Genomic DNA, 218,046 nt, shown 5'->3' with positions numbered 1-218,046 from the left:
GAAATTAGCGTTGGGGAACTCAGTTGTTGCAACTGGAGAGGGAGAAGAGAGGAGCCGAGTTGCCTCAGTGCTCTCGTGCCGAATGGATGAGGGGAATGGCACTTCTTATATAGTGACTCAGGTGCTCAGGATCGTTGAACCTGGACACCATCAGAGTCATTTAGGTAATGCGGTTATGGCCATTAATTACAGATTTAATTGCACGTTTAATCGCACGATTAATTGCTGTCAACGGCAAAATAGCCATCGCATCGCACCGCACCGCACCGCACCGCACCGCACCGGCACCTGCACGTCACGTCCGGCCGTGCATGCGCACGCGCACGCGCACGCGCACGCGCACCGCACCGCCCGTCCGGCCGGCCGCGCCGCGCCTCGTCTCGGCCTCGGCCACGGCCACGGCCCGGCCCGGCCCGGCCCGGCCCGGCTCGGCGAGGCGAGCGAGCGCGCGCGCGCGTGTGGTTCACCATCCTCTTACCGGCTTCACAAGTGGTGTACACGAAGTCCACCTTTTAAGTCGGTTGAGATCCTCCTCAATTCCCGGTACGGAATTAAGCATTGATTCTCTAGCATTAATAGTGGGCTTTAAATTCTTTTAATGCTTTAGAAGTAATGGGCCAAGCCCATTACTCCAACAATCCCCACCAAGAAATTCAAGCCACACTAGAAATACCCTCATTCCCTCATTAATATACCAGTATTCGACAGAGACTGTTAAGTTGAACTTCCATCTAAGACAAAGGCTACACTTATTCACAACTGTGCAATGGACTATGCCTTGAATTGCCAGTTTTGTGCAAACAAGTTTGACCAGAGCCCTACACTGGTACTAGGCTGTAAAAGCATCCCCGCGGTTTGGAGCTTATAAGTCATACTCCAGGCCCTTCATGAGTTTCTAGAGAATACCCAATTCTCATAGACCATGACCAGTGGTCAAACTCATATAGGTGTGTTCCTTTCAGATGTTCTGTAGGACAACATCTTTGTTTCAAGAAAACAACTCATTTGTTTAAAAGAAACCACCTGGCACACATTAAGGTATAGACCAACCTGCCATACAGATTAGAAGAGAAATGCACCTTATACACGGAATGAGCTCTTTTCACAAAGGTTCTCTTCTCACAGTCAGACTTTAGTTTGTTTCACCATCCCAATTCACGGGATCTCCGATCACATAGGACAGGTTTCCACTATAGAATGACTCACGTGGGTCTCAAGCCCAATTCCATAGATGCATTGTCTATCACATTTCGTGAAAGACCCTTTGTAAACTGATCTGCCAGATTTTTAGCCGTCTGACCATAGTCCAGGGCTATAACTCCGGAGTTTCTCAATTTTCTGACAGATTTCAACCGCCTTTTCACATGTCTAGATGACTTCATGTTATCCTTTGAACTATTCACCTTGACAATTACCGTTTGATTGTCACAGTTCATTAGGATTGCCGGTAACGGTTTTTCAACTACCGGCAAGTCCATAAGGAGCTCACGAAGCCACTCAGCCTCAACAGTGGCGGTATCTAATGTTGTGAGTTCTGCTTCCATAGTTGACCTCGTTAAGATGGTCTGCTTGCAAGACTTCCAGGAAACAGCTCCACCACCAAGTGTAAACACATATTCACTTGTGGCCTTTATCTCATCAGCATCAGAAATCCAATTTGAATCACTATACCCTTCTAGTACCCTTGGGTACCCGGTGTAGTGAATTCCATAGTTCATTGTCCCCTTCAGATAGCGCATTACTCTTTCAAGAGCCTTCCAATGATCATCTCCCGAGTTTGAAACAAACCGGCTCAGTTTGCTTACAGCAAACGAGATGTCAGGTCTTGTAGCGCTCGCTAAATACATTAATGAACCAATGATCTGAGAATATCTCAGCTGATCTCGCATTATCCTTTTGTTCTTTCTAAGAATTAAACTGGCATCATATGGTGTTGAGACAGGTTTATAGTCGCTATAACCAAAGCGACTTAACACCTTCTCCACATAGTGAGACTGTGTAAGAATCACCCCACCATTGATCTCTTTTACCAGTTTTATATTAAGGATAACATCAGCTTCTCCCAGATCCTTCATCTCAAAATTTTGAGATAAAAACTCTTTGACTTCCTTAATCACATTAAGGCTAGTGCCAAAGATCAGTATGTCATCCACATACAAGCACAAAATCACTCCTTCAGCCCCACCATAGCGATAGTACACACATCTGTCAGCTTCGTTCACAACAAAACCGGCAGAGGTCAAAGTTCTATCAAACTTTTCATGCCACTGCTTAGGCGCTTACTTGAGACCATATAAAGATTTTAACAACTTACAAACCATTCCTTCTTGACCCTTTGATACAAACCCATCCGGCTGATCCATATAGATCTCCTCTTCTAACTCTCCATTGAGGAAAGCCGTCTTAACGTCCATCTGATGAACGAGAAGACCATAAGAGGCTGCCAGGGAAAGTAACACTCGAATTGTGGTCAATCGGACAACTGGTGAATAAGTGTCAAAGAAATCTTCTCCTTCTTTTTGGTATAACCCTTGGCCACAAGCCTAGCCTTGTACTTTTCAATAGTACCATCTGGCCTAAGCTTTTTCTTGAACACCCACTTGCATCCAACCGGTTTACATCCATAAGGACGTTCAACGACCTCCCAGGTTCCATTAGACATAATAGAATCCATCTCACTCCTTACTGCTTCCTTCCAATAGTCAGCATCAGGAGATGAATATGCCTCTTCAATGGTTCTGGGTGTATCATCTATGAGGTATACAATGAAATCATCACCAAAAGACTTTATAGTCCTTTGTCTCTTGCTCTTTCTCGGAGCATCATTGTTATCCTCCTCAGGATTTTCTACAAGTGTATGTTCATTGTGTTCTATCGGCTCAGCAGAGCCATCATCCTCGATGAACTCTTGCCTAGATGAACTTGTTTCATCTCTCATGGGAAAAATGTTTTCAAAAAATGTAGCACCTCTGGACTCCATTATAGTACCAACATGCATGTCAGGTATTCCAGATTTCACTATTAAAAATCTATATCCAACGCTGTGAATAGCATAACCTAGAAAGATACAATCCACAGTTTTAGGTCCAAGCTTACGTTTCTTGGTTATTGGCACACTCACTTTTGCCAAACAACCCCATGTACGTAAGTATGACAGTGTTGGCCTTTTCTTCTCCCATTCCTCGAATGGAGTTATCTCTTTATGCTTTGTAGGAACACAGTTTAGGACATGACATGCAGTCAATATAGCCTCACCCCACCATTCCTTGGAAAGTCCCGCTGTATCTAACATGGCGTTAACCAAATCCGTTAGAGTGCGGTTCTTTCTTTCGGCAACCCCATTTGACTGAGGTGAATAGGGAGGCGTCCTTTCATGAATAATACCATGTTCCTCGCAGAATAAAGTAAATAAATTTGAGAAATACTCGCCACCACGATCTGACCTAACTCTTTTGATCTTTCTCTCAAGTTGGTTTTCTACTTCAGCTTTATAGATTTTAAAGTAGTGTAAAGCTTCATCTTTTGACTTCAACAAATAGATGTAACAAAATCTAGTACTATCATCAATCAAAGTCATGAAATATTTTTTACCACCTTTTGTCAACACTCCATTTATTTCGCACAAATCGGAATGAATTAATTCTAAGGGTGCCAACATGAATATTAGCACCAGTGTCAACCCACCACTCGGGTGAACCAAAGACTGAAAGAACAGTAGGTAATAAATTACCGTACCCCGAAGTTCCTCCAGGCTCGCTAATAACCATGTTGGCGGAGTCGTTGCCTTTGCGGTTCGGACACTTTGCAGCAAAGTGATCCGTACTAGCGCACACATAGCAAGCTCCCGTCTTCTTCTTCTTAAAAGTGGTTGTCTTCTTAGTCTTTGGTTGGTTCTGCGGTGGCTTTTTCTTATTCTTGTGGGAGTTGTTCTTCTGAACAAGATTGGCACTTGAAGCACCAACAACTCCTTTCCCACGTATGTCCTTTGCTCTCGCCTTCTCCTCAACATCAAGAGTCCCTATGAGTCCATCTATTGTGAACTCCTGTCTCTTGTGTTTTAGAGAAGTAGCAAAGTCCCTCCAAGAAGGTGGCAGCTTAGAGATTATACCTCCGGCCACAAACTTATTGGGTAACACACATGGGGACTCTTTGCTGCAATTTTTGAGATCTTTTGCCAGAGTATGTATTTCATGAGCCTGTTCCACTACAGAATGGTCTTCGACCATCCTGTACTCAAGGAACTGCTCCATGATATACAACTCACTCCCGGCGTCAGATACTCCATATTGAGCCTCAAGAGCATCCCACAATGCTTTGCCAGTTGGCAGCCGGATATAAGAATCCACCAGGTTATCACCGAGAACACTAATGATCAAGCCTCGAAAGAGGATATCAGCCTCATCGAACGCACTCCCTTCCTCTGGAGAGAATTGTTCAGGCTTACCCTCTTTCACATGGATCACTCTCGATAGTGTTAACCACAGTATAAGCCGCTCTTGCCAACGTTTGTAATTTGAACCATCAAAAGGTGGTGGTTTGATTGATGCAGCAAAGCTACATACCGAAAGCCTATTAACACAATCAGGTTTTTGGATTGTTAGAAATTTAGGCAATTTCGGGCACAATTTAATTCCAAAATTAAATGTATAAACTAGCAATATTTCTATGACTTTAAGGAGTAAAATAAAACATGTGAATATGTTTATACTTATCACACAGATAAGCATAAACAATATAAATAACCAAAGTTTCAGGGAGTACCCTGAAGCGGGGCCGTTGCCGGAGGCATTGGCTGCGCTGTTACCAACTGGAGTAGACATCTACTCGGTTGGCCTCAGTCGAAGTAGTCGAACTAAATCGGTGCAGGAAGAAGTTCGCAGTGCAGTCCCGCGAACGGTCACCAAGATGTAGTCGACGTAGTCGTTCGGCCACCAGAATGTAGTCGACGTAGTCATTCGGCTCGTCCACCAGGAAGTAGTCGTTCAATCGGGCAAAGCCTTTGTATTTTTGAGCAGTCACGCTAAAGCGTTACCCAAAAACCTGATTGCCCGCCTATCCCGTGCAGGATCTCAAGGCGAGCAAGGTTTCGGAGGCCTGCTCACGCTAATTCTGTGCGCGCAGAAATTAGCGTTGGGGAACTCAGTTGTTGCAACTGGAGAGGGAGAAGAGAGGAGCCGAGTTGCCTCAGTGCTCTCGTGCCGAATGGATGAGGGGAATGGCACTTCTTATATAGTGACTCAGGTGCTCAGGATCGTTGAACCTGGACACCATCAGAGTCATTTAGGTAATGCGGTTATGGCCATTAATTACAGATTTAATTGCACGTTTAATCGCACGATTAATTGCTGTCAACGGCAAAATAGTCATCGCATCGCACCGGCACCTGCACGTCACGTCCGGCCGTGCACGCGCACCGCCCGTCCGGCCGGCCGCGCCTCGCCTCGCCTCGCCTCGGCCACGGCCCGGCGAGGCGAGCGAGCGCGCGCGCGCGTGTGGTTCACCATCCTCCTCTTACCGGCTTCACAAGTGGTGTACACGAAGTCCACCTTTTAAGTCGGTTGAGATCCTCCTCAATTTCCGGTACGGAATTAAGCATTGATTCCCTAGCATTAATAGTGGGCTTTAAATTCTTTTAATGCTTTAGAAGTAATGGGCCAAGCCCATTACTCCAACAACAACAACAACAATTATTGCTATACATATTTGACCATGCAGATTAATTAAAGCATATATGGGTCGGCAGCTAGGGTTCAAATCAACACTAGCTTGGTCATTTCTGTGTACGTGTATATATATTACATGCATGGGCATTTAATTATCTTTGTACGTGCAACAAGCTAATGCTAGTATATTTGAAGTTCTTTTGTGCATTGGTCACTACTAAAGAGAAGCAGAGCAAGTAGTAGTCAGCACGTGTGTATTCAAATCAACACTAGAGACTAGAAAATTAAAAAAGGAAGGCCAATAACTAGAATCAGTTCGAATAACTAGCGGTTCAAACATGATCAGTTGTGATCGCAGAGTTGTCTTAAGATTGGCCCAAGCTCCTTTCAATCCCTGCGGCGTGCTGCTGCACCTGCACGTACGATTGGATTTGGCAGCGCGTACGTATACAGTGCAAATTAAATTAGAATTACAAGTGTTGTGCGATCTATCGTCCTGCACGTACGGGGCGGCCCTGCTAATGCCAGATTCATGGCCCGGACCGTAAGGAATCCAAAGTACACACCGTGTCAGTAGTAATACTACTCCATGCGGCATGTCGTACAGTAAGTACTCAGACTGTAAATTGTGCTGCCGTACAGTAAGTACGTGCGGCATGTCGATCGTCCATGAACCCACTCAACTCAACTGCAAACCATGACAAGGCTGTATATATGTTGTAACCTAGCTGTACTATATATTTATTGAAATTATTATATATGAGACTGCTGCGGCATGAACCAACTCAGCTCTCGTGCCAGTTATCCAACCCGGCATAAATGAGTGATTTTATGTTGCTGTTGTTTGAAGGCTTATTTCATTTTGTTAGGATCATTAAACTTTGACAAAATAATGAACCTATCAATACATACTCCCTCCGTCCCAAAATATAACAAATGTTAAACATTCAAAATTTATCCTAAACATAGATACGTTTAGACTTTTGTTGACGTCAGGGCCAAATGGGACTTTTTTACCCAAGAAACTCCACGTGCTCCCGGGTGTTGCCGGTGTTTCCTTCAACTGCTGTACTTGTAGCTACATACTCCGACTACGTACGTGCGCCGTCACAGATGACAGATAATGCTAAATCTGTACGCTGTCGCGTTTAAGGCTGCCTTTCATGGCCCTCCTGGGCTGTTGCTAATTAATATGTGAGATGAATGGGCCCATTGGGCTTGTCAACTTTGAGTTGGGTCATCAAGTTCAGCATCATGGACTCTTTCCATTTTATCGCAGATATTTGATCGATGCCACGAGCAGACACCGTCCGTACTGTACTGGACCACAAGCTACTATATATGTAGGTTGTCGTATTTACAGCCAAAATTTACTACTCGATTGCACGTCAACTTTTAACGGAGGTCGGCTGCTATAGCCAGCTAGCTGGTATATTAATTTATTTCCTTGCAAGGATACATATATGTGTACGTATATATATATATATATATATATATATATATATATATATATATATATATATATTAATCGATCCAATTATATTGCTGCGATATCTCCAAAAACTCCCTAAGATTATTCAAAACAAGAGCTAGATAATTGTTAACTCCTGCAAATGTATAGATGATTGACGGCCAACTCGCGTTATGTACGGTGTGTGTGTGTATATATATATGTGTGTGTGTGTGTGTGTTAATTCTTTTTTCTTTCTGAAATTAATTAATGTGATCAGCAGTTTGTGGGTTAGGAATTACAGGGCACAAATACTGCACGTACGGTCATAAGCAATGCCACCACATTGCAATCTAAGAGCCTGTTTAGATCCAAGTGTCAATGGGTGAAAGTGGTAAACTTTAGCACTAGTGTATCTAAACCATGAGTGCTAATAGGATGGGCTAAAATTTATACTAAAATTTTTTAGCAAATGTATAAGTACTCATGGGTGCTAAAATTTAACACTTAACTTTAGTTTCTCCAAACATACCCTGCACGCATGAATTTTCAATGTTGATGGATCGATGGGCACGCATGAATTTTCAATGTTGCCTGGATGTACTATTTACTACTTACTCCCTCCATTCTCTATTGATAGTCCTATTTCATCTTGACACAATGATAAAGGAAAAGCAACCTTGCTTATCATCTAATTAATGTAACACAAGGCTTTTTGCTAGTCCTCCAATGTCTTTGCTGGAAACTCCTCGTTACAGGTGCTATTTATCGTCATGGTCCTTATCAATAGCAAATAGGACTATCATTTATGAATATTTGAGTTTTAGAAATAGGACTATCAAAAGAGAATGAAGAGAATAATTTTGCTTAGAATTTTTATTGTACTTTTCCGGTTAGCCGGACCTGCAACTCTTCTTCTATATCAATGAAATAAGCACAATCTCGTGCTTGTTCGTTCAAAAAAAAAGGGTCTGGGGTGGTCTAGGATTTTGAGTTTGGATATTCAAGATTGTGAAAGGATGCAAACAAAAAATTTGACAAGCTAAAGTACACACATATTTAACAATTTTGAGAAATTTGGAAAATTGAGAAATTTACCTTAGCAATTGTCCAATTTTTAGTTGTTGACTCTAGATTGAAATAGAGGCTATGAGCAATTGAACATTGAGCACTTGTATGCACTGTGGCTTGCGGGCTGCCGGTTCCGATCGTGTGCGCGAGGTGCTTGCCGCGGTGCCGCCGTTCGTCGATGTCAGGATCCAGTTCACTGTTGCGGGGTCGGATTCCTATTCGTCGATGATCAAGATAAGGATGCCATTATTTGATTTAATTACTGCATCAACGCAAACTTTATTTTGCCAAAACAAACAAACAAACACATTGCTCGTTCTATCTTGTACGTGGTGCACGTACTGAGTGAATTTTATTTTTGAAAAAGAATAGTGCAAGATGGATCCGGCCTGTGCCTGACGATGAGTGGGCCTGTTGGGTTTTTGAGATTGGTGCGTGGGCTGGATCAACAAATTACGCATCCATTCCATTCAGTGGTAAAAGTGGTTACCAAATTATTAAACATTGCAGTATCTCAAAAAAAATTATTAAACATTGCATTCTTAGGCATGAGAAATGTACAAATCATGCGAAGCACAATCCAAATGACCAAATGGTGAAACCCAAAGAAAGGGACATCCGATCCTAAAAAAATGCATGCAGTTTTGTTTCACCACCACATGCGCTGTGTTCGTTTGGCTGTTGATGATGGCTGGTGCTGATTTGTTATGAGAGAACAGTACTGCTGATTGGCTGGTAGCTGGTGACTGGTGCTGGTTTAGTACGAGAAAACAGTACTACTGGCTGGTTGGCTGACAAGCCAAGCGAACACGACGATGGTCCTGAGTTGTGCGGTTGTGGGGTCCCAACCTATGGTGAAATTGTGAAAAGTTTCAGGTTCAGAAAGAGGTGCCAATGTAATTGTTCATACTACTCATCTAAGTTTGATATCAGAGATTGAATTGGAAACATAAATTGACATACATGATAAATATGTACGAAAATATTCCTACGATGATGAAGCTTCTAGATGCATGCCCCACAAAAAATCCTAACATGTAACAAGTTCTATATCTGAATCCAAATAATGATTGATTGTCTCTCTTTTTTGCGAGGAATGATTGATTGTTTCTTTTTTTCGCGATCGTGTTTGAGCACGTTTTTCATTAAGAGGAAAGCAGTTACAGACACAATCTTGATGCGGCCAAACAAAACTTGAACGACACAAAAGCACAAAGGACTAAAAAAAGAAAAACACTGGAAAAACGCACACACAAACGAGTAAACACAACGACAACACGAATAGCAGCAAGCACAGAGATGACAAAGGGCACGACACACACCACAGCCCAGAACCCTATGATTGAACCTGCAAGCAGAATAAACAACACCCCCGGGTGCAAAGGTCTACGACTTAACAAAGATGGCAAAGCATCCACCCGAAATCAACCACAGCGGCAAAGCATCCGCCTGAAATAAACTTCAACCAACGCAACGACGGCGGCAAAGCTTTCGTCAGACCGGAAACGATGGCAAAGCATCCGCCAGCGAAGAGAATCCAACGACCAAGCGCGACCCGGACGATGCAGATGAACTGAAGTGAAGGCAGGCGCAGAAGCAGAGAATCTCCGAGGAGAGCAGGCCGCCGCCAGCAAAGCTTCCAAGACGCCTCCAAGAAGGAAACGACACCACAGGCGCCATCGTCGTCCGACCAAAATGGTCTAGGTTTTCACCCGGAAGGCAAGCTGGAGAGGGAGGAAAAAAGGTGTAAGGATGACGCCTTCAACAAGGTAAACGGCGCTCGAGGGCGTCGTCGTCATCGGTCCGCAGGCGGATTCAAGGCTTTCGCCACCACCCCTTTTCAACCCAAAGCCGACGGCCACCACAACGCAGACGGGGACCCGTTGCCGGGAGTAGCAACACCCACACGGCGCCCCACAAGGGAGCATCGGAGGAGGGCTCACCACCAACGTCCGACCACAGCCGGCGAAGCAGAGCTGGCCACCAGCGTGCGGCCACGCCCGGCGAGGGAGCGGCGAGAGAGCTCCTCCTGGGAGGGAGCACCGGCAGCCAGCACCACGCCTGAGATGGAGAACCGGCCGCTTGCAGCGAGGGCCAGCCGCTGGCGGCTGCGAACCCCAAAAAAGCGAGGGCGGGCCGGCCACCAGCCATAGAGGAGCTTAGCGAGCGGAGGGCCGGCCCACGGCCAACCCGTCGAAGAAGCTCAGATCCGACGAAGGGGATGCCGGATCGGGCCCAAGGCGGCTGGCAGCCGGCGACCAGTGGCGGCGCATGAAGGGTAGAGGCGAGGCCTGGAGGAAAAGAGAGGGAAGAAAAAAAGAGGGACACAGGGAGAAAAAAAGACAAACCGAGTCGGCTTCGGCTCGGTCGCCGGCCGGACGTCGGTGATGGCGGCGGGCACCGGCGGTGGCTTGGGGGCAGGAGGGGGCGCTATGTCGCCCCCCCCCCCCCCGGATGACGCGGAGTTCGGGGTCGCTTTTATGTTCTGGAAGTAGAATGTGCTGATTGATTGTCTATTCTCTACCACTTTTAGATACATGATTGATGAGGATCAAATTAGCGAGCAACTGTGGCTGAATTGTCGAGAAAAGGACATTTTTATCGCTTTCCTTCACCAAACTTTTACTCTTGCTTAAGGCTTTGTTTTTTGTTTTTTATTTGAAGAAAAGCCTCTTGAAAACATAGTTGGGGATATGACTTGCACTGATTTGCTTCCCATTTTTCCAAACTCAGTGGATTTTTTAAGGTGCAGAAATTGAATTAGTAAACATGGAAACCTCCGAGGAAGCAAATTCCTCGTAAGTGTCAAAAGGGCACCACGAATATTCCGTTTGACCTACACTAGCACTCCATTCAGTATCCGCTAAACTGGCATGTGGATCCCACAACGTCAGCGAGCCTGGGCCTCATCTAAATCCTCAGGACACGTCACGAGCCACTTCTCTACGGCGTCCCCAGCAAAATGCACCCCGAAACCCCCCACCTCCCCTTCCTCCTCTTCCTCGCCGTCGCGGCCCTCGCCGCCGGCGAGGCCGTGGCGGGCACCACCCTCACCGCGTCCCCCGCGAAGCTTTCCCCGTCGTACCACCAGATCAAGATCCGCTGGTCGGGCCTCCCGGCCCCGGACGGCCTCGACTACGTCGCCATCTACTCGCCGCCGTCCTCCCGCGACCGCGACTTCCTCGGCTACCTCTTCCTCAACGGCTCCGCCTCCTGGCGCGACGGCCACGGGGAGCTCTCCCTCCCGCGCCTCCCCAACCTCCGCGCGCCCTACCAGTTCCGCCTCTTCCGCTGGCCCGCCAGTGAGTACTCCTACCACCACATCGACCACGACCGGAACCCGCTCCCCCACGGCAAGCACCGCGTCGCCGTCTCCGGCGAGGTCTCCGTCGGCGACCCCGCCCGCCCCGAGCAGGTGCACCTCGCCTTCGCGGACGCGGTCGACGAGATGCGGGTCATGTTCCTGTGCGGCGACGGCGGGAAGAGGGTCGTCAGGTACGGCCTGCAGAAAGATGACGAGAAAGGGTGGAAGGAGGTGGGCACGGAGGTGAGGACGTATGAGCAGAAGCACATGTGCGATTGGCCGGCGAACAGCAGCCTCGCCTGGAGGGATCCGGGATTCGTCTTCGACGGCCTCATGAAGGGATTGGAGCCCGGAAGGAAGTACTTTTACAAGGTATACTATAAATCGTGCACTGATGTAACTTGGGATACTGCAATCTTCTGATTTTGGGTCGAAATTTAGGTCTGTACCATTTTAATTGAAAAACAAATATTTACTTCTACCAATTTATCTCAGAACAGAACACATAGCTTATTTCAAGTCATATACAAATATGCTGGGTTACTTCATGTCCAATAGGTTTGGAATTGTGCTTTAGAGTACACTGGATTGATATTTGATAATTCTGTTTCAAAGATTAAGTTTTAGTATTGGTGGCATAGGAAGATTTCTATTCATAATTTAAAGTTTCTTGTGGATATATCTGAACTAGTAAAGCTATTCATTGGCAGGGTTCAGAGAAATGATTGAATTTTGTATTCAGCATGTACGCCATAGTATGGTTATGATGCACAAGCTACAATTTGTAAACAATCTATCTGAAATCTTGAAATTATGCATTATTTATTAGTATCTTCAGGAACTGAAGTTGCTGCAGTAATATAGTGTAGATCTGTTGAATTTAGGATTTGAGCTTTGGAGTGAACCACATGGATTATTGTGTTGCCAAGATGGGATTTGTAGATTCCTCATGTGACTTAGTAAGCATGTGGTGAGGTCATGAAAAGGTAGAGCAATGTTACTTTACTGACAGTTTTTCTCTGATCCATAAGACGATGCTGTTCAACTGACATTTTAGCATGCTGTTCTGCATGAGGGGTGTCTATCATCTGGAAGTTGATCATGTGCTTATAATTGGACTGATTATTTAGTGTTCAGCATTGACTTGCACTACAAAATCACAATTAGGATTCAATTCAACAACTATATTGGTGTTGCAAGCACCACCAGTTGAAGCATTATATGTGAGCATTCCATTGAAGAACTGAAGTTGAAAGTTTTCTGAGAATTTCATAGGTTGCTAGAAGGCTCAGTAGGCACTAAGCAACTTCTGTTCAGAATTTGAGCATCAGATCCTCTATTTGGAATCATAACATAATATTTAAAATTAAACTCTTGTTCTGAATACTAGAACTAGAATGTGGGGAGTTAAACACCACTAGCCTTTTCCCCTTATGAGCATGCTCTTCTTTTATTTCTTAAATTTAATCAACTAAACATTTTGGCAGGTCGGTAGTGACACAGGAGGATGGAGTGAAACCTACAGTTTTATTTCACGTGACAGTGAAGCCAATGAGACTAACGCGTTTCTTTTTGGTGACATGGGAACATATGTGCCTTATAACACCTACATTCGCACACAATTTGAGAGCTTATCCACAGTAAAGTGGATCCTCCGTGATATTGAAGCCCTTGGAGATAAACCTGCCTTTATTTCACACATTGGGGACATCAGCTATGCTAGAGGTTATTCTTGGGTATGGGATCATTTCTTCAGCCAGATTGAGCCTATTGCTGCCAATACCCCCTACCATGTCTGTATTGGAAATCATGAGTATGATTGGCCATCACAACCTTGGAAACCATGGTGGGCTACATATGGAAAGGACGGTGGGGGTGAATGTGGAATACCATACAGTGTCAAGTTCAGAATGCCTGGCAATTCAGTTCTACCTACTGGTAATGGTGGTCCAGACACCAGGAATCTTTATTACTCCTTTGATTCAGGTGTGGTGCATTTCGTGTACATGTCAACTGAAACTAATTTTCTTCAGGGCAGTGACCAGTACAACTTCTTAAAAGCGGACCTTGAGAAGGTGAACCGAACTAGAACACCATTCGTTGTTTTTCAGGGCCACCGTCCCATGTACACCTCAAGTGATGAAACCAGGGATGCTGCTTTGAAACAGCAGATGCTCCAGAATTTGGAACCACTGCTGGTGACATACAATGTGACCCTTGCACTCTGGGGACATGTCCACAGGTATGAGAGGTTCTGCCCCATGAAGAACTTCCAATGTGTTAACACTTCGTCAAGCTTCCAATACCCTGGCGCCCCTGTGCATCTTGTGATCGGGATGGGTGGTCAAGACTGGCAACCTATATGGCAACCAAGGCCTGATCACCCTGATGTTCCCATCTTTCCGCAGCCTGAGAGGTCTATGTACCGTGGTGGTGTGTTTGGATACACAAGACTTGTAGCTACAAGGGAGAAGCTAACACTAACGTATGTGGGGAACCATGATGGGCAAGTCCATGATATGGTGGAGATATTTTCTGGCCAAGTATCCAGCAACAGCAGTGTTGCTGAGGCTGTTGATGGTGCAAAACTCAGCACAGGAGTCAGCACTGTGCGAAAAATGCCTCCTTTGTACTTGGAAATCGGAGGCAGTGTGATGTTTGCACTACTGCTGGGGTTTGGTTTTGGATTTCTTGTCAGGAGAAAGAAAGAAGCTGCACAATGGACTCCGGTAAAGAACGAGGAATCTTAAGTGGTGTTGAATCAAAACTTGGACCTATTTACTGGAATAGACCCCAACACGGTGAAGTCATTTTTGTCATTTTGGGGGCTTTGTATCCTTGTCACACGAGTGTATAGTTTTGTAAGATGGAGCCTTTGTATGTGATAGTCCTGGGCAATGGAGTTGAGATCGTGATTGTCCAATGTATATGCATTTAATAAGTGACATGATGTTCACGGTGTATTGGTTCACTCGAGTGCTTAACCTGTACAACCACAATGTGACTAGATTTGTTGAATCATAGTTTCTATCGTGTCTCCGGTCCCTCTGGAGAGTTGTAGCAAGCATTAAACTGAGGTGCAATGATCCCGTTATTTGTGGTTTGGCCTGTCATCAACAATGAAATGATCCAGTGATTTTGCAAGGCGAACACACACGAGCATTCTTTCTGTATCATTTGCCTGCTTTTTTGTCTGCACATGCCAAGCATCTTCGTGAAGGTTCAGACTCACATAGCGGCACCGGCCACGGGAAAATCTGTCATTTTCCACGGAATACACGCATGGCAATCTTTCAGGTTGCTGTGGATTTGGTCAGCTGGCTGCTTCTTCAACGCCGGTGAGCGGGCGCTGCCATTTACTCATGTGCATCATTTTTAATCCTCGACAGCCAAGTGCTGTTTGGTGTAATTGTGTATGTAATGATCAACTGAACAACTCGATCGATCCGGATTCGCATGCCCAACAAACATCTCTGTCCGTCTTGTCCTTGTTATGTTTCTTATGATATATATACAATACAAACCAAGATGACTCCTCCTCCACTAAATTGGTAATAATGCAAAAGCATCTCCATCATCATCATACATATTTATAGATATGTAAAACCAAAGGGATATTTAACATCATCTTGCCTTGCAACAGCATTAGGTATTGACGAGGACCTGTATATTAAATCGATGACAAGGACTACTCATTCCCGTTCCTGGACACGGCCGGAGTTGTCACCGTCGACGACAACCGCGTCGGCCCGCTGTTCGAGCACACCTTCCCGCCGGCGCTGGCGCCGTCGCTCTCGTTCGTGAGCGTGCCCAAGAGGGTGGTCCTGCCGCGTTTCTTCGAGATGCAGGCGAGGTGGGTGGCGCAGGTGCTGTCCGGCCGGAGGGCGCTGCCCCCAGAGGAGGAGATGCTGCGCTCCGTCGAGGAGTACATCCGCGGCAGGGAGGTGGCCGGCGTGCCCAAGCGCCTCACGCACCTGGTCGACTTCGACTTGGAGCTGTGCGACGAGCCGACGAGTTCGGGCAGAAGCGCTGCGGGTTCCCGCGGCTGGAGGACTGGAAGAAGGAGCTCTTCTGGTCCGCCTTCACATCATCGCGCGACGATGCGGAGAGCTTCCGTGACCACTACCTCGACAGCGACCTCGTCCTGGAGGGCTTGCGCTCGCAGGGATGGCTCACCGGCCGGTCGCGCGCCGCATGACAAGGACGACGGCGGGGACCACCTGCAAGTTAGTACGACGAATCTCGTAAGAGTCGGATTAAGCACGGAGTCAGATCGATACGGACTCGATCGGCAGATACTCTGGGCAACTACCAATAAATAAATAATCTGCGATCGGCTCCATCATGTGTTGAGTTGAAACATGGCTCGCCAAGATGTCGCCCTCGTTAGGGCTCTCGTATGGTGGCTCGTGGCACTTGCAGCGCTCGGCAAGGCAGGCGCGCTGTTCGACCAGGAGTGGCCTCCCGATCCGGCCATGTACCCGCCGGGGAGAGTCATCGCCGTCGACCTCGGCAACACCAACTCCTGCGTCGCGCGGCCAAACCCAGACCATGTTCCAGCTCTGCATCCCATCCTGGGTCGCCTTCGCCGACGACGGCGCCGTCCTCGTCGGCGAGGACGCCAGGAACCACGCCGCCGTCAATCCCCAAGCCGCTGTCTCCGGCTTCAAGCGCCTCCTCGGCAAAAGATTGACACGCGTCCTTGAGCGGGAGTTCGGTCAGAGAGTCAAGGAGAATCTGTCGTACAAGATTGATGTGGACAAGGACGTGTGGCCTCACATCCAGGTGACGACCTCGGACGGCGAGGTCAGGCTCTTGGGCGTCGAGAAGCTCACGGCCATGGTGGTCGCCAAGCTCAAGGAGACGGCGGAGGCCTACCTCGGCCACCGGGTCGAGGCCGCCATCTTCACTCTCCCGCTGGAGTTCAGCGACGAAGCGTCAAGGGGCGCGGCGTTCTTCACCGGGAGGCTCGCCGGCTTCGAGGCCATGAGAGTGCTCAGCGAGCCCACCGCGGCCGCCAACGCCCACGGCGTCGACGAGCGGCTGCGCGATGAGGGCAGCGTCGTCGTCCTGCACGTCGGCGGCGGCACGGCCGAGGCGAGCGTCCTGACGCTCGTGGACGGCGCGTACGAGGCCCTAGGACTGGAGCACGATCCCTTCTTCGGAGGGCAGGACTTCGACCGGAGGATCACGGACCACTTCGTCGGGCTGGTCAGGAGCAAGCACGGAAAGGACATCGGCGGCGACGGCGCCGCCCTCGACAAGCTGAGGACGGCGTGCGAGCGTGCCAAGAAGACACTGAGCCACCAGGACCATGCCCGGGTCACCGTCGAATCGCTCGTCGACGGCGTGGACCTGGCGGAGCCGCTGACCCGGGCCGAGTTTGAGGAGCTGAACCATGATCTGTTCCTCAAGGTTGTGGAGCTGGTGGACAAGGTGGTGTCGCAAGCTCGAGATTATTACATGGACAGCAAGCTGGTGATCGATGAGGTTGTTCTTATTGGTGGAAGCACCATGATCCCAAAGCTTAGGGAACTCGTCAGAGACTACTTTGGCGGGACCAAGGAGCTCAGTACAAGGATCAAACCTGATGAAGTGGTCACCATTGGAGCCGTGGAATACAGCAAGTGGATTTACAGCAAACGGCGATCAGCCTTGCTTGCACGACGGGAGCTGAGTTGACTACTGACGGTACTTCAACAAACTATGTACAGGCCCGGTTTTTTTGGCCCAGCGCAAGTGGCCCGACCGCACCGGGCCCCCTAAATTTTGGGGGGCCATCTGTAGTTCCCCTTAGGGGGTTTAGGCCCAACAACTGAAGCCCATCGGCCATCGCTGCACTCCAGCCTGCTTGGCTGCCTTCGATCCCGTCCGTGATTCTGTCTGTGAACGTGAGTTCGAGACTCCGCTTCCGCGGAAGCGCGACGCCCAGGCCTGGCGACACCGTCACCGCATCTCCCGTGTCCCGTCTCCCGTCTCCGCGATGGCCTGTCGTCCTCGCCCCTAAGTCCCAAGACCGCGAGTCCGCGACCGCGAGAAGCCGAGAAGCCATCCAGCCAAAATAACGAGGCTGTCGAGACGCTTGGTTTCCTGTCGCGAATCGCGATCTCACCATCTCGTATCTCCGATTCTCTTCTCTTTCTTGACAATGTTCACCCTTTTCTTTAGAGTTAATAATTATATTACGTGCTAATATGCAAAACAAATATCATTATACTATGGAATCCAAATGCATTTTGGTTTTAGCTTTTGTTAAACCTAGGCATGGGGCCCAATTTTTTTGTTTTGCACCAGGGCCCCCAAAAACATTGGAACGGCCCTGATGTTGTACAGTGTTGAATTCACCAAATGTATATGTGTTGTAGGATTCATAGATCATTTAATTTCCTAGGAGTAACGGAAGAGGTTTTGTTCAAAACGTAACGAAATTCCATCAACTTATATATAGTAGGGTGTACCCGGTCGCAAACAAAGGCATTTCAAAACGAGGTACCTTCCATATCGATCTGTTCGTTTTTTTAGAAAAAAAAAGATTTCGGAACTAAAAACTGCAGATTGTGAAGTTCAGTTGTTCAGACTAATGCAAATACATCCATGGTGCTAATTTTACTCTCCACATCACAAGCTAGCACCACAGCCCAGGTACAAATTCATAATGTTAGCCAGCATTTTTCTCTGAAATGCGGGAAATTTCTGAACGAGATCAAACTAATATAATAATAATAATAATGTCACAATGATATACAGATCAAATAATCGGGGATAACATTCAGATCGAGATCGTGATCAGAACAAACAAAATGATGAGGAGAATTTCTCTCCAGTTTTACCCTCCCCTGAACGCTACATATTTGATATGATTGGGTCAGGTCACACCTGCTAATGGGGTTGAAGCCGCCCCAAATCCGCCCCTACCCATATTTCAAGAGCTCTGACTACCACCCGCCCCGACCCACCCCGTCGGCCCAATGCCCCAACCCGCCCCAACCTAAAGTCACGACGGAAGATGATATGCAACTTACGCGTGGATCTACTACCATAGCGTCTCAACCCGTCTGTGTCGTCAACCCAACCCGCCCCAACCCGTTTTATAGTATCACCCGTTTCCACCCATCCAATAGTACCCGTATTAAAACTCACCCAAAAAACCCGTCAAACTCCGCCCCATTAGCATGAGTAGGTCAGGTCCAAGAGGCCAATGGACAATGGACACCACTGTGGCTGCTTCCATGATCCATGGACGGCCGAGGAGTTGCCCTGGCAAAAAGAAAAGGGGGAAAAAAAGGAGTTCTGACACCATGACATGGAGACTGTTGTTGTTTTTTTTTTGAATTAGTAAAAGCATCTTATGATCCATTATTATTGTGGCTGACTGCCTGCTTCCACGATCCATATGGAAGCCAGAGTGGCTTGATGGTATCTATGGTATTATCGAAGCTACCTACAACACGAGTTGATCTGTTGATGAGCCAATCCTCATCTCCTCACGGAAAAAGGCAAAATAGACATTTTGATCCTTCAACATTGACATGAGGATGAAGTTCATCTCTCAACTTTTAGATACCCTCAACTTTTATTTTTGAGTCAAACTCATCCTTGTGCAAAAAACTTCTCAACTTTTATTTTTGGGTTAAACTTATACTCTATAATAACATAAGATTCGTACAAAAAGTTATTCTACCCTTGTCTCCTTCCCAGGGTTAAAAAAACGGGTGGGAACTGGTCCGGTTTGACCGGTTACCGGTCAAACTGGTCCGGGCCAGTTCCGGTTTCGGCCGGTACCCAACCGGCCCAAATTCAAAATTCAAATTTGAATTCAAAAAATAAAAATTTCTCAAAAAACTCCTAAAAATACTTCAAGGTGCGACAAATATAATGGTGTCAAATTTTCTCAAAAATTCATTCATTTAGTATAGTTTGCGGGTATTTGAAGTTAAATAAAAAAAGAAAAAAAATGGCCGGCCCATTAAGGCCCACCCCATAGGCGACCGGTAGACCGGTCAAACCGGTTGGTATACCGGTCGGAACCGGTTACACATGCGATTTTGAATTTGGATTTGAATTGAACCGGTTTCCACCGGTTTTCGGTCAAACCGGTCCGGTAAACCGCTACCGGAGGGCGGCAGTTTGACCGGACCGGTCGGGAAAAAAAAACCCTGCTCCTTCCTCTTCTAAATTTCTCAACAGTTTATTATTATTACTAAAAAATTTAACCAATGCAAGAAAATCATTGTGGCATGAGCATCAATACATTTAGGAGTTAAACATCATAAGTGTTAATGTATTGCGGCCCATGAAGAGTGGAAATTAAGAAAGAGAAGAAGCTAAGAGTAAAAATGACTTTTACATTTATTTTATGTTATTTATGGAGCATATTATCAGTTTAAGGATGAGTATGACCCTAAAATATAAATTGAAGGATTATATTGGCCAATTTAAAAAGGAAAAAGTGTATTTTTCATCCCTCAAGTATTGAAGAAGTGTGAAATTCATCCCTTATATTTTAATTGGTGCAAATCGGCCCCTTAACTAATTGAACCGGTGCACCAATCATCTCCACCTCGGTTTAACATCGGTTTTGGCCACGTCATTCGCTGACTAATCATCTATCAGCCATGTCACGTGGTGACTAATCCTGACGCCATTTGGTGGTTTCCTCATAACGAACCCTAGCGCTCACGCCACCAAAGTCGGCGGCAACGGTAGAGGCGGCCGATTCTTGACAGTCGTAGGAGTCTGATCCCTGAGGTGAGTCCTTTCTTTATCCAACATGCCTGATGAGATGAGCGTTGTAAGCCTGCAACCATCCGGAAATGTATTATTAAATTGGTAGCATACGGAAGACCTAGATGCTCCTGCACTCAAAATAAGATAGAAGTTGAAGTGCCTTACTTTGTACGCAACATCTGGAAGTCTCAGATGCAAGATGTGCATCACGATTTATTAATGCATAATTTAGTATATATGATTACTTATTTGCTTTTGTGACCATCTGGAATATCTACATCTAGGGTGGAAATGGATCAAGTGGAATACCTAGCGGTTCATTTTCATTGGGGTGGAGATCTTGCGAGCAGTGGTGGCAATGTTAACTACATCGGCGGGTCTGACGACTTGGCATACATTGAGCGCAACAAGATGTCACTACCAGAGCTTAAAGGGCATTTCAAGGATGTGTCTGGGCTGGACGTAGATGATAAGAGATTTCATTGGTTACTACCTGGCAAGGATATGAGGGATGGATTCATGTTGTTGTACGATGACACAAATTTTGAACTCATGAAGAATACCATTCTGGATTGGAGTTACGCAGAGGTATTTGTTGAAAAAATTGGAATAGTTGAAGCCCCAGCTGCTGAATCCAGCGGAGTTGCTATGGCCATAAGCAACCAGGTTGCACCGGGTATGCCTACTCCACCGACAGAAATCAGAAGCAGTGAGATAGGAAATGATAATGACTTTTATGAGAGTTCAAAGTCAACTTCAAATAAGAATAGAAGGATTGTGACAAGGAAAACGAAACAGATTGTACAAGAGGTTGAAGAAGAGCAGGAAGAAAGCAGTGACAATGAGTATGTGCCTAGTGATTCATCATGTTCTGAAGAAGATGATGAGGTAATTGTTATCACTGAAAAATTCAGGGAGTACAAGAAGATGCTCCAAGCGGGTAAGTATGATCACCTAGATGAGATTTATTTTGAGGGGTTATCAGTTGGATGGAAAAACATGGTAGGGGGCGAGAATGAAGATGGAAGTTCATATGAGGACTCAACTGACTTTAATGATTCATTTGATGAAACTGATGGTGAAGGGCATTTAGTTAAAAGGGAATCAAGGTATCCTAGATTCAGTGAAAATCATGATGTGCCACAGTTCTCTTTGGGTATGAAATTCACTGATAAGCAACAATTCAAGGAGGCAATCATAAAGTACGGACTTCATGAGAAGAAACTAATCAGATTTAAGAAGGATGACCTACAGAGGGTTAGAGCTGTGTGTGATTGGGTTACATGCTCATGGACATGCCTTCTTTCGAACACAACCAAATCTGAAAGTTGGCAAATCACTACCTTCAATGATTTACACACATGCCCGCAAAGGAAAGATAACAAGTTAGTGACTGCAAAAAGAATAGCTATGAAATATGAAAAGCTAATTAGAGCCAACCCAAGCTGGAGGATAGAGAGTCTAAAGTCTCATATTTCAGAGGAAATGTTTGCTGATGTTAGCATTCACAAAGTGAAGAGAGCCAAGAAGCTTGTGATGCTCAAGTGGCTTGATGCAACAAAGGGGCAATATGGCAAAATATATGAGTATCAAGCTGAATTGCTAAGAAGTAACCCTGGATCAACTGTTGTTGTTAAGCTTGAACCAAACATCAAAGTGCCTACTTTTCAGAGAATTTATGTGTGCCTAGATGCCATAAAGAAGGGATTTATGGCTGGCTGTAGGAGAGTGATAGGTCTTGATGGTTGCTTCTTTAAAGGCGCAACAAATGGAGAGCTATTATGTGCCTTAGGGAGGGATGCAAACAATCAGATGTACCCAATAGCATGGGCAGTGGTAGAAAAAGAGAATAATGAATCATGGGACTGGTTCTGTTATCTGTTATTCATGGATGTGCAATTGGGTGATGGTACTGGTTGGGTGATAATTTCTGACCAGCAAAAGGGCATTATCAATGCTGTAAGCTTTTGGGCACCGCAGGCTGAACATAGAAATTGTGCAAGGCATATTTATGCCAACTGGAGGAAAACCTACAAGACAAAGGAGTGGCAGAAACTCTTTTGGAGATGTGCAAAGGCACCAAATGTTCAGTTGTTCAATTTGGCTAGGGCTAAGCTTGCACAAAAAACAAGAGAAGGAGCCAATGCTATTCTTAAAACAACTCCTGAACACTGGTCCAGAGCTTACTTCAGATTAGGATCCAACTGTGATAGTGTAGACAATAACATATGTGAGAGCTTCAACAAGTGGATTGTTGAAGCAAGATTTTTTCCAATCATTTCTATGCTGGAAACCATTAGGAGAAAGGTAATGGTTAGGATTCAGGAACAGAGGACAAAGTGTGATAGATGGTCAGGCCTAATCTGTCCCAATATCAACAAGAAAATGAATTCTTACATCAAGTTGACTGCTAATTGTGAAGCAATTTCAAATGGTGCAAACAAGTTTGAGGTGAAGTATTTTAGTACTCACAAATACACCGTGAATTTGAATGAGAGGAAGTGCAGTTGTAGGTACTGGGAACTGTCAGGACTCCCTTGCCATCATGCTATATCATGCATACACTTGCTTACTAACAATCTAGATGCTTATGTAGCTGAATGTTACACGATACAACATTTTAAGAGGACATATGCACATTGCCTAGAACCTGTTGAGGGCATGCAACACTGGCCAACATCAGATAATCCAAGACCTGTAGCACCAGGTTATGTGAAACTCCCTAGAAGGCCTAAAAAAGAGCGTACAAGAGAAGGACATGAGAAACCAAAAGCAACTAAGTTATCGAAGGTAGGAACAGTAAGTAAATGTGGTTGGTGCAAAAGTACTGGTCACAACAAAAGAACGTGCGAAGCATATAAAGCCCACCAGGCTGCACAAGGTGGAGTACAGGTTAAATCCTCACCGCAAGCACATGATAATATTCCACCGGGAGCACCCTCAAGGAACAATAGCATGGTTAGTTAAATGTCTTATGTTTCCTGTGATTTATTTACCTTACTTAAATATACCTAACCAAGCATGTAATATGTAGGGAATTAGGCAAAGATCTCATGAAAATTCAGATGGTACAAGGAAGAGGAAGAAAAGCAATTGTACCAAGCTCCCTAAGGGACACCGCTCATCTTCCAACCTGCTGACTGCTGCTCCGATTCAGTGAAGGAGCATGCTTCTGCAACGATGAAGACAGGGCCAATAATTTAAGTGCTTCATTCATGTTTGCCTAAAATAGTACGATTGTACGAACAGGCTTCACAGATCAATAATTAAGGAGAGGTTTTGTCACTCAATTAGTAAACTTTCAGTCAGTGACAATGTTGTTTTGATAAAACAGAAATAAAATTGAAGCTAGCCTCGTTTATATTTCAGTCATTCAATTTTGGTAAAACAGATGAATAATCTAAGAGAGGTTGTCATACAATTTTTCCTGCAGCACGCACGGAGCCATCTTGTACTAATTAAAGCTCTATTGCTCTCCTTCCTCATGTGAGACCAGTGACGAACTCCAAATAAACAAAGGAAGAAGCCAAATCGAATGCCAAGGAAGGAAAATCAAGAGAGGGAATACGCATATGGCTTAACAGCACCCTCCTTCCGTACCTCTCTCCATGAATCTGTGTACACCTATGCCATGGATGAGTTGGGGAAGAATGAGCTTGTGGCTTCTGTTCTCTTGTTCGATGAGAACCAGGAGATATAGAACGACAGCAAGTGTAAAGATATGGATGAGAGCATGCCACGTGCTATATGGTTAGGTCAGTCCACAGAAACAGGCTACTGTCGGTGGAGCCTCGTTCGTCCTTCCTAACAAATACCCTAACGCATACAGCCTGCGCGAGCTAAAGAATTAGTCAGCGAATGACGTGGCCAAAACCGGTGTTAAACCGAGGTGGAGATGATTGGTGCACCGGTTCAATTAGTTAAGGGGCCGATTTGCACCAATTAAAATATAAGGGATGAATTTCACACTTCTTCAATACTTGAGGGATGAAAAATACACTTTTTCCATTTAAAAATTGAGGCATGATTTGATCCAAAAATAACTGTTTTGCCAAAAAAAATAGGTTAATACATGACTATAGGGAGGTCCTACTGTTGATGTTGACTGCTCCCTAGCTAGCGAGCTAGCTTCCCGATGCAAGCTATTTCTTGGCCCAAAGAGAGAGGTTGATAGGGATGCCAATTCCACCCGCGGATGCGGGTATTCGCAGATTTTAGATCTGACGGGTGCGGGTGTGGGTTTGAGATTCCACCCACGGGTGGACCCGAACCCATCCGGTAATAAAAAAAATCTAGCCTAACCTGTTTAGATAAGGTCCATCCGAACTATCTTATCTATAAAATGAGCACATAAACTTATGAGTTTGTTGTTAGTTTGTCCTTATTACTTTGAAATTATGGATTTGTTGTTTGTTTGCCGTTATTACTTATAAAAATATATTATTTGACTGCTTAAATTGATGAATTTGTGTATTTTTATTATATATGTTGCCAGACCCGCGGGCACCCGAAACCCGCGGATGCGGATGCAGAAATGCACCCATGGATTTGCTCGCGGGCGGGTTTTTTCTAACCCTACGGTTTGCCTGCGGGCGAGTTTTCGTCCAACCAGCAGCCGCGGGTGCCATCCCTAGAGGTTGGGATGATAGGTCAACATGAACATTGCATCCAATCCAATCCAATCCATCACTTCCAGTACACACAGAGTTCCATCTATCATTCACTAGTTATAGCCAGTCTCCTGCTCTCGAGTGGCACATGTACACACAGAAATGTAGTAGGAGTACTAGCAGAAGAAGGAGCACACAAACATTTTTGTTCGATACGCATAATAATATTTCTTCATTGCAATGACGAACAACCAGCTAGCGATTACAAAATCGATCCAACGTGCAGCGACTCCGATCCGCGCGCCATGGACAAGAACAAGATGTACCAAAACTAAAACTAGGCCGGAGCAAACAAAAGTTGAACCGCCGTCGTCTTCCATTCCATCATCAGTAGACCTAATTAGATTAGTAAGCAGAGCACACACTATCATACAGATGATCGTCGACTGCTGCATCCCCATGCCGATCGTCATCGCTCGCTCTCTCCAGGAACCCAACGAACCGTCCCCAGTCGCCGTGCTTGTACTCTGCCTCCGCCTCCGGCGACACCTCGTCGTCGGAACACTCGGCCTCCAATTCTTGATCGTCACACGCCATGGCGGCGGCGCGGCGGCGGAAATACACCCCGAGGCGGCAAGCGACGTACGCGTCGGCGGCCGCGTACCGCTCCTGCTTCCGGGACAGCCTCGGCGCGTCCCACCTGCTGGTGCCGACCTTCCCGGGCTTCTCCAGCCCCCGGATCCCCAGCAGCCTCTCGGCCATGGTCGCCGTGGACGCGTTGCCCATGCCGGAGGCGGCGCGGAGCTCGAGCGCCGAGCGCACCTCCAGCCCGTGGTGCGCGCGGAGCTTCCGGAGGTCCGCCTCGACGTTGCGCGCCGCGAACGTGGCGCGGGCGTCGGCGAGGAACCGGCGCAGGATCTGCGGCACGGCGGCCCGCGCGAGCTGGAAGATGAGGCAGCGGTTGCCGACGCACAGCTGCAGCGTGCCCGGGCGCGGCTCGGCGCCGGCGGGCAGCCTGCGGAAGGGCGGCGCCCACTGCACGCCCAGGCCGACGGTGAGGCCGGAGAAGGAGAGGAGGCGCCGGCGGTTGAGCCACAGGGTGACGTACACCCATCGCCGCACGATGGCCGGCCGCGCGGTCACCGTGGTCTGGACAGGGCAGCCGGCCACGCGCACCGTGCGCCTGGGCACGGCGGGGTTGCGGCGGCGGACGACCATGGCGGCTGGCTGGTAGGGCTTGCGAGGTAATGCGGCGAGTTGGTCCGCGGCACACCTTGTGTAGAGTAGACGAAAACGAGGACGATTGGAGAAGAGGAGATTGAAGAAGAAGAAGAAGAAAACGAGAGTCGAGAGGGCTTTGGAACGCCTTGTATTTATAGGCAAGCAAAGACGAGTCCTGTAGTGTATCCATATCTATTGGTTTAAGCAATCCTCTTCCTTATCGTTTCACCCAAAAATAAATTCCTTCCTATCAGTTTCCCTTATCTGCTCCCGATTTTTCCCAAGTGCATTTACTGATTAATAGCAAAGTTGTACTAGTAGTAAAAAAATATTTTGGTGCTACTTCTAAACATAAATACCGGCATATACAGTAGTAGTATTTGGGAATGTATTGAGTAGTACTTAAATACCGGCATATATCTGTGACCGGCCGGACTGATTAATAATATTTACCTGCTGCACTAATCCCGAATTACTAGCCCACTACATCCACTAAACCTGAATCATGGTGGGGCCCACGTTCCATGCATGCTTTGCAAATCGTGCTCATCGCAAAGCATCCTGGTTATTTGGTAGTTGGCTTCCCACCATCAAGAATACTAATGAACAGTTATTAGCAGGAGCAGTACTGATGAACTGAGGCTGAGGTGATGACAGAGGCCCAACTTCTCTCTGTCTGATCCAACAAGAAAGTCAAGCATGCAAACCAAACCAAACCGCCCCCATCATTAGTTACCATACGCCAAGGCGTCAAGATCACTGGAGACCCCAAATTTGATCACTAAACAAGTTGGTCGTCAGCTTGAGGTCCAGTGTCTGTTACAGTAGCTGGTAACCCGCTGTCCTGCATTGTTCATCTCTTCATCCAAATCTGCCACCCAACAACAGAGTGATGTTACACACATCAAGCATCCCGGCCGCCCCAAAAATCGGCATGAATGAACAGCACCTAGTCTACTCACCAGTGCCGAATGCAAAGCAAGTGACAGATACACACACAGACAAATTTACATTTACACAGAAGAAAAGATGCGAAATTGCAGAAACGTCGCTGTACAGTACAATGATGAATCAAATGGAACTTGGCCAACAGCATTACTCCTGAATCCTGATCATGCATCAATAATGATTCAATGCATAGATGAAAACAGACATGTCCCACTTGATCACATAAGGCCCATGCACTGACGCATATATATCATTAAAGAACAGGACATATCTTGACCAAACTTCCAATCCCAGATATGGGAGTAGCAGGACCCCAACTAAACTTTGATCATACATGAACCGAGGCACGCACGCAGCCAAGCAAATTTCATCGTCACAATTTCACCAATAATTCATCACATAGCTAGGCTGATAGTAGTGATATGCATATCAAGCGTTCAAAAACAGCACGAATGAAGAGCACCTAGCTAATAAATAGTCTTGAGCACGAATTCAAAGCTAGTTCCATAAAAAGGACGTAGATAAAATTAAAGGTATATTTGCAACCACCGATTGGGCTAGGCCAACACCATTACTCCTTGATCATCAGCATCGGAGATCACAGCAAGTAGAACTCTCCGTACTCATCTTCGTCGTCTTGATCACACCCATAGTCGACCTCCTGATCATACCAATCGTCATCCTGTGCAAGTGCATCCTCCCCATTGTCGAGCACCACCTCGCTGTGGCCCAGGTACTCGTATGCTTGATGCCCACCACCATCTTCGACGTTGGCAGGTGCCACCCAGTTGCTGACAAACTCTCCATAACAATCAATTATTTTGTTATCATCAGTCGAAATTCCGGTTCCAGTGTACTCCTCGTAGCCTTCCTCATCCTCCTGATCACCCCCATTGCAGCCTTCCTCATCCTCCTGATCATCCACATTGCAGCCTTCCTCATCCTCCTGATCATCCCCATTGCAGCCTTCCTCATCCTCCTGATCATCCCCATTGCTGTCGATGTCTGCAGCAGCACCAAGAGATCCCATATATCCATCACCCTCGTCTTCCTCGTCGTCCGTGTGAACGCTCCAAACCTGGACATGGGCGGGAGCACGCTGCTGGTGCCTGGCCGGAGGTGGCGCGCCGCGGGGGGGAAGAGCGGGGTGGCGAGGCGGTTCGGCGGGGGGGCAGAGGACGAGGCCGAGGCGGAAGGCGAGGTAGGCATCGACGCAGGAGTACTGGACCTGGTCCGGCGAGAGGCGCGGCGCGTGCCAGGCGCTCATGGCGACTTCCCTGGGCTTGCGGATCCCGGTGTAGCCGAGGAAGCGGTCGGCCATGTCCTCGAGGGAGGCGTTCCCCATGGCCGCGACGGCGCGCAGCTCGAGCCCCCGCTCCACGTGGAGGCCGTAGTGCTCCCAGAGCATGCGGCGATCGTTGGCGGAGCCGGAGCCGACGAAGGTGACCCTGGGGTCGGCGAGGAACCGGCGCAGCGCCTCCGGGACGGCGTCGGCGTGGGCGAGGTGGAAGAGGAGGCAGCGGTGGCCGACGCAGAGCTGGAGCGTGGTGGGTTCCGGGGGCGCGCCGTGGAGCGGGAGGCGGGTCGGGGTCCACTGGACCCCGAGGCCGACGACGAGGCGGCCCTGGTGGTGGAGGCCCCCGTGGAGCCAGCGCGTGGTGGCGACAAAGCGGCGCGCGTCGGCGGGGCGCGCGGTGGCGAGGGCGGTGAAGCGGCGGTCGTAGACGCGGACGGTGTAGGCGTCGTGGGAGGGCGTGGAGCGGCGGAGGCGGATGGAGACGGGGATGGCGCAGCCCATGGCGGCGGCGGGGTTTTCCTGTTTGTTGGGGTTGGGTTGGGGGTTTAGAATTTTAGAGATGGATGGGGAAAGAAAAAAACGAGCCTTGCTTGTTGGGCCTCCGTTCCCGAAAAAGACAATCCAAAGGCGGTTACTGGTATGGTATTGTACTAATCCGTATCTTCCATTATCCATCCCATGATCCCATCCAGTTGCTTGACATTTTTTAGAGTTTGATGACACGCTATATTACATCTTTATTATGGCAGTGTAGACAAGCTTTCATAAAATATGTAAAATATTTTTCATAAACCCCACTGTATTATTGGATATTCGGAAGAAGTAATTTAATCGTTTGAATTTTTTTCTTATTTTATTAGAGCCACGGGCTTATCTCTCCAGCGAATTAAATTAGCCAAAGGTGTGCGTCACCCCAACATTACCCACTTGTCCGACTGTTGCTAAACAGTTTTGGGATACCAAATGGCTCCTACTGACTTCGGCTTTAGTGATGAATAAACTCGCTTTGTTCAATTGCTTTGTGGATTGTCTCTTGATTAGTTGGTGTTTATCCTTTGTTAATTGGTTTAGGCGAATCCTTTGTGGTTGAGTCCAAAAAGAGCGAATACGGATTTTCACAGAATTCTATAGGGATCTATGAGATCGCGACTGCAGGTACATGCGAAGAAATGATTAAGAGAGTTGTATTTGCAAGATAATTCCTTTTTTGCACCTTTTGTTCCTTGATTCATTCTTGACTCGATTCTTTATTCTATAATTCACTTGTTTTGCGCAGGCCATTAAGGGACCGGAGGCTGGCAATGGCCAACTTCCCTACTACCCACAACTATGAGTTGCGGGCGATGGATCTTTACGAAAATGACGAGGAAGATCTAGATGCGGATGCCGAGGAGTTGTTTGGGCAGCCATCGACCTCGATCCAAAAGTACAGGGTCTAAGAGCTTATTGATGTATTTGAATAATTTAGAGCTGGTTGTACCTTTTTTCTTAGTAATTTTTTCTCCTTACGAGATGTGAGGTTTTACCTTCAAAGATTTTTAATGAGACAACAAATAAAACAGCTCAAGTTAATATATGTTGTCCTTTTCAAAATTGTGAATTTGTATGTGTGAATGTTTTATCTTCGGATATATATGTTTCTGTCTATGTGTATGTGTATATTTTAATGTGTATGTGTGAACGACAGTGTTTGAATATGAAAATGTGTTAAGATTCCAGTACACTTCTTATCAAATTTGAAATTTTAAGCCAATTCTGGATTGAAAAGAAGTGATTCATAGCTATACAGGCCGGGCTGCATGGAATGCAGAGCCCGAATATGATATCAGGTCAGGCAGCACGGACAATAAGCTTTCGTGCTGTGCTTGGTTTGAAACCTTAACCCGGGGTACAGCCCGGCCCGGCCCGGCATGAAATCGTAGTCGGGTTGAGTTGTGCCGGGCCAAGTCAGGCCCGTACCGTGCTAGATGGTACAAATGGCCAACTATATATATACATGGCCATGTTTGCGGCCGGGTGCCTTTGATACACACGAGATTTCTATTTTTTTTAGATTCACCTAAGATTTATTCAAGCGTAGGTGGTTATTTGCAGATTTGGTTAGTAGCTAATTCTTACTACTTTAATCAACTTTATTTAGAAATCAGTTTGGGTCGTGATCTCAAGGCCCAAAAGGGAATAAAAAAGAGCACCAACAGTATAATGTCAAGGCATTGAAAAATAAACAGACCTACTCCGATCCTGGTAAAATCATTCATTCACCGCTTAAAAAAGAACAGCGGCAACGACTTTTTTTAAAAAAAAACAGCAACACCGGTGTATTATATTGTAGATAACCGGCCGGGATCGGAGAAAGGCCGACGCTGGTAGATACGCCGCCGTAACGGCCTGCAAGCTGAATGCAATCTTCTCCGTACGTAAACCCTAGCCTCCTTCCTTGCTGCGGCGTTGGTTATAAATAAGAACAAACACCATCTCCTTTCCTTTGTGTTTCGATCTCTTTGTCATCAGATATCGATCTCTAGCTAGCTAGCTTCATCGATCATTCCTCCGATTCGCTAGCTTGCTCGACCAACAATATGAATCTCTTGGCCGCCTGCTTCGTCGTCCTCCTCCTCGCCGGTAAACTAGCTAGCCACCAGATGATTAGCATGTTGCATATCGATCGTTCCATATATCGATCCATCGGTTGTACATATACATATATGTGTGCAGGTGCACCCGGTGTGGCGGAGTCCCGGCGGCACCGTCACCACCATCATGACGACGACGACGGCAGCCGCCGCAGCCCCCCGGCGGGCAACAAGCAGCAGCGCACGCAGAAGCTGTTCGTGTTCGGCGACGACTTCGCCGACACCGGCAACGGCGCCTCGGACCCCGACCTCGGCTACAACTCCCGCGAGTGGCGCTACCCCTTCGGCATGTCGGACACGGCCCACGCCAGGCGCCCCAGCGGCCGCTTCTCCGACGGCCTCGTCCAGTCCGACTTCATGGCCAAGATCATGGGCCGCCGCGAGGCCCCGCCGCCCTACGCCTACGACGACTGGGCCGACGGCATCGACGCCGCCGGCCTCAACTTCGCCGTCGGCGACTCCGGCGCGCTGGACACGCCCGCGGGGGTCACCAGGCTCGGCAAGCAGGTCCAGCAGCTCAGGCGCCTCGTCAAGGACGGCCGGGTCGAGCGCCGGGACCTCAGGGACTCGGTGGCGCTCGTCGCCTACTCCGGCAATGACTACGCCTACGCCGACGACGACGATCTGGTGGAGACGGTGGTGGAGGAGCTGGCGAGCGTGGTGTCGGATCTGCAGGACCTGGGCGTCGGCAAGGTGCTGGTGAACACGGTGCCGCCGTTCGGGTGCTCGCCGTGGCTGACGAGGCAGTTCAACTACACGGCCTGCGACGACAGCGGCAACGCCGGCTCCGACAGGCACAACGCGGCGCTCCGGGACCGGCTGGGCGCCGGCGGCGGGGACGACGGCGTGATGCTCCTGGACGTGAACAGCATCATCACGGACCTGGTGGCGCCCAGGGAGGAAGGGTCGCCGGCGCTGGCGGCGCGGTTCACGGAGCTCCTCCGCCCCTGCTGTGAGGCCACTGACGACGGCGCCACCGACGGCGACAGGGGCTACTGCGGCCTCGACGGCGGCTACTCGCTCTGCGACCGCCCCGGGGAGTACTTCTTCTGGGACACCGACCACCCGACGCAAGCCGGCTGGAGGGCCGTCATGCAGCTCCTCCAGGGGCCCATCATGGCCTTCCTCGGAATCTCCAACCTCGAGCACTTCTGATTCTGATCAGCTTCGCTTCGCTTGTTAGTCTGTTTGGAACAGATAATAATGGACGAATGAATGAAGAGTAGCTAGCTAGTTAGTTTGGATTTGGTGCGTGCTATAGGTTATTTATTAGTTAGTTTGGAATAAATCATTCTTAGTCCATGATTAATGAATTAGCTTTGTTGCATTGTGATCTTATATGCTACGACGATATGCTGCTGCTAGATTATTGGCATTCATTCATTCGCCTGTGAAGATGATATATACCTTCTGTCAGATAACATCACATCTTGATATCACATTGAGTTTTTAGAAGAGTTCTTTCCTTGATCATCAGTGAGAAAGAATAATGCCAGACTCATGCTTCAGTCATCTCAACTTGTGCTGATTTAATGTATGCGATCAGGACCAGGCCCTGGACCATTGTGAATGTGAACTCGTTCGAGTTTCAGTCACGAGCTCACAGCTCACAGCAGCAGGGAGTCGCGCCTTGGCGTGGCACGCGGGCGGGAACAGCCCCGACGCGTGGCGGCTGTGCTCTGCCGCCCGGAGTAGAGCAGGCACAATTATTCCATTCTGGCGATCGCGCGCTACTTCGCTTCCTAGCAATCGACCTAACACGCGGGGAGCGCCTCCTTCCCTTTCCATATTTTTCTAGCGCTAAGCGCTCCTCTGTTTTTTGTTTCCTGACTAAGTTTGCCGCTCACTGAGCCTTTTTATTTAATCGTAAACTCAAAGAATTTTTTATTTTTGTCTATTTCTTTTAACACGACATAACTTTTTATGCATAAGTTGTGTCACATACGAGTTTTTCAATACATTTTATCATACATAACTTTTTAACAAATCATAATTTTTTATCATGTCTTTGAGTTTCCTTTTTTTCATATCTACAATGAAATGATGCAATCATTTTGGCGTTCAAAAAACAACAAACGATTTACAATAATGAGATGAACTATGTGTACAAACTTATCAACATTTTTTTTTTGTGTGTGTACTTATACACGATATTTTATTAGCCGCCACTTTTTGTTTGTTCTCATTACTATCCTCATTTTTATACACAAAACTTATGCAAAAAGGTAGTAAGAACTTATCGAATAAGAAAAATTATATATACAACTATTCCTATAAAAATATCAGATATTTTTATTCATGATCAGCTTAGCTTCGCTCGCTAGTTACTATACTAGGTGGTTATTCATTTAGTTTGGAATTAATAATCAATTCTTCGTCCATGCTTAATTATTACTAGCTTGTTGCATTGTGATCTAGCTTATATACTCGTCAATGTTTTGGTGTCAAGTGTTACGTGCAGTCTGCAACTGTTTGCTCCCCTCCTGTCACTGCATTAATCCTAAATTCCTGATAAATAAACGGTGCTATTCAGAGCTAGCGCGGGTAAAAGTAAAACATACACAATGTTTCCCTTAGGTTTAGTATCATGCAGGACAGGATGGTCTCTGGATCTGCGATAGCCCTGAAAATGAAGCTGCTCTGCCCATGGCTTACAGAGCACCCTGAAAATTGATCTGGTCTATGTAGCAAAGCAGTGAAAGGGAGTTAACTAGTGTGCTAGGCTTAGGCTCCTCCAAATTTTCCAAGATTAGGTAGTTTATAAGATGACCTGGATATCACCAATTTGTTATAGTGATTTCTAGTTTCTGTCCAGTAGCTCGTATCTGACAGACAGAACTGGTATCAGCAAATCATGTTAGGTTGTGTGCTTCTCCTGTCATGGGTTAAGTGACCTGAACTGTCGTGCAAACTCATTTGTCCAATTGCAGTTCATTCCATCATTTGTTACCTAACAGTTGAAGGTTACTACCCACCAACTTTTTTTTTTGAGGGGGTACTACCCACCAACTGTGTTTGATCTTCCAGAGAGTTGCAACTTTGCTGCTTCATTCAAAGGCTACCCTTTCTCTCTCTTTTTTTTTTTGAGAAAAAGCTACCCTTTCTCTCTTTTTTTTTTGAGAAACTCCCTTTCTCTGAGCACCAGACAATTGTGAGATTTGTAACTAGCCCAGCCCACCAAAAAGATTATCCATCCAGATGGGCTCGGCCTACAATACCTTTCTCTGGGCTGTGCGTACACTAGGCCTCTTCTTGCGCTGCAAAATCGAAAGGCCCAATCTTTTGTTGGGCTGGTTCAGCTGTGTCGGTAGGCAGGCAGGCACGGTGGAAGGAACCGACAAACAGAAATGTCACTGTTCTAATGGACTAGTACAAATTCTTTTTTCAACTGTCCATTAATCTCAAACCTTTTGATGGTTTCCACTATAGGCCAAGATTACTCCGCGTGTTTTGTGTAAAAGAACTTTGCGGTCTTGATGAAAAATACACACCGAAGATTCACATAGTTCATTGTTTTTTTAACAAACTCACATACTAGTTCTTTTAAATTGGTCCAATGTCAATGCAAATGCAAGATATCAAAATGTGTGGAAAACAGCGATGCTGTTAGAACTTAAATTGTAGTGGGGAGCTATAGAGACAAATTTCCATTGGGAACAAAACTCCTTTTGATAGACAAAGTAGTAAATGAGTCAAAAAAATAAAAAAAATAAATGTTTTAATTATTCGATAGGTGTCGGTGCACGTCAGCGCGTGCAGTTAGGAGGCATAGAGTCAGTGGAGTATTGCCCTCTGCAGTTGAGTCCCTGACGTGTGGGCTCAACCCCACGTGTCAGTGAGGGGCCAGTACCGCAGAGGAGAAAAGCGTAGTACAGCAGGCACTGTTGGTGCTCAGCTGTAAAAAAACAAACAAAGCAGAAAGCATAGAGTAATACTATATGATATGAAAGAAAAAAAAATCCGGAAAAACAGGAGGCACATGGCTGCCCACATGGTCCTGCATCTGCTGCTGCCGGATGCATCTCATCTCATCGATCTGCTTATCATCCGGCCATTCGGATGGGGCTAGATGAACAAAAACCAGAGTAATTATATTTGTACACGGGAAGAAATAAAGATTGATAATTCAGTCTAAATATATGAATGTATGAAGCTCTTCACACTTGACATTATGCTAACCTTGTTTGAAAATCGCATCTTAACAACTCGATTACCACTACAGTAGCAGCATTACCAAACTCCACTTGAAAAGAAAACTATAAGAAGTTGAGGGAGAGAGAGAAAGAGGAAAATGGAAGCAAGAACCAACCAATAATCACGCAATCAAGGAGCAGCACCAGCTAGAGATCTGAAGGGGGAGAAGAGTGAAAACAAAACGAAGAATAATGATACTATAGCATAACTGAACACCACTGAAGATCTGACTGAATGAATACTCGACCTCTGCCTGATCTCTGAATGGATATCAGAGTCAGAGTCAGAGTCACAGCACAATCCTGTGGAGATGGAGCAGGGCGGCGCCTGTGGCAGCAATGGCGGCGTAGGGGGTGGCGGCGAGGATGGACGGCGGCGCGGCGCTGGACGACGACTTGGCTTTGGCCTTGTCCTTCTTGGAGGACGGCGAGGGCGTGTCGGAGGAGTCGTCGGAAGAGGAGGAATCATCAGCAGATGAGGAGGAGCCGCCGGAGGAGGAGGAGGAGGAGGACTTGGCGGTGAGGTGTAGCTTCATGCCAGTGTAGCAGTAGCCGTAGCTGCAGATGAAGTAGTAGTCCTTGGCCTCCTTGAGCTGGAAGGCGTAGGAGGTGCCCTTGCTGTAGCTGGTGAGGGCGCCGGCCTTGTCGCACTTGTCGTAGCCCACCTCGCCCACCTGCACCACGTCCGCCCGCCCCGTCTGGTACTCGAAGACTGCATGCCAAGCAGGTTTAATTTGGTGCCATGGTCACTCTTCTTGCATTGTTCGTTCTTGGTCACTCCACCATTGTTGAATTGAATTGAATTGAACAGAGGAGGAAGAAGAAGAAGTCACTCTTACTGAGCCAGTCTCCCTTGTAGAAGGGCTTGTGCTTCTTGACCCAGGCCGTGTAGTCCACGTCGGGGTTCCAGCCCTTGTCGTCGCCCACCGTGTAGTTGGCCGCCTCCGCCGCCGATGGCAGCTGCGACGCCGCCACGGCGACCACAAGCAGGGCCAGCGCCAGCCGCATCGGCTCCATGGTGTAGGTGCGTTGGTTGGGTGGATGGGAGATGGACTGCGTGTGTGAGCTGGAGGACGGAAGAGACGAGCTGAGCTGAGCTATCTATCAGCCGTGGTGGTGGGTGGGTGGGGGCAGTGAGGAGTGAGGAGGAGAGTGACGACGAGCTGAGTTGGTGCCGCCTGCTCTGGCTGCTAGGAGACCTGGAGGCCTGCACGACGGGATGGGATGGACCGACCCTCCCTCTGCCTCGATCTGTGGTGCATGGGAAAGAACCCTCAAGAGGAAGATCTGTCAGTCAGTAACACGCACGGCAGATCCTATGCTGCAGACTGTGAAATCACGTCTCTGCACTCTGCTACTCAGCTGCTGCTTGCTGACGGTGAAATCTCGCCGATCTCAGTCCAGATGCAGCACCTGAAACACTTGGTGGTTTGCAATAATTGTAAGTGATCTCTGACTGATTGAATAGTAGTCTATAAAAAAATAAAAGACAAGTCGAATTGATTGAATACGAGTACTAATCAGTTGCTCGATCGATCTATACCCGGCAGGTGGGTGTCAATGCTGCTGCTTGGCCTTGGAGTACTCTGCTCCTCTGCTGCTGCCGCCTGCCGACATTCACCGTGTTCGGCTGGTAGCCTCCAGGCGTACAGTATTTCTCTCACATCGCTCCAGCACTGGTCTCCAGCTAGATAACAGTGTTTTTCTCTTACACCACTCCATATCCAGCCTCCAGCTCCAGCCTGCCGAACGCAGTAATTAATATCAAACCTGTCGCTATCGGGCGTTAGTTCGTCTATCTCAGTTAAGATGCAGGCCCTGTTTCTATCAAAAAAAAATTACGACACTTTTTTTATTTTAAATTGCATAGTACAAATAAGAAACAATAATAAATATTTGCTCGATTGGCGGCCAAGACCGTATAGCTACTTTCCTAATTCCTAGGTGCGGCGTACCAACAAGTTAAGTACTCACAGCTCGATGGTTTGTTGCACATTCAATTTAACTTTGTGATCGATGAAGTGTTTCGTAAGCAACGGCTTACGTGTGCCCATGCATTTTTTATTTCATTTTGGAAATTCACAACCTATATATGTACGTTTCCTCTATATATTCACGCACACACGGTGTGTACAAGCATATGCACGTTTCCTCTAACGACCAAAAGTCTAGCAGGAAATAAATCCTGGTAGTTGTCAAGTCATCCAACTATCCATGAGAGAGAGAGAGAGACTTTTGTTCCTTCATTTCCGACAATGCCACTGAAGTCAGCTAGCTAGCAGGTACTAATCAGCAGGTATATAAACTTCAATATGTTTGGTTGGTACTCATCACTTGATGATCAGTGTGCCTTTAGAGTATACATGCTTAGTTCCAACTTCCTTTGTTGGCTAGCTGGTTGGCATGTGACGGAGCGAGAGCTACTTTGCTTTGCTTTGCCTTTTCCTGTTCATCATCAGCAACTTGTCTGCAGGCCATCTCTCTTTAATTTGTCGCATGCATCTGTTTTTTCACTTAGGCCGTGTTTGATGACTCCGTGAAAATTTTTCCACAAAAAGACGAATGCATGCATGGCGTACTAAACAAAATTTATTTGCGAAACCTTTTCACGGATAAGTGTAACTTTTTGAGACGAATCTAATGAGCTAAATTCCACCATAGTTAGCTACAGTGGTGCTACAGTAACCGCACCTAATAAACATCCACTAAACATACGATCAAAGAACTCATTAGTTACAGTAAACTGCTACAATACTATAGTGGTTTTATTTAATACATCTAATTAGTGATCAAAGATTAAAAAAATTTCATGAAATTTTTTTCGGGACCAACCAAACACGGCCTTACCTTCCCCAAGCTAGTCTGTTTAACTAGTTGGTCATCCTTTACAGCGAGGAAATTAAAGGAAGGTCCTTTACACACACACGCACGCATCGTTCCTTGTCTCTCTGAGCACGCAAATGCAGCTGCGGGGCTCACGTGCCATGGAACCCTCCAATCAGTCAACATCCTCATCGAAATTTTACCGCAAAAAATGGAATCCATCGCTGCATTTGTGAGCTCAACGGGCCGGCCCGTGAACCCGTCCAGTAACGATCGGTATATCTCTAGGCCCATTTAAGACTCCTCCATTGACTGACGTGGGCTCTAAAACAACGGGCCTTGTCATGGCCCATGACAAGATACGGCCTAGTACGAGTCCCAATCCATCCCCGTCAGATAAAAATCTGTTTTTCTCAAAAAACAAAAAAAAAAGATAAAAATCTGTCTGGCAGGGGCGACCAAGAAAGAAGGAAAGAACCCTACCTAGTCTCTCGCGGATCCACTCCATCCCACATTTGACGTTCCCGTCCGTCTCTGCTGCTGCATCTGCTCTCCCACTTCTTCGCCGGTGAGCTTCAGCCTTTTCCTTGATGCGGATCTCTTCATGTTTCTCAATTTTTTGCTTTTTCGCGATCGTGCTTGGGCACGTTTTTCATTAAGAAGAAAGAAGAAGAGTTAGTTACAAAAGACTGGGTCCGGAGAGTTGGAACCAGGCCTTAACACAATACCCGATTACTCAGTAACAATAGCGCGATCTGAAAACACACTCGAGGCTGCAAAAAGCCGACTCTAGCTGTCTATAGCCTGCATGGGACCAAGCTACGACCTCATCACATACACGCATCACAAGGTCACCTACCGTTCTAACCCGACGGTCAAAAGTTCTATCATTTCTTTCCTTCTAAAGTGACCAAGATACCAAGATAACCAAGGAGTCGAAGCCGCGTCTGTCAACCTTGGGAAGCTGATTTCGTTCCTCAGTCCACCAGAAGGCAAGGCTTTACGAATATGTGTTGGGCATGACTCTCTCCCATCCAGTCTTGCGTAGCACCTTGAACCAAACCTCTCGGGAGAAAGAGCAGATAGTTAGAAGATGGTCAATTGTTTCTGGCATCTGGCCACACAACACACATGTCGGTACCCTGCAGCAGGGATATCCACTTCTACTGCACCAAGGCAGGACCCGCGTAGTCATTCGTAACTACGCGGGAAAGGGCGGAGCAGCCGGGCCCCACGGGTCAGGCCCTTACCTCACCGGGCCAACGGCCCCGGACCCGCTCCCCGCTTGGGGACGGGTCCGGAGACGCCACGTGTCCCTGAGGAAGGGAAGCTCCGAGCTGACAGCCGAGGCCGCGGACCCCCCATAGGGGTCCGGGACCTCCCGCGTCCATCCGGACCTCCCACGCGGTAGAGCCAACATACCGCCGGGGGGTCCGGAGCCGCCATGTGTCTCGCAGGCACGGGCGCGGGCTCGAGTGCGAGTCTTCCAGGAAGACTCGTCCACCCACCGCGTTCAATGCGGGAGGTTGAGGCGTGCTCTGCCGCCGCGGCACGCGAGGCAGCCTTTGTCAGGCCTCACTATGCACCGCGTATTACCAAGGTACACAGTGCAGCCGCCTGCGCCGCACTCACGCAGAGCCCTTCTGCTGCATTAATTGGATACGACGGCACGTCACTTTTCCATCATGCCGCCTACGCCGCAAGCTACACGGCCCGTTCAGCTACGTGGCAGGCGACGCCGCTAGCTACGCCTGGCGCCGTTCCGACAAGATAGCGCCTGGACATGCTGAACGGGGGATTCAAGGAGCAGGCAAGGAAATCCAGGAGAGAAATCCCCTTCGCCTACATCGCCATAATGTATGAAAAGTACATTATTTTATACTACACCGGTTGGACCCACCTGTCGGGGACCCAACTGCCATGTACGCGTCCCCTTGAGATATAAAAGGGAGGCGCTCGCTGTACACCACAGGCTCTCTAGAGCTCTCACAAGCACACACAGACGCACGCTGGACTCAGCACCAAGCTCTCGCAGACTCTCTCGAGGCAAGGCAATACAACACACAGTGGACGTATGGTATTACGCTCCGGCGGCCCGAACCACTCTAAACCTGCTGTATTCATCGTGTTCTTGAGCGAGATCGAACTAATCCTAGCTAACCCCCGAGTACTCACCCTCTGGGCTGAAGCGGGTGCATTCCGCCACCCGGCTGTGGTTTGCCACACCACGACATTTGGCGCGCCAGGTAGGCGGAGTTTAGCTGGTTTCTGTTCATCTCTTGCTCGTCTCTATGGTTCGGGTGGACGACGTGGAGATGACGGAGGGTGTGGCGTCCTCCACGCCACACGCCTCTCGCGTTCCTGCTCCAGGGGCAACCGTGCCTGTGGAGCAGCCACCGTCGGCGGCGGCGCGTGCTGCTCGTCGGCAAGAGTCAGGGCGCCCGTCGAGGGCCCCCTCACAAGCTGCGAGCGGTGGAGCGCTGGCGGCGGCTAGGGTGTTGCTTTGCAACCCCCCTGCTGCTGCAGCCTTGCCAGACGCCCTGAGGCAGTGGCGGGACGACGTCGACCGTCTCCTCCATCTGGCTCAGGCCTCCCCCAGTTCTGCAAAGACTGGGCAACAACCTCTGCCTGGCAATGCGGTGGTACCCTACCACCGGCGTCAGGGCGGTGCGTCGGCATCCGTTCGCTCCCCTACAGTAAGGGGTGCACAAACAGAAGACCTGCGGGCGGAGCTCAACCGCAGGCGCGCAGGTGAGGACGCCTGCATCTCCGTGGAGAGGGCGCGAGAGCGCCGTCTCAACATTGAGGGCCGCAACCTCAACGCCGACTTGGACGTGGTGGCACCCAAGCCCCCGGTGAACGCCCGGATACAGTCGGGTGCCCCGGTGGCTGGGGTGGGCTGCGCTGCACTGCGCTGGCAGATCACCTCCACGCAGTGGCATGTCCGTCCAAGTTCCGCCCGCACCTGCCGGAGAAGTACGACGGTACCACTAACTCGTCGGAATTCCTGCAGGTGTACGTTACCGCCATCACAGCAGCTGGTGGTAACGACGTTGTTATGGCGAGCTACTTTCATGTAGCCTTGACCGGGCCAGCCCGGACTTGGCTCATGAACCTTACTCCTGGGACGATCCAGTCCTGGGAGGAGCTCTGTGTGAGGTTCACTGCGAACTTTGCCAGTGCATACCTGCAGCATGGTGTGGAGGCCCACCTCCACGCTGTGAGGCAGAAACCCGGGGAGACGCTCCGGGCATTCACCTCGCGCTTCACCAAGGTACGGGGTACCATTCCTCGTATCTCCGATGCATCTATTATCACTGCTTTCCGACAGGGGGTACGTGACGAGAAGATGCTCGAGAAGCTGGCGACGCACGAGGTGGAAAGCGTTCCCACGCTTTTCTCCCTGGCAGACAAGTGTGCCAGGGCCGCTGAGGGCCGCGCATGGCACTCAGCCCCCCAAGACGGAGACGCCAAAGCTGGTGGCTCCGGTGCTACCGCTCATGGCTGTGGCAAGAAGAAGAAGAACAAGAACCGGAGTCGCGGGGAGCCACATCCTGGCGGACCAGTCGTTGCAGCAGCGGCGCCAGCTACTTCGCCAGCAGCTGCGGTAGCAGTTGGGCGCCTGTATGTGCTTGGCAAACGCCCACGCCCACAAGGTGGCAGCGGAGGTTCATGCCCGGTGCATCCCACCGCTCGCCACAGCGCCACTGACTGCCGCGAGATTCAAAAGCTCGCAAAGCGGGTCAGTGGGCGACGTGAGCAGTCATCCAAGGACGGCTCACCCCCCCTCCTCACAAGCGGCCTGGTAAGGAGAAGGCCTCCGACAGCGGGGCCGCAGCCGGGGAGAAGGAGCTGGGGTACCAATCCCCCGCTCGGGAGCTGAAGGGCGTGTACCACGACGACAACTCCGACTTCGACAACGACGACCGCCGCAAGAAGCTGTACATAATGTATGGCGGGAGCTGGGAGCTTGTCTCCCGGCGGGACGTGAAGACCCTTCGCCGAGAAGTCCTTTCGGCGAAGCCGGGGGTTCCGAAGGCGGCGCCGCACCAGAGGTGGATGAACACCACCATCTCTTTCGGGCCATCCGACTGCCCGGAGAATATGGCTGGGGCCGGTGTACTACCTCTAGTCACTGCCCCTGTCATATCCAACGTCAGGCTCTATCACGTGCTGATCGACGGTGGGGCTGGCCTCAATGTCATCAGCTATGCTGCGTTCAAACAACTGTAGATCCCGGAGTCCAAGCTGACTCCCTCTCGCCCATTCTCCGGAGTGGGCCCACATCCGGTGTTCCCTCTAGGGAGCATGACACTGCCGGTCACGTTCGGACCGAGGAGAACTTCCACACAGAGAGCGTTCAGTTCGATGTTGCGGAGGTGAACCTCCCGTTCAATGCCATCATTGGCCGACCAGCACTCTATCGCTTCATGGCCATTGCCCATTACGGGTATTTGGTCTTGAAGATGCCTTCCCCTGCCGGTGTCCTCACCGTGCGGGGTGACCGCATCGCTGCCGTCGCTGCTGTTGAGAGACTGCATGCTCTAGCGGCAGAAGCTGCATGTACCGAGGAGGACCCATCCACCTCGCAACCCAGGGCGCCTGCAAAGGCACCTAAGGTTCAGCCGTCTGATCCGGACGATGTTCCTGTGAAATCGGTGCAGATCGGAGCGGACTCCACCAGGACCACCCGCATCGCGGGAAACCTGGAGGAGAAATAGGAAGACGCGCTCATCACTTTCCTCCGGGCAAACGTGGACGTGTTCGCCTAGGAACCGTCACAGATGCCCGGGATCCTCAGGGAAGTGATCGAGCACAATCTGAGGATCTACCCCGACGCCACGCCGGTGCGCCAGAAGCCTCGGAAGCAGTCCGTGGAGCGGCAGAACTTCATCCGTGAAGAAGTCCGCAAGCTCCTTCACGCTAGCTTCATCGAGGAGGTCCACCACCCCGAGTGGTTGGTCAACCCGGTCGTCGTCCCAAAGGCCAACGGGAAGCTTCGGATGTGCATCGACTACACCAGCCTCAACAAGGCATGTCCTAGAGACCCCTATCCTCTTCCACGTATCGATCAGATCGTGGACTCCACCTCCGGGTGCGACCTTTTGTCTTTCCTAGATGCATACTCTGGTTTCCACCAGATTCAGATGTCTAGAGAGGATAGGAAGCATACTGCTTTTGTAACAGTAGATGGGCTTTATTGCTATATTGTCATGCCTTATGGTCAATGCCTTACCCACGTTTGTACGAGCTATGAGCAAAACCTTCTGTAATCTAATTAGAGATATTGTTGAGGTGTATGTCGATGACATTGTGGTCAAGACTAAGGTAGGGTCAACACTAGTTGAGGACCTGTCCCTCGTCTTCGACTGGCTATGCGCCACGCGCACGAAGCTGAATCCCGAGAAGTGCATCTTCGGCGTCTCGGCAGGGAAGCTGCTGGGTTTCCTGGTCTCACATCGAGGCATTGAGGCAAACCCAGCCAAGATCAAGGCGATTGAGGCGATGAGGCCTCCTAGCCGTATCAAGGATGTCCAGAAGCTTACTGGATCTCTCGCCGCTCTTAGCCGCTTCATATCGAGGCTGGCTGAGAGGGCCCTCCCCTTCTTCAAGCTATTGAGGAGGTCCGGTCCATTCTCTTGGACCAAAGAGGCTGAGCAAGCCTTCCAGGAGCTGAAGCAGCATCTCACCTCACTGCCAGTATTGGTGGCTCCAGAGGCTGGTGAGACGTTGTTTCTATATCTTGCAGCGTCCGTAGAGGCGGTCAGCATAGTGCTGGTCGCCGAGAGGACGGAGCAAGCTCGCTAGGGGGACACCAGGATCTCCTCGGCCAAGGATGGTGAGCCGGACCCCGGACATGGGGGCCGTCAGTCTCACCTCTGTCTGAAGGTTCGGACCCCGGACAAGGGGGTCCGGAGGAGCCTCGTTCCAGTGGGAACCCAGAACCGCTGGGGGCCCGAGGACCTGACGTGGTGGATAAGGGTGAGCCGGACCCGGTTACCAGGGTCCGGACCATCCAAAAGCCAGTCTACTACATCAGCGAAGTCCTCCACGAGGCAAAGGCCAGGTATCTTGAGACGCATAAGCTTATCTATGCCATACTTATTGCGTCTAGGAAACTGCGCCATTACTTTCAGGCACACCGAGTTGTCGTGGTGACCTCTTACCCGCTAAGAGCGATCCTGCACAACTCCAACGCCACGGGCAACATCGCCAAGTGGGCAGCAGAGCTGGCTGAGTTCCAGCTGGACTTCCAGCCTCGCCATGCAGTCAAGAGCCAAATCCTGGCTGATTTCATAGCGGAATGGACTCCTTCCCCAAGCAATTCTGGGGGCCGAGACTTCAACGCCGGACCCCCGGAGCCGGAAGTCAGGACACCAGTCTTCACCGAGCCCCACTGGACACTCTTCTTCGACGGGTCCATCCGCAAGAAGTGGGCCGGAGCCGGTGTGGTCCTCATCGACCCAAACAGAGATCAGCTAAAGTACATGGTGCACCTTGAGTTCAAGGCCACCAACAACATGGCGGAGTACGAAGCTCTGATCTTTGGCCTGACACAAGCCCTAACTCTGGGGGTCCGGCAGCTTCTGGTGAAGGGGGATTCTCAGCTGATCATCAAGCAGGTCCGAGGGGATTGCAGCTGCAACAATCCCCAGCTCGCGGCGTACCTCATCCACGTGAGGAAGCTCGAGAAGGACTTCGATGCCTTGGAACTGCAACATGTTCTCCGTGAACTCAACTCAGTAGCAGATGATCTCTCCGCGAGAGCATCTACCTGGGCATCCGTGCCCGAGGGCGTCTTCGAAAGACGGTTGCTGAGACCTACCGCCTAGCCTGCCGAACTGGGTGAAGGGGATCAAGCTAGCACCTCGAAGCTAGCGGTCCCGTTGGCATTCCACCTGTGGTTCCCGCTCTGGGTTGTGAGCTCTGTCGAGGACCCTGGAGACCTCGTGGAGTCACTCCCACCTGCTCAGGGAGGTCCCGATGCATGGATCTCCGAGATCCGGGACTACCCGAAAGACAATATCCTTCTTGATGACGATGTGTCTGCTGAGCGCATAGTATGATTGGCTAAACGCTACGCGGTGGTAGAAGGGGATTTCTACCGCCGTGGCGCCAATGGTATCCTCATGCGGTGCATTTCCCAGGAAGAGGGCCGCGAGTTGCTAGCGGAGATCCATGGAGGCGAGTGTGGAAGTCATTCCTCATCTCGCACGCTTGTTAGCAAGGCCTTTCGGCATGGCTTCTACTGGCCGACAGCACTCCAGGATGCGGCTGAGCTGGTAAAGTCCTGCAAAGCATGCCAGTTCCATGCAAAGCCAATACACACACCGTCTCAAGCTCTGCAAATGATTTCGCCCTCATGGCCATTCGCCGTGTGGGGCGTGGATATCCTGGGGCCATTCCCCCGGGTCGTCGGTGGGTACCGGTTCCTCTACGTCGCCATCGACAAGTTCACAAAGTGGCCGGAAGTTACCCCTGTGGTGAACATCACTAAAAAGTCAGCAGTCGCATTCCTCAAGTCCATTGTGTGCAGATTTGGCGTCCCAAACCGCATCATTGCGGACAACGGGACCCAATTCAAAAGCAGACTCTTCCAAGAGTACTGCGAGGACATTGGCATCCAGCTATGCTTTGCATTCGTAGCACACCCCCGCAGCAATGGACAGGTTAAGAGAGCGAATGCAGAGATCCTCAGGGGACTCAAGACCCGCACCTACAACTGCTTGAAGAAGCATGGTGCCAAATGGGTTGACGAGCTTCCGTGCGTACTATGGGGCAACCGGACCACACCCAGCCGAGCCACCGGGGAGACTCCATTCTTCCTGGTCTAGTGGGCTGAAGCATGCCTTCCCCCAGAAATTCACCTGGGCTCACCACGGGTCCAGGCTTTTGACGAATCCATGCAGGAACAACTGCGGTGCGACGATGTGGACTTCGTTGATGAACGAAGGTGGCGAGCAGCAATCCGAAATGCACGCTACAACCAGGCGCTCAGGCGCTATCATCAACGGTTCGTGCAGAGTAGGGAGCTCCGGGCTGGCGACCTCGTCCTGAGGCGGATCCTGAACCGAGCAGGGCTCCACAAACTCTCCCCCAGCTGGGAGGGGCCCTTCAAGGTCACAGAAGTGTGCCGGCCCGGATGCGTCCGCCTTGCCACAGAAGATGGAGTACCGCTGCCCAACCCATGGAACATAGAGCATCTGCGTAAGTTTTATACTTAGGCAGAGCAGGGAAATGAATCTTTCCTTTGTAATAAGATAGAATCAGCGTGCGGCCCGAGCGGTTGGGGTCCGCCCCCTTAAACCCGACCTCTGGCATCCATCGCACCGTCGGCTAGCATTAACGTGCGGCCCAGAGCGGTAGAGGTCCGCCCTCGTAAACCCGGCCTCTGGCATCCATCGCGCAAGCCATGTATATCAAGTTGTAAAGGAAAGATTTTCTCCCAGTTCTGTCTTTATGTCAAAATTTAATTTCGCATTCCGATTCTTGAGATTTTACTTTTCTAACCCCCGCGCGGACTTCCACTCTTGTCGCTACAACTAAGATCTGTATTGAGTTGCTGGACTGCCGTACAGATCCGGACCCTCTTACTGCTGGGAGAGGGGTCCGGACCCCTAGGGACCTGCTCTGGGGAAGGGGTGCTTGTTTCCTGGGGTGGTCCGGAGTCCTGTGTAGCCGCTTAGCCGGTTCCGTACCCAAAGCCTACACACTCCACCGCCCTGTAACAAGTGCTCTAGTACCTGGAGCCGGGTAATTAGGGGCTCGGACCTTGTTCTAGCTCAAGAGCTGGCTTCCTAAGTCCTACACGGCAGGTCCAGCTCCATATCTCAAAGGATTGAGTGTGACAGAATGACCTCACCCACTGCTAGGAAGGGTCTGGAGCGTTGGAGCCAGGTCCGGAAAAGTCGTGTTGTTTCCTGGAGTGGTCCGGAGCCCTGTGTAGCGCCTTAGCCTGGTTCCGCACCCTAAGCCTACACACTCCACCACTCTGTAACAAGCACTGAATTGCCTGGACCTGTGCATCTAGAGGTCCGGATCTCGTACTAGCCTGGGGGCCGGTCCAGATTAGATCCCGCGGGCCTGCTACTAAGCTGCAACTTTGAAGTGGTACACAGGTTAAGCCTTAACTGGTGGTACCTAGCCTCAAACCATTGAGCCTACTTACCAGGGGGTCCCGGTATCCGCTTTAAAGGTTTCATGCAGATCGAGGTCCAGTCTCGGTGGTAGACAGACTCAAAACAACTGAGTCTATCTCCAAGGGGGCCCGGAGCATTCGCTTTGACCTAGACTTCACGGATCGATTCTGCATGCGTCAAACAGCTAAGTTACAGTATCATTACTTTCATATAAGCGAGTTTGCTTCTCCTCTCTGTAGTTCCTCTTCCTACACAGGGAATAAGACGCTCGCTCGGCTGGCAAGCTATGCTACACCTTTGCCCAAGGACGCTTGCCCAACCTCATACGGGGGTCCGGAGTGTCTTCTACGGCTCGGGTGGCAGATAGGTCCAAACAACTGAACCTATCCGCCAGGGGGCCAGGGCGTTGGAGTACTGCATACCGCAAACCAAGAACTGGCAAACAGCTAAGTTGAAATTTCCTTCTATTTAAAATTTCAACTAATACAATGTTTGTTACATAACACAAAAGAAAAACAAAGGTGCAATGTCTAGCTCAAGGATCTGCAGGCTCCCGCTTGAAGTAGGCGGCGACAAAGTCGACGACGTCCCGCACGCTTTCCCGGGTGGCGGCCTCCGTCTCCACCACAGGGCCATCGACCACGGGCGTCAGCGAGATGGCCGGGCCGTGGCTCCGGAGGCAGGTCAGGATGTGCTCTGCAACCATCCGGATCAGCTCGCGGCCCTCGGCTTCAAGCTGGCCAGCAAGGACCGGCTCCAGACGCCGGAGCCTATCCGAAGCGGAGTTTAGCACTGGGAGGGCGTCAGCAATCGATGCTGGCGGCTCCGCCACTTGGATTGGGCTCATTCCATGTGGCACCAGCGCTAAGCTCGCTTCGCTCGCCCAGTTAGCAATTCGTTGGGCCCCCACGCGCTGGTCCTCCTGTAGCTTACGGACCGCCTCCTGGACCGTTTCCTGCACCCGGATGTCCAGAGCCGCCTTGGCCGCCTCCATCTCACGGGACCTCTCCTCGAGCTCGGCCTACCTCTTCTCCGCCCACTCCTTCTGCTTCTTGAGGGAGTCGCGCTGGCACCCGAGCAGCTTCTCCATGTTGGCGGTGTGGGATTCCCGCTTATCGAGGGACTTCCTATCCTCCTCCAGCTCCGACTCGGCGACGGCCAGCTTGCTGGCCCTCTCCTGTAGCTGCTCGCGCCATCCTTGTAGAGTGGCAGAGAGATTGTCGAGCTCCTGCTTCCGGACCTCGAGGCCCTGGCTGCGAGTCTCAAGCTCGGACCGCTGGGCCGCGAGGTGAGTCTCAAGTTCGGACCGCTGAGCCGCGAAGCTGACAACCTCCAGGGCAAAAGCCTCCTCCCGCTGCGCCAGGGTTTTTTCCGACTCGATACTGCGAACTCCCGGTCAAACACCTTCAGAAGGTTGGCTCGGTAGCCCTCTTGGTCGGCCTTGAGCTTGGACCGAGCTTCCACAGCATGGGAGGCTTCAGCCTTCGTGTGCGCCTCCAGGCGGGTGTGCTAGTCGGACAGGCGCTGGCGTTCGCTCTCCAGGGCAGCCCACTCCCGCCAGAAGGCTGCCTCGGCGGAAGAGGTCGCCTCCATTATCGACTCCCGGACCTGGACCCTGCAGGAGCTGCCTGCCAAAGACCACCTCCAACTCCTCCTCTACAACAGGATCGGAGCTGGAGGTAGGAGCTTCCGGCGCAGGCATCGGGGCCTTGGTAGCCGTTGTGCTCGCCGATGCAGCATTGGTCGCCGTCGCGCTCGCCGCCGCCAAATCCGGTGCCGGCGCAACTGTCGCCGTAGCCGGGGTCTCGAGGGCCTCTGCGTCGGGTGCAGCTGCGCCCAGCACTGGCACATCTGCCACCGCTGCGTCGGGTGCGGCCGCGCCCAGCACTGGCGCATCCGCCGCCGCTGCGTCGGGTGCGGCTGCGCCAAGCACTGGCGCATCTGCCGTCGCTGCGTCAGGTACGGCTGCGCCCGACACTAACGCATCCGCTGCCACCGCTTCGGGTGCGGCTGTGCCTGTCACTGGCACACCCGCCGCCGCCGTGGCGGACGCCACCGGGCTCGCGGAAGCCATCGCACCCGGACTCCCCGCACCCGCCGTCGTCGCCGAGGCCACTGATGCCTGGACCCCCGCTGACAGACCAGCGGCAGTGGAAGAACTGCTTGGGCATGGAGCCCTGGCAACAAAGAGAAGTAGCCTTCAGCAAAAAACAGAGCACCTAGAATAAGGGGAGTGAGCAGAATAACACTAACCCAGAAGCGCCGGGTATCCAACGACCATGGAGGCTCGACGACTGTTTCTGTAGCTGCCGCTGTTCTCGTGGCGGCGACGGAGGCGCAACCCGGGACTGTTCCTGTTGTTGTTGCTGCTGCTGCTCCTGCTGCTGTTCCTGTTGTTGTTGTTGCTGCTGCTCCCGTGGCCGCTGCTGCTGCTGCTGCCGGAGGGAGCTATCTCTCGGCGGTGATGGTGGCGGCGCGGTCGCCCCGGAGGACCCGCGAGGGCCGGTGGGCCAGGAGCTACCATGGCCCGCGCCCCAGCGGTCCTCTGACGCTTCGCGGCAGGCTCCATGACTGGGGTCCCATCGCCCCTAAGTAACCTGCGCCGGCCTGCATCTCCCGACGACGCGCCGGAACTGCTCCGGACCTGGCCGGGACTGCTTGTGGCGGCGCCGCCAGCCACGGCCTGCTTGCCCTTCGTAGTGGGGCCGGACCCCACGGAGCTCGGCATAGCTTGATCCCCGAACGCACTAGGGATCCAGAGCCCACGGTTCGGGTCGCCTCCGGTCTGGCGTGCGGCCAGCCCACCGTCGTCGAGGGTCGGCAGGGTGGCCAGCACCGCCGTCCTCAGGCGCGAGTCCTCGCAGAGGGGGACGATGCCCTGGGGAAGGATCAGGTGCTCCGGGACAAAGACTTCCCCCGTCACCGCCCGCACCAGGACCTCCAAGGCCTCCTGGGTCAGGTCGCTCCCCTCTCCGTGGTGGGTCCTGCTGCAGTCGTTGAGGCCGGTGAAGCTCCAAGCACGGCGCGGCCGCTGCTTCAGGTGGGCGATCCGGCGCTTCAGGAAATCTTCGAGCACATGCAGCGAGGTGAGGCCACTCTCCGCCAGTGACCTGATCTTGCCCATCACGGAGTCGAAATCCGGCGGCAGGGACGGCTTGGCCCTCCAGGATACACGGTCGGAGGCGGGTCCCTCGGTCGGCATGACCAGGCGCTCATTGGTTTCGGTGGTGGCGATGACCCACTCCCTGCGCCACTCCTCCCACTTCCCGCCAGGGAGCCCGGGAATGTACGGCGATCGCAAGTCGCTCCGCGTTTGGAAATAGTACGCCCCCACTTCGTCTTTGCTCTTCCCGGACTTCACCAACTGGAAGAAGTGGCGAAAGAGGAGGACACAGGGCCGCACCCCCACGAACATCTCGCACAGGTGCACGAAGATGGCCGTCAAGAGGATGGAGTGCGGCGTGAGGTGTTGAAGCTGGAGGCCGAAATCTTCCAGCAGCAGCAGGAAGAATGTGGAGATCGGCAGCCCCAAGCCGGTTGAAATGTGCGAGATGAACAGCACAAACTCCCCGGCGTGCAGGTTGTCGAGGGGAACCGAGCCTGCTCGAATCCCCCCAAGCAGTCTCCTGTGCACTCCACCCAAGCAGGCGGCACACCGTGCTCAGCTCCTCCTCGGTCTGGAAACGGCGGGGATGAGCAAGAGTTGCCATCTCACTATGGAGGTGAGAAGCAATCTACGCGGGGGAGCAGGGGGCGAGAAAGCTCGAAGGCAAAGGGGCGCAAAAGTTGGAAGGAAGAAGGCGAATGCGGGAAAGTAACTGCGGTATGCGGTTCACCCCTTTAAGAAGCCTGACCCAACCGGCGCGCCCCGGAACCGTCGCTGGAACTCAAGCGACGCCCGCACCTGGTGTTAACCGCACAGTCCATGACAAGGGGGCCCAGGCCCACATGTCAGGGAGAGCGGGTAACAAACAAAAGTGTGAAAAGGCGGGATCTGAACCGTCACCCTCGCGCGAAGCGAGGGGGAAGCTGAGCTGACGTGCGCGTATTAAGCGCTGGCGTGACCAAGCTTTTCGGGAACTGCGCCGGTAGTAAATATTCCATTTACTCCGGCTGCAACAATGCCGAGCGTCGCGCATATGACTAAGTGAACCACTGAGTGTGGGGGCCATAAGTCAGTAAGCCGTTGCGATGTGATGAAGCAGCAAATAACCCGATGGATGGTCAAAGCCGATCAAGACCCCTGCAGTAAGAGGCTTCAAGTTACGCAGAGCCAAATCGCAGTAGTGGCCCCACCTGCGGGTTCGTATCTCCCCCGAGGTGGGCCCAGGGGCCACTGTCGGTACCCTGCAGCAGGGATACCCATTTCTACTGCACCAAGGCAGGACCCGCGTAGTCATTCGTAACTACGCGGGAAAGGGCGGAGCAGCTGGGCCCCACGGGTCAGACCCTTACCTCACCGGGCCAACGGCCCCGGACTCGCTCCCCGCTTGGGGACGGGTCCGGAGACGCCACGTGTCCCTGAGGAAGGGAAGCTCCGAGCTGACAGCCGAGGCCGCGGACCCCCCATAGGGGTCCGGGACCTCCCGCGTCCATCCGGACCTCCCACGCGGTAGAACCAACATACTGCCAGGGGGTCCGGAGCCGCCACGTGTCTCGCAGGCGCGGGCGCGGGCTCGAGCGCGAGTCTTCTGCTGGAAGACTCACCCACCCACCGCATTCAATGCGGGAGGTTGAGGTGTGCTCTGCCGCCGTGGCACGCGGGGCAGCCTTTGTCAGGCCTCACTATGCACCGCGTATTACCAAGGTACACAGTGCAGCCGCCTGCGCCGCACTCGCGCAGAGCCCTTTTGCCGCATTAATTGGATACGATGGCACGACACTTTTCCATCATGCCGCCTACACCGCAAGCTACACGGCCTGTTTAGCTACGTGGCAGGCGACGCCGCTAGCTCCGCCTGGCGCTGTTCCGACAAGACAGCGCCTGGACATGCTGAACGGGGGATTCAAGGAGCAGGCAAGGAAATCCAGGAGAGATATCCCCTTCGCCTGCATCGCCATAATGTATGAACAGTATGTTATTTTATACTACACCGGTTGGACCCACCTGTCGGGGACCCAACGGCCATGTACGCGTCCCCTTGAGATATAAAAGGGAGGCGCTCGCTGTACACCACAGGCTCTCCAGAGCTCTCACAAGCACACACAGACGCACGTTGGACTCAGCACCAAGCTCTCGCAGACTCTCTCGAGGTAATGCAATACAACACACAATGGACATAGGGTATTACTCTCCGGCGGCCCGAACCACTCTAAACCTGCTGTGTTCATCGTGTTCTTGAGCGAGATCGAACTAATCCTAGCTAACCCCCGAGTACTCACCCTCTGGGCTGAGGCGGGTGCATTCCGCCACCCGGCTGTGGTTTGCCACACCACGACAACACAAGTGTCATCGTCCTGCAAGCCATGCCTTTTCCGTCGCGCGGCCGTCCAGCACCAGTCATGGAGCACAAGCCAGATGAAGAACTTGCACTTGGCTGGAGCACGCGCTTTACGGAGCAATTTTGCACCTTCGATCGGGTGCTGCCCAACGAAGAAAGCCATGTATGCAGAAGAGGTGGAGAAGATTCTATCCGATGTCCATCTCTAGCATATCCTGTCCGGTTGGTTCTCTGACAATTGGATCTGACATGTCCGATCCCAAATTTGCAGGTAGTCCAGGAGTACCTGCACCGTGAGCACCCCGGAGATGTCCTTGATTCATTGGTCCCTTTGCAGCGCTTGAGCCACCGTCCTTTGTCCCTTGATTCGGGCGCGGACTGCATTGCAGAGGGATGGTGCGATATCAAGCAAGGATTGGCCCTGCAACCAGCGATCAGTCCAGAATAAAGCCTTTCGCCCATTGCCCAGCTCGACATAGATGGAGGACTGGAACATAGCCTCGACCACATGCTCCTTCTCCATGGGAAGGTGATGCCACGACCTTGATTCATCGGTTCGTTTCATCCAGAGCCATCTCATGCGTAGAGCATAGCCGAACTGCTGTAAATCAATAATTCCCAACCCACCAAGGTCAGGTGGTCTGCACACACGCGGCTAGGCCAACAAGCAGTGACCACCTTTTGCGGATTGAGCCCCTTTCCAGAGGAAACTTCTCCGGCAACTGTCGATGTGCTTGGTCACCCGAGGAGAGAGATTGACCGCAAGGGCTGTGTGGGTAGGGATGGCTAATAGTGTACTCTTGATTAATGTTGCACGACCAGCCTTGTTTAGAAGTCCGGCCTTCCAGGTCGGCAACCTGTTCGCGACCTTATCAATCAAAGGCTGAAGATCATTCTTAGACAGCTGCCTGATCCCAAGTGGTATGCACAAATAGCGAATGGGAAATGGGTCAATTTTGCCTGAGAAGTGACTGATGAGTGTTACCGTTGCCTCCAGATCACATTGTATTGGTGATATCATGCAGTTGGCCATGTTTGTCTTTAGTCCCGATGCTCCAGCAAAGATCTCCAAAATTGTTGTAGTGATCAACAAATCCTGCTGCACCGGTGATAGGAAGACAACGACATCATCGGCGTACATGAAAGCTCTATCCATGATTTTGGGATGCAGAGGCCGTAGGAGTCCCTTATTATCGGCCAACTTGAGTATAGCGTTCAGTCCTTCCATGACAATCATAAATAATAGCGGCGATAATGGATCTCCCTGACGTAAGCCTCTAGCGTGATAGATCCTTCTGCCTGGCGACCCATTCAGAATTACTTTGGTGCTTGCCGATGACAGCATAAGGGAGATCCAATCAATCCATCATCTAGAGAAACCAAGGTGTTGCAGCAGGCAGAGGAGAAAACGCCAGTTCACTGTGTCAAAAAGCTTAGAAATGTCCACCTTGATGAGAACGCTCAGGATCTTGGCACGATGCAGTAATTTAGCAATCAAGTGAACGGCCTTGTAATTGTCATGAATGAGCCTTGACTGAATAAAAGCACTTTGGTTATGCTTGACAAGACCATGCATGTGTGGGGCGAGGCGACGTGCCAGCACCTTGGTAAATAATTTGGCAAAGCTGTGTATCAAGCTAATTGGTCTGTAGTCACCAACAGCACACGCGTCCTGCTTCTTGCGAAGTAAAACCATGAAGGCCTGATTCACCAAGTAGAAACTGCGACCATCAAGAGACCAGATGGCCTGAAAGGCCCTAAGAATGTCTCCCTTGATAATCAGCCAAGCCGTTCTGTAAAAAAAGGCCCGTGAACCCATCCGGACCCGGTGCCTTGTTCGTGGGCATCTCAGCAATAGCTTGCCAGATCTCATCTTCACTGAAGCAATAGTCAAGGTGCACATCCTGTAACGGTTGTAGGTCTAGCTCCTCCAGTTTGATGTGGTTTAGGCGATCCCCTGTAGAACCAAAGATGGAGTCGAAATGGTTGAAGACCGCATTTGCCATCTCCTCATCTCTAAACAAAACTGCCTCATCAGACTGCAGTTTGGAAATATGTTTTTTGCAGCTCCTGTGACAAGCCTGCAGATGGAAGAACCGCGTGTTGGCATCCCCCTCAGCCAGGTAAGTGATGCAGGCACGCTGCCGCACTAGCGTTTGTTGTAAAGAGGCCAACCCCAGGGAGCATAGTTTGGCCTTGCGACGGAGGGCCAGTTCGTGTAATGCAAGCACCCTAGTATCCTGAGCCAAGTCAAGGCGATAAACAATTTCTTTGGCAATTGCCAACTGCAGGCGAATGGATCCGATATGCTTGGCACTCCAACTCTTTAAAGCCTTGGCAGTGTTTTGCAACTTGAAATCCAAGCACCTGAAAGCATCCACATCCGTGGTCGACCAAGGTAATGGGACATTCCATGCCTCCTCCACGACCTGCAGGTAGCCATCACATTTTGTCCAATAGTTCTCAAAACGAAAGCGCTTGAAATGTGGCAAGGAGCAGTCGGTTTTTAGCAGCAGCGGTGCATGGTCCGAACATTCCAATGCCAAAGCAGATAAGTCATGGTCGGGGAAATCTGTGATCCAATCTTCCGTCACGAACACGTGGTCAAGGCGCACGAGCGTCGGTCTGTCGCGTTCATTCGACCAGGTGTAAAGCCGACCTCTGAGGTGCAGCTCCTGAAGCTCTAACTCATCAATGAGCTGGCGGAAACAGTTCATCAGCCGTCGATTGATTCTGTGGTTATTCTTGTCCACGGCTTGGTAAATAAGATTGAAATCGCCTCGTACAAGCCACCTGCCTGGACAAGCAACACGTATCTCCCTAAGCTCATCCAGGAAAAGCATTTTTTCATGGTCCAATTGTGGACCATATACGCATGTAAGCCACCAGGTTTCGTTGCTCTGTAGCAACGTGACTCTTGCAGACAAGCTAAACGACCGGATTATAGGGGATGTTATCGACCAGGCATCCCTCCTCCAAGCTAGAAGAATACCACCACAGGAGTTTGTCGCCGCTTGGAAGAAATAATCAAAATCAACGCCACACGTCTCCAGGACCAAATTAGCAGGACAGTCATCAAGTTTAGTTTCTTGCAAGGAGAGTAAAGAAATGTTCTCTTGACTGACAAGCTTGCGCATGACATTTCTCCTAGCTCTAGTGTTTAGGCCACGCACATTCCATACCATACAATTTTCGTTTAACATAGTTAACCATTCACTACCGGAAAATGTGTGTTTGCCGTGTGCCTTCTTGTTTGCCGTGTGCAGCATTTCGAGCACACGGCAAACACATTGTTTACCGTGTGCCTACCAAAAAACACACGGCAAAAACTTTGCCGTGTGTTATAGATCAGGGCACACAGCAAACAATGTGTTTGCCGTGTGTCCTTCTATACAACACACGGCAAACAAAAATCCCCCCTCCCCCGAACACCCCATCCGGCCCGGCCCAACACACCCTCTCCCTAACTCTACCCCCTCACACGCCCTCCACTCCTCTCTCTCTCTCCCTCCTCTCTGCCCACGCCGCCACCAATCCCTCCTCTCCGACGCCACCGCCGGCCCGACCGCTGCCTAGATCCGGTGCGGGGACGGCGGCTCGGAGTGCCTCCGGCGCGCGGACGGACCCCTCCCGGTGTGCCCCTCTCACGTGGTCGCCGCCACACCTCGCCACCACTCTTGTGCGCCCCGACCGCTATTCAGATCCGGTGCGGGGACGGCAGCTCGGAGTGCCTTCGCCGACCTCCGGTGCGCTGCCGGCCCCCTCCCGGCGTGGCCCTCTCCCGACCGGCCCTCTCCCGGCGTGGCCTCGGAGTGGCTTCGCCAACCTCTGGCGTGCGGCCGGCCCTCTCCTGGCGCCCGCCCGGCCCCCTGCTTTTCCTCCTCCGGCGCGCAGCCCCCTCCCTCTCCTCTCCCGCTACCGGATCTGGGTAGCGGTCCGGGCATGCGAGGGTGGCGGCGAGGCGGGGCGGCGAAGGACTTCCGGCGATGAAGAAGCTGGTGGAGGTGAAAGGGCACCTGACCTTCCCCGGCGGCGGCACACAATTCATCCACAGCGCCTTGCACTACATCGACTTCCTCTAGCAGTCGGCCCGCGGCGGCATCGCCTGGGGCAAGCGCACGCGGGTGGCGCTCGACGTCGGCTGCGGCGTGGCCAGCTTCGGCGGCTACCTCTTCGACCGCGGCATGGCGGCCGTGTCCTTCACACCCAAGGACGAGCACGAGGCGCAGGTGCAGATGGCGCTCGAGCGAGGGATCCTGGCCATCTCCGCCGTCATGGGCTCCAAGCGCCTGCCCTTCCCCAGCAAGGCCTTCGACCACGTCCACTGCGCGCGCTGCCGCGTGCCCTGGCACGCCGACGGTGGCGCCCTCCCCTCCTTCCCCGCTGGGAAGCCGCACCGGGGGACGGCGATGGCGACGACGACTACTTCTTCCTCCGGTGCTCGACGTCGACGGTGGAGGCGCAGATGGCTCCAACGGCGGGGGAGCGAACGGCGGCGGCGGCCGGCAGGGCAACAACGGTGGGGGTGGGAGCGACGGCGGGGTGCGGCCGGCAGTGTAGCAGCGGTGGGGTGCGGGCGGCGTCGGGGGTGCCGCCGGGCCCACATGAATTTCTTTTTTTTTATTTTCTATTCATTTTTTGCCGGGTGTCGGAAAATGCACACGACGACCTCTTTGCCGTGCGCCCGACAGAAGGCACACGGCAAAGGATCTCTTTACCGGCACTTGTATGCCGTGTGGCCTTTGCCGTGTGTAACACACGACAAAGGCTTTGCCGTGCGTTTTTTGACTTTTGCCGTGTGCTTTTGGCACACGGCAAACTAGACGGCTCCCGTAGTGATTTTTGCGACCAAATAGCAACCTAACATGGGGCTCAAGACACCATCATTGGTGTGGCCACCTCCGTTGCCAGGGAGCCCAGACCGGCGGGCGGCAACGCGTCAAGCGCCTCGCATTGTGAGGTTGTTAGGGTGGACGAGAACGTAGCCGTATACTGCTAGAACGACGAGGCATCCGGCGGCTGGCTGTCGGAGGTGATGCCCAGTTTCTTCATCATCACGTTCTGTGCTTGGACAACAGGCTTTGTTGCGCGGTGCCGCAATTTTCTTGCCAGTCGCTCGCTGCGCCTGATGGCGAACTCTTGCTGCTGCTGGCGAGATCTCCGATGCGGCGGAGAAGCAACCAGGGGCGGTGGAGACGCGTCCCTACACACAGCATGTGCAAAATTAACAACTGCATCATTCGTTGGGATCTCAGCGCCAACAAAAAGATGTAGTGGAAGCGTTTCACGCGTCCCACGAGCGACCGTCACATTGCGCATGTCATCAGGAATGTGAGCCAGCGGCTGAGTGTCTTGAACATCAAAACGTACCGCTTCAAGATCCGCTGTAGCCGAGGTGCCACCATCAGCAGCATGCGGTGCGACCAATTCGGATGTGTTGTAGTCAGGAAGGGGCGGCGAGGCAACCTCAGCCATGCACGATAGCGGAGGCTGAACAGCGACCTCAAGGAGCATGGGGTCATGGAGCGCGGTTGACTCCCAGAGCAAAGGTTTAGCGTGCCCAGGTGCTGCGGCCTCATCACTAACCTGGAAGTGCACCCGACCTACACCCTCCGCCTCAACAAGCATAGGATCAAAAGAACGTACAGGGACGCTCTCAGCACAACACAAATCACGGCCCAAAACAAGTTGATTAGCAGCCTCATCAGACCCTGGATGTAATATCCGGCTAGTCCCCGCACACACATTAGGACAGGGGGAGTCGACAGGGAACTGGAAGGAACCAAAACGAATAGTGCAGCCAAACGTAGCCTGGCTTATTGGGGCAGAGCCACCACCACCAGCACCCATACTTGTGCAACCACCAGCAGCGCCATCGCCAAAGCCGGGAGTCCGAAAGACAGTTCGTCGTGGGTACGGCCGAGACCGCGTATGTTGAGTGAAACCTGGATAATCCTCATCAGAATCGGAGTCAGTAAGAACACGATCCGACAACATGCCGGAGTCATCCGACGACCCAGGGTCGTTCCAATCCTGGAACTCCAAGATTTCAATTTCGACTTTGTAGCGAAGCAGCCGCAGTTCATGATGAATGATCTCTTCTGGACGGAGGAACAATTTTCTGCTTGTTTGCGTGATTCTAATATTCCTGTGCTCTTCTTCTTGCTGCTGCTGCTGCTGCTCTTCTTTTGTTACTAGGATCGCTGCAAGATTCTCGGACATGTCGGACTCTGAGGAGCACCACTTCGAGTCCAAGGCCGACGCCGGCGCCTCCAAGACCTACCCGCAGCAGGCCGGCACCATCCGCAAGAACGGATACATCGTCATCAAGAATCGCCCCTGCAAGGTACAGTGCCAATGCGTCCTCCCCCCATCGCTTGCAGGGACCTAGAATCCGGAAACTGCTATTGTCTGTCGATTTGGAGCCGTTGCGGACAAACTGCTATCTTGTTGCCATCTGTTTTTATTTTGCAGTGCTGATTTATGAGCTCTGAAACTTGAGGTTAATTGCGGACTTTGCACTGTAGTAGTCTAGTACAAAGCTTTGATCTTTTCAAGCGCTTTGTAAAGTTTTGGCCTTGTCATGATTTCTATCTGAATTGCGTCATCTTTGGGGGCTGTTAGGCATCCTGATGGCCTCCCAGTGTTGGTTCTGCATATCCTCCTTTCAATCTATCTAGACAGTTTTTCTAGTTTAGACGAATGGTTGAAAGACAAATAAACCCTGGCGATCAACAAGATGCCCGTCTTAAAATATCATGTATTTACCTCAAGTTTATGTTTCAGTTACATATCCATGATTCAAAATCCCGCAAGGTTCTTTGGAGATAGCAAGAGAGTTGTTTCTAAGAATTTAATATTCCTTCACTCTTTGGTTCTGAATAATATGTTTACTTCTGCAATTCTGGTTAAACTAGGCACTATTTCCAAGGAGTTCTTTTTTGCTCCCAGCACCTTTCCATCCATATAGGTACTAGTTGCTATTTGCTCCAGTTTCCATCATGGATGAATTAATGTTTGAATTTATTATCTGTTCGTGATGGTATAGGCCGATAGTCCATTATACTTTGTGTCATTAGTATCTTGATGATCGCTTATACATGTTTTCATACTGGACATCAGTATTTCTTACTACCATAAGATTGCTTACCAGGAGTTGTGGACTTGTGGGTGATAACTAGAGTGCCATTTTAATGAATTCCTTTGTAGTTTGTACATCTGATAGCCATCCATATCCTCTCTTTAGATTTAACAATTGTTAGCATGATGCTCATGTTTGCACCAACAAGTATTTGATCTAATGATAATTTTGGTGTACCTTTTTTTAAAGGTTGTTGAGGTCTCCACTTCCAAGACTGGGAAGCATGGTCATGCCAAGTGCCACTTTGTCGGCATTGACATTTTCAATGGAAAGAAGCATGAGGATATTGTTCCTTCATCTCACAACTGCGACGTAAGCTATCACATCTCGCATTCTGATTCGGTTACAATTGTGCAGAATTTGTTTTAACCATTTGTTTCCTGCTTGCATCTTACAGGTTCCACATGTTGACCGCACTGAGTATCAGCTGATTGACATTTCTGAAGACGGATACGTATGTTTGCTTCCAGCACCTAGCCTTTCTTTCATTCAACTGTCCTTTTGGCAATGTCTTCCTGTTTATAACAAGTGGGGAGGTCACTTAACAGGTTAGCCTTTTGACGGAGAGTGGCAACACTAAGGATGACCTGAAACTTCCCACTGATGAAAATCTGCAAGCCCAGGTCAGTGCACTAGCTCAAACTTGGTCAATGGTGCAACAGCTTTCATCTCTATTGCTTGTATGGCAACTCTCTTAGTCGCTTTACATGCTACCCTGCAGATCAAGAGTGGATATGATGATGGAAAGGACATTATCCTGACTGTGATGTCCGCCATGGGTGAGGAACAGATCTGTGCTCTGAAGGAGATTGGGGGAAAGAACTACCCGTTTGGGAGGGCTTCACCGGCGGCTTCACGAGCGGCTTCAGGTGAAGCCCTCTCAAACGTTTGTTTCAGGACCGGCTTCACGTGTGAAGCCGGTTCTGAAGCCGTCGGCGGCTTACACAGGCAAGGTGAAGCCATGAAATCGTGGCTTCACGCGGTTTACACATCAATCTAACAAGTGAAGCTGTTTTGCCAAATATTTTCTAAAACGGCTCCAACTCCACCAGAAAAGCCGCTCCATCTGAGGAGCCAGAGCCGGAGCTGTTTTTGTTTTTGGAAGAGCCGAAGCCCTACCAAATGGGGCCTAAGCTTCTGCGTTGCTCCTGTTGTTCGCCTGCGATACCTGCGGTCTGTTGCTGAGTGTTGAGAAGCTTAGGGCCTGTTTGGCAGGGCTCCGGCTCTTCCAAAAACAGCTCCGGCTCTGGCTCCTCAGATGGAGCGGCTTCTCTGGTGGAGCTGAAGCCGTTTTAGAAAATGTTTGGCAAAATAGCTTCACTTGTTAGATTGATGTGTAAGCCGCGTGAAGTCACGATTTCATGGCTTCACCTTGCCTGTGTAAGCCGCCGATGGCTTCAGGACCGGCTTCATACGTGAAGCCGGTCCCAAACCTACCGTTTGGGAGGGCTTCGCCTGGAGCCGCTCGTGAAGCCGCTCCAGAAGCCCTCCCAAACGGGGCCTAGTTGAGTTACATACATAGACATAGGCATTTGAGTTGATCTGTGGTTTTATTTCACCCCTGAATTCTTTTGAACTGAGTGGATGGTTTAACTCTGGTTTACTTATTAATGGGAATTGCGATATATATATATATATACACACACAAAATAGCCCGCTAATAGTCCGCTATTAGCTTTTTAAGAGATATACTGCTACGCTATACAATATTTGTCCGCTAAAGAGGTTTTTACAGGATTAAGTGATAATAAGTGTCCGCTACTTCTGCTAAATATGTAGCCAAAAGAAATAAAGAATCAATATAATTAGGGTGGACTATAGACAAAGCAGCACGGGCACAGTTAGGCAGTCAAAAGACGTGTTGAGTCTATTTTAGAATGTTAGATCAATTATGCTTCTAATTTTGTATGTATTATGAACGTATGGCTATAAAAAATTTACTGAAATTGGTTGCATTACTAATGTTATTGGCCACATTATGCATATTTTTTTTTGCAAACCGCTAAATGAATAACTCTGCTATAGCTTTCGCTATAACTCTCTTAGCTTTTTGAAAGAACTTCCGCTAAACATCTTAGCCCGCAATTTTAAACACACACATATATATAGATATATATATATATATATGTATATATATATGTGTATATATATGTGTGTGTATATGTGTATGTGTATATGTGTATGTGTATATGTGTATATATGTGTATATATATGTATATGTATATATATATAGTATGTTTATTGGGTACCCTGGATATGGAATAAGATACTGCATACTCGAGCCCCCGTCCGACCCGGCCGGACTTGACACTGAGTCTGTTTTTTTTCATTCGGTTTTTTACTCCCCGCCGGTTTTTCCCCACCTCCCCATCCCCAGCTCGCAATAGATCGTGCCCCACCCACGATCCTCCGTTCCGTTCCTCCCGCCGGCGAAACAGATCCTCGCTCCATCCGTCCTCCTGCCGGCGTTCCTCCGGTGATGCGCCGGGCGCCGCCCTCCCCCGTGTCTTCCTGCCTCGCCGGCTCTTGTCCCGCCCCTGCAACACCCTGCTCTGCCGGACCCTGCGACACCCCGCGCCGCCGGCCGCCATCGGTGGGCTTTCCGTCGGTGACCTTCGGGCTATCCCCGTGAAGGGCTGCGCGGCCGGCCCCCCTCCCGACCCGGCGAGGCACCCTCTCCTGGTCCCCAATCTCGCGATTCGGGCCCTCCCCGGCGACCCTCTGGTGAGACGCGGTCCTGTGCCCCCCCTCTCGCCCTCCGGCGAGGTCCTACGCCGCCGGCTACCTGCAGCCTCTGGACGTCAGCGCGTCGTCCGCTCTCCTGAGGTACCCCCACCCGCTACCTGCAGTCTCCAAGAACCAGTGAGAAGTTGTGAAGGTCCAGCCGTGCGCTTGTGGCACACGATTGGTGCTCCTCTCCTGCGCTGCTTGTTTTCAATTGGTTCTTTTCTTTTTGTTGCCCGATTGGAATCCAACTCCTTCACCCCTATTTCTTTTTAGTTTGTTTTGTTCTTGCAGGCAGCGGCTATTCTGGATTCATGCCGAGACGGAGTTGTTGTTCTTAACCATCCCCGCGCCCCCGTCGTGGCTCGCCAACGTTCCGCCGGCGCCGGACACGACGTGAGTTCTCTCCCCTTCGACTGCCTCAATCTTCCCCAGCCTGATTCACGCATGCCTTCGCTGTTCTGATCTATGAGTTTTGTTTGATAGATTGGGTCTCGAGTTCGTGATTCACGCCTTCCCTTTTACTCTTTGCACTTCAACAGTTTGCGTTTTTGTCCCCACAAGTTGTTAATATAGGCAATCCCCACAAGAATTTGGCCTGCATTATTTCTGTGGAGTGTATCAAATCCTTCTGATGTGGCCTCTTGTTTGATCTTTGAAAGATAAGGTGGATTAGACTCTGACAGTAACAATGCTGTTAGCTGGAAGTAATTTAAGGTGAATGACCTTATACTATTTAACAATTTTTTTATTGAATATGTGTCATGATAACCGCTTCATTATATTAGGCATATCCACATGTCTTTCAGATTTGAGTGCATTAATAACTATACTATTTGAACAGATCATTTGCTATGTGAGCCATATCCAGGTTTCATATATTTTTCACAATCTAGAGTTTGATTGTTGTTTGGTTCAATACTTTGATCGTCTGTTCTCAGTAATTACCCTTACTTGTTGTGTAGTGTGAGGACACAAGGAGCTGTTGCGCCAAGTTCATGTCAGCTTCCAGCAGCCGGCGTGAGCTCTCATGATGTCAGTGTGACGCTTATGTCAGCTTCCATTCATGTGTTGATTTATTTTGATTGAGATTACAGCAGCAAGGTGGAAGTTCTTCGCCTTCGCTGATGCTGGAGCTATATTACTAAAGAAATTCTTCTACTTTTCAAAAAAAAAATTCTTCTAATGCTATTGACCTTGTCGGTAGTTTTGGTGCAATATAATAATCCTTTTTTCCAATTGTAACTTTTGCTCCTTCATTAGATCTAACATCCTTAGTTTGCAGAAGCATTGAAGCAAGAGTTATGGGAATTGGGGTGCCAGAACTGCCTAGCAAATTCTGTGTAACCTGCTATGCTGCAAGACTCCATCAGTGGTACATGAGCCTTCTTTGTGCTCCCTAGTTCCAATAGTCTGCAGTCTAGCTCTGCCATTCTGCAACTTAAGAAGGTACTAATTTCTGATCCAATCAGTTAAGAAGCCTGATAAACTGATGAAGGCTTATTAGATTTTGCATCCACAGGATTGAGCCTCCTGTAGTATGCAGTGCGTGACCATTCTGGTGAATCATTAGCTATAAAATAAATATGGACTGTTCTGAACTATTTCCATCTTCCTGCAGCTCCATGATCACACTAGAGCAGACTGGTCAGAACAAACTAGCTTCAGTTTTGTTTGCCTTGTGGTAGACATCCCAACAGATGTCAGATGATGGTGATTGATAGGCATGAAATGTGTACCTTTCTGCATGAGTATAATTTTTTACCATGTACTGTGTTGATTAAATGTTTTTACATTTTTGGGTAAACCTTTGACAGTTTCTGAATTTGCTTTATTTGGCAGAATAGCTCATTGTCAGAAATTTTTGCTACACCATTTTTTAAACCAATATAATGGAAGTTGTTATCTGGAATTTATAACAAAAGAGATATGTTCTTGGTAGTTTGTGATTAAATTTACTCCAAATAGAAGCATTTCACTGTTCTCATTATATGATATCACCATGTATAACTATTTGTTAGTGACTATAGTTGTTTTCATTAGATATGCATGCCTGAAGGTGGGAAGAATATTTGATTCATAATTCTTTTGTTGGCATGCCCCATTTTACTATGGTTGTTCTCAACTAATCAACTAGTACTAATAATAGCTATGTTGTTGCATAAAAATGTGGATGCTTGAACCTGTAATGTCTTCAGATTGTGAGATGTTGTCTCTGCAGGGATGATAGGATCGATCCTGCCTCTGATGCTTGATAACCTGGAGGCTACGCAGATGGCAAACAATGAGTTGTCTCTGCAGGCTCTGAGATGAATTGGTAGCTAGCAATTATGTGTTGTCATGAACTATTGACATCTGCCTGCAGCTCCAAGCCTCCAAGATCGCATTACAGCAGATTGGTCAGAACCAAAAAGCTTGACTTTTTTTTTTGCATTATGGATGACTTCCAAACAAGCTATCAGATGATGTTGAAGGCTGAAAGATCTCGACAGAAGTGTGGTAGACATCCATTTGCATGCCTGTGATGTAATCCTTTCTAAGCCTTCTAGCATCATATGCTTGTGCCTGATGCAGGTGAAGGCTGGTGAACACATGCTATTCCGTTCCTTCATTTGTATGGCAATCATTGGCTTGATTCTAGATTTAAGATATGTATCTACAATGAGATAACGACATTTGCAAATAAAAGTCTCTAATGCTGAGAATTTTACTCAAGTTGCAAAATCATTCCATGGATTTTGTGATTCAAGTGAATTGATTTTTTTCTGATTATAGTATGACTGTATGTAGTACAGTACTTCAGTGCTATAGTTAACAATTTAGTCTGTATTTTTTAACTTATTAAGAACACCATAGGAATTGATCACCTGAATTTTACATAAAATCCATGATGTTGAAGCATTAATGCTAGCTCCTTGGGTCGAGCAACCAGATGTGAACCAAAATTTCTATCTAGATAGGCAACGGTTAACATATTTAACCATAGCTTGTTGTCAGGGAGATTATGGAAAATAACATGGAGTAACACTAACATATTGATGGGGACACGTGTGAGAAAACGACCCACACCATTAGCTTTTTCATTTAGAAAAATAATGTAAAACTGGTATTGAGTTCCCCACTTAGAGACAACCTCTGTCACGTCTCCATAAAAACGCATCTTCCAGCATTTACGAACAAGAAGCAACGATGAGACGGACACGTGAAGGCGTGGAAAAAGAAAACCAGGCGCTAGCCGCTTCGTCCACCATCGTGGGCGTCCCACGCACAAAAAAATCGGACACAGGAGGGCGCTGGCGCGCTGCTGCGGGCGCCGACGGACGGAGCGCGGGTTGGGAACGGTGTGGCTAGATTGGCTCGGGTATGGAATAAATATTCTATACCCAGGGTAGAGATTAGCCCTGGCATATATATATATATATATATATATATATGTGGCCCATTCGTTGATGCAAGGCAGTTGCATTCTGTTCAGGCGTATGAGATTGAGAACTCGATGAAATATATGACTGCCTTTACATGATTATTTTATTTTTGCGTGATCCAACATGCTTACATAATACTAATACATGCTGAAAGTTCACCCGTAAACTTCGATTTTTTCAACTATAAATATCTATTAATTTATATTCTCAATAAGAAGAAAAATAATTTAGCTTCTAAACAACTGAAGAACTGAAGGATTTGGCGCCTTTCACAATTCACAAATATCGCTTGCTGTTGCTGCGCTCGGTGAATAACTGAAGATAAGATACATTCCAGCGAGTCGCCGCGTCAGCTTCCCATGTCCGCCGCCGCCGGTGCCGTGCTCCCCTCCCCCGCCCCGACCAAATACTCGTCCGCTGGTGGCCAGCATGCCACGCTCACGGCGGACCGCGCGGCGGCGCTCCTGGCGGGCTGCGCGTCCGCGCGCCGCGCCTCCGAGCTCCACGCCGCGGCGGTGCGTGCCGGCGTCGACCGCGACAAAGCCGTCGATTTCCGCCTCCAGCGCGCCTACGCCACGTCCGGCCGCCTCGACCTCGCCGTCGCGCTCCTCCGGCGTTCGCCGGACCCGACCGCCGTCTTCTATACCTCCACTATCCACGCGCACTCCTCCCGCGGCCTCCACCTCGCCGCGCTCGCGCTCCTCTCCGACATGCTGTCCCAGGGCCTCCTCCCCACTACGCACACCCTGTCCGCCTCCCTCCCCGCCTGCAACGGCCGCGGCGGCCTCGCGGTCGGCCGGGCGCTGCATGGCTACGCCGTCAAGCTGGCGCTCTCCGGCGACTCCTACGTGGCCACCGCGCTCCTCGGCATGTACGCGCGGTCGGGGGACGCCGCGGCGGCGCGCGCGCTGTTCGACGAGATGCAGCCGGACCCGCACGTCGTGTCCGTCACGGCCATGCTCACCTGCTACGCCAAGATGGGCGCGCTCGACGACGCGCGCAGCCTGTTCGACGGCTTGCCCAAGAAGGACTTCATCTGCTGGAACGCCATGATCGACGGGTACACGCAGCACGGGAGGCCCAACGAGGCGCTCCGGCTGTTCCGGCAGATGCTGAGGTCGGGCGTCGAGCCCGACGAGGTCTCGGTGGTGCTGGCGCTCTCCGCGGTGGCGCAGCTCGGCATGACAGAGTCTGGGAAGTGGCTTCATTCTTTCGTGAAGAATAGTCCTCGAGTTGGGCTCAATGCCAGAGTCGGCACGGCGCTCATCGACATGTACTACAAGTGCGGGAGCTTGGAGGATGCTGTTGCCGTGTTTGATGGCCTGAAAGACAAGGATATCGTCGTGTGGAACGCCATGATCAACGGCTACGCGATGCACGGGCAGAGCAGAAAGGCGATTGAGATGTTCAATCAGTTGCGGGCACAGGGCCTCTGGCCGACCGACATCACATTCATCGGCGTCCTCAATGCCTGCAGCCATTCCGGGCTGGTTGACGAAGGCCGCATGTTCTTCAAGTCAATGGAGCAGGAGTACAGCATTGAGCCCAAGATCGAGCACTACGGTTGCATGGTGGACCTCCTCGGCCGAGCAGGGCTCATAGAAGAGGCGTTCGATCTTGTCCAGAGCATGAGGATCAAGCCTGACGCCGTCATGTGGGTGTCGCTCCTCGCCGCCTGCCGGCTTCACAAGAACATGGCGCTGGGGCAGCGGATCGCCGACTATCTGGTGGCCAATGGCCTCGCCAACTCCGGGATGTACATCCTGCTGTCCAACATCTACGCGGCGGTGGGGAACTGGCAGGAGGTGGGGCGGGTGCGGTTGATGATGAAGGCGAGCGGCATCCAGAAGGAGCCCGGGTGCAGCGCCATCGAGATCGGGCGGCAGGTCACCGAGTTCGTGGCCGGCGACACGAGCCACCCGCGCACCGACGAGATCTACGCCAAGGTGGAGGAGGTGAAGGGCCTGGTGAAGGAGCACGGGCACGTCCCGCAGACGGAGCTGGTGCTGCACGACCTGGACGAGGCCACCAAGGAGAAGGCGCTGGCCGTCCACAGCGAGAAGCTCGCCGTCGCGTTCGGGCTCATCAGCACGCCGCCGGGGGCGGCGATCAAGATCGTGAAGAACCTCCGGGCCTGCGCCGACTGCCACGCCGTGCTGAAGCTGGTGTCCAAGATCGCCGGGAGGAAGATCGTGTTCCGGGACAGGAACAGGTTCCACCATTTCGTCGACGGGGCCTGCAGCTGCGGGGATTACTGGTGAGAGGAGGTTGGGGACTTGATCGTCCATCCCGTGCCATAGCATTGGGAGGCGTCCCGCCGGCGCTGGTCATGGTGGTGCTCAGCTACATGCACCTCTTCCTGCCGCGCGTGCCATGGGCGCTGCGCCAAGCGCTCGTCAACGTCGGCTTGTACTGCCTCGCGCCCTCGCCGGTCCCCTCTGGTGCGCAGGGTTTCTTGTGGCCTGCTTGGCCTGCCTGGTGGCCATCCTCCTAGTCGCCGGCGTCATTGCCTTCTGGGTTTATTTTTATATACATACATACATATATACATGTCGAAAATAAATGAACCAAGTACACGTACAAGAACACAAAGTCCTCATTCATAAGCCGTTACTTTCTTTGTGCAAATGTTTCAAGAATTATTATTGGCGTTTATTACACAAACATTGTTCCAACGAAAATGAATTTATCTCATTTCTTTAGAAGTTACAACGTACAACATTACAGCACCCTTGTATACAACTCTGAAGCATACAAACTGAAAGCAAATCGCACAAGAGTCCGACAATCTAGGCAAAGCTGAGGTATGGTCAAACAACAACTGAAGCAACCTATAACATTTGCTCAAATTTATTCTGTAACCTATGGGTCAACAGAAGTTAGTGCTGCCACAACGGATCCTGTTGTACTGAAAGTGCAACTGACATCCGTGTAATCTTTCAAGCACCTGCTTATTTTTATGGATGGGTACGACCAAGGCTTGACGGCGTCAACGAATGTTTCAGGATCCGGCGACAGAATTGCCTCCCAATCAACTTGGACATCGGGTGGAATGCTGGTAGTAACATCCATGTTTGCTGCCAGGAATAAACCTAGCAGCACTATGTAGCCAACAACAGCCGATCCTCTCGAAAGAGGCATAAAGTTGTACCTGCAAAGAGCCCCCACATGGATTGAAAATTTTTTGTAGTGAAGAGAGAGGGAGAATGGAGGGCCGGAAGAATGGAGGAGAAGTATATTAGTACCTATCTTCAAAAACAAGGGTGATGTTCAAAGTTGTACTAACTACCGTGGGATTAAGCTGATGAGCCATACGATGAAGCTTTAGGAGAGGGTTATCGAGCATCGCCTAAGAAGAGTGAAAGTGTGACCCAAAACCAATTTGGGTTCATGCCTGGAAGGTCAACCATGGAGGCGATTTTCTTAATACGACAATTGATGGAGAGATATAGAGAACAGAAGAAGGACTTGCACATGGTCTTCATTGACCTTGAAAAGGCATATGACAAAGTACCGAGAAATGTCATGTGGTGGGCCTTGGAGAAGCACAAAGTCCCAACTAAGTACATTACACTCATTAAGGATATGTACAAGGATGTGACGACGTTTGTCCGGACATGTGATGGCAACACCACTGACTTTCCTATTAACATAGGCCTACACCAGGGGTCAGCATTGAGCCCTTATTTATTTGCTTTAGTGATGGATGAGGTCACAAGGGATATACAAGGTGAGATCCCTTGGTGTATGCTCTTTGCTGATGATGTGGTGCTAGTTGACGAGAGTAGGGCAGGGGTTAATAGGAAGTTAGAGCTGTGGAGACGCACGTTAGAGTCGAAAGGGTTCAGACTTAGTAGGACCAAGACCGAGTACATGATGTGCGATTTCAGCGCGACTAGGCATGAGGGGGGAGACGTTAGTCTAGATGGACAAGTGGTGGTCCAGAAGAATACTTTTCGGTATTTAGGATCGGTGCTACAAAAGGATGGCGACATTGATGAAGATGTTAGGCATAGAATTTCAGCTGGCTGGTTGAAATGGCGGCAAGCTTCTGGCATCCTTTGTGACAAGAGGGTGCCACAAAAGCTAAAAGGCAAATTCTATAGGACAGCAATTCGTCCGGCGATGCTATACGGTGCTGAATGTTGGCCTACAAAAAGGCGACATGTCCAGCAACTGAGTGTAGCAGAGATGCGGATGTTGCGGTGGTTTTGCGGGCACACAAGGAGGGATAGAGTCCGGAACGAAGTTATTCGGGATAGGGTCGGAGTGGCACCAATTGAGGAGAAACTTACCCAGCATCGGCTGAGATGGTTTGGACATGTCCAACGAAGGCCTCCTGAAGCGCCGGTGCGTAATGAGTTTCTTGAGCGGGTCGACAATGTAAAGAGGGGTAGAGGTAGACCTAAACTGACGTGGGATGAGTCGGTTAAGAGAAACCTTAAGGATTGGAATATCTCTAAAGAGATAGCTTTGGATAGGAGCGCTTGGAGACTAGCTATCAATGTGCCCGAACCTTGAACTTATTTCTTTCGGGTTTCATCTCTAGACTACCCCAACTTGCTTGGGAAAAAAGACTATGTTGTTGTTGTTGAAGAGAGGGAGAGTACAAGTTGCAATCGTTACCAGTAATATGTCATTCGCAATATCGCGTCCTTCACAGCATCAAGCGTGCTGGGGTCACGTGTGGGGTGTGTGTCATTGCAATATGCTTCACATATGGCCTGCAGATCACAAGGTCACCACAAAAGTCTAAGGTTTTTCATAGACTGTAAGCATTAACCAAGTGTAAGCGTACGTGTGGTTTTTCATAGACTGCAAGTATTAACCAAGTGTAAGCATACGTGTGGTCTGATACAACTAAAACTCTTATCACTGCAACTATTTGAGGTACTAGAAATGTGATCGAAGGAGAGAATTCCACGTTTTGTGTTCCCCCATCAAGTCTTCTCCAATACTTAGCAAAAATTTATAAGCAACTTTCTAATAAATAAAACTGTACCTCCCAGGCTGCAGTCATTTCTTCATCATACTCCTCCCATCTCGAAGGTGTGCAAGGTGTTCGTATTGCAAAGTCAAATCCTGTCTTACCCCTGCAATACCACCACACAAGTAAGCTGGATAGCAGCAGAATATAGCGAAAAGCAACAAAAAGGTGTCTAGGCAACTTGCATGTTTTGAGTGGTAATTCTGGTCCCTTCAAGACGCCTCCTGAAAGAGCACATGTTGTGTTAGTATCCAAGCACAAGGATAGCACATACTGTTTTTTAAGTACTTTAGCTGGTCTTCTGTAGGTAAATTGAGTTATGTTACCCCTGAGACGCCATACTGTCACATCTTGTAGCAACCCAATAGGTCTCACCAACTATATGGTACAAATCTGAGCATGACGATGCAACCTCTATCTGCAGGAGTAATTCTCATGAGAACAAAAAGCTATGACAACAAATACTATGAGAATTAGCCAACTCCAAGCCATCTTACTCAACACAAATCAGACCCTGAGGTACAGCAAGATATAGATCTAATGGAGCAAATAAACAGATACTATGCGACCCTGATGTGGCAAATCTGTTTTGAATTATGCTAGAAAGAAGAAGACAGTTACTTTTTTTCCTAGTAATCACTAATCTGAAAATATTAGAATTACATGAACACCCTAAATGAAGGACTGCTATGATCATGATCCTCGACATACTGCTGCACAGCTTACCTTTTTCAATTTTTCAATATCTGTAAGAAAAATTGCACGGTCCTCTGCATTATTCACATACTTCAAGTCAAGCATTATGTTCTTTGCAGCTTCCAAAACTCTGTTTACGAGAGAAAATAAGATAAGGCCATTAGTGACTATACAATGACAACGACACAAATTAGCCTTTTAGTCTCAGCAAATTGCAGTAGATAGACCATTACTGCCTATAAATAACCAAATAGCAGAGTTTATGATGAAAATCATACAACCTTTGGTAATATGGATAGTACCGGACAACTTTTGCTTGACCAAGAAGCATTGGGGTATGAGAACCAAATCCAGAATTGAACTCTTCACTGGTAAAACAAAAAAGAAGTTTAGCAAGAAAATTGTTAAACAATTTATTCACTGTAAAAGCAATTAGCTCACCTTAGCTTATTGACCCAAACAACTGGATCACAAGGTTCAGAAACTTGTCTCCACTTAACAGCAATGTTATAGACTTCCTGCCAGGAGAGAGAGATCCCAGAGAAGACCCTGTCTTCATTTGGGCTAGACGTTGGCGATCCAGACAAAGTGCTGGTGCTACAATAACCTCCCCTGTTCTGGCTCATGTTAAGTTTATCCCTTTTCCTAACTAATTTTGCGATGTTCTTTGGATTCCTCAGAAAGCGCCAAGCCTTGGACACTTTCTGAGCAATCTCAATAGCAGCCAACCCGGCCATGCGGTACTACAGAAAGGAAAATAGAATGTTAGCAAAGCAGGGAACTTTCAACCACAATGTACCAATATAACAGAAGTATCAGTATACAAAATATTATAAATGCACAAAATGACAACTAGGAACTTTAAGAACTGAAACAACGAATGTACAGGAACCCAGACATTCCACAATTCCAAAGCTGTGGAGCCCTCTGGTATAAACGGTACTCCGTAATATGCATATCATGATGGGAAAGAAGCATTTAGCCATGTGCATCACTAGCCAGGACTGCATGTCTAGAGAGGCAGCTGATAGCAGATGTAAAAGGACATTCATCAAAATTTGCTCAGATTAGAAATGAGCACAAAAAAATGTACATTATCCCAGCAAGCTTTATTTATCCTTATGTAATATCCTCAATAAAATGTTCTACGCAATCACTCACATTAACGGAGCAGATCAACTCACAACGACTTCCTTAGATATATAAACCACAAAAAAGCAAGGCAAACTTCACAAGATACTTCTCTTTTGTATACATCAATGCTTTACCGTATCAGCTGTCATCAACCTCTCAAATAATGTCACATTGAATTCATAGAAAAATTTTAGGTGCACATCTATCCCATGAATTGTGGTTGTGGTGCAGCACTCTTCTAGTTAGAGCAGTTGAACAATTAAATACTGGATAATTTGGATGATGCAAAGCAATAAGAAAATGTAAAGTTTCAAGAGTGATACCTGGCGTTGATTTGGTAAGAAACCACGGCAATTGTATTGAATCTTCTTCCCAATTGAATCTGCAGCTAGAAGAAGGGTTGTTTGATGCTTTGTGAATTTGAAGTCTTGCTTATTAAGGCGCCCACTTCTTAATGAGATCCGCAATGGTGGCTGGCGATAAACCTTTTCAGCCACATTTTTGGGGTGTAGTCGTTTGCACCAATATTCCTGTAATCCATATAGAAGCTTTGTATAAGTTTCAAGCATAACAAAACAAATGCAACGGGCATACAAGATAGTTTGAACCTTAAATAGTGGGTCAATATCGTCATCAATGTTGAACTGAGAGAACTCTAAATTGGCCTTTGAAGCAATATACAGAGCCATTTCCTTCTGCAAGAAGAACCAGAGGTACAAGAACCATGATTAATAGCAAAGAAACGATAAGATGATTATAGATCAGGACAGTAAGTGAAGTCCGCGAAATAGCAAGCCACAGATAAAGAAGGGTCTGCCTTTAATACAAGATCCTGGAGCTGAGGCAAGAGCCAACAAATGTCAATAGTTGATCAAACTATGAAACTAGTCATTGTAATAAAACAGCAGGTAAGTCTACCCAAAAGATAATATAATCATCTACATAAATAAAAAGTTGGCTCCATACAAACGAAGCTCAACATGGCTACTGCAAGTGCAATATTATACGCATCTAATACTGCAATTCTACAGGATCACAATTCATGATAAGTTGTGAGTCAGTAGCATCTTGATTATATATAAAAAAAACAGAAACTAGGTTTTGTGCTTGGGGCATCTTTTTACCCAGTTTGTTAAGTAACATTGACAGAAAGCAATTATTTCTGCATATTCTTAAATGGCTTTGAAATTTATCACATAAATACATGGTTTTGACTTCTGAAACAAAGAACAAGCTCCACAGAAAAAGGATCGAAAGGGGGGAAATTGCATACCTGATAGAAGGCCAAACATTGCAACACAAATTTATCCATGGAATCAAGTTCCAAATCGAGTACATCATCATAATCTTTTATCTTCATAAAAAAGTAAATATATGAACATCATGACAAAACAAAGTCAACTGAAAAAGATTGGCTACATGCTGCTACTTAGAACAAGAGAAAAGTAGCATGATGATATAGATGTATGCAACCTATAATACAAGCAATCCTAGATAGATCCTTATTGTCTCTAGTGAAAGTAATAACATATGCTAGTTCACCAACTCAGATGGTGACATACCGCAGCTTTATATTCTCCAATTGCATGATGGCATGAGGCACGCAAGTATAGGCACTCTATACTTGAACCCTCATATGTCAAAGCAATTGATAGCTCTTTAATAGCACTCCTGCAAAAGAAGAAGGTGAAGGATCATCTTAGGAAGGTACCAGTTCAGCATTTGAGATGAGCACTTGGATACTAGTACAAGCAAAACTGTAGATATTAACACTAAGCAAGGAAGAATCAATAGCTTGGGCATGTATTGTAAGACAATTTAGAGCCTCCAAGTCGGAAAGAAAAAAATTCAAGATGCCAATCATGAAGAGTAAATAATATAGAAGTATCAAGTATAGAACCCAATATGGTGGTGTCCGTGTTACAAGATCCCACTTGGGCTCCAACTAGTGTTGTGCCCTGTAACTAATACCTAAAAACCAAATGTTTCAGCACGAAAAAGAAAGTAAAGCATTGCAGTTGCATTGAGAACAGGACTCCTATAGGAAATCATGTACCACCCAGCAACCATAAGTACGCAAAAAAATGGCATCTGGTTCCATTTTGAACATTAGGATGTGATGACTAAAAAAATGTCGATACAATTATACCCAACTAAGCAAAGGCCTAACAGTAAACAGGCAGCAGAGAAGAAAAACAACTTAATATGTTTCACCATCTAAACAGTGCCACATGTTAGTGGCTGGAGAAGGCATCTCTATTGACATAAACGAGAAATAAGAATCAGCAAAAACTAAAAGGATACCTATGTCGACCCATTCCATGGTAGAGAATTCCACGAAGATGGTATGCTTTTGCAAACCTAGGAAATAATCAAATAATAAACAATTGATTAAATAGATTTCATAAAATCCAGTTGGACGGATGACAAAAACAATAGTTTACCTTGAATCAATTTGAATAGCTTTCTCAAGGCAATTCAGCAACTTTTCTGGATAAGCCAAATCAAGATAAAGCTGTGGCACAAGAAATGACAATGGCAATAAGTCAGTTGCCCAAGAAGAGTTTAGTAGTGCAAAAGTACAACCAGATGTTTTGATACAGCCTAAAAGGTGATAAACCTATGATAAGGCCCATTCAAGGTACCAATAGACCACGAACAATATGTGACCCCTCTTCTCAAAACATAAGACATCCTGGGGTAGTAAATAATATTGATGTTCACTAGATTTTACCTCAGAGATCTGCTACATTCTCAATCAATCCTTGTGTCCATAAGAGCAAAATCATCTAGTAAGCCAAATAGGTCAGCAGTCCAATGGACACCCAATAGTTTGAAAACTTGACCACAGTAATGCAAACCATGATCTTCACATAAAAAATACGCAGGCGATTTTTGTAAAACCTGAACTAACAATGATCCTGAACAATCCCCCCCAATTAAAAAAACAAGCACATACAAACCCACTGCCATCCCCGAAAAACAAACAGACAAGCAAACAAAAACACCTAAAACTGTGTGTTCCTCTGTTTTTTTGTGTGACTTTCATATAGTTTGTGATGAAAGTAAACATGCGCAAAGCGTATGTTAGAGGAGTCAAGGGCCTATTGGGCCTTAGCCCATTAGGGTTAATTAGTCGCTTGCTTAGGGGTCAAGTAAACCTCTCTATATAAGGAGAGGAGATGTATCAATCTAATCAAGCAAGAGATTAGAAGGAAAACCCTTCTCTCTTGCCGGCCGTGGGCAAAGCCCCGCAGCCGGCTGTCGGGTACCACAATTAGGGACACCCTAATTGGGGTACTAAGATCGCTTTAAAAAACACAAACACCTGTTAAAGCAACTGGGCCCACGAAGGCCCACGGCCTGCTTCCCGTCCGGAAGAAAGGAAAGGACTCAAAGAAGCCCAGCGTGCGGCCCATTCACATTCCCCTCGAACCCACTGAACAATCTCCGCCCCGTTCGAGGGTCCCTCTCGGTTCCGCTGGGCAATCTCCGTCTCGCTCGAGGGTAGCGAAACTACCCCCGAGCAGAAAACCAATCTCCGCCTCGCTCGAGGGTAGCGGATATACCCTCAAGCGGGTAACTCATTCTCCGCCTCGCTCGAGGGTAGCGGATCTACCCTCGAGCGGTGTCTCATCTCTCGCCTCGCTCGAGGCCGTCCTTCGGCACAAAGGACAAACGGCTCCGCCGCCCAACCGCTCGCCGTACGAAGGCATTCAAAGCCAGCCACTCCACCACGGCTCAAAGAACGGGCGGCGTCAGGCCGCCACTCCCACAGTAGATATGACCGGGGTCCCATCCATTGACTCTGGTCACCACACCGCCATCCCAGACGCTGTGGCAGCGCCTTGGGACCTGCGACGCGGGACAAGACGGGCTCGGTACTGCTCCCGCCGACATCCCGGACCTCCCCCCTCCTCTCGAAGGCCCGGCGACGTCACGCGTCCCCCGGACCTTCTAGTGTGCACGCCAGCACTCCGACCAGGAAGTCCGGGACCATCCCGCGCCATTACTACCACCGGAACACTGCAGGGCGTACGGCGCAATCCTCACAGGACGAAGGACGACATCCAGGACGACAGCGACGCACGCCGCCTTCCCACAGTGTACGTCCTACAGTATCCGACCACTGTAACCCCGCGATTCAAAGGAAAACGACGACCTCCATGCCCCCACTCGTGTACACCACCCCTCCTTATGCCTATAAAAGGAGGAGGTGGGTTTCCTTTAGCGGGGGGCGGGCTAATCTCTCTGGTCTGGACTCTAGTCTGCTTGGTCTCTCTGGCTTCTCTCCTCAAGAGGACGCGCAAGGTCTACAGAGCACTCATCTCCACCGACTCCACTCTTAGCCGAGGCCTGGGAGCTTCTCTCCCTCTCTCGCCTCGCTTGTACCCCCTACTACAAGCACTCCGGGTGCAAGATAATACAGTGCCCTCGCACACCCCCTTTGCTGGACGTACGGCCCCGCGGCCGGAACCAGGGTAAACCGTGCGTTACTGTGATTGTCTCTTGCATCATCATCTGGGACGAAAAAACACGCAGCATTCACCAGTTGGGATCCGGGCCCCCGGGCCGGGACACCGACAGTTGGCGCGCCAGGTAGGGGAGCCGCGTGACATTTTTTTTCTCTCTTTTTTCCCATTTGATCTCCAGGGGATGGCGAGCAGATCCAACCCATACCCCATGGGTGTCTCGGATCCGCTCCCCGCTGGGTTTGTGATCTGGTTCGGGAGTCTCGAGTTCAGAGCGACCGGCAACGGTTACCTGATGCGGCTCCTCTCGCCCAGACGCAACCCCATCGCTCCGACTACGCCAGCCCGGCGCGACAGGCGCTCGGGTCAGCGTTCGCGACAAGCGCGCGCGGAGCGTCGTCGCGCGGCACGCCACAGCTCCCCCACGTGGGTCGAGGCTGGCATGTCGCAACTCAGCATCGAGGCGAACGGGGCTACTGTTTCGTCATCACGTGCCTCGGCATCATCTGTGCCGACACCGTCACCTGCAGCGGCGCTAATGCCTCCCAGGGGGGCCTCGACTTCGCCCTCGCCCTTCCCCTTCGGGATGCGCAACACTGCCGCCCGTACTTACGCCTCTTCAATCAGCACTAACCTCACCGAGTATGAGGATCTGCCGGGTCATCATCTTCTATCGATCCGCAACCTCGTTACGTCGTCCCTCGACGAATCCTACCCTGAGACGGCGAGCTCGATCGCCGACGACGTCAACTTCTTCATAAACAACTTCGCGGCCGAAGAGGCCGAGGACTACTCCGGGGTCTACGACCACGACGCTCTTCGCTCGTTCCAGCTGGCGACGGCCTACTGCCTCACCTGCTCCGAAGACTCCAGCGAGGGGGATTTCGATCCTTCCCGGGAATGCTTCATGGTGGACCTTGCGGGCGAGCAAAACGACAACGCCCCAAGCAACGACGGGGACGCCGGGGCGAACGCGCGGGCAAAGCAACCGGCGAACCCGCCTGCAGCACCTTCCTCGTCAAGCTCGGCGGCGCGACAAGCCCAGATGACGCAGCTCAAAGAGCTTCAAGCCAAGCTCGATGAGCAGCGTCAACAAACCCAGGAGCTGCGCGCCGCACTCGAGCAGCAGCGTACCGCGCGCGGTACACATGCCCAGGCGGCGGGACGTGTCGCCCGGGAGCGCATCATGGCCGACGACAACGTCGACAAATCGCCGGAACTGAAGACGGCGGGGGAGAAGCTCGTCGCTGCGGCTTACCTACTCCAAGCTATGCCCGAGCCATCGACACCCTCGGGTCGCAACCTGCGCCGCGAGGCACAGGAGCTCATCGAGCAAGCTGCCGTGCAGCAGGCCGAGAGTTCTGCGTCTCGCATGCGCTCGAAGGCCCCGGAGCAGTGTGATGGGACTGCGCACCAGGACCGTGAGGTTTCTGTGCACACCCCCCCAGCGGGGAGGGGCAAGGCAGCCGTAGTGCCCGCTGCAAGGGCACCCTCGGTGCACGAGCGCATCGGGAGAGTTCCCGTAAGGGAGCGAATCCATGACACTCGCGGACACGCCGGCGACGGCGACGCCTGCAACGTCATCGACGGCAGGAGGTACACCCCTCGACGTCAGCGCCTTGGGACCTGCGACGCGGGACAAGACGGGCTCGGTACTGCTCCCGCCGACATCCCGGACCTCCCCCCTCCTCTCGAAGGCCCGGCGACGTCACGCGTCCCCCGGACCTTCTAGTGTGCACACCAGCACTCCGACCAGGAAGTCCGGGGCCATCCCGCGCCATTACTACCACCGGAACACTGCAGGGCGTACGGCGCAATCCTCACAGGACGAAGGACGACATCCAGGACGACAGCGACGCACGCCGCCTTCCCACAGTGTACGTCCTACAGTATCCGACCACTGTAACCCCGCGATTCAAGGGAAAACGACGACCTCCATGCCCCCACTCGTGTACACCACCCCTCCTTATGCCTATAAAAGGAGGAGGTGGGTTTCCTTTAGCGGGGGGCAGGCTAATCTCTCTGGTCTGGACTCTAGTCTGCTTGGTCTCTCTGGCTTCTCTCCTCAAGAGGACGCGCAAGGTCTACAGAGCACTCATCTCCACCGACTCCACTCTTAGCCGAGACCTGGGAGCTTCTCTCCCTCTCTCGCCTCGCTTGTACCCCCTACTACAAGCACTCCGGGTGCAAGATAATACAGTGCCCTCGCACACCCCCTTTGCTGGACGTACGACCCCGCGGCCGGAACCAGGGTAAACCGTGCGTTACTGTGATTACCTCTTGCATCATCATCTGGGACGAGAAAACACGCAGCATTCACCAGTTGGGATCCGGGCCCCCGGGCCGGGACACCGACACCGGCGTTCCTAGCGCCCCACAACCCTAGCCGCCGCCGTAGCACTGTTGTGAACAGCACCCGTGGGTACTGTAGCTCCGCGGGTACTGTAGCACATCAGCCCCTCTCTTCCTCCCCGATCCCTCGATCCAACAACCATAACAGCGTACAACAGGGGGGGGGGCATGCCAATGCACACTGTTTAGTCTCCGAGAAAATGGAATGTACCTGAGCAAGGTGAGCCCAACAGTCCAGGAAACTCTCGTCATACTTTATACCAACAAGATGCTCATCTTCAGCACGTTTGTACTCTCCAAGTACTGAAAGGGTAAGACCCTATAATAATAAGAGGACATTATTCTACACAATAGTAGCAAACCATTTACAAGTTCATAAGGAAAGCAAGATTAGTAACTGCCTCAAAACTAACAAAATCCAACACTAAATGTACTCTTTGCATGGTATTGAACAAAACTCACCATGATTTTTTTATTGTTATTAATAAATAACTTGTTCACTCTTTCATCCTGTTTATCGATAGCTCTTGTTGGGCTTCATCTCTAATCTACCTAACTTGCTTGCGACTAAAAGGCTTTGCTGCTGCTGATGTTGTTCTATGGTCTCAACAATTTGATACCTCGACTAAAAGGCTTTACTGCTGCTGATGTTGTTCTATGGTCTCATCAGTTTGATAACTCAAATAATATACTTTGACACTGAATTATATGTGGTGTCTCAACAATTTGATACCTCGACTAAAAGGCTTTGCTGCTGCTGATGTTGTTCTATGGTCTCATCAGTTTGATAACTCAAATAACATACTTTGACACTGAATTCTAAGGAAAAGGAATCTAGCTGAAATGACCTTTTTTGGTAGGGCAATGGTGTGTACAACTGTGAAATTATTCCCATCTGATTGAACCAACTAGGGAAAAATAAAAGAAATACTCAGCAGAAAAACATTTACTTACTAAATAAGTGTGAGCAGAGCTGTTCTTCTTGTCACGCTTCACATATGTTGAAAGATCTTCAAGTGCAGAGTTGTAGTCCTTGAATTTGAAGTTCACAATTCCTATCATAGAACAGGATATGCTATCAGAATAATGAGTAGATGCCTAGATGGCATGCTCTAGCAGCATAGCCATACAGTTTTATTACTAAAAATACATGAAGTGGGCATAAGGACTTGTATGAGAAGCAGCATCACTGGTGATTGGAATTGAATCATGAGTACAAGAGTAAGTGAAACCTCTTTCATGCAAAATATCATGAGAATTTGGTTCAAATTCCAATGCTTTGGTCAAGTCCTCAATGGCCTGAAAAGTAAAGGATCCAAATGTAATATAACTACATGTTTGAAAATGAGTTGCCAGATGACCTGTATTGTCTTTTTTCTTCTCATTGGCTACATATAGGCTTCAAGTTTGTCGAATCAATCAATGCAAGTTCTGAATTTAAACAGTAGAGAAAGTGTACCTCCTTGAACTCTCCTAAAGCAGCGCGAGCTTGTCCCCGTCGCTTCCATGCCTCCCCAGCTGATGGGTTAGATTGTATAGCCTGCAAGTAAAGTAATGCCACTTTACATTTTACACAACAGACAATCAGACACAAAAGACGTACTCAATATTTAAATTTCTACCTTAGTGAAATCAGAAATAGCAGAATCCAATTCTCTTTGAAATGCATAAGCTGTGCCCCTTCCAATCAGTGCCTCAGGATAGGTAGGAGTTTCTCGTAATATCTACATGGTCAATGGCAAAATGTCAGGTTCCCTCTGTGCTTGGGCATAATGAAACAATAATCATGGTAATAGATCAAAACCTGATCAAAGATGGATATCGCTTGGTCATACCTTCCTTCGTTAACCTGAAAAGATGTAATGCAGCCATTATTTAAGACAATAATATAGCATCTCTTTATGTATATTTTCAGCACCTTCCGGAATATTTTGTCAGGGGCATAAAACCATCTTGAAGCAAGAATTCAAAATACAGCCTTGACAAGCTTTTAGATGTTTGATGAGGGTATTAACTACAATATATTTTTAAAGTAAAATTCCCTCAGAAGCTACAACAGATGTCATTATACTGAATAATTGGAACAAACCTGTGCAATTCCTCTTGAAAGTCGGAAATCCAAGCTTATGGATTTTGATGACTTTGAAATTTTTGTAGCAAAGAGAGTTTGTTCTAGCGATATGGTTTCACTTTCATCAGAACTTGTTCTGTTGGCCGCACCTTCAGCTTGGCCATTTATTTCTTTCACTGCTTTTGCTTTGTTTTTCTTATCTTGCTTGGGGGGCTTCTTGGGCGCTTGAGTCCCTGTGCTGTCTTTCAGTGGACTGGTAGAAACTTTATTATTTTCCACTTTGTTATTATGATTCGGCAACTTGGTATCACCATTTGATGAAACTTTGGAATTACCAATGGCCTCTTCACAGACAACAGTTTTCGTATCTGCCACAGTAGGTGCGGTGGATGACTTGTCAACAACACGATCTTCTGAGATAACAACTTTGGTATCACAAGGCGATGCATCCATGACATGGTCTGAAGACTCAGTTGTCTCGCAAATTTTAACAGAAGAAACCAATTCTTCCAACTCAAGCAACTGTTTCAAGTCCGTTGTGTCACGGACAGCAATTTCATATCCTTGCTTCCAGACAAGTAAAGCATCCTCTTTCTTATCCAACGCAGTCAGTGCCTTGCCTGGTAATAAAACACAACAATGGTGTAAAGCTTACAGGTAATATTTGCTTCAGAATTGTGTCCACATTGCAGGGAGAGAGCACCATTCAGGGATTCATGTTGTATTACCAAAAAAAGGGGGTGTTTAAAGAAAACGTGGTAGGACAGCCTTATCTTTGCGTCAAGTTGGAAAAGCATCTGGGAATTTCTACCCAGGAAGGATCCCAGATCTTGAGCGAACTAGTGTTTTTCAAAGGTGTCTGTGACTCACGAGTTGGAATCTGAAACTTGGTGTTTTCATTAATAAGAAAATGGGAAATGCTTGGTTGGAAAAGAAAGAATGAGTGTGGTACTCATGTGATTCGCAGTGTATCTATACACTATCTGGAAACAGTAATTCATTGAAGCCACTCAAAACGGTATTCCTGAGAAACACAGAATTACACTAAAAGTAAATATAGTATACTGGTGCAGAGCCAAACATAACCCCCACCACCGAACTAAGCCAAGCCGCAGAGGAAGAAAAGGCAGTGAGTGATAAAACAAGGAACAGGGGAACAGGAGCGGAAGCAAACCTTTGAGGACGTAGGCCTGGAGCAGGGCGGGGTCGAGCTGCAGCGCGCGGTCGCAGTCCTTGACGACGTGCTTGTGGAGCTCGAGGTGGGAGTAGCAGAAGGCCCGGTTGCTGCGAGCGAATCCGGCGGGGTCAGGGGGGCAGAGGCGCTAGAGCAGATCGGGGGGATCCCGCGGATCGGGGAGGAGCGTGCCATACCAGAGGTCGTGGATGGAGGAGGGGGATCGCGCGAGGATGGAGTCGAGGAGGCGGATGGCCTTGGACCAGTTGCGGGTGCTGCAGAGGCGCGCGAGCTCGGCGCGCTCGGAGGACATGGCGGCGGCGGCCGGCGGCGATCGGTCGCCGGCGGCCGGCGTGGTGGGTAAACGGACGAACCAGCAAGCGGTGGAGGTGGGGAGGATTTGCGATTTGGGGCTCTGCTGCTCTGCCTCTCTTCTGACTTGTTCGCCTTTTACGCGCCGGTCCCTCGCTTTTTCGGGTTTTCTGTTGCGGCTCTTTTGCTCTGCTTTCTCTTTTGCTGCTGCAATTTCTTTTTGTGTTTAGTGCTTTTTTTTCTGTCGGGTACCATGATTAGGAGCACCCTAATCAGGGGACTAAAATCGCCCTAAAACACAAACACGTGTTAGACAACCGGGCCTACGAAGACTCACAGCCTCCTTCCAATATTGAAGAAAGGAAAGGACTCAAAGAAGCTTAATACACGGCCCACGTATACAGTGCGGCCCATCCGCACCCCCTCGAACCCGCGGGGTGATCTCCGCCTCGCTCGAGGGCTCCCCATCGAAGCCCTCGATCGCGCCCCGCGTCTCCGCCTCGCTCGAGGGTAGCGAGCCTGCCCTCAGGGAGCGGATCATCTCTGCCTCGCTCAAGGCCATCCCTCGACAAGAGGGACAAACGACCCCTCCGCTCACCTGCCCGCCGTACGGAGGCATTAAATGCCAACCACTCCTCCACAGCGCCCGGGTCAGACGGCGTCAGGCCTCCATTCCTCACAGTGGCTGTGACCGAAGTCCCGTCCGCCAACTCAAGTCACTGCTCCGCCATTCTGGACGCTGTGGCAGCACTGTGGAAACCTGCGACGCAGTGCAAGACGTGCTCGGCACTGCTCCAGCCACTGAACTGCCAACTCCCCATACCTCATTCAGACTTTCCCCTCCGTGGAGCCCTCGAACGGCATGGGCACAACCCTCGGGAGCGGCTCCGGCCTTGACCAGGACGAGACTCTGGCCTGCAGGACCCTCGGAACATCTCCACGCCACATCTGGAGGACGGTACCACCTACAGCAACTACCACGCCGCCCGCAGGAGCTACAAGGATGCTGGCGCGATCTCCGCAAGACTAAGGACGATGCCCAGGACGACTGTCACGCCAGGCGCCATACCCCACAGTGTACTTTCCGCAGTGCTCAACCACTGCACCCCCGCGATTCGGGGAGAAGACGACGACTTCCACGATCTCCTGTGCATGTACACCGCCCCTCCTTGCGTCTATAAAAGGAGGAGGCGGGCTTTATCTTAGGGGGTCGGCCCATCCGGTAGAACACAACACTCGGCATTACTCACAGAGCACATACGCTCTTCTGAGCCCCGATATTGGCACTGGCTTCAATCAACTCCTCATCTAGCAGAGACCTGGGAGCTTCCCTCCCTCTCTCACCTCACTTGTACCCCCTACTACAGGCACCCCCGGTGCAAGACAGTACAGTGCTCTCGCACACCCCTTTGTTGGACGTACGGCCCCACGGCCGGAACCAGGATAAATCCGTGCGTGACTGTGTTGCCTCTTGCATCAACATCTGGGACGAGGAACACGCAGCATCATCACTAGTTGGGTCCGGACCGCCGGGTCAGGACACCGACAGTTGGCGCGCCAGGTAGGGGCCACTGCGTGACATTTCTCTTGTGTTCCCACTTAATCTCCAGGGATGGCGAGCAGATCCAACCCATTTCTCATGGGCGCCTCGGATCCGCTCCCGGCGGGATACGTGATTTGGTTCGGGAGTCTTGAGTTCAGAGCAACCGGCAACGGTTACCTCATGTAGCTCCTCTCGCCCAGACGCAACCCCGACACTCCGACTTCACCAACCCGACACAACAGGCGCTCGGGCCAGCGCTCGCGACAAGTGCGCATGGAGCGGCGTAGGGCGGCACGCCTCAGCTCCCCCACGTGGGTTGAGGTTGGCATGTCGCACCTCAGCGTCGCGGCCGACGGAGCTACCACTTCGACGTCACGTGTTCCGGCGCCATCTTCGCCGGCACCATCATCGACTGCAGCCCCAGTGCTTCCCAGGGAGGGCGCGACTGCGCCATTGCCCTTTCCCTTCGGGATATGCAACGCTGCCACTTATGTCTCTTCATCCAGCACCAACTTCACCGAGTACGAGGATCTGCCGGGTCATCACCTCCTCTCGATCCGCAACCTCATCGCGTCATCTCCTGACGATTCCTACCTCGAGACGACGAGCTCGATCGCCGACGACATCAACTTCTTTATAAACAACTTCACGGCCGAGGAGGCCGACGACTACTCCAGGGTCCGCGACCCCGACGCTTTCCTCTCGTTCCAGCTCGCGGCGGCTTAATGCCTCACCTACTCCGAGGACTCCAGCGATGGGGATTACGATCCCACTCGGGAGTGCTTCATGGCTGAGCTCGTGGACGGGCAGAACGACAACGCCCCGGGCAATGACGGGAACGGGAGGGCAGACGCGCAGGCGAACCAAGAGGTGGTGCCTGTCGCGACCCCTTCTTCTTCGTCAAGCTCGGCGGCGCGGCAGGTACAACTGGCGCAACTCAAGGAGCTTCAAGCCAAGCTTGACGAGCAGTGTCGGCAGACACAGGAGCTGCGCACCGCACTCGAGCAGCAGTGTACTGCGCGTGGCGCACATGCTCAGGCGGCGGTGCGCGTCGCCAGGGAGCGGATCCTAGCCGACGACAACATCGACAAACCTCCGGAACTGAAGACGGCCGGCAAGAAACTCATTGATGCGGCCTACCTACTCCAAGCAATGCCCGAGCCATCTACGACTTCGGATCGCAACCTGCGCCGCGAGGCACAGGTGCTCATTGAGCAGGCTGCTGTGCAGCAGGCCGAGAGCTCTGCGTCTCGCATACGCTCGATGGTCCCGAAGCCCGGAGGTGCAGCACGCCAGGTCCGTGAGGCCTTGGCGCACTCTCCCCCGGAAGGAAAGGGGAAGGCAGCCGCAGCAGACGGTGCGAAGGCACCCTCAGTGCACGACCGCATTGGAAGGACTCCCGCAAGGGAGTGACTCCATGACACGCGCGGACATGCCAGCGATGGCGACGCCCGCAACATCATAAATGGCAGGAAGTACACCCCTCGACGGGGTGGTCGCTTCGACCCCGAGCACGACAGGGGCGAGTCACCGGAACCTCCGGACACCCGTGTGTTCAGCCGTGAGATTCGTACCGCTCCTTTTCCCCCGCGCTTTCGACAGCCCACCACCCTCGTCAGCTGGGCGGTGCGATGGACGATGCGGTCATCATCCGCAACCTCCCCCTTCACCTCGCCGACGCCACACAAACATGACTCGAGCACTTGCCCGCGGACTAGATCCATAACTGGGTCGACCTAGTCAAGATCTTCGTAGGCAACTTCCAGGGCACGTACGTGCGCCCTGGGAACTCCTGGGACCTCAAAGGATGTCGGCAGAAGCCCAATGAGTCACTGCACGACTACATGCGGTGCTTCTCCAAGCAGTGCACCGAGCTCCTGTAGGGTCGAGATGGCGGACTAGAGGGGGGGTGAATAGTCCTTTCTAAAACTAATTGCGCCGGCTAACCGAAACTTATGCGGAATTGAAACTATTCGCTTAGCCAAGACTACACCCCTCTAACTATAACTCTAAGGCACCTCCAAAAAGATCATACACAAAGCAAATGGAGTGCCAAGCTAGTAAGAGCTCTCCTAACAATTCTAATGCCAAGTCACACAAGCCTAAGCACTAGTACTTCACAAACCGGGGGAGCTCCTACACAATTCTAATGAGCAAAAGCACAAAGCCAACCTAAGCTCACTAGATGCTCAAGGACAAGGATACACAATCCAAATCCAAGAGCTCAACTTGCTTAGCTACACAATCTAAGCAAGAGCAACTAATTAAGCTACACAAGCTAACTAGTTACACTAGGATCTCTACTTCTAGCTACACAAGCAAGAAGATGATTAGCAAGCTACACAAGCTAACTAATCACTAGAGAGCAACTACACAAGCACAAGATATAGATGAATGTAAATACAAGGCTTGTGATTTGGAGAATGCAAACCACCGAGAAGAGTAGACAAAAATGACACGGTGATTTTTATCCCGAGGTTCACTTGGTTGCCACCAAGCTAATCCCCGTTGAGACAAGCTCCAAGGTTGCCGCCGATCCTCTTGCTAGTGGTGACTCTCAAGTCACACTCTCCCACGTGGAGTGCTCACACCGAGCTCTAGCACATGATCCGGCCGGACCACTTGTTGCTCTTCACGTCTCGCTCAACTAGAGTTGCTCTTCGCGGCTCCCACGGGGTGAGCACAATACCCCTCACAATCTCTTCTCCGGAGCACCGCACAATCTTCTTGCGGGCTTCAACGGAGCCTCTTGCCACCAAGCCGTCTAGGAGGTGGCAACCTCCAAGAGTAACAAGCACACCGGCTTGCAACACGATCACCTAGTGCCACTCGATGCAAACTCTCAAAGCAATCGCACTAGAATCGCTCTCTCACTCGATCGGATGATTACTATCAAGTTAGAGTGAGTAGAGGGCTCTCAAGCACTCTCACACATGGACACCAAGTCCCCAAGGTGCTCAGCACCTTCAAATGGCTGGCCACGCCCTCTATTTTTAGAGGGAGGCCCCAAACTAGCCGTTACACTCAAAACCCGTCAAAACAGAGTTTTCGCGGACTGTCCGCCTCACAAAAACCGGACTGTCCGCCATTCAAAACCAACGGCTAGAACTGCAATGATTATGTGTCAGAGTCGACCGTTAGAGCCCCAGGCGGACTGTCCGCACCCCTGGGGCGGACTGTCCGTGGTTCAAAACTTCGAACCAACCGATTTGCAAACGTCTCTGACTAAATCTGGACGTGACCGGCGGACTGTCCGCTCCCGAGGGGCGGACTGTCCGCCGTTCAAAACGTGAGCACACACAAAAACCGCAGTGTTTCTGTCCTAGAATTTTCAGTAGGAGACGGACCGTCCGCCCCCAAGGACCGGACGGTCCGCAGTTCATTTTGGACACCCAAGACAGAACTACCAAGTTTCTGCGCCCGTTTCAGCTTTTAAAGGCGGACCGTCCGCCCCCATGGACCGGATGGTCCGCAGTTCATTTTGGACCACCAACAGAGCCAAAAACGGTTCTGTTCGAGCTCATCCGAGATAACGGCGGACCGTCCGCCCCCTTTAGCGGACCGTCCGCAGGTATATTTCCAGCAGAAATGTACCTCGATAAAACGGCCATAACTTTTAGCTCTGATGTCCAAATTAGGTGATCTTGGACTCTATGGAAAGCTAATTCAGAGGGCTACACAACCCAACTGAATACTTGATCCAAAACACAATGGATCAAAGTAGTATTCCACTCCAAGAGACCTCCTAATTTCTGGAGAAAACCAAAAAACCTTTCTTGCTTCCCAAAGTTGATCAACATCAACTTCAACTCTTTCTCCTTTGCAAATGTGCCAACACCACCACGTGAACAACACCATGTGCATGTGTGTTAGCATTTCACAATCATTTTCAAAGGATTTTCACTTGATCTCACCACGCCACTCGATCCTAGCAACATCGCAATGTTAGATCGCTCAAGTGGCACTAGATGACCGATATGCAAAAAAGTTTGTCCCTCTTGATAGTACGGCCATCTATCCTAAATCCGGTCATGCACTTCTCTACACAACCTTTGACCGGTGAAATGAAATGCCCTACAAGTCATACCTTTGCCTTGCGCATTCCATTTCATCTTTCCAAATATTGATACCACACAAGCACCAAACTCCATCAAGCCTTTTGATCATCATCATGAGTCAACACTTGGCTTGATCTTCTTTGAATGATATGATCCACTCCATATCATCACATGACCTCTTTGATCCATTAATCTTGACCTTGCTCGCTCTTCACCGTTGCCTCGGTCCATCGGCGCCAAATCTTGCCCAAGCTTCACCGCCTCGCGGTCCCTCGCTTGAAAGCCTTGACTTGCCCTTCTCCATTGCAACCGGTCCATAAAGCCAAGCCTTGTCTTGATCTTCTCCACTTTGGTCACATAACTCCATGTCATGTCTCATATACAATGGGCTTCTCGATCACACTATATGAGCATAGCATCAACCCTTAGCCATTTCTCCTCCATGGCACATGTTGCTCATACTAGTGTCTTTGTGTGGACTAATCTCCTGTGTATCTCAACATAAACACTTATTAGTCCACCTAAGTTGTCACTCAATTACCAAAATCAAACAAGGGCCTTTCAGCTCCCCAGCGTCACCCACGTCGAGGTCATCAACGCCTTCCTCGAAGGCACGACGTGCAGGAACCTGGTGCACGAGCTTGCGCGAAGCCGTCCCGCCAACACCTACATCTACCTCACCGGTGATGCCTCCATTTCGTACATCGCCGACGCCACCCCCACCCCCACCCCCATTCTCCTCAGCGCACGTGATGTTGGAGCCCATCGAGGTGAAAAATACATCGCCGCTGGAAAAAACGAAATATATAAGCAATACACTGTGGAGAGAGAGTCTGTCACACATCCCCAAGCAAGATTCGATGTCCCAGATAGACACAACCTAGAAAGCACATGCAATTGTGTATTTTTCGTTGTTTGAGGATGGTGCGACGTTATGTAAGCGCGCGGCTGGCATCCGTCTCCTGGACCGATGCACTTTCTCGTGTTGACTAACGTCCAACTGTCACCCAAGCCGTGGCGCATCACCGTCGGAGCTCCGGGCTCGGTTGCACACCACACAGGCAGAGGCAGGCAAGTGCATGACCAGACAGGCGTTGCGGCAATAGGACATGCACGGGAACATAGCAGCGGAGAAGGACAGGGGATGCTCACGTGGACCACGACACGACCGCCTCCGTCATTCTCCTCTATGCAGTTTCCTTTCTTTTTATAATAATATTAAAAATTAAAAAACAACTTAATTTTTTTGAATCAAATTTATTTATTACAAGGGGAGTAGTACTAATTAGGAGAGGCCTCGCTTGCTTCAATTTGTTTCAATCCCTTGCACAAACCCTCCTCTCTATGCAAGCGCAATGGTGGCGAGCATCATCATGCGTCTGCCGCGCTCACTCCGCCTACATCTACCTCACCGGTGGCGCCTCCATTCTCTACATCACCGGCGCCACCCCCAACCCCATCCTCCTGGGCGCACGTGATGTTAGGGCCCATCGAGTTGAAAAATACATCGCCACTGGAAAAACGAAAGATATAAGCAATACACCATGGAGAGAGAGTGTGTGTGTGTGTCACACATCCCCAAGCAATATTCGACCCAGCAAGCACATGCCTATCGTGTATTTTCGTTGTTGGAAGGTGGTGCAACATTACATAAGTGCGCGGCTGGCGTCCATCTCCTAGACCGATGCGCTTTCTCGTGTTGATTGGCGTCCAGCTGTCACAAAAGCCTTGGCACATCGTCGTCGGAGCTTCGGGCTTGGCTGCACACCACGCAGGCCAAGGCAGCCAGGCAGGTGCACGATAGACGGGCGTTGTAGCACACGGACATACATGGGAATGTAGCAGCAGAGTGGCGCATGGGATGCTCACGTGGGCCACGACACGACCGCCTCCGCCATTCTTCTCTCTGCAATTTCCTTTCTTTTTCTAATAATATTACAAACTAGAAAAATGATTTAATTTTTTTGAACCAAATTTATTTATTAGAAGGGGAGTAGTACTAATTAGAAGAGGCCTTATTTGCTTCAATTTGTGAAAACGAGTCAGATATTCGCATTGTTTTTGCTATTTCATTCGTTCGTTGCACTATGACTTTAGCATCTACCTGCTGGTGCAGAGATGGTATCTCGTCAAGATGTGGCTGGCGTGTTTGGGCTAACTCAAGGGCAGCCCCAGGTGTTGTGTCCTAGCTAACCCTAAAAATCTTCTTTGTTGTTGTTTATGTCGTTGCTAATTATGCCAAGTTTACTCACAGCAAGAAGCTACAGAAGTCATCATTATCCAAGAAGGATGAATTAGGTGTGAAAGTTTTGGACTTAGGGACATGTGAAATCCAAATTCATCATACACAAGGGGTATATTGTGTTATCAGTTTGTTGACTAGTGTCAGTTGTTGATGTGGTTTCAGGCTTTAGCGGCTTACCATTCCTTTTTCTCGTACAGTTGTACTTATACAAGCAATTCCATGGGAAATGTTGCGAGTTGAGCGTGACATGTATGTTCCTATGCTTGCACAGGCCTTGGGAATGACTGTTAAGTTACTATCGGCTTATTAGGATTGGAGTTTCATGCGTGTGGTATTTCTGATTCTAGCATTATATATATTGCTGATGACCTTAATAATTTGTCTGATGGCTACTGCAAAAAGATTTAATACCGTATCTACTTGTGATAAGGAACTTGGATCTATATTGTCAGCTGCTGCTCACCCGGAGGCTAGAGGTACTACCACCACACCAACAACGACTGATAGCTGATAAGAGGAAGCGACTTACCGAGGAGTCATCTGGATGAAGATAACACAGAGTCCTTCCATCATAATCTATACCCTATATATTATTATAGATAGTTCGAGCAGAGGTTCACTACTTGCAACGATTCGATCCTTCAGCAACGCATGCAGTATATATTTAATTTGTGTGTGCAGTACACACACTTATAAAGGCGGTCGATTGGTTACTTAGTTTCATACTTTGATTCCCATATATACATATCCATCAAGGGCCGGGCGTCAATCGTGAATCAATGGAGCGTCGCTGCTCATGGTGGATGTTGGGAATCGAGGTAGTCCTAATACCCATTATGCAGAGATCTACACCTAAGACATACCAACTCTGGGTTAGCCATTTCAATTTCTAGCTACTTAGTGTATAAGACCATTTCAATGGCGGAGCCGCTTTCTCGCTTCCGAGTGGCAGAGCGTACCAACAGATGAAGCTGTCTTCTGGGAAGCAGAGCCTTCCTACGATGAAACCCGGACCCTTTTTGATTCTGGGTGGCAGAGCCAGCATACTGTAGATCACACAACTTATACACTAAGTACTTAGAGACTGGGAGATTTACAAGGGAACTCAAGCCTTTATTCACAACTCAACTATACAACATGAGATGACACTTACACTCTTCACGTGGCTGTACTACCATGACACCACTACACTACAAGGCAACCTTGTCATCTCCTTCTGAAGACCTCTTATGTCATGGTATGGCAAGGGGAGGGGGACACCCCTATCTATATATCTTATATAAGTGCAACCCACTAAGAGTCATTAATAGCTATTTCTCTCACATGTGGTGAAGCCACATCATCATTTTATTTCCACCATTGAATCTGAATGAAACCCCGTATCCTGGCCTTCCACAACCCACTAAGAGTTCTTACCTTTTTACTTGGTTTTATTATTGTCATATATAAGTGCAACCCACTAAGAATCATTAATAGATATTTCTCTCACATGTGGTGAAGCCACATCATCATTTTATTTCCACCATTGGATCTGAATGAAACCTCATATCATGGTCTTCCACAACCCACTAAGAGTTATTACCTTTTTTACTTGATTTTATTATTGTCATATGACGGAATTAGCAACAAAACGTCAAAAAAATAATGTATGTGCTAAGATCCCTCGTTCATTTTTATCACATCCATTTCTAACATCCTATTATACTATAGTAATGTGGATCACGATGGTGGAGAATCCATAACCAATTCAAATATCTACATTTGTCCAATAAAACTATTAAACAAAATATATTCTTTCCAATTATCAACATTTTACACAACTGTGTTGCCCACACTTAATTTTTTTTTAAATTTTTTTTTGTAAAAACTTCACTTATCCAAAGAGAGTTGATGCAAAGTCCAATCTCTTGCTTCACAAAATAATGCAGACATTTCCATTTCAACATTAAAGAGTCCTTATCGTAACTATTATGGTTCCTCTTTTATCAGTTTCAGCAACTATAACTTCTTATATATACATCAACTTCAGTATTTAAGCATTTCTTGTATACAACCATGTCATATATCTCCAATGCTAAAATTACCTATAATTTCATAACTCTATCTTTTCAGCACATTGAACTTCAATATTTTTGCTCTAAAATCCCGTAGCAACGCGCGGGGTATTCAACTAGTTTATAGGACTCCATGGTTCATTTTGTGTTGTCATGTGTCCACCTTATACACTTCTCTGCATTTCTAGAGTTTTCTCTATTTTTATCCTATCATACAAATATTTTTCCACTAAATAATTCTACACTTCACCATGAAGCATGATAACTATTACTCATACTCGCTCTTCACTTTTTTAGAACCTTCTTACTTTGGCGTGATCTTATCCTCATGCATTGCAAAGTTAGTTTCTTGTGATTTTCATAATCTTCTAGAATGTTCCAAATATGCATTGCAATGGTAGACGCCTCTGATCAATCTAGTCATGAGTATGGAGACAATGGGGGAAGTGTAGTGGTCGCCCAGTCGTCGTTGGTAATCCGTGCTGCATTGTGGGTCATGGCTGTCTACCTCCCATGCCTCTTCCTCTCCACCGTGGCGGCTATATGCTACTTCCTGTGGAAGCATGCCGGCGACGACTCCCGTGGTGGCTGCCAGCCGTCATGATGTGGGGGGGGTCTACATGGCGCTGCTCACGGTGGTGCTGGCGTACACCCACATGTTCCTGCCGAGCGCAACGGCCATGGCCGTGCACCAGGCTCTCGTCGATGACGTCCACTACTACAAAAAATATTTGGAGGGGCGGGTAAAAAACTATTTTTAGGAGCGGGTACCAGATCCGCCCTTGGTTTTCGTAGCTAAAAATAGCTATTTGTTGGGGCGGGTATGTTACTCGCCCCTAAAAATATATTTCTAGAGGCGGGTCACCCCAAAACCCGCCCCTGCAAATCAATGTTTAGGGGCGGGTCACCCTATCACCCGCCCCTGCAGATCGAATAGAAAAATAAAAAAAAGACTGGCAACCGCTCTGTTGCCTGCTGTCGCTGTTCCCGCGCACGCCCGCGCGCCGCATCCGCTCGCGCCCAAGCGTGGCCGCCGCCGCCTGCCGGGGCCGCGCGCGCCGCCGCCGCCCGCCGCGTCCGCTCGTGCACGCCGCCGCCCTCCACGTTCGCGCGCGCCGCCTCCGGAGCCGCGCGTCGCCGCCGCGGTGCTCCGGCTCGGAGGCGCCACCGGGGACCCTCGCCATGCCCGCCGACTAGATCCGCTGCGCGTTGAGGCCCCGCGCGTCGAGGGCGCGCGCCGGCCGCCGACGCGCTGTGGCCCCGCTTCGAGCTACTGGCGGTGGGAGGAGACGGGGTGGGTGGGGAGGAGGGGGAAAATGCTTCGCGGGGGCCTCGGAGCTCCGCTGGCTGCGGGAGACCGGACCCGGCAGGCCGCCGCTGCGCCGCGACTCGCCCGCCGTCCGTCGGATCCGGCCGGCCGCCGCTCCCGCGCCTCACCCTGGAAGAAAGAATGAAGGAGAGAGACCGAGGATAAGAAGGAAGAGTGAAAGAGAGATATAGGGGTGCTGCAGCTCGCAATTTTTTTAACCCCCCGCCTGCTGATTTCAAACTTTAAGGGGCGGGTGGTGGGGTGACCCGCTCTTAAAAATAATTCATTTTTAGGAACGGTTGATGGAATAATCCGCCCCTAAAAATATATATTTAGAGGTGGGTCAGTAGCTACAGTATCCGCAATCTCTGTAGGGGCAAGTTACATTTAGATCTGCCCCAAAAAAATCGAGATGTTACTGCAAATCGTTCTATAGTAGTGGTCGGCGCTTTCGGAATCGGCCTGCCCCTCTGCTGGGTCGCCGTTTTCGTCGCCGGCCTCGGCCCCACCTGGTTGGCCCTCGCCTTTGTGGGCCTCTTCCTCCTCCTCGTCGCGGCCGAGCGGGCACTCTGGATGGGCCTTGTGTCTCGCGCACATACTACAATAAATTATGATGTACGTTGAGAGATTCATCTCATCTCATCTAGCTACTCATTCATTCATTCTTGTTACTAGTTATTAGGTTGAGAGATCTCCGATCCCATCCGATCCGATCTTCTCAATGATGATATGATGTATGTTGAACATCCCGAATTCCCGATCGATCCATCTCTTAAAATATATGTTATTAGGTTTGCTATTGATTATATATAGTATATAGGATGATATGAATTTCCCTCCTGATGATGATGATGATGAAATCGATGAATGATGATGATGAGCGCGCACAGCGAGTCCAGGTACCCGCCGTCCCTGATGTCGTACACCAGCCCCGGCCGGCTCCATGCCCTGCCCTGCCCGGTGTTGATAGTTAAAATTGGCATCAACCAATCTGACCAGTCTGACCAAGCGGTCTGATCGATCTGGTGCTGTAGCTTATCCGGCAGGAGCTCGATCGGTCTGACCGGTGGGTCCGACCGATCGGTCTGACCGGTCTAGGAGGAATCCGACTATAATTAGAGTTCTTAATAGATTTAGATCTATAAATAGAATTTTTTGCAGGGTAAGTCTTCCACATTCTATAAATATAAAGGGTCACGGTCGATTGAGGATACAACACAATCCAATCTATCAAAAACACATCTTTTATCTCTTTACCTTTTTACCCTACTTTTCCAACCTTGACATGTTGTTCTTCTCTCGTCTCCATGGCGTTTGAAGACGCCCTAACTGGCCTGCCGAGTCTAGGGCAACCCTACGTGTGCTTCTCCGACGGGATCCCTTCCGGGCAAGCGTTCGTCGGATCGTCTCCGTTCTGCACGGCGACCGGTCTGACCGGTCCCTCTGACCGATCTGACCACCCCACGCAGGAGGTGCTGCAAGGAGCTCCTCCTCACGCCGCGCGACTGTAACAGCCCACGGGCTAGAGTGGGCCGGGTCAAATTCTCGACTACTGTAGCAGTACTGTAGCGACGCGATTTGGTCCCGTACTGGAAGTTGAAGGGAACCCAGACTAGCTTAAATACCAGACCCAGGGTAGTTGAATAACTCTGGTTGCAACCTTTTGCGCGAATCGAGGACGAAAACACAAGAGAGTTATTTAGCAGGTGTGATTTACTCAACGTACAAAGTAGATCTTAGCCGTTATCCCGAATCAGGTCGTTACAGCGATCTAACGTCGTGTGTTAACGCGTAAAAGACGTAAACACTCGGCGCCCATGGCGAACGGCGTCGCCGCCGGATCACGGACGAGCTCCACTGCGGCCGCGCCCCGCGGAGCAGCGCCGCCACGCCGCTCACGTGCGGCGTCGCCATCGAGGTGAGGTGCCCGACTGGATGTTGAACTCCGCGCGCCGGGTGTTGCCCGGGCCTCGACGGCGAGGCGTCGCCGCCCCATGCCGCCAGGATGTTCACCCAGGGGCCACCAGGTCCGACTTCAGCAACCCGGGCGACACGAGATTCGGCCCCCGCCCCCGCGACGAGAAGCCGACCACCACGTCGGGTTCGCGTCCGGCCATCCATCTTACCCACTGTGGTGGACGGGAGGAGGACGTGCGGGTCGGGGATCAGGTCTCGCCATCCGCGCTGTCCGGCACCGCGGTCTCATGGCCGCCAGGATTTCGGCGCTGTACGTAGCACCCGCCGGGCCGCGGGCCCAGCACGCCTTGTACGCCGCGACGCGCCATGCCCCTGGCCGTGCCGGCCGCCATCCCCCCGCCGCCGTGCTGGCCGTGCGCGTCCCGTGTGTCCGACCACGTCGCGCGGCGACCGCACCTCATTGGTCCAGTCCGGCCCGGCCGGCGTCCTTGATGGCCGACGATGGTACGACGCCGCGAAGGACAGCGCGCTGATGAGCTTGTTGTCGCACGCCGACCTGGTGAATGAAGTTGCGGACTGGAGCTGCTCGACCTGCGCTGCGGCGGCGCCATCCGCGCGGCGCATTGAAGCCCTGGACGAAAGTCTGGTGGTACGGAGCGGATCGGAGCTTGGTGCTGTACCTAGCACTCGTTGTTGGTTGTCGGTGAAGTCGAGCGGCCTCAGCTGGTTGGCCATCAGGATCGATCGATGACGATTGACGGCGGGCATGCGCTAGCATTGCTTGCTCCTGCAGGTGTGCATGCAATGCAACGCATTGCAGCCTGCATGTCGATCGACAGACGGGAGGCTAAAATCTTGACTTGATCAAATACGTACGTAATGCGAATGTTGAGCTTAAAAGTTGACTTGTCATCGAGATTTATTTCATTTTTGCAAAAATCAGAGAATGCCGTCAATTTTCTGTTGTGCTGGTTTACTACCTACCTGAATTATATTTTGCATTGGAGGTCGCAGCAGATGCCTGAGATGCGCAGCTTGTCATCTCATCTGGGCTCATCCCTTAGCTCACGGATGTCGAATCCGTAATAACCACCATGTCCTCCGGGCTCCGGGCAGCCTCTGCCTACCGCCGCCGCTGCTGGAGGCGAGCCCAACCCAGTGTCAGCGTCGATCTTGGAGAGCACGGTTCCAAGGCTCTGGTGTGGAGTTCGATTGGTGGGACCCAGCGAAATATAAAAGGATCGATATGAATCATTTATTCATTGAAATCGAACAGAGGTTATTCTGCACTTCTTGTTTAAATGCATTAAGTTTTGGACGTAAAACATTGTAGCACTTCCGTTTGTATTTAGTATTTATTATCTCGTCATGGGCTAACTAGACTCAAAAGATTCATCTTGCAAACTATAGACAATTTGTGTAATTAGTTATTTTCTTTAGCTACATTTAATACTTCATGCATATATTTAAAGATTCGATGTGATGAGAAAATTTTAGAATTTTGAAAGCAGGGTCTGTTCAGTAGTGATGGCCACACAGCTAGCGATGAAAAGGGTCGGGAACGGTCGGGAAAACCTCTCAACCGTTTCCGCAACTGTATTTTTTTTATCGGGAACGGAAACGGGAACGGGAAAATCGGACGGGAAAACGAAATCGGTATTACGGGATATCGGGAACGGAATCAATCGGTCGGGAGCATGCCGATTACGATCGGGAATCGATAACTCAAAACGGGAAAATACATTTAACTCGATAAAATAATTACAATTATGCATAAATAACATGGAAACAGACTCGTATAACTAAGAAACACAGGTAAAGTGAATCACGAATTCACAATTCACGTTGGAACACATGCAAACAACAATTCACGTTTCCAACACAGGTAACACAGCCGACTACGACAAATACGGGAATTCCCGCGGGAATTTTCCCGGCTGAAAACGGGAACCGTGAAAACGGTCGGGAAAACACCCCAACCGTTCCCGTTCCCGTTCCCGTCTGTTTTCCCGTTTTGTTTTCCCGTTTTTTCGCGGAAACGGTTTACGGTCGATTTAAACGGTAAACGGAGCCGGTCGGGACGGGATTTTCCCGTCCCATTTTCAACCCTACACACAGCTAGCCTAGCCACAAGACCAGATATGTGATGGGCCGATGATCTCCATGGGCCGGCTACTCTCCAGGGTGACGGGCCACCTGGCTGGATACACATGGCGCGCCGACCAGACCAGACCAGGGCCTTGATTTGGATTTATATTTTTTTTTATCATAAAGCCCACGGGTCATTATTAACAAATAAGCCCTTTCATCCTCCTGTCCTCCAACATGGGCAGCCGCTCCGCCCTCTGTCCACAGCGACCGCAATGCTTGGCCAATCCATGCCCTCCCCATCCTCAAGCCCTAGTACCAGCTAGCTCTTCACCCACCCGGCCACCCGCCCCCCGCGGCAAGGACCAAAAACTCGGGGCCTCGCGCATCCGCCTCATTCCAGTCCAGGTGCGCTTTAGGCCTCGCCGATCCGCCGTGGAGCCGTGCCGGGAAGAGATGAGGCCCCCGGAGGCGGAGGAACGCGATGCTTGGGGCTTCTCCTACCCTCCTCGGTGTAGCAGTGTAAGAGTACCGCTCCTGTTGTGTCCTCTAGACATATTTGTGCCTCTTTTAGCTTCGATATTGTTTTGTTTCAGCTCATCAGTTGATTGCAGTAACATATCTCATTTTCGTGTTCGCAACATCACTGGCTACCTAAATTTACATATATTCCCCCAAAAAAATGTTGCCCAGTAAATTTGGGTGACTGTTATTTCTCTCTCATTTTTTTGCTCCATCCATTTAATTCCCATGCCAAGGTTCAGCTTAGGCAGTGCAATCTAATACCCTGTTCTTTGCATGCACGTCAGAAATCGGAATCGGTTTCATAATATAGTTTGCACAAAAATTAAAAAGAATAAAAATTCTAGTCACCCCAAAAACCAAAATTAGTAAACATGGAAGCTTTAGGGTGGTTGCGATGCAGGCCACATAATAAATGGTAAACTTGACTTCGACGGTTGAGGCACAAACCTGCCTCTCTCCGTTTTAGATTTCCATGGCACACTATTTAATTTAAGCTGACGAAAACAGGGATAGAAAAAGAGCACAGATCTCTAGTAAGAGGCAAGGGACGCAGGAAGTCGCCTAATTCTTTTATTGAATTAGGCACTTCTTCGTCCCACAATTGTCTCTCTCTTTTTGTATATAATATAGTACTCATTTTCAATCCACAGGACCTAAGCAACACTTGATTCAATTATGGACGGATTGGCTGGCCTCTTGAAAGTGCGGGTGGTTCGTGGGATCAACCTAGCCTACCGTGATGCAAGAGGCAGCGATCCATATGTTGTCCTACGACTTGGCAAGAAGGTGTGTGTCGTTCCATTCTTTCTTTCCATCTATCTAGCATTTGCACTGTTCCTTAGCATTTGATTGTAGATAAAATGTCCTTTATATAGCTAATGTTCTATTTTATTCCGCAGAAACTGAAGACAAGTGTGAAGAAGAGATCTGTCAATCCCATCTGGCATGAAGAGCTAACTTTGACGGTCACGAATCCCAGTGAACCACTTAAGCTTGTGAGTAGATTGTTTCTCGTGTCCTAGTATGTTGTCATTCCTTTTGTGAGTACTCACATTTATCCCCCTTTTTCTTCTTTCAATGCCAACAGGAGGTGTTTGACAAGGACACTTTCAGCAGAGATGACCCTATGGGAGACGCAGAGATCGATGTAGCACCCTTGATGGAAGCTATAAGTATGAACCCGGAGGACATTAGGAACGGTGCCATCATAAAGTCTGTCCGACCAAGCACCCGGAATTGCCTCGCAGATGAGAGCCACGTTTGCTGGAGGAACGGTAGGTTTGTCCAGGATATGATTCTCCGGCTGAAGAACGTTGAGAGTGGAGAGATACAGCTCCAGCTGCAATGGGTAAACATTTCTGGTGCCAAGTAATCCACAATTTCCAAATGAAATCATAGCTCTTCCTCCCATTGCCGTGGGAATCTTCTGATCGATGAGCACTAAAGGCTTGATTTTGATGACATGTTGGGATGCCTTCCTTTGTTTATAACTGGGAAATGAAGCATTCCATTTCAATCGCATTTTCACCTGTTGTGAATGTCGGATTGTAACTTAACCAGCAATGGGGTCAGGGTAGTCAATGTTGGTAGGGGCAAAGGGGAGAAAATAAAGCGCCGCCGAAATGTATCCGGGTCACAATTTGTAAAGTTTGGGACATATAATTGAACTCAAGTGGTAGGATCCTGTTTTGGCAACACCATATCCTTGTTTGGATCGGTCCAAATGCTTATTGCTGCAATGTTTACTCTGATTCTTGCCAGCCTGATTTTCCTGGACAAGATTGTCCTGGTTCATGCTGAATTGCTGATGGAGGAGTTTGATATGTCAGTGAAGTGCAAGGCCGCACTGACGGTTACCAGTTTTGTGTGGGCACCAATTGCATGATCTGGCCAGTCGGAAAAAAAAGTGTATTGGAGCTTTGCTGCGCGTTGTTGTTGCGGTGGCGCGCCACGGTTCGCCGCGGGCAGAGGTCGCCGTCGGCCATTGCTGCCCGAGGGCCGGGCCTTCTCCACCGCAGGGTGACTGGGCGAGGAGATAACCCAACCAGTGGCCATTGATCCGCTTCTCCTCTTATCCTCCCCAGCTCGCGTGCCTCCCGAGCCAATTTGCCGTGCCAAGAAAAATGGTAATCCATCCACCCATCAGTTTCCACATTATTCGCTGTGCGCAATGCGACAAGTCGATAGTCCAAATCTCGAACAGCAGTAGAGTACAAATCCTCACCTGCTCCCCTGTTTCCTGGTTTTCTTCCCCATCTGCCACTCCCACATTCTCTCTTCTCGCCCCGTGACCCATCGAGTTCACCCGCCACCACCGGAGGAGCCGCAGCGGCGTCGGAGGAGGAGGAGGAGAGGGAGAGGTATTGACGGCAGCGACAGAAGATGGCGAGGAAGCCGCTCGACTTCGATCAGCTGAACGAGAATGTCAAGAAGGTGCAGTACGCGGTGCGCGGGGAGCTCTACCTCCGCGCCTCCGAGCTCCAGAAGGAGGGCAAGAAGATCATCTTCACCAACGTCGGCAACCCGCACGCCCTCGGACAGAAGCCGCTCACCTTCCCCCGCCAGGTGAAGATCATTTCTTAATCACATCTAGCTAGGCTCACATCCCGCATGGAATCTGTTGTCCGACGCTTTCTCACCCTAAACCCTGTGAGTCCAAGAGCAGGTGGTGGCTCTCTGCCAGGCTCCGTTCCTGCTCGATGATCCCAACGTCGGCCTCTTGTTCCCGGCGGATGCCATCGCGCGGGCCAAGCACTACCTCTCCCTGGCGCCCGGCGGTTTAGGTAACATAGTATACCTGTTCTTGTCGAAAAAATTATTTCTTGTTCAGTTGTCCATTCAATTAGCATATCGTGCACAATTTTATCTGCCTGCAAGGTGGATAACAAGCAGAAAATATCAATTTTGAGATGTTTCTAATCTGGAAAAGAACAGATTTCTATCAGTTATATATGCTGCTGTTGGTTCATAGCCATACGAGTACTCTTACACCAGTCTTATTCTTGTCTGATCAGGTGCTTACAGTGATTCCCGTGGTATCCCTGGAATTAGGAAGGAGGTTGCTGACTTCATCCAGAGGCGTGATGGATATCCGAGGTCAGATTGGACCAGTCTGCTGACGAATATCATCAGAACTACGCACCAGTTTGTTCCTAACACTTCTACACTCCACTTACTGCAGTGATCCAGAACTCATTTACTTGACAGATGGTGCTAGCAAAGGTGTGATGCAGATGCTGAACGCCATTATCAGAAACGAGAGAGATGGGGTATGATTGTTCCTTGAAACATATCTTCCCCCAACATGTGATGCTATTTTTCATAAAGAGTAAAGACTAATTTCATCGATGAACCTGCCGTGGCAGATTTTGGTCCCTGTTCCTCAATACCCACTTTATTCTGCTGCCATTTCCCTCTTTGGTGGCTCCCTGGTCCCATACTACTTGGAAGAAGAGGCTAACTGGGGCCTTGACTTTGTCAATATCCGACAAACAGTGGCGGAGGCACGGTCAAAGGGAATCACTGTAAGTGTTTTATGAGTCATTGTGTTTGTCAAATTTCAATTCTCTTGCTATGTAATACCTGCAATTGATGTATGTGGCATTATGAGCTTGCCTGTGTGGCTGTGCCTATCTACTGTTCCATATATGGCATACCGAAAGCAGTATCGAGTACATTGGTGATAACATATCATTTATTGATTCTAGTCTCATTAAGCCATTTCCAGAATTACCTTAGCTGAATTACTCATGAGTGTTTTGTGCCACGGGCTTCAAAGCATGCCCCTTGGTTTAATAAATTGTCATATCTAGCAAGCTTGTAGGAGAGCTTTGGTTCATGTTAACTAACAACTAACAAGTAGTATGTAGAATTTTGGTGTTAATGATTATATTGATTAATAAACACTATTTCAACTTCTCACCAGTTCTTGGTTCCTTTCCCTTTTTTACATCATTGCAGTCATGTTGCTTATATAAAAAAATGTGGCCTTTCTTGTGTATCCCACTCTGATGTTATTTTTTCATACCAATGATATGATGTGTTAGGTTCGAGCAATGGTGATTATCAATCCGGGAAATCCCACTGGACAATGCCTTAGTGAAGAAAATATAAAGGAACTTCTGCAATTTTGCTACCATGAAAATTTAGCTCTGCTTGCAGATGAAGTGTATCAGCAGAACATTTATCAAGATGAGCGCCCGTTTATAAGCGCAAGAAAGGTATTTTTGATTTCTGACAAATGATGCTTTTGGCATGAACTCATGGTTGCAACTTGACCCAAGACTACAGCTTTCATCTGATAATTCTCTAGTATTTGGCGAGTTCACTAAATCTTCCCTTAGCACCACAAGCAAACAACTATGTTAAGAGCTAGCATACAAGATTCTCTCTCTACTGTGGTACACTAAAAGGTTGTTGGTCATTTCAAAAACTGTTTCTGACACAGCTTTTCAAATTTTTCCAGGTTTTGTTTGACATGGGTCCACCACTAAGCAAGGAAGTTCAGCTTGTTTCTTTCCACACTGTGTCCAAAGGGTTCTGGGGAGAGTGTGGACAACGTGGTGGATACTTTGAAATGACAAATCTTCCCCCAAAGGTAGCATGTCTCTACAGCATTTGTCAGATTTTGTAAATGAGAAATTAGAAAATATTGCATTATCAAATACATTAAGAAACTGCACATCATAATTACTTGGCTATGCTGCTGCATTTTGACTTATTTAATTATAGATACCTTGCAGAATGCAATTTAGCCCAATGGCCCAGAGTCTTCTTTGTCAAACTTTCAGAAACTGTAGAGCAATCAATAGCGTCCACTGGAGTTACATATTTATGCCACCATGATGTACATTTACAACTATTATCTCTGTGCAGTCTAAACTGTAGGGTAGTGTTGAACAAGCTCTGGAAACGTTTAGACATCACCGTTAAGATTTTGACTTTAAACAAGATAGGCACTTAAATAAGGCTTATGCTATAATCTAGATTATATTGTACAAAGAGGCATTTTGAAGGTTTGCTTCCTGAATATAATGGTCATGGTCTGATGCTAACTGCTCTTCTGATTTGAGCTTGCAGACAGTAGACGAGATCTACAAGGTTGCATCAATAGCACTGAGCCCGAATGTTCCAGGGCAAATTTTTGTAAGTAAAACAGTGCTCATTGTTTGATTCGTTAGTCTTTTGCTTTTCTTTAAACTGGTAGTCTGTTTCGGATTGACATAAATTTGCATTCCTCCGGTGGCCTCTGAATTCAATATATGTTAATGACTGAATTCAATCCATGGAGCATCCAGCAAATTCCAAAAAATTTAATGCATTGGATAAGAGTCAAAGTAGATGATTATAGATCAAAACTTCTTAATGTTCTCTTATTTTTGGTGCTCATAATTGTGTGGTGAGTGGTGAGAGTGGATTTATGCTACTTTGCTTTACCAAGTTATAAAATGGTTTTGAATAACCATGGCTTTTACAGATGGGAGTGATGGTTAACCCTCCAAAACCTGGTGATATCTCGTACCTGAAGTTTGCTGCTGAAAGGTTAAGCATAGTATCCCTCAAAATTTCTACCGTGTCAAATTTTTATGGAAAAATAAGCTTATGCAGGATACTGAATATTTGTCTGTTATTATACACTCTTAAGATTTGATGTGGCTCCAAATGATGTTGCAGCAAGTCCATCCTAGAGTCCATGAGGAGGAGAGCACGCATGATGACAGATGGTTTCAACAGTTGCCGAAATGTCATGTGCAATTTCACAGAAGGTAAAATCAGAGCTCTAAACTTTAATAGTTTGCAACAATTGAACTACTACAACTATATTTTAATAACTGAATTATCTTGCATTGTGTTGTTGCAGGAGCTATGTACTCTTTCCCCCAAATACGCCTGCCACCAAGAGCGATTGAGGCAGCGAAAAGAGCAGGCAAAGTACCAGATGTTTTCTACTGCCTCAAGCTTCTGGAAGCAACCGGAATTTCCACTGTTCCGGGATCTGGTTTTGGTCAGAAGGAAGGGTAAGTGCTTCGCTTACAGTTATGAAAACTTGTCTGTGATGTATGAAGTTCCATTAATCTAGGAACTCCCAACCAAGCATGAAGCATCATTGACAACAAACGTGAAACCACAAACCAGAGAAGTAAACATCACCACCACATGTATTACAAGAAATGAAATTATTATTTTTCCCTAAAAAAAAAGAAATAATGAAGCACAGTAAAATCTGCTGCTTGTAACTGTATTCTTCATGCAGTCTGTTCATGTACCTATTAGTAGCTTCTATAACATCCTACTTTGGCTTTCCTGCGATGTAATTGATATGTAACAACGGAGTAGGAAATCTGAAAGGACATTACTGAGTTTGGTAAGTTGCATAATCTATCTAATATAACTGAAGCGATGGATTCTGTGTTTTCTAACACAGGGTGTTCCACCTCCGGACAACTATCCTTCCTGCTGAGGAAGACTTCCCTGCCATCATGTCGAGCTTCAAGAAGTTCAACGACTCATTCATGGAGCAATACGAGAGCTACTCCAGGATGTGAATAGGAACATTCACAAGAAAAGGAAGCATCGGCTGTCAGATTCTTGGTTTCAGTCTGAGCCGTGATCCATCATTTCCAAGGACATTATTAATTGAAAGTTAATTAGTTGTAACTCTCTTAAAGAAACAAATTTTGCCTTGGATATGTATAGGGAATCAAAGTTCTGTGGGGAATATGTATCCGCCATTTACTGGTACCATCGTATATATAATATGAAAATCTTGTAATATAATATATATAATGCTGGAAGATGCTTTGCCACTATCACAAGAGATATGCGTCTCGATTCCAAATTTCCCAAGTGATGAGCGTCTCCTCGAAGATGGGAATACATCCATCGGGAGGACGAGTGGATCAGGATGTCGCTGGCTTCATTTATGATGATCAATGAACTGTTAATGATTTGTGACGTCATAAGATTAGTGGTGCTTGATTTGGGAGTCTGGTTTTGGCTATTGGTTGCTTGCTGGTTTCAGAAGTTGAGAGGGGGGCTGAGCTGGCATAAAATTGGTGCTCATCTCTCCTTCTGACCTGGCCAAAGCAAGCTCCTGTACCTGTTGTATTGTACCTAGTCAGCTGTCCTCCGGCCACCTGGTGTAGGTCAAGTCTGTCAACACATTTCAGTATAAACCATGGCTGCTAAGTCCGAGTTGATATTAGTATATTGCCCCTATTGCTTATGGGATTCTTGCAATGATCATTGCCGCAGTACTACTGGATATATGCAGTGATGTGTTCACATTAGGGAGGAACATGAGAACTAACGCTGCAGGCAAGCCGTTTGACAGGAACGAGTCTGCAGCTTGCTTCAAGAGACGACCGGCGCCTATATATATATGCGTCCTAGTCATCAGTCTGTCGGTCAGACTGAAATGGCTGTGAGCTCAGCAGCTCACTCCAGAGGCCAAGAAGAAGAAGAAGAAAATAGTGGCAGCATTGGAATTGAATATATGGCCCTCAGACCAGACTTGTCGCAGCTGACCTCCATCGTTGCCTTTATATAGCGCACTTGGCGTGCCAGTGAGGCGGCAGAGTAGGCAGACAGAAGCTCAAAGCGTGCGTTGAGCCAAAATATAATTAAGCGACGATATCATACAGTAGAATCGAAGCTGCTACAGAGCATATATAAGCTAAGTATATCTTGCTCGTAACAGGAAATTAACAAGCTAGAGAAAGATGGGTGAGGAGGCAGCTGCGCCTTTGCTGGGCGATGTCCACCTCAACATCAACCTCCATGGCAGCAGGAAAGAGGAGGTGGAACTACTGCCGGCGACGGCAAACAGACGGTGGACGCTGGGATGGGACTGGGCGGAGGCGGCGGGGCAGCTGGCCTTCGCCGCGCCCATGGTGGCCACCAGCATGGCCTACTACGCCATCCCGCTCGTCTCCGTCATGTACGCCGGCCGCCTCGGCGACCTCCAGCTCGCCGCCGCCACGCTCGGCAACTCATGGGGCACCGTCACCGGCATCGCGCTCATGGTAATTGCTTCCATCAGAATACGACACTACATTATCGTTTATTTATCAGTGCTTGCGTTGGCATTTTCTTCTCTGTGGGTTTTCAACTTCCCACTGCCGATACGATGCATGTTTTAAGAATTTAAGATACATGAGGTGATGGATGGTGGTTACTAATAAGAAGTTACAAAAGAAAAACCTTTTCTTTTCTTTTCTGGATGACAGCGATGTAATCATGTAGAAGTCAGAAGTGTACCATGAGTTTTTTTTTCTTTTGTGAGAGCACCATGAGAACAATTGATAACATTATTTACATAACAATGAAAGCCTCAAATATATAGTTTACCTTCAAGTTCCAAGGTTAATTCCTTACCCATGATAGCAAAAATGTGCAAGTTACAAGCAGTTTCATCTAAACAAAATTATCCGTGAAGAATGTTTCAATATAATATTAGCCTTGTGTCTAAAACTTTGACAAATAATTCAACTGGACTTATGAATATGATATCAGACATAATATAAAGATTTTGACCAGCAAAAATTAAAGTAGACTTAGAATCTCACACCAGACAAAAATATCAATTCCCCTTCCATGCATGTTGGGCGCCAAAGAAATTACAAGTGTCTCTTTAGTCCTTACGCCTTTCATTTGACAAAATTAACCAACTTGAGAGTGTTGAATGGTTGGGTGGACAAATACAAGCAATCAGAGAAAATTTGGCTTCAAAATTGAGATATTAACAACGCTACCAATTTTTCACAAAAATGTACGATGATGTTTCAAGCTAAGCGACTTTACGTCAGCTAGCTGCAACCAACCAATATCCTCACTTATCTCTGAAGGATATATAGGATGGTTGTGTACAAGTACTCTTTTCCAGAGGTTGGAAAGTGCAGTCAGCTATGCAATAATTTGTTTAAGATTAAATTTGCAAAATAGTCGTTTGGGAGCTGGGTTGGGTATTTAAGATCGTCATGAATATTTTGCCGATATAAACACATGTCCTATACTCATGTGGAGTGTATACACACCCCCTGAATCCCTTTCAATTAAAACAATAAAATAAAAATGAAGCATGAGCCAGGCTTCAGTATGAAATGGGGAACATGCATGGTCATGGTCACAGTTGAAGACCTGATCAACAAACTTATTCGAACTTAAGGGCACGGTATATATTATCTGTCTATAAAAAAAAGATATTTCTATGGTTAGTCAACTCTGAATTTTGAATTCTGATCAACAAACTTGACTCTAGATCTTAAGACATGGCTACTATTACAAATTTCAGAAGAAATTCTGATTGCTCGTACTGAAATTTGTTGTGTACATACATGTCGATCTACTACTGAATACTGATGATGCTGAGGTTGTGTGGTATGCATGGCAAATGGCATCATCGACCAGACTGGACTGAGCGGGTCCCTGGAGACGCTGTGCGGGCAGGGCTACGGCGCCAAGTCGTACCGCATGATGGGCGTGTACCTGCAGGCGTCCATGGTCACGTCGGCACTCTTCTCCGTGCTCGTCTCCCTCCTGTGGCTCTACTCGGAGCCGCTGCTGGTGTTCCTCCGGCAGGACCCGGAGGTCTCCCGGCTGGCCGCCGTGTTCCTCCGCTACTCGATCCCGGCGCAGTTCGCCTACGGCCTCATCCAGTGCACGCTCCGCTTCCTGCAGACGCAGTCCGTGGTCATGCCGCTCGTGGCCTTCTCGCTCCTGCCGCTAGCCGTCCACGTCGGGATCACCCACGCCCTGGTCAGCTGCCTCGGCCTCGGCTTCGCCGGCGCCGCCATGTCCACCTCCGTCTCGCTCTGGCTCTCCTTCCTGATGCTCGCCGCCTACGTCATGCTCTCGGACATGTTCAAGGACACCTGGGGCGGCTTCACCGCCGAGGCGTTCCGGCATGTCCTGCCCGGCATGAAGCTTGCCATCCCCTCTGCAGTCATGGTCTGGTTAGTAGCAGTACTTAATTACTTATCAGCCAGCTAATATATAATCAAATATGTAGCATACACAAATTCATGGTTACTGATCGCTGTTTTTCCGGCAAACTGAATTATTGCCTTTATTGGCAGCTTGGAGCACTGGTCGTTCGAGATACTGGTGCTGCTGGCCGGGCTGTTGCCGCAATCTCAGCTCAGCACCTCCATCATTGCAATGTGGTAAGAAGTACTTGTGTGTATGATTTCAAATCAAATCCTCAGTAGGTAGGTAGGTAGGTAGGTAGATTAGATGTTTTCTTTTCAAATCAAATCATTGCAATGTGTATGATTTCAAATCAAATTCCGAAATTCTAACATCATCATGTATAATCAGCGAGAACACTGAAGCCATCTCATACATGATCACCTACGGGTTCGCCGCCGTCATCAGCACAAGGGTGTCCAACGAGCTGGGAGCAAGGAACGTGGCCAAGGCCAAGAAGGCGCTCACCGTGTCCCTGGCGCTGTCCCTGCTGCTGGGGGCGGCCTTCCTCCTGGTCCTGGGCCTTGGCCACGAGCTCTGGGTGAGGCTCTTCAGCAGCAGCGAGGCAGTGGTGAGCGCGTTCGCGTCCATGGTGCCACTGCTCATCGCCTCGGTGGTGCTCGACTCCACGCAGGGGGTCCTGTCAGGTGTTGCCAGAGGGTGTGGGTGGCAGCACCTGGCGGCATGGACCAACCTGGTGGCCTTCTACATCATAGGCATGCCCCTGGCCGTCCTCTTTGGATTCACGCTTGGCTTCCAGACCAAGGTAGGCATACAAGCAGACCATTCTTTCCGAATTTCTGAATCAAAGGGAGACTTTGAATTGCGTACGTTTTAATTACTCACCATCACCAGTCAGTCATCTCATTTGGATTGTTGTTGTTGGCTGTTCCAGGGGCTGTGGATGGGCCAGATTTGCGGCCTCCTCTTCCAGAACTGCGTCCTGCTGTTCATCACCCTGCGAACCGACTGGGACAAGTTGGACCTGACCATGATCAACAAGGAGAACGATTTTGTCTGCTGAGGATTGGGGATGATGCCGGTCATGTCATGTATTTTGCTTGCGCTCTTGTTGACTTGAACCTTGAGCGACAACTTCCGACAGAGACTGGCCAGATTTTTTGCTCATGAGCGATCATCATACTGTAACACGACAGTTAGATAGTACTAGTAGTCAAATAGTATATAGTACAAGCAACTTACCCTGAGGATGGTTCTTTATGAAGAGTTCCAGTTCCAGCAACCCTAGTTGTTCAGTACTTTAGTCTGTTGTCATGGCAGCTCAAGCACAGATTTCTTCAGATACCTGCATGTCTGTTTACATGTTTATTGATGGTACCATCAGTCGGGTGCTATGAACCACTTTTATGCATCTTCAATTCCCTTGCTACCAGTGCTATTGGCAGTTTCAGGATGGAGCAATCGTTTACAACTGAATCATTACTCTAGCTCTTAGACCTCCCTCGGTAGCTAGCCATTGCACAAGCGCCTTTGCTTTCTGAAACTCTTCTTCAGATGCTCTGCTTCTCATTCTTGTTGAGGGAGCAACGGCAACCAGATGATTTTGCCTGTTTGCAGAGGTGGCAAGGCATCGGCGCTCGTGCTAGCCGATGAGACACAGCTTTTCAGTGGCACATTTGGCTTCAAAATAACAAATTTTCCTACACTTCCAAATTACCTGCACATTCATTCCAGGCTCCGATTGCAAGCTAGTTCAGGAGCGAGAGTGCGAGACATTACTGACAACTGAGCACTGACTACTGACGTTACCGTATTAGGTACTACAGACAACCCCAGGAAACCTTTACATCAAAGCAAGCTACTCACTATAGAGCTGTTGTGAGACTAGTAACTTCACACCAAAGCAAGCTCACTGGACAACTATCAAGTCCTCAACAAAGCATATAGCGCCCTACCATCTTTCATCTCAAGGAAAATTGAGTTCCTAATTATACAGGTAACCTATCACTAACAGAAACAGAACGACTAATCCTATTAAGTTTGGATATCCTAGGTAAACGTCTGGCTCCCAAATATTTCTTCATTCAGCAAACAGCTCCAGCAACCCAGTATACTCTTGTTGCTGCAGCCCGAGCGCTACTTCCTTTGAGGCTTTGAGCACTTCTATGCAACAAGCGTGTAGTGGTCCCTCAACACATTTTCTTTGAGAATACTACCACCAAGCTCTAGGGCTCCAAGTCAGTACCATTGCAGAATCACTCAAGTACCATGCATATAGAATAGCCCATTACGAGATCCCAACCACGCTCCCCAGCTATGGTTTACATCAAACAGTGAAGAACCGCACAAGTCACGGCTGCTTTCAGGCCAACAAAGTGCCGTAAATGGAGTGTCACACACACTCTGCGCAAATATTAGTTCGCCTGTTTTGATGCTCCAAATGCGAACAGTGCAGTCCTCCCCACCTGACAATGATAAAGACGATTTGTGAATGAGAATTTGATACCCTTACAACATGAATTGACAAATGGAACCATTTGCTATGTTGATATATGAACCAGCTAGTACACGCCACAAATCACGACTCAGCCTAGCCAACCAATAACTAACCATTAACTTGGAATTAATTTACCGCCCCATGGTGATATTATCACCCAGCATTTGACCACAAGAATCAGAGGATTCCTGATGCAACAATGCAGGAAGAGAGAACCTTACACTACAGCACTGGATAAATTTAGGCCATCAAATGGGGATGCAAACAAACTAGTGTACTTATATCAATCTGATAACTAATTCAAGTGACATCTAGAGTGTATATAAAATCTGATAACTAATTCAAGTGACATCTAGAGTGTATATAACAAATTATTGCGTATGTTTCAACTTTCAAGGAGTAATCTAAAAGAGCATCCTTCCTAGCACCATATAGCAAAATTAAATAAAAAAACACTCGGTGCCAAATGTACATAGTAATGTTTAGAGCTAAAAATGAACAAACCTGACATAACTAAGGTCTCAGATGGGTCAACAACAAGCGGTAAATGTGTGTGTGAGTTCACATGCCCCTCATATGATTGTATTCCTCCCTTCTGAATGAGACGGAGATCAAAGAGTTTGATCTGTACCCAAAAAAAAAAAACTTAAGCCATTGCATCTAAACTTAAAATTCTTTTAATCATTGAGAAGTACAAAAATACATGTAGGTTTTGCATAACAAAATTTCAGAGAAGTCATGGGACTGACATTCTTAAGATGAACTAAACATCTGTAAGGTTCTTTAAGAAAGATGTGTGCAGTGTGAAGTTTCAGTTCTGGCACATTACAACGGCTAAGTGAGAAAGGCCAAGTATAACTCTAGTTAACATATAGGTACTACAATGAAGTGGACTGTATCTGTATGCAAACCATTACAGTTTTGAAAAATCAATCCTAGGAGAATCTGAGCACATTTGCATGTACAATTGTACTTGTACACTTGCTCCAACACTAAAAAATGGTCTAAGTATAACTTACACATCCATCCATGGAGCTTCCTAAGAAGTAGTTCTCATCTGATGACAGTGTGACCAAGCTGTGGAACATTGTCAATTTCAGTATTAGGGAACATAGACATTGTCCAAAAAATAATAGCACTATGGAAAGGGCATTAGTACTACCTGCAAACTGCCGACGACATATAAATATATCTTGAACATTTAGCCTTATCAGCCTGCATGACATTTTCCATCAGAAAACAATAGCACGTATCCTTGATGATCCATTGCATTTTCCATCAGAAAACAATAGCAATGTATTATTGATGAGCTAAGCTAGCAAATTATGCAGAACAATAAAGCCTATTAGTCCCAAGCAAGTTGGGGTAAACTAAAACTAGCAAATATGCATTCAAAATAAATATATTTCCCAGCATACCATTTTTATTCTAGTTCTGTTCCAACTGGGAGGAACCTAACCGGACCAGTCTAAGAGGTGGAGGTTCACAGTGTCAATAATAAACACAGGTTGCAGTTTTGATGCTTGAAATTTGCTTTCTTCCAGTCTTCATTATCTTTTAGGAGAACACAATGCTCTAAATAAATTTCGCTCTGTGTATATGCCCCTAGTTGTTGAGCACTGTAACAACATAAGCACATAAAACAGACAAGTACAACATAAAGATGTCATGACCTAAGTAATAATGTTAAAAAAAATTTGCTTCTCCTGTCCTGTGCCCTAGATAGCCACTGAAACGAACAAATCAACTAATTCAATGATGTGAGTATGTATGATATTTATGATGCTGTGTACTAGTATTGCACACCTGGTTTCTCCACCTCCCATGGTGCTTTGAGCGCAGCATGGGAACTGTCCTCCTAGCAGTGCTAGCTGAAGGTACTCCGGTAGGATGATTATGATGCTTTTGTCGTACATCAACAGGGGCTATGTTCCCATTCCGTAGACCACATAGCACTACATTTCCCTAAAAAGAGTGAGAAAATTCAGTGGGCACAGCAGAGACATGAACAGCATGTCACAGAAAATTCTGAATTCACCATAACACGCATACAGGGCCGACAAGCAAGTATAAACCCATTGAACTTATACCTGCAGACTATGACAGAAAGGCACTTGCTCAGTTTTGCACACGAGAAATCAGTAGCATATTGCTCAGTTTTGCACACGAGAAATCAGTAGCATATTGCCTTTCTTCCAGAACTTTGGGAAGCATGTAGTCACACATTGGACACACTCAATTTAAGCTAACTGGAAAGTGGAGATATAATGTTGAGGAAAGGAGAAACGTAACCACAGACCAGGGAATCGGCAAAAGTTTCCCCTACTCATTAAAAATACATCATCAAATGATAACTGAATTTGTTATACTAAGTGAAGGAAGTTTATGTATACATTATTACATTAGATTATTACCGAGTGCACAAATTTCTGGGAGAGAATGTCACTTTTAGAGCGACACAGCCATGATAATCCCCTTGTTTCCAAATCGAGGAGACCAGCACCATGGTCCATACCTAAAAATAGGAAGAATACGTGAAAAGCGAATCCCAAGCTAGAAGATAGTCCATTTTGCCAGTAACATAAGCAGACTCTTGCAGCAAACATTGTAAGAATGAGTAGAACTTGTAATGAGAACAAAAGTAATTCCTCCGAGGCTCCAACAGATGTAACAGCAAGATTGCACAGATGCCATTACAAGAACCAAACTTAACAGATTTATGGTGGGGAAAAAGTACCAAAACAAGACAGTCTTGCTATATAGATTCTATGCACGACTGCCTAGTTTACATCATAAGTTCCAGACATGTAGATTTAGTAGCAACATTGCCAGGTCTCTTAGTGCAGACAACTTAATAGTGTTATGTAACACAAAGTTGCAACGCAAACAAGTTAGACAAAAAAAAAAGTATTTTTATGAACTAGGGAAATTCCTACAATTAAGCCCCAACTCAATCAACTCACCGAAAGCTGCATGTGTGCCATCATAACTACAATCAGCTGTCCACACTGTACGATCAAGTGATGCAACTCTACAGGCAGTCCATGATCCCACTGCCGAGTCAATAGTACCAGAAAGATCCATAATATATACAGAACCACCAGATTCTCCCGATCCAAGAGTAGCCACCATGTTTCAAAATGTCAAGGGACCCAAGCTCCAGGAGAAAACAAAATGAAAATTATGTGCAATTACGGCAACAATAACAATGTATAAAATAGAAGCAGCAGCAAATTTAGGATACAATGCTTGCTTGGTGTTGTATGCATCAGGGGCATGACGTCCAACCTTTTCTATACAAGTTATACCGGATGAGAAGTTTGAGAAGGCTGCTTCAGATGACCAGATGCTAGGGAGTGCGGCTGACTTGGGCTTCCCCACAGGAGTCCATGCAGGTTGGGGCAAAAACTCTATCTCATTCCCAAAGTTGTTGAGAGCACTCCCTAATCTGTACAACCTGTTGGAAGGTTATATAAAAAATATATATAACCATGACATTAGACACTAGTTTGGCCATGAGCTCATGCTCTTGCAGAGAACTAGAGCACATCGATGGGTGAAACAGATCGACGACTTGTGAGACTCAAAAGATTGATGAACAATTTGCGTTGTCTCAGAGTGACCAATGATCTAAGATGCAAGACAATATGTGTGAGCAGATACTGCGGTTGTAACGTGATGAACTGATTATACCAAGACAGTCGTGGCAAGTGATAACCTATAAATTTATTGTGGGGATACATGGTAACAATGTCATAATTGTTCAGAAGACAGAAAAGGGGGGACGGCAATTAATGAAGAACCTTACCGAATCGAACCATTCATGCTGCCTGTCACTAGCATCCTGGACTCTCTCAGCCCTTGAGGTGTCTGGACCATGGTATTCAATTGTTCCAGCGCCTTATCAGCCACCAATGTCGTGGCTTGGTACTTCCAGACCTGCCAAGCAGCATGATGATCAGCCCAAGACTATACTCCGTAGTACAACGCACAAGGGTGAAAAAAAAGAATCAAAGGAAGCCCTCCAGCAATCACCATGGGCTGAGACGCCTGCAAGTAGTGCCACTGCTGCTTGAATGTGGACCTGGTGGCCTTGTTGGAGAAGATGACTCCGCCGCCGTACATCTCCCTGGCGCTGAGCAGCTCCGGCCGCCTCGCCCTCTTCCTGCTGCATCCCGCTGTGGCAGCGGGCGGCGGAGTTGGGGGAGCGGGAGCGGGAGGGCGACGAGTGGCGGCGCCCGGGATGGGGCCCCTGATGGGGAAGTAGCGATTCTTCTCCTTGTCGAAGTAGAACCCCGGTAGCTCTGCAACCAATCAGAGGTCAGAGGGGAAGAGGGGGGCGGGATCTTCCTCTTCCTCCACAAAAGGAGAAGAGAACAAGAAAAGCATGGACCTTTGGGCGGCATGTCGCCGGTGTGGATTTTGGAACGGAAGCTTGAGGAGCGGCGGAGGCGGCGGAGCGGTTTGCGGGGGCGGTGAAGCCTGAAGCGAGGCGAAAGGAAAGAGAGACACCGGTGTTCTAGGTCTATCTGGGCCCGAGCCTAGATGGTGTTAGCAGGCCAGGCAGGGCCCAAGCGTAGTTAGAGCCTGTTGCCCTCAAAACTATTACTATTATTATGTAGTATCATCTTTATTTGGCCAACTAAGAGAGGGAAAAAAAATCTGAAAGTGCCTAGATAGATTTTCGATATCGAAATGCAAGACTTATTCAGTCTTGTAAAGGAACACCGATGTGTTCGCAAACTCCTGACAGAAGAGAACAAACATATCGATGCTTCCAGTAATAAAGACACAAATAGCCAAACGAATCAGGTATATATGAAACAAAAACCATCACATCCCGCGCTAACAATCCACACCACCATACGAAGTATATCAGTCCAATATTATTGCCAATGTTTGTAGTATGTGTCCTTCAGCTGCTTGCAACAGTCCAACAACTGCTAACCAACTGAGCAACATGTTTGCAGATTACAAGGGTCCAATCCCAAGAAATAAATATCTTTCCTACATAAACTGCTAACAACTCAATATGTTGATTTCGCGGAAGAAATAAATAGCTTTCCTACATAAACTGCTAACAGCTCAATATGTTGATTTGGCAGAGCGCAGCAGTTTTATTCAGTTCGACAACAAATACATCTTGTTTTTAACAAATATCCAGAGGCTTCTGTCGACCAGCAAAACTGCAACTTGGGGTCACCTCAGTGTGAGGAAATATATCCAGAAGGCATAGTATACGGTGGTGGACTTGTGCTAGAAGAAAATAGTTACATACGGCTAAAAGCTACGTTGGAGACAGTAAAGTAATGAGAACTATGGATGATTTTCTTGACGTTTTCAGCGCTGCAGTTTCCTCCTTGCAAGGGCCGGAGTTTTCTTTGGTATGTACACTTTGTAGCTGACCTGTAACATGGAGAAAGGAAGAGTAAACAAATTAGATTGAATGAACATATTTGTAGCATGATAATTCAAGCACCCGAAGCAACAGTGAAGGTCTGTTCCTCACCTCTACCGTCTCTCCATCATGCATTCTAGAGAAAGTCTTCTTCTGAAACTGAGCCCCATATTTATCCTCAGTCCTAGCCTGGCTTTTGCCCTCAGCAGGTGACAAAATAGAACCTTTAGGCACTGAAGCTTCACTTGTCTTTCTGTCATCTCCATTGGTTCTTTCAGCTTTGTTAATGTCAATCAGAGGGCACCCAACATCGCTAGTGCTTTCCACAGGAGCAGAATTCTCACTGGGCCTAGGGGGGTGTGGTATATGTACTACCATCTAGACCTTCCTTGGCTGGTATGCTCACAACTGATCTGACCCTTGGAGCCCCATTCACATGACTCACCCCTGCACTGCTTCCTAACCTTTGAGTTACACTAGCACAACTCCCTGGAGTGCTCCCCAACCTTTGCATTACACTAAGACTGTTCCTACCACCCTGTGGTGACCTAAACTGACAATTTGAACGAGTTGCCTCCTCTGCTCTTCCTTTCTGTTGAGTTGCACCACCGGTATCACCATCCTCAAGTATTCTACCATCCTCAAGTATTCCAGGTGATGCAGCACCACTACTCATCCCAGCACTGCCCTCCTGCTTCCGACTTCTACCATTCCCATAATCCTCTGATCTAGGGGACCTAGCAGGATTTTTCATTACAAGGCTGCTTCCCTGCTTCTGGAAATGGGTAACAGCAGAAGACCTTGCTTCAGCAATTTCTGTACCAGCACTCTGTGGGTCATCTATCAATGCTTCCTTCCCTGTAGCTCCATTGGTACCTGTTTTGCCTGCCACAACAGCTGCTGCCTTGAACTTTCTGAAGTTCTCAAGAGCTTTCTGCCTGAGAATCAGCTCTAGATCCTCAGCATCTGAATTTCCACCACCAGCAGGTGCCATCTCTTGTGTTTCATTAGCATTCTTCGCAGGTGGGCTATCCAATTCCAAATTCTTATCGTAACTGTCAATACCATGTTCTCTTTTCTTGGCAATAGGAAGCTTGTTTTCATCCGTGCCATCATCCTCAGCCATGTGCTTCTCAGACTGGGAGTCATGGCGATTCTTCCAATCTATTTCAACAGTCTTTCGCTTCCTGCGCTTGCTCTTGCTCCTACTCCTGCTACGGCTACTGCCACTACTTGCTGAAGTGCTCGAGGAACTGGCCGATCTCCGTGCCTTCCTTCTCTTGCGATCCCTCACTCTGTCCCTCGCCCTCCCTTTTTTCTTCCTAACATCTCTGGACCGGCTCCTGGGTGCTGGGCTCACTGACCTCTCAGAGGCGCTGCTGCTACTGCACATGGAGCAGTTGTGGCGAGTTATTGAGGAAGGACTGCTGCTGCTACTGAGGCTACGGCTTGGGCTACGACTATGGCGGTGACGTCGGCTGCTGCTGATAATCTTACTCCTTTTGCTCTTCTTATCGGTGATTCTCTTACTATGCTTCTTGGAGCGCTTGTGCGGCGGGGATTCAGAATCAGAGGAGGAGCGGTTGCAGTGGCCTCGGCGGCGGTTACTGCGTGAGGACCGGATCTTCTTGGGCTCTGCCTCATCCTAACCAAAAAAAAAAAAAGGAGATGGAAATTCAGTTAGCAGTAGTGTGTTCGGGCAACATACAACCATATAAAGCTCAAGAATTGGCGTCTCAAATTGACAGTCTAAGGAACATTTTCCCCCCTTTTTGGGTCTGCCCTCCCTAATTGTCAATCTATCAAAGAACGAACGGGCATCCTAAACGAGGCAAGAAAAAAGTTACTGCAGGATTCTCGCGTGGAGAAGAATTAAGTATCTGGAGTATAGCACAGTAGCAATTTGGCTTTGTTCTCAAGAAACGCAGGTAGGTAATCCAGGCTACTAGGTCTCAAGAAAAGAACCCGAACGGAGTGGAAAAGGAGAGAGATGGAGACCGCGGTGGTTACCTTCTCGGCGGCGTTCTTGCTGGCGGAGGCCTTGGTCTTCATCGGGCTCCGGCGGCAGGGCACCTGGACGCACGGTAGCAGAAGAGAGTGGGGGGGAGGAACGACCGAACGAGGGCGAATTGAACCTGGTGGAAGGAGATGGATCGATTGGAATCCTGAGCGACACGACGGAAGGGACGGATTCGGCGGCGGCAGCGGCTCGCCCCCACCTGAGTTTCCTCCCTGGCCGGGGCCGGGCTCTGCTTCTCTTCTTGGCTGGGGGGGCCAGCCGGCCAGGTATTGTTCCCCCCCTACCCTTTGTTGGATTTGGATAGGGGAATCCAGGGAGTTGGACAGACACACCACTACACGTCTACGCCAGGCTCCCAACTAAAGAAAGAGTGCATTTTTTTGTTTCAAAGTTCCCAACTTTTTTTTTGAAAAAGAAAGTTCCCAACTTTGTATATTCTCTGGATATGGCTATGTATGAATAAAATTTGCTTTCTTTGCCATGCCAACTCGTTACTTGTGTGGCACACAACTAAAGATGATGGCAAGGTCTACGGTGCTGGCTCACATCACTGGGAACGGCATAACTTGAAACAAAATCACTGATCGAATCCAGATTGATCATTATAAGTAAAATCTCTCTCTAAATGTTGATGGGATTTTTCTTAGTTGGAATCAGCTGCAATATAAATGTTTTGCCGGAGAACAAATGTACGGATGGAAACTGATGTAAGTAAACAAACAAGCTGACCTAGGCATGCACATCAATAAAAGTGGCATAACCTGCAATCAAAATCTCCGGAAACAAAATCGTAGATTGATTCAAGAGATGATGCAGCTCAATTCAAACTTGGCAAAGATAAAATCTCACATAAGATACCCCTCCGTTCAAACAAAAACATGGCAAAGCGTACGGCAACACAGCTAAACATCTTGAAATGGGTGGCATCCCAGATTGCTATGTACAACAATCAAGTTCTGTTTGATTTTGCACTAGCACATAAACCGTACTCATGCGTGTGGCATACAAGTTTGCTGGGACACTTTCAGATCCAGCTTACCTAAAAACAGCTCAATGTCACCTCATCAGGTGGGGGAATTCATCTCTCAGAACCTATCTATAAAACTTTCCAAATCGGTCACATCCAGCTTAACTAAAAACGGCACAATGTCACCTCAGCAGGTGGGGAAATTAGGGGGTGTTTGGTTCCCCGCCATGCTTTGACAAGCCTAACTTGCGGCTCGCCACAACATGCTGGGCTGCTACTTGGTTACTGCCAAAGCTGCGGCAGCCACATGTATTTACAGCACAAAAGTTCGCCACAAGTGCGACGCCAGTTTTCTCCACCTAAGCTTCGGCACAGCCACATATAGCGTGGCAGACTGTGGTAGGGAACCAAACATCCCCTTAGTCTCTTAGAACCTATCTACAAAACTTTCTAGATCATACACATTCGACTTAATAAAAAACGCCTCAATGTCACCTCAGCAGGTGGGGAAATTCGTCTCCGAGAATTTATCTACAAAACTCTCCAGAAGGGTCTACAGCAATACAAATATCAACAAGTTCCTTAGCAGTGGTAAGCTTTTTTTTTTGTGCCAATGTGCCTGTCTCAACTTGAAAGTTTGGACCAAAATGGTTATATGTTGTTTGTTATTTTAGGTCCTGCTGGCCCAAATGCTTATGCTGCAACCAACAACAGTGCAAATCTTAATCGTGACAATGATGGTAAGGACACTTCCTTTTGACTTGGACTAAAATCTTTGCTGGTCTGTTGTTTTATGACCTGATGGAGGTGTCCCTGAAAATGTTACCTCCAGCAGCAGCAGAAGCATCAACCGCCACAAGGCTGCAGCAGCTGGAGGAGCGTGGATTTACCGAAGGTGCCAGAGGGGGGGGGGGGGGGGGGGGGGGGCTGCTCCGCGCGCGTGCGTCGCCAGCGAACAAGTGCGTTCTCCTTCCTCTTTCCTCCTCTCTTCTTCCTCTCGACGCCCCCGCCGCCGACGGCCACCTCCGGCTCTGGCGGCCTCTGCCGCCGCCATCGCTAACCGAGCACGCCACCGTCGCGCCGTCTTCTCCCGCCGCCCCCGCCGCCGGCGACTGGCCCACCGGCTGTCCCGCGCCGCCGCGCCGTCCGCCGGCCGGGCCGCCGCCACCGCCGGGCCGCCGCCACCCCCGGCCTCTCCTCTATGGCCGGCGGCCATGGAAGCCGGCGAGCCGCCCCCAACCCCGGCAATCCGAAAATCTAAAGGCCGCCGCCTCCCGCCACCACCCCGGCCGCCGGCGACCTCGCCAGCGGCCACTCCGCCCACCTCCCGCTCTCCGTGGCCGCCCCCTCCCCCCAAACCCTAGCTCGCTTCCGCTTCCGCCCGTGCGCCGTGCGCGAGGTTGACGACCCTGTGCGCTGCTTCCGCTAGCGGTGCACGCGTGCCCAATAAGATTTTCGCCGCCCCGGGCCGGTAAATCTGTCACCGTCTTTGTGCGCCTCTTGATGAGTGCCAGGTCCCACCACGACCGCAACTGGTGCCCGCAACTTACCGGCGACTCCGGCCTCGCAATGAAGGGCAGCCACAGCCAGGCACAAATTTTGGTAACTTTTCCCGTCTATCTTCCTCTACCATCTCTTCCTCTACCTCGGATTCCCTATTATCTCCTCTTCCCCCTTAAGTCCCTGCCCAAGCCTTCCTAGATCCGCGAATCACGGGGGCGACCTCCGACCAACTATGTCGATCCCAAAGAGAAGGAAACGGTTGCGGGCAGAGATGGGAACTGCATCTATTCAATAATGGCAGTCTCAGAAACACGGATACGGCAGGTGGCATGCGTATCCCGTATCAGATATGTATCCGACACGGATACGCGCGGGATACGGCCAGGATACGTATCCACGCCGTATCCGCGTATCCCAGTTTAGTTGGGCCGGAAACTCACGAATGGATACGTCTCGGCCCAGTTCGGATACGGCCCAGCCCAACAAGAAGCCAACGCTCCCCTGCCTCGATGTCCCGATGCGGCGACGCCTCGCATGGCTGCACACGCACGCCGGCCCCGCTCCGCCTCGGCCCCGCTCTGCTGCGTCCCCGCACCGCCGCGGTCTCGCTCCGCCGTTGCCACCGCGTCCCCGCACCGCTGCGGCCCCGCTCCGCGCGCCGGATCCGCCCGCGCCGGTGCTGGATCCAGCCTCCCCGAGCGCCGGCCGAGCTCGAGCTCAAGGGAGAGGAGCCGCCGCCGCCGTCGCTCGAGGGAGAGGGAGAGGAGCCGCGCGCCGCCGGATCCGCCCGAGCTCGAGGGAGAGGCGAGGGAGGAGTCGCCGCCATCACTCGAGGGAGAGGGAGAGGAGCCGCACCGCCGCCGGATCCGGAGCGGACTGGCCCCGCGCGGTGGCCGGAGTAGGAGGGGAGGGGCGGGGGCGGGGGCGGGAGGGGAAGGAGGGCCGGAGCAGGAGGGGAGGGGCGGGGGTGGGAGCAGGAGGAGGAGGAGGGAAGGGGCGGCGGACGGTGTGGAGAAAGAGAGAGTAGAGTTTTCTTTTTATATAGTTGTTCTGAGTAGGCTCATATAGGTTTATTTGGGCTTGGTCTATTAACTGAGGTCTGAGGCGATCTCCTATTTCTATTTTCGGTCGATTTTGCTTTTGGTCTTTGCTTTGGCTAGTAATTGCTATTGCAAGGTAATTTACTACTTTACTACTTTCACAAATTTAATATGTATCATTATTTATTTATTTAAAGAAAATAGTAAAACATATCCGCGTATCGGGTTTTTTAGAAAATTGCCGTATCCGCATATCCGTATCCTTCCGATACCGATACGCGTATCCGTATCCGTGCTGCATAGATGGCAGTCCCTGGTGAGCAAATTGGCGGAGGCGAGGTGCTGGGAGCGGCACACCTTGCAGCAATGGGGTCGGTCTGGAGGTCTCGCCGGGGCAAGGCGTTTTAATCCAGCCAAATGGTAAAGATACGCAGTTGTTTTTTCTTCCTAGCTGCATTTTTTTTATCATCTTAGTTGCTCTGTTTTGTTGTGAGCCCGTTTAGTTTCCAAAATTTTTTGAGTTGTACAGTAATTGACAACGTTTGACTACTATTTAGAAGTATTAAATGTGGATAACTGATAAAACCTATTCCACAACCCCGGGTGAAATTGCGAGACGAATCTTTTAAGCCTAATTGGACTATGATTGGACAATGTCGTGCTACAGTAACCAACATCTAATGATAGATTAATTAATCTTAATAGATTCATCTCGTTATTTTCCGTCCATTCATGTAATTAGTTTTATAATTAGTCTATGTTTAATACTTCTAATTAGTGGTCAAATGTAATCTAAAATTTTTCACCCAAAAATTTTTGGGAACTAAACTCCCCCTGTGTAAAGGTACGCAGTTGGTAAGGCGACTGCTCTTACCTACTACCTTTCATGATGCCTTCTTTTCTCAACTTCCAGTCTGCAAATGTATTTGAAGAATCTCTAAATTTTATTAAAAAAACTGAAGGGCAACCATGGCCAAAAGGTTTAGTGTACTTCTCCATTGTAACCACAAATTTGTTGTGTGCTTCTTGTTTAGTTATTGACCTATTTGTTTGAAACAAATGGGAATAATTATGAACATGATTTGGTTTATTGTTCTGGTTATAAAATTTTAGGACAACTTTGATAATAGTGGTACTAGCATGGTAATGACCACTGACTTACATGATTTGATGGCAGTGTAGGAGTTGCCCATTTTGGTAAAAGATAATGAGTTTTACTACAAGATTTATTATACTATAACTTGTTACCTTGATGTATCTTGCATTACAATTTGTAATACTATAAATAGCAGTTATCTTGATGTATCTTGCATTACAATTTAGAATGAATGATGATTTATATTTAGGATTGGAAAAAAAGATGTTTTAAAGCTCATACCTTGGTATTGTTGTAGTAACAAACAGAGTCCTTTTCTACCAATTCATTGTTGGTGATAACCTACATTTTAGTGGGAAGTAGTTTGTTTTATTTTTAATTCCTATGACTATTTTTTTTGGCAGGAAAAGGTTTCCAAATGATACACCTGATAGTCCACCAAGATTAATAGGAGCCATTGAGAGGTTTCTGGCCATGACCTACAAGGAAGATAGAATATATATACCAACTTGCTGGGGTATTCCCTCCCTGTGCTGCTTCACTTTAGGTATGGGCAGGGCTATGCCGGCATAAATCGGGGCCCTGTGCGAAATTCTGAAGTGATGCCTACTAGACTAACCATCCTTATGTTTTTGGCTGCCAAAATCATATTTTCTAGATCGATTTGCAAAAAATATGACTTCAATCGATCATTTTCTAACATAAAAGATGAAAGAACAAAATTATAATTAACTCATTAAAGACTCAAAGGATACAAGTATATATGTATATCAATACAGTTGAGGAATTAAAAGAAATATCTATTTACCTTCTCCTTAAGCCAGTCAATTGCGTGAAGAGTTGAAATTGCCGACCTGTCGTTGCTGAATTCTCCGCCTGCCCGGGGGCCGCCGGCCGGCTGTTGCACCGCGTCGCCGTCGCGAACTCGCGATCATGGCCTCGGCGGTGACGCGGTGTTGCCTGCCCTGCCGTCTGGTGCCTCGACAGCTTGGCCCTTGGTGTCGTGACTCGTGAAAAACAAGAACTGAAGATGAATCGGCACAGGATTAGAGGAAGACGGCACGACAACTAAACTGGCGGGCGGCGGGCGTCAGGACTCCACAGTGTTGCGGGCCTTTTTGCATAGGTGGCTTCATGAGTATATTCTGAATTTTGGTAATGTGACGGGAAAAAGTAATTGGTACCATTTGAAATCTACATATATTAGGGGCCTATATCTCTGCAAGTTGGCGCCGCCCTCAACATTTGCTAAGGGATCATTAGGATCTAATTTGGTTGTGTGATTCTTCAGCCATCGATGTAAAATTTATCCTCGCCATTTCCTCTTCTATTTTGGAAAGGATATGAGGACAAATGCTATTGTGATGTTGGACATTTATCCAAGTACTGGTGAATGCATCACCAATGATAGCACAGAATATTTGAGACATCTGATGAGGTGCTTACCATTTATAGTCCAATTGTCCTCCAAGATTATAACAACAATCAAGAAATAGGTCAATACCAAGTATTAGAAATGATCTTTTGCAAGTTTTTACTTCTTTCATCTGTGATAAATGTAAGATTGATCTCCTTCCTAATAGACCCAACGGTCTATTAGGGCCTTAATCCGCGCCCTGATCGGGGGCGCCCAACCCTTAATGGTTGGTGGGCCCCCGCTGCACAGCGCCAGAATAAAAAGGGGGTGAGGGGCCGGGGCACGGGAAACAAGGTTCGCCGCACCGCCTACACCCTCACCCACAGAAACCCTAAGCCGATCTACTAGGGGGGCGCTGGAGCAGTGGGAAAACCGCCACCGTACTTCAGCCGACTCCCTCCCGCCGTCGCCGTCACCGTCTTCGACACCGTCGGCCCGGCGTCGACCTCTCTGCACTGCTCGTCGCCGCCTTTGAGCGGATCTTCACCAACGAACCCGAGATGGCCGCCGGCTCGAGCTCCAATGGTGGTACAGAAGGTCTCTCTCCCTCTCAGTGTACTTTTGTGTTCTTTACGTTCTAGATCTAGGAACATCTTGTGCTTGAACAAAGAAAAGTGAAAGAGATCCATCTTGATCGTGCACTATGTTGATTTTAAAACAAACATTGGTATCAGACGCCTACACTAAGTGTAGATCGAGATGGGAAGTGTAGATTCGGTCACGAATCAAAGAATCAAGACACAGAAAAAGCAATTCGATGCAAATCGAAAAAGAAAAGAAAAGTTGAAACCCTAACCCTAACCCTAACCCTAGAGGAAAGGGGACGCCGGACTTACTTGGTCTATGCGTCACCCATGGCCGCACTTGTGCGGGACGGATGAGCGCCGCCCTCGCCAAGCGGGCTCACCACAGCAAGCAGCCGCTCGCCGTTCGGGACGCCGGGGGCACGAGCGCGCGCGCGCGAGGGCTTAGGGCACCACCGCCAGGCCGCTCGACGGCGGCGCGCTCTCGCACTGGCGGAGCGCGCGCGCCGGCGAGGGGGCCGACGGCGGCGCCGGCCACGCTTCTCCCCAGCCGCCATGGACGCTCGGGTCGCCGCTGCGTCGCGTGGAGAGAGAAAGGGGAGGGGCGAATGACCTAGGGTTTGCGGACGCCGCGGAGTCGACGGGTTTTGATCCGGCGAAACGCGCGGACGACCGTCCGATCAAGATCGACGGTCCAGATCGCGCCTCGCCTCCTGGGCCGGCAGGCGGCCCATGCGGGCGGGGGGAGGAGACGCCGCGGCGGGCCGATTCGGCGGCCCGGCCGTTGGCTGTCGGGCCTCGGGCCCAAGGAAAAGTGCCCGAGTAGGCCGCGGGCCGTTTTCGCTTCTGGGCCGCCTGAACAGTGCTTAGTTTTAATGTTTTTTTTTTCTATTTTTCCAGAAGCAATTTCAAAAGTTTTGATTATAGTTTGATCTCTATTCAATTTCGCACCAACGTGTTTATTGTTTAGAGATAAAAGTTTATAGTTTTGCTTCTGGAAATAGAAATTCCTACATGTTTCCGCTGCTAAGATTATATAGTTGCTTTTATACTTTAATTCGAACCAACGAGACAATTAAAGTTTAAGAGCATGGTTAAAAGATTATTTTTGAGCATTATGGTATTGTTATTTTTCTGACCAACGTTGTTAATTACAATACTGTAATTTCATAGTTTTTGTGCATTTACTTCTATTTCTGCCCAACGGTGATATAGATTTAATTGCATAAACAGTTGTATGTTCTATTTTGACCAACGTTGGAATTTTACATGCAATTATTGTTATTATGTTCTCACTATTTTTTGAAATTTTCAGCGGGGATGAACTTGATGGGATTCATCAGTCACATTCCGACTTTAAAAGGAGACAACTATGGCGAATGGATCAAGAAGGTTGATCTTGCTTTCGTCTGTGGAGAGGTGGATGAGATCATCACCACTCCAAAGCCCACTGAGCCACCGGCTCCAGTGAGAGGGGAATCTGACACTGATGCTGAGTGGCAGAAAAAGCAAAGGGACTATGCTCCCTTAAAGATGGCTTATGATCTCGAAAAGACAAAGTGGAATAACGCCAACAAGAAATGTGTGGCAGTTATAAAGAACACAATTGATCCTAACATTTTGGGTTCAATTGGAGAATGTGATTCAGCTGCTGAGTACCTTGCAAAGATAAAGAATCAGTTTACTGGTTCTTCAAAGACTTATGCTACACAGATCATAGAGCAGTTGATCACAAAAAGGTACTATGGCAATGCCGGTACGATAAGAGATCATATCATGGGGATGTGTGCTTTGAACTCCAAGCTCAAACCAATGGACTTGGATCTCAAAGAAGAGTTTATGGTGCACCTGGTGTTCGCCTCTCTGCCAAAAGAGTTTGCAACGTTCGTTGTAAACTATAACTCACAGCCAGAGAAGTGGAACATGGAAAAGGCAATTGCAATGTGTGCACAAGAGGAAGATAGACTCAAGAAACAGAATGGTGGGTCTGTCAATTTTGTGCATAATAACAAGAAAAGGCCTTTCCAAGCTGCTTCTTCATCTAAAGGTAAAGACAAAGCCCCTATGCCACAGAAGTATCAGCAACAGCGTCAGCAACAGCGCACTCCAGCTCCAGATGAGTGCTTCCACTGTTTTGACAAGGGGCATCGCAAAGCAGATTGTCCCGCTTATTTAAAGATGATAATGGCAAAGAATGGTGAGAATATAATTTCATTTGTTAATGAATCCCTGTATTTAAAGTTTTCTAAATCTACTTGGTGGATTGATTCTGGTGCAACTGTGCATGTTGCAAATTCTTTACAGGGATTCCGTTCGACAAGGACTACGCTAAGAAGCGAAAGACAAATTAAAGTCGCGAACGGAGTACAAGCAGATGTTGAAGCTGTTGGCGATGTCTCCATCGAGCTAGTTAATGGTTTCATGCTTGTATTAAAAGATGTTTTATTTGTTCCTTCGCTTCAAAGAAACTTGATCAGTGTATCACGCTTAGACACAGATGGTTTTGGTTGTCATTTTGCGAATGGCAAATGTGAACTATGGTTTGATAATAATTGTATTGGTGATGCTATCCTTTACAATGATCTTTATTTATTATCTATGCGTGATAAAGTGCATTCTGTATGTAATGTGAATGTGAATGAATCCTTGTCAGAGAAAGAAACAAAGAAAAGAAAGAGAACTCAAGATACTTCATCGAAATTATGGCACTGTCGTTTAGGCCATATTTCGAGGGGGAGAATTGAAAGATTAGTGAAAAGTGAAATTCTTCCACAGCTAGAGTTCTCTGATTTTGAACAATGCGTTGAATGCATTAAAGGAAAATTTGTAAAGCAAATTAAAAAGGGTGCCAAACGAAGTGCAGGAACGTTAGAAATAATTCACACTGATATATGTGGACCGTTTCCTGTGAAAAGTGTGGATGGCTATGATTCGTTCATAACATTCACAGACGATTACTCCCGCTATGGCTACATTTATCCAATCAAAGAAAGATCTGAAGCATTGGATAAATTTAAAATATTCAAAGCTGAGGTTGAAAATCAGCTTGACAAAAGAATTAAAATAGTAAGATCAGACCGTGGAGGGGAGTACTACGGTCGACATACCCCTTATGGACAAGTTCCTGGACCTTTTGCGAGGTTTTTACAGGAAAATGGTATAGTTGCTCAATACTCTACGCCGGGGGAGCCTCAGCAAAATGGAGTAGCTGAAAGGCGCAACCGTACACTAATGGATATGGTGCGCAGTATGATGAGTTATTCCACATTGCCATTGAGTCTGTGGATGGAGGCGTTAAAAACCGCCATCCATATTCTCAACAGAGTGCCAAGCAAATCGGTGCCCAAAACGCCGTATGAGCTATGGACAGGAAAAGAACCCTCACTGACTCACCTACGGGTCTGGGGGAGCCCAGCTGAGGCTAAAGTGTTTAATCCAAATATTGGAAAACTGGATCCCAAAACTGTAAGCTGCCATTTTATAGGCTATCCTGAAAAGTCGAAAGGTTTTCGTTTCTACTGCCCAAACAGACATACAAAGTTTGTAGAAACGAGACATGCTGTCTTTCTAGAAAGTGAAATGATCAGGGGGAGCATGGTACCTAGAGAAATTGATCTTGAGGAGAAGCGGGTGTATGTGCCTACTCCTATGATTCAAGAGCCATTTTTCTCACTACCTGTTGATGCTGCACCAAAAGTTCCTGAAATAGTGACGTCAGTACCTTCTTCGGTTGTTGCTGCGCCAACTATTCCAGTTATTACGGTGTCAACACCTGTCGCAACTCCACCCATACCAACAGTGAGCGAAGGTTTGGAACCTGTCATCCAGGAACCGCCTGAACCCGCGATTGGACATGAGGAGGAGGTGCTACAGCCCCCTATGGAAAATATGCCAGAAGTTGAGGCACAAAATGTGCCACAAGCAGTGGCCCTTAGAAGGTCACAAAGAGAAAGAAGGTCGGCTATTTCTAGCGACTATGAAGTTTATAATACAGAAGAGGTTCATATGGAGGGTGATCCCACTTCATATGAAGAAGCCATGAGAAGTATTCACTCATCTAAATGGCTGGAAGCTATGAAGGATGAGATGAAATCAATGAGTTCCAATGGTGTTTGGGACTTAGAGGAAATTCCTAAAGGAGCCAAAACAGTAGGCTGTAAATGGGTTTACAAGATGAAACATGACTCCAAAGGGAATGTAGAAAGGTTCAAAGCACGACTCGTGGCAAAAGGCTTCACGCAAAGAGAAGGGATAGATTATAACGAAACCTTTTCTCCGGTTTCGTGTAAAGATTCCTTCAGAATTATAATGGCATTGGTGGCACATTATGATTTAGAGTTACATCAGATGGATGTAAAGACAGCATTTCTTAACGGGGATTTGTATGAAAATGTTTATATGGCACAACCAAAAGGTTTTGTCATGAAAGGAAAAGAACATATGGGGTGTCGCTTAAAGAAATCCATTTATGGATTAAAGCAAGCCTCTAGGCAGTGGTATTTAAAGTTTGATGAAACCATAAGGAAATTTGGGTTTAAAGAAAATGAGGAGGACAATTGCATTTATGCAAAGTTCAGAAGTGGAAAATTTATTTTCCTGATCCTATATGTGGATGACATTCTACTTGCTAGTAGTGATGTTGGTCTGCTACTGAAGACAAAGAAATTCTTGTCCTCAAACTTTGATATGAAAGATCTCGGTGAAGCTTCATTTGTTTTGGGAATTGAAATTCACCGAGATAGAACAAAGGGGGTATTAGGATTGTCACAAAAAGCATACTTAGAAAAAGTTCTAAAGAAATACAGTATGCATATGTGCAAGCCTTCACCTGCTCCGATAGTCAAGGGCGATAGATTTGGGAAATTTCAATGTCCCAGGAACCAGTATGAGATCGATCAAATGAAAGCGGTTCCATATGCTTCAGCTGTCGGAAGCCTACAGTATGCTCAAGTTTGTACACGCCCTGACTTAGCTTTTGTTACCGGGATACTTGGCAGATATCAAAGTAATCCAGGACAGGCACACTGGATTATGGTAAAGAAAGCATTACGTTATGTGCAAGGCACAAAAGGCCTCATGCTAACATACAGAAAATCCGACTCCCTAGAGATAGAAGGGTACTCAGATGCGGATTTTGCGGGGGACATCGATGACCGAAAGTCCACGTCCGGTTATGTGTTCACACTCGCAGGAGGAGCTATATCGTGGAAAAGCTCCAAACAAAGTGTCACTGCATCATCGACGATGTACGCTGAATTTGTAGCATGTTATGAGGCTTCGGGGCAGGTTGAATGGTTAAAGAAATTTATACCCGGTTTAAGAGTGGTAGACAGCATTCAAAGACCACTCAGAATGTACTGCGACAATGAACCAGCAGTGTTTTATGCTCACAACAATAAGTCAAGTGGTGCTGCCAAACACATTGACATAAAGTTTTATGTTGTGAAGGAGAAAATCCAGAATCACTCTATTACACTCGAGCATATAAGTACAAAGAAAATGCTTGCGGATCCGCTAACTAAAGGCTTACCACCCAATGTGTTCATGGAACACATAGCCGGCATGGGTTTAAGGGAAAGCCTGTGATTTCTGGAAAACAAAAGGGCCCAAAACATAAAAAGAATTTGTTTCAAAACAGTGATGTATATAGTAGCTGTTGAGTCTATCGGTCTTGGACCGTGACGATAAAGCATGCTCTATTTATCAATCTGTGATGGAACAACTAAAAGGAAAAGTTTCATGTTAAAGTATAAAGTTAAAGTACAAAGTGAGATCAAGGGGGAGAATGTAAGATTGATCTCCTTCCTAATAGACCCAACGGTCTATTAGGGCCTTAATCCGCGCCCTGATCGGGGGCGCCCAACCCTTAATGGTTGGTGGGCCCCCGCTGCACAGCGCCAGAATAAAAAGGGGGTGAGGGGCCGGGGCACGGGAAACAAGGTTCGCCGCACCGCCTACACCCTCACCCACAGAAACCCTAAGCCGATCTACTAGGGGGGCGCTGGAGCAGTGGGAAAACCGCCACCGTACTTCAGCCGACTCCCTCCCGCCGTCGCCGTCACCGTCTTCGACACCGTCGGCCCGGCGTCGACCTCTCTGCACTGCTCGTCGCCGCCTTTGAGCGGATCTTCACCAACGAACCCGAGATGGCCGCCGGCTCGAGCTCCAATGGTGGTACAGAAGGTCTCTCTCCCTCTCAGTGTACTTTTGTGTTCTTTACGTTCTAGATCTAGGAACATCTTGTGCTTGAACAAAGAAAAGTGAAAGAGATCCATCTTGATCGTGCACTGTGTTGATTTTAAAACAAACAATAAAAATTACCTATGATCCATGTAGAAGGTTTAACAGTTCAGTACTGCAACGATTCATATTAAAATAGAATGGATATAATCAATTATGCTGACCACACATTCCTTCTCCAAGTATCCATGCGATCATCTTTTCCTGACATGTATTGGGTTTGCCAGTTCTTTTCTTTTCTTTTCTTTTCTTTTTCTATGAATAAGGGGTTTGCCAGCATCCTGAACTTGAATCTGAACCATACCTCTTTAATTTGTTGCAATTTGCACCCGCTCTTGTTCTTCTAGCCCATTTGAAGTCACCAAACTGGGATATAGTCGAAAAGAATCTCAATTCATTTCAAAGTCTGATGACTGCTGGTGACTGTTTGAGTTTATGTTATTGGGGGAAATTTTGTTGATCTGAATCTTCATTGGTGCAAACATCACTGCTTGTTTGCTGAGACAAATCTGACATCCACTTTTTGTGCAGGGAACTGGACTTCTAATGAGGCTTATGTGCAAAAGTATGTTTTCAAATTTGGTGATCTTCCGTCCCATCTTATGCACCAAAATAATATTGAAAATCCTGGGAGAATGGCTACAGCTTCTGAAGACTTTGTGGTTTGCTATCAGTATCAATGTTCTCCACAAGAACAAAGGCTCTAAGGATAAGGTTCCAAGATCTGTGCCAATTACGAGCTTCTTGTTGCAAGGATGAACATCATTTGTGGTGTCTTGCAGGCGCTCGGAGCCTTAACTGCTATGTTTTTAAAGCGGTAAGGCGAGGCGAGGTGATCCACCACCGCCTTATCGCCTAGGCAACGCCTAGGCGGGCTAAGGCGAGACCTTAAGCAAGGCGAGCCGCCACCGCCTTGTCGCCTAGGCGACGCCTTGAAAACAGAGCTTAACTGTTAACTCCTTGAGTGCTGGTCAAGACTTTGGACTAGGATAAGTTTATCTGTGTCCTGAGTGGTCTAGTGGTCAAGTGTTTATTTTATTTTTTAGGAAACAGAAATTTTTGTATCTCAGCCACTCACAGCTCGGCTCAGAGTGAGTGTGCTGCTTGTAAGGGGCCGACTTTTTCTCTCTATTATTACAAAGATACGCAGCTCTCCTGCCTATTCGAGAGAGAAAAAAATAGAGCCTCATGGCGTAATGTAAGAAGATTGGGCATCCTGGCTACCAGCCACTGGTCCAGAAAAGAGACTGATTTAGTTGGATTGAAATGAGGTCATATGTTTGTAGCAGTGTGTCTATATATGCAATTGATCCTGTTGTCTGCCTAGTTCATGTACTATAGCAATAATTTGATTTTATATGATATTTGTTCTGCTCGCATATGTATAGACTTTCTTGAAAGCATTGGAGCCGTATGTTGTATAAGGAGTTCTCTTATCTAGATCTTATTTTTTTTCCTTGTTTTCATAGTAGGCAGACAGAAGAGCTCTCTGATCATAGAACACCCTTGCAGACCCGTGTGCAAGAGCTTTATGTAGTTTGGAGCTCTGTTTTTTTTTTAGAAAGACAAGCCAAAAGGCCCTGCCCCATTTCCATTAGAAACAAGGCAAAATTGTTTTCAGCGTTTACAGCGTTGAGACAGTAAAGAAAAACAGCCAACGCTAGAAGGCCGCTAGACCGACAGCTACCCCAACCATTTGTTTGGAACTATATGATCCACATATAACAATCTCTGAATAAAAATTTAGAACATGTGTTGGATCCGCGCGCTCAAGACCTCCGCGAACGCCGCGGCCCGAGGCACAGACGACCACGACCATGCACACCACAGCGCCTTCTCGATCTCCATCGCGTCTACTCCAGCTTCTTTAACAGTCAGCTAACTGCTCGTTCCGCGGTCGTATGTTTGCTTTGCGGTTGGGTGGATGTAGCCATTGTAGGACGGGTGTGGTTCGGAGCATGCCTTCTGGCTTCATCCGTTGCTTCATATAGATCTTTGGACCTGTACGGGGTTCTGCTCTGGCATGGTTTGTGGCAACTGGTTGGGTCTTTTTAATGTTCGTTACGATCTAACTTATCATGTGGCCAATTCTATTCTCCTTCCTGTATCAAGATGGTAGAAGTTATCCACCCCTTATCAAATAAGTATATTCACACCTTTTGAATCATCAAAGTGTGATTCTTTTCATATTCAATTTCGTTGTCCAGGATGGATTCTCGAAGTAGATTAGTGCATACGGCTACATTGTAAGATTGGTGGTTCGACTTGTCCACTGCTAGGGAAACAAAGTTATGGTGTAATGTAATACCAAGGCATATCAATCATAAGGGCGGCGTCTTAGGCAGTAGACAAATTAGTGGTTTTAGATGATGAGTTCTCAAATTTCAGAGATAGAAGTTCAGAGCACCAGATTATGCAAGAGTCCTCATTGCAAGAGTGCACCATTCTGCTGAATTGGATATATTTGTTGTATAATTTCGTGGAACCCATGTTGGTGTTTTCAAAAGAACAAAATCATGTGAGTCCAGCCGGCTATCTAAATTTCTCTATGCTTTTATTTTGTTTTCTTCCAGGTCGAGCTAGCTCAGGAAATCATTCCAAGTGTTCTGGCTCCTGGGGTGTCTACGTATTAAGAGGTATGATTTCACTCAACCTGGCGTCAAAGAGTTTGCTTATTTTCTTTACACTATCCTAGATTTCACTCAGAACAGACTGTTTGCTGCCTGCTTTGATTGTCTAACCAATAGATGTTTATACAAATTATAGGTGCTCAAGCGACCAAAGGCCCTTTGTTAGCCAGCTTAAAATAATATTTTTGTCAAGATCATGAAGATTGTAGTCTGATGATAATCATATTTTTTTCTCCTATTATATTGAAATTTTTTGACACCCATGGGGACGCATGGGCCGTGGGTACAATGGTTTTTGCTAGGATCTGAATTCCATCAGGTGTACGGTGAACTCATCCTGCCTTTGTGCTATATTCAGTTATTTTTTGTTTACGTTTGTGTAATTCAGATGTGTCCTTTTGATCTTTTTGGATGTGTGAATCATTGTAAGTATGAATCATTCTGAACTGGATATTCTTACTGCACACTTATAGATTTGCGATGGTGCAGTGCTGCTTTGTCCGTGAGCCATTGCTTTTTCCTAAGATATCTACTACTTTCTGCATCTGATGTGTGTAGTTTAGTTTAGTATATCTCAAGATACATGTATATATGCTCACAAATAATATTTGCGCTCGGCAGATCGGAGCTCGTGCAGTGGCCTGTCGCTCAACCGTTGGACAGGCTCAGCTGGTCTCTTATTGTACGTCCATGCATTTGGGTTGCACAATTGAACAATCAATTGGAGTTATTTTTTTATGACACTAATAAGCAATGACCACATGACTTGGAAGGAAGTGTTTCATACATGTAGCAGTGAATTATGGAGTTGACTGTAAACTGTTTAAGAATCAACCACTTGTGCTTGTTATGCCTTATGGTTTTGGTAGGATACGTTTTTCCATCTCAAAAAGAACCCTTCAAATTTAATATGGCTGCACCATGAGCAATTTGATGGTTTATTTTTTTCTCTCACTTGCTGATCTGTTCATACTGCCATACTGGTACATTCTGCATTAGTTATGGACGTGTTTAAGGCTCATATAAATTGTCTCAGAATAAGTATTGGACAATTAGCATTCTCACTTGTTGATGTCTGATATATTGATTAGATCCGGCGTTTTAAAATTACATTCATTTTATAGCTAAATTTTATTAATCTGGGTGGGGAGCAGTTAACTGAGGATTGTTATGTCATTTGTGTTGCGTCTAAATCTTGATCAATCTTTATTTCAACTTCCAGCTTCTATGGTTCTAATATACCAAAATCAGCTCAGAATGGTTCTCTCACCTGAGCTAAGCTCCTTTCACACCAACAAGGGTTACTTATGTCCAGGATTTTAAAACGTAATTGGCTCACAATCTTATTTTGTGTCTGCGCACTATACTTAACTGTCTATGTAAATAACCTCTAGGATTTTCAATGGTCTCTTATTAATAGAACACTGTCATTTACAGTGGATTTCTATGTCACACAATGGTCTCTTATTGCATAGCCACTCTACATGTTTTTTTTTAAATCTAACCAAAGTGTGTCACCAGCCTGTTGTTTGGGTTCAAAATATTCTACCTGTTTGGATACTCTGAAAGTGATCCTGGCAATTGTTGCCCTTGCATCTATTATGTATGCATCTCTTATGGACAATATTTGTGTTCAAAGATATAGTCATGTGGTGCACTGGTGCTGCATGATGGAAGTTCAATAATCTTAATGGAGGCTTTTCTCAGTGAAAAATAATAGGGGTTGACAGCTGTTTGGAGCCATTTATCCTATTGCAGTTTGTAAGCCATTTATCCAATGCTTACGCTTGCTTGGTGGATCATTCCATCTTGGTTATAGCTCTCGAGGTTATACTTTAGGATGCAATCCGAACGCTATAGATGAGGTAATATATTCATATTTTCAACATATTATATATATATTTAATTATTTTACTATATGAAAATTTTATTTTTTTCTCGAACACGCAGGAGAGCTGCGTATCATTGTATTGATAGAAGAAGAAAAATGAGTCATACATAGACCCAAACACACCCAACACACCCCCTTAGCCCTTCGCTACTAATCACCTGCTAAAGAAAGACACTACGACCGACCCAAACATCTAGACCTCACCCTGGATATCAAGCAAGGTAAGGCCCCTAGCTCCTGCCAAGCTCCACAAGTGCGCCTCAGAGGCCAAAGAAATGGCAGCAGCGACACTTGGGCTGGACCCATTAAAAACACAATTGTTTCGGTGTCTCCAAAGGCACCAGGCACCAAGGATGACTAGAGAGTTCAGACCCTTCCTTAGATCCCCCACGACTGAAGCTTCCGCCTTTTCCCACCAATCATCAAAGTTAATGTCCTGGGGCTGAGGGGCAAGCGAGATGAGGCCAAACCGCTGAAAGAGGGAGAACCAGAATTGTCTCGAGAACACACACCCGACAAGCAAATGTTGGATATTTTCTTCCTCTTGATCGCAGAGCAAACATCTGGCTGGATGAGGGAGGCCTCGTCGAGCTAGTCTGTCGGCTGTCCAACAGCGATTATGAGCAACCAGCCACATGAAAAATCGACATTTAGGAGGAGCATGAGACTTCCAGATTCTCTCTGCAGGTTTGAAGTAAACAGCACCCTGAAATAGGACCTCATATGCTGATTTTGCAGAATATTCTCCTGAGTTGGATAACCTCCAAATGTGTTTATCAGGAGTCCCAACTTGCAGTTCAACCATACTGAGGAGGTCCCAAACCTCGAGGAATTCCACTAATCCTTCCACCGAAATTGCACCCTGGATATCTTCTAACCATTTTTCATTGGTCAGAGCCTCACGCACCGTCCGCTTGTTAGCCCTTCTTTTGGAAACTAAATCAAACAACCGGGGTGCAAGCTCTCGTATGCTATGGCCATCTAACCACTTGTCCTTCCAGAATAAAGTATTTGTCCCATCTCCCACTTCAGTAATGACGGCCATGGATATGAGACAATCCACCTCTTTGCCAACTTGGATAGGCAGATTTGCCCAAGGTTTGTTTGGTTCCGTTTTCCTAAGCCATGGCCAACGTGCTCTCAAAGCACAATTTAGTCTTTTCAGATCTGAGATACCCAACCCACCGAGCTCCAGATATCTGCAGACTTTTGGCCAGGCAATTAAACAATGGCCACTTTGTGCTTCTTTCCTTCCCCGCCAAAGAAACCCTCTTCTGATCTTATCGATGGCTTTTATTGCCCAGGTCGGAAGTTCCATTGCCATAGCCACATAAACTAGCATTGCTGTCAGGACAAATTGAACCTGTACCACTCTCCCTGCCCAGGTCATGAGGTCTGCCTTCCACCCCGGCAGTTGGTCTACTATTCGGTCAATTATTGGCTGAATCTGCTCCTTAGTCAACTTCTTGATAGTAAGTGGGAGTCCTAAATATTTGCACGGGAAATTTTGCACTTCACAGGGCAGCAGGTTCTGTATGGTGGCCAAGTCCTCTTCAGCACACTGTATTGGCAGCACATCACTCTTCTGCACATTAGTTTTCAATCCGGATGCATCTCCAAACAGCTGAAGGAATTGTAGAGTTAGATTGCTTCTTATAATTGACAGATGTATATAAATCCTTTTTTATTGTACCACGAAGGTGCTCTATGCCTTGTAAAAGCTTGTTCAAAGGAATTACATGTGTCAGTGTGCTTACTGCGGGACACGAGCGATGGTTGCAGAAGCAACACGTGCAATACAAATCCAGAAATTTTATTTGGCTTTGTTGTATATTTATTTGCATATTTAGTTGACCTTGATGATAATTGTATACACACGGGTTTGATTTATCTCAATATTTTTTGGAGCGACAACATTGTATACGATGATTGTTATTTGCTTTTTACTTTTGATTATTTTAGCTCCCGTAGCAACGCACGGGCATTCAACTAGTTAATTCATAATTAACAGATAGTTACTGTAGCATCACTGTTACAAATTATGGATTAAGTAGACTCATTAGATTCGTCTCGCGATTTAAAACCCATACATGCAAAAAGTTTTACAAATAAATTTTATTTTGTACTCCATGTATGTGTCCAAATATTCGATGTGATGTTTTTTTTTGTAAAATTTTGGGATCTAAACAAACCCTTACTGAACCTGCCCTAATGTACTTTTGACTAAAATCATTTTCCATTTTGTTGTTTAATGAGCAGGTGAAGATCGTCTTGGAATTTCGGTTGCTGCTGCTGCCACCAAAGCTATAAATGCTAAAGATATTACTGGATTGCCGCCTTCAAAATCATCAGTAAACATATCACCAGTCGGACTCATATCACTTATTGTTTGTAAGTCCTTAGGAATGGGTGAATTCCAAATATGCAATCGGGTAAAATTGTTCTGCATTTTCTCCAACCATCTAGACATGTGCTTTTAACACTGCTTTGGCTACTATCATAGGCTACTGGCTGCACGTTCTTATCGAAAACTTTTCCATAGAACCTCTTCTTGAAGTTGGTCAGCAAGTGCATCGTGCACTCCCTGTAATATGCACTGCTAAACACTGTTTTAATAGCATCAAGTCCCTTTCCCTGCATCAGTACAAATTGCCAAGTCTCTTGGATCTCATATGCAATCATGTAGCTTCTGCATGAACCACACACACATTCCATAATTGTGGCCATCCACAGCACATGAAGGAGCTAAATGGCCCCTGTACCTTCCAATTAGAAAGGTTACTATCTATTTAAAGATATGATTGTAGCCCCTTGTGGAATCCATCTACACAAGCCTTAAAAGCTACAAACATTTCTTTTGAAGTATGTCTTCGTCGCCCCTTGTTGTTGGCGGTGAGGTTGTCGATGAACACCTCCTGGGGTGCGGTTGGCCTGAGCGGCCACAGAGTTTGCTGCTCTGGACCCTGGACCACGTAGCGAGGACAAAGGGTTTTGTCTCTCAATCTTTTTTTTTTTGAACATAAGGCAGGAGCGCTGCCGGATCATATAAGAAGGAGGAGAATGCGGGTTCGTACAATAGTTATAATTTCATAAATAAAACAAATTCTCGAACTCTTAACTATGAGATACATAAGGGTAATTAGGTAACTCTTCCCTCACACGCTTGTCTTCGAATATCCATTTCTTCTTTGATCAGACTGAGCACTCGTGAGGGGGATTGGGAAATCCCCTGGAAGACACGACGGTTTCGTTCATTCCACACGTTCCAGGAAGTATAGATCATGATTGCCGCTACCCGACCTCTGTTTTCAGGATTTGCTGCCCGAAGTGATGAGTTCCACCATTCGTCAACCTCAATCCCTGGCGAAGGAATGCTGATCAAGCCATCTGACCATAAGTGTACTTGCCACCATACCTCCTGTGCAAAACAGCAGTGAAGGCAAAGATGTGCCGCTCTTTCCAATTCTTGATCACACAAGCAACAGATTGGGTTGCATTGCACTCCCTTTGGCAAGAGGACATCAGCTGTTTGGATCCTCCCTTGAACTAGCAGCCAAGCGAAGAAACGATGTTTTCCTTCCATTTTTGCCTTCCAGATTGCCTGAGTGTTGAAAGTGCAGTAACTCCCCACAAACTGGATCTCGTATGCAGACTTTGATGAGTAGAGGCCATTTGTTGTCCATCTCCAAGAAATTTGATCCGGTTGCTGTGAGAATTGAACCTCCTGCACCACCTCCCACAACATAATGTATTCAGCCATTTCTTCAGCTGTAGACATCCGCCAAAGTCCTCTTGTCCAGGTTCCATTTTCAATTTCTTGCCTGACCGACAGTCCCTTTCTCCATGTAAGCCTATAAAAGTTTGGAGCCAGGTCCCTTGGAGCATAACCATGCACCCAGGAAGAATTCCAGAACTGGGCTCTTGTGCCATCACCTATTGTCTCTCAATCTGTGTGATGGCTGCCCTGGCCAGCTGAATTACGCGATCCATCTCAGGGTTGCGCGGCATTCGCATGAGGCGGATGGTGGCTTCAAGTCTTCAACCATCGTTGCAATGGGGGTGTCAAAGATGTTATCTGCCGCATCGTTGAACTCCTCGTTCAAGTTGCAAGGATCAATGGAAGGTTGGCAAGCGCGTTCTGCAGCTTGCACCCTGTGTTGAGCCCTCCTCTCGTTTTTCCTCCTCCTTGCCACTCTCCTGGCTTCGTCTTCATCTTGAGGAGCATCTGCGGTCAGATCGTCGTTAGAGATTTGATAGTGTGTCTCGTTACAATCGTGCTAGCTTTGAGCTTCCAGATCACCCTCATGGGGGTTGATGATAGCCATGAAAACATGGCATTCTGGAGGGTAGCTGTTGAGTGTTGAGTCGTACTTGACTAGTTCAGTTTCCCCAGATCCTCCCTCTTGAATAGGAGAGAGAGGTCTACCTTGTTGGTATTGTAGGTCGTCAATGCTGGCCACTACTCGCAAGCAATCGGGTAGTTCTGAGGGCTCGTAGCCTCTGCAGGACTTAGCTTGGAGTTGTGTCAGGGCGTTGAAGATCAGATCCAGATTATCGTCCGATGACAAATCGTCGGAATCTGAGAATACGTCGAAAATATGAGCCTCCCGGTGAAAGCATCTAGGCCCCTAATTCGAGTTTTGGTAATTAATGACAACGGTTTGTGGATTAACGATTTCATTTAAGATGATGAGTATAGGTTAATCCACGGATGAAAGAGATTTGGTTGTGAACGTATGGAGTTTTGGAGATGATGAGCAAAGCTCGGGCTCAAGGCAAAGGTATAAAATAGGGCTTTTGCATTTTACCGGTCACAAGGCGTTTAGTGGATGAAAAGTGACCGGATTTGTTGGATAGATAGCCGTACTATTAAGAGGGGTTGTATACTCATGCTTGACGGGTCTTTAATGCCATTTTGCTCAAAATTTCTAGTTGCATGCATGAGGGCTAACGGCGTTTTGAAAAGATTTGAAAAAGACTAAGGTTGAGAGCTGACTGAATAACGGCGGACAGTCCGCACCCGATGGGCGGACAGTCCGCTCCCGATGGGCGGACAGTCCGCTATCGTTCCAGAGAGCTTGCAAAGTCTCTGGTGGGCTCACGGACAGTCCGGCCCAGGTGGGCGGACGGTCTGCCACTATATTTCAAACTTGTACCAGAGAGGTTGTTTCTCTGGTTTGGGCTTCAAAGTTGAACGGCGGACAGTCCGGCCATGGGGCGCGGACGGTCCGCCGGCTAATCTCAGTTTTGTACCAGAGAGGTTGTTTCTCTGGTTTGGGCTGAAAAGTGAACTGCGGACGGTCCGCTCCTGAGGCGCGGACGGTCCGCATGCTAATCTCAAAGTTGTTCCAAAGACGATGTTAGTCTCTGGTGGTGTGGAACTCTTAACTGCGGACGGTCCGCCCCTGGGGCGCGGACGGTCCGCCAGGGCTTAACGGCTAGTTCTGACACGCATTAAATGCACTCTGACTCACTGGTTTATAACGGCGGACAGTCCGGTTTTTGAACCGCGGACGGTCCGCGATTTCGCAGAAAAGAGTGTAACGGCTAGTTTTTGAAGGGGTGTCTATATATACCCAATGCCCGGCCATTGGGTGTGTCTCTTGGCCATTTGGACAACATTCTTGACATCTTAGAGGTAAGGCATCCCTCTCTCACACACACTTGCTTAGAGATTGCATTCTTGAGAGTGTGAGAGCTTCCTAGTGCATTGCATCAAGAGTTTGAGCTTTGTGACATTAGGGATACTTCAAGCAAGCGTCATCAACTTGTTACTCTTGGGAGTTGCCGCTCCCTAGACGGCTTGGAGAAGTGGATTTCGTGGAGCTCCTCCAAGGAGATTGTTGAGGAGCCCCGATTTCGGTTGTGAGAGGTCTTGTGCTCACCTCACCGGAGTGGTGAAGAGCAACTCTAGTGGAATCGAGGTGTGGAGTGGTTCCTTGATTCAAGCCGGCTCAAGATCAAGAGGTTCTTGATAGAGGAGTGGTTGATTCTTGGAATCCACCTCAACGTGGATTAGGGGTGACCGGCAAGTCATCGACACCATGGGATAAACTCTTGTGTCAAGCTTGGTTACTTCTCTTGCTCACTTTAATTCTTGTTTTATTTTGAGCAATTTACTTTACTAGAGCTTGTTTTGCTTCTTGTCACCCTAGGTTGCAAACCCATCTAGAGATAGAAATAGCTTGACATAGGGCTTTCCTTTGTTACTAATTATATTTCTCTAGTGTTGTTGGCTTTAGATTTTAAACCGCCTATTCACCCCCCTCTAGTCGGTGTTCTTGATCCTACACCCGGCTAGCGGTGGTGCCTTCGTTCTCGGCGTGGTTGTGTTGATCCGATCATGCCTTCTGTGCGTAGTAGATGGATTTGATCATCTTCTTCTGGTAGATAGAAGATGAGTTGTGTAGCCCGAGAGTGGGTTGGACGCAATGGATCTTAGGTCCAGTAGTTTTCGATCTAAGATCGATAGGAGATCGGGTGGAACTCGTATCAAGGATGAGTTTTTCCTAGATCTCCTTAGCTAGATTAGGGAGCAGTATCTCGCCGAGGTTACTAGAGCGTTCAGTGATGTCGCTCCTTCTCGCCGGAGTCGCCTCCGGCTCCCTGGGGTTAGTCAGGTGGCTGTCGAAGCCACCTGAGCCATTGGCGATGCAGACCCAGGAGTCGAAGATAAAGGTGGTGCCGTGATCGGGCACCGCGCTGTTGAACGTGAAAATGTCCATCGAATTCGCCGATGAACTCGCCGAATCCCTTACCTGGCACGCCAGCTGTCGGTGTTTAGCCGCCAAGACTGCTCAGGGATACCCCAAACAGTAGGATTGTAGGCAAGGGATCGACTAGTTCTGGAACCGATGGTGCAAGGAACACAAAGATTTAGATAGATTCGGGCCGCGAGGTGCGTAATACCCTCTCTGTTCGCCTAAACAGCCATTTAGCCTATTTAAACGACATTTAAATGGTAAACAGAACTCACCCGTGTCATTTAGGCCCTAAACGGTGAATTAAAGAGTTGGACTGTTTAAACCCGTTTAAACCGTTAAAATCCATCTAAATCGTCTAAACAGAGTCAAGTTAAACATGACTAAATGAGCTAAATGATCATTTAATTCATAATTTAGTCAATAGAAGGACTACAACTACCACAATCAATACCGAACCAAGTAGCAGCGTAATAGTCAATAGGAGGATTACAACTACCACAATCAATATTGAACCAAGTAGCAACGTAAGTGTGTGAAATGTCGTGCGATTTAGATTCCTTCCAAAAAGATTATTTGGCAGAATAGTTACACTTTACATGTGCAAATATATAGACTTTCTAGCATATTTGACATTTATGTACATAAATATGTATATTTTAATGTTACTATGCCAAAACATTTAGGCCATTTAACTCCGTATAAATACCGTTTAAATGGACTAAACACTAAACAAAGGGTGACCAATTGTTTACCGTTTAATGTTTAGGATAACATTGAATATCATACATCTTGTGTGGTGGTTTGTATTGCTTTAAAGGTTGATATTTTGGAGGGGTCCCTGCCCGCTCTTATATAGTTTAAGGGGACAGGGTTATTTGGAAAGTTCAAGCCAAGTACTGCTAGAGTCCTATCTCAACAAGGTCAGGTAGTTTCCTTATACTCCGACTAGTTCTACGTCTAATCGGGTAGTTACAATAGGATAAGGTAAATGCATGTGATATCCCTTATTCTAGAACATTCCACGCCTGTGAGCAGTCCTGTTGCCCCGGGTCTGACAGTGACTATGTATCAACAGTTGGTCGGGAGCCTTATCTATCTTACTTTGAGTCGATCAGATATTTTCTATTCAGTTGGAGTGGTCAGTCGATACATGAGCAATCCAAAGAAGCCTCATCTTGATGCAGTCAAGCGCATCCTCAGATATGTTAAAGGCACCATCAATTTTGGTATTCTATACAAGGAGACAAAGAATTGCCAGGTGATGGGATATTGCAATGTTGATTACACTGAAGATTGTGGCACACGATGATCAATCACAGGATACTTCTTCAGTCTTGGATCAGGACTCATATCATGGTGCAGCAAGAGACAACCCATTGTGACATTATCAATTACTGAAGCTGAGTATCGATCATCAACAATGGCAGCTCAAGAAAGCATCTGGCTTAAGCAATTGATGGAGGATCTTCATCAGCCGACGAATTATCAAGTAAGAATTTTCTGTGATGACTTATCCTCTATATGCTTAGCAGAAAATCCAGTTTTTCATGCAAGGACCAAACATATAGAAGTCCACTACCACTACATAAGGAAAAAGATCCTTAAAGGTCAGATCGAGATGGTGCCTACAAAGACAGATGAGTAATTTGCCGACATCTTCACAAAAGGTCTAAACAATGCAACATTGGAGAAGTTTCAAGAAGCACTCGGCATGGTCTGTAAAACAAGTCTGGATAGAAGTTTGCCTTGAGGGTGAGTGTTGGAATAATGCAAGACAACCTTCTAGAGTATTCTCTACAAGGCAATAAGAAGATATTTTCATGAAGTACTCTAGAATTAGTAATAAATAAATTAGAAAACCTTGTAATATTTAGGAATTCTCTAGAAGAGGGACACATGTCACCACTCTATGATCCGCCTTGGCCTATAAATTGAGGACACCCTCCTTGACATGCTATATATCCAAGAGTATGGTAGATGAGAAGGGTGAGTGGTAGGATAGCCACAAAGAGAGGGTGTGTTGTGTACAGTATAATACCATTGTGTTGTAATAAAATAAGTGTTTTGTAAGTGTTAATCTCCTAGTTTCTAAGTAATTAGTGTATAAGTTGTGGTCTATCGTAGGCTGACTTTGCCACCCGGGATCACAAAGGGTCCTCATGGGCTGCGGAATCTCTCTCCAAGAACTCCTTCCTTGCCACTCTTTTCTGAAGAACAATGTTGTAAAACAGCACCATAAGCTCAACAATACCACAAACAGAACCAAACATGACTGAGTACTTCAGTCTGATCTGGGTGCTTTTTCAGAATAATGTAAAATGAGCCATGTTTAGAAGTCTAGCTGGAATCACGTTCAAGAATGCAATTGCATACCCTAAAGGATAGCGCGCTGCCTGAGAAGAGCGAAAGCAAATTATTTATTGAGTTTCTAACATTAATGAGCAACATAAAAAAAAAGATGCTTACAAATATGTCAACTGTGAGGACGGCATGTGACATTGCCAGCATGGAGAGGCCAAAAAGACCAATTATCGGTTCCAAGAACTTCGGGAGGGAGGCTTCAAACTTTATGGCGTAAAAAATATAGGATAAACATGACAGTACCATTAATGCTAAGAATGCAACCTTCAATCAAAATATAAAACAGGATGAGAAGTTAGGAAAGACATATGGGCATAAGAAAACATTAATGTACGCATTGAGTTTCTTGTATATCGTTTTAGGTCGCTTGGTGTATCCTCACTGCTGCCGTCATTGCCTTTTGGGTCTGCTTTGTCTGCACCTACGACGGCCGGGAACCTGCAGCAAACCAAGTAGCTGCTGCAGGAACAAAAAAATATAATTAAAGTAGTAGCAGCTTGTGAACAAAAAAATATAATTAAAGTAGTAGCAGCTTGTTGATTATTAGGTGTTGTCTATTTCTAGCTAGTAGAGATCGAATAACAATAAACAGTGCCACTCTGCAAAATATTTCTTCTTATTATTATGTGCTTCTATGCCTTGCTTGTGTGTAGCCTTGCTTCTTATCTTACTTTCATGATGCATGAGAAAAAACTTACAGCTTACTGCCAGGAACTTGAAACAAACAAATTCGATCAAGCACTAGATCGAGCAGAGAAATAGACATGACTAACAAAACCATGATTGATAGCAGATTGCACCAATTAAAAAAAAACTCTCAACTTCCCAATTGAAATGTCTGTCAGAATGCCTAGCCATGTCAAATGTATCTGAATATGTTGCACCATCAGCTACAGAAACCTAAAGCAATGCTCCAGTTACACTCAGGAATAGGATGATCATCTGAAAGTCTCCGCCGTGTTGTCCATACACCCCGGCACTTGAATGTATCCACCTCTGTTATCAACTTTGCCCAAACTCTGTTTCCTAAGAACTGCACCATAACACAACCAAAAATTTTTATGGTAAAATACATTAATGTCCTGAAAATTCAGTAATCGCAGGACAGTTTTAAAGGCACGGGCAAACGGCAGATGATAAAACATGACACATCAATATCGCTGAATGCTGATCTTATGGCTGCAAGAACATTGATATGGGAATTTATATTTTCACAGAAAAACATCAGATGGCTGCAGCAACGCTGAGATATTGAAAACAAAAACATGACCCAAGTTATTTTCTGGCTCACTATATAATGCCATGACACCACACCTAGTATGTACACTGGATACCCTGCATCACCTGCATTATCCAAATTTACTCAGATTGCTTTCTACTATGTTTCTCTCTCATGTCAATAACTCCTAGCCCTAATTTGATAAAAAACCCGAAGAAACTACCAATCAACACAATATAATAATAATAATCACACTTTGTCAAGACAGCTGACGACTTCTTCAATTGATGACCGCTGCCGAGGATCTGCACTAATGCACTTGCACGCAATCTCAAGGACCGACAGCAGTTGCTTCACATGCACTTTGCTCCATATCAGTCTGTCAAAAATCTGCTCTTCCTTCTTTTCAGACTTCATCTGAAGAACCCAAGAGATCAAGTCCCTGGATCCCTTGGACTTGGACACATCCACAGGGCGTTTGCCAGTAAGCAACTCAAGCAAGACTACACCAAAGCTGAAGACATCTCCTTTCGGAGTGGCAATCACTGATTGACTGTACTCTGGTGGTATGTACCCCAAGGTACCTACTAGATCGGTAGACACATGAGTGTCATAGGGTTGTATTAGCCTTGCAAGCCCGAAATCAGCCAGGCATGCTTCGAAATTTTCATTCAGAAGAATGTTGCTGGACTTCACATCTCTGTGGATGATGTTGGGCTCACAAACCTTGTGCAAGTAAGCCAGCCCTCTGGCTGAACCTTGAGCAATTCTCAGCCTTGACTCCCATTTCAGCATGTAACCACCATCTGACATCTCATGCAGCCAGTAGTCCAGGCTACCATTCTCCATATAAGAGTAGATCAGCAGCCTATCATTTCCATAGCGGCAGTACCCCCTGAGAGTTACAAGATTTTTGTGCTGAGCTTGTGACAGTGCTTCCACCTCAGCACGGAACTCCCTCTCCATCTGCCCGTAGTCACCAGAGAGCCTCTTCACTGCCGCCTTTGTTCCATCAGGGAGATAGGCCTTGTAGACCAGACCAAACCCACCACATCCTATAATGTTGGCTTGGTCAAAGTTGTTTGTTGATCTGACAAGGTCACTGACAGTTAGCTCCTTCACTGCAGAGTTCTGAAAGAATAGCACCGGCTTCGAGTAAGAATCATACAATTCGTGACAGGAGCCCTCCGTATCTTCATAATCAATAGCGCTGACCTCCCTCTTTGACATGTTCACCAAAATAACAGCTAAAAATACTGCAAGGGCCAGTCCGATGCAGATTGCGACCCCAAGAATTTTGTTTTTCCTGTTCCTGGTACTTGAGGCAGGTTGTATCTCCTTATCATGAGGAGTTTCCACAGACAGATTTAGGTTGCAAGAACCCGACCTGCACAAACCAGGGTTACCCTCAAAACTTGAGTTGGAGAAGGTGAAGAACTGCCCTCCATTTGGGATCTGCCCTACTAAGTGATTGTGAGCCACACTGAACTTTGACAAGAAGGTGAGCTCTGTAAGGGACGATGGAATTGATCCACTGAGATTATTGGATGAAAGGTCAAGAACCTCCAAATTCTCCATCCTGGACAATGCATCAGGAATGCTCCCAGATATGAAATTGTTGCTCAAATCCAGCACATGTAGCTCCCTCAAGTTTCCAAACTCGGACCAGATAGTCCCGTTCAGTCCGTTGTCGTTTAGAAACAATGACGGCGGGAAGTTGGAGAGCTGGTTGTATTGCCGGCCACTTGTGCTCCTGTTGTGCTTCACATACAATGGCATGCTAGTAAACGCCATACCCGGTGACTGCCTGGAAGTGACAAGGCTCTTCAGCTGCGTCAAGCTCTTGGGTATCTCACCAACCAAGGTATTGTTTGATAGATCCAAGTAGCTCAGGTACTCAAAGTCACCAATCCATGACGGGATGGTGCCGACCAATTGGTTCCAGGACAGATCAAGCACCTCCAGTTTCTTGCACCGAGTCAGCCATTCCGGAACCCTTCCCCTGAGAGCACAATCACCAAGGGCCAGCACCTCCATGCTTCCAAACCCACTAACGCCATCACCCGGTAGCTCCTCGCCAATGAAATTCTTGGTGAGAATCAGTGTGGTGAGGTTCCTGCAGGCACCGAGCACGGCGAGCGCCCCTGATATGTTGTGCAGGCTGTTGTTGGAGAGCGAGAGCATGGACAGTGAGGTGAGGCGGCTGTAATCCTCGGGCAGTTGGCCGGTCAGCCTGTTCTTGGCAAGGCTGAGCGACTTGAGCTCCTGGCAGCCGGCGAGGCTTACAGGGAGTGTGCCGTTTAGATTGTTCGTAGCAAGGTCAACGGAAGCAAGGAGCGGCATTCCGGAGAAGTTGACGCTAGCAATTGGACCAGATAGGGAATTGTTCCGGAGATCGAGCACACGGAGAGATGACAGCTGCGACAGCGACGGCGGCAGCGGTCCGGAGAAGCCGTTGGAGTGCGCTGCCAGATTCTCCAGCGAGGGGAGGTCGCCGAACACGTCCGGGAGGTGGCCGGAGAAGCGGTTGCCGGACAAATCCAGAAAGGTTAGGTTCTTGAGGTCGGCGAGGCGCGAGGTGAGCTGTCCGGTGAGCCCATTGGACGCGAGGGAGAGGGTCCGCAGGCCTGCGAGGTCGAAGAGCACGGCGGGGAGGGCGCCCGTGAAGGCGTTGGAGGCCAGGGAGACGTCCCGGAGCGTGGCGGCGCAGAGCGGCGGTGTGGCGGAGGAGGACGGGAGCGCGCCGGCGAGGCGGTTGGCGGAGAGGTCGAGCAGGCGCAGCGCCGGCGCGCCGGCGCAGAGGTCGGGCGAGAGCGCGCCGGCGAGCGAGTTGTTGCTGGCGTCGAGCGCTTGGAGCGCCGGGAGCGCGGCGAGGTCGGGCAGCGCGCCGTGGAGCAGGTTGGAGGAGAGGTTGGCGGCGCGGAGGGCGGGGGGCGCGGCGGCGAGGAGCGCGGAGAGGGGCCCCGCGAGCGCGTTGCGGCTGAGGTCGAGGTCCCGCAGGCGCGCGAGGCCCGCGAGCTGCAGCGCCAGCGCCGGGAGGGGCCCCGCGAGGCCGCGGGCGGGGAGGCGCAGGGACGCGACGCGGCCGGCGGCGTCGCAGGCCACGCCGTCCCAGGCGCAGCACGCGGCGGCGGGTGACGAGGACCACGCGGCGCGGACGGCGGCGGCGCCGGCGCCCGTGAGGTTCCCGGCCAAGGCCTGCAGCGCGCGGAGGTCGTCCGGGTGGCAGGGGGCGCCCGCGGCGGCGGCGGCGCGCGCGAGGAGGAGGAGGAGTGGGAGCAGGAGCGCGCATTTGGCGGCCATGGATTTGGGGCCGGCACGGAGGCGCAATTGGAACTTGGAAGAGGAGATCTAGCAGGCTGCGGCGGCGGAGAGGGCGGGGCAATGCGGCGTGAGCAGCATTGATGATGACTGGAACGTCCTCTGGTTGAGGAGGGAGGGGGGAGCAGCCGAGCAGAGCAGGGAAGGAAGGTGAGCGATGCAACGCAATGCAATGATGCGCGTGCGGCGTGCGAGATGGGGGATGGGGATGGGAGTGAGTCCAAACTCCGAAGTCCACTCCAGTACAGCACTCCTCGGCCTCGTGGTGCGTTGCTGACTGCTGCTGCGCGAAAGCGAGGAGGAAGAAAAGGTTTGCGGTGGGCTGCGGGCGGTTGGCGTGCCATGTCCGTTTCCGCCCAGTTCCGTTCGATGCATGCGCCCCTCGCCGTAGCAATGCAGGCTGCCTCGGTGGTCTTACCGTTTTACTGCATGCTACTACAGTACCACGCTGCTCAGCCATGGAGACTTGGGACTGGTTTGATGCAAAATTCAACTATGGTTTTGTTTAGATCACTTTGCATTTTAGATTTTTGGACTTTTCAAAAAAAATCTTCAACATTTGAAGTATTAAATATAGACTAATCACAAAACTAATTACAGATCTCGTCTGTAAACTACGAGACGAATCTAATGAGCCTAATTAATCCATCATTAGAGCATGTTTGCTGTATTATTATTGTAGCAATTTAGTGTCTAATCACGTCCTAATTAGGCTCATTAGATTCGTCTCGCGATTTACAGTCTATTTGTGTAATGTGATTTATTTTTTTGACTACATTTAGTACACCATGCAAGTGATTTATAAAAATTGTGCATTTTGGCTTTATGAATCTAAACATTGCCTATCATATCAAATATATGCGAACATGTATGGAGTATTAAATTTAAATAAAATAAAAAAAACTAATTTATAACTCTACAGTGTGCATCTAAATGAGACTTTGGAGTAGCTATTTGTACTAATGTCGCGGCAAACGCAGGGGTGAAAGAAAATATCGCCAAACCTGGCATGGAAGTCAAGACAGATTGACAACTCAAAATAACTAGGTGTACAGTCCGCACATTTGCGCGGCTAGTATTGGGAATTTAAAATTTTGCATGTCGTTATATCCTTACTTAAATATTATATTATTTTTCTTACCATACATCATCCTGTTCATTATCGTAATTATGTCTTATTGTTGGTTAAAACAATTCTAATATGATCTACCTATAATAACAATTTGATTTGTTGAGCTTTAATAATATCATGCATATAATTATTCTTATTTTTTATTTTGTTTTGATTGATTATTGTTAACTCTAGTTTTTATTAATAGTATATGTTTGTTATGTAGCTAAATAGTATTTATATTTAATTTTTATAATGACATTGGTGGGTGATTTTTAATTAGGCATAGGGATATTTTAGACTTATTTTTATCATAATGGCAGTGGTGAGTAATTTTATTTTTCTATTTTTTCGATTAATATGAGAATTTCTACACCTTTAGAGCGAACGTGGAGACTATGCTTGTTGGTCAAATAATAAGATAATAGATTTCAGATGGTCGTACTGGCTCATTGTTTGTTTTTTTTATTTTCTCGTCTTTGAACTTTTTCCTCTGGCTCCAACAAAAAAATTTCCTCTGGCTCCAACAAAAAAAAGGGAGTCGGAGTGGACAGAAAGTGTGAGTAAACGGGGGTCAGCAGTCAGAGAGAGGAGAGCAAGCATGCGTTTGGTTGGGGAGTTCAGACCAGAGACAGAGAAACCACACCCCACTCCCACTCTTTTTTTGAAACAGTTGCTTCAATAATGTTTTGTGAAAGCCTATAATACTATAGCGACTGATTAGTGTAGAGCCTCAAGTATCGAGAATTTAACAATATATGGAGGTACTATAATAGCGCGATATCGTAGTGGCTGGTTCACCAGCCCGCCAAACGAAGAGGCTGATAGTCGTAGTGTGTATAGGAATACACAATGAGTGAGAAGTTCATTGTTCAATAAAAATTATTGGAGAAAAATACAAATATAAATAACAAGTTCTGTATTCGAATGGCTATGATACCATACAAAGTTATAAAACCACCATATAAATATACAACAGTATTGCTGATTTATTATGATAGAACAATACTGCTGACTGGCTGGTAGCTGGTGGCTGATGCTGATTTAGTATGAGAGAACAGTACTGCTGGCTGGTTGGCTGACAAGCCAAGCGAACACAGCGTATAACTGCAAATCAACAACACCCTACCTACCACTAAAACATTTAGGGTACACCAAAATAAGAAATGAAGGAGGAGGGATGTTAAGTTTATTATAAATTTATAAATAAAATAACAATTGCATCATGTTGGATCAAGTTTAAGAAATCTAAAAATTTATGGCTTTAGGTACTCTAGAAATAAACCCATATCCATAAATCCAATGGATACGGTAGGCCTTTTGTGCCAACTAATAAACCTATGTGTCTAAACCCATTGAATTTTGGGTACCGGGTGTAGATTACATAATCAAACTCACATCCAGCCGCTCACGCACCTAGCTAGCAAGCCAACTGAGCTAACGCTAAATCCTCGTTCACTCCACTATAGATCTGTGTAGTACTCCCTCCGTTTCGAATCGTAATTCATTCCAATTTTCTTAGAAATTTAAAGTATTCTTATATTTAACTACAATTATAGAAAACTTACAAAATATTTATAGCATCGAATAGGATATATTATGAAAGTATACTTCATTAAGAATCAACTGATACTTACTTGGTAACATAATATTAGTAATTTATTGTATAAATTCGGTTAAATTTGAAATATTTTGATTGTTCGAAAATGTTGAAATGACTCGCTATTTTTTTTAGGGATATATTTGGAACGGAGGGAGGCCGGCCCGGCCGGTAGGCCCGGCCTAGATCAAATCATGGCACTTCCGGCCCGCGGGCCTGGCTGTTCCATCCTCCTCCCCCTTGCTGGGCCTTGCCTCCTTGTTCCCCGCCTGTTGGCCGCCTCCGTCCGTCGTCGCCGCTGCCGGGTGCCGGTATTCCTTGCTTCATTGGCATATGGCAGCCACCCGCTCTCTGCCACTCAGCCTCGGGGACATGCTGCCGTGTGCCGAGCACTGCAGCTCAATGCCAGGTGGATGGATCGCACGCCACGCCGCGGCCCCCACAATACTGCTGTGATCCTTCCTTTCCCACGCCCTCAATGTGTTCGACGAATTGCCGGGCTCACTCAGATGATAGATGCTATACCCACCCTCCTCTACATGTGTAGAGGAAGGCACATGGCGACACCAAACGAGTAAGAACGTCGTCCTTCCTCAATGCCTTCCTTCTGCTGCCATGGCATTATTCCTGCTTCCTAGAGGCGAGGTTGCTCATACCACAACTAGTTGGACCTACTGGCCGAGTTTAGTCAACTGTCAGGCAGACAGACGGGGGAACTTCCCAACACTTGTGTGCGTAGCTAACCTGGAGGCAATATTATTATTATACCAACTTCTAGCACTTTTGAACTCTACACTGCTATGCATAACGTATTCGTATATGCTTCCCATAGTTAACTTCGGGGAGACTGGAATTTTATTCTATGCATACTGACACTTGGATCATGCTCTGCAGGTAGGATGTGCAGATGGAGAGTGTTATTCATGCAGATTACTTAGCGGTTCTCCCTGGCTTGCTTCTAGGATGGCACGGAGACAGGACGCGACTTCAGTGAACGAAGGTCGTCTCTCAGGCTCAGTTGACCAGCACTGCTCCATCAGTTTCCTCCACTCTTGGGGACACGAAGCTGGAACTGGTGGCCGCAGTGTGTTGCTCAAAATACCCCCTTCAAATCCCCATCAGCAATCACTATTACTGGAATAGATAAAAAAGGTACGATATATCATTTTAAGAATGCGCAGATATTCTTTGCCCTTTCTGGGACTCCAAGTTTAACATTCAAAATTCCATACTTTGAAGTTTGCATCAAATAAACCGATCCCCTATATTTCTAGTCAGCAAGGTGTGGTATTGTATTTCAGAGGGATTTTTTAAATATATGCATACCTATGACCCCTCCATAGTGCATGCCATCATATGGATCCTCACCCGTGAGAATTTCCCACATTACAATGCCAAAAGAATAGACATCAATCTGTATCAACACAAAAGAAGATGTATTTAGGCTAGAAAAATATAATTTTGTGACGAATTACTTGCTGTAATGCTTTAATTCATCACTTTAAGTTTTCACAAATTGCTTGTGAGGACACTGTAGCTTTCTATTGAAGGATGTGGTCATTAGTATTTATAATAATTGCCAATGTGCAAATTAGATTTCTCTGCCATCATGATGTCACGATAAGAGAGGAAGAAGATGACTGCACTGTGTATGTATTGATAGAGGCCCAAAGGGCAACATATATAGTATAAGAGGAGACCCCCAAACCCTATATACTACTAGGATATTACCATTATACCCTTAACACCCCCTCTCAAATGCAACGTGAATGCAATGACGTTGCATTTGGAGAGTTGTACTAAGCACTAGACTAAAAAGAAACAAGAAAAAGATACATCCAAAGTCCAAAATCAAAGATGTCGTCAAAGTGTGCAACTCTTGAACTTGTCGATGTAGATGATCTCCTCCACAAGAGGGTATTGCCTTCACAAACCAGTACTTGAGCAAATACCTCGAGTCTTCACAAACCAGTACGTCGACTCCTCAAACACGAGCCTTGCTTTGGAGAATTGAACACGACAAGAACAATGAGATGTGCCAAAGTAACCAAAGATAGAAAGCACCACTGCAAGACGGCAAGTGGTGAGACAGTAAGGTGATGACGACAAATAGACGGCCATTGACCATGACATGGAGCAAGACGGCTCCGAAAGGGACCAAGAGGGCATTGTCGCACCACAATGATGATGTGATTAGCTAAATCGACGGGACTTAGCTAATCAAAATAAAAATAAGATATGGGCTGATTTGACAATGAAATTGTGGACATGCATGGCTTTGACGAACTGAATGAGTGTATGTGGACTTGGATCGACACTGACTTGAATGAGTACAGCAGAAACACTAAGACGCTAGCAAGCAGACAGACAGCAGCAGCGAAAAAATATGGAGATGATCAAGCAGCAGTTAGCAATGACATGGTGGAAGATCACTGATTGCACAAGATAACAAGCTACTTGAAGATGACGACACAGCCCAGGCAAGAAATTGGAGCATGTTGCAACCGCACAACCACGAGAGGCGGGCCAACCAGCAGGAAACAAGAAGCTTGAACCAGCGCTGCTAGTGAAATTAGAGGCCACATGACAACGAAGCAGTGGCAAATGATAATGAGCCAAGAACAAGCACAAGTTGACATATAATCGCTTCTGGCGACGGGCGCGGACGAGCTCCGTGACGGGCGAGCGGACGGATGCGCGAACGAGGCTGCAGATCGAGGCCGCGACTGCAACGGGTGGACGGGATAGCGCGACGGTGGCTGGATGGGCGGTGCCGGATGGGGCGAAGACGAGGCGGAGCCGCGGAGGAGAGCGCCGGCGGCCAGACAGGCGGCGGCGCGCGACAGCACGCGATGACGGCGGCCGGCCGGGGCGGAGGAAGTGGCCGCGGACGGGTGGAGGAGGATGGAGGCCCACGGCGGCGTCCGCGACGGGTGGACGGCCGCGCGGATGAAGGCCCGCGGCCGCGCGATGGGCAGCCGGGAAGAGCGGATTCACCCGCGACGGCGGCGGAGAGGACAACGCCGCAGACGGGGACGGCGCAGATGGGCGCCGCGCGACGGCGCGGATGGATCCGCCGCAACGGGCGTGGACGGCCTCACGGCGCACGCGCGGACGGCGCGCACAGGGGCGCGTCGGCCTGCGCGGACGAAGACGGCCGAGAAGAGCCACGACGGCATCCAATGGGGGGAAAATGGGTACGCTGCTCTCTGCTGCTGCTGTGACTCAAATTGGAATCGGGAAAATGGGTCTGGGGCTGGAGGATGCCGCCCCCAGGAGCAGGACGAAGCTCCCAGGGGCAGCGCAGCAACGGTGATGAGGGTGGCGGACCGGATCTAGCTAACCTGAAGCTCTGATTCCATGTGACGGTAAGAATGAAAGCTGAACTGTGTGTATGTATTGATAGAGGCCCAAAGGGCAACATATATAGTACAAGAGGAGACCCCCAAACCCTAGATACTACTAGGATATTACCATTATACCCTTAACACATGATATAATTTGGATAAGGTTACATTGTGATGATTATAGAGCAATACCATGTACATCAATCTCCCATTTCTGAAATGTAACCTACATCCTTTTTGACATTAAATATTTTAGATACAAGTTAACCACTGTAACTTCACGACACAAAGACATGAAATCAAAAGGCATACATAAACCATGATTTTGTCAGCACTGTGTAAGACTGACACTTGCAGTCGTTAAGGATACTCACATACTACCTTTTCGGATACTTTATTGCCACTCATTGTCAGCAACTCGGGGGCCATCCATGGAAGAGTTCCTCTCATTCCACCGGAAACCAGGGTGGCTTGTTTCATCTTTGATAAACCAAAATCAGCAACCTGTAGTAATTGATTTTCTGTTATGTCCAACTTCATTCGTATGAAAAATTATAGCTTTCAAATCATCTTGCCGACATGCTTCATTTTGAATTTCTTTTTTTTTAGCATCAATGCATCTAGATTTGAGATGAAACAAAATTTATGACAATGAATTGCAACTTACCTTGCAAATGGGACGAGACGGATCCTTAACATTTACTAGCAAGTTATCACATTTCAAATCAAAATGGACAATATCCTTGGAGTGCAAGTACTCCATGCCAATGGCTGCATCCATTGCAAGCATGATCCGTTTGCGCCAATCAAGATATTTGTCTTTGCGAAGGAGGACTTTCTTGAGAGATCCATTGACCATGAATTCTGTCACAGTAGCTAATGTTGCTCCAGGTCCATTATTTACAACTCCATAAAGTGCCAGAATATTTGGGTGGTGAAGTTTTGAGATGATTGCTGCTTCTCTCCAAAATTCTGTAAGCTGCATGTTTACACGTGTTGAGTTTGTAATGATGCAAAATTCCATGCCTTATTTTGATCAGTATTTAATTTAGAGTGATTGCTAGTTTTTATATAGAATCTCTGATTCTGAAATCTGTATCAAATTAATATTCTGTGGCCGCTAAAGACTTCAGTTGTTGCGTTGATGCCATAGTAACTTATGTCTGGGGCCAAACATATCAGCTGACTGCTTGGCCTCTGTAAAGATGCCAATAATCTGCAAGCTTAGGTTGTTTGAACTAGAGCTTGAATGATCTTATTTCTCGGTTAATATGAAATATCAGCGAATGGCTTTTCTTAATGGTAACATGATACACAGCAGAATTGTGAGGATGTTTTGTTACCCAGAGTACAAAGCTATAACTTAAACCTCCTAAACTGACAAATTACTGAAATCGGTCCCATCTGGGGTGACCATGGACAAGGAACACCTTGGCTGTGACTTAAAAAAATGCTGGTGAAATTATATAGGCTTACCAGCTTATCTGCTTGAGATGATGGTAACATAAAGCAGCTGTTCTTTATCCGTTTAATAGCAACATCTGTTCCCTTCCATTTTCCATGGAAAACTGTTCCGAATGCACCAGAACCCATCTCACGGAGATCTTCGAGGTCCTCGTTGCTTATTAAATACTATATATTCACAATTATAGGATAAGTACTGCATAATTTAATGAGAAACATAGGGATATTCGCTGATAAATCCACATAGGGATATTCGCTGATAAATCCTTTCTTTTGGATACGCCCATTTTAATCTAATGTTACAAATAGATTGTCTTTTTTACTTGTTTCTTTCTATTTATTGGTTATTTATCATGTCAGTGCAGTTTAAGCTTCAAGTAGCTTTGTTACAGAATACTGAAGTCAATCACAAACCTGGACGTTACTTGTAAGACCCCTGCCTAATGCTACAGTTTCAGGAAGACCCTGTTCACTGTTCTTGGTTTCATGTTCCTACCAGAAAAAGATTATGCAGAAGTTATGCTGTGAGGTGAAAGAAAATTAAAGTAAGCATATGAACTATGAAACAAGGTGCGGTGAGGTACTTCAAGCTCTGAGATCAATTGCACAATGCTATCTTTAACATCTTGAGATGGAATTATGCTCTGAGGACTATTTCTATCAGCACCGACTGATCGAGATTTTATCATTTTCGATGATTCATCTGACCTTGGACTGCTGGATCGCTCTTGTTGTCTCTCACTTGAAGGACGCACTAGAGTATGTGGTTTCAGCTCAGTTGTCTTATCTGAAGATGTAAAAGAGCTAGAAAGTATTGTTTCTTCGCTATTGCTGGACAGCTTTGAAGCATGACCTTTCTTTAAAGTGTTACCACCCGTGATAGAAACTGCTGGCTGTTGCTTTGTCCTGCTATTGGTTGCAACTGACTTCTCAAGAGTATGCTGGTTTGAACTGATGCACATATCATCATGGCCTTGCATGGGAGATGCAGACTCAGAACCATGTGCGGGCATCTCCATCTTATTTTGCAATTGGTAGTTCTTGTTCTTCATTGGTGGTTCTTGTGCTAAATGAGACATAGCTTCTTCTTGGCTGTTGTGCCTTCCTGGTTTCTTGTTATTGTTAGAGCCTGTTTGTTGATTTGCTGTTTTCTCGGGACCCCTTGATAAAGGTGCAGGCACTTCATATGCGGCTCGACCTGTGTGTGGTGCTGGACTGTTGTTGTTTGAATTGGACCACAATTGATTCACATTGCTGTTCTCCAGTGGTACCAGCATCTCTTTTCTTGGCGGTCCTTTTTCCTGAGCCCCAGAAACTTGATGGCCTTTTTTATTATGATTGTAGTAGTTTGCTGCAGTTCTGGCTGATGCCTTGAGACACCCTGATTACTACCGCCCCCACTCTGAACTCCATGTATGGATTCAGATGGCACAGATGGACTAAAGTGAACACCACTTATCTTTCTACCAGAGGTGATCAGGTTGCCTTCACTGTTTTGTGCCTTGTCTTTCTTGGCCATCCGTGTTAAGAAATTTGGAGTTGGAAGTGTCTTCTCCAGTGGCCCACTTGATGTTTTTGGCGGTTCTACAACGACTCTTTGTGAGGACTTAGCTTTGATATACTGTGAATCTTCCTCTTCCGTGCCTGCTGGCAGCCTATCCTCTTTGGTACCAATCATTACCTGATCTAGATCATTAGTTGAGGTGCTGCCAAGGCTTTGCATTCTTGATGCCACGGTTGGTCTGGTGAGTCCATTGATGAGAGCAATGAACTGCGCTTCCTTTTCTGCATCGGATGAGCGTGCAACAAGGAAGTGCACATTGTGGTCATCATCTTTAGCAGAGAAAAGGTACATGGTCAGCCTTTCTCTGTTTGCTTCTAGCACAATGCACTCATCAATCATATTACGAAGGTCATCATCAGAGGTGATGGAGATTAGCATGTTCAGTTGCTCGCCTGGGAGATGGTACTTGATTGTGTGATCCCGCCTTATTAGCTTTGTTGTTTTGCAGGTCAGCTCATGCCATGACATGTCCCGGTTAATCTGAACCAGATGCCTCTCACCGCCAACATAGCAGAGCTCTCCGTCACTTGGCCTTGGTAAGAATGTGCCGCCAAAGTTGCAAATAAACTTTATCTTCCTTGGTTGAACTTGATAAGGGTTTGGAGGGAATCGCTTATGTGATCCTAGGCTGCTGCTGGTGCCACTGAATGGGGCATATGTTGGCAGCTGCTTTTGCAGTTTTTGTTCACAAATGTTAAATACTTGTCCTGCCCAGTCCATATTGCTGCTTTTGAGATGGTTGGGACTGAAGGGTTGGCTATGTTTGCTTTCAATTGAAAATCCCTCGCCAGGCTGACTCAACTATTGAAGCCAATAGTTCACTGCAAGTCTTTGAACCCTTATTACTATGAAATCAGGAGTTGTAAGAATGGCATAAGTGGGGTTTGATGTAGTTCCAGGATCTTCAACCTGGAGTCCTGTCAGGTCATAAAGAGGAACGCAAACCTTGAGCACTGAGCTACAAAAAGAGGCAACAAAGTGATCGAAATTTAAAACAGATGAAGGTAGCAAAAAGAAGAATCACAACTCACAATTGCCTCTTTCTTTGTGCATTTTCTTCAGGCTGGGAGTAGTGTGCACAAGGTTAATGAAACGTTACAGAACAACTTATTGGAATTATTGAGTAGAAGAGCATGCAACAAGAAAGCAGGAGAGAGGTTACTGACCTGACTGAGCTCTGTGGGTTTCAGCTGACGGGCTGCTACTAGGGCTCAGAGCTTAATTCGGGGACACTGTTTTGCTTCAGCTGTGTTGGAGCCGAGCTGCTATACTATGGACGGCTGAGCCGAGTCAACTTGGGATGATTGTTTTGGGAGTGGACAACTTGGGATGATTGTTTTGGGAGTGGACGGGAGTTGTTGCCTGACTCAGCTGTGACTGTAAGTAGAGAAGCTGGCATTTCATTTCATTGATTGGGTCGGCAATGGCTACCTTCAGTCACGCACTTGGATGATGACGGAGGGAGAGCAACAGTAGTTCTAAATAAAGGTACACCACCCACCATCTGTTGTAAATTTTTTTAGTGCTTATTACTCTGGAGTTCCTCCTATTTCACAAAATATTTTGCTTGCATCTGGTAATCTGAAGAGTCGTTTGTCCACCAATTACGCATGCATACACAATCACATATAGTATTTCTTTAATGCATGAATGCAAAATGTTGTAATTTGTGAAGGATTGTTGGATGCATTGGCACATGACCGGGGGCAAGGGGCGGCTCTTAATAATGCATGGTCTCAGTCTGTCATTGTTGGTTTGTGCGATGTGGCCGGCTTTGCTCGAGTTGGCCGGTGATGGTGACTCCTCTCCAAGCATAATGTAAGGCCGCTCATTGCCCAGTTGTCGGCTGGAACTCGTCGACCTCGTTGCTGCTGCTATTGGATCTTCCCAGCTATTTTGTTTTAGATGCTTGTACATAAATTCTTAATTGAGCAGAGCTCCTGCCTTTGTTTCGAAAAAATATTTTGTTTTAGATGCAGACATAAGCTATCTGTCTTAAATGATGATGCATTTTTTCTGTCTGTGCTGCATGCAGTGGCGGGATTCGCCTGGGCCGAGTTGGGCCTCCACTCTAAACCGATCAAAGCCCGCCTGCGTCAAATTTCAGCTGATTGATTGTTTTGCAGGAACCAGGAAGCGTCGAAACACAACCAGACCATTGTTGTCATTTTCCACATCATGTTTAGAGTGAATGCTAATTTTTGCTTTTGGATGGAATAATAATGCTAGTATTCTCCAAGGACAATATAAATTTGCTATGGTATTTTCCACAAAAGGTTCACTGCACTGGTTGATCTTGTCAGGTTCACTGCCTACTGCAGCACCCGTCTGTTGTACCTTACCATGACTTCACCTTTGGGCCTCATGGAGATCATGCCCTCCGTCTCCGGGAATGGAGAAACCAGTTCGAGCTCGAAATTCCTCAGAAGATGGCTCAGTATCACTTTGATCTGCAGGTACGCGTAGCCCTCGCCCATGCAGGCGTGCTTCCCGGCGCCGAACGAGGTGTACGTGAGCTCGCGGGCGGCCCTGTCCTCCTCCCTGCCGGCGGCGAACCGGTCCGGGTCGAACGCGTCGGGGTCCCTGTACACGCCGGGGAGCATGTTGTTCACCACCAGCGGGCTCGCCAGCACGCGCCCCTCCGGGATCTCGTACTCTTGGCCCTCCTCGGTCTGCACGGCGAACGCCCTGCGCGCGCGGCGGAGGATCATCGGAGTCACCGGGTGGAGGCGCAGCGCCTCCTTGACGCTGCGGTGGAGGACGTCCATCCGCAGCACGGCGTCGTAGTCGGGGACGCCGCCGCCGCGCCTCTGCTCCTCCGTGGCGGCGTGCAGCCACTCGGCGTGGCGGAGCAGGCGGGCCGCCGTCCAGGCGGTGACGGTGGAGCTGGTGTGGTGGCCGGCGAAGAGCAGCGCCACCAGCAGCCCGGTGACCTCGGCCTCCGTGGTGGCGCGCCCGTCCTTGTACCTGGAGTCCATGAGGCCCTGCAGCAAGTCGTCGCCGGCGCGGCCGGAGCTCTTGCGCGACCTGGCGATCCCGGTGAGTATCTCCCCGAGCCTCGCCCGCGCTCGGTCGCGGCGGCGGTGCGCCGGGGTCGGGAGGTGCGGGAAGAACATGCTGACGAGGTGCAGGCCGCCGATGAGGTCGTGGAGGAGCGACGAGACCTCGGCGTGCATGTGGTCCCGGACCTCCTTCCCCAGCAGGCACCGGCTGGCGATGAGCAGCAGCACACTGTCGATCTCCTGTTTCAGATCGACCGTGCCGCACTGCCCCCATCTCGCGAAGTATTCCTGCACCTCACCAACCATGAGACCGACATGGTTCCTCAGCTTGGCCGGCCTCAAGGTCTCGGCGAAGAACCTGTGCTGCTCGTTCCGGGTATCGTTGTCGACATCGTAGCCGACGCCTTTGCCGAAGATTGGGACGGTCATCTTGTAGACGTCGCTGATGCTGATCTCCGATTCGGTGCCGTGGAAGAAATGGGCGGAAACCTTTGGGCCGACCAGGAAGGTCACCTTGATTCCCAAGGAGCTCAGCGTGAAGACGCTGCCGAGCTTCAGGTACTGGTCGCGGATCACGGCTTGCAAGCCTCCGCTCGTGGTGAGGATGGCAGGCAGAACTCCGACGATGGGAGCTCCCTCAGACACGGGTGGTGGCTGCAGCAGCTTATCATGTGGCCTCCTCTTGCGCTTGGGAGGTATGGTTCTTGCTCGTGCGATCATGGTGGCTATTACGATGGTGATAGGGAAAATGATGGTGAACACGAGCCATGTATGCACAATTGTTCTTGTTGTTGTTGTTGTTGTTGTACCGTGATCGTCGTCCATGATATAAATATGCAGCTGCTGATCGAACAAGAGTTACAAGAAGCTAAGTGCTAGCTAGTAGTAGTAATTAATTATATGCAAAAAAAAATAAACAGATAGCTGCTTATTGGAAATGAATTGTTTCAGGAAGAATATAGTCAGAGATAAATAAAGAGATCTTATTTCATTAATTCAGTACCTGATCGAAGCAATAATCGCAAATATAGCAGGAGCCTCCGATCCTTAGCTTGTTTCAGCTACTTCCTTGATTATATTGCTGGAGTTACGGTGCCTATATAGGAGCTCAAGCATGTGTACCACATGCCTGGTCGAAACTTGAACATCGATTGAAATGCAAGTAAAATATATCTCGAGATAATAATAAGAATGGGCATGAGAAATAATTATTGGTTGCAGTCGCTATATATCAGCGTGTAGCTCTGCTGTCTCGTGTGTAGCGAGAAAACTACACCTACCTAAGCTTATCTTTCAACGTGATAAGAAGCGGACACACACCTTAGGTAAGGTAGGTGTAGCAGTTTATTCTACACTAATATTCTACACTAACATCTTAGGTGAGCAGAATTACTGAATAAATTTTTAGTAGTTCAATAATCACAACAAGCTATTACTAAAATAATTACTTGAACATCGATTAAAATGCAAGTAAAATATCTCTCGAGATAATAATAAGAATGGGCATGAGAAATAATTATTGGTTGCAGTTGCTATATATCAGCATGTAGCTCTGCTGTCTCGTGTGTAGCGAGAACACGACACCTACCTATGCTTATCTTTCAACATGACAAGGAGCTGACACACATCATAGGTGGTGTAGCAGTTTATTCCACACCAATAGCTAAAATGAACAGAATTACTAAATAATTTTTTTAGTTGAATTCGACGAGCTATTACTTAACAATAAACATTGTTCAGTAGTCTGGTAAATTTAGCTCAATACTTATTTTGATGATTACTTTTGCTAGTAATAGGTGAGTGTAGAATAACATTCTACACCTAGGTGTAGAATAGCATGCAGCAAAGATTCCAATTGATGAACTAGGCCTGTTTAGATCCATAAAGCCAAAATGCAAAAAAATTTGTAAATCGCTTGCATGGTGTACTAAATGTAGTCGAAAAATAAATTGCATTACACAAATTAACTGTAAATCACGATACGAATCTAATGAGTCTAATTAGGACGTGATTAGACACTAAATTGCTATAGTAATGCTACAATAAATATGCTCTAATAATGGATTAATTATCCTCATTAGATTCGTCTCGTAGTTTACAGAAGAGATCTATAATTAGTTTTGTGATTAGTCTGCATTTAATAAATGTTGAAGATTCCCTTCCAAAAATCCAAAAATGCAAAATGCAAAGTGATCTAAACAAGGCCAACCATCCATCATCAGCTTTGAAGCACTCCGGCTGATCTCTTTCTTAATTAATTTCTATCTGAAAATTATAGCGAGATGCAAGATGAGCTTTTCATGCTGTTCTTTAAACGCCAATGATGGCGGCCTTACTGATCAGCCCGCCGGCTGCAGGTTAGTTGTAGCCCAGCATGCATGTAATTTAGGGTCTGTTTGGCATGGGTGCATGGCTCTCTTCGTGGAGCAGCTCCACTCTAAAACTCTAGCTGGAGGTAGCTCTGGGTGGAGTTGGAGTTGACTGTGTGTTTGGCATCAAGGGTGCCCCTAGATTCAAAAAAGAGGATTCTGAGGATGGATTGTCTTTTTTGCCCTTAATTAGTTCGCGAGAACCACATATCATACACTTTTAGCTCTAAGTTTATTCGCAGAAAGCCCCCTAAAACTTCTAACTTCTTTGCAACCTATCCCTCCTCTCTCTTCTTTCTCTTACCGGTGGGCCATCCCAAATCCAGAGGCAAGCCGCAAAGGGCCGCCGCCGTCGCTCGGTGCCGGCGAGGAAGGAGGCGGCTGCTGCTGCTCCGACCCTCGCGTTCCCGGTGGTCCCACCTAAGGCGGCATCCCCGCGCGTCGTCCCGTGCAGTAAGCACCACCACCGCAAGGAGGAAGGGTGGCGGCGGCGGGGAGGGACTGGTGGGATCGACATGAAAGGAGCTCTGCTATGATTTACTGGATCGGAGTTGTCCTCTGCTATGACAGCTTTGCATTGTATTGTAGTAAGTACTAGTTAATAGCGGCGGCGGAGAGTGACCGGCGGGTCCGACGGGGAAGGAGCTCTGCTATGATTTACTGGATCGGAGTTGAGCTCTGCTATGACAGATTGCATTGCATTGTAGTAAGTACTAGTTAATAGTTAATATGCACTCTGTTCTCACTTGATTTTAGGGAGGCTTTTCTTTCCTAACGTATGTGACTGGCGGCGCTGCCATTCGCTTGCTTCTCCCCTGCCCTCCCCGCCTCCCCCGGCTCCAACGCCTCCACCACCACTGTTGCTAATTGATCGTGTTTCCACCTCCCCGCAATCACCCCTGCCCAGCTGCCACCTCCTGCCACCCCGATGGGTGGCAACCCCACCGCCCCACCCCGCCTCGCCGCCATCTCCACCGCCCCCACCGTCAGGTTGGCGATCCCCCGGCGACCCTCTATCCCTCGAAACCGGCAATCCTGAACCACAACAACCCTAAACCTCTGACCTGGTGGCTGGATGACTGGCGGCGGCGGCCGCCGCGCGGTTAGACCTTCTGTGACACGACGTATCGTACATGCATGCGATGAATAGACATCCCAATGAATAAACTTCAGGAATGAGTTTGTTGTACTGGAATTATTAATTATGTTATCTTGTTTGATAAAACTTTCATAAAAGATGCAAGTTGCTTAAAAATTTATCGGCAAATCTAGAGAAAATGATTAAAAACAACTAAAATGTTGGCAAAAAAATAATGGGAAATTATAAAGATCACCGCATGTCTTGTAGTGATCGGTGCAGAGAAGAATATAATAATTCAGCCATGCATTCATCAAACTTGAGGCATGGACACACAGTGCATATGTAATTCGATCTCGAGAAAGAGATCGAACAAACAAAAGTAACTAATAATAAACCGGTGATCGATCGAGTCCGTGCAGTAGTGTAACACCGCGATCGAGTAGTTTTATTCTGGCTAGCTGCTGCTGCTGATTACTCCGTAGCAATTAACACAGTGATACATACGCAGGTATACGTAGATGAGAATATCATGAGATCAGTCGTCGACGACGCGCAGGTAGATGTCGAGCTCGAGGACGGCGTTCTTGCCCTTCCAGCTCGCCGTCTTCCAGAGCACGTAGCCCGTGGCCATGCGGAACCTCCCCGTGCCGCCGACCACGGCGAGCTCGCGCACGGGCGCCGTGATGTCGTTCCGGCCCGTCACCGCGACGGTGCTGCCGTTGTAGCCGTCGTAGTCGGTGAGCACGACGTTCATGGAGAGCAGCATCGCCGGGCGGCCCTTCTCCAGCGACGCGGTGACGTAGGTGCCCTGCGCGCGCCCCACCGGCCGGGACGCGCGGCTGGGGCCCTCCGTGAGCACGTCGTCCATCACCACCGTGTCGCCGAAGCGCACGCCGGACATCACCGGCGCGCCCGTGCCGTTGACGATCAGCACCGCCGTGGGGCGGGGGCCCGTGTACCCGTCGTGCATGAACAGGTGCAGGTGGTGCATGCTGCTGGTGCCGGCGGCGGCCTGCATGAGTTGCAGCACAAGAATAATGGCCATCATCACGTAAGCTGCGGCGGCGTCGCAGGTGAGCCGACCGCCGCTCGTCGTCGATCTCTTCGCCATTCTTCCTATTCGATGGATGGATCTGATGGACAAAACAATTAATGCATGATGCGGTGAATTAGTATGTAGGCAATGCAACAACAAGGTACCTTACCTTAGCTTATATATGGACGCAGACGATAAGGGTGTGTGCTCGCTCATATATATAGCAATGCAAGCAAAGTAGCAGCAAGTAGCATGGATCGATCGATCTCGATCATTGCAGAAAGTATCTATCTATCTATCTATATCTATATGTAGTGAATTAAAGGGCGAAGAACATGCAAGCATGGGATGCATGACATGCATGCTGCCTGCACAGCACAGTTTGGAGATAAAAAGGTGGCATTGGCGACGTGATGTTGTAAGCTGGATTCCAGCTTTAGTTTGAATGATGATGATGATGTGCGCGGCGGCCTTCAATCCCACTCCGCCACTTTCCGCAGCCTTTGCAAAGCTCACCATGCATTGTATTCTACACAACCGCCCAAAAAAAACCATCATTATTATTGGACTGGTTCACTCTTTTTTTTTTTGATAAAGCGTACCTATATTTAAAGGTTAAGGAGTACATACGAGTACACGTACAGATACACCGTACAAGGATACAGAGAACGGCTGTCCCATACAAAAAGCAAACATGCCCCTAGAAAGAACTGAAAATCCAAACAAGTCCCTGGACCTGAAGCTTCGTGAGGCCGATTCCACCGACGCCGAAGGCTGACGCCGCCGCCGCCCGCAGACTTGGCCGTCTCCTTCAAACCCAAACCGGAGGGAGCTCCATCGCACGCAGGCTTTAACTTGAGCCGGAGAAGACACCCGAAGCCGGAGCTCGGGGTGAGCAAGAGCTGAACGCACCGTCGGCCGGGGCAGCGCCCCAAGCTCCAACCGACACGGATCTGTGCTCGCCGACGGCAGCCAAGACCACCGCAGGGACGTCGAGCTGGATCCGCCCTCCCACCAATCTGCACACCCCAATTGCCTCTGCAACCTTGGATAAAAAGGCCAGAACACACCTCGCCACGCCGACGACGAAGACGAAGAAGCTCCGGCGCTGGACTCTTGTACACGAACCTCACAAAGGAAGCCCGACCTCCACGAGCTCGCCATCGGTGCTGGAGAGGAGCACCGCCGAGACGGGGACAACCACGGGAGGACCTTATTCCGACGATGCGCCATCGCCACCATCGCCTCGACGACGCCGCCGAAGGCCAAACCCTAGACCTAGGAGACCCTAAACTAGGACTACCACCACTAGCCGGCGAGAGGACAGCCGTCTCCGCCACCTCCAGATGCCCTAGGGGCCATCGGAGACCACCGCCTCCGCCGGTGGCTACCGCGTCGCTTTTTTCACCTCCTCTCAACTGTAGCTGGACTCGAGAGTTCGGGAGGGATGCTTCTGGGAGCAAGTTTTTTTGGTCGGACTGGTTCACTCTTACAAATATCTTCTTGGGTCGTCGATCGGAGCGTCTTTTTTATTTTTATATTTTTTAAAATTATTTTTTACAGAAATATATTTTCGATTTCATAATTTACAGTTTTGTACCCCTACCGCCTGGCTGCGGGGCGGCAGGGTACCTGCCGCCAACTGGCGGGGCGGTAGGAACCTAAATGTAAATAAAATTTATTTTTAATCGTATTTTGGCCCCTGGGGGAGCCTGCCGCCCCCCTGCCGGGCGGCAGGGTAACTACCGCCAACTGGCGGGGCGGTAGGCCAGGCAAAAAAATATTTTCTTTTTAGTTTCCAGAATAGTGAATTTCTAAATTCAATTAAAAATTATAGAAAAATCAAAAAAATGCAAACTAAATTTTGTTAGGTTTATTAAATCAATATCTACAGAGAAAAATACTCATGCATGTGAAATGTCAATTTTGCCCCTCTAAAATTTTAGGTTGTGTTTAATCTAGTTTATTTTGTATCTGTTGTTCTGTTTGTCTAAAAATCTTGAAAATTTTGTGGTAGCCTAATTTTTGCATGTGTATTTCACTGGAAAATTTTCAGGTGCATAGCTTAGGTGCATATTTGTGGATCTATTATTCTACTGCTAAATGATGGAAATCCAACAATAATAGATCCACAAATATGCACGTAGGCTATGCACCTGAAAATTTTCCAGTGGAATACACATGAAAAGAGTAGGCTATCACAAAATTTTCAGGATTTTTAGACAAACATAACAACAGATACAAAATAAACTAGATTAAACACAACCTAAAATTTAGAGGGGCAAAATTGATATTTCACATGCATGAGTATTTTTTCTCTGTAGATCTTGATTTAATAAACCTAACAAATTTTAATTTGTAGTTTTTTGATTTTTTTATAATTTTTAATTGAATTTAGAAGTTCACTGTTCTGGAAACTAAAAAGAAAATAATTTTTTGCATGGCCTACCGCCCCGCCAGTTGGCGGTAGGTACGCTGCCGCCCGGTAGGGGGGCGGCAGGCTCCCCCATGGGTCAAAATGTGATTAAAAATAAATTTTATTTACATTCAGGTCCCTACCGCCCCGCCAGTTGGCGGCAGGTACCCTGCCGCCCCACAGCCGGGCAGTAGGGGTACAAAACTGTTAATTATGAAACCGAAAATATATTTCTGTAAAAAATGATTTTTAAAAATATAAAAATAAAAAAGCCGCGTCGATCGGATGCCCAATGAATGAATGAATGAGAAGAAAATGGGCATCCGATATGATTATAGCCCAAATCAAATCGATGGTTGCCTTTCTCATTATTTACGGCAGGCCCCCATTTGAGAGTGCAGCCCAATCCCGACGTAAAAGCAGCCCAGCGGCCCATGTTCTTCTTGGAAGGTGATGCGGCCCATCTTCTTCTTCCTCGATTTTAGTGGTATACGTACTGAGGGAACTAAATCACTCAAAATTAAAATGGATCATGATGTATGTATGTATGTATGTTTTTGAAAAAAATCCCAATTCCCAAAGACGGTGGCGCAAAGACAAAAGAAAACCAAAGTGGTGTTCTTACAAAAGAAAGACGAAAGAAAAAAGGTGGATGTGAACTGGAAGGCATCACATTCAGATGCCGATGGAAAGCAAGAAAATATGGCAGGTTAGTTTGATGATGCCTTACCAATCTCTCTCTCTCTCTCACACACACAAACGGAGAAAGCAGAATAATAAGTACAGTAGTAGGTCAGCTCAACAACTACTGGTCGCTCTCAACAACCAATAATGCAACTCTGCAAGAGTAGCGTGCAGTGTGTCTCTGCCTCTCTCACCTTGCATTGTTTAATTTGCACCAAAATACTCTCTCCGTTCCAAATTATAAGTCATTCTAAAAATCTTGGAGAGTCAAATCATCTCAAAGTTTGACCAAAATTATCGAGAGAAATACAAAGATTTATGGCATCAAATAGGTATACTATAAAAATATAGCTAACAAAGAATCTAATGATATCTAATTGGTATCATAAATATTATTATTTTATTATATAAATTTGGTCAAATTTGAAAATTTTTGACTCTCCAAAATTTTTGAAATAACTTATAATTTAAAACGAAGAGAGTATATAGTAGCATGCAATGCAAGTTGCAACCTACAGGAATATGCCAGCCACACACACTGACAGTCTGACAGACTTGACCATCATTTCCCTGCATATTTTTGTACTGTAGCTCCTCAACCCAACCACCACTCCACCACCAGCTCCCATGGATGATGGATCTATCTCCAGAGCATTCCATATATATAAGCTTTAGCTCATTAATTCCCATTCCTTCCCTGGATAGATCGATAGATCCATAGAGGAGCTGAACATCATCACAAACAACTGGCCAAAAACCCATCTACCCGGCCGGCCACCATGGCTGCTGTCAATAACAAGCAGGCCACCTCCGCGGCGGCGCTAGTCTTCCTCGGCGTGTTGGTCGCCGTCCTGGCCGCAGAGGACGCCGGCACGACGCACCTGACCTTCTTCATGCACGACATCGTGTCGGGCAGCAGCCCGACGGCGGTGCAGGTGATCAAGGGCCCCGGCGGGTCGGCGACGGCCGCGACGCTGGGCATGTCCTTCGGCGACACCCTGGTGATGGACGACCCGCTGACGGAGACCTCGTCGCCGACGTCGGCGGCGCTGGGGCGGATGCAGGGCTTCTACCTGGTGTCGGCGCAGTCGGGCCTGGTGCTGACGGTGTGCGGCAACCTGCTGCTGACCTCGGGGGACCACAACGGCAGCACCATCGCCGTGCTGGGGCGCGACGACACGGGCGCCGACGTGCGGGAGCTCGCCGTCGTGGGCGGCACCGGCAAGTTCAGGATGGCCACCGGCTACGTGCTGTGGAAGACGTCCAGCGCCAAGGGCGCCGACGCCACCCTCCAGCTGGACGTGTACCTCACCACCTCGGGCAACGCCACCACCATCGACGCCGGGGCGCCCGTCTCGCCCGCTGGCGGCGGCTCCTCTGCAGGGTCGTCCTCCGGGTCCAAGTCGAGCTCGGGTGCTGCTGCGAGGGCCGCCGGCGGGTGGGTCGCCGTGGTGGTTGCGGCGGTTGTTGGATCGTCCTGGCTTTGGTGACCGGATTAACGACGAGTGGTGGACATTGGATGCGTTAGTTGGTGAGTGTGTGGAAAGTTGGGTGAGATGTCGGTCGGTGGGGTTTGCTTCGGTGTGGTGGATCGAGCTGAGGACGGAGATGCTTGCTTGCACGCTGCATCATGGCCTCATGGCATGGGTGTAGGCCTCATTTCTTTTCCCCTACCCTACTACTACCCCACCACGATGCATGTGGATTCTTCTTGCTTTCTGCTGATGAGGCTTTCTTTCTTTGCTTGTCATACATGCAAACATCATGGATAATATTGTTCATCACGGATGTTAGTTTTACTCATGAGGCTAGCTAGCTGATTAAACGGATTGACTGTTCTGGGAAAGGGAAGGGGGCCAAAAAAAAATAAGGACAAGATAGTGCAGGCATCTCTCGGAAATTAGAAAACAACGATTATTACTAGAATAAAAGGAAGCTGATGGTAAGCCAACGTAAAGAATTGCTACAACGAGGCCTAGCAGTCCAGATTTCTAGAAGGGCCGGGTTGGGCAGTTGCAGATCTGAGATCAGTAGCCGGTGGAGTCGTTGGAGAAAATTTCAGTGGCGACACACAGACAGGACAGGGGAGAGAGATGCTGAAAGGGTGCCGCATGGATCCGGCCTTGTCATCTTCACATCAGAATCGGATAGATGCTCACCAAACTTGTTTTCGTTCGGAGTACAGGCGTGCGTGCCGTAGACTTGACTTCACTTCTCTGTTCACCAGCCTCGCAATTGAAGCTTACATTAACTAAAAACATTAATTTTATCTTGGAAAAAATTGTTGTGCGACAAAAATGTATCTTTGAGATACTACAATTTCATACCAATTTGCCAGTGGACACCGTAGCTCTTAGGCTAGTCTCAATGAGAGTGTCATAGTAGTGTTATGAGCATTAAATTTGCTCATGTGACAGAGTTTTTATGAAGAGAGGGGATGAAGAGTGTTATGGAATATGAGAGGAGTGTTATCACCATAACACTCCTCTGGCACGATTACCTAGTTTCTGGTCTTGGTAACTATGTCGATGACACTCTCATTGAAACTGGCCTTATAGTACTTGCTCAAATATACCAGCCTCGAGGAGGGCCGACGGTCAGTGCCAGCGGGGCTACCGCACCGGGCCTTGAAAAATTTGGGAGCCTCAAAAAATTGTTATGCTAACAGGTTTGTCAAGTTACGAGCAAAATCCAATTGCATATTTATATAGATAGGAGTGGCCTGATAGATAGAAAGACCAATCTGCAACGTTTTCACCGTCTTCATTAATAATTTTTTCTTTCAATATTATCTTGTATTTCAGGGTGAACGGGAACCTCCATTTTTTGTTCTGCACCGGCTGACAAAAAGTCAGAGCCATCCCTGGCCTCGAGCAAGCCTGTGCGTGGGCAGAGGCGCAGAGCAGGAGTCACGCGCGGCCAGGAGGTGCAGGGGCACAGCACGCCAAAGGAAAGTGCTTTGCTTGGTCCTCAAAGGAAGGCAAATGCACTTTTATCAAAAATTCAACACCCACTACCACTAAAAACAATCATTCATACATAGTAAAAGGTTGCCGATTAGTTTCGTTATCTTAATTCGATCGAGTAATCTACTCGATCATTCATACAGGTCGGTCAGACTTGAGATAGATGAGAAGCAGCCATCATCGCAGCCGCTGTGCCTCTGGTGGTCGTCGTCGCCGGCACGGGCACGGACGCGTGCACGTCCAGCTCCAGCACGGCGTGCAGCGGCGACTCCACCCTGGCCGTGCTCCACAGCACGTGCCCCTGGGCCCGCCGGAGCGCCCCCGTCCCGCCGGCGACGGCGAGCTCCCTGACCGGCTCCAAGGTGTCGTCGCGGCCGGCCACCACGAGCGTGCTGCCGTTGTAGGGCCCCGCGGTGAGGTGCAGCGTCACGCTCACCACGAACACGGGGCGGCTCATGGACCCCGTCATGTAGGTGCCCTGCGCGCGGCCGACGGGGGCGGAGCCCGCGGCGAGGCCCTCGGTGAGGAGGTCGTCCACCGCCACCGTGTCGCCGAAGTAGTTGCCCGGGTGCATCGACGGGTTCTCCGGCCCGGGGCCCCTCACCAGCAGCGCCGCCGTCTGCCCCGGCCCGCCCACGATGTCGTGCATGTACACCCGCAGCCGCACGGGGCGCCGCCGGGCCGACGCCGGCGCCAGCAGGACGGCGCCGGCGACGAGCAGGAGCAGGAGGCGGCGCTTATTATTGCTAGTGGTGGTGCTTGCACCCGAGTTGGCCATCGTTGCCGACTTTGCCGTGCCGGCCGGGGGTGTCCTAGCTTGCTTGTTGCTCGATCTTTCTGGTATGGAATTGATGGACAGAAAATGATCTGACTGATGAGAGGGACGATACTTAATTAGTGGGACGGAGCTGCTGCCAGGTCTTTATCGTTTGTTTGGTTTCCTTTCATTTCTCCATGAAGAAAACTGTCAGGCAAGCACAGGACGTTGGTTCATCTGTCGCTGCTGTCATGAAAAGAACACGTAGGTGCTGCTGGTGGTGACGTGGCTTCTTGTCACCGTCTTCACCGTACCTGCTGCTGCTAGGCAGCTGGATCTGGATCAGGTCCCCCATTCACGCACCACCCCTTAACCCAACTTTTTGTGATCAATTATTTAGTCATTTTCACACACAAAGTTACTGGATAATAGCAACCTTATGAGAGTGTCTGTCGGCCGGCACGGACGCGTGCACTTGCAGCTCCAGCACCCAGTGAACCGCCGACTCCAGCTTGGCCGTCCTCCACAGCACGTGCCCGGAGGCCCGCCGGAGCTGCCCCGTCCCGCCGACCACCGCGAGCTCCCTCGTCTCGTCCAGGACGCTGTCGCGGCCGGCCACCACGAGCGTGCTCCCGTTGTAGGGCCCCGCGGTGAGCGCGACGGTCATGGTCACCACCAGCACCGGCTCCCGCAGGGACGCCAGCGTGTACGTCCCCTGCGCCCGGCCGACGGGCTTCGACTCCACGCCGGGGCCCTCCGTCAGGAGGTCGTCGATCGCCGTCGTGTCGCCGAACCGGCTGCCCGCCGGCATGGACGGGTTCAGCGGCCCGGTGCCGTTGACCAGCGGCACCGCCGTCTGCCCCGGCCCGCCGGTGATGTCGTGCATGTACAGCCGCAGGTGCACCGGGCGCCGCCGGGCGGAGGCCACGGCGAGTACGAGAGCGGCGGCGAAGAGGACCAGCTGCCGCTTTGCGACGGAGCTGCTGCCCATTCTCTCTCTGCCTGTCCTTGCTCTTGTGTTTCACGATTGCTGAGCTGAGGTCGGAGCCACAATTTATAGCCTGCCGCGGAATCTCACTCAGCTACGTACTCCTTCATATGAGCGCCTTTTTTATTTTTATATTTTTTAAAATCATTTTTTTACAAAAATATATTTTCGGTTTCATAATTTACAGTTTTGTACCTCTACCGCCCGGCGGGGCGGCAAGGTACCTGCCGCCAACTGGCGGGGCGGTAGGGACCTGAATGTAAATAAAATTTATTTTTAATCGCATTTTGGCTCCTGGGGGAGTCTGCCGCCCCCCTGCCGGGCGGCAGGGTACCTACCGCCAACTGGCGGGGCGGTAGGCCAGGCAAAAAAATATTTTCTTTTTAGTTTCCAGAACAGTGAACTTCTAAATTCAATTAAAAATTATAGAAAAATCAAAAAAATGCAAACTAAAATTTGATAGGTTTCTTAAATCAAGATCTACGGAGAAAAAATACTCATGCATGTGAAATGTCAATTTTGCCCCTCTAAAATTTTAGGTTGTGTTTAATCTAGTTTATTTTGTATCTGTTGTTCTGTTTGTCTAAAAATCTTGAAAATTTTGTGGTAGCCTAATTTTTGCATGTGTATTTCACTGGAAAATTTTCAGGTGCATAGCTTAGGTGCATATTTGTGGATCTATTATTCTACTGCTAAATGATGGAAATCCAACAATAATAGATCCACAAATATGCACGTAGGCTATGCACCTGAAAATTTTCCAGTGGAATACACATGAAAAGAGTAGGCTATCACAAAATTTTCAGGATTTTTAGACAAACAGAACAACAGATACAAAATAAACTAGATTAAACACAACCTAAAATTTTAGAGGGGCAAAATTGACATTTCACATGCATGAGTATTTTTTCTCCGTAGATCTTGATTTAAGAAACCTATCAAAATTTAGTTTGCATTTTTTTGATTTTTCTATAATTTTTAATTGAATTTAGAAGTTCACTGTTCTGGAAACTAAAAAGAAAATAATTTTTTGCCTGGCCTACCGCCCCGCCAGTTGGCGGTAGGTACCCTGCCGCCCGACAGGGGGGCGGCAGGCTCCCCCAGGGGCTAAAATACGATTAAAAATAAATTTTATTTACATTCAGGTCCCTACAGCCCCGCCAGTTGGCGGCAGGTACCCTGCCGCCCCGCAGCCGGGCGGTAGGGGTACAAAACTGTAAATTATGAAACCGAAAATATATTTCTGTAAAAAATGATTTTAAAAAATATAAAAATAAAAAAGACGCCTTCATATGAAACACGAGAGTACGTACAAATAACATTTCTGTTCATCGTCATGGCAGCAACAACTCGAGACATATCATAAAGGTTCCGTCAAGAATCCTTACCATAAAATTCATCTGATTTTTGTGTTATATATCAGTAAAGGAAAGATCAGGTCCCAACAAACCTCATCGCTGACAACAGTTCAGGAATCGAATCAAATGGCCCCTTCAATGTCTTAGTGTACATTGTGTAAGCCTCCTTGCACAGGCTAAAACAGCTCAGTTCCACGCATAAACAAACCCAGCAATCAGAGACGAGCCAAGATTTTCAGGACAGCTAATGTGCCTTTCTTATGGGCATAGGCATCCAAACAACTACATCTGGCAATCATACACGTTTTCATCCACCGATTTTCAGGACCACGGTGGAACCCAAACACAGCAATCAGAGACAAGCCAAAATTTTGTTGCATCAGCTTAATTGCTGACCCAAATATGCTCACAGGGAACAAACAAATCCAATCAAAAATGGTATTACAAGTTAACACAGGCCTCATGCTGCTAGCTACTGGGAGCGGTCAGGGCAGTGGAGTCACTGAGCACCTTACGAGCACGCCTGTAAACAGCATTGGCGGTTTCCGATGTTCCCACCTGGTTACAATATGAATGTAATATCAGCGCTGAAAACAAAGGGCAAGCATTTTATGGAAAAAAATATCAATGGCAACGCATGATCTCACCTTCAATTCCAGGTTGTAGTAGTTTCTCCACACTTCTCTTTCCTGGGGATAGTAGTCGATTGCTGAATCATAAAGCTTACGGGCATTTGCAAGGGCACTATTGTCTCCTAGCGATGCGAGGTTAGTTTCCAGCTCTATGCAGTACTTGAACAACTTTAGGCTCGGACGTGGTAGAGCGAGAAGCCTGCATCATCATGCAACATCACAAAATTCACAATCCAAATTCAAAATGCATAGCACAATGGGCTACTCGAAATGCTAGCTTCTTAGCTTGTTTCTTACCTCTTATACATCTTCCTAGCTTGTTTCATACCATCTCTTTGCAAATACCATCCGATGATAGCAGAAGCAACCGATGCGCCCGAATCATTCCCACCAGCCAAACTTAACGAAAGCATTGCACATTTCACTAACTTCTCAAAATATATCTTCTCATTAGAAAACAGTTTCATGGCCTGAAAAAAAATGCATCGCGAACAATTTCAGACATGTAAAATTAGAAAGGAAAAACAAAACTGCATACACTAGCCTATGAAAGTGCAAGGGGAAATATCTAGGACACCATCATCATTGGAAATTCTAAGGGACATACCATGTGCCACAATCCCTCAGTCTGAGTAACGGGTAATTTGGAAAGAACAGTGTTGAATAGATCAAATAAACAACTCAATTTCTTCTTGCTGAACGGAGTACTGCCTGCAGTAGCAACCGAATTTATCTCCATAGAAGCTCTCAGGCTCCACAAATTTGCAGCATCTGAAAGAGGACCGTTGCAAAGCTTTTCTGCGAGATTCTTAGCTTCCTCCAGCCTTTCGAGTTTCAAACAAAATGATACATATTGGCAAGCAAGATCCTCAGTAAGACACCCACATGATTCAGCACTTTCATAAACTTTCAGTATAGATGAAGTGAATTCCGAAGCATCAAATTCAGAATTTTGGAATGATGCAATGGAATCTTCTCTGTCAGGGTATAGAACATCCATCCAAAATTTTGCATAAAGGGAATACATTTTGGAAGTTGGCAGCCTTCTGACAGCTTCATCATATACCTGTAATACAATTTCAGAATGCTCAGCAAGTTGTACCAAAACCCATGCTCCGTGTACATATCTTGGTTGAGAAATTGGTATATAGTAACTATAAAAGCAAGCAATGTTGGCCTTAAATGAGATTTACCTACAAGCCTAGTAAAAATGTGAAGGGTAAACCATTGACTGTATGGAGTTGTCGAGCTCTAATACTATTGCCGAGAATGGCACTGGTAAATGCTTTCACAACAAGCATACATTAATAGTTACCTTTGGTATTAATTTGGAAATAATATAATCATAAATAGGTGCTTTCATCATAGTTCTATTTATGCTTTCATCATAGTTCTATGATTGAATAAACACATTGAAACATATACCAGAAGCGTGACCACACAAAATACCATGATCATCTGAACATGGAAAATGTTCCTAAACAGAATTATAGGGCAAATAAACGCCAATAACATTTTACACAGCAAGACATTGCCACGGCGCATTCATCTACATGTGCAGATGTGCTTTTTCACTTATGAAATAGCAAGCACAGTTTAGCTACCATTGATAATCCATAACAGAGATTGTGATTTCTGAGTAATAAGAAAGTGATCGTAATGCATTTACCTGAATTGATTTGTTCAACTTATTCGATAGAGCGTCCTTTCCCTTCAAGCCGTTGGGATTATTTAAATCAGTAAGCTGAAGCCTAGCAAACCAATCCCAGTAGTCCTCACAATGGGAGAAATCTTTCTTGACGTCATCCAGGACCTCTATCTTCAACTCATCAGAATGTGTCAAGTCCACACTGTTTAATATCTCCAAGAATTTCTTCCGCAAGGTTAAGCTTGATGGAAGAGCTTCCACCGCACCATGATATATGGTTTGGATGATTAACAGTCCTTGCCGCCAGAACATGTCTTCCTTCTCCTCCAGAGCATCTCCAGCTCGCTTGGAGTCCTCGGGCCCATCATCTTGTTCATTCAGTGGCATGAAAAGTTCTTTGTTCTCATCTTTCCACTTGCCAGCATCATTATCGCTCTTTTGCAGCGTCTTCACATCCTCTCCGAGAGCCACCTTTCGCGCCTTGAGCTTGTTCAGGTAGGTAAGCTCCATGCGAAGATACTCAATCCACATATCCTCTGATTGTGGACAGGACCTGAGGCCACTCTGCATCAGTGCACGTGCTGCAGCGACATTGAGGTTCTGGTCGAATTCCCACGCTGCCGCATAGATCCAAAGCCCAGGGACCTTGGGATGGAAGCGAATAGCTTGCGCCAGAACCTGTAAACAAACACAGGGATGAACAACATTTAAGCGCCAGGAACCCCAATTTTGGTACTAAATGTGTAGCTGAACTAGTGAACTAAGAACACTGAAAGGTTTGAACTTGCCGAAATTTCTTTCTTATGGGCATCAACAATGTCAGGGTATAGTCCAAAGAGATAAACGAGATTCAAATCGAGCAGTTCAGCGAGGTAACAAAGGTAATAAGAATAACAAAGATGGAACTTTGAGAATGATGCTTGTTGCAGCTACCTGCTTCATTCTCCCGTGGCGCTTGCCGCGGCAGAACTCGAGGTATCGGAACCATAGGTCGAGGTCTCCCTTGAACCTGACGGTGGCCATCCTGTAGATGTCGAGTATGCGGAGGACCCCCGCGACGTCGGAGATGGACTTCTTCCACTTCTTGTTCCTCCTCTTCCTCTTCTTCTTCGTGCCTTCCTCGTCGGCGCTGCCATGGTCGTCGTCGGATTCAGAGGGGGCGTCGCGTATGATTGCGCGCTTTCGGAGGTTGCGTAGCGAGTCGAGGCGGAGCTCGTAGGCGATGTAGTCGAGGAAGTCCTGTCGGAGCGGGGAGCGGCGGCGGAGCCGGAACTCGAAGTCGCGGCGGCGGCGGACGACGTCGGCGAGCTCGGCGCGGTTGAAGAGGCCCCGGCGCTCGAGGTCGTCGAGCTCGTCGGTCATCCGCTCGAGGCGGTACTGGACGGCGTCCGCCATGGTTTAGGGTTTGGGTTGTGGCGGCGCGGGGGAAGGAAGCAAGGGGAGGCAGTGTGGAAGCTGGCGCCGCCGCCGCCGCCGCGGTGGTGTGGTGTGGTGGTGCTGCGGAGTTGCGGGGAGGGCGAGGAGAGGAGGGCATGGACGTGTAAGCGGGCCGGCTTCGCGGAGCCTCCTGAGGCCCAAACTTACCGGGATAAAGGTTGTTGGGCTTTGGTAAAGGCCAGGCTTCGTAAACAGGCCGGATTTCTCAATCTCAATCTTGCCGCGCTTTTTTCATTTTTATATATAAAAAAACAAAATTTCAAAAATATATGCCGAATATGGAAATTTTCAAAAATGGGTGCCTGTCGCCCAAAGACTTAAATGTAAAAAAAATTTACATTTAGATCCTGGCCCCCAGGGCGCATTAAATAGAGAACTTGTAAAATCGATATAAAATCGTATAAAAATAAAAAAAATACAAACTCAACTGTTATGGATTCTATGAAACAAGGTCTACAACTTTTATTACATAAAGTTTTTCATTTGATCAATGTGTCTTGCTCTATTTTAAATACCAGTTTAATGCACTTTTATTTAAATCTCAAGATCTATCCTTTGGATGCATGTCATCTTTGGCCAGAGTGTTGCATATGGTGAGCATAGGCTTGTACAAAATTGGTAGGCCCAGAAAACATTTCTAGAATAAGTTTTTAAATTAGATCTTGCAATATGTCTAGTTTAAATGGGTTATTTATCCATGCTGCTATACTGAGTATTAGAAGACATAACTTTTACAGTACCATTATTTTATTTACTAAGAGCTATAAAAAAAATTTGGTAAATTTTAGATAAGCACAACTAGACCAAATGAATTATTTCAGATTTTTCTAGGTACAAGAACTATTTTTCTTGATTTAGATACATTGATCAAATGAAAAACTTTATGTAACAAAAGTTGTAGATCTTGTTTCATAGAATCCAGAACAGTTGAGTTTGTATTTTTCCGATTTTTCTACGATTTTATATCGATTTTAAATTCACTATTTAATGTGTCATGGGCGCCCGGACCTAAATATAAATTTATTTTACATTTAGGTCCTGTCGCCTACTGGATGGGCGACAGGCACCCTATCGCCCATTAGGGAGGCGACAGACACCCATTTTTGAAAATTTCCCTATTTGATATATATTTTTGAATTTTTTTTAAATATAAAAATGAAAAAAAAAGGCCAATCTTGCCTCGGTCAGCTGGTGCGTCTCCATCTCCATCCAACAGCCCAGGAAGGAGGGAGACGACTCCCGATCGAGTCTCGGTCTCCCCTCCAGAAGAGTTGACCTGCAACTTGCCTGGAACATCGATGGGTGTACAAGTGCACTCCCCTGCCTGTAAGGCTGTAACTGCAAGCCTGCTTCTGCTTCCGCTCCTCCTTTCCTTCACGGCCACCGTCGTCTGCCTGTCGTCAGTGGGAACGAAAGACCTTACCATCATGCTGCCCAGTCCGGACGGACAGCACAGTGGGCGGCCGGAGAGACTTGACCGCCGCGCGCGTGCCCCTGACTTGGACTTGATGGAGGCTTGTCATCAGCAACTAGCAGTCTAATAAAAGGAACAGAAGATTCAGCGCTAGTTACTTGCACTATTTAGACGTCTTTCGGTCAGACCTATCATATCATCACAACCGGTTTTGATTTCGAGGTGCTGAGGCTGACCTCTAAGTCTGACCAACCATCCGATAACTCTGCTGTGACCTCCCCTCCACTGGAGTAATTTACAGCAGTGTATATGTATACTGCAGGGCAGTGATAAAATTAAATTGAATACAATGATCGATGCACAGACACACTTGTAGAAGAGAAAGATCAAGGCTGTCAATTGCAAATCGATCCCAGCCATTAATTACAAGTTGGCTTGCGATCGAGAGGCAGCTATCGCTAGCTACCTGCTGGTTGATGGTTGATGCAAAGACAGAACAGAAGCTTCATCTGTTCCCAAGAAAGAATAATACCGGCGGCGTGTGTGTGCGACTAGTTCATACCATTAAACCATGCCATGTCTAGCTAGGCATGTACTAGCATTGCAAGCAGCCACCTTGCCTTTGCCTTCACTACAGCTTGATTCTCCCTAGGCACCAAGTTTTCTTTTCTCCAGGCATGGATACATCTGACTAATGACCATTATTCTTTAATTTGACCATGCTGGCGCTACCTGATCCATGGCCTCCCTCTTTGGCTCACAGCACAGGCAGCACGTGCATCTGGATACACTCTAATCTTCTTTTTATCTCTTCCATCCATGGATCGCAGCCATCCAGCTGCACACTTGCCAAGTTACAGCTAGCTTGTCCTAATAATTTAATTGCGCTCCGTGATTCGTGCAATTAATCACGATAGCTAGATTATAAAATATCCTAAACCCCAACTAGAATGAATTGAATCAGCGCCAATAAGCTCATACTCTCTTCGTCCTAGGGCCTATTTGGATACAAGAGATAATCCTTAGCCCTCACCTTTTAGCTCCAAATTATCCTTCATGCATACAAACATGTGCGATAATTTTGAACTAAAGTGAATTATCCCTCCCAAAATCCTTAGCCCCTCCAAGAAGTGATAATGGAGCTAATTTTGCATGGTCCCCACAAAAAGGTGAGCATACACACACACCTAGACATGAGAATGGAAGAGAGAGGGTGTACATTAGCCCATGGATCCAAACAACCTACCTTGAGCTAATTCTTAGCCTACCAATTCAAAACTAAGTATTATCCCTCAAAATTAGCCATGGGCTAATGTTCCAAACAGGACCCTAAATTATTAGTCATTTAGATGCAAACCAACATCTCCGTGCAAACCGTGCAAACTCTAATCTGGACCACCAGATCAACATCCAACGGGACGCAGAGGGACTGGGAAGGGGGATTTGCAAAAGTGTAATTACCCAATCCAAGGGGCGGGCGGTTAATTGTAAAATTACCCGATCCCCCCATACTCTTTGGATGTTGATCCGATAGCTCAGATTAAAGTTTGCACGGTTTACACAGAGAGATTGGTTTGCACCTGATATGTTCCCTTTTCTAAATGCATAATTTTTGTTATATATATATAGGTATATAGTAAAGTCAATATGTATCTAGAAAAACTAAAATGATTAATAATTTAGGATGGAAAATGTAAAAAAAAAAAGTGCAGCATGCGTAGAGATGCAAGCAGAATCGACGCTGTACCTATCGATCGGCAGCTACTCTAGATGTTGCAGAGTCAATGCTACTTGCTTCTTTGATTTTAATTATATATATTTGAAGACGAAGAGGAAGATGAAGCAGAGACAGTACGTGTGTGGAACGTTATGAGCCGTTGGTAACTATCTTGCTGTAATTTTGTTGCTTCTAGTAATGAAATCGGGTCCGCCCGTGGTGAAAAAAAAAGCTGGTACGAAAATATATGCATGGAATACAGTATATTGTGGGTACCAGCGGTATACAAAAATTACTTGTTTTGTAGTTTCCAGAGGGAATCTTTGAAACTCGCGACAAGTAGTTGCTTAGCCGGCTAACTAGCAATGCGCAACTGAAAAAAAAACAAAAAGGAATGCATGCGTGGTAAACGAAGAGAAAGCTCCTCTGCATGTCCATGTACACAGAAAGCATGCAGGATAAGCGTGAAGATGATGTATATCCGTCCTACAATCCAACAAGCAAGCTAAGCATGCATGACACACGAGACACACAGTACGTCGTCGTCCATCAGCTTTAGGGATCGAATCGATCAGAACTTATGCATGAAGCATGCAAGAAAGCCAAAAAGTTGGCCTTCAGTCATGAGGAAACTGCTTGTGTCCTCCTGCAGATTCTATCCTCCAACACTGACGGGCATATCGATCCTATCCAGGAAGGAATTCCTAGTCTGCTGTGTGTACATGTACTTTTTTTTTTGAAAAAAGAAAGCTTTATTGATCTTAGACAATTACATCAAGGTGATGCAATTATATAAGATTCATCCCAGCCTCTACATAACTAAGATGCACACAGCCTATAAAAAGAAACAAAAAAAGAGAACGTCATGACCTAAAGATCATGCCGCAGCAAATTACCACAAGCGACTTCACCTTCGTCCGCTTCGCAAACCAAAGCAGCTCTTGGACTATGAAGTAGGCTCCCGAGACAACGCCTCCAACGAGGAAACAGCACGCGCACGTGCCGACATTGCAGTGACCCAACCAATTAAGACCAAATAAAAAATTTTCACCTTAGGGAGTAATTCATCTTAATCCAAACAATGCCTTCAACAAGGTCACTTCCAGGTTCGACCAATTAAGGTCAGACCTAGGAATTTCTTCCCGGAACCGGTGAATTAGTAACAAGTACAACCACAATAAAGTCACACCGTGTTGCTTCCCCCTTCTTACCAGGCCAATGCTTCCATATAGACCAGACTTGACCCACTTCGAACGGCCACAAACTCCAAGTCCGGCAGACCATCTGAACTCGTAACCTGAGATACCACGCTGCAAAGTAGTCACTGGGTACCCGTGCATAATCCACCGGAACAAAATGCAGATGAAATCCGTCTTCGAGTAAGAGAATCCGCGAATGAAGCCAAGGTGACTCCTGTCTCTTGGTCTATATGAAAAACAAAGGCGAAATTGAAGATGTCATCACCAGAAGTAGTTGTAAAGTCCGGAGCTAGCCCTTCCAACACCAAAGCCGAAGGCGCAACTGCTGGAGAGGAGTCACCACTGGAGGCCAAGCCGACGTCAGATCTGCATCCGGGGGCCCCGAAGCCACCCATCGCGAACCACACGGAACTGCCAAAGTGGCCGGGCGCTGGGAAGAACAAGACCTCCATGCTGCGTCGGAAACGCCGCTGAGATCACCCAGGTCACCTCCAACTTTGTGAAGCCCTCCACCGAGGGCACTGTCCCCTACCACGGGGCTGCTGGATCCGGATGCGAACCCGGCACTGCCCGGGCCACCGCACTGACGGCAGTCGGCCGTGGCTGCAGCGAAGACCCGCTCCGACGGGATCCCACGAAGACAGGACCGCAGAGTCGGCGATGCCAGATCTGGATCAGCCGCGCCGCAGACCCGCTGGAGTCGCACGCCCGCCGCCGGCCGCGGGACTCCCATGCGCAAAGACCCCGAGGGGCCCGACCACTGTAGCCCGTGGCCGCCGCCGCCTCCGCCATCCTCGGTCGCGCGCGGGCGGCCCAGCGACGCGGTGGCGCCGCCTTGCCCGCCATGGGTGCCGAACGAGGGACCTCCGACTCCGTGGCCACCGGATCTGGCAGATCCACCTGAAGCCGGCAACCATTGCGGGCCACTCGCGAGACTTCCCAGATCCTCGCGAGCAATGCCCATACGCGAGGAAAGGACCCCGTCGTCGCCGTCCTAGGAGGGACGCGGACTTCCGGACCCCTGCTCAGGCAGCGGCGAGGTGTGGACGAGGTTGGGGAGGGGCGGCGACGGTGTTGGCCTGGGTGCCGCCCGTGTCGCCCCTGGGAGGAGGGCGACGCGAGGGACTATCACAGCAGTTCCACGATACGTGAAACCCTGAAGCAAAGTAGTTGCTTAGAGCTTCTCGAAAAGATTAGCCAAATTCTGCATTCCATATTGCTATTTAGCTAGTCTTCACTCTCAATATCTCTATACTATCCAACAAACTAGCCATTTGAGTTTGAGAGTTAAAGTTATTGTTTACAGCGGGGTCCCTAGGTTCTTGCACTAATAACCCTAGAAAGAATTGGGAACTCACAATTGCGTCCTTGGCCGAAGCTGACGTGTTTAGGGGCGAAATCCGGCGAGGGAGCTTGCCGCCGGTGGGGGAGAAGTGGGGGAGGAGCACCTAGGAGATTGAGGGCAACCTGTTTTTGGGGTCAGCTAGGGCGGATGGAGGCCGGGTAGTGGCTCGGCGTGGAGCTCTTGGCAGCGGCGGCGGCTATGGTGGGGGGATGGCAAGGTCGAGCGAGCTGAGGTAAATCGAGAGGCTGTTGGATTCTAGTTTTAAGGAAGTTTTTTTCTGTTTTTACCTATCCCATCTGATTATAGAGGTTTTGGGAAATGCTCTTAGTACCATTTTATTCATACATCCTGCCAAAGCCAAAGTATTATATAGCACTGTCATTAGTTACCTGTTTTATTTGTTACCAAGATTAAAAAAATGAAAAACAAGGCATACTAAAAAGTACATCGTCTCATGTGACCTGTCCTGTTCCCAAAGAACAAGCAAGGTCCAGAATTTGAGAATGATGTGACCGACAGACGTACTCAGATTGCTCATCATCGATCAGCAACTATTCTTAATTAAGAGTTTGGATATGCAAGTTATCAGCAGGTGGAACCATTTTATTTCTTGCTTTCGTTGTATTCTATATATGTAATATAGGACTATATGGCCGTTGATATATTCAACGGACTTTTTTTTATCCTAGTCTGAAGTCTGAACAAACCAGGTTGAAAATTTGGGGCAGCTAGCCTACTTTATATGTCCACGTACACATACACGTCGCCGGAGTACACACAGGGCTTTGATTGGTTAACTCCAACAACGATATGCAAATGCATATATGCCTCCACCGCGGCATTGTGCATCACCGAATGGAGCTCCAACAGAACATACAAAAGAGTAGGCATTTTGTATTATGAGGAGAGAGGAGAGGTAAAAATGATTCACCTCTCTCCTGCTATGCATTTCGCCGGGTGATACATCTGCTTTTGCCTCCGCCTGTTGGAGATGAGGATTTTTTGATTGGGTGATGCATCTACTGTGTACGAGGCAAATAGAGGAATGCCTCTCCCATTTTGCATCTCTTTGTTGGACTCAGTCTTAATATGCATGTATCGCCGGAAGCGCGCCGTCTTGTCTGCCGTACGTGCAGACCTAGTGCAACTACATTCCATTCCCGTCCCGTCTACAGTAATAATCTTCTTTGTCGGTACCCCAGGACTGGGGTACCCCCTCTTGCTGTGTCTAGGCAGGAGCCTTGTGGTTATCCTTAACTATGTCCAAACAGCCGGATCCCCGCGGTCCGGAGCCCTGTTCACCCAACAACGGTCCCGGACCCGCCCCCCGGCTGGGAAGGGTCTGGGAGCACCACGTGTTTCGGGAAAAACAGGCGCTCAGCCCGAACAGCCGGGAGCTCCGGACCTTCCGTGGAGGTCCGGACCCCCGCGGAGTCCCGGACCCCCTGTATAGTAACCGGACCCCTCACTAAGGGAACGAATTGACACCCCGCCCCGGGAGGTCCGGAGCTGCCACGTGTCTGCAAGCACAGACACGTATATAAGGCCACTTGGTCTCCATACTAAAGGTTCACCTTCCACTGCATTCATTGCGGTAGGTGGACGTCCGCATTGATATAACAGAAGCCGAGGCAAGTCTTTGACCAGGGGACACTATTGATCGCGTATTACCAAGACGTGTAGTGGAGCCGCTGGCGCCGCCCACGCCGCGCCTGTCAGTCTGCCATAACAGATGGACACGACAGCTCGGCTTCACCCATTATGACGCCTACATAATAGCCTCAACAGGCCACGCCGCAAGCTACGTTTCCCCCAACGGGCACCTTGCTGACGAGACAAGAGAAGACCTCCCTGAGTCAGAACGCCAGCAGGCCATGGAAGCATATCCGAGAAAAGATTCATAACTACTGTAGACATTTAAGTACTCAGCGCAGTATGCTACATAGTCCCGTTGGGCCCACCTGTCGGGGCCTCAACGACCAATGTATCCGCACCCCCTTGATCTATAAAAGGGAGGGCGCCCTCTAGAAGAGGGCTCAGGCTGGAAAAAGGCCAAGGCCCGACAGAGGATAGGGTCATACACAACCAAGAACAATACTTCTCCCAGTGGATGTAGGGTATTACGCTCCGGCGGCCCGAACCACTCTAGATCGTGAGTTCATGTGTGCTTGCCTCCGTGCTAGATTAGCCTAACCGCCTAGTACTTCCCTGAGTCCTCCCTCACCGGGAATAGGCGGGTGCGCTTCGCCACCCGGCCGTGGGTACCCTAAAAATCCCACGACATTTGGCGTCGTCCGTGGGGATGGATGCTGGCGTTGGCTAGACCTCCAAGCTTTCGAGGCTGAAGCTCATCCTCTGCGACAGCAGCGAGAAGATGAAGAGAGGCATGGTGGCACCTATGCCGCATGTCACTACGCTGAGGCACCAGCGCCCTCGGTGCGGCGGTGCACGGCAGCGGCGCCTGCTGTGCGTCGCCACTGCGACGCCTCAGAGCCGGCACGGTGGTGCGCGGGGGCGACGCCTGTTGCGTGTCGCCCTGCGCCATCCCAGTGTCGGCTCAAGGTTTTCTCTCAAGCAACGGCCACGCCTCCTCTGCGGTGGCATGGCGTCGGCTCAAGGCTTTCTCTCAACATGGAGCCTGGAGCCAACAGCCATCCCGGAGGAAGTTGACCGTGTCGTCGTATCGTCTCCGGCACCACCCGAGATGCTTGGTGCTGCTGCAGACAGGACCCCGCCACCAGGCGCGGGGGCCCCTGGCGCTAGCACCAAGGACAAGACGGCGAACGACCGCCCTTCTCCACGCCCCGTGCTCGTCCATACGAGCACCCGTTCTCCTGCTGCGCCAGGGCGGAAAACCAGGTTCTGCCGCAGCAAGCGGCAGGCGGGCTGGCTCCCGGTGGCAGACGGCGACGGCAGGGGGGCCCTCCCATTCAAAGTCAAAGAATTTGTCTCATGCTACCTAAGCATATGACAGCTCTTAGGCAAGGAGTGGTCCCCCGAGCTCCCGAGGTGATGCTGGATGATGCAGTTCAGGCACATCCAGGGCGCCTTCACCTCCGACGACTGTGAAGAATCCAGGAGTAGCGGTACCACTTCCAATCAGAGAAGGACATGCTGTATAGGATGCAGCCGAAGGTTACTCCTAAGATAAGACTAAGAAAATTCCTCCTTTGTAATAATGTGGTGCCTACGTGTGAGACCAGAGCGGTCAAGGTCCGACCTTGTAAACCCAACCTCTGGCCCTATCACACAAACAGGCAAAAAACGGTCCGGAGGAGTAGAGGTCCGACCTCGTAATCCCGACATCTGATGTATACCATGACAACCACAATAATAAAGGGGTTTTTCTTTCTCAGTTTTATCTAGGCTCCACCGTGATTACATTTATTCGCCTTGGTTTAACTATTCTTTCCTCTTAAGCAGAATCTTCCTTTTATTGCTAACAATCCAAGTTAAGTTGCTGGCTTGTGGCCAGGTAGGGACACCCCTTCTAGCTGGAAGACAGTTCGGACCCCTAAGGACCTGATCCGGAGAAGTAGTATTCGTATCCTGGGGTAGAGAAGCTCCGCGTAGCTTAGCCTGGTAATGTACCCTAAGTTTACGTACTTCACTACCCTGTTACAAGTACTCTAGTACCCGAGACTGCTGTCTTTAGAGGTCCCGGGCTCCCTTCTAGTATAAGGCTTGGTTTCTCGCACCTTACTATGAGGACCGGTAGCATATTTCATCGGATTGTCAGCAACGTCTCAAGTCCACTCCGGTGGCCCGCTCCGGCGGAGACCGCTCGCCACGGTAGACTCAAGTCCACTCCGGTGGCCCGCTCCGGCGGAGACCGCTCGCCACGGTCGACTCAAGTCCACTCCGGTGGCCCGCTCCGGCGGAGACCGCTCGCCACGGTCGACTCAAGTCCACTCCGGTGGCCCGCTCCGGCGGAGACCGCTCGCCACGGTCGCCAAGAGCTGGGTCCGGGAAGTGGTGCTTGCTCCCTGGACGATCCGGGGTCTGTGTAGCCGCTTAGCTTGGTTCCGCACCCTAAGCCTACATCTTCATCGCCCTGTGGAGAGCGCTCTAGTACCTGAACCTGGCAACCGGTGTACCGGCCTCAAGGGTCCGGAGTGCCCGCTCTCTGCATGAGCACACCGACGCAATCAAGTTTGCGTGAAAACACATCACGATAGTAGGCCCCACCCGCGGGTTCGTACCTCTCTCGAGGTAGGCCCGGGGGCCACTGTCGGTACCCCAGGACTGGGGTACCCCCTCTTGCTGTGTCTAGCCAGGAGCCTTGTGGTTATCCTTGACTATGTCCAAACAGCCGGATCCCCGCGGTCCGGAGCCCTGTTCACCCAACAATGGTCCCGGACCCGTCCCCCGGCTGGGAAGGATCTGGGAGCACCACGTGTTTCGGGAAAAACAGGCGCTCAGCCCGAACAGCCGGGAGCTCCGGACCTTCCGTGGAGGTCCGGACCCCCGCGGAGTCCCGGACCCCCCATGGGGTCCCGGACCCCTGTATAGTAACCGGACCCCTCACTAAGGGAAGGAATTGACACCCCGCCCCGGGAGGTCCGGAGCTGCCACGTGTCTACAAGCACAGACACGTATATAAGGCCACTTGGTCTCCATACTAAAGGTTCACCTTCCACTGCATTCATTGCGGTAGGTGGACGTCCGCATTGATATAACAGAAGCCGAGGCAAGTCTTTGACCAGGGGACACTATTGATCGCGTATTACCAAGACGTGTAGTGGAGCCGCTGGCGCCGCCCACGCCGCGCCTGTCAGTCTGCCATGACAGATGGACACGACGGCTCGGCTTCACCCATTATGACGCCTACATAATAGCCTCAACAGGCCACGCCGCAAGCTACGTTTCCCCCAACGGGCACCTTGCCGACGAGACAAGAGAAGACCTCCCTGAGTCAGAACGCCAGCAGGCCATGGAAGCATATCAGAGAAAAGATTCACAACTACTGTAGACATTTAAGTACTCAGCGCAGTATGCTACATAGTCCCGTTGGGCCCACCTGTCGGGGCCTCAACGACCAATGTATCCGCACCCCCTTGATCTATAAAAGGGAGGGCGCCCGCTAGAAGAGGGCTCAGGCTGGAAAAAGGCCAAGGTCCGGCAGAGGATAGAGTCATACACAACCAAGAACAATACTTTTCCCAGTGGATGTAGGGTATTACGCTCCGGCGGCCCGAACCACTCTAGATCGTGAGTTCATGTGTGCTTGCCTCCGTGCTAGATTAGCCTAACCGCCTAGTACTTCCCCGAGTCCTCCCTCACCGGGAATAGGCGGGTGCGCTCCGCCACCCGGCCATGGGTACCCTAAAAATCCCACAACATTCTTCTTCTTCCTATCGTTTTCGGGAAAAAAAATAAAATCCGTATAAAATAAACGAACCCGGTTTGATCGTAAACATCTAGACAATTTTGTAGTTTTTTTCTACGATTACACAGTATAACTCAGATACTCACAATGCACTGGGACTCACTCACCCCTATGAGCATCTTCGAAGATCTAAACCGACAAATCCTCTTGATTGACAAAGTCACCACAGACACCTCATTATCGACCGGAACAACGTCTATCGGTAAAAGCACAAGAATATTCACTTCCAGAAGAAGTCGAACCCAGTACCTTAAGTGCCACTGAGACTCTTGTAACCACCAAGGTACATGCCCTTTCGCAGATAATTTTGATTTCTCATGTATTATTACACAACATCTTCTTTTTTTTTTCTTCAATTGACGTGGATTGCCTCTTTATTTTTTTGATAGGGGCCGGAAATGTTTGACTCGCTCTATCATTTTCATTTATTTATATACTGATTCCTGTAATTGTCTAGTAGTATACTTGATTAATCATCCAACTAACAATCAGATGTGAATATACACATATATCGAGTCCATCGAGTGATTGATCTCAATAATAATTAGATACTACTACTACTCTTTCATATTGTAGATACTATACATAGGGGCCAGAGTATATATTATTAAGCAACGCAACGGGCAGATATCTTTAGCACAGGCAGGCCACCGCAAGTAAGTCAACCCTAGCTACGCACCTCAGCACCGCGCGCGCGGGATTAGGATAATCTCTCCAAGTCAGCAACTCAGCAGCATCATGCAAAGCTAGCTCAGCTCAGCTGCCATGCATCGGAACGGCTACTCCATCAGTTGAGCCTTGCTTACTCTGACCACCATCTCTCATCTCTTCGTCTCTTAAGCTGGCGTTGACTTGTCATCACCAGCTGGCCAGACCGATCAGGCTAGCTGCTGATTTGATGCTGCAACCATGTACACACACGACGACCATCAATCATCGTAGGCTAGCTTAATTAGATTCATAATAGCATATATAGGAGCTAGCTGTGAGGAGTAGTAGTGCAGATGAAGAGAAGAATAGTATGTACATATATAATAATAATAATATGATCCTTTGCTAGCAGCTAGCTGTGTCTGTGTCCGTGTCCATGTCTATATAAGGAGCACCCCTCCTTGAGCACTCTCTCCTCACCCATCCATACCTTATTGCTCGCTCTATAGTACCGGCCGGCCATCTAATACTATTACTCTCTACAGCTAGCAGCTAGCTCCTTAACTGAGGATCGACGATGGCCGGCGGCGCCATCGTGAACACGGCCGGGGGCAAGGACTACCCCGGCAAGCTCACCCTCTTCGTCTTCTTCACCTGCGTCGTGGCCGCCACCGGAGGCCTCATCTTCGGATATGATATCGGTATCTCAGGTCAGTTACTGAGTTGTTGCTTGCTTAATTGTTGCTTCTCCTCGACCTCTATACCGATCTCATCATCACCTGCATCCTTCTCACTGGCCTGCTGCACCATGCATGGTATGCTGCAGGCGGCGTGACCTCCATGGACCCTTTCCTGAAGAAGTTCTTCCCGGAGGTGTTCCGGAAGAAGCAGGAGGCCAAGACCAACCAGTACTGCAAGTACGACAACCAGCTGCTGCAGACCTTCACCTCGTCGCTCTACCTGGCCGCGCTCGTCGCCTCCTTCTTCGCCGCCACCGTCACCCGCGTCATGGGCCGCAAGTGGTCCATGTTCGGCGGCGGCCTCACCTTCCTCATCGGCGCAGCGCTCAACGGCGCTGCCAAGAACGTCGCCATGCTCATCGTCGGACGCATCCTCCTCGGAATCGGAGTCGGATTCGCCAATCAGGTACGGTACTTACTCATCGTCATCGATCCATCGTCTCCATCACCACGGATATGCATACATATAATTATATTCGCTTTCAAGGGGAAAAAAGGCAGCTTTTACTTTTTTTTTATTGGATCGGCGGATAGATATTTAGAAGAAGAGGATGCTGCTGCTGTCGAGTTTATTTTGTTTGTTTCGACGGCAGGTAGTATCAAGATATATTGTCTAGTTATTCTAGCTAGCTACCTACAGTTGGTTGTTGTGACAGCCAGCTTAAGATCGAGGTAGCGATTCCGTCAATGACTCAATGATCATACGTGGAGCCATATAGCTGTCCACGCTTAATTAGTTAGCTTGCTTCAGGTTTCAAAATAAAGATGATCGATCGAAACGATCCTAGCTTGCTTCAGATTCTTCACTAGCTAGCTGCCAATTAATTTACAAGGAAATTGATTAAAACTATATATTAATAGTTTATAATTAACTACTATCGAGTAGTAGAGCCAGTAACGTGCATGTGCAAGGTCCAAGCTGGTAGGCTAGTTTATTGGCAGCAAGCAGCTCTAGTTGCGTATATATAACTGTCGATGCATATGCATGCTTCCCAGAGTCCAAGCTAGATAGCAACACAATTCAAAGACGATAAGATGTTTACTTTTCTTTTCTTCTCCTTCATTATTTTTTTCTCCAGAGACGACAGTGAGCTAAAAATAAAGATGCGTGTTCACTTCTAGGAGGCTGACTGTTTTGTTTGTTCGCCTCATTTCTAGCTAGCTATATATATGGCTTAATTGCCGGTGTCATTGTCGCCTGCCTGTTCATTGTCCTCCTCTGAGCCGTTGATCTTGACTCTTTTATATTACCATATAGTAGTATTTTGCTTTTCAAGTACCAGCATCTCATCTGTTTTACTTTTACCCGAGCTTAGGTAGCATCATTATCCTCTTGACTCAATTATTTCTGAGCCTAGCTTGCTGCTTTTTTTTTTTTTGCATATACACCTTAATTAGGTGACGTTCTTCATTGTTAATACCTATGTATATTGAAGGGTATAGGCGGAAACGTCAACAAGTTGTTGCATATATTGGAATAAGTATATACGTAGTATAGTATGTTCATTGAACTAGCTAGCTAGAAGCTAGCCGTATTAAGCAGGTCGACATCACCAAGGTTCACGTGAATACCTTAATTCCATTAATAAAAAGCTAGCAAGCTGCTCCTCTCTCCTTCTCTTGTAAAGATGATTCAGACACCAGGTTTCATGTGACACTCACTACTATGGATTCGATCAAGCTATACACAGCTATCAGCTATTAATTAAAGCTCATCCATCTAGTACTGTGTACCCATTTGTAAATGCACATCCGGATTGTCCTCACCTTTTTATTTCATCATCATATGCAATTAATTAAGTCGCTCTTACTGAAAACCTTGATGATGTGTACTAATGGACTTGTATCTGGGATTGGAGGGAAATCATGAATGCCATCATTTGGAATTATTTGCAGGCAAACCAAACTTTAGAAAAAAGTAGTGACTCTTACTATTTAGCAGGCAAGGTGGGCAGAATTCAAAGTTGCAAGAATTCTTCCACACAGGCCGCCGTTGCTTTCTTTGATCTTGATTCCTTCAAAGACTTGACTTTTGTGCCATCTTCAGAACAACACATACTATGGAAGCAAGCAGGAAAATATGTGTACTAGCTAGGCAGAAAAGATATTATCAATCAACGGGCCTATGTTAGTAGTGACGTGACATAGTGTGACTTGCTTGCCAGTCCTGTCCAACATGTCTCTCGGCATGCATCACCAGTTCATCTTCATCAGAGATAGTATATGAGCTAGTAATATTGTTCTTGTTCTTCATGATTATAATAATTAACTTGTTAATTATACAATACAATGACGATCGATGCAGTCTGTTCCGGTGTACCTGTCGGAGATGGCGCCGGCGCGGCTCCGCGGCATGCTCAACATCGGGTTCCAGCTGATGATCACCATCGGCATCCTGGCGGCGGAGCTCATCAACTACGGCACCAACAAGATCAAGGCCGGGTACGGGTGGCGCGTGAGCCTGGCGCTGGCGGCGGTCCCCGCCGGCATCATCACGCTGGGCTCCCTCTTCCTGCCCGACACCCCCAACTCGCTGCTGGAGCGCGGGCACGCCGACGAGGCCCGGCGCATGCTCCGCCGGATCCGCGGCACGGAGGAGATCGGCGAGGAGTACGCGGACCTGGTGGCGGCGAGCGAGGAGGCGCGGCAGGTGCGCCACCCGTGGCGCAACATCCTCAAGCGCCGCTACCGGGCGCAGCTGACCATGGCGATCATGATCCCCTTCTTCCAGCAGCTCACCGGCATCAACGTCATCATGTTCTACGCGCCGGTGCTGTTCGAGACGCTGGGCTTCAAGGGCGACGCCTCGCTCATGTCCTCCATCATCACCGGCCTCGTCAACGTGTTCGCCACCGTGGTGTCCATCTTCACCGTCGACCGGCTGGGGCGGCGCGCGCTCTTCCTGCAGGGCGGCACCCAGATGGTGGTCTGCCAGGTGGTGGTGGGGACGCTGATCGCCGCCAGGTTCGGGACCAGCGGCGTCGGCGACATGCCCAAGGGCTACGCGGCGGTGGTGGTGCTCTTCATCTGCGTCTACGTGGCGGGCTTCGCCTGGTCGTGGGGCCCGCTGGGGTGGCTGGTGCCGTCGGAGATCTTCCCGCTGGAGATCCGGCCGGCGGGGCAGAGCATCAACGTCTCCGTCAACATGTTCTTCACCTTCTGCATCGCGCAGGCCTTCCTCACCATGCTCTGCCACCTCAAGTTCGGCCTCTTCTACTTCTTCGCCGGCTGGGTCGTCATCATGACCGTCTTCATCGGCCTCTTCCTGCCGGAGACCAAGAACGTGCCCATCGAGGAGATGGTGCTCGTCTGGAAGTCGCACTGGTTCTGGAAAAGGTTCATCGCCGACGAGGACGTGCACGCCGGCGGCAGCCAACTGCAGATGGCATCCTCCAACAACGGCAACGGCAAGAAGGGGGCCGACGCCTGATTGATCGATGATGATTGTATTGTACATGCGGATCCCCCTCCCCTTCCTTCTTTAGACGTACGTACTTCGCCAATGCTGCAAGGCAACCAATTCTCTCAGTTGTTCTTCTTGGCTTGTGATCCATCCATCCATGCTTGCTCTTCCCCCGCTTCCAAGATAGATTATTCCATCGAGTATTAATCTGTTTGTGTAAGGAGTGTTTGTTGTTATGCCGCCCATTGATTCTTGCATGCAAAAGATGAACACTGATGTACAATTGATCTATCTATCTATCTCGTCATCAATCAAATACGTATGCAGGATTTCATTTCTTCTGGCATACAGTATACCATTTTATGTTACAGAACATATTATGACATGAAAGAAATGCTAGTCTTATTGTTTCAAGCTTTATTCGTAATAAGGGAAAAAATGAACACCAAAATTGATGCATTGTACAATATTCGTATTTGACATCAAAAGCACTGATGAATCCAAAACACGTGAACTGGTATGAAAGCTGCTCTGCTTATTGTTCCGAGCCTTATTCATGATACCAAAAATAAAATGATCCGCAAAAACTGGTGTCTTGTTTGCTCCTTCATGCACAGCAATGATAGGATACTTGTGCTTGGCTGATCTTATTGTGTGTCTCCATTTATTTGAGTCTGCTTCACCGCATCCATGGACCTCACATGTTCGGTTGGTCTTGACCCAAGCAAAGTCATGGGCAAGTTCCGGGTCCTTGAGTGCTTCAGCATAGAACCTGAGGTGGCATTTCCAGAGCGGGCATGCCGTGAGCTCTGTGACTTGTGAGAAGATGACGCACCCACCATCCTGGAAGATTTGCGATCCGATCTGCCACCGCGGTCAGCACGGTGTGAGGAAGAGATCTTGCGGCTATGACGGTCTGAGACATCTTTTGAACCAGTTGCTCTAATAGGGTGCTTGTTGTACACCCCAAGGTTTGGCAGGAGACCGAGCAGGTATTTCTTCAGGTGCTCATCACCTACATTCTTCTGTGCAGGGTTGCCATCAAGGTTAATGGCTTCTAAAGAATTGTAATTCGCAGCTAACTGCCCAAGGCCCTTCGATGTAGAAATCTTGTTGTGGCGCAAGTCCAGAACCTTAAGCTTCAGAAGGCGGTGAAGACCATCTACCTCACTGATCTTGTTACCAGCCAGATATAACTCCTTTAACGAGGAACAGGAGGCCAATCCTAACAAATGATCCGAAACACAAGTCAAGGCAAGCAAACAAATCACTCGAGATAGATAAGAATCTAAAGCATAATGAATTCGCCAAGTCAGAATATGAAAATGGGGGAAAGGGGATACAGATGACATAACAACCAATCATGTGAATACAACCAAGGAGAAAAGTAAAGAGAAAAGTGTAAGATGTTGAAACCGTACCATGGCCAATTCTAGATATCCTATTATAACTGATATCCAGCAAGCGCAATCGTGTCAATTCTCTGAGGCCTTCAATAGTTGAGATGTTATTCTTCGACAGGCTTAGCATGTGCAGGCCTTTTGGAAGAGCTCCTGCAGTTACTCGCACTGTGGAGAAAGACCCTAATATTAGAAATGTGATGCTGTAATCTTAATTAAACAGGTGAGCAGTACTACCACCAGTCCACCACCACCCCTAAAAGAAAGAGAAGGAAAGACAAGCAGCATGCCACACAAAACTGTTGAATTAACAAAGAAAAAGGGCCTACCGATTGAGTTCCCTGATAAGTTCAATAAGCGTAAGCCTGAGAATGCACTCAGTCTTGGTATTGCAACCAAACCAAGGTTTGCCAACTGTGCCGACGATGAAGCAGGAGTTAATTTTGAAATATAAGTGTAGGCTATCTCCATACCAAGTGGACTTTTAGCATCAGGCCGCACAGCAGGAACACCAGCTGTTGGCTCACGAAATTCAGTCGAAGCAGAAATTGAACTTTCTCCTTGCTCATCCACAGCGATGTCATCCATATCAATTTGGTTGATCCAATCCTCAATTCTTTTAATGTTATAGGTTCTTGGAGTAAGTTCATTTGGGTCCCCATCAATATCAGTTTTATTGTGATCAGCTTCTCCACTGATGTCCTTTGTATCAGAAATGTCCACCGAGTCAGGCACTTCAACAAGTGATTGGTGGTGTGTGCTATCTCTGTTCCAAAGCTTATCTTCTCTCTCTTTATCCATAGCTTCACGAAGGCCACCATCATTTCCAGAGTGGTGAAAAGCATGCCCTGAATCAGCGCAGAAAGGGGCAACTGGATCCACCGAGCGGTCACCACAAATGTATTTGCCATCCCAGTATTCATGACCTACAAGAATCCCATCCCTGATAAAATTATCTTCTGTGCTCCCGGTGGACCGTTGACCTCCTTCAGCAGCATCAGAGCAATCAACTGAGCCATTAGCTTCAATGTTTAGTGTCTGATATGCATCTGGAGAAGACGGTGCACAATACACATCCAAATTCGATGTACATCGGTGCATTTCACCAGCACTCAGGTAGTCAACCTTCTCGTCAATTAATGAACATAAACCCTCGACAGATCGGCAACGAGACCCTAGTATCCCAGAATCTACAGAACCCTCTTGATCACTGGTGGTATCGTTCTGGAATATGGCAGATTGTGATCTTGGGAATTTGCTTTGGGCATAAGATATCTGATGACGGCTATCGGAGTCAAAAGTTTCACAGAAGTCATGGCTGATAAGGTCAGATGAGGCATCAAAAGCATCTTCATTTTTCGGGCTGCACACCTTACTAGATTCTCCAACAACTGCACTGCTCTTGAAACTAGAGTGGTGGCATTTGTGTTCATGATCTGTAAAATCACACTCAGTACCTTCGCTACAATTATGATCACGATCCTTTTGAAGAATGTTTCCAAGAGACTGGCTCTTCTTTAGGTGCCCAACCTCCTTGCCCTCATCAGAGCATGCATATCTATTCAAATTTTCTGACCTGCAGCATTCTTGATGAGATGATGGGCTAGTGCCGTAATGCCCGCTCACAGCTGAGCGATTATTTTCATCTGTCATCTGGTTTGGACTAGCTGACCCAGTCATGGACTTCACCATTTGTTCCCGAGAATCCTTCCTTGAAGCGGCATGCATCAGGGTTTACCTTATCGATAAATTAAAAATATCGGAGGTTGGTGATAAACGGGAATATCGGATATATCGGAATTCTATCGGTGATAGAGAAATTTTTTCGGACAAAATTTAGAGAAAAAACTCTCATTTTGTATAGAAATGAACTTAGATTTTTTTTCAAACCATCTAGCCTAAAAAACTATACATAATAACGAAGAAAAATGAAAGGAAATAGCCGGTAGGGAGACATGTCTGCTACGTCGGTTCTCACTAGAATATGAAGAATTGGATGGTGGAATAAAAGCAAATGAATGGATTAGTATTAAAAGATGGTTACATGGTCTTTTTACTCGTTATAGTGGGTAAAAAGTATGTGCACAAACTTGTGGGTTAGTCGAATGGAGTGCTAAATTTAAAACAATGATATTTTTAGAAGATAAATTAATTTTATCGGTGCTCACCGGTAAAACAGAAATATCGGAATTATCGGAAATCTATCGGTGATAAGGTGAACCATGGCATGCATGGCTTCATCTGCTGGGGGAAAACCCTCCTAATAGAACACAAGTTTATGAGGAAAAGTAGAAGCTAAATTAAACTGGTTTCTTCATGGGAATACAACGGGAAGCAGTAAAATGCAAGAGGTATTTTTCTGTACCTTGGATCTGTGTTGTGTGGTAGAGGATGAAAAGCAAAAGAACCTAACCATAAGAAATCAACTCTGATCTGAACTGAGCTTACACCAGATTGCTTTAATCACCAAGACACTAAAAACACTATGAAACCAATCACATTGCTGAATCACAGGAGGTTTTGTAGAGAACTCAGCCCAGCAAATTTGTTACATCTCAGCTGCCGTTGGAAATTAGCCGTAATCAACAAAAAGACCTTCCAAGGCTCGGCGCAGTCTCCAGATGTAAGTTGGGCTTACTCCCAAAGGCAAAGATAGACTTGTGAAGGAATTGTTGCAGGCCCACACCCACTTAGAGGTGCGAGATGTGTATGGTCTCTTGATATCTGCCAGTCTGAAAGAAGGGTAAACTAGACAAATCCAGAAGGACGCATGTGGTCGAAAAATCCTGCAAAAAGACAAAGCATAAAAAGAGTGAGCACTGATCCAGCATTCCTTTTGACATGGAAAGCCTTGATAAAGTAAGCGAGCACAAAAGTTCTGAGAGGATAAAAGGTTAGTACTGACACATTATACAATTTTCATGAAGCTATAAATTTTACCAAGCAAAATATTATAATGCAGCAGTCCAAACCATGTCAGTTTCTTTTGTACTAGTGCTGCCAACATACTCAGCAACTAGTAGTACAAGTAAGCATTCCTTACTGGTTCGACACACATTGATCGGTTACAGTTAGCATTCAACTGAAATCGAATAAATATAAAGTTGTTCAGTTTCATGCCCCAAAAAGAGGAGAGGAAAGGACATGAAAAGATTTCAGGTTACCGTGAATATATTATACCCCAAATTTGATAGGTATTAATTCAGATGGCACAGATTCTTTTATGCTGAATTGCCAAGGCCCCATGACCAATCACAGGCCCCATGAACAAAATCAGAGTCCCATCCCAGGCCCCATGACCAATCACAGTTTCCAAACGAAAGGGAGGTGTTGAGTCCCCCCGCCCACGGCCACGGCTTCCCTCTTGCGAATTGCGATAGAAGATATGCAAGGCTAGCCACCCCCACGCGGACCAGACCAGACCAGAAAGAGAGGTACACAACTACCGGCACGTTGATTCTCGCATTGGAGTACTAGTACTAGGCAGGGGCGGACCCAGCATAGAACAAGGGTGTACACCCGATACTTCTTGCAGACGAAATCGAAGTTTGTTGGTAATATATTGTAGCTGGATTCAGATCCGAATCTAAATAGTTCTGTTAGGGTTTGGGGTGCTCCGTCTCGCACAGCAGAAGGAAAGAGAAGGGGCGGGCATACCTGGAGGATGCGCTCGTCGCCGGCAAAGGCCTGGGCGAAGACAGGACAAATGGCGCCGCCGCTCGCCCAGTCGCCGCCGCCGCCGGGGAAGGAAGAGCAAGGGAGGAGAGATTTCTTTTTTTTTTAAGGGAGGGAGGAGAGAGTCCGAGAGAAGGGAAAGAAACAGGAGGAGGAGATGAACCTGAGGCCGGCTGAGCCCTCAGCGGGAGCCGGGCGGGCTGTCGACGAGCCGAGCTCGAGCGAGCCTGCCACCAAAGCTGGAGGATCACGAGCCGAGCTTGATCTAAGCCTGTTAGGACCTATTTAAGAAAATTAAATAAATAGATTTCTTAGAAAAATTTTCTGGTCTAGATGTATGGAACGGAGGAAAACTGATTTCCATCCCTACGGCTCCTGTTCCTTCACAAAACATAGAGAAAAAAGCATCCAACAAAATCTAAAGGAAAATTTTCTACGCCATTTCATCCATACTGGAGAGTACATTGTGCTTCATGATTTATTGCCGATAAATCCGTGCATTTAGCCTGAACTCTTGTCAATTTGAATAACACGTGGGAGCTTTAGGAACAAGAATAATTGAAGGGGATGAGAAGGAATGTGACTATTATGGAAGAAATGAAGAAACAAGGAGGAATTTGAGAAAGAAATATATAAGAATTTATTCTCATGTCTTAGCATGTAACCCTAGTTTAATTAGAGTGAACTTCTTGAATCTTATATCATTAGCATTTGCGAAGGTTTCATATTTTCCTACGATCCAAATGACCTAAACTTTCCATTCCTGTATTTTGAAATTCTATAGTTTTTCACGTTTTACTCCACATGATTCCTGCATTTTTTTCCGTTCCTGTGTTTTGCATTCCTACGTTCCCAATAGACCCTTAACTTTTGTGAAAATCACAACCGAACGACTTCACGATAGCAATATTGATTATAGATAAGGAGACACATGTATAAGGCTATTCTCAGTAAAATTCATGGCATTAAATATTATGCCACATCAATAAATTTGCTAACATGACAGGATTACTACGAGGAGAGATAACGGAGAGTTTCATGGATGTGAGAGAGTTTCACCCTCATAAAACTCATCCGGTTCGGTTACCAAGTTCATAGTCTTCGTAATAGTGCAATGAAACTATACATTAAAGTTGCCTAAAAGACAAATTTAATTTGATAAATAAATGGTAATAGAAATATATTTGAATATTAGCTTTATTCCCTCTATTTTAACTTTCGATGATTGAAAATTTAATTACTAGAGGTAGCAGGGTGCATGCACATACCATGCAAACATGAAATTCACGAACTTCATTGAATACCTCAATCTTCGATCTTGGAGCTCGCAAGCTCCAAGTTAGGTCGAAGCTTGGCTTGATTCTAAGTATAGCTTAGCTTGAATTGAGTTTTCAGCAAAGTAAATATAAATAGCTTGTGAGTCTTAAGCTTCTAACCCTACATGGGACAAGAGTGAATCGTGAAAGCTCAGCAGGTCAGCAGTATAAATTAGCAGGTCATTAGATCATAGTGTTGGGACGAGCAGCGCGCTAATATGGTGGGCACCCTCGTTATTGCTAAAGTCAAGGTCGCGATAGCCAGTATCGTGAAGGGTAGGTAGAATTTTTGAGGAAGGGGATGTGTGACATGTATGAAAGTGTTAAGAAGTGCTAGAGGTTAAAACTTTATTTGAAAGGATTTTGGACGAGATGTTTTCATGTGAAATTTAATTATAAAGTGATGATATTAAACCGATAAGGTTAATAAATACTTCATAGCCTGGCTAAGAAGGAGGGAATCTTACCACGAGACAGGACCACAATCCAAGCCCAACTGAATCTCCAGAGCCACCGAATTGACTGCTATGGGAGCAAGAGGAGGAGGAGGAGGAGGATGCTGGATGCCGCCACCGCCACAATTGGAGAAGGAGAGGGGGAGGAGGTGTTGGTTTCGGAGGGAGGAGGAGGTAGGGTGGGTGGTCGGTTGTGAAGGATGGTGCATCAGTGCATCCACATTGCATCCGACTGCTGCAATCCGATCCCCGGAGGATTCGTTTCCTGAGCTGCTACTACTAAGGCATGCGCTTGTTTTTTTTCTCTTCTCTCTTTGTTTTTTTTTGCTTTTGTCCTTGCAAAACAAAAAAAACTATTTTTCTTATCTTCTCTCTTTGTTTTTTTTTGTTTTTGTCCTTGCAAAACAAAAAAAACAAGAGTTTGCCTACACACCAGGTAAAATAAAACCGTAAAACCTCTCCGACTTTTTTTTAAAACCACATTTATCATTTTAGACGGGGCCGATATACAATCTAGTCGACTATACTGTAATGATGATGCACTTGTTTTTGGTATTTTATCAATACGTCATTGTCTGGTCCAGTTTCTCAAATGGTTGTCTACAATGTTTCTAAATTCATGCTGATTTTTGGATACAAAAATAATAGTCATCATCTATGGGTTTGCCACGTTGCGTCTGCTGATTATACATGCTGGAAATGTCGAGCAAGTAACTGATACATTTTTGAACAGAAGGTTTGTACGAATAGATCATAAATAGTAAAATGCACAACAATTTGTATTTGTATGGTGGTAAGATATTGACAAGTTGCAATTTATCCAAGGGCCCAAGGTGGCCCATTACCAAAATTAGCACTAAAAGACTACTATTCCACTAGAAGAGTATATTTTAAGATTTTTATCTGTACACATGTATATCCGTGTAGCATGTGAAGAAAACTGTAGTAGTACATGTCATGCAGTATATAAGCGCTTAAACCAGCACTTTTTGTCAAGAAAAAAATTTGCAATAATGCTCCATTCAGGATGTAATTGTAAACAAGGAACATAGCATTCGGCAAGTGGGAAAGGGTGCTAATTTAACTGTTCATATGGAACTGAACTCAACCTCCCAATTACCGTCCCTCTTTGTATTCGGCTTAAATTGGATTCAAAATCCCTGGTAATATGTAGCTCTGTTTGTTTCAGTTTCTGGCTGTCGATTTCGAATATAGGGCCTTTGAGGATCAATGCTTTGAAGGAGCTTTCGAATCAAATTGAAGTGGATCGATGCAATTGGTGAAGAATATGAGATAGCTGTCGAAGGTCACGTGTGTGGATGGGAGTAGGTTAGTTTGTGGATTTGACAACACTAATCTTTTATCTAACCTAGTAGACGCAAAAGAAAATCTATCTAACCTAGTAGACGCAAGTGAATTACTGATAGCAACTAGAAACCACTTTTCACGAGTTGGAGTTTACCTTCATTCATCATAATGTAAAGGGAATGTACAGTCTACTTTAGCTGTCCAGTCCTGGTTCCTGGAATGGGACAGACCTCTCCTCCCATGGATGGATCTCATCTCAACAAGTCGACGTCATCACCGACGCCATGATCGCGTCAGCTAGCGTTTGTCTTGTGACAATAGGAGCATTTGATTAAGCAGCATGGCCTGTATGCGTCGGATTGTTTACGAGTCTGCAGTCTGCTGATGGATCGATCTGCTATTGGAGTAGTCTAGTAAAACAAATCAAAGCCGCCGGCACCGGCAGTTAATTAAGTATTAATGTGATCGAGATCGATGCAGGCATCGTGCGTGCCTGCAGCCTCTGCCTGCTCAAACCCCAACCAAAGCAAGCAGAGAGCAGGCAGCCTCCCTCATCTTGTTCCTCTATCTCCTCCCCGGCCCCTTAGCTTCTATAAATGAAGCATCATCTATCTGCCCCAAAGCAAGCAAGCAAGCAAGCACAAGAACAAGAGCAGCTAGCTAGCTCTAGCTTAGCTTCTTTAATTTGTGCAGATTAAAGGAGCTAGCGAGATTCATTAGCAGTAATGGCGGCGACCAAGATCTACATCGTGTAAGAAATACTAGCATGCACCTCGATCAGATCAGAATAAATGCTGCAGATTAACCCATTCCTTTTTGATTCACTGTATTTGTATTGGAATCGAGCAGGTACTACTCGACCTGGGGCCACGTGACGGCTCTGGCGGAGGAGCTCAAGAAGGGCGCCGAGTCCGTGGGCGGCGTCGAGGCGACGGTGTGGCGCGTCCCCGAGACGCTGCCGGAGGAGGTGCTGGGGAAGATGTACGCGGCGCCCAAGCGCGAGGACCACCCGGTGATCTCGGCGAAGCAGCTGGCGGAGGCCGACGGCGTGCTGCTGGGCTTCCCCACGCGGTTCGGCATGATGGCCGCGCAGATGAAGGCGTTCCTCGACTCCACGGGCGGGCTGTGGCAGGAGCAGGCCCTGGCGGGCAAGCCCGCGGGCTTCTTCTTCGCCACCGGCACCCAGGGCGGCGGCCAGGAGTCCACCGCGCTCACCGCCGTCACGCAGCTGGCGCACCACGGCATGATCTACGTCCCGCTCGGGGCCACCTTCGGCGCGCGCATGTTCGCCATGGACGAGGTCCGGGGGGGAAGCGCCTACGGGGCCGGCACCTTCGCCGGCGCCGACGGCAGCAGGACGCCCACCGAGACCGAGCTCGCCATGGCCAACCACCAGGGGAAGCAATTCGCGGCCGTCGCCAAGAAGCTCAAGGCCTGATATCATCGATTCACCACGCACACCATTATGCATGTGTCTTCTTCCTTATTGCGATTCAATAATGATCGAGTGATCCGGATACACCAAGTGTGGTCACAAGTATACCTGAAAAATCCATGTTCGTCGTACTCATGTATAAGGATCGATGCGTGATTTGTTGGTTCATCCGATCCTCAGCCCAAATTAAGAATGATTTGCAATGGTATTTCAAGTTAGATACATGCATACTCATTGTATTGTATATACATAGCCACAAAGTTCCTGGGTCGATCGGGTCGAGGAACGGGGTCGAGGGTCGTCATTTTATAAAATTATGGTACGAAGGGGGTATACATCTATGGAACGATAAATTATTATGTGGGGCGCGACCTTGATTCATCGGGGTCGATATCTTCGGGTCGATAAAGACAAAAACTATATATGTGCTACTAATGAAGAAACTAATCTGCACAAGCATATAAGAAGCATATAAAAGAGTACATTTAGACCATGCTACACGTACTCAGCTCATTGTCTAACAAAACCACACCAATCCACTGTCCTTAACCTCTTTATCCCAATTAAATCTGCTAGCAATGGGGCTGCGACCCCTTTCAAACCGGGACACGATCCAACCTTGAATGGGACACTGACCCTCTTCGACCCCGACGAACGACGTTCCCGGGTCGAGGGACGAGGCATCGACCCCGAATCCTGTGACTATAGTATATACTAGAGCATAGCTGATGGATCTTGACCAACAAGTAAGCCCCTTGGCTTACTAGTGCGTGACCATCCTCCTCCTCCTCAGTTCTCAACGAGGAAGAAAAAGTCCTCAAAAAACAAAAACAAAGAAGATCGATGAATGCTGTAATAGATAATTCAAGATGTGCAGGCAGGGCGGTGAGGATGTACTGTAGCAGCATGCCCAAAATGCCCCGGTCGGCCAGCAGAGAGAAATAGAGAATGAACAGAAGCCATACTCATCCGTCGTCCTTGCCGATGTTTTTTTAGTAAAATCCATCACCGGTCCCTAAACTTGTGTCGTTGCGTCATCACGAACTCTAAAATCACAAATCGACTTGTTCATTTGTGTCATCTCGGTCCATAAACTTGTTCAACTATGTCATTCCGGTCTCTAAACTAGAAAATCAAACGTTTACGTCCTCAAATTTGTTCAATGATATCATTCCGGTCCCTAAACTTTATTCCGAGTCTCATATGGGGTCAAAACAAGGCGATCTAAAATCTATATATAAAAAAATAATTCATAACTTTTTATATGAACTTGAATGAAGATAAACTTTATATCAAAATGGTAGCCCTCGACGTGATCTACAATTTTGTAGTTGAAATATTTTTGAATTAAAATTATTTAGGGTCTCAAAATATTGTTGTAAGTTTATAGATTTTGAAATTTAAAAGTTAAAATTAAATTTTGGGACTCTAAACAATTTTAATTCAAAAACTTTTCAACCGTAAAGTTGTAGATCGCGACGAGAGATACAACTTTGATATAAAATTTGTCTTCATTCGAGTTCATATGAAAAAGTTATTAATTATTTTTTTGATACAAAGGTTTTAGATTATCCGGTTTGGACTTAGATGAGACTCAAAATCAAATTTAAAGACCGAGATGACACGACTGGACAAGTTTGAGGATCTAAACAAATTGTTTATAAGTTTAGGGACCGGAATGACACAATCAAACAAATTTGATGACCTAAACAATTGATTTATAAGTTTAGGGATCAAGATGACACAGTTGAACAAGTTTAGGGACTGGTGACGTACTTTATTTTTTTCTTTTTTCTTGAAATAAAGGAGAAACTCTCTGCATTTCATCTTGAAAGCGAATCAAAAGGTGCAAGTCTGCAACGGGCTGACGAAGCAGCTAGCCTACGAACAACATGCTGGATGATTGACCTCGAGTGGACGATGACCTTGATCGCCTGCCACATTCAACGCCGATGGCTTGCCAAGCCACGGCAGAGAGGATCGGACGATGGAGGGCAGACCGAGAGAGCTAGATTGAACTGGGAGCATCATAATAATAAGTAATTAAGACGAATAAGCTAGCTACGTCGTTTTGACTCTAAATTAAGATAAGGGAACAGCTAGGAGTACTATGTAGTAGAATCGAAAGCTAGCTGGTGCCTCAGTTTTTATTTACATATTGTATTAGATTTGTATTAAGTTAAATTTATCTAACTTTGATCAAATCTATAGAAAAATATAGCAATAGCTATACTATATCCAACATATGCTCTGTCAACGTATACTTCATGGGATTCAATTAAACAAATCTGTTATTATAAATATTATTATTTTCTTTCTACAAGTTTGACCTATAATAGTATTATGTAAATAAAATAGAGGGATCAAACTCGTAGGGTGATCGTCGCCATGATGCAGGCACGACGCTAGCTGCCTCGATCATCACGGCGAGCTGTTCCGTGCATCGATCTGAAGGTCAACGACGCCACGAATTGATTTGAATTTCTGAAATTAATTATCCACATTGTTATCGATGACGTCCACATTACGCACGGACTGCATCATGCACACATCGGAAAGAAAGAAAAACTCATTTGTCAATCACTCGGGTCATCTGATGAGCGTATTAATAAGTAGTTTAGTTAAACTGGAGTCCAACTATCCGGATAAAAATTTTAAAAAAACGTTTATTACACCAATTGTATCATGCATGTTCAGTGCAAAATTTGAGTAACTTGTTTTGTACCAAACTATGCATTTTTTTTGAACAAGACAATTATACCCATGCATCTAAGCAAACAAATTATGCCGATCTGATCCGTTGGTTTTTGAACGAGCGGCGAGGATGGATCGATCGGGTCAAACCAGGCAGACCAGAACAGAGCATAGAGGTGAGGCCGACCGCGGATGGATGGGAGCAGGCGCAGCAGGAGGGAGAGGGATATTCCCTTCGCGCCATCCATCGATGCTCTTCCTGGACTCCAACAATCTCTCCCGCTCGCTCGAGCTCGGCTCATTCACAGCTCTCATCTCCTCCCTTCTCTCGGACACAAGCAGAGACTCTTTCCTCCCTTACTCTTCCTCCTTCTCTGGCGGAGACGACTGGGCGAGCGGCGGCGCCATTTGTCCTGTCTTCGCCCAGCCCTTTGCCGGCGGCGAGCTATCCTCCAGGTATGCCCGCCATTTCTCTTTCCTTCTGCTGTGCGAGACGGAGCACCCCAAACCCTAACAAAACTATTTGTATTTTTCGGATCTGAATCCAGTTACAATGTATTACCTACTAACTTCGATTTCGTTTGCCCATACTGTATAATGCATTTCACAGTTGACTCTGCCCACGTGGTTTCATGCCATGCACTCTACTGTTCTAGATCCTTGTTCCTTGCCTGACATTGTACTAGGATGCCATGCCACCTGTCCTAGGCTTTAAATATTGCACGGTCAAACTCAGAAATTGTGCAATAAGCATCGCTACCCGGCGGAGACTGCATGTACCTTGGGATGCTTCAAAATTACTTCACTTTGCAAAAAGTATAGCCATTAATGAGCAACCATGTGCTCTGGACATTCAATATAGGAAACTTTTCTTTTTAATGTGGAGATCTGACATAATATGTAATCGCGCAGGTATGGCTTACATCAGTTCTGCTTCAAGTTTGAAGGAGAAGTTCAGTGCCACGCCGTTTCCCCCAAACAGCTAGTATACTGCTTGCTTGTACAAAAATATATCCTCATGGGTTCTGACAAGCAGAGTGGCAGCCCACGCCCACTCTTGGGAACCCTCAAGATGGGTAGAGTTAGGACTATCCTGACACATACATATCCATATCCTCATGAGCACTCCAGGCATATTATGACCGCAGTGATTATTGCCTGTCTATTTTTCATATCATCTGACAATATGCATACACTCATACATAAATTGGACAACAATATCAAGTGGTGGTCCATGTATGTTTGCCTCATTGGCTTCTTCTATTTCTTCTCATCCCCTTTTCTTGGAAGGACCATTCAGCCAAGCTACTCAAATTTTAACCGCTGGTATGTTCTCCATTTCAGGCTTCTTCATAACTCGGTATTAATTTCTTTGGTTGGCCTTGTCCCCGTTGACCACAGAAGCTCTATGTTAATTGTTAGGCACACCACTCATATGGTTATATTGCATGATTGCAGGTATGTCGCTTGGATTTGCTTCGCATCCCTGTACCATCTTCCTAGCTTCCAATCAATGGGGGTTGATATGCGCATGAACCTTTCGCTTTTTCTGACGATATATTTCTCCTCGGTCCTTTTCATTATTGCATTTCATATCATATTTATTGGTCTCTGGTATGTCGGGCTGGTTGCTCGCATGGCAGGAACAAGACCAGGAATATGGACAATAATCCAGAACTGTACTGTAAGTTTTCTAAAATGTCTATTTTTGTTTTTGTTTTTGTTTTTCCCCTTCCATATTGTTCCAATAGTCCAATGAAGATTGCATCTCTTTCAGGTAATCAGTATTGCTTGCTGTGTCTTCTACAGTCATTGTGGGAACCGGGCTGTGCACAAGAGCAAATCTTTTGGTAGTAGTTCTGATCCAAATTTGCTTGCTTTTCTTGAAAATGAAAATGGAAGTACGTGGATATCAAATTTTCTCCGTATGAACCAGCTGAAAGATCAGATATGTTCATCCTGGTTTGCTCCTGTTGGATCTGCGAGTGACTATCCTCTGCTTGCGAAATGGGTTATCTATGGGGAGGTACCACTTCTTTCTCCTTTATTCATATATTGTCTTTACTCATACCTTTTTATGGCAACATCCATGCTGCACTTCTTTGTCATGTTTTTCTCCAGTTAGTTTGCAGTGGATCTTGTGCTGGCCCATCAGATGAAATATCCCCTTTGTACTCATTATGGGCTACATTTGTTGGCCTCTATATTGCTAACTTTGTTGTGGAGAGATCAACCGGGTATGCCTTTACTGTTTTACACTATGCTTACTGATGTTTATTACTGACACCTTAAGTTCGCCCCTCAAAATGGTCAGTATTTGTGTATTTCTTAATCATGATTCGCAAATATTTCAGATGGACACTTACCCACCCATCAACAGATTTGGAGGATGAGAAGCTGAAGAGAGATATGAAGCCAGATTTCCTGGATATGGTGCCTTGGTATTCAGGGTAGGCCGTTTTACATGCTAACTACACCAAGTTATATTCCAGATGACACCAACAGAAAACACCTGTCATCCTTAATTTTCATTTATACAGGACATCAGCTGATTTATTCAAGACAGCATTTGATCTTATGGTCTCTGTGACTCTTTTTGTTGGGCGCTTTGACATGCGCATGATGCAGGTAAGGGTGCTTGTTCTGGATATAAGGTGCTCCAATGTCAAATTCACCAATATTTTTTTTTGACTGTAAAGTTACCTCCAAAATGTAGTATCTGCACATTTAACTTATTGAAATTTCCCTTCATCTTTGCACATCTTTGTGCTCAAACTTTTTTTAATTTTTAAACCACTTATTACATCATTTTGATTTTCAAACCATATCATTTTGTAGGCTGCAATGAAAGGACCAACAGATGACACTCAGGATGGTGACTTGTTATATGACTACTTCAATGAAAGGGAAGACCTTTGGTTTGACTTTGTTGCAGACACTGGTGATGGAGGAAATTCATCATATACAGTTGCCCGACTGTTGGCCCAGCCATCCATTAGGACTGTAATTGGTGGCTCTATGCATACTCTTCCACGTGGGAACCTGCTTCTTATTGGCGGAGATCTTGCGTAAGATTGTGCCATATTTTTTCAACTTGGTTCTTCTCTGCAGTTGATCAACAAGTGCATATTTACAAAGCATCTCTCTGCTGGCTTTTCTTTGGCAAGTAGGACCATACAATTCAATGCTTCTTGATACCTTGGAAATTAAATGACTTAAAGTTCTATCTTTGTTGGAAGATCTATTTAGGATATTAACCACTTGGTTAAGCTTTTGTCCTATTTTGGAAGCAAGTTTTATGTTATTGATCTTCGTGCACCATAATATTTTGCACCTTACCATGCTTAATTGATAGGCAGAGCTACCATATTATGCTCTGAAATCAAAGGTTACATTGGTTGCATCCGTATGATTCAAGTGCAATCACTTGTGGATACGATCATATTCTTCTTTCTTAGGAGAGGGGCTGATATTATTTTTGAATATACTAGTCTTTGTGCCTGGTATCTGTTGGAATTTTCTATCCAGTCCATACTCCATACAGATGAACCTGTTCATAACTCCTAAGTCTTGTACGGCCTGTAACCAGCAGACATTTCAATCTGATATCGCTTCTGAGGTTTTAAAAAACGCTAGACGCTAGGTGAACGCTAGCCTATGGTTTAGAGTTTTTTGTGATTAAACGTAGATTAAACGTCTTTTGTGATTAAACGACACTGTGATTAAACGCAACGCTAGGCCAAAGTTTAGAGTTTAATCAAGATTAAACGTAGTTTTAAAACGTTTTTTAAAACAGGGCTTCTGCCCTGAGATCCGTATTTTTATTGCGGATACATAGTGGGCAATCTATAAACTAGACAGGATTTAGTCCATTGTATTAGTTTACAGATCTGTCAGCTTGGAATTTGCAGGTACCCAAACCCGTCATCATTTACTTATGAGAGGCGTTTCTTTAGGCCCTTTGAGTATGCTCTGCAGCCTCCACCTTGGTATAAGGCTGAACATATAGCTCTTGATAAGCCTGAGCTTCCTCCTGGTGTATCAAAGATGTCGGAATATGATGGACCACAGTGTTTCATAATTCCTGGAAACCACGGTCTGTTAACATTCTTGATTAGCCTAGTATATTTCATTTTACTTTATTTCTTATGTACTTGATCAATTATGCATGGAATGTAATTTACGTTCGTGTTGAGTTTTTAATTTACGACCTTTTTTTTATAACAGACTGGTTTGATGGACTGCACACTTTTATGAGATATATATGCCACAAAAGCTGGTTAGGTGGATGGTTTCTACCTCAGAAGAAGAGTTATTTTGCGTTGCAGCTTCCCAAGGGTTGGTGGATATTTGGTCTTGATTTATCTCTTCATGGCGACGTTGATGTGTACCAGTTCAAGTTTTTCGCAGATCTTTGTCGGAATAAGGTGCATTTTTCTTCACTTGCTTGTCTTTTTCCCATATGGTAACAGGAATTTGATTCATTCATAAAACAAACAAAAAGTGTTGACAAAAATTCTTTGTTGTCTTAAGCTCTTAGCCCCTTTTGCTTTCTACTTGGAAAGATACCCACATATGTTTCCAGAATATCTCTTGGAAGTTGTGGCTAGTATTTTCGTTTCCATATTTAATTGATCCGCTACAACTCTAAAGTTCTGCAGGTTGGAGAAAATGACTCAGTGATTGTAGTGACACATGAGCCAAACTGGCTTCTTGATTGGTACTGGCAGGAGACTACAGGCAAGAATGTCTCACATTTAATTCAGGAATACCTGAATGGAAGATGTAGACTTCGCATGGCTGGGGATTTACACCATTTTATGAGGCATTCTGCCACTCGATCAGAAAAGCCTAATTTTGTGCAACACTTGCTTGTCAATGGATGTGGTGGCGCCTTTTTGCACCCAACACATGTTTTTAGAAACTTTGAGAGGTTTTCTGGAACCACCTATGAATGCAAGGCAGCTTATCCATCTTATGAGGAGTCTAGCGGGGTAGGTTATTCCCTATGTTCAACTAATTTGTTTCTTTGTAGCTTATTTGTCAGCTTAACAAACTCATGTGAATTTTTAGATGACCAAGATCTAATTTACTAAATTCACAGATTGCACTGGGTAACATACTGAAGTTCCGCAAGAAGAATTGGCAGTTTGACACTATTGGTGGTTTTATCTACTTCATATTGGTGTTTTCAATGTTCCCGCAGGTCAGTTACAGATTCCCAAAGTTGCCATTTTCTTTAAACTATTATCCTTTCTGACACTTCTTAATTAGCAACTGTCAGTGTGTGTTTGTAATAGTAAACTTGAACATCAAATTCCTTCTTTTTCCTTTTTTTTTGAAAATTGAAACCTGGAAGCACTGGACATATCTCTTTTTTTTTCATTGTGCAATTGTTGTCAAATTTGCATTTAAAGAAACTGAGTTCCCCTTTATTACTAGTCTCTATTAAATTACTTGATCATCATTGAAGACTGTAGGACTTTCCCATCGTAGACTGTGCAACTTATTTCAAAAATATTCATGTATCAAGATGAATAACCAACGTCATCAAAGGGCTGAGTTCAACTCTTCCTTGAAAGGCTTAAAAACTAAGAACAGGACACTAATCACCATTAGCTGGATTCTACCAGTCCCCAGCTGGTCACCAGTAACAAATTATATTCCTAGGCAAATTTTACTAAGTTGTGCTTGTTAATTAAGTAGAAGTTACACATTTTTTTTGTTTTCTTTTAACCTGCCCCTAAACCTGCTGACCTCTGTTATGAATTTATTGTTTCTTGTTCATCCTTACATTTTCTTGTAATGTAACTAATTTATCTTGAAGCATGTTAATTCTCCCAAACTTAGCCAGTTGGTATATTGTTCATAACCAGCCTCAGAGAAGGATTTTGCATCACATAAATCATCCTGTTACCTTTTGTGGTCTCTTGGTTCGCTACTGGTTTTAGGTTCTTGTTATTGCTGTTCTCTTCCATTTAAACTCCACACTCAGTCACCTATTATTGCTTGGAAGGTCAGTCAATTTGTACTCATATTCGTAATTTTATCTCTACCTGTTCCAGTGTAATCTTGTTCACATCTTAAATGAAGAAACTTGGTCTGGGCGTCTGAAAAGCTTCTCAAGTACATTATGGAGTTCTTTGCTTTATATTTTTGAACACTCTTATGTCTCTTCAGTCGGAAGTCTAACTTTGTTGATGGCATCATATTCATTTGTACCATCGAAACTCTCACGGAGGAAAAGAGCTATTATAGGCGGCCTCCATGTTTTGGCTCATTTAACTTCAGCTCTACTTTTAATGTTGCTGCTGGAGTTGGGCATTGAAATTTGTATTCGGAATCATTTATTAGCAACTTCAGGTATGCCATGCCATATTATGTTTCCTAAATTCTTATCGTAGGTGATAGGTCAAGATCCATTCAAAGGTGAAAGCTGCAAATACAAAATATTTTTTGTAGGTTATCACCCTCTATATGAATGGTATCGGTCCATGGAAAGCGAGCATTTTCCAGATCCTACTGGTCTTCGTGCTCGTTTGGAACATTGGACTCTGGGACTGTACCCAGCATGTATAAAATACCTTATGTCAGCTTTTGATGTCCCTGAGGTAATAAGACTTTCTGGAAATGCTGCAGTGTACCTGTGTTAACATTTTTTGAGGAATGGGTTTGCACCCGTTTCTAAAATATGTAGTATGGGCAAGAAATTATGACCTAAATTCTAACCTTAAGTTTTTATGTGGTACATTTTGGTACAGATAATTTGTTAAAGCTTCTCTCCTTTTCAATCATTGTTTTGTAGATTTTACCAAGCATCTAACAGCGTATACCTTTGCACAGGTCATGGCAGTGACAAGGATAAATATCTGCAAGAATGGGATGATGTCCCTTTCGCGAAGCGTTCTTATCATGTACTACACCTCTGTGTTTATCTATTTCTGGATTTTCTCGACTCCAGTTGTTTCCCTAATATTTGGTAGCTACCTATACATCTGCATCAACTGGTTCCACATTCACTTTGATGAAGCATTCTCATCACTGCGCATCGCAAACTACAAATCTTTCACAAGGTTTCATATTAAGAAGGATGGTGATCTGGAAATATTTACTCTTGCAGTTGACAAGGTAACAGATCAACCTGCTTTTCATCTGCTTAGTTAGATCTGTGTCGCCTTATGTATATGTATATGTATATTGTTCTTCTGATATGTTCTTCTGATATTGTTCTTCTGATATGGAAAACAATGTGTTTGTGTGTTTTCCTCTGCTGTAAACAAACAGGTCCCAAAGGGCTGGAAGTTGGATCCGAGATGGGAGTCAGAGGTAAGAGGACCTCATCACCTTAGCCACGACCGGAAGCACCCAAGCAAATGGAGGTCAGCCTCATCACCAGACCCTGTCAGATCTGTCCGAGTTGTTGACCATTTCACAATTGAAAGAACAAGACCCTCAGAAATGGAGCCTTCTTGTTGATTCTGCATGCAGTCACTGCTCGAAGAAAGGGTTGCTAGCTAGAGGAATTAACAATAAGCACGATGATGTTCCCTTTTTCTTTTCAATCCTGGATCCAGCTGACTTAGGTTGACATAGGTTATCTGCCTCTTCCCAACTTTACTGACATTTACCTGTATAGCAGTTCACCTGTCTGCTAGTTGTATTCAAAGGAATGTTAAAGAACTAGGGAATGTTACAGAAGAATGAATGGAGAGAGCATATGATTGGTACTATTCTGTAATTGCCTTTTTGATGATCCGGCCAGCCTGGTATATTTCCCTGTCATGATTGCTCGATCGTAGGCTGATCCATGAACACAGGTGGAAAAGCTAGATGGAGCTGGTGACGCTCTAGTCTAGTCTAGTCTAGTCTAGTCTTATACAAAGAATCGGACTAATGACGTATACAATGCGTAAAAGACCTGATGCTGGTTCCTTACTTGAGTGCCACTCCATGCCATCACTACTAGCACACTGGCAGGGTCCAATTCCAGTGTGCAGGTGAAGTCGCCTTGTTTGCAGAATAAAGAACCAAGTTTGCAAGCTTTGCTTTATCTTTTTCGAGGTTGAAGTCCTCGGGGGCCATGGCATCTCTGCTTTGCTCATCAAGCGAGCAAGCATCTTGGAGGTGGTGCTCGGATGGACGTTCGCTTGTCCATCGATGCATCATCGATCGGGTTATAAATCCACAAGCTAGCAGCAGGGTCAGAGTCTGAGAGACATACACAGCAATCCACCATGGCCGAGCAGGCAGAGAGCAACGAGAGCGAGCAGCTGAAACAGCTGCAGGAGCAAGTGCAGGACCTGTGCGATGCCATCGAGAAAGAGGTCGACAGCAACCTTCCCGGCAGGGACGATCTGGAGAAAATCTGCGAAGTCCTCAAAGAGATCAAGGGCAAGATCACACCACCGGTCCTTCTCCCCCTGAGCAAGAGGGAGGAGCTGGGCAACCTGCTTCCCACCATCAGGCACGCATTGGAGCAGCGCAGGCAGCCACGGCGAGATCATCCTGCCGCCATGTCGTCGACCGGGTGCTACCCCTGCAAGCCCCGGCCGTCGTCGCAGCTGCAGAGGCAGAGCAAGCAGCAGGAACACGACGAGGGCGCCGCCGTGTCGCTGAAGCTGTTGCACCGGCTGACCCAGAACGTGCTGGAGCCGGAGCAGTACTACGAGTGGACGACGAGCTACGTGGACGAGAGCAGGATCTACGGCTGGGACAAGGAGGCCGACGAGGTCGCGGAGGCGCTGGTCGCCCCCGAGGGCGGCGAGAAGAACCTGTTCCGGGCGGCGGGCATCGCCGGCGTCCACGGCAGCGGCAAGACGGCGCTTGCGCAGAAGGTGTTCGTGCACGACAAGGCCAAGGACAACTTCGCGGTCCGGCTGTGGGTCTGCGTCGGCCCGCCGGACTCGGAGGACCGCTTCGGCCTCCTCTACCGGATGCTCGACAACCTCGGCCTCGACACCGCCAAGGTCGAGGACATCGTTCACAATTCCAACGTCGTCAAGAAGCACCGGGATGAAGAGGAGGCCAGGATCCGCGGCGACCCAGCGAAAGTGGCGGAAATCCAGAAGAAGAAGAAGGAAGAAGAGGACGGCAGCATCTTGGATCAACTGCTCAAGAAGGAGGCTGATGAGAGCCCTGACGTCCAGAAATCCAAAATCGGTATTTGTGTACTAGCTAGTTTATTATTGGATTGATGGATCGACATCGACTGACTGTATGTGTCCTGATTCCTGAAATCCAAAATCTTCATATATAATTCTAGGGGTGCTTCTCTACATCCTGCACATGGCCCTGTCCAAGACGTCGTACCTGATCGTGTTCGACGACATCCGGGCGTACGGCGACGACGGCTGGTACAGCAACCTGACGCTGCGGCCGCCGCCGGAGGGCGAGTGGGGGGAGCGCCTCGGCTACGGCCTGCCCAAGGGCAAGCACAGGGGCGCCGTGCTCGTCACCTGCCGCAAGGAGGACGACGCCAGGTCCATGGTGCGCACCGGCCGCGTCGTCCGCCCGCCCAGGCTCCACCTCGACGACGCATGGAGGCTCTTCAGGAGGGAGTACGACCAAGCCAAGGACGCCGCCGCCAAGGAGCGCAAGAAAGACGGCGACGGCGACGGCGACATGCTCCTCAAGGAGCTGGAGGAGATGAAGGCGGAGATCGTCAACAAGTGCCTCGGCTTGCCGGTGGCCATCGCCGAGGCGGCCAAGGGCTTCGCTCTCCTCCAACCCTTGCCGGATGCTAGTCCAGATCCAGTGTTGGAGGCAGCCAAACCCAAACCTGCTGCTGAACAAGAATCAAAGGCTGCAGCAGCTGATGATCCAGTGTTGGAGGAAGCCAAACCTGCTGCTGAACAAGAATCAAAGGCTGCTGCAGCTGATGATCGATAAGCAGTCTCAAGCAACATATATACATTGACCACGCCTGCAATGTGTGGTAATCTATAGCTACGTACGAAGCCTACAATAATAATAATGTCGGTACTGCTTAATTTGGCAGTGTATATCTATCTGCATGCTTGCTTTAATTTTGTGTGACTGTGGAGTGGACATTATTTACTAACGATGTGCAAAAAATGGTTTGTACTAATTGTGGATTTTTCAACATTTGCTACAAATTAATATTTATAGAATGAGTGACATCAAATGTTTGTATATATGAGTCTTTGACATACATACCATTAAGAAAGTTGGGTGTGCCATATATACCACTAAAAAGTTGGATGGATCGTTTATGCCATCACGCGAATTTTTTGTGACACATATGTCACTTTGGACGGAAAGAGGCCTAACAGACACTGACGAGAGGGAGAAAGACTGATTTGCCGTTCCTGAGGCTGCGAATACGCGTAGGCGATAGACATCGTCGGAGGCCTCCGACGCCGCCGGGCGTTGGTCCATGGGCGCTCAGGGAGTCGAGGCTCCACGGACGGCCGGCCGGCGCTCCAGCATGGCGTGGGGGCGGGGGGGGGGGGGTCACCCCCGCAGCCACCGCTCCTCCGCGCGCCATGGCCTCCAACGCCGCCGTGCGTGCCGCGCCCTCCGCCCGGCCGCGCGCCCGCCGCGTTCAGCCCGGCCGCGCGCGCCGCCGCTGCCAGTCCCCGCTCGCGCGAGCCGGCTGCGCGCGCGCCCGCCGCCGCTGCTGCCACGAGGAGGGGCGAGGACGCCCCGACGGAGCTCGAGCCCGGCGGCGAGCGAGGTGGGAGGGGGCGGCGTGGTGGAGCCGGGAGGAGGGGAGGAGAAGGATGGAGCCGCGCGGCCGAGCAGGGGCACGGCCCGGCGAGCTGCGCACCGGAGCCAAGCCGAGCTCGCCGCCCTCCGGTCGGTTCCGTCGAGCCCGCCCGCCGGGGTCGCCCGCGCCGCGTCCGCTCGGCGCCCGCCCCCGCCGCTCGCCGCTCGCGCGTCCGCCGCTCGCACGCCGCCGCCGGTGGCCGCCGCGCAGACC

The 218,046-nt window shown here is 47.9% G+C and overlaps 23 protein-coding genes, 5 long non-coding RNA genes and 3 pseudogenes across 49 annotated transcripts; 18 read left to right on the top strand and 13 right to left on the bottom strand.

The window, feature by feature from the left end:
- Nucleotides 1–11,123: 11,123 nt before the first annotated feature.
- On the top strand, nucleotides 11,124–14,638 carry LOC120659212 (probable inactive purple acid phosphatase 2). The gene is made up of 2 exons (XM_039937268.1): nucleotides 11,124–11,860; nucleotides 12,976–14,638. Exons 1-2 carry the CDS (start codon nucleotides 11,147–11,149, stop codon nucleotides 14,236–14,238), a joined length of 1,977 nt encoding a protein of 658 aa, XP_039793202.1. The 5' UTR covers nucleotides 11,124–11,146; the 3' UTR covers nucleotides 14,239–14,638.
- A 132-nt stretch (nucleotides 14,639–14,770) lies between these two features.
- On the top strand, nucleotides 14,771–15,830 carry LOC120659067 (annotated as a pseudogene).
- A 19-nt stretch (nucleotides 15,831–15,849) lies between these two features.
- LOC120659066 lies at nucleotides 15,850–17,170 on the top strand (annotated as a pseudogene).
- Nucleotides 17,171–19,927: 2,757 nt separating this feature from the next.
- On the bottom strand, nucleotides 19,928–24,022 carry LOC120659211. 3 transcript variants are annotated; one of them, XR_005668936.1, is made up of 4 exons: nucleotides 23,816–24,022; nucleotides 23,315–23,387; nucleotides 21,559–22,946; nucleotides 19,928–20,285 (listed from the first exon to the last, which is right to left on the bottom strand). It is a non-coding gene; the product is annotated as an uncharacterized LOC120659211 (long non-coding RNA). The 3 variants fall into 3 exon arrangements; XR_005668935.1 differs by having other exon boundaries at nucleotides 21,559–23,387; nucleotides 23,635–24,022; XR_005668937.1 differs by having other exon boundaries at nucleotides 22,688–23,387; nucleotides 23,635–24,017.
- Nucleotides 24,023–25,230: 1,208 nt separating this feature from the next.
- LOC120659065 (Werner Syndrome-like exonuclease) lies at nucleotides 25,231–26,043 on the bottom strand. The gene has a single exon (XM_039937133.1). It carries the CDS (start codon nucleotides 26,041–26,043, stop codon nucleotides 25,231–25,233), a length of 813 nt encoding a protein of 270 aa, XP_039793067.1.
- Nucleotides 26,044–30,870: 4,827 nt separating this feature from the next.
- Nucleotides 30,871–32,079, top strand: LOC120659064 (GDSL esterase/lipase At5g03600-like). Its single transcript, XM_039937132.1, has 2 exons — nucleotides 30,871–30,913; nucleotides 31,007–32,079. Exons 1-2 carry the CDS (start codon nucleotides 30,871–30,873, stop codon nucleotides 32,077–32,079), a joined length of 1,116 nt encoding a protein of 371 aa, XP_039793066.1.
- A 2,957-nt stretch (nucleotides 32,080–35,036) lies between these two features.
- LOC120659210 (blue copper protein-like) lies at nucleotides 35,037–36,369 on the bottom strand. Its single transcript, XM_039937267.1, has 2 exons — nucleotides 35,957–36,369; nucleotides 35,037–35,829 (listed from the first exon to the last, which is right to left on the bottom strand). Exons 1-2 carry the CDS (start codon nucleotides 36,132–36,134, stop codon nucleotides 35,408–35,410), a joined length of 600 nt encoding a protein of 199 aa, XP_039793201.1. The 5' UTR covers nucleotides 36,135–36,369; the 3' UTR covers nucleotides 35,037–35,407.
- A 21,948-nt stretch (nucleotides 36,370–58,317) lies between these two features.
- On the top strand, nucleotides 58,318–61,731 carry LOC120659063 (eukaryotic translation initiation factor 5A-like). The gene is made up of 6 exons (XM_039937131.1): nucleotides 58,318–58,867; nucleotides 59,852–59,974; nucleotides 60,060–60,116; nucleotides 60,211–60,285; nucleotides 60,384–60,548; nucleotides 61,720–61,731. The coding sequence occupies exons 1-6, from the start codon at nucleotides 58,613–58,615 to the stop codon at nucleotides 61,729–61,731; spliced, it is 687 nt and encodes a 228-aa protein (XP_039793065.1). The 5' UTR covers nucleotides 58,318–58,612.
- Nucleotides 61,732–61,992: 261 nt separating this feature from the next.
- Nucleotides 61,993–65,110, top strand: LOC120659209. Of its 3 annotated transcripts, XR_005668934.1 has the most exons (4): nucleotides 61,993–62,488; nucleotides 62,663–62,782; nucleotides 62,929–63,421; nucleotides 63,672–65,110. It is a non-coding gene; the product is annotated as an uncharacterized LOC120659209 (long non-coding RNA). The 3 variants fall into 3 exon arrangements; XR_005668933.1 differs by lacking the exons at nucleotides 61,993–62,488; nucleotides 62,663–62,782 and having other exon boundaries at nucleotides 62,789–63,103; nucleotides 63,352–63,421; XR_005668932.1 differs by lacking the exons at nucleotides 61,993–62,488; nucleotides 62,663–62,782 and having other exon boundaries at nucleotides 62,789–63,421.
- Nucleotides 65,111–66,089: 979 nt separating this feature from the next.
- Nucleotides 66,090–68,453, top strand: LOC120659208 (pentatricopeptide repeat-containing protein ELI1, chloroplastic-like). The gene has a single exon (XM_039937266.1). The coding sequence runs from the start codon at nucleotides 66,171–66,173 to the stop codon at nucleotides 68,070–68,072; it is 1,902 nt and encodes a 633-aa protein (XP_039793200.1). The 5' UTR covers nucleotides 66,090–66,170; the 3' UTR covers nucleotides 68,073–68,453.
- LOC120659207 (suppressor of RPS4-RLD 1-like) lies at nucleotides 68,440–83,120 on the bottom strand. Of its 3 annotated transcripts, none has more exons than XM_039937262.1 (23): nucleotides 82,895–83,119; nucleotides 82,698–82,807; nucleotides 81,542–82,143; nucleotides 81,257–81,301; nucleotides 81,075–81,176; nucleotides 80,912–80,992; nucleotides 80,685–80,751; nucleotides 80,407–80,507; nucleotides 79,664–79,771; nucleotides 75,073–75,143; nucleotides 74,933–74,989; nucleotides 74,191–74,299; nucleotides 73,902–73,982; nucleotides 73,237–73,323; nucleotides 72,952–73,158; nucleotides 71,936–72,237; nucleotides 71,776–71,862; nucleotides 71,525–71,624; nucleotides 71,125–71,216; nucleotides 70,984–71,022; nucleotides 70,814–70,904; nucleotides 70,438–70,535; nucleotides 68,440–68,962 (listed from the first exon to the last, which is right to left on the bottom strand). In XM_039937262.1, exons 1-23 carry the CDS (start codon nucleotides 83,008–83,010, stop codon nucleotides 68,674–68,676), a joined length of 3,042 nt encoding a protein of 1,013 aa, XP_039793196.1. In that variant the 5' UTR covers nucleotides 83,011–83,119; the 3' UTR covers nucleotides 68,440–68,673. The 3 variants fall into 3 exon arrangements, with proteins under 3 accessions (XP_039793196.1, XP_039793197.1, XP_039793199.1); XM_039937265.1 differs by having other exon boundaries at nucleotides 68,898–69,017; nucleotides 70,418–70,535; nucleotides 82,895–83,120; XM_039937263.1 differs by lacking the exon at nucleotides 79,664–79,771 and having other exon boundaries at nucleotides 82,895–83,120.
- A 6,975-nt stretch (nucleotides 83,121–90,095) lies between these two features.
- Nucleotides 90,096–91,189, top strand: LOC120658496. Its single transcript, XR_005668705.1, has 2 exons — nucleotides 90,096–90,785; nucleotides 90,865–91,189. It is a non-coding gene; the product is annotated as an uncharacterized LOC120658496 (long non-coding RNA).
- Nucleotides 91,190–98,469: 7,280 nt separating this feature from the next.
- On the top strand, nucleotides 98,470–100,493 carry LOC120659206 (protein C2-DOMAIN ABA-RELATED 3-like). 2 transcript variants are annotated; one of them, XM_039937260.1, is made up of 4 exons: nucleotides 98,470–98,745; nucleotides 99,399–99,534; nucleotides 99,648–99,743; nucleotides 99,836–100,493. In XM_039937260.1, the coding sequence occupies exons 2-4, from the start codon at nucleotides 99,424–99,426 to the stop codon at nucleotides 100,118–100,120; spliced, it is 492 nt and encodes a 163-aa protein (XP_039793194.1). In that variant the 5' UTR covers nucleotides 98,470–98,745; nucleotides 99,399–99,423; the 3' UTR covers nucleotides 100,121–100,493. The 2 variants fall into 2 exon arrangements, with proteins under 2 accessions (XP_039793194.1, XP_039793195.1); XM_039937261.1 differs by lacking the exon at nucleotides 98,470–98,745 and having other exon boundaries at nucleotides 98,752–99,534.
- Nucleotides 100,494–100,815: 322 nt separating this feature from the next.
- On the top strand, nucleotides 100,816–105,563 carry LOC120659204 (glutamate--glyoxylate aminotransferase 1-like). Its single transcript, XM_039937259.1, has 12 exons — nucleotides 100,816–101,313; nucleotides 101,414–101,531; nucleotides 101,763–101,844; nucleotides 101,930–102,017; nucleotides 102,114–102,272; nucleotides 102,795–102,968; nucleotides 103,214–103,345; nucleotides 103,828–103,893; nucleotides 104,225–104,289; nucleotides 104,422–104,513; nucleotides 104,609–104,765; nucleotides 105,173–105,563. The coding sequence occupies exons 1-12, from the start codon at nucleotides 101,131–101,133 to the stop codon at nucleotides 105,291–105,293; spliced, it is 1,437 nt and encodes a 478-aa protein (XP_039793193.1). The 5' UTR covers nucleotides 100,816–101,130; the 3' UTR covers nucleotides 105,294–105,563.
- A 783-nt stretch (nucleotides 105,564–106,346) lies between these two features.
- Nucleotides 106,347–110,076, top strand: LOC120659203 (protein DETOXIFICATION 18-like). Its single transcript, XM_039937258.1, has 5 exons — nucleotides 106,347–106,772; nucleotides 108,157–108,701; nucleotides 108,825–108,911; nucleotides 109,066–109,480; nucleotides 109,610–110,076. Exons 1-5 carry the CDS (start codon nucleotides 106,470–106,472, stop codon nucleotides 109,736–109,738), a joined length of 1,479 nt encoding a protein of 492 aa, XP_039793192.1. The 5' UTR covers nucleotides 106,347–106,469; the 3' UTR covers nucleotides 109,739–110,076.
- A 294-nt stretch (nucleotides 110,077–110,370) lies between these two features.
- Nucleotides 110,371–115,724, bottom strand: LOC120659202 (DDB1- and CUL4-associated factor 4). Of its 2 annotated transcripts, XM_039937256.1 has the most exons (11): nucleotides 115,566–115,724; nucleotides 115,208–115,476; nucleotides 114,981–115,111; nucleotides 114,417–114,629; nucleotides 114,136–114,302; nucleotides 113,587–113,687; nucleotides 112,979–113,137; nucleotides 112,335–112,387; nucleotides 112,192–112,249; nucleotides 111,677–111,797; nucleotides 110,371–111,140 (listed from the first exon to the last, which is right to left on the bottom strand). In XM_039937256.1, the coding sequence occupies exons 1-11, from the start codon at nucleotides 115,576–115,578 to the stop codon at nucleotides 110,935–110,937; spliced, it is 1,491 nt and encodes a 496-aa protein (XP_039793190.1). In that variant the 5' UTR covers nucleotides 115,579–115,724; the 3' UTR covers nucleotides 110,371–110,934. The 2 variants fall into 2 exon arrangements, with proteins under 2 accessions (XP_039793190.1, XP_039793191.1); XM_039937257.1 differs by lacking the exon at nucleotides 111,677–111,797.
- A 312-nt stretch (nucleotides 115,725–116,036) lies between these two features.
- On the bottom strand, nucleotides 116,037–118,851 carry LOC120659200 (annotated as a pseudogene).
- Nucleotides 118,852–122,405: 3,554 nt separating this feature from the next.
- LOC120659199 lies at nucleotides 122,406–132,708 on the top strand. The gene is made up of 3 exons (XR_005668931.1): nucleotides 122,406–122,520; nucleotides 123,601–123,743; nucleotides 131,909–132,708. It is a non-coding gene; the product is annotated as an uncharacterized LOC120659199 (long non-coding RNA).
- A 13,435-nt stretch (nucleotides 132,709–146,143) lies between these two features.
- Nucleotides 146,144–149,769, bottom strand: LOC120659198 (phytosulfokine receptor 2-like). Its single transcript, XM_039937255.1, has one exon. The coding sequence runs from the start codon at nucleotides 149,483–149,485 to the stop codon at nucleotides 146,432–146,434; it is 3,054 nt and encodes a 1,017-aa protein (XP_039793189.1). The 5' UTR covers nucleotides 149,486–149,769; the 3' UTR covers nucleotides 146,144–146,431.
- Nucleotides 149,770–152,430: 2,661 nt separating this feature from the next.
- Nucleotides 152,431–160,610, top strand: LOC120659197. 8 transcript variants are annotated; one of them, XR_005668930.1, is made up of 6 exons: nucleotides 152,431–152,788; nucleotides 153,109–153,366; nucleotides 156,171–158,874; nucleotides 159,038–159,125; nucleotides 159,652–160,077; nucleotides 160,265–160,610. It is a non-coding gene; the product is annotated as an uncharacterized LOC120659197 (long non-coding RNA). The 8 variants fall into 8 exon arrangements; XR_005668926.1 differs by having other exon boundaries at nucleotides 159,038–160,077; XR_005668929.1 differs by having other exon boundaries at nucleotides 156,171–158,950; nucleotides 159,038–160,077.
- Nucleotides 160,611–160,726: 116 nt separating this feature from the next.
- Nucleotides 160,727–162,759, bottom strand: LOC120659196 (obtusifoliol 14-alpha demethylase-like). Its single transcript, XM_039937254.1, has 2 exons — nucleotides 162,595–162,759; nucleotides 160,727–162,431 (listed from the first exon to the last, which is right to left on the bottom strand). Exon 2 carries the CDS (start codon nucleotides 162,414–162,416, stop codon nucleotides 160,902–160,904), a length of 1,515 nt encoding a protein of 504 aa, XP_039793188.1. The 5' UTR covers nucleotides 162,417–162,431; nucleotides 162,595–162,759; the 3' UTR covers nucleotides 160,727–160,901.
- A 2,568-nt stretch (nucleotides 162,760–165,327) lies between these two features.
- LOC120658495 (dirigent protein 1-like) lies at nucleotides 165,328–166,427 on the bottom strand. Its single transcript, XM_039936746.1, has 2 exons — nucleotides 166,247–166,427; nucleotides 165,328–166,174 (listed from the first exon to the last, which is right to left on the bottom strand). Exons 1-2 carry the CDS (start codon nucleotides 166,291–166,293, stop codon nucleotides 165,577–165,579), a joined length of 645 nt encoding a protein of 214 aa, XP_039792680.1. The 5' UTR covers nucleotides 166,294–166,427; the 3' UTR covers nucleotides 165,328–165,576.
- Nucleotides 166,428–169,696: 3,269 nt separating this feature from the next.
- LOC120659192 (dirigent protein 1-like) lies at nucleotides 169,697–170,976 on the top strand. The gene has a single exon (XM_039937251.1). It carries the CDS (start codon nucleotides 169,957–169,959, stop codon nucleotides 170,665–170,667), a length of 711 nt encoding a protein of 236 aa, XP_039793185.1. The 5' UTR covers nucleotides 169,697–169,956; the 3' UTR covers nucleotides 170,668–170,976.
- Nucleotides 170,977–172,154: 1,178 nt separating this feature from the next.
- On the bottom strand, nucleotides 172,155–172,980 carry LOC120659193 (dirigent protein 1-like). Its single transcript, XM_039937252.1, has one exon. The coding sequence runs from the start codon at nucleotides 172,919–172,921 to the stop codon at nucleotides 172,292–172,294; it is 630 nt and encodes a 209-aa protein (XP_039793186.1). The 5' UTR covers nucleotides 172,922–172,980; the 3' UTR covers nucleotides 172,155–172,291.
- A 128-nt stretch (nucleotides 172,981–173,108) lies between these two features.
- LOC120659194 (dirigent protein 22-like) lies at nucleotides 173,109–173,991 on the bottom strand. The gene is made up of 2 exons (XM_039937253.1): nucleotides 173,342–173,991; nucleotides 173,109–173,296 (listed from the first exon to the last, which is right to left on the bottom strand). Exons 1-2 carry the CDS (start codon nucleotides 173,889–173,891, stop codon nucleotides 173,289–173,291), a joined length of 558 nt encoding a protein of 185 aa, XP_039793187.1. The 5' UTR covers nucleotides 173,892–173,991; the 3' UTR covers nucleotides 173,109–173,288.
- A 1,351-nt stretch (nucleotides 173,992–175,342) lies between these two features.
- On the bottom strand, nucleotides 175,343–179,039 carry LOC120659191 (U3 small nucleolar RNA-associated protein 6 homolog). Its single transcript, XM_039937250.1, has 6 exons — nucleotides 178,460–179,039; nucleotides 177,548–178,204; nucleotides 176,486–176,944; nucleotides 176,176–176,348; nucleotides 175,894–176,077; nucleotides 175,343–175,804 (listed from the first exon to the last, which is right to left on the bottom strand). The coding sequence occupies exons 1-6, from the start codon at nucleotides 178,919–178,921 to the stop codon at nucleotides 175,715–175,717; spliced, it is 2,025 nt and encodes a 674-aa protein (XP_039793184.1). The 5' UTR covers nucleotides 178,922–179,039; the 3' UTR covers nucleotides 175,343–175,714.
- An 11,624-nt stretch (nucleotides 179,040–190,663) lies between these two features.
- On the top strand, nucleotides 190,664–195,184 carry LOC120659190 (sugar transport protein MST3). 4 transcript variants are annotated; one of them, XM_039937248.1, is made up of 4 exons: nucleotides 190,664–190,817; nucleotides 191,224–191,388; nucleotides 191,505–191,824; nucleotides 193,724–195,184. In XM_039937248.1, exons 2-4 carry the CDS (start codon nucleotides 191,256–191,258, stop codon nucleotides 194,846–194,848), a joined length of 1,578 nt encoding a protein of 525 aa, XP_039793182.1. In that variant the 5' UTR covers nucleotides 190,664–190,817; nucleotides 191,224–191,255; the 3' UTR covers nucleotides 194,849–195,184. The 4 variants fall into 4 exon arrangements, with proteins under 4 accessions (XP_039793182.1, XP_039793181.1, XP_039793183.1 ...); XM_039937247.1 differs by having other exon boundaries at nucleotides 190,692–190,938; XM_039937249.1 differs by lacking the exon at nucleotides 190,664–190,817 and adding an exon at nucleotides 190,835–190,965.
- Nucleotides 195,126–200,020, bottom strand: LOC120659189. 3 transcript variants are annotated; one of them, XM_039937242.1, is made up of 6 exons: nucleotides 199,879–200,020; nucleotides 198,587–199,007; nucleotides 198,455–198,481; nucleotides 196,551–197,949; nucleotides 196,243–196,389; nucleotides 195,126–196,046 (listed from the first exon to the last, which is right to left on the bottom strand). In XM_039937242.1, the coding sequence occupies exons 2-6, from the start codon at nucleotides 198,635–198,637 to the stop codon at nucleotides 195,469–195,471; spliced, it is 2,202 nt and encodes a 733-aa protein (XP_039793176.1). In that variant the 5' UTR covers nucleotides 198,638–199,007; nucleotides 199,879–200,020; the 3' UTR covers nucleotides 195,126–195,468. The 3 variants fall into 3 exon arrangements, with proteins under 3 accessions (XP_039793176.1, XP_039793178.1, XP_039793177.1); XM_039937244.1 differs by having other exon boundaries at nucleotides 196,551–197,959; nucleotides 198,390–198,481; nucleotides 199,879–200,007; XM_039937243.1 differs by lacking the exon at nucleotides 198,455–198,481 and having other exon boundaries at nucleotides 196,551–197,959; nucleotides 199,879–200,007.
- A 3,327-nt stretch (nucleotides 200,021–203,347) lies between these two features.
- LOC120659187 (quinone-oxidoreductase QR2-like) lies at nucleotides 203,348–204,635 on the top strand. The gene is made up of 2 exons (XM_039937241.1): nucleotides 203,348–203,726; nucleotides 203,825–204,635. The coding sequence occupies exons 1-2, from the start codon at nucleotides 203,701–203,703 to the stop codon at nucleotides 204,411–204,413; spliced, it is 615 nt and encodes a 204-aa protein (XP_039793175.1). The 5' UTR covers nucleotides 203,348–203,700; the 3' UTR covers nucleotides 204,414–204,635.
- Nucleotides 204,636–207,318: 2,683 nt separating this feature from the next.
- LOC120659185 lies at nucleotides 207,319–214,834 on the top strand. Of its 2 annotated transcripts, XM_039937239.1 has the most exons (17): nucleotides 207,319–207,560; nucleotides 208,017–208,430; nucleotides 208,563–208,788; nucleotides 208,882–209,130; nucleotides 209,226–209,341; nucleotides 209,459–209,554; nucleotides 209,645–209,732; nucleotides 209,943–210,172; nucleotides 211,016–211,200; nucleotides 211,332–211,531; nucleotides 211,766–212,098; nucleotides 212,209–212,310; nucleotides 213,170–213,467; nucleotides 213,567–213,715; nucleotides 213,948–214,018; nucleotides 214,135–214,232; nucleotides 214,389–214,834. In XM_039937239.1, the coding sequence occupies exons 1-16, from the start codon at nucleotides 207,355–207,357 to the stop codon at nucleotides 214,187–214,189; spliced, it is 3,018 nt and encodes a 1,005-aa protein (XP_039793173.1). In that variant the 5' UTR covers nucleotides 207,319–207,354; the 3' UTR covers nucleotides 214,190–214,232; nucleotides 214,389–214,834. The 2 variants fall into 2 exon arrangements, with proteins under 2 accessions (XP_039793173.1, XP_039793172.1); XM_039937238.1 differs by having other exon boundaries at nucleotides 207,320–207,560; nucleotides 213,948–214,232.
- Nucleotides 214,835–214,986: 152 nt separating this feature from the next.
- Nucleotides 214,987–217,238, top strand: LOC120659186 (probable disease resistance protein At5g45490). The gene is made up of 2 exons (XM_039937240.1): nucleotides 214,987–216,263; nucleotides 216,367–217,238. Exons 1-2 carry the CDS (start codon nucleotides 215,339–215,341, stop codon nucleotides 216,990–216,992), a joined length of 1,551 nt encoding a protein of 516 aa, XP_039793174.1. The 5' UTR covers nucleotides 214,987–215,338; the 3' UTR covers nucleotides 216,993–217,238.
- The last annotated feature ends 808 nt before the right edge of the window (nucleotides 217,239–218,046 follow it).

Source organism: Panicum virgatum, chromosome 2N, assembly GCF_016808335.1.
Source record: "Panicum virgatum strain AP13 chromosome 2N, P.virgatum_v5, whole genome shotgun sequence".
NCBI classification, from domain to species: Eukaryota; Viridiplantae; Streptophyta; class Magnoliopsida; order Poales; family Poaceae; genus Panicum; species Panicum virgatum.
This window is presented reverse-complemented; position numbering and strand designations above follow the sequence as displayed.

Coding starts and splice junctions, on each gene's coding strand:
- LOC120659186 (XM_039937240.1), top strand. CDS start 215,339: ATGGCCGAGCAGGCAGAGAGCAACGAGAGCGAGCAGCTGAAACAGCTG. Junction 216,264..216,366: donor CGTCCAGAAATCCAAAATCG/GTATTTGTGTAC, acceptor ATATAATTCTAG/GGGTGCTTCTCTACATCCTG.
- LOC120659196 (XM_039937254.1), bottom strand. CDS start 162,416: ATGGACGACGATCACGGTACAACAACAACAACAACAACAAGAACAATT.
- LOC120659187 (XM_039937241.1), top strand. CDS start 203,701: ATGGCGGCGACCAAGATCTACATCGT. Junction 203,727..203,824: donor GCGACCAAGATCTACATCGT/GTAAGAAATACT, acceptor GGAATCGAGCAG/GTACTACTCGACCTGGGGCC.
- LOC120659210 (XM_039937267.1), bottom strand. CDS start 36,134: ATGGAGCCGATGCGGCTGGCGCTGGCCCTGCTTGTGGTCGCCGTGGCG. Junction 35,830..35,956: donor CTACAAGGGAGACTGGCTCA/GTAAGAGTGACT, acceptor CTTGGCATGCAG/TCTTCGAGTACCAGACGGGG.
- LOC120659194 (XM_039937253.1), bottom strand. CDS start 173,891: ATGGGCAGCAGCTCCGTCGCAAAGCGGCAGCTGGTCCTCTTCGCCGCC.
- LOC120659063 (XM_039937131.1), top strand. CDS start 58,613: ATGATCTCTTCTGGACGGAGGAACAATTTTCTGCTTGTTTGCGTGATT. Junction 59,975..60,059: donor CTTCATCTCACAACTGCGAC/GTAAGCTATCAC, acceptor TGCATCTTACAG/GTTCCACATGTTGACCGCAC. Junction 60,286..60,383: donor ATGAAAATCTGCAAGCCCAG/GTCAGTGCACTA, acceptor GCTACCCTGCAG/ATCAAGAGTGGATATGATGA.
- LOC120659189 (XM_039937242.1), bottom strand. CDS start 198,637: ATGGTTAGGTTCTTTTGCTTTTCATCCTCTACCACACAACACAGATCC. Junction 198,482..198,586: donor CCACACAACACAGATCCAAG/GTACAGAAAAAT, acceptor GTGTTCTATTAG/GAGGGTTTTCCCCCAGCAGA. Junction 197,950..198,454: donor TTCCCCCAGCAGATGAAGCC/ATGCATGCCATG, acceptor AGGTAAACCCTG/ATGCATGCCGCTTCAAGGAA.
- LOC120659192 (XM_039937251.1), top strand. CDS start 169,957: ATGGCTGCTGTCAATAACAAGCAGGCCACCTCCGCGGCGGCGCTAGTC.
- LOC120659191 (XM_039937250.1), bottom strand. CDS start 178,921: ATGGCGGACGCCGTCCAGTACCGCCTCGAGCGGATGACCGACGAGCTC. Junction 178,205..178,459: donor GCCACGGGAGAATGAAGCAG/GTAGCTGCAACA, acceptor GTTTGTTTACAG/GTTCTGGCGCAAGCTATTCG. Junction 176,945..177,547: donor AGTTGAACAAATCAATTCAG/GTAAATGCATTA, acceptor ATTGTATTACAG/GTATATGATGAAGCTGTCAG.
- LOC120659198 (XM_039937255.1), bottom strand. CDS start 149,485: ATGGCCGCCAAATGCGCGCTCCTGCTCCCACTCCTCCTCCTCCTCGCG.
- LOC120659208 (XM_039937266.1), top strand. CDS start 66,171: ATGTCCGCCGCCGCCGGTGCCGTGCTCCCCTCCCCCGCCCCGACCAAA.
- LOC120658495 (XM_039936746.1), bottom strand. CDS start 166,293: ATGAGCGAGCACACACCCTTATCGTCTGCGTCCATATATAAGCTAAG. Junction 166,175..166,246: donor GCGTCCATATATAAGCTAAG/GTAAGGTACCTT, acceptor TTTGTCCATCAG/ATCCATCCATCGAATAGGAA.
- LOC120659203 (XM_039937258.1), top strand. CDS start 106,470: ATGGGTGAGGAGGCAGCTGCGCCTTTGCTGGGCGATGTCCACCTCAAC. Junction 108,702..108,824: donor CCCTCTGCAGTCATGGTCTG/GTTAGTAGCAGT, acceptor CTTTATTGGCAG/CTTGGAGCACTGGTCGTTCG. Junction 108,912..109,065: donor ACCTCCATCATTGCAATGTG/GTAAGAAGTACT, acceptor ATGTATAATCAG/CGAGAACACTGAAGCCATCT.
- LOC120659065 (XM_039937133.1), bottom strand. CDS start 26,043: ATGGTCGTCCGCCGCCGCAACCCCGCCGTGCCCAGGCGCACGGTGCGC.
- LOC120659190 (XM_039937248.1), top strand. CDS start 191,256: ATGGCCGGCGGCGCCATCGTGAACACGGCCGGGGGCAAGGACTACCCC. Junction 191,389..191,504: donor ATATGATATCGGTATCTCAG/GTCAGTTACTGA, acceptor GGTATGCTGCAG/GCGGCGTGACCTCCATGGAC. Junction 191,825..193,723: donor GAGTCGGATTCGCCAATCAG/GTACGGTACTTA, acceptor CGATCGATGCAG/TCTGTTCCGGTGTACCTGTC.
- LOC120659204 (XM_039937259.1), top strand. CDS start 101,131: ATGGCGAGGAAGCCGCTCGACTTCGATCAGCTGAACGAGAATGTCAAG. Junction 101,845..101,929: donor AGGCGTGATGGATATCCGAG/GTCAGATTGGAC, acceptor CACTTACTGCAG/TGATCCAGAACTCATTTACT. Junction 104,766..105,172: donor GGTTTTGGTCAGAAGGAAGG/GTAAGTGCTTCG, acceptor TTTCTAACACAG/GGTGTTCCACCTCCGGACAA.
- LOC120659212 (XM_039937268.1), top strand. CDS start 11,147: ATGCACCCCGAAACCCCCCACCTCCCCTTCCTCCTCTTCCTCGCCGTC. Junction 11,861..12,975: donor GAAGGAAGTACTTTTACAAG/GTATACTATAAA, acceptor ACATTTTGGCAG/GTCGGTAGTGACACAGGAGG.
- LOC120659064 (XM_039937132.1), top strand. CDS start 30,871: ATGAATCTCTTGGCCGCCTGCTTCGTCGTCCTCCTCCTCGCCG. Junction 30,914..31,006: donor CGTCGTCCTCCTCCTCGCCG/GTAAACTAGCTA, acceptor ATATGTGTGCAG/GTGCACCCGGTGTGGCGGAG.
- LOC120659193 (XM_039937252.1), bottom strand. CDS start 172,921: ATGGCCAACTCGGGTGCAAGCACCACCACTAGCAATAATAAGCGCCGC.
- LOC120659185 (XM_039937238.1), top strand. CDS start 207,355: ATGCTCTTCCTGGACTCCAACAATCTCTCCCGCTCGCTCGAGCTCGGC. Junction 209,555..209,644: donor ATGGTGCCTTGGTATTCAGG/GTAGGCCGTTTT, acceptor TCATTTATACAG/GACATCAGCTGATTTATTCA. Junction 213,716..213,947: donor CAGCTTTTGATGTCCCTGAG/GTAATAAGACTT, acceptor ACCTTTGCACAG/GTCATGGCAGTGACAAGGAT.
- LOC120659202 (XM_039937256.1), bottom strand. Junction 114,303..114,416: donor TACAACACCAAGCAAGCATT/GTATCCTAAATT, acceptor ATTTTGAAACAT/GGTGGCTACTCTTGGATCGG. Junction 113,688..114,135: donor TGGCACACATGCAGCTTTCG/GTGAGTTGATTG, acceptor TCCTATTTTTAG/GTATGGACCATGGTGCTGGT.
- LOC120659206 (XM_039937260.1), top strand. CDS start 99,424: ATGGACGGATTGGCTGGCCTCTTGAAAGTGCGGGTGGTTCGTGGGATC. Junction 99,535..99,647: donor TCCTACGACTTGGCAAGAAG/GTGTGTGTCGTT, acceptor TTTATTCCGCAG/AAACTGAAGACAAGTGTGAA. Junction 99,744..99,835: donor CCAGTGAACCACTTAAGCTT/GTGAGTAGATTG, acceptor CAATGCCAACAG/GAGGTGTTTGACAAGGACAC.
- LOC120659207 (XM_039937262.1), bottom strand. CDS start 83,010: ATGTCCTCCGAGCGCGCCGAGCTCGCGCGCCTCTGCAGCACCCGCAAC. Junction 80,752..80,911: donor CTTTAGGAGAGTTCAAGGAG/GTACACTTTCTC, acceptor TTTACTTTTCAG/GCCATTGAGGACTTGACCAA. Junction 74,990..75,072: donor GCTATTCAAATTGATTCAAG/GTAAACTATTGT, acceptor ATTATTTCCTAG/GTTTGCAAAAGCATACCATC.